The sequence below is a fragment of the Desmodus rotundus genome, chromosome 5 (genome assembly GCF_022682495.2).
Source record: "Desmodus rotundus isolate HL8 chromosome 5, HLdesRot8A.1, whole genome shotgun sequence".
Classification (NCBI taxonomy): Eukaryota; Metazoa; Chordata; class Mammalia; order Chiroptera; family Phyllostomidae; genus Desmodus; species Desmodus rotundus.
The window spans coordinates 4,724,129-4,979,652 of record NC_071391.1 but is presented as its reverse complement, the minus strand read 5'-3'; the positions used below and the strand labels follow the sequence as shown (position 1 = coordinate 4,979,652).

The following is a 255,524-nucleotide window of genomic DNA, read 5'->3' as shown; positions in this document are numbered from 1 at the left end:
TCAGGAGGGGTAGGATGGGGCCCCTCTTCTCTCTGGTGGTCCTGTTCCCTCTGGCTGTGCCCACCCCCTGCAGGCCCTCCAGACCCCTTCAGGCCCCGGGGCCACACCCAGCCTGTGGCTCCTCCTGTGAGCTAATGGTCCCTTTCGGTGTTTCCCTCACAGTGTGGTGCAGACTGTCCAGCCCACAGGACCAGGAACCTGCTCCTTCCCCTCCCTCTTCTCCAGAGCTGTCTGGATTTAAGACACCTTCTCTCCAATTCATATCCTGGGGGCCCAGGCAGGGTCCTGCATCCTAGGTACCCGGGTGCAATAGGAAAAAGTGCCCCCCTAGGCTGCCAGGCAGGCCCTTGGAGCGCAGCTGGTGGGCCGAATTCCCACCCATCTTCACCCAAGGTGCTATTCTTAGTGCCCCTGGGACTGAGGCCCTCTGTCCCTGCTTCCCCGGCTGATCCTGTCATTGTCACATGGTGACCTCAGAAACTAGTCAGCCCAGATGCAGACTGGAGGGTGACCAAAGGAGCCAGTCTGGGTGAGGGGCCTATTCTGCGGGGTCAGGCTTCTGGGGCTCGAATGGTGACAGGAGGAACATTCAAGTTCCCTTCCTTCCTTTGGTCACTGGCCTGGGTCTTCCTGCCACTCACCGCCCGCACGATTCTGGCACATTCCCCAGCCTCCAGAGCCCTGCTTCCTAGCTCCCACATGGGTGGTAGCTGCTGCTTCCCTTTGTTCAGTGATACCTCAGTGTTCCCCTTTTGCCTTTACAGTGCTCAGAGATCTCATTAACAAGTCTTTAGATAAAATTCTCACAGTTAAAGTAACTGATAGAGCCCTGGCAGGTGTGGCTCAGTGGATTAAGCGTGGGCTTAATCCATTTAAAGGGTTGCTGGTTTGATTCCCAGTCAGGGCACGTGCCTGGGTTGTGGGCCAGGTCCCCAGTATGGGATGCGTGAGAGGCAACCACACATTGATGTTTCCCTCCCTTCCCTCTCTAAGAATAAATAAATAAAATCTTAAAAAAAAAAAAAAAAAAGTAACTCATAAAAGTTAAAAACCCCTGACTAGGTTCTGACTGATACAGGCATCAGATCTTTATGCTGAAATTGGTTTGAAAGGAAGAAAAAGACAAAGAATCGAGGGTTTCCCTGCCTCTTCTGTACTGATTGTATATCAGAGAAACCAGTTGACAATGGAAAGCTTTTCCTTACAGAAAAATTCCAGCTAAAGATAGAGAACTGGTGATACAATTGGGAAGTCACTGTTTTTCAATGCCTGATTAACAAAGGATGTAGGCAATGGTGATCCGCGCTGCTAAGCCCACAGGTGAAAGTTGATAGGAAACTTTGTAACAAGTGCGTTTTGCCACCAGCTCCTGAACCCACTTTCAACCTTGACATCATTAAAAGCAGAACAGGCCTCCCTCCATGATGCAGTAACATCACCTGTGAAGCATTCTCTCCAGAATAATGGCCCCTGGGTTTACCTACCAGTTTCCAAAAAAACAGTGGGGGACAGAGGAACATGTGAGACATCACCACTAGGGAGATTCTACAGGCCAATGAGCTAGTTCAATAAAATACAAAAGTCATGAGAAAAGGTGACAGATGACAAAGGTGCAAGAGACAGAGAGGAACACAATGGACACCCTGTTTGGATCCTGATTCAAATAAAAAAATTGAGATTATCAGGCAAATTTGAACAGACATTAAGGAATTAATTTTGTTGGGGTGGTACTGGCATGGTGGTTAGTAAAACAATTCTTATCTTTTAGAGACACGTATGTATGAATGTAATCTACACATTACATATACATGCATACCCCAACATTAAAGAATAAAAAGCCCTGACCTGCATGGCTCACTGGGTTGGGTGTTGTCCTGTAAAGTGAAAGGTCACCAGTTGGATTCCTGGTCAGGACACAGCCTGGGTTGCGGGCCAGGTCACGGGTTGGGGGCGTGTGAGAGGAAGCAGATTGACATTTCTCTCGCACATCGATGTTTCCTCCCTCTCTTTCTCCCTTCCCCTGTCTCTAAAAATAAATGAATAAAGTCTTTTAAAAAATAAAAAGATATGGGGAGTAGGTGTATATGAGGCAGGACTAGCAAGATTTGATAGTATTGAAACTGGGTGATGGTACAAGGGGTTTCATTATTCCATCCCATCTACTTTTGAGTATGTTTCAGAATTTCCACTAGCCCTGGCTGGTGTGGTTCAGTGGATTGAGCAATGGCCTGAGAACCGAACCAAAAGGTCGCTGGTTTGATTCCCAGTCAGGGCACATGCCTGGGTTTTGGGCCAGGTCCCCAGTTGGGGGCACGTGAGAGGCAACCTGTCTATCTATTGCATCTTGACGTTTCTTTCCCTCTCTTTCTCCCTCCCTTCCCCTCTCTAAAAATGAAACAAATGAAATCAAATAAAGTTTCCATTATAAAACTTCATTTAAAAAGAGAGCTAAAAAATGTTGGCTTAGCACAGAAAAAAGGACATATGCTTAGCCAAAGACATGAACAAGAATGTTCAGAACAGCACTATTTATAACTGCCCCACACTGGAGACAACCCGAGTGTCCATCAGCAGCAGAACGGAAAAATGGTGGATATTCACACAATGGAATGAATACAGTATGGATGCATCTCAGACACGGTAGAGGTAAAGCTCAGACATAAAATTATACACTGTCTGCTTCGATTCAATACAAAAACAGGCAAAAGCACTCTATGCTACCCGAAGCTGGCGTATTGCTTCCTGAGGTAGAGACTGAAACAGCAAGAGCGGCCTGAGGAGGGACGAGGTCCGGGGGCAGTTGGTGCACACCAGCCAGGGCTCTGTTTCTATATCTTAGATTACCCATAACATTTCACACGTGTATTATTAACTAAGTCTAAACTTAGTCAATAGGTCTCATACAAAGCCTTCAGAACCCTTTAATTACAACTGCTCCCTCTAGTCTTGTTTTTGTTCTGCAGAACTTGATCTTGACTTTTAAGAACCACCCCCAAATTAGCATCATCATTAATGAACTTGCTCCTTGTTCCTTCTTGCTTCTCAGATCTGTCCTCTGGGGTCATCTTCATTCTTTCTGAAGTTCATCTTCTAGAAGTTCCCCCTGCCTGCTGGTGGGGGACTCCCACATTCCGCCAGCCTGCACCTTGGCATAGGGTGGGGACACTGAGCTCGCGCAAGGGGCTGTGGGGAGGCTCCAAGTGGGCCCCACTGGCCTTTTGTCTGAGGCTCTGATGCCCAAGACAGACGGAGCTAGCCTCACTCGGGGCCTCCACTCAGCAGGCTGGGTTCCGGCCACCCCGCTACTCCCCTTCCTTGAAGCTTGAGGCTCCAGATCCCGCCGTCTCGGGTAACTCTCATCAAAACCCCTTAGCCTGGCATTGCAGGCTCCTCACCTTCCGGAGTCAACAGGCCCAACACACACACATTACCTGCCCTTCTGCAGCCCCCTGGCCTTTCCTTCCTCTGTGCGCCTGCTCTAAAGGACACTTAGAGATGCCACATTCACCTCTGTGTCAATATGCGCTCCATCTTGGGGAGTGGGGGAGAGACAGGAGGGCCCTCTTGAAGTGTCTGATTTGTCAGCCCTACACAGAAAAAAAGGGGGGACCAAAAAGGGGGGACCTCGCTGCCGAGGCCTCATCTCACAAAGCTACGTGTAGCCATAGATAGTAAAGAGGATTGATCGCCAAAGCGCTAAATTAATGGGAGATGTCAGGTGACTGGGGACCTACGTGAAAGAGGAAGGCACTCAGAGGCTTCAGAGATGCGGCAAGGAAGACAGACTGCGTCTGAAAGCTTCAGCTGTTTCTAGAAGGGGAGCAGTTGAAACAGTGGGGTGAGGAGGTCCCTGGGGAGAAAACCCCTTCAGAGATTAGGGTTCTGAGGTCTCGGCCCCTCTGCCCACCTAACACTGTTGCATGGCCTCCTGAGTCCCATGCCATTTTCTGGGGCAGGATTTCTGAGGGGGACATGTACAGCCACAGACGCTGTGGAGTGAGACCCCTGCACCTGATCCAGGAACTTCAAAACCAAAACACTAAGGCAGCTCCTCCTGTCTGCAAGTTCGTGAGCACATGCTTGTCTGTGTGCGCTGGAGGGGAGGGACTGGGAAGGCCTCTGCAGTGAGTTCCCCCTGGGGGTGGGGAACGTGTGTTTCCTGCGGTGCACCCTTTGGCTGGACAGAGACTGTCGCTATGCTACAGGCTAAGTGGGATGGATGGTTTGGGGTGCGGCCACCCAGGAACAGTTGTTGACTTGCAGGTTGGATGTGCTTATGGTGACCCCTGCTGGTAGCTTCTATAAATGTTGACTGGATATGGAGCCAGGAACTGATGCAGTCAGAACCACAGTGCACAACACCAGGGGGAGAGTCTCCCCATATGAGAACTAATGAGACCAGAGTGACACCCAGCACTGTCCCCGTGCTCGACAACCTGGAATGGCTGGTCACAAAATTTCTGGTACGTGGCACCTCGTTGTGAACTAGCAAGGGTTACATGACAGAGCGGATACTTCAGCCTCGTCAGACTCCATGGTAACAGTAACTGGAAAAATTGCCGCCCCCACCGGCACCTGGTAGCCAGCCGTGGCCGGCGTTGCTAAAGCTTTATTCCCCTGTCTCCAGGTGAGGCTTGCGACGTGCCTTTACACCTTCCACAGGGACTTCATCTTCTCTTGCAATATGGCAATGGACCAAATTCAAACACGAGAGCCCACTGGCGTCCTGTGTGTGACATCGATGACAGTCGCACAGTGGTTCCTTCTGAGCAAACGCCCCGCTGCCTTGCACGCCCCTCCGGCACTGGTGAGCCGGGATGCTTGGGCCTTGCATAAGGACAAAATCCAGGGTGCTGCAGCCCAACTGACCTCCTAGGGGGACATCCAGGGCAACTTTCTAGGAACCGGTTGCTGGCCTGATACCTCCAGCTACACAGAAAGAGGCCCTATACCAATTAGCTCTTCTGTACATCGAAGGCAGCGTCCTCCACTTCTAAGAATTTTACAAAAGGCTGTGAACTGGGCCACCAGACAAGAGACCGAGTCTGAATGGGCCCCTGCACAGGGAGCCTTGAGGATCAGGAAGCTGTGAGCCAAGCCCTGCTCGTGAGGCCATCTCCTTGGATGCGTGGCCTTCATCTCAGCTTTGGAAGCCACATTCCACCGGTACTCGCTGGCCCCGGCATTCCGCACTTACAGACTTCTTCCCGCTACTGAGAAGTGCGAGCTCCCACAGTCGTGGGTGCTGGCCGGACTTCAGTGGCCAGCCCCTGCCACACTTTGCCTGGGGACTTCCCTGCCACTGAAGACTGATCTACCCACACACCTGTATGCCCATACATGGGCAGGCCGGGCCAATGCCCCGCTTCGGCAATGGCTGGTGGGAGTTGAAAAAAAAGAACATAGGAGACAGGATACACAACAGAAAGGATATACTTGAAAAGCTAAGAGACATGGAAGATAGCGAGATCTGAACACTAGGAATTCTAGAGAGAAATGTAACCAGGGAGGGAGAACATATCTGAAGAAATAATGGCAACAAATATCCTAGAATAACACAAACACAAAGCACCTTCGATCAAAAAAAACAACTCAAGAGTGCCAAAAGGAGGGAAAAGGAATTACCCACACCTACATACATTACACAGAACTTTAAGAGTATCAGAGAAAATGCTTAACAGAGAGAAAAAAAAACACATCATATACACGGGAATGATAATCATCTGACATCAGATTGTTCAATACCATTGGATGCAAGAAGACAAAGTAATATTTTCAAAGTATTGAAGGAAAAGAATTTGGAATCTAGAACATCCTATCTCTCCAAACTGCCTCTTTACTATCACGGATGGGTCCCCATATACCAATTATTACAATGAGTTAAGTGAATTCAACATTTCAGTTCAAAGACAAATAGTGAGCTTTGGCAGGCGACTCAGTTGGTTGGAGCGTCGTCTCATGTACCCAAAGGTTGTGGGTCTGATTCCCAGTCAGGGAACATATCTAGATTGTGGGTTTGATCCCCAGTGGGGCACGTATGGGAGGCAATCAATGAATATCTCTCACATCAACGTTTCTCTCTCTCTCCCCACCCTTCCTCTCTCTCTAAAAATCAATAAACATATCCTCAGGTAATGATGAAAAAAAAGACAAACAGTGATTCAATTTTTAAGAATCCACCTAACACCTAGAGACACCTGGAGCGTGGAAACGCACGTGGATGTGAGCTATCTCACCAGGCAGAACCCTAACCAGAAGAGATCGGGCAGCTATTCCAACATCAGATGAAATAAACCAAGATACGAAGCATCTGCAGGGACGGGACGAGTCCCTCTGTAATAAAGGGCTCAGCGACACAAAGCGGGGGCAACCTTAACATGTTGTACTTCATACAATAAGCGCGAGATCCATCAAGCAAAAACTGAGACTACAGAAGAAGTCATTAATCCCACTCCGGGGACCCACTGCCGGTGAACGTCCGCAGGCCCAGCCCCGTGGGCGGCATTTCCTGGCACTGCCTAAGGCTGTGGCAGAGGAACTCCTCACCCAGGCGCTGTCCCAAGACAAACTCTCCCACACGAACACAAACACATACAAGAATGGTTATGACAGCAAAAACGTGGAAGAACCCGAAGGCCATCAGCAGAGGAGTGATGCAGACCCACGGAGAAATAATACTGACTGGCAGACGCACCACAGCAACACAACCATACAGCCATAGGGAGAGTCACGGAAATGGACAATGAAATGAAAGAAGTCACCTCCCACATACGGGTCTGTTGACCTTTTCATAGGGTTAAAATGCCTTTTAAAAACTCTTTTAAAATTACATGCAGATATAAAAAATGTATGCAAGAACAAAACAAGGGCACATGAAATTCAAGAAGATGGTTACCTTGGACGAGAGAACAGAGCATGGGATGGCTGGGGCAGGGTGGAGCTGTATGGTTGTCCGGGTTACTGTCACAGTTCCAGCTTTTGTGGTGGTGGGTCTGAAGCTGATTAAACTATCAAAAATATCCAACTAAATATTTAAATACATTTTATGGACCAAAAGAGGAATCATAATGGAAATTAGAAAACATTCTAAACTATACTTCACACCTATCAGAATGACTATTAAAAGAAAAAACCCAAACAAATAAAATAATGTATTGGTGAGAATGTGGAGAAATTGGAACCCTTGGGCATTGCTGGTGGGAATGTAAAATGGTGCAGCCACTACGGAAAACAGTATAGCAGCAGCTCCTTTAAAAACTAAATATAGAGCCCTGGCTGGTGTGGCTCAGTGGATTGAGCACCGGCTGGTGAACCGAAAGGTTGCCAGTTCAATTCCCTGTCAGGGTACCCATCTGAATTGTGGTCCAGGTCCCCAGTTGGGGGTGCAAGAGGCACCAATTTGTTTCTCTCCATTGTTGATGTTTTTCTCTCTTTCGTCCTCCCTGCCCTTCTCTCTAAAAATAAATAATTAAAATCTTTAAAAAAATTAAATATAGAATTGCCATATGGTACAGCCACTCTACTTCTGGGCATATATCCAAAAAAATTGAAAGCAAGGTCTCTAGGAGGCATTTGTATCATTCACAATAGTTAAAGGTGGAAGGAATCCCAAGAATCCACTGACAGTGAATGGGTAAGTCAAATGTGGCATATTAACACACATACAGTGGAATATCACCAGCCTTAAAAAGGGAAAGAAACTGCCCTAACTGGTGTGGCTCAGTAGATTGAGCGATGGCCTGCAAACCAAAGGGTCACAGGTTCAATTCCCAGTCAAGGCACATGCCTGGGTTGAGGGCCAGTTCTCCAGTAGGAGGTGTGCGAGAGGCAACCACACACGGATGTTTCTCTTCTTCTTCCTCCTTCTCTTCCCCCATCTCTAAAAATAAATAAATAAAATCTTTTTTTAAAAAAGAAGGAACTTCTGACACACGTTACACTGCGAATGAACCTTTGAGGACTCAGTGACATAAGCCCAGACACAAAAGGACAAACACCGTGTGATTCCACTTATCCAGAGCTGTCCAAACTCGCAGAAACATGAAGCAGAGGGGTGGCTGGCAGGGCCTGCGGCAGGGGCAGGGGCAGGGGCAGGGGCAGGGGCAGGGGCAGGGGCAGGGGCAGGGGCAGATGGCGAGTTTTTAATGGGTATGAAAACATTCCGGAGATTGGTTGCACAATAACGTAGATATACTTAACTCTACTAAACTGTACTTTTTAAAATGGTTGAAACAGTAAATTTTATGTGTATTTTACAGAACTTTAGAAAATGAGATATAAATATGTATAGAGCTGCATCAGGGAGATTTTAGCCTACTCACAGGTTACCTACTTGCAAAGGGAGAATGGTGCCGTGAGAGGGGCGTGATTGGGGTAACGACCCCTTTAACCGAGCGTCAGAGTAAGCTTGACACCCGTACCATGTGCCTCGTGATCAGCTCTAGGCTATGTCGGCTACACCTGTTTAACCCAAATCTGAACGTACAAAGACGACGACACGAACCCAAATGTAGGACATTTTTATAAGGTAACTGGAGGGAACTTGCCACAAATCCATTTTATAAATAATAAAAAAACATTAAGGCATCTCCTGTTCTAAATTAAAAAGGGGCTAAAGAGATGTAACAATTAAATATTCTACCCCGATGAAGGGTATTACAGGTATTTATTTTACAATTCTTTAGGTTTGAAAATTCCCTTTATAGTTTCGGGTGGGTGAGGAGGTAAAGCTGAACATTAATGAGCTAAGTACCCAACCAAAAAGGTTAGAAAACCACAGAATAAACCCAAAGGGAGTATAAGAGTACAGGGGGACGGGACAAGAGCAGGAATCAGGTAAATGGAAGGAAGCTAACAATGAAGAGGCACGACAACAAAAAGCTGGCATTTGGAAGAGACTAATAAATAAACGTCTGCCAAGGCTGACAAGGTAAAAAGGAGAGGAATCGCAAGTGAATAATATTAGATATAAGTAAGATATAATTTTGGACACAGTCAAGGCTACAAACTTAAGGCAAGTCTACAAACAATTTTGTGCCAACAAATTTAAACCCATAGATAAAAAAATGAAGAAATATGAAAATATTTTTCCTTGAAGTATAACCGATTCCAGAACAGAAACCTGAGCGATCCATTACTAGTAACAACCTAGAGTTCAAAACCCACCCACCACTCCCCAATGCCAAGCACAGTTGGTTTTATAGTAAGTATTCCCAGAAGTGTTTGAAGTGCAAAATTCCAATCTTCTACAAGCACGTGGAATGCAAATAAAGACTAGAGAATGCTCCCCAAGTCATTTTAGGAGGCGGCTGTCACCCTGACAGAGAAACCAGACAAGGGCTGTTCAGGAAAGGGGGTGCTCAAGCCATCACACCCATGAACCTGGATGCCCAAATATCAAAACCCAACTCCGGCAATACACTGAGAAGTACGTCATGACTCTCTTATTCCAGGGCTGCAAGAATGTTTTAACCTGAGAAACTGTCAAGCGATCTCGCCACGTGCACAGACTGAAGGAGAAAAAGCACGCGGCTAGCTCGGATGGCCAAGTGTGCTCCTCGGCATACATACGGGGCGGGACAACAACAGGTTTCCATTGTTTGTACAGAAGATAATGCAATAATAATACACAGTAATACAAGAACAAACTCTGTGTTTCACATACTCCCAACTGTAAGCCTATTTTTGCCTCACCTTGTGTCTGGGTGGCTGAGTGACTAGGGAAGAAAGTGAGCTGGGCTGACTGGGGAAGCCCTAGGGGCAACGGCCTGGCTGAGACGGCTGGTCCTAAAGGGACAGAGGTGCAGAGTCTGAAGGGCCACAGACCTCAAGCCTGACTGCAGCAGGGATCCGTACTGTCAGGCAGCCAGTCACCAGGACTGTCCATGGCAGCCAGGAGGGGAAAGGGTGTCTAGGGCACTCAGCTCCTTCTGGGAGATCTATTGACGCAGGGGGAGTCCACCACTGAGCTGGGAAACAGAGGTGGAAATCGGCTGCAGAGAATGACGAAGGGGAGAAGCACGCAGAATACAGGGACTCCACCTCCCCAGGATGCTGAGACTCAATCCCCCAGGGGCTAAATGGCTGATAAGAGATGGAGACGTGGAGATGAAAAGGTCTCAGGGAGGAGAGTCTATTCGGGGAGTAGCAGGATTGCTGTGAGCTGGAGGAAAATGCAAGGCCTAGCTTGCAGACACAGTGCCAAAACCCCCACTCAAAGGAGTGCTCAGAGGGAAACTCACAGCCCTAAGTATGAGGAACAGCAAGACTGAAATTTAATCAGTAAAACACACAACTTGGAAGCTAAAAATGAGAAAATAAACCCAAAGAAACAGGAAAAGACTAACAAAGTAGACAGGTATTTTGCAAAGCTAGCCAAAGAAAATATACAGAAACCAGGACAGATCCGTGCTGGTTTTCTTTGCTCTCTCTCCGTGTCCCTTTTTCTGGTACAAAAACCAGGTCATGTGGACCAGGCGTGGCTCATCTCGTCTCCCCCCAACCCCCACCTCCCTCCTCAGCGCTGGACACAGTGACTAATCAGGGGAGGGCAAGTGACTAAGAAAAGCCAGCGGGCCTTCTAGAGATACCTGAACCCTGAAGAAGGAGCCCTTTGTAAGGGCTGAGAGGAGACAGGAGTTTCCTGAGGAAAACACTTGTAGGGAGGGAGGGGTCACCAGCTGAGAGGAGCAGAGAGCCCGAGAAACAACCGAGGGGGGGCCCGGGTGGGGTCCTGCCAGGCCTGGTCAGCTCTGCCTAAGGCTCTGCTCTTACACCTCCGGTCAACGAGCTCTTTTGCTTCTGCTGATTCAAATTAGATTTTGTCACTTATAAGTAACTTACAAAAGCCCTCCGTACAAACTACTGTGCATGACTTTTTGCCCCCAAAGCTTAAACATACATCAAATATATGATTCACAAAAAAAAGGGATCAACATTGACTCAAAAAGGGAAAACTTGAGCCAGAAAAAATCAAAAGGCAAAGATCCACTCATAAATAAAGGCATCAAACACAGATGTTTTTATAAATACATTTTACCAAACTTTAAAGAAACAAATCATTCCCTCCTAGAAATTCAAGCTGGAAAAAAAAGATGTACTTTTTAAAATGGTTAAAACAGTAAATTTTATGTGTATTTAACACAACTTTAGAAAATGAGATACAAGTATGCATAGAGCTGCATCAGGGAGATTTTAGCCTACTCACAGGTTACCCACTTGCAAAGGGAGAACGGTACCATGAGAGGGGCGTGTTTCTAAACCCATTCCACACACTAGCATAATTCTGTTATCAAAATGCGGCAGGGAGATCAGATCATTGAAACAAAAAGTGAAACTGGCCCAGAGAAAGCTATAAATCCCCCAACTAAATAAATATTATAAAGCTAAGCAGGGTTTACAGTGGAATGTGAAAACGGTCCCACACTAGGAAACCTACCCATGAAAACCAGTACAATAAACAAAATCTTCTGATCGTTTCAATGGATGTCAAAATCCATCACGGTGTGTTGACTAAAGGAGAAACCCCACCACGAGCCAGACCAGCAGGAGACACCTTCAGTCTAAGGAAGGTTATCTACCAGAAACCTACAGACTCAGATTTCTTCGTGAAACATGAGAACCACTCCTGCCGACAGAGGAGCAGATAAGGGTGCCATTCAACATTATGCTGGGGGTCCTGGCCTCTCTAATCCAAGAAAAAGAAACAAGCACAAAGGACCAGACGAATCTACCTCTAGTAGAAGATTTGACTTTTAATCAGAAAGAGAAGAGAATCAACTGAAGAGTGAATTAGAATTAGAAAATTCAATTAGATCAATTAGGTGAGCACACCAAGATCGACAGCTTTCTGTATACACCAGCAATAGTTAGAAACGTAATTTCAAAACGCCCATTCATAACAGTAACTAATTCCTAAGACTCCTAAGACTAAGCTGAACTGGAAAACTAGAGACCTATATGAAGACAACACTTTATAGAAGGGCAAACATAACCTCATTTTTGGATAAGAAGATTCAGGAACTCTCGCCAGATATCTCATTTGGTTAGAGAGTCAGTCCCGATATGCCAAGGTTGCAGGTTCAATCCCCCGTTAGGGCACATACAAAAATCAACCAATGAATGCATCAATAAATAAATCGGTGTTCCTCTAAAAATCAGTAAATAAAATTTTTAAAAAAGATTCAAAAGTGTTAAGATAGCACTTCTCTCCAAATCAAACTATAAGATTTAAATCCATGCCAATGAAAAACTCAATAGGACTTTTAAATGAAAATCTACAAGCCCACTCTCTAAAGTTCTTACATAAAGAAGATAGGAAATTTTCCAGGGAACGGTAGGGCAGGGATGAGGGAGCTGTGTCAATCACGCTACAAAACGTGCTTATGTGCAACAGATCGACACAACAGATTAGAAATTTCAGAGAGACCCACATATATATATATATATATATATGCAGGAATGTAGTTTATTTTAAAAGGGTATTTAAATTGGTGAGGAAAGAATGACCCATTCAATAGATGGTATAGGGACACGTGGCCATCCCTTTACGAAAAGTTATTTCCCATAAAAAATAAACACAAACAAGTTAAAAAACAGACACACACATATATACCTCTTCCTCATGTTTTTTTCGTGTTCATGTACACATTTTTCAACACGTACACACACATACACGCAAGTATACACGTGTATGTATACACTTAAGGCTATACCAAGCAAACGTAAGAGAATGGTAATGAGGAGCAGATAAATCAGCAAAGGCGGATGTCCCACTGGATTACAACAGGAAGTAAAAGACAGGAAGATCCGTGGCACGTCTGTAGGTTGGTAAGGGGGAGGTGAGAGTTCTCACCAACGGCTATTTCTACTTCTTTTTTTTTTTTAATCCTCACCTGAGGACATGCTTATTGATCCTAGAGAAGGAGAGAAACAGCGATGTGAGAGGAATGTCAACTGGTTGCCCCTCGTACATGCCCCAACAGTGGACTGAACCCACAACCTAGGCATGTGCCCCAATCAGGAACCAAACCCACAACCTCAGTTTACATGATGACGCTTCAACCAGTGGAGCCACACTGGCCAGGGCTGGCTACCGCTTCTTAGCAAAGTGTAAGCTGTGGTGACTAGCAGAGGAAGGGGGAATGCATAGACAAGGTAAGAAGTTTTGATATACACCCCAGAGTAGATCTGCTAGGCAGGGCTGAGGGTCCATTTGAAGTTTGTGATGGTGAATTTAAGATAAAACTAATGAGCCGAGTTGGCAGTTTTCTCTTAGCAGTTACAGGCCCAGAGACGAATGACTGGGTTGGCTGGGGTTAGGTTCGAACAGATGAATCCAAGGGAGTGGAGGGTGTGGGCCATGGAATCCGGTTGCACAAGGAGGAAACTGAAGGTAGGAGAATAATGGTGAGAATGTGGTGGGGCTGGAGGAGGAAGATAAAAATTTTTGCAGAGGCGGGAGTTGAGCAAGTGAACAAGAAAGCCAGGAGATGGTGATTGCACAGGTACCTTAATTTAAAAGGTGCTGTGGTTTCTATTGATGTTAGGGGTCCAGGAATTAGAGGTGTGGGCAGCAGGCGCAGAACGGAAGACAAGAGCATCAGTGATAGGACACCAGGGGGCTGGAGGAACACAGTGCTGGACAGGCCCTTCCACAGGATGTAGGAAATGAAGACTAACAGAAGGAAAAGACTCTACGCCAGGAGACAAGCTCTCCGAAGTCCCAGCAGTGATGAGAAGGCCAACACCAGCTCTGACCCATGTGGCTCAGTTGGATGGGTGACCTTCCACAAAGTGAAAGGTCGCTGTTTCAATCCCGGTCAGGGCACATGCCTGGGTTGCGGGTTCGGTAGATGTTTCCCTCTCACATTGCTGTTTTTTTCCCTCTCTCTCTTTCACCCTCCCTCCCCCTCTCTCTAAAAATAAATAAAAATCTTAAAAGAAAAGGTCAATGCCAGCAATGAGGAGGAAGAGTGTATAGCCAGAAGTTAAAAAACAAAACCACGCACAAGTGAGATGATGTGGCTCACAAGAGGGCTGAGCAGCGATGGTCCGAGCTGCCACAGGGCCCAGCAGCCGGGGGCGTACGCGGCCGCACGGAGGTGGGCACTCCGGCAGCTGCAGGTGACTATAGAAAGGCAGGGGCAGCAGCTTGCGAGGCACTATGGAGTTCATCCTGAGTGTTTCTGAGAGGTAACAGGGACCAGGCCCTATGGCTGTGATCCTGAATCAGTGAGGGTTACAAGCAGGCAAGAAAGTGGGACTGTCCCCAGTTATGAAATACATGCAAGGAGGGACAGCATAAGGTCTGACACTTACTAAGTACCCGCCCCTTACTAGGTGCCCAATGAGAGAACCTAGAAAAGACCCCAGCCATTCCCCACTTCCTGCCCACTCAGCCCACCTGCCCATGAGGCCTCCCCCTCAACCTCAAGAAATTTTTAACTTCACCACAGGCCCCTCCACCCTCCAGAGAGCCACTCAGACACCAGCACACGTCGCCACCCACCAGGGGTTTAATTCTCCTAGGTCAGAAGGCCAGTTCAGAGAGGGGTCCTGCCTTGTCCCCATCCGGGGGAGGGGGGGAAGATCTGCAGAGCACCCTGGAATGTCCAAGCTCAGAGGAGCCAAGGACTAGTCTCTGAGCAAGAGGAGAAGTGGATCCTGGGGTCTCAGGCTGCCTCCTCCTCCTCGCTCTCCTCCTCGCTCTCGTGACACTGCCTGCGGTTGGTGTTAACGAAGAGGTCAGCATCGTCTTCGGAGCTGGACTCATCTCCTGACGACTGTGGCTCAGCAGGGAGTTCTGGCTGGGCCTGTCTTCACGGCGGGTGGGGGGGAAAGACAGAGTTAGCGCGATGCCTTCTGGGAAAGCCATTTCTGTAATCAAGATGCCTCGCAAAAAGGAGGACCCTAGGGCCAAGCAGTCAGGGCTCAGTGAGTCAGACAGAGGCAGAGTTACAGCAAAAAGCAGAAAAACTCAGCCAAAGAAAACAGGCTAAAGACCATCCAACCCACCACCTCAAAAGCTTACTAGTCAATGCTTTTAATAATGGCTCTACTACCAACACGCAACGGACCCACACTGCGTACCAGATATTATAATAAGCAATTTTACAAGCTTCTTTAATCCTCGCGAGGCTCCCATTTAAAAAATTTTTTTTAAATGTATTTATTGATTATGCTAGGTTCTCTCATTTCCCCACCTTCACTCCACTCCATCCCGCCTGCCCCCTCCCTCCCACCTTCCCCCGCTATAGTTCATGTCCATGGGTCATACACTTAAGTTCTTTGGCTTCTACATTTCCTATACTATTCTTACCCTACTCCTGTCTATTTTCTACCTACCATTTATGCTACTTATTCCTTGTATCTTTCCCCCCACTCTCCCCTTCCCACTCCCCTGTTGATAACCCTCCATGTGATATCCATTTCTGTGGTTCTGTTCCTGTTCTAGTTGTTTGCTTAATTTGCTTTTGTTTTAGGTGTGGTTGTTAATAACTGTGAGTTTGCTGTCATTTTTAATGTTCATATTTTTTATCTTCTTTTTCTTAGATAAATCCCTTTAACATTTCATATAAGAGCTTGGTGATGATGAACTCCTTTAACTTGACCTTATCTGAGAAGCACTTTATCTGCCCTTCCATTCTAAATGATAGCTTTGCTGGATACAGTAATCTTGGATGTAGGTCCTTGCCTTTCATGACTTGGAATACTTCTTTCCAGCCCCTTCTTGCCTGTAAGGTCTCTTTTGAGAAATCAGCTGACAGTCTTATGGGAACTCCTTTGTAGGTAACTGTGTCCTTTTCTCTTGCTGCTTCTAAGATTCTCTCCTTCTGTTGCTTCATCTTGGCTAATGTAATTGTGATGTGCCTTGGTGTGTTCCTTCTTGGGTCCAACTTCTTTAGGACTCTCTGAGCTTCCTGGACTTCCTGGAAGTCTATTTCCTTTGCCAGATTAGGGAAGTTCTCCTTCATTATTTGTTCAAATAAGTTTTCAATTTTTTGTTTTTCCTCTTCTCCTTCTGGCACCCCTATAATTCGGATGTTGGAACATTTAAAGATGTCCTGGAGGTTCCTAAGACTCTCATTTTTTTGAATTCTTGTTTCTTCATTCTTTTCTGGTTGGATTTCTTCCTTCCTTCCTTCTGGTCCACACTGTTGATTTGAGTCCCAGTTTCCTTCCCATCACTATTCGTTCTCTGTACATTTTCCTTTGTTTCTTTTAGCATAGCCTTCATTTTTCATCTAATTTGCGACCAAATTCAACCAATTCTGTGAGCTTCCTGATCACCAGCATTTTGAACTGTGCATCCGATAGGTTGGCTATCTCTTCGTTGCTTAGTTGTATTTTTTCTGGAGCTTTGATCTGTTCTTTCATTTTGGCCATTTTTTTTTTTGTCTTGGCATGCCTGTTTCGTAAAGGGGCGGAGCCTTAGGTGTTCACCACGGCAGGGTAACGCTGGTCGCTGGGCTGTGACGCTATAAGTGGGGGAGGGGCCAAGAGGGAGCAATGGCGCTTACTCCACTCTCTGCTGGCTTTCAGTCACTCCCTCCGCTACCCACAATCAAATTGGGCCCCTCTAGCGCTGATTCCCAAGTGGGTGAGCCTGTGCACGCTCTAGGCCCCTGTGGGTCTCTCCATCGAACTCTCCTGTGAGGCTGGGAGTTTCTCCTGCTGCCACCTCAACCCCCACAGGTGTTCTCTATCAGAGGTTTGAGGCTTTATTTCCCTGACCTCTGTTTCCCTCACCACCCTGGGTTGCTCGGTCTGTTTTGCTCCCCCGCAGTTCCTCCCAGTTTATCTATGCGCGAATGTGGGGCCACAGGGTCTGCCAGCCACCACCTTGTGGGATCTGCTAGCTGCAGCCTGCCCTGCCCACTTCCACAATCTGCCACCTCGCGGTCTGCCAGCTACTGCCTTGCCGCGAGTCCTCTCCACTGGGCTGCCTGTCTCCACCCCTCCTAACGGTCTGGATGAATGTTTCTTCTTTATCTCCTTGGTCGTCAGACTTCCATACAGTTCGATTTTCTATCAGTTCTGGTTGTTTTTTGTTTTTAAACTGTTGTTGTCCTTCTTTTGGTTGTGCGAGGAGGCACAGTGTGTCTACCTATGCCTCCATCTTGGCCGGAAGCCGAGGCTCCCATTTTATAGGTAAGGAAACCCAGGCGTAAGAGATTAAGTAACCTGGTTAAAGTCCCCCATTTACAAGTGGGAAAGTCTGGATTTTAACCCACAGCATCTAACTTTCAAGCCACACGTATTAACACACATTTAGGAGCTCTTGCCAGGGAGAAAGGAAGGCTCTATTTCCCCCTCTAGGCACTAAAGCCCGATGCCCTATTTGCTGTCTTCCCTACCCCACAGCTTGATCCTAACCTGTTCCTGTTGTTGTTGTGTCTCTCAGCCACTTCAGAGAAGGCCTCAGGCCTGTATCAAGAGAAGAGCCAGGGTCAGAGAGAACAGAGAAAGTTCTCAGCATAAAAACTGTTTCCAGCTGCCTGTGATGCCATGATCTTCCTCCCCCAATTTCACAGCTAGGAAGTCAGTGCCCCCAGAAATCAGCCAACCAATGACCAAGGGGACCACCTACCAGAGCCCTTCCTTCTGCAGAGAGCGCACATGGTCTTTGCAGAGCACAAAGGAGATCTCAGCCTTCACCTTTTCTCCCTCTTCAATAGGGTCAACAATGAGAAAGTCTCCTGCAGGCAGAGAAAAAGCACAGTCAATCCAGCTCGCAGTGGCAGAGGCAGAAGCCAAGGTCCCAGGGAATGGGTCTACCTCTTAGAGGGCTGCCTCTCTCACCTCTCTTGATCCAGATGTTCTTGCGGTACTTGGAGGGCATGCTGACCAGGAAGCGCTGCCCCTGGGCTGTCTCCACTTCATGAAGATTGTTCCCTGGGGTTCTGAGGACCTGGTCCAGACCAAGAGCCAGTGGGCCTCATCAGCCAGCTCAGAAACTCGGTGAGCTGCACCATGCCCTCCCCCCACCCTAGGGGCCCAGCAGGAGCTTGTGCCCAATGCTACTCACCCTCACAATCTGCTGCTGGCCAGAGGGCACCATGTGCTCCCCCAGCACCTCCTTCACCACATGCTTCCTTTTGGTGGCCTGAGACATGCTGGGTCCTATCCCAGGGTGGTGAGGGAAACAGAGGTCGTCAACTTCTCCCGAATTTTTTGGATGGCAGGGTGAGAACCCAGAACTGTTTTGAAGACGGGGACTTTTTACTGAGGAGTGAGTGACACAGTGTCCTGGTTAAGAATGTGGGCTCTGGAATCTAATTGCTTGCACTGAAATCCTACCTTGACTATTTCCTGTGGACAAAAAAAGAGGGTTCTATGGAAAGTGACCTCCCAGGGTGTTCCTAAGTGGGCAGGTCATGGTGGGCGGTTGTGCCTCAGGCCTGTAACTTCTTCAGTGAAAGCTGTTTTGTTTTTTTAAGATTTCACTTATTTATTTATTTATTTTTAGAGAAAGGGGAAGGGAGGGAGAAAGAGAAGGAGAGAAATATCGACATGAAAGGGAAACATCAATTGGTTGTGTCCCATAAATGCCCTGATTGGGGACTGAATCCCCAACCTGGGCATGTGCCCTGACCAGGAATTCAATCAGTGACCTTTGCTCTGAGGGATGATGCCCAACCAACTGAGCCACACCGGTCAGGGCAGTGAAAGGTTTTTAAGGCAGCCAAGTAACACCCCTGGAAAGCATGACCATGCTCAAGGAACATATAATCTTGTTAATTATCCTGTAATCCAATCCCTACCTAGCTTTCTCCCACCCTCATGTGATCTCCTTAGCTCCCTCATTTTCAAGTGCATAAAAGAAACTGCAAAACTGTAAATTCCAAGAGCACTCAAGATCTAGCTCCCTGTTGTCAGATCGGCTCAAATAAACTCATAAAAGTTCTCTCCAGATTTGTCACGTGGACAATCCTTACTATTCAACTCCTCTAGGCCTCTGAAAAAAAGAACAGCTAACTCAGAACATTGCTATTAGAGTGGGGTAATGTAAGCAAAGCACTTAGCACTGCGTATGACACGCAGAAATAACACGTTGTTTTAAGTACTAGCGTAATCACAAAAACGAAATAAATCACTCTGGTAATCGATCAGGAAGGAAAAGACAAGCTGTATCTTCCTCAACATAGTTGTGCGTCCCAGGGTAACAGAGCTACACAACAGATACGCAATCTCTCAACACACTCCAGGCAGAGAGCAGTTAGGAGACCACCGCAACGGTCCGAGCCAGGAGCGAGTTCAGCAAAGGGCGAGGTGAGCCAGCTTGGTTTAGGGCATCTGCTATATTTCTGACTTGGGTTCTCCGATAACAAGGACTCGCACCACCAAGACTGGTGGTTTTCAGAATAGGCTCCAAAGTGCTACAGCTAGCTGCCGTCCCCGGCTTTCCTCCCTTCTCTATCCCGGAGGAAAAGCGCTTTGAGAAAGACCCACACTTACTTTCTGACCCCCTTCTCCCGCGGGCGCTGCCTGAACGACCCCGGAGTGGCTGGCTCACGACTCACTTCACAGCCAAGCTAACGAAAGCTCAGAAGAGGAACTTGCCGGCTATCACAACGGTGGAGTCGGCTTGGACTCGGGTCTCGGTTCCTGCCCCACTCCTAAAAGCTAGACTGAAACGAGGGCAACACAGGTCGGCCTAAGTCAAACCCTTCCGCGTGCCGTACTTCCGGCGCTCTGCGGTAAGCCTCCGGCCACACTTCTTCCGGCTTGTCCTTCCCTTTAACTCTTCCCACTGCCAGGCCGGCCAAGGCCAGGCCCTTGAGTTCCGGACGCTGTGCAGTGAGGAAATGACGTTTTCTCCACCGAGGTTTCTGCTCCCTGAGACCGAAATGCTGCCCGAGAACCGAGACTATACCAGGGACTCCGGCTTCTTGCGAATGGACCCGAAAGAAGCGCCTACTAAGGTCGCGGTTGAGGTCCAGAGTGCCTCATCTCTATGGCTCTAAGGGGCTAGAAGTACCAAATTTAACTTTTTAGGCGGCTCTTGAGGCGACCCGGAAGCGGAAGTGGAAGAAAGTTCTAGTGTGTTGAGGTATTAGCGGGAGCAGCCGGGCGGCGGGAGGAGCCGTTACAGAAGCTTGAGCTGTCGGTGAGTGCAGCCGCGGAGCCGGACTTTGTTTCGATAACAGTGTAGGTGCACGGAGGAGGGGTGGAGAGGAGTCGCAAGCGCTGCGGCTGGGCCCTCGAAGAGAGCTAGGCGGCTGGACGCGGCGCGTGGGCGCAGCGGCGCGTGGAGGAGCTGGGGCGGGGCTAGCCGGGCTGGCTGGGCGGGGTGCAGCGTGGACCCAGCGGGGCTGGGAGCAGGTGGACACGCTCTGGCCAGCGTCTGTGAGCGGCCTGTGGGGCGAGTGGGACAGGGGGACCCTTTGTTTGCTTTTCAGACCAGGTAGCAGTTCCAGGCTGTGTCAGTGCCTTCTTTTGCCACCCAAGGTCACAGAGGGTGTGACACCTTCAGGGTGAGCCCTGGCTGCTGACTGGGAATTTCCCCACTGCCCTGTGTGCGCCACCTGATAGGGCAGGATAGTCTTTCCTCTAGAGCAACACCAAAATGCACCTCCGCAGGGAGTGGAAGAGATTTCTCTCTGGAGTAGTAGGGGCGATTTTTTGGACCTCAGTTTTCTTATCTGTGAAATGAGGGGTATCGAATGGGCACCAGAATGGCTGGCTTAGCTTTCTCTTAATAATAAGAGATTTGGACCAGGGGGCCTTTGGGAGCTCCCGGGTTTTCAGCCCTAACCTACCTTTTCTTGGGATACCCAGGTTAACTCTGATCAACATGACAACATCCCAAAAGCACCGGGACTTCGTGGCAGAGCCCATGGGGGAAAAGCCAGTGGGGAGCCTGGCCGGAATTGGTGAAGTCCTGGGCAAGAAGCTGGAGGAAAGGGGCTTTGACAAGGTGTGGATGGCTGCGTGCAGCTGGGGAGGGCTGGGGTGGCCGACTGCAGTACCGCATGGCAGTGTGGGAGTGCGGAAGTGAGTTTACTTTTCGGGGGTGGGCAGTGATATATAGTCTGAAGAGACAGCCAGAGCCGGCCCTGCCTCCTAGGCTCATATGCTTTGAACTGCACAGAAGTGGCCTTCTTGTTTTCAGTCTCAGAGCATTGAATTGAGCAGCTTGTCCTTTACTTTGCCTGTGTTGCAGGCCTACGTGGTCCTTGGCCAGTTTCTGGTGCTAAAGAAAGATGAAGACCTCTTCCGGGAATGGCTAAAGGACACATGTGGCGCCAATGCCAAGCAGTCCCGGGACTGCTTCGGGTGCCTTCGAGAGTGGTGCGACGCCTTCTTGTGATGCTCTCTGGGGAGCCCCCGACCCCTGACCCCAGCCTTGAGTCTCCAGAGTTTGCAGCTGAGTGGGGGCTCCTCCCTTGTCCTCTACAAAGGAAACAGTTGCTGTCTACTCACCTCCGATGTCCTCCAGGGTCTTTGTGGGAGTTCTCTCCCCTCACCATTTCAACTTTTTTGGAATTCTTGCTCTCGCTCTCTCGCATGCATCTCCCTTCTCCTTTCCCTCCCAGTTTCAAGTCCATAATTATCAGATTTTCTGAGTGGATTCCTGGCCCCTTCCCCTATCCCCACCCTCACCTCTGGTCTGTTTTATGCCATTTGGCTTCTCTTTTGGCAGAACAGTCACTGTCCATATAAAGTTTTTTGAGTCAATAAAGTCAGTGGCCTTCAAGACTGGGCTCTGTGGGTTGAAAAGCAGCTGGGTTGGGAGTCACCTGTTCCCCAAGGGCTGATAGGTCTGCCACGCTCCTTATCAGTGCAGATCGAAACTGGCAGCTTCCTCCTCACTCTGGAGGACAGCCTCCCTCGCCACACAAGCCTCAGACAGATGCCTTGGAGTGTCTCAATCCCTTAGTAATGTGGGAGAGAGTGTGGGTTGATCCCTTCCTGGGATCCAGATGGGCTGTGGTGTTCCAGATGCCAGTTGAGTCAACAGCTGGGCTAGGCAGCATCTGATGGAAAACTCAGTGGGAGTCAAAGGTACCAGGAAGGGGTAGGGCCCAACGTGGGTAAAAGTTCGCCTGTTAATCGTCATGTGCTCTCCTGGCCTCTGGGAGGAGTGGGCAGGGAGGGCTCTTGCCCTGCCATCCTAGTGAGGCAGAAAAAGCACAGGTGTCACAGTGGGGAGAGTGGGTGTGAGTTACACTTTTCCCTGGTCCACTTTTATCCTGTTCTTGGTTTAACGCTTAGTGAACCAGGCCCACAGCTAGGATTTTTGCAAACACTTTTCTTCCACGATAATAAGTAATTGTTTCCTCTTTCACAGGTGAGGAAACCAGGGGCTCAGAGACTAACAGGTAATACGTTCATGGGCTTACTGGTAGGAGGTGCCCAGAGTGGCCCTCAGACAACTTGCAAACGTGTGTACCTGAGAGCCCTGTGCTCCTTGGTCATGCCACTGAGCCTCTCTGAGCCCCAGTTTCCCCACTTGGAAAATGAAAAGGAGGTTGTTGGAATGATCGGAGGGAATGCTGGCTGTGCGGCACCCAGCCCGGCTTGGCATTCAGTCCGGCAGGAGAACAGGAGGAACTACTTGCTTACGGAATTTTTCTGAGCGTCACCAGACCTTGAATGTCAGATTCCTGAGACTCATTGTCATAGAAGTGAGCACTGAACTCAGTATAAGATCAAGCAGATAAAGTTTATTAAAAAGAGCTTGTGGCCCTAACTGGTGTGGCTCAGCTGGTGGGGCATTGGCCCACAGATCGAAAGTTCACCGGTTGGGATGCGAACGAAGGGCTACCAGTTGATGTTTCTCTCCCTTTCTCCCTCCTTTCCCCTCTCTCTAAAAATAATTATCTTTAAATGTTAAAAAGCTTGTGCACGAGGGAGTTAGCCAGAAAAAGGAAGTCGAGCTCCCCGACAGGTTCTTGTGGATGGGTTACATTGGGGTCTTGGCATGGGTGTAGAGCTCGGAAATGTGGCTGAGGCCAGTTGTCCCCAGACCACCATTTGGTAGTGGTTGATCGCCGAGGTGTCACAGGTGTTTGCCATGGTCAGCGGATCACTCAAGGGACCTGTAAAACAACGTGCACACAAATACTGTAGTTATCATTTGACAGAGTAACTATTTTGCAGAATATGATGTTGAGAAAGGGTGTTGCAGCACTTGATACTAACCGAGCTGTCTGTATCCTAGCCTCTGTCAGAGGTTTGCGATGCTTTGTGGTAGCTGGGTTTCAGAAGTGCGATATCAAAGCAAAAGCCATGATTCTTAAGCCCAGTGTGTAAAGACACACACGGAGTTATAACTCAGTGGCACAACTGGAAAAGAAAACAGAAAGGATGTTGTGGTTGTACCTTCTTTCCTTTAAAGATGTGGCTAGGTTACTTTCAACTCTGGGAGTTTACAGAAAGCAAGGAGTCACACCCGGGCCTCTCACATGAGTTCTTTCCATCAAAGTGGAGTCCAGTTGCGATCCCCTGTACCGTCACGAGAGGGTTACTGTCTGGTTGGGAGAGACTACATATTCCATGCAGAAACTGGGGTAATGTGAGCGATTTTCATGATCTCAGTAGGAAAAAGTAAGAAGAGAAAGTTGATAAATTCAACCGCATTAACAAACTTTCTCTAAAGATACCACGAACAGAGTGAAGGGCAAGACTGGCCGAGTGGGAAAGGGGACTCGCAGCGCGTGCAAAACTGCAGTGAAGGAAAAGTAAGTAACAGTAGAAAACGTGGTAAGAGCCTTGGAAGACAGCCCCGAGGGGGCCACCCAAATGGTGAACAAGCCTGAGGAGACGCGGGCTCAGAAGTGCGAGTGAGGTGCTGGTGTAAACTGATCGGAAAGTCTTACCACGTGCTGGTGAGGGGACAGCGCCACAGGAACTGATGGGGATGTATGTGGGTATGAACCCTTGGGGAAAGCAGTCAGACGTTTTCTAGTAAAACTGGAGACCCGTCCTGTGACCCAGCAGTTCCAGTCCCGGGGCTATGACTGAGGACTACCACGGTGACTCCTGCACTACCTGCGCAGGAGCAACAGCTTTGTAACAGCCCCCAACTGGAACAACTAATGGCTGTCAATACCAGTGAACGTGAACTTGCTGCGATACAAGGGTTGAGTCTCAAAACATCAAGTAGTGTGATTCCATTCTCGGAGAGTTGAGTAAATTGTTGCTTGGGGATCTATCTCTGTGTAGGTGGTAAAATGAGAAAAGCTAGTTGCAGAGGTCAACAGTGATCGCCTTCGGGGCAGGAGCCAGGGAGTGGCCGAGGCAGCTTCCATTTCCTGCCCTGTGTGGTGGTCATACGGGCACTGACGGACGGTTAAAGGGGACACTCGTTCTGTGCACTTTTCTGTGTGTTAGCTACCCCTCGGAACAGTAGAAGAATGGAAGGGAAGCAGAAGACCCGGGGATAGGGCACGTGAGCAAGCAGTTGGGAACTGGTGGTGGTTTGTAGGGGAGAGGATGTAGTGCAGGGCTGGCTCTGGGAAGTGTGGGTGGCCCCTCAGAAGGGCACCAGGCGGCTAGCAGGGCCCGGCTTGTGTTTCATGCCGCTTCCTGGGAGGGCGCCGGTCTGAGGCGCAGACTGGGGTAGTGCGGGCTGCCCCAGGGGTTTCAGGCCATACATGTTTCTCATGTTTTCCTGGGTATGTCTGAGTTTACTCCAGAGTCCCCTCAGCCTTGACCCTTGTACTATGATGCTGCCACGCGAGCCTAGCATCCTCGTGTGTGTGGGGGGGGTGCTCAGCAGGGCCACAGCCTCCCCCACCTAAGTCCTGATTCTGCCCAGCTGTTGTCAGCTCTCTGAGGTGTTCCTCCTCCACGACGCCCTCACCTGGCACCTTCCTGCGCTGATTGCCCGGTTTTGTCACCCTTGGCTCTGGGGCCCGTCTGCCAGAACTGTGGGGTGCGCTGCCTGATCTGCTCTGCGTGTGGCGGGCTCTCCCCACCTCACCCACAGGCTTTGTCTCTGGAGAGGTGGAGCCTGATTCCTCACCTTCCCCTCAGGGCTCAGGCAGCACCTGTGACAGCTCGGAAAGGCCCAGACCCTTTATCTGGCCCGCTTGGTGCGTCCCACATAGCTTCTGGCTCCGTCCTGGAGCAACAGGGGACCCAGCGTCTAGAATGTGCAGTGTGACACTGGCGTTTCAGGGACGCAGCCCCGACTCAGCCAGCAGGCCTGGGTGTTGGAGGAAACAGATGCAGGTGGGGAGAGGGAGAAATCAGCTTATCTAAATGTCAGCCCACACTGCCCAACAGGACCTGCTTTGTTGGCAGGCATAGGTGGGCCTGGAAGTCAGCAGGTATTGACTCAGTACCATTGTCCTACCCACACCCTGCTGCCACTGTGCCCAGCCAGGGCCTGACCCCCTCAGCCAGTGTAGTCGTGAGTGTTCAGATCTGGCCCGGGGGGGGGGGGGGGGGCGGAATCCTACCCGTGCACTCGGGTCCTGAGGGAGTCCTGCTGCCCCTGGGAAGGAAGTAGGGGAGGCTACAGGGCGAACCCAAGCCCAATGCATCGGCCCCGGTGGCAGCCCAGATAGTGTGATGCCTCACAGTGTGTGCTCGTGACTGTCAACCCTCCTTTCACGTTGTCCCCTCCCTGCAGGGACCACCTGACCTTGACTGGTGGTGGCCTGAAAGAGCCAGGTGGGTCCAGGCCTGGTCTCTGTACTTCCTTTGGTCTGTGCGACCTGCAGCAAGGCGCCTCGCTGCCCTCAGTGCCCACTCAGCTGTGCAGGAGGGTGGAGAGTCAACCCCTAAGGAAGGCAAGGCCCCTGCAGTTGGAGAGCCGCTCCTCAGGGGGGAGTTTTTGTTAGTGCTGGCCGTAGTTTTCCTGCCACAAGGTCTCCCAGGATGGGGTCAGGCAGGAAAGGGGAGCAGAGCCCTGGGGGAGGGAGTAAAGGTTAAGGGTTCAACAAAGAGGGTTTCAGGGGTCAGCATGAAGGCCCTTGGTGGCCTGATCCCAGGGTGAAGGGAATGTCAAGGACCCACCCTGGTCGGTGAGACCCACTGGCCAGGACCAAGCGAGTGGTGCTGGGGTGACCTGGGCTGGGATGTCTGGGCTACAGCAAAACTGGAGAGGGAGGCCCTGTGGCCAGTGGGGCTGGCCCACCTTGGGCTCACACCTGGCTCAGGCCTCCTGGAAGCCAGGGTGGTCCTTCAGGGGTCAACAGGGTGGAGTCCAGCCCTGGGAAGCCCTCCCAGGGTACCCCACCTCCAGGGATACAGGCCTGCACAGCAGGCCTTGTATTCCGATGGAGCAGTTCGGGACTAACACACCAGGATGCTGGCCCTTGAGTGCCACCGCAGACACCCCCACTGACCCTTCCGCTTGGATCTCATTTCTGCCTTGTAAAAAAAAGGAAATAGCGCCTCTGCAGAACCGCTGGGAGGATGAGAGCACCTGTGTTGAGTCCCTGGCGCGGACCAGTTCAGGAAGTGTTCGTCTCCCTTCCCCTGCCCCTCTTCTCACCAAAACCCTGCTTCTCGCTGTGTGACCTTAGACAAGTGGTCCTGACCTCTCTGGTTAACTTTCTTCATCTGCAGAATAAAGATGATGCTCTCTACTCTGTGCTGCTTATGAGAATAGACGAGGTGAGCCCTGGCTGGTGTGGCTCAGTGGATTGAGCGCTGGCCTGTTAACCCAAAGGGTTGCTCGTTCCATTCCCAGTCTAGGGCACATGCCTGGGTTGCGGGCCAGGTCGCCGGGGAGGTGCATGAGAGGCAACCACACACTGATGTATCTCTCCCTCTCTTTCTCCTTCCCTTCCCCTCTCCCTAAAAATAAATAAAGTCTTTAAAAAAAGGGAGAGAGAGAAAATATACGAGGTGAAAAGTCTGGTAATTGTTAGGTTGGGGTGCAAAAGACTCATCGGCGTCAGCACAGAGAAATGGCAGGTAAGTAGGGGCAAGTGAGCTGGGGACTCTGCCTCAGCTAATTTACCAGGGAGTTGTTGGAAGTAAGTGGCCGTGGCTGAACTCCAGGTGACGGGAAAGCAGACCTGGGAGAGCCAGAGGAGGCTCCTGGTCCCTTGCGGCTGCCCCTTCTTCCTTTCCTGAGGTGCTCTCCTGGGCCTCTTACAATCCCCACTCCTGGTTTCTCAGGTCAGGTTCCTGCGTGGCCTTGGCCTCCTCCCCAAACCCACCTCCAGCCTACCGGCTCTCTTCAGACCGGGGTCTGTCTCTCTAAGGCAGGCACCTGAGCCCACAACAAGCTTGTGGCAGTTCCTTGGAATCACAAGGTTGTTTTCACAGCTGGGAAGAGGGTGGGGCAGCTTCCGAACTAGGCAGTGACCGCACTGGTGCCAGGAGATGCTGGATGCTTACTCATTTATCACGGTATGGTTGGCCCCTGAACACTGACGGCCACCCCAGATTAATAGCTCTCTACTGACCAGAAGCCTTCCCAGTAACATAAAACAGGCTGTTCGCACATATGTGTATGTTGTATGTATTATACCCTGTGTTCTTACACTAAGCCAGAGAAAAGATGTTAAGAAAATCATGAGAACACATGTACAGTATTTCTTGGGTAAAAAAACATGCATAAGTGGACTCATGCAGCCCAAACCCCTGTCATTCAGGGGTCAACTGTAATAATGACCACTTACTAAGCACGGACTGTGTCGTCCTATAAACCAGTACCTCTGCCAAGCCCGGATGAAGATCCTCGACCCCGAGCACTGACCCGATCTTAGTGTGCTGCGGGCAAAAGGCCTGCTTCCCCCAACAACGGGGTGAAGAGAGTCCTGTGCCCGTAGCCAGGCACAGGGAATCCCGACAAAATCCGGCCGCTTCCGTGCTCACCTCAGTACTGTTTTTTTATGTTACCAGATTATTATGCCCCCCCTCAGAAAACTGTAGCATCCTGTTTTACTGGTACTTCCAGCCCACGCCCAGCTTCCCTACGGGAGACCCAGTCTCAGGCCAGATTAATAAAACAGCCTCAAAACAGAATAGTCCCCTTTGGACGAGGGCACTGAGGCTCTGGAAGCTCGAGGGGCATGTCAGAAGTCACCCAGTCAGTGGCAGAGCTGGTAAGACAAGCCGTTCTGGCCATTTATCATGGCTTTGATCTCAGTCTGGTTTAAGGGCGAAGATTTGAGTTAGACTGTTGGGTCTCAAATGCCAGCATCACCATTTACTGTTCACCGTCTGGGGTCCTTGGGCAGATCGGTTGTCCCTGGTGTCCTGTTTCCTCCTCTGTTAAGTGGAAATTAGATTCCCACTGCCTGCTAGTTGTGAGGGTCAACAGTGTCCAGCTCAGCACAGCTGTGCCCTGCTTGGCTGCTATTGCCCTGTAGTGCCATGCCTGCCCTAAGCACGTTACCTGTTGAGTCCTCACAGCACCCCAGTTTACAGAGGGGCAAGCTGAGGCAGTGAGAGGTGGAGTAAATTCTCCGAGGTACAGTTAGTAAATTGGGTGATAGTACGAACTTGCTCATAGCTGCTGATATTTCGGACCGACGGGCCTCCTGTTGGTCCTCAATAGTGGCACTTTTTGTGGGTGAATGCCACTGTCCTTTCCTTCACAGGAGTGGGTGTATCCTAGAGGGCAGGGCAAGAATCCCGGCGCAAAGTTGTGCTGGGAAGGGGTCCTTGCCAGACTGGGCAGCCCTAAGCAGGGACGCATGGAGGCCACGGGGCGGGCTGTGTATGGTTGGGCGGGGCCTCAGAACCCTGAGCCCTTAAAAGCAGCGGGGCCAGGCTATCCAGGCACTGACAACTATGGCGCATCCCAACGTCCCGCGGACGCTGGGCCTGGCCCTGCTGGTGTTCTGCCTCCTGGCGCTGACCCGCGACACCCGGGCCCGGCCGGGGGAGGTCTTAGTCGGAGGACGGAGGGACCTGGAACCCAACGATCCGCAGGTGCAGAAGGCGGCGCAGGCGGCCGTGGCCAGCTACAACATGGGCAGCAACAGCCTCTACTACTTCCGAGACACGCGCATCCTCAAGGCGCAGAGCCAGGTGCGGCTGGGCCCACAGGACAGAGGGCGGTGGGCTGAGGCAAGGGAGGTGCCAGATTAAGGAAATCACAAGAGTAATCAGGATATTTTAACACAACTTTTTTTTTTTTTTTTTAAGATTTTATATTTAGAGAAAGGGGGAGGGGGGGGAGAGGGAGAGAAGCATCCATTGGTTGCTTCTCGCACCGCCCCTCCAACCCCCAAACTAGGGGCCTGGCCAGCAACTCAGGCATGTCCCGCGGCCAAAAACCAACCCGTGAACTTTGGGTTCGTAGGCCAGCGCTTAATACACTGAGCCACACCACCCAGAGCAAACACAACATATTTTTTTAAATTAAATAAGTAAAAATCAAATCCATGCCAAAAATTCACAATGAACAAAATACCTACATTTCAACAGACAGGGTCCAACCCTGACCTTGCACAGCTGTTTCACCAGCCTCACACTAGTCCCTGCCCAGACCAGCTGACTGGGGAGGAAAGGAGGGAGGGAGGGGAGACCACGGGCTTCAGGATGGCATGCGCACTTGGGTCAGCCTCCTGCCTGGCCCAGCCTCTGCCCCACTTCCCAGGGACCCCTGCTGGGATGAGCCTGTCCCAGATGTGAAGCCCAGGGCCGGTGTTCTGGGCGCGCCCAGGAGAGGGGAAGGGGGATGGGACACTGGAGAGAGGTGAGGGGTCTGGGTCAGGGCTACTGTCCCAGCACCTCTGACCTGCCTCTGCCCTCCGTCCCAGCTTGTGGCTGGCATCAAGTACTACCTGACCGTGGAGATGGGGAGCACAGCCTGCCGGAAGAGTGCGGTGACGGGAGACCGCATGGACCTCACCACCTGCCCCCTGGCCGCAGGAGCACAGGAGGAGGTAACATCCCCGCACCCCCAGACCCTCAGGTTGGCCAGCTTGAACTGGTCTGGCCGGCCAGACTGAGCCTCTCCCAGCCTCCTATGACTCAGCCCCAGGTCAAGGTGGCCCAGTGCAGAGAGGAGACTGGGGCTTCCCCATAGAGCGAGCTGGCTAGAAAGACCAGGGGTCTGTCTCTGCCATTTCACTTGCCCCTTGAACCAGTGACTGCCCCTCATCGTAGGCCTGGGCTGACTGTTGGGAGGAGGCAGGCCTGGTCCCAGGCTCACCCCTGCTTCTCTTCCCATGCTCTGTCTGCAGAAGCTGCGCTGCGACTTTGAGATCCTAGTGGTTCCCTGGGAGAACACCTCCAGACTTCTAAAGCACCACTGTATGCCCGTGTAGTCGACCCCTGCGGCTGACCCCTGCAGCCATGGGTGTGGGAGGGAGTGGGACCGGCGGTGGAGGGCACTTCGGGTCAGTGGGCCACATCTGTTGCAATAAATTGCTAGCACTGCTTCTTGCAGCCGTCTCTTCATCTCTTCGGAGTGCTTCACTGCTCTCTCTCGTGCCCACCACTCCCACTCCTGGCAGCTCCCTTCCAACCCCCAGCCCAGCTGAGCTGCTGTCCCATCCCACACAGTGCTGAGGGGTACAGGACTCAGCCCCAAATCTGGAGTCCTTCAAGCACCCCAGCATCACAGGCATAGAGGAGCAATACTCCAGATTCTCAGTATTCTGAGTTAAGGGGTGGGAGACAAAGTCAGGAGAGAGAAGGCACCCCATTGGAGAGGAGAGGGTAGGAGTGGGTGAATTTTCTGGGGGAGCACCTGTGTGCTCCTTCCTCTCAGCCCCCAGGACACCTCAGGGTGGCATAAGAGGGTTTGGGGGGGTGGGGAGGTCAGCCAGCAGGGCCCCAGGACTCTGAGCTCAGCCTGTGAGATTTCTCTACCCACATGTGGCCCAGCGATGTCAGAGCCCCTGCAGGCCAACACCAGGAGGGCTGAGACAGTGACTCTTGAGGACACACTGTGGGCCACACACCAGAGGGGCTCCCCAGTGCTTTGCCCTGGGCAGGATCCCCGGAAGGGGCTGGACCAGGAGCTCCAAGGGGCTGAGGTCAAATCAGCTTCCCACAGGAGGAATAAGGGGCAGGCATAATTTAAGGAAAACAGAGTTGCAATATTTTTTGCACACGTGAATTTGCAGCTACAATTCATACTCCCCCCTCCCACACACACCCAGAACTCCTTAACACACTCGACACGCACATATAGAGAAGCGGACGCTCCCAGACACCGCACACGTATCCATAAAAGCACAAACACAACATAGCAACCCAGAGGCACAAACGCAAACACGCAGAAGCACCCCCACCCAGAAACCACCTGGAGATGCGCACACGGTCCCCAAACACAACTCCAGAGACCAACGTGCTCCACCCGGAGCTGTCTGACACCCACACCTGGGGCGGGGGTGGTGACTGGGTCCCTTGGGAGCACTAGGTGTGGGCACCGTCAGGCCCAGGCAGGCAGAACAATGCAGTGGCAGTGGGGAGCACCACCGCCCCTGCCTGCTGGCTCTGGGCAAGCAAGGTCTCACAGCCTGCTGTGGCTGCCTGGTCCCCTGCCCAGTGCTGGGACCTAGTGAGGAACAGTCCTAGCTCCTAGGCCCTGCTCTCTGCCTTAAAGGCCACCTGCCTTAGAGGTGGGGACTGAGAGGTGTAAAGTAGATGTGACTTCCGTGTGGAAGACTGAGGAGCTGAGGAGCGGGGTTTGACCAGACTTAGGGCTGCAGGAGAAACTTCCAGTCCCACTTCTGCTCAAGCCTATTGGATGCTGCAGCTCAGACAGACCAGGGGCATGTGACACAGCCGCTGCTTGCGGGGGCGGGGGGGCTCCCACGTGTCACCAAGCAGGAGCTTCCAGCATTCGGCTGGCACAGGGTAGGTGGCAGGAAATGCTTGTTGAATGAATGTGTGAGGTGGTGGAGTGAGGCAAGGCCTGGAGACATCTGCCAGGTGGCTTCTCCGCCAGGTGGCCCAAACTCCAGATGGCATGTCCTCTGCACGGCCATCCCTGGGTCCTGGGCCCTGGGCCAGCCAGTGCTCATGACCAGGCCAGGGGGAGGGGGAGGTGCTGCTCCTGTTCTGGGGCCTGGAGCCTTCACCACTATCCCGTCCAGCTCAGGGGCACAGGGGTGGTTGGCAAAACTGTTTGCCCCACTCTGGAGTCCCTCTCCTGACACCCTCCAGCCTGTACTGCATGATGGCTTCACTCTGCCAGGGGCGAGGTGGGTGCTGTAGATAGTGTGGGTAGACAGGAGCCCCAGAGCGGGGCTGGGCGTGTGCTAGGTCTCCAGCGCCCAGCGTAGGCCCGGGCACCCGGGGGCTTCTGGGCTCACGACACCCTTATACTGGGTACTGAAGGTGCTGGTAGGCCTGGATTCTTGAGCTCTGAGCCCCCGTTTCTAGATTCTGCAGGTCCCCCACACCCTGAAACGGGGGCTATTCTGGCCGGTTCTTTCTCTCCTGACTCCCGGGCCAGTGACGGCTTCCTCCCCGAAGCAGGATGACTGCCCACTCCTCCTCCGGCGCTGAGCCAGCCTGCTTTCCAGCTCACCCCTGTGGGCCCAGCTAGGGAGCATGGCCCTGGGGGGGCTGGGGGTGCCACAGACAGTGCCTGTCGTGAGCAACACTCACGCACGCACACGTGCACGCACACGAGTTCTCCTGCCTGTGCCCCGGCCCAGCCAGTGAAGACACGGGGCCAGCTGGGGTTTCAACACTCTGTTGGGGCCCAGCCCTGCAGTCTTGACAATCACTCCAGCGTGTCTGGGGACTTGTCCCGACCGCCCCAGTGGGCAGCATGCCAGAGGCTGAAGTCTGTACCAGCCGTCTCCATCCAGGGATCACTTTCTGAAGTCCTCTTCTCCAGCCTGCGGGGCGGGATGGTTGGGTGGCTGAGTCACCAGACTCTGTCTTCTCAAACGCCCATGGGACTGTGATTCAGGGCCCCTTCTGGGCACGGGCCCCCCTACCTGGCCTTCCAGGGCCCCCTACCCCAGCCCTCCCTTCTGGTCCTGCCTGGTTCACCTCAAACGCAGTGTCCACGATCTCATCAATGACTGACGCCTGGGAGCGGAACTTCTGTTGGTAATGCTCCACTCCAGCGGCCAGCTGCAGGAAACGGAACAGGAGCTCCTGCTGCCTGTGGGGAGGGGGCAGAGGCGAGCCCTGGCCAACCTGCCTGGCTGGGCCTTCAAGGCCCCAGAACCCCCAGATGGTTGTTCTTGCTTGCCTCCCCCACTCCCACCCATATACTCACATCACACTTGACCTCCATTTCCAGGCAAGACCACAACTTTTCTGAGTGTGGCCTTGCCCACTCCCAACCCCCACCATCTGCCTGTACCACAGAGGGTACTAACTGTGTGTCCTCCCAGTCCTCCATCCCTCCACCCACCCGCCATCTGCCTGCCCCTCCTACTGCCCATAGCTCCCTGTGCACCCACTCACCCCCAATTCATCCACTTGCCTATCCCATCACCCCACCTTTTCATTCACTCACCTGTCCCTCCATCCACCCCGCTCTTCCCTGGACCCCTTCACCATGCTGTGCAGGCAGTCATCCACCTACACCCCCACCCACTCACCCACCCTACTACCCACTCACTAGTGCCTTTGCTGCCTGCCTGTCTCACCGACCCATCCATCAGGTTACCCTGAAACCAGCCTGCACTGCAAGGTGCTTGGAGAACACAGACCCAGACAAGAAACAGCCCCTGCCCTCAAGAAGCGCAGTCTGCGGCAGAGCCAGAAAGGCAAACCAAGTGTGTTTACACTATAATAAGTGCAAACACAGGCTCAGGCAGGGCTCCCAGTTCTCTATTCCAGAACAGCGGGGTGCGTCCTGGGGGGCTGGGGCAGGCCTCAGGGAGGGAGGTTCCCTGAAAGGCTGGATGGAGGTGGAGACGCCCAGGCAAGGTCAGAGCAAGGCGCCTGGGCCTTATCCTCAGGGAGGCAGGGGCTCTTGTAGGGTTTCAAAATCGGGAGGAGAGAAATGCCAAAACTGCACTTTAACAAAGACCACTCTCTAAAGAAACAAAAAGGAAAAAGTGATTTAAACAAACAAACACGACACAATGCAGAGCGCTCTCGGTGGGGGTGGGCTAACGGGGAAGGGTTTGGAGGCCCCCCCCCCCAAGGGAAGGGCCGCAGAGGCACTGAGGGCCCAGGCGAGGCTGATGGCCAGACAGCCGGAGCATGGAGGGTGGACAGGGGCGCCGGGAGCGGGAGTGAGCAGGATCGGAACTCAACTCTCCTGACTCTTGGTCACTGGAGCCTGGTATCAGCGACCCGGGAACATTCCAGGGAGAGAGGACAGTGTGGGCAAAGGCCTGGAGGTGGAGAGCTATGTGCTCTGCTTGGGAAACAGTGTGGGTGAAGCAAGGGTGTGGGGGCGGTAGTGGCTTCCACAACGGGAGCAAGGTGGGCAAAGGCTCGATCACGGGGGGCCCCTTGGGGCTTGGGCTCTGTCGGTGGGTGACGAGCGCCCGGTGGGTGCAGGAGTCAGGAGGCCCTGTCTGCTGCTTTGGAGCCAGTCTGGATGAGGTGGGGGGAGGCCCAGTTTTCAGAGACAGGGCTCTCTGGGAGCCAGGCAGCAGGAGCCTGTGCCAAGGTGCCGCCACCCCAAGCACAGCCTTGAGCACCTAGCCGTCCTGGCCCAGCTGACCACTCAAGTCCTTGGAAATGGGCTATGGCCCATCCGCCTCGACCCAAGCTGTTCCCTGACCCACCCACCTCATCCCTGCACTTTGCTGAAGGCCAGCACAACCGCAGAGGTGGGGCCCGCATGGGCAGGTGCTTGTCTGGGTCCTTTTTGTGTCTCTGGAGTCCTCGCAGGGCCTGGCCCAGAGCAGGGGCTGGGGATGCTCCTTCAGTAAGAAGATGAGCAGAATCGCTGCTCCCCAGGGCCTCACTGCGGCCTCTGCCGTGGGCCCTGGCCTCAGAGGGACTCTCACGGCCCTTTCGGTGCTGCTGGGGGTTACTCTCGGTGGCACAGGATAACTCTTGGTGGCAGAATCCACTCATGTTCTGCACATCTGACCCACAGGCTCTACATATGCCTCGGTGCTCCACCGCCTGCCACAGAGGAGGCCCGTGGACTGTTTCCTGCCAGCCCAGCTGCCAGGCCCCCAGAATTCTCCCCTCAGACCCAAGGCCTCCCCTCACTTCGGGTCTCCTTACTTCTCAGTCATGGTCCCAAATTTCTTCTCGAGGAGGTGCTTCTGTTTGGCATGTTCACTCATCACCTCTTCAGGCTCTGGGTGTGGAGAGAGCGGGGAGGTCAAGGTGGTGTCTGCATTGACGGGGAGTGGAGGAAACCCCACACACCATGGAGATATTCAAACAGGGGTTGACGAGTTTTTGCCTAGGACTCCCTCAAAGAGCTCGCTTCTCCAGGTGTGGAGTGTGTAATTTTATGTGTTCAACTCAGGCCTGGCCAATCAGAACAGCCTATCCTTTGCCTGCAGTGATTGGTTCAGAAATAGGCAGGTGATCAATTGGAGCAAAAGAGCAATTTGAGCCAATTAATTTTTTTTTAATTTTTATTGTTATTCAATTACAGTTGTATGCCTTTTCTCCCCTTCCCTCCCCCCGACCCCAGCTGAACCCACCTCCCTCCCCCACCCCCACCATCCCCCCCGATTTTGTCCATGTGTCCTTTATAAGAGCCAATTAATTTTTCGCTTAAGCTCTTCCGCACTGCGTGTCTGTCCCTGGTGGAGAGCCAGGCCAACCGGGGGGAGGGGGAACGGGGGGAGCAGGTGACCCCTGAGGACCTTCGCTCCTCTGGTGTTAATGGTCCTAAGAGTGGGAGCCTGGAGCTCAGATTCTGAAGTTCTGAAGGGTTTTTTTTTTGGATTTTATTTATTTACTTTTAGAAGGGGGGAAGGGAGGGGGAAAGAGAGGGAGAGAAACATCAGTGTGTGAGAGATACATCCATCGGTTGCCTCTCACGCACCTCCAGCTGGGACCTGGCCTACAACCCAGGCATGTGCCCTGATTGGGAATCCAACTGGTGACCTTTCAGTTCACAGGCCGCCACTCAATCCACTGAGCCACACCAGCCAGGGCTCTGAAGATCTTTCAGCAGGAAGCAGAGTAATGGGCTCAAAATAAATTCACACAGAAAGTCACGTGTGCAGATGTGAACACGTGCAGAAAACTTCATCTTCGTGAGACACTCTGGACAAGTGTGTATCTGACCTTGACAAAGCCCTCAGACAGCTGGAGCCGTCTCCTGTAAAACCACTGCGGCATACTTGAGTTATTAACAGAAACGAATGTTTGGTAAATCATAATTTGGCTAAGTAGTTATTTTGCCAATGGGTCTTTCAAGAACTGACTCTCAGTTTAATTGGCTTTTGGAGGATTGCCTTAGTCCCATTGGACCAAAGTTGTAAGCTTTGAACGCTCATGGGGGAGGCAGCCAATCAATGTTTCTCTCTCACATCAATGTTTGTTTCTCTCTCTCCCTTCCCCTCTCTCTCTTAAAAAAAAATAAAATAAAATAAAAATTAGGAAGAAAGAAAGAAAGAAAGAAAGATCGTTCTCATGAGCCACAAGATTCTACAAATCTGAAACTGAGCCTGGAATCCTGTGTCTGAGCGTGGAAGGAGGGGGGGCCGATACCTGCTTTGCTGAGCTCCGTCAGCGACTCGTACAGCAGCAGCTCATTGATCTTGGCGGCCCTCTGGGAAGAAGAGTCCTCGGTCCTGTCAGAGTCCCATGCCTGCCTACCCTCCAGCCTCTGTGCCCCCTCCTCGTGCTTCCCTGATTGGTCTCCCCACCCCACCCGCTCGGTACCTCCTGCTTCACTTTCTCCAGGCCTCTGAGCAGTGCCATCTGGAAGTTGTCCACCAGGACGGCAATTACGAGACTGGAGGTGGGGGAACAGTGGGGTGCTCTCAAGGGTGAGGCTGGAGGAAAGGCCAGCACCCTTCTCTGGGTTCCTCCTGGCCTGACCAGGGTGAGAGGGCTGGGAGGGGCTGCCCTGGGGTTGGGTGGGGAGTGGGGAGGGGAGTGGGGAGCAGAGCAGGGCAGCCTCCTTACTTGAGGAAGATGAAGTACTGGATGATAATGTAAATCATGAGAATGGGGATGATGTGCCAGGCCCCTGGGAGGTGGGCGGAGTTGGAGCTGTGAGTTCCCGCCAGCCCTCACCGAACCGCTGCCAGCAAGCACCAGAAGCCCCACTTTGGAGATGGGGGAACCAGCCCTCAGGGTCTGCCCACCCAGCCAGCCTCCTGCCCTGTGCCCAGCCCGGGGCCTGCCCCACCCTGGGCCTGGCTATCCAGGTAGATTTGGGACCAGTCGTCCAGAGTGAGCAAGGTGAAGAGTGTGAAGATGGTGGTGAGGATGTTCTGGAAACGCTTGGGGTCAGACTGGCGGAACAGCGCCCGGAGCACCACAGAGAAGAGGACTGGCTGTTAGGGCCAAACCAGGCACGCCGGGCCCATTTTACCCTGTTCTCCTTCCCTGGGCCTCTATACCGCCCCCACCTCCCCCCACAGCCTGACAGGCTCCCGCCCCAGCCCCCGCAGAGCGGGATACAGAGGCAGGTGAACATGAGGACCAGGATGGCGGCGATGGACGGCAAAGACCGCACCAGGGTCCCGGTCACTTCCTGCAGGCTGGTCAGGAAGCTGTGGGCAGAGTTTGACAGGGAGGCAGTCGGTGGCGCTTGGGATCTGTGCCCAGGAGCCAGAGCGGATGCTGAACCCAAGGGGTCCCTGATGTGCTAATGACTGGGAAGAGTGCTGGCCCCTCTCTGGAAAATGAAGAGGCCGATCTGACAGGAGGCCTATCAGAAACGGGCTGGAGTCTGCAGCCTCTCTGACCCCCGTCCCTGCAACAGGCCAGGCCTGTGTCCCCTTTTCCTTCAGAGTCCCCACGCCAGGGTGGGCAGCTGTGGCCCAGCTGACCTGAGCCTCCGCAGGACCCGAACGGCCCTCAGGGCCCGCAGGCTCTTGAAGACCTTGAAGATCCGGAAGACGCTTTGGTTGTAGATGGTGCGCTTGAAGGAGCGGGAGTTGAACTGCATGAGCGAGAAGTCCAGCACAGCCATGACCATGATGACGAAGTCTGAGGGCACAGGGCGCCTGAGTGCCACCCGCAGCCGTCCCAACACCCGCACCCCTGCTCCCGTCCGCTTTCGCCCTTAGCCTTCCTCAGGCAGTTCAGGTCCCCCCCCTCCCCCCCCCCCTCCCCCGCCACGCCCCGTCCCCACACACCTAGGTTGTTCCAGAAGTCGTAAAAATAGTCGAGGCCCATAGCAATGATCTTGAGCACAGCTTCCACCATGTAGATGGAGAGGAAAACGGAGTCAAAGGCCATAAAGTACCACTCTGCAGGGACACCGGGGGGGGGGGGGGGGGGGGCTTGCTCAGGGTCACCCCTGGCAACCCTGGCCCCTCTCTCCTCCTCCCCACGGGAACCTTACACACAGCCATTTGGGGAGAGCCTCGCTCTGCTCAAATAGCTGTGTGTCTTAACTGCTCTGTGCCTCGGTTTTCTCGCCTGTAAATGGTGACTGTAACAGCCAGCCTGATAGAGTTTTCATGAGCGTGAAAGGCATTTAACACAGTGAAACGCTTATAACAGAGCCTGCACCAGTGAGCATGCAAGAAGTATCAGCCATTCTTCTTCTTCTCCTTCTCTCCTTAGCTTATGTCCTTTACTTCATCCTGCTGCCCGTGTTTTAGGGGTTGCCTTCTCCAGTTTTCCACTCTCACCCCTCTAGGGTCTCCTCCGAATGTCCTGACCCTTCTAGCCCACCTGGTTCCGGGCACCCTTCCTCGCAAAGCAGCATTCTTAGAGCGGACGCGCCACCTCGTGGCTGCAGCCACACACAGCACCTCCTCCAGTTCAGCCTGCCTCTCTGTGTCCCGCTGCCCCGCTGACCCCCGCTATCTCCGCGCGCCTCATCTCTAACACTGAGCAATGTCGTCCGCTTCCCAGGGTGAGATTCAGATCAGGTAAGTCGTACGAATCACTGGGCACTGAGTCGGGCCGGGCCAACAAGAAGCCCGCCGGCCTCCTCCACATGAACGGGGCTCCCGGCCCTTACCGCCCCGGATCTCGACTTCAGCGAAGGTCTGGGCCACCAGCATGATGGTGTTGAGGCAGACGACGAGGAAGATGAAGGCGTCAAAGACCAGGGAGTCAGTCAGGCTCCTGAGCATTTTCCGCAGGCCATGAAAGAGGTGGCCGAATTTTTCCCACAACCAATTGTGCAGCTTCTTGTGAGCCCGCTGGACCCTGCCGGCTGTAAGGGAGCCAGAAGGTCAAGTCTAAGCGGAGCGGGGCCTGGGGTGCCCGAGCCTGCTCTCAGGCTGGGCTGCGGTTCATCTTCACGCCTGCCTGCTCTCTCACTGAGGAGCCTCTGCATTGGCCCCGTATTGGTACCGGGGCCACGGGCCCGACTCCTCCCCCAGTAGGTGCCAGCCTGTTTGGGGTTCGGGGTCTGCTCGAGCACATCTTTCGGGCGCATGCTCCTACACCTCCACGCCTGTCTTTACTCACATGGCAACTTCTGTGTGGAAACCCCAATCCTCCACGCCACCCCATCTTCTGGGTAAACTCTCCCTTTCCCTTTAAGATTCTGCTGAAATATCTTTTTTTGGCTGCTTTCCCTACCCCCCAGCACCCCCCCCCACACACACACACATCTGTTAGACATTCACCCACCTCTGCTTGTCTGTGTGGCTGTTGCCATGTCTATTGAACTACTAGGGGCCAAGGTTGGGGGGTTGTGCGTTAACAGCCAAGGTCCCTCCCTGCCCTCGAACAAGGCCCTCATTCAGGTACTGCTCCCCAGTGTCTGTCCTTAAGAAGCTCACGTTTTTTGGGGGGGAAATATGGAAAAACAGAATCCACAAATGTTCTGACATGGAGGACAGGTCTCCATCGCCGGGTGGTCTGGGATTAGTTGGTTAAGTGACCACTGCCGGCCTTGTAGCCCCTTAAGGGCTGGTCTTCCCTGTGCTGCCAGGGTCCAGGTAGGCCAGGTACTCATAGTAGGTAAGAGGGAATGTTCGAGAAGTGGACGTGTGAATGAATAAAGCAGTGACTGAATGAACAGACAACCGATGGCCCGAAGAGGTGCCTACTCCTGGGCCTGGACGACTGGACGGCGGACAGTCAGGTGAGTGAGCAGCCAGTTAGACACACCTGCAGGGAGAGCGGAGCCTCAGCATCTGTGCGAGGCCGGGCCGGGCCCGAGTGAGGTCTGGGGTCTGGGTCGGGCAGTAGGAGTTGGACGGGAGGGCGAAGACTCACTTTTGCGCTTCTGAAATTGCTCGTCTTCAGCCCAGCTTCCTGAGGTTTTAGAGCAGGAATCCTGAGGGTGGACTTTGTTGGAGCCCTTGGCGGCACGCGGGTGCACTGCACCGCGGGGGCGAGGCAAGCTCTGGGCGCGCTCCACGCGGGGCGCGAGGGCAGCCGAAGGAGAGTGGGCCGGGTCCACCCTGACCGCGCTGCGGGACCTGTGCGAGCCAAAGCCCTGGGCCCCGGCGTGGTGGTACTCCTCGTAGTGCTCACTGTGGGGGGCGTCGTGATGCCGGGCGCCGTGCTGGTGCTCTCTGTGGCGGTGCTCGCCTCGGTGGCCGCGGTGGCCGTGGCGGGGCTCGCTGGAGTAGCGAGGTACGGCTTGGTGGGAGGACCCCCCGTAGGCAGGGTGGGGATGGGTCTCTCCGTGATGAGGAGGCCTTCTGTGGTGGTGGGCTTGATGATGATGGCGTCTGCTGTGGTCGTAAGCGTCGTGGTGCTGGGGCCCCCCTTGGGCAGAGGCCTCGCTGTCGTGGTAGGACTCTTTATGGTAGTAAGGCTCACCTTCCGGAGGGAGCCCGCTGTAGTGGGAGAGGTCGCTGTGGCGGCGGGGCCCCCCGGGGGCGTGGGACTCACTGTGGTGGTGCGGCCTACTGTTCAGTCTCCTGCTACTCTGGCGGTGTTCATCATCAAACAAGTCCTCGGCATAGGAATGGCGGGAGAGGACAGTGTCGCGGGAAGCAGACGGGGTGAAGGCTGTGGAGTGGCGGGCTCCGCCACGACGGGGGGAGTGGTGGTGGCGGTGGCGGGCCGAATGGCGGGAGAGGGCACGGTCAGAGAAGTCTTGGAACTCGCCGCGGTGGTGGTGAGACCCACCACGGTGATGGGGCACATCAGGGTGATAGGACGCCCCCTGGTGGCGGGGCTTGTGATGGCGATGGGCCGCACCGGGAGCGGGCCTGCGGTGCGCCGGTGAGGAGCCGGGGTCAGAGAGCGCATCCGAGTCACTGACATCCGTCTCATTTGGAGCCTTTTCAGCCGTCGAAGGTTGATCCATAACTACGATGGGGGCCCTGAACAGGAAGAGCTCAAGACGATCAGCCCAGCGGGCCCCTGGCTGGATGGCCCTTCTCACCAACACTGTGGCAGAAGGCCTGGCTCTTCTCACGGAACTCTGCCCTCTGTGACGTCACCGGCAGACCCCATCCCAGGCCTCATTCACAAGTGCCTCCCTGGGCTACAGCTCAGAATCAAGGATCACCGAGACTAACTCCTTCACTGTAAACCTGGGAAACTGAGGTCGAGGAAAGGGAAGGGAATGGTCCAAAGCGACCCATCATGTCAATGGCAAAGCTAGACAAAGAGCACAGCAACCTCCTATCACACACAGAAGGCCAGTGGCTTCGCCCTTCCCATGGGCCCGTTGAGAAACACCAATTTGCCTGGGGAGAGAGGCAGGCTGAAGCAATAGCGTGGGCCATCCTACACGGCAAGGTCTGCTGCCGATTGGCTCCTCGTGGGAGTTTACATGGTACACGAATACCTTCCCATTTGGCGAGCATTTTCAGAAGCTTTCCGCAGACCTCTGTCGTGTACCAACAAACACATCAGCAAGTTCCCAGTTGTGTTCTTCCCAAGTCTCTGCAAGTGGCCAGCCCCTCAGATATTGCTCATCAGCTCATGTCAATCTGCATCACAGGCCTTCCTTCCTTCCGCACCAAGAGGATAACCCACTGACTGCCCCATGCTCCTCCCACTGGGGGGATTTCCCTCCCTTCACCACCAACTTCCAGGGTGCCCTCCAAATGGGGCTGGCCCTGGCTTACTGTGAAGAACCTTCCATAAATCATTTTTCCTCTTCCCCTCGAAGCTGTTGAGTGTAAACTAAGGGAGAGGAGGTGCAGCTGTGGAAAAAAACACCATGGGACTCCGAAGCACCTGCGTGGCCGGTTCGTTTGTGCGTTCTGGATCTGCTTGGCCCTGGTATCGCATACACCGCTCCAGTCCCCACTGGGATGCAACTCCACTGGAAGTGCAAGTCCAACTTCATGATTCTGTGGCTCAGAGAACACCCAGTTAATTAACACCCAAGAGCGTTTGTTTCCCATAATCACTTGCTGTTCCATAAACTAGGCAGTCAGCCTTTAGCAAGGTCCAGTGACAGGCCAGAAACTGCTTTTTAGAATGTAGAATTGTTGGCAGAGGCCAGCATGGCTAAAACTCCAAGAGTCGTAACTGTGATACTCCTATTGGGACTTGCCAGAGGTACCACATGGCATCTTTGGCTGACACCTAAGTCAGGCACGTGGACATACCAGGCATGATGCCCTGGTGGTAGGGTAGCTTGTATCATAGCCTTTTGAAGAGCCTTTTTTAGATCCAGACCTAACACTGTCATATTTACAGTTTACCCCGTACGTGAGTCAGAGCACCTTGTCCACAAGTGATATGTGCTGGACTAGCACATATCAAAAGACATACCATATATCACTCCTCCTCCTTTCTGGTGTACGGTGTAGGGGACAGCAACATGTCTCTCACATTAGAAGATATCTGACATTCCCCAGACCTCTGCTGCCCTAGAAACTTTCCTGCTGTGGCAGGCCCTTGAACTTCCACAGGGTTCATCTCCAACTCTCTGGCATGCCTATGTCTATGGCACCTGAGGTGCCAGATGTTTCCTGCTCAGAGTCCAGTTGGCATAATGGCATCAATTGAATGTATCTGCATAGTGTTCTCTGTGTTGTCAAAACTCTTGTGGTCCCTTTGGACCTTGCAGTTTGCAGGAGAATGGAAAAACCCATTCTATGTAAATGCAAATTGAGTGTCATTTACCACACTCAGGGGAATGGAAGAGAAAGCACTTGCTAGTTCAATAGCCACACACCAGTTGCTGGGGTTTGCATTGATTTTCTCCAATGAAGATATCACATCTAGACTTGCAGCTGTGATTGGCATCACCGCATCGTAGAGTTTCCTTTCTCGCCTGTAAAAAAGGGTGAGTTACAAGGGGATGTATTTAGAATCACTACCGTTGCATCTCTCACATCCTTGGTGGTGGCACTAATCTCTGCTATTTCCCCAGGGTTGTGCTATCACTTTGGGTCTATAACTGGGCAGGGGGGGGAGGAACATTCCAGGGGTTTCCGCTCAGCCCCCTTTTTTGCAGTGTCAGGGAACAGGTGGGGGATTCTGCCAGCTGCTGAGGACTAATCTCACAGTACATTCTGGGATGGGGGAATAACCACAGCCCACATCTGAGGGCCTCGGGACTGTGGCCGTGGGTCTCTGAAGGCCTCTGGTACTAATTGGTCTCCATGGGTATAATATTCAAATTAACATCTGTAGCTGCAGTGAATTTGTCATTTTAGCAGAGCTGGAACTGTGTTTCCCAGAATTCTCTCCCCTGCAGTCCCGACTTAGCGGGGGCCGCAAGTGACATTTTGTGCAAGATTTGGAGAGTAGGAGTGAAACAGGAGTTGTATCCTTTTTCCACTAGGAAGGTTGGCGCGGGGCCACCAGAAGCAGTCACAGCTCATTCGCAATGACCTTCCTTGCTGGCTCACCTTGCTGGCCGCAGCTGGGTCCACAGCTCCTCCAGCTTTCGCCAGATCCTCCAACTGCTGTCACTCTTGTTCCAGGTGCATGTTTAGCTCCCTGACAGTGTGCCAGCTTCTCCTGTGGGTCCCGTGCGTCATCAAAGATGGAGGCTGAGATGCAGCAAAGAGTGGATGCGGCTTCTGGTCCGTGCTGTGGGTTCTAGCTCATCCTCGCAGATGCCATTGTGTTCTTGCTTCCCCCACTGCACATTCATCCCAGCTGCCTGCTGGCTGCTTTAGGCTCTAGCACCAGCTAAGGAGACAATGGTCTTATATAACCAACCCTCACAATTACATATGGTCTTCTCCCTACAATATATCTTTCCCATATATAATTGCTCCCAATAACTTTGTTTCTCCTGTAGTACAGTAACTTTAAAAGACATACAGACTGCCAGTGTTCTTTGTTGGAAGAGCCTTAGAGCTCTATCCATGTCTTGTGCCTTTGTGCACAAAGGCACATGAATCGATGTCTCTGGTAGACTCCTTACGTTAGCCAAGTGCTCGTGCCAGTTTTGTTTGGCCTCCGAGCAGCGCTGCGTGAGCCCTGAGTCAGGAGCAGCACCGTGGCTTGAGGAAAGAGGGGAAAGTAGAGTGAGTATATAAATAGCTCCAGTTCTGCCCCTGCCTTCTATCCACAATGCCCCTTGAAATGTGACTTCGCAGTATCTGTGTCCCTACTCCTCGAATACAGACTGGCCTTGTGACTCGCTTTGGCCAGTCAAGTGTGGTGGAAGTGCTGAAGCGGGAACTTGCCTGTTTCCCCTACTCTCTTGGACCCACACTTGGCCAATGAGAAAAAGCCCAGGCTCGTCTGCTAAAGATAAGAGAGACCAGATTTTTCCGTGTTCTTTCTACCACATGAGGCTACAAAGTGAAGTTGACTGTCTGCACCCTGGAAGGGGGCCCTCACCAAAGCCCGGCCATGCTGGCACCCTGGCCTCAAACTTCCAGATCCAGAAACTGTGAGAAATAAATGTTTGTTATTTAAACAAACAGACAAACAGAAAACATAAGAGGGAGCACAGCTGAGTCACCTTGGCTGAGGCCATCTCAGACCAGTTAGCCCCCAGCCCCCAGCCACCCTGACAGCTGGTCCATGAGTGAGCTCAGCAAAATGAGACCCGTCAAGCTCAGCCCAGTTCAGTGGAACCACAGAGATGAACCAGAATCTAGTGAGAAATAGTTTTTTAAAGCCATTATATTTTGGGGTGTTTTGTCATGCAGCACATAGCTGACTGATACAGGCAGCATGGGAAAAGGGAACCTGGAATTGGGTTTTGAAGAACGGGTACAAACTCTCCAGGTGGAGCAGAAGGAAAAAGCACTGTGGGCACAGCATGGAGGTTCGAATGGGCGCAGCACCTTCATGCAGCGATATGCTGCTAAGTGTTTAATACCCATTTCTCCACATGTAGTTCTGATGTGAGTGTTGGTTGATATTTTTATTTTTGTTAATGAGTAACAAACTTTTCTCATGAAGGGCCAAGTAGTAAACATTTTAGGCTTTGGGGGCCACACCCTCTCCATCGCAACCACTCAACTCTGCTGTTGTAGTGCAAAATGTCGCAGGACAATAAGCAAATGAATGGGTGTGGCTCTGTTCCAATAAATCTCTACTTACAAAAAGAGGTGGTGGGCTGGATTTGGCTTGTAGTGTGCTAAACCCTGGTCTAGATGAAAAAAGCAATAAATCAATCTCTGATTTATAGTGTTTGCTGATTTGTAGTATAACTACTCCCTCCGTGGCTGATTCCCACTACCAATGTAAGGTCACTGAACACTCGGTGACACGTGCATAAGGAGCACACGATTCTATAGGATTTCCGCCAGACATATACCATAGATGTAGATATTCTTGAGAGTATAAATAATAGTGCTGGCTGGTGTGGCTCAGTGGATTGAGCGCCAGACCGGAAAGCAAGGGGTGGCCAGTTCAATTCCCAGTCAGGGCATATGCCTGGGTTGTGGGCCAGGTCCCCAGTAGGGGGCATGTGAGAGGCAACCACACATGGATGTTTCTCTCCCTCTTTCTCCCACCCTTTCCCTCTCTAAAAGTAAATAAATAAAATCTTTTAAAAAAGGATCAAGGATCACTCTGCCTACAAAGAGGAGACTGTGTTTGCTGTGGGGAGCCTGAGGCAGGTAGGTCAGTGAGGAGGCTGTTGATGTAACCAGGAGAGAAACTCTGAAGGCTTGGACAAAGACAGATGTGGTAGGGAAGGAATGGGAGATGCCAGTTACTCGGGAGTCAGAATGTACAGGACATTGTGACAGGTAGGTGGCGCTGTGGAAAGGGTGAGGGAGATGTTAAAGAGACCAAGGACTAGGGCTTGAGTGTCTGCTTGAGTGGGGTGCCAGCCCCTGAAACTGAGAGCACTGGAGGAGATGGTTTGGGCAGAAGGTGACATGTTTGGTTTTGAATATTGTGCGTTTGATGAGCCTGGGGACACCCGTGGGGAAGGGAGCTCCAGGCCAGGGACAAAGCCGGGACAGAGGGACAGAGTCTTGCCTCTTGTGGCTCCAGCTCATGGGAGTGTCCTCCTGTCTCTGGCCTGGCTCTAGGTCACTACCTCTGGAAGCCACATCCCCTCTCTGGGACTCAGTCTCCCCATTTGTAACAGGGTATTAGGCTCTGACTCCCATGCCCTGCCTGTGTGTTGTGAAAATCCCATGAGATTGGGCTGGGGGCGGGGGTGGAGGAGGCTGTTCCAGTCCTGTCCTTTGCCCACCGGAGCGTGCCAGGAACTCTTGGGGAGGAGAGGCATGGCTGGCTGGGGTCCTCAGATTCCTGTAATCCTGCTGGTTCACAGGAGCTAATCTCAGGTTTATGGGGCTGAGGAAGGGGCTGCCACGCCTACCTCCCCCCCATCATATCCCCTCCCCTCAGGTGCTCCTACCCTATAGTCCCTTTACACTCCACCAGCACCTCCTGGGAAGCTGCCCAATGGAGGTGGCAGATGGCCAGTTTCCTGTCTCTGTGCCCCGCCTTCTTTACCTCTGCCCCTTCCTCCCACTCAAGCCCACCCCTGGGGGGGGGGTGCTCATCTCAGAGGGCTCTTTGAGAAGGAGCCTGCAGGGGCTGCTGGGTGTGTGTGTGAGCAGGTGGGACAATGTGTTCCTGTGGTAGAAACGGGCTTGGGAGCCCAAGCACTCTGCTTTCTGTCCCAGATCAGCTTCTTCCAGCTGGTGAGCCTGGGCACTTCACCTTTTTTGTATCTCAGTTTCCCCTTCTGTGAAAGAGGTACAAGAATAATACCCATCTCACCAGGGCGTTGTGAGAATCCAGTAAATTAAAATACATCAAGCACGGAGAAAAGCGCCGAGCACATAGCAAGTGCTCGGTAAACGTCAGCTAGCATGACTGCTCTCCCGAGCGGGCCTCCTCTCAGCGGTGTTTGCACTTTATTGAAGGCCTTTCTCCTGCCAACTCAGTGACTTCCCCTCCTGTGCAACAGAGATCCCTACCTCGGGTGCTGCTGTGTCAGGAGTGGGCTACGAATGGGCTGTGATGGTGACCCCCTCCACTCTGGTGCCAGCCTGGCTTCCCCTGCTGGTCACCTCCGGCCATTCCATTTACTGCAGTGTCCCATGCAGAACGATCTGAACTTTGAAGCATGACATTCAAGGCCTTTCATAACCTGGCATTGGTGCCTGTCTGGAGCACCCTGCCCTGTTCCTGTTCTCCGCTGGGACCTCCCTCCTGCAGGGAGCCTCTCCAGACGGCTCCAGCAGACACTCCCATCCTCCTCTCTGTTCCCACCACTCTGCTCACCCTTCGCTAACCATCAACATCAAGGCCGCTGCTTGCCCGTACAGTGCCTTAGGGCAAAGTGGGAAAAGGGCCCTTACCTCAAAATGCTTTCTTCCACCTGCTGGAAGACTCTTGGAATTGATGTGCCAAGTGGTAACATCCACAACGTGAAGATGTTGGGCCTGGGGGAGCCCTGACAACATCAGTGCCTTGGGGACATTTCCATGTGCCACACACTGTGCGAGGTGCCTTATGTCAAATACTGTTCGTTCCCCAGGGGGGAAATAATCCCTTCAAAGGTGAGCGAAGTGAGGCTCGAAGGCTGAGACCAAGGCCATGTAAGCAGTAGGTGGCAGAACCAGGGTTTGAACCCCAAAACCTCTGAGGCGATCACCTCCATTAAAGTTGTCACTTTGGTTGCCCCTTACACGTCTGCCCGAGACATTAGTGGGAGCTCCTCCAGGCAGGGACCAAGTCTCACCCACTGCCAAAGCCCTGGAAACGTGTAGTGCGGCACAGAGTGAGCGGCATCACGTGTGTGTGGATGGAAGGAGCCTCTTCGCAGGGCATCGGGGTCCCAGGGGCTGTTCCCCTGGGTGGTGGCTGAAGCTGGGGATGTTTGGACTACAGTGTCGCAGAGACTCCCTTCTCAGCCACTGCAGGCTAACGTTTAACACAGTGCCCACTAAGGGTCTGTCCTTGCTACCACGTCAAACAGAGAAATCATCTCCCAGGGCCTGTTGGTTCCAGTGAGTCCCTGGATCCAGATTTCTGTGAGTCCAGAGTTGTGCTCTCTGCTGAAGTGGCGCAGGTTTGTGAAGGAGAGCCCACCTGCCTGAGGGTTAGGGAGGTGGGAGAGGCCTATCGGCAAATCTGAAAGTTGAGTTTCCCAGGAGGATCCAGAGCAAGGTGAAGGATGTTCCTGGCAAACACATGACCACAGGCTAGGGCTGGAGACAGGGAGATGGGGTGGGGGCGAGGGTGGGGGACAGTGGCAGACAAACACCTTCTCGGCCTGGGGCCCCAGCATGCTTGTCTTTGGGCTGATGACTTGGAGTCTAGTACACTATTTTACTGCTGTTTAATGCTGGAAGCCTGATTGTACATTTTCCTGTCTATAGTTTCTGCCTTACTTGCCTTTCCAGAGCTCTACTGCTAAAAAGTGGGGTGCTATCAAAACAGCCCCCTTTCAAGCCCAGGGTGTGTCTTATGTGTCAACCAACCGCTGCAATCTCTGTGGCCCAAACAGGTCAATGACCGTCTCCGTAGGAAAGGAAGAGGAGTTGCCACCACGCCTTGGTGTCTCCACTTGCCGTTCTTTGCGGGGAAGGCCCTGGGGTCAGCCTAGCCTGGGTCATGTGAATTTCTTTATTCGAATGGCCCTGCGACAGCACCAAGGAGCAGATTCCAAAGCTATACTGTCCGGGATCAGATCCTAGTGGCCACTTACTAGCCGGGTGGCCTCTCCAAGCTTCTCTTCCCTCACCCATAAAATGGTGCCTATCTCATAGAGTAAGGTATACACACCCCTTACACAAGCGGCTGGCACACAGCAGACCACGCTAGCTACGCTCATGTGTCTGGATATGTCAGTGTAGCTGTACATTATAAAGTAGGAAAGAAAGTGACAGAAAAAGTCCTGATTCTTTGCTGGTCTTAATAGAGAGTTCTGTTCTGCCAGAGGACATTAGAGGCAGGGAACGGCCCTCTGGGTCGACAATCCTTTGGGTCAGGATTGTCTTCTCCGTGCAGGAAGAAGGCCAGGGGGTGAAGTCCGTGATGCAAAAAGGGGAGGTACAATTTGGAGTTCCGCACCTCCTTACCTGGAGTGACCCTCCCCGCGCCTGAGCCCTGGCCAAGGAGCTGCTGTTCTGCTCTAACCTCCTGCAGTCCTCCCTTTGTCTCCTTCCGCCCCAGTGTCCATGCCCCCCCCCCCCCCCCCCCCCCCCCCGGCCAGCTCCATGAGGACAAAGGCCCCGGCTGCCTGTTCACTTGTGTCCCGGGTTACAGAGATGGTGCTCGGAAAATGTTGCTGAATGGAATGAAAATAATGTGGATTCTCTTGAAGGGAATGAGTGGCTGAGGTGGCTCAGTTGATCAAGGGTGAGCTGCTGCAAAGAGCAGTGGAGGGCGTCCCTTCTTAGGGTGCCCACAGCCATTCTCGGGCATCTGCCTCATCCTCAAATGTGGGGGCATCTGGCTTCCAATGACTGTCACACAACCTGCACATTTTAAGGATATTTTATTTTTAAAAAACCCAAACAAACAAAAAGCCCAACCCAAGAACTCTTAGTTCTGGGAGTCTGGGAGCAGCTTAGGTCTGTGGTGAGGGTGGAACCTGGAAGACAGATGATGTGGGGGACTCTGACCCCTGTGAAGAGCAAGAGCCCCGGGAGGCTGGCAGACAGAGCCCCTCTCTGTGGCCTGCGCTCATTCGCTGGGAAAAGACCCTGAAAAAGGCAGAATGGACAGTTCTGGACAGGCCTGAGACCGCCTGTAAAAGTCACCAGCCAATTAGGAAGCAGGACAGGATGGCCTGGGCCTTGATCGGGCCTATCAGCACCCTCCCGGATGGCGGGGTTCAGCTCACCCCAGGGAGGTGGGCTCAGAGAGGGAGATGCACCCCCAAGTACAGAGTGAGGCTTAAGCCTTTTGGAAACTGGGGCCCAAATGAGGCAGCTCCAGGCCAGACTCCGGGAGTTCAGTGGCCCTGGGGGATGCGGGGCAGTGCCCGGATGGGCCGAGGCGGTGGGGGATTGTCCAGGACCGGTTCGGGCCGGGCCCGCACACTGACCCGGCGCTTCTGCTTGCGCAGCAGGTAGTTGGAGTACTGTACTTCCGGCATGGCCAGCTTGAGGCAGGCCTCAGTGGCCGGGCCGGCAACACCGCTGGGCAGGTCGTAGCCCATGATGTCCACCTTGCGGCTGGGCTGCCACGGCTGCAGCTGCTTGGTGCGGATCTGCGCGGCGGGCCGTAGCACGGGCTCGTTGCCGAAGCAGCGCCGCAGCAGGCGCTCACGGGCCTCACGCAGCTCGCGCGCCTCGCGCTCCACGCAGGCACGGCCGGCATGCGCCACGCGGCGCCAGAACGTGGCGTTGAAGTGGTCGTAGAGGCCGGCGTCGAGCGCGTTCCAGGCGCGCGCGGCCCGCGCCAGGGTCGCGGGGATGCTGGCCAGGCGCGCGCTGGCGGCACGCGCGTTGAGCTTGGCGTAGAGCACGTCCTCCAGGTCCCAGGCCAGGAGACGCCGCAGCAGCACGAGCGACTCGTCGAAGTACTCAGCGATCATGACCAGCGAGAAGACCTCCTCCACCTGGCGGATGAGGCCCGCCAAGTAGGCGGCGTCCTCACGGGGGCTGCGCTCATTGTCGCCGCCCAGGTCGTAGGCCAGCGTGTTGTGCGCGAACATGGCGAAGTGCTCGCCCGCGCGGTAGTAGGTCTCGGGTGCGCGCAAGAAGGCCTCGAGGGACGCGTTGGGCACGCGCCGGAAGGCAGGGCAGTACTGGTTGTAATAGCTGAATAGCGACTCGAACATGGCAGCTGGCTCGCGCAGGATGGTGACATAGATGGTGCCCGGCGGCATGAGGCGCTCCAGCTCCGCCCGGTCGAAGCGCAGGTGGCTGGCCAGCACGTGCGGTGGGCGCGTGGCCGGGTGCACGAAGTGCGCGGAGAAGTTTCGCGGATAGCAGAACTGGTGCTCGCAGGTCGGGTGCGGCAGGGCCACCGTCAGGTTGTGGCGCTCGGCGAAGCGAAAGAGGATGTTCTGCACTGTAGTGCCCGCAGTCTTATGTGTCTTCAGGAAGGCCACGGTCATGTGCTTGGGGCGTGGTGGCGAGTCCCGCAGAGGCGGGCAACTCAGAGGGAACAGCTTGGGGTACCTGCAGGATCCAGGGAAGGGTGCAGGGAGGAGGGTGTGAGAGGTGTGCAGCTTGACTTCTGCCCCTCCCCAAGGATTGTGGGGTGGGCCACAGAGCGGCTTATTTTGGGCTTTACCCACAGAGCAGTAGAGGGGTATGGAAGGCGGCCTCTAAGATGACCCACGTGATCCCTGCTGGCCTCCTGGTATTCATGCTCTTGTGTATTTCCTTCCCCTTGAGTATGGGCAGGACTTATTGATGCCTCTAAGGAATAGAATAGGGCAGAAATGATGGATGTCACTTGTGAGATTACATTACAAAAAGACTATGGCTTTCATCTTGATCTCTTTGTCTAAGAAAACTCAGGCAGAAGGGGCAACACGCCGCCATCCCGTGAGCAGCCCTATGGGGAGGTACCACGTGGCAACAGTTCCCAAGGAACTGGACCTTCAGTCCATCACCCTGCTTGAAGAACTCAAGCCTGACAACAACCACATGAATGAGCTTGGAAGGGGGGCCCTTCCAATCAGACCTTTGGATGACACTGCAGCCTCCTAACAGCCCTTGAGCCAGAGGCACCCAGCTAAGCCCCACCCAGATTCCTGCCCCACAGAACTGAGATAATAAAAGTTTGATAAGCTCAGCTGCTAAGTTTTGTGGCCGTGAGGTTACACAGAAATAGGTAATTAATACAGGGCCAGCGGCTCTTGGAGCTCCTTGAGGAATTCCGCTCTGCGGATATAGAGAGTGAAGACCAGGAGAAAACTCATTTACAGGAGTCTGGCAACCCAGACAAAGTCACCAAATGCTCTTGCTCTCTGTTTTCTTTTTCTTTTTTTTTAAAGATTTTATTTATTTATTTTTAGAGAGGGAGGGAGGAAGGGAGAGAGGAACATTAATGTGTGGTCGCCTCTTGAGTGCCCTGCACTGGGAACCCGGCCACAACCCAGGCATGTGCCCTGACTGGGAATCCAACTGGCGACCTTTTGGTGTACAGGCGGGAGCTCAGTCCACTAAGCCACACCAGCCAGGGCTCTGTTTTCTTTTTCACGTTTCCTTTGTCCCCAGCTCCTCGCCTTGTGGAGATGTGGCTTGGGCTTTGAGGCAACTCATTTGTCACATGATTCTGTTAAGACCTCTGGATCTTTACTCATTCATTCAGCCAATATATTTTTTTAACATCTCCTATGTGCCAGGCACTGTTCTAGACTCCAGAAATATGATAGTATAAAAAACAGATAACAATGCTAGTCTTCAGGAAGCTTTCGTTTCTGTGTCCTTGACCCTGAAACAGGGTGTTTGCGATTACATGTGAGCTGTAAGCTCTCTTTAGACTTTGAGTCTCTCCAGTTTCTTTTCTTCCATCCTAAGCATAACGTCAGGAGGACAACTTTAAGCAGCTTTGAGAACGCTATTGAGATTTCCTGTCCATGGCTGATTCGGGCTCATAATGATGTCTACACAGACGTTAAAGACCAGTCAATCATCTGGCAAGGGGGACTGGGCCCACTGGCACCATTGTCCTGGGCAGATGGCGTAGGAAATGGGGAAGTGGAGACCCTGAGGGGGTGCAGAGATTTGTTGGGTTCACATGTGAGCCAGGAGTAGGGTCAGGACTCCTGTTAGTTGTCACATGGTATCCTGTGTCAGGGTGACAGGCTGGGTCACACATACCATCATTTCTATTTCACAGATGAGGAAACTGGGGCTCGGAGAAGTGAGGGGACTTGCCCAGCACAACAGACGTAGTGAGAAGTCTGCGGTCCTTTGTGGAGGCACCCCGTGATGTGTGCGGAGGTCTTGGGCTAGATTAGAGTCCCAGCGTAGTCACTGACTAACTCTGTGACTTTCAGCAAGTCACTCAGCCCTTTGCGTGAAGATCAGTCCCTGCCCTGGGAGGCTGTGTGGATATAAAGATGTACGGAAAACACTTTCAGGAGAGAGGGAAGGAACAAAGCCCGGGCAAGGACAGACTCTTCCGGCAGGTGCATGGAATGGGAAGGGGCGCTGTCAGTTCTGGCGCTAACCAGGCAGCTGGCCACAGGAGAACCGTGTCTTCCCTGGGCCCCGCCCCCTCCCAAAGCCCAGACCCCTTACCAGCTGAGCTGTGTCCCCTGGTGGATGAGGAGGCTCACGGTGCTGCACCCTAGCACCAGCAGCAGGAGTTTCCTGCGGCTCATCATCTTCGTGGCCTGCTGCAGGCGCTGGAGGATGGTAGGCATGATGGGCTACCTACCCCTGGGCTGGCCAGGGTCTCGTTATCCAGGACACCCTTCGCTGGCACTCATGGGGGCTCCTGAGGCTCTGGAAGCAGGGCCAGTGTTCCTGAGAGACCTGGCAGGAGAAGGAGGCAAACAGGTTTGTAGTGGGCAGAGGAGATGGGCTCCGAGCCCCAGTGGACTGCTGCAAAGGAGAGCTCCCGAGAGTGGGGTGAGCAGAGAGGCCAGGGAAGATCAGATTCCTCCCTCCCTTCACCAAGACCCTATCTCCACATTGCTCCAGATAACTTAGTCTTGGGTGGAATTACAGACTCTGGGGTGTGGCCAGCCCTGCAGGCTACAGCCACGGCCTCCCTTGGGCCCCGTCTTGTCTGGGCTTCTCTGCCTGCCCCTAATCAGTCTCTGTCTCCTAGCCATTTGTACCTGTCTCCCCGGTAGACTTGCCTTAGCACCAAGGCTTGCCTCAGAGCACAGAAGCCTCAGCTCAAGGTTTCCCCTGCTCTAGGGTCCTTACCTGATGGCCTCAGCCAAGGGTTGGTCTTGACGCCCCAGAAACTGAGCCCTTCAGAAACTGACCAAGCCTTCACCTTCTCTAGTCTCTGACAGAGGGAAGGGTCAATACTGCAGGCTACTCTGTGTCCTGTACTATTATCTACTTAATCCTGTTCAATCACCTGACCCAGAACAGGTATTCCATGTCACAGACAAGGAAACCGAGGCTCTAACAGATGACGCCCCTTGTCTGGGCCCCACAGCTGGTATCAGCAGCACCCGGAGTCAGACCCGCTCTTTCTGGCTCCAGAGTCCACGCCCTTAGACAGGGGTGCTGCTTCCCCAGAGAACTGACTTCCCCAGCCCGCCCTGGACTCCGGCACTTCTGCACGCTTCTGAGCCCTGAGCCCTCCTAGCTGGGCTCCTGCTCTGAGGGCCCAAGACCAATAAATCCGTGAGGGAAAGAAAGGAAGGACTTGAAATCCTGGAACCTTATCTGGATTCCACCCCCAGACACCTGAAACCCTGGCCACCCATCAGCTCACTCTACAGTGAGGCAGACTAGCCGAGGCAGTGGGATGGCAGCCTGGGAGGTGCACGGCGGTGCAGGGAATACGGAGGGGCTCCTGCTGGCTGTCCTGCTGGGCATCTCCTGGAGAAGGTGGGCCTACGTCCCCGGTGAGTGACGGTATGAGAGGCCGAAGGGCCACTCACCTGTGCCCACACATGAATGCCTTGGCTCAAGGGCAGTACAGCCCTTGGCAGCTCCAGTGGAAAGTCAGCTTCAGCAGCAATGCCTGTCCCCTAGCTATAGGTGGGGTCTCTGCCCCAGGGGCCTCAGCCTCCAGGTTCTGGTTCGGCTTCTGCCTCACATACACCCCCCTCTAAGGGGAGGGGGGCTGGAACCTTACAGGCACGTGCAGGTGTGGAACTAGGGCACCTGGGTCCCAGGAGGGGTGAGGTAATGTGAAAGCTCTTTGACCATCACCTTCCCTGGCAGCCCTGGGCTTGGCTTCCAGACCTGCTCCTTCCCCCCACCCCAATTAACCCTGGATTACATTTAAACCTGTTTGGGGGAAAGATGTCCTGGTCAGGCCTCCCCTCTCTCCGGGCCCTATCACCTTGCTTCCGCCACCAGCGGGCAGACAGACTTAATCCGTCTGGAGCCAAGGAGGGTGAAGGGTCCAACCACAGGGGACAACCAAGGGCACAGCAGACAAAGTCCGAGTCGCCCTCATCCTGGGTCTTTCCCAGGATTGCTGGGGCAGGGGAGGGCTGGCTCTGCAGGGGTGGGCAGCCTGCAGGAGGAGGGCAGAGCCAGTGGCCCCCTGAGGATGCATACCTTCTTCCCTTTGTCACTGAGCCTACCTAGAGGACTTGGTGACCACACACAGTTTCCCAAAGGGGCGTAGTGGGGGCCAGCCTATTCCCACCTTTGCTGAACTCGCTGAAACCACCCTATTTTTCAGAGGGCTCTGGGTCAGCTGAAGACATCAAGCCTTGAGGAGACTACAGTGGAATTTCCCCCCGGGAGATGCTTCAACCAGGCCCCACCGAGAGGGACAGCAGCCTGCCCGGTCGCCCCCTCCACCCCATTCCCCTTAGCCCCAGGGAGCCAGCTAGCCAGAGCCCAATGTGAGGCTCACTTGGAACAGGGCATCATCACAAGTGTTCTCCAGGCACCAGTTTCTGCTTGGCCACCGTCAATGACGGGACACTCATTACCTTCAGATACAGCTGGTCTGTTTCTGAGCAGCCCTGGCTGTTCACAAGTTCTTTCTGGGACAGCTGGGGTCTTCAGCTTGTCCCCTTCCCCCTTCCACTCTACATGGTTGCTCGCGCTGCCCTCCTACACCACACGGACCCTCTTTCTCCACGACAGACCTTCAGGTGTTTGAAAGCAGTAGCCCTGTCTCCTCTGGGTGGGCGCTCGGCCAGGGTAAACATTCCAGGCCCTGCGGAGGGTGCTGCTCAGACTTCGGGGGCAGCCTCCCTTCCCTCGGCAAGTTTTCTCCCTGGTGCCCGTTCCAGAGACAGAGGCAGGGCACGGGCGCCCAGGAGGGGCTGAGTTTCCCTCTAGTCTCCAGGCCGGGGTGGGGCGGGTCTGCTGGGGCCAGGCCCTGGCTCCTGCCCCTCAGATGCTTCAAACTACCTCCCACTCCCCCCGCACCCACCCCACCCCGTGCCTTCTCCACAGGGAGAGTGTCCCTCAGCCATCCCAGACAGGTCAGTGTGCCCAGCCTCATCAGAATATCAGTGCTAATTTTAGTCAGAACACTCTAGCTCAGGCTGCTGCCCGCTTTTTGCAAATTGCTTTTCTTTCTCAGGGGAACCAAAGAAGAAAGGGAATAGCTAACCAGAGTTCTGCGAACTGGCCTGGGTGTCCCCCCCCCCCCCCCCCCCCCCCCGCCTCCAAATGAGCCCTTTTCTCTCTCCGCTCCAAGCTCTAGGGCTGATATTGGTGCATTTAGAGGAGGAGGGCGCCCAGTCCTGGACCACCCAGCCCTGGCGACCTGACCGATCCTTGGCTGACCTGGAGATTCCATCCTTACTTAAGGGTGGTGCAGCCCAGTGAACGGGACACTGCCCCTGGCACTAGAGAGGAAGGGGCCAGAGGCTGAGAAGGCTGCAAATTAGTGTCCCAGGAGATCAAGTATCTTTCCACCTCCCTCCTTTCCTCCCCCATCCCAGCCTGCACCAGGTCCCTCTAGCCCCCTTTCCCTGTCATCCATCCCTACGTCATCCCTACCTGCAAATTCCCTTCCTCTCTTCTCTCCGTCACTACCGACCTCCCCCAACCCCAATTCCCTCAGTTTCATCACATCCTCTCCCCTAGGGATCTGTCATTGGGATCTGCTCACCATAGGGGATAGGCCAGATTCGCCCGGATTCTCCCCCTCACCCAGTCCTCTCTCACTCCCCAGGGGGCCGTGAGTCCCCCTCCTCAAGCTCTCCAGGCACTGGGTCCCGAGGACACACTCCCGACCACCCATCGTCTCCATCTCGGTCCAGTCCACCCTACCCCCCCCAGCCCCAGGTTGACTACTGCAGTACTCACGCGCGAGGACTCTGCCTCCGACCTGGGCGGCGGGTGGTCGCCGCTACCTCCCAACCCTTCTCCTGAAATCCGCGGCGGGTCCGAGGGTGCTGGGGCCCTGCGCACCAAGTACCCGTTGCTCGCCTCTCGGAGCCTGGATGGGATCAGGTGGCAGCGTCTGCTGGGCTTCGCTGCTCCCGACTCTGCCCGCTGCCCGCCCCCCATTGCACGCTGGAGGCGGGGCGGGGGCGGGGGCCAGCAGCAGTGCGGGGGAGAAGGAGAGGAAGGGGAGGGGGCAGCTCTGGCTCGCGGGCTGCTGAACGGTCTCCGGGCGGCATCTTCGGATGCGGGCATCTTCCCCTGGCAATCTTGCTGAGTCCGGGCACCAGTGTGGCCAGCTCCTGCCCTCACTTTACAGAAGGGGAAACTGAGCCCCAGAAGGTATCTGGATACGACAGCATTGCTAGACATCCCTGGACCCCACTGGTCATCCTCGGACTGGTGGGTCCTGAGGGAGTTAGAGACACAAGTACATTTATTTATAAGCATCAAATGCTCTCTGTCTCCTCTCCTTCTCTCCCACTTCCAGCCCTGGGTCTGGCCTCATTTGCCCTCACACCCCTGGATACCCCTTCGCCTCCAGCCCCAGGGGGCCCCTTGCTGCTGACCCACTCCCACTCTTCATGAGGACCCCAGACCCACTTAACTCCTGACCAGAGCCTTCGTGTGCCTGGGACCCCTTGCTCAGGCACCTTGCCTGGGCATGGCTGCTTCCAGCTCTCTGAGGGGGAGCTGTTCTGAGACTGCAGGGGTGATGGATGCAAAGGCTCTGTGTGAGCTCCTGGGGGGGGGGTGGTCTTGAGTTTTCTACTGCCCTCTTAGTTCTTAGCTCCCACCACCTGGGAGCTGGGCAGCAGCACCGCCCGAAGTCCCGCCAAGAGCCAAGAGCCCCACATTTAGTTCTGCGGTTCTCCTGGACCCCTGCTTTCTGCTGCCCTCTTGGCCTGGTACAGCAAGGATCCTGGAGCTGTGGCAGCCACCCCAAAGCTGGCACTGGAAGGGACTGGATTCCATTGCGGACCCATGCAGATAAGTATTGTGGGAGGACCCTGACTAAGGAGAAGGGAAAGGGGACGCTCAGCATCGGGATAACTGCTTGTGGTCCCAGTCTGGCTCCTCAGTCTTCCCCTCTGAACAATGGGGGTCCTCCTCTGCTTGGGTCCCAGAGCTTTTAGGATAAAATGGGGCCTCGCTTGGGCTGTCACTTTTGGGCCTAAGCTACACTACCTCCTCACACATCAGTCCTTCGTTTTCCTGCCTCAGAGACTCCCATCCCCTTCCCTACTGCATACACATGCCTGGGGGCCTCTAGCCTCGGGTGACCTGCCGTTGGCTCTCCAGTTACAGGGAGCAGAAAGACACTTCCTTTGTATCAGGAATGGTTCTGCTTGAGTGGGCTGACGTGCTGGAGGGGAGGGCAGCGCTGCTTTTCCTTCTGTCCTTTCTGGGTTTGGCTTCCCCTCAGGGAGTGTCAGGAGACTGGGATGGTGGTAGTGACAGAAGTGGGAAGGGTCCAGGTCTGGGCAGGAGTGAAGAGAATTTCCTAGCTGGTCCTTTTCTCCTCTCTCACAAACCTCAGCTGCGCTAGACCGGGCACCCCATTCTTTTTTTCACTGCTGCCAGCTATTTCTCTGTTGGAGGCAGTGGGTGAAATGGAGCATGCTAGAGATCTGAAGGGTGTGGGAGTTTGCGGGGAAATGAGACCATTTCACTTGAGTTTCCTGTTTCTCTCCCCCAATGTGCGCGCACACACACACACACACACACACACAGGTAGTGAGCCTGTCAGCCAGAGACAGAGCCAGAATGGCAGAGGAACCCCGGAGCTAGTGGCAGAGGTGGGCAGAGAAACCGAATTGACTGGTCAGGACAGGGAGAGGTGGAAGCTGGGCAGGCTAGGGGGTACCTGCCCATTTCTCTCTCAGGCTCACAGGCCACTGGTGCTGGTGGGGGGTGGGGCAGGCGGCAGGGTTTACTTCCCAGGAGGCTCATGGGAATGAGGGAAGAAAAGTTATTTCGGACACTAAAAACAACACAAATCCTGTTGTTGGAAAGGCTGTTCCACTTGCTTCCCCCCCAGTAATCATTTATTGAGCACTTCCTGAATGCCATCAGGCCCCTGCTCACGTTCTTGGGGATTAAGGTGGGGAGAAGGGGCAAGAAAGACTTCAAAACAAATGGTGGAGGTTTGAACGTGTTATGGGAGCTCCATGGAAGGACAGGAAAACGCGGAGACGACCTAACGAGACGACATTTCAGCCGGCCTGGATGGTGGAAAAAAGGGCTTTAAGCGTGGCCCTCCCCCCAGGTCGGCAGCTGGATCTCAGCCCGGGCAGGTCCGTTCTTCTACCGGCTCCGATCCCATTTCAGCGCGTTCAGCTGGGCCAGGGGTGGGCGGCAGACAATCAGACACCGTTTTATCACAGGTATCAGCTGCAACTTCTAGCTTTTTGCCGCGCCCAACGCCTGGCCGCCGGGGAGTGAGTCCTTAGGGGTCCTTGGGAACGTAAGCGTCCAGGCCTCTCTCGCTCGATTTGGGACTCGGGACGGGAGGCTGCCGGTCGGCTCACGGGTAGATCGGGCACAGCCCCGCTGCCGCTCCAGTCCCCAGTGCGCACAGCGCCCTGGCCGGACGCCGTACTACAACTCCCAGAAGGCTTCGTGGCGAGGCTGCCTAGAGACAATTAGAGAACAGCAGGGGGTGGGTCTCTACGGCAAAGGCCTTCCAACCCTGGAGGGGACGTGGCGGACGGCGCTGCCGGAAGTTCCGGGAAGTGCCCCCCCAGTCTGGCCTGAGCATCCGGTTTGGTCGCGCGCCTAGCCGTGGCTAAGATGGCGGCCGAGCATCCTGAGCCTCCCAAAGGAGAGTTGCAGCTGCCGCCGCCGCCACCACCTGGGCACTATGGCGCCTGGGCTGCCCAGGAGCTTCAGGCCAAACTGGCAGAGATCGGAGCTCCGATCCAAGGTGAGGGGCACTGGAGGTCAAGAGCCGGCAGCGTAGGCCTGCGGGGGAGCGGAGTCTGGTTACCCCGGAGACCCGGGGGCGGTTGGCGGAGGCGGGCTGCTGGGACTTGACTACCGCCGCCTGGCCTGCTCGGCCTGTGCTACGCCATTAATCCTGTGCTTTGTCCAGCAGGGAGTCGCGAGGAGCTTGTGGAACGGCTGCAGACCTACACCCGCCAGGTAAGTGTTAGCAGCAGGGTGTCGGGATAGGCCGAGCTTCTGCAGGAAGCCTTCATTCTTTGTGTACCTGCACGCAGCGAGCGGGACTTGCCCTTTTTGCCTGTTACTGTCTTTACGTGCTCTGTTGTAACCGCTTCTATACGCACACTGGCTTTCCCCAGTGCTCAGCCCGAGCTCTGGCAGACAGGCGCTGGGTAAATTTTGTGGCATGGGCGGGAGTGAGCGTCGTTCAGTGGAACAGCATGTTCATGGACTGACCTAGAGGTCTCTTTTGCAGACTGGCATCGTACTGAATCGGCCGGTTCTGAGAGGAGAAGATGGGGACAAAGCTGCTCCCCCTCCCATGTCAGCACAGGTAGGGAGGTTGTTGCACTTTATCAAGTCCCTTCTGGTTAGGATAGCCCTTCTCACGGGTAGTGTCCTGGGGATGTAACTAGCAGATTGGGCAGGAAGGTACTGCAGTGACGGAATTAGGAGCTCTCCAATTCTCCCTTGGTCCTAGCCTCGCCTCCTTCTCCAGTGTCTGCTCCTCCAAATTCTACTGATCGTTTAAGATTCAGCTTAAATATCTGGAAGCTTGACTTGAGTCTCCCCCACCCAGCTGGAAGTAATTACCCTCTTTGTGCTCCTGGGGCACAGTTTCTGTGTTATTCATTAAGACATTAGGACTCACTCCTTGATTTGACTTCATACTCCCTACATTTAGTGAGTTATTGGGGCACACCAGCTCCTGCTTATTTAAGTCCTCTCAAGTTCCCTGTCTTTTCTGATCCAGGATATAGCTCTTTTTCTCTAGAGCAGTGGCTCTGACCTGGGGTCCATTGACTTCTGTGTGTGGGGTAAGGAGTCCTCAGATGGCCTTTAGAGCTGTCCGTGAGTCTCCTGAGGTTGTATGCAAAAATCTGTGCTCAAGATATTTTTCTGGAGAGTGCTGCTAGCTTTCATTGGTTGGTGCCCCAAAGTTAATATCTTCTCTTCGGATCGCTGTAGAGTATTGTCTTGAATGCAAGAACTGTGCGCCATTTGACTTTGAGTCCCGGCATCTCCGTGATAGTAGATCCCCAACAAATGTCTGTAGTAGATAAATGCTTCCTAAATTATGGTCTTGTTTTTTCCACAGCTGTCTGGAATTCCCATGCCACCGCCACCCATGGGACTACCCCCTCTGCAGCCTCCTCCACCACCCCCACCACCTCCACCAGGCCTTGGCCTTGGCTTTCCAATGGCAGTTGGACCCCGCCCACCCAACTTGGGACCCCCGCCTTCTCTTCGGGTGGGTGAGCCTGTGGCACTGTCTGAGGAGGAGCGGCTGAAGCTGGCCCAGCAGCAGGCGGCGTTGCTGATGCAGCAAGAGGAGCGCGCCAAGCAGGTAGGGCAGCTGGCAGCCTGGCCTGGGTTATGAAGGGGGAGTAGAGTCTTAGAGAGAGGTGGATTCTAGGGCCAAGCCTTCTGGGAAGGTCTGGACCAAAGGCTAGAACTGAGGCCCTAGGCCGGAAGGGGGCCCCAGGAGGCAGAGCTGTAGCACACTGCGGGGGCGGGGGGGGCTGGTGCGGGTGCCACTAAGAGCTTCTTTTCTTTTTTAAGCAGGGAGATCATTCACTGAAGGAGCATGAGCTCTTGGAGCAGCAGAAGCGGGTAATGCCCCTCATTTCAATCTTTGACTCCATGGTCCAGTTCCATGGCTGTCAGTTCTATTGCTTCATGTCCAAAACAAGATCCACCATTCCAGGTTCCTTCGTCCTCAACGAAGTTTCAGCCTCTCCCAGATAATTTCATTTTTCTTGTAGCTAAGGGGCTGGTGAGCTGTGGACTGGAGCCTGTTTTTGTTTGTTTTGTATGGAATACAAGCTAAGAATGGTTTCTGTATTTTTAAAGAACTGTAGCACAAAACCCCACGAGTGTGTAAAAGGGCCTGTACAGTGGCTTAAGTGTTTACTGCCTGGCCCATTACAGGGAAAGTTTGATGATCCCCCTAGTCTTACAGGATGTCATTTTAGGTACCGTGGGGAGGACTCTGGGCTAATGTAGTCATTTGTATCTGATTTAGACTAAATGTGATGCATGAGACATTCACCCCCCCAGGTGTCTTATGTCAGTTGCTACCTACTGGAGCATTAGGAAAAAGGCGTTACTAGCACCAGCCGTGGAAGTATTCATGCAATACTGTCTTTGCCAGATTGTGCTAGATCTTCAGGGGCAGATATAAGTAAAGAATTCACTGTTTGTTAGAAATAACTTAATCTTTTGGACGAAGCTCTTGTTAAAAAATAGAAGTCAGGGTTTAGCTAAATATCATATTCTCTGCTAGGAACTGGAAGTCTCCTGGGGTGTTTCTTGGTGTTATTTCCAGGGTGCGTGTGTGTGCACGTGTGCGCGTGTGCATGACATGACATGAGATGAGAGGGGCTCCCCCGTTTGGATCAGTATCCTGGAAGCGTGGGGGTGGCGGGGACGCCAGAACTCCAGTGGTGCCTGATTGTTCTCCTGGGGCCTGTTCCTTGGCTGAAAGGACGTGCCTGCCAGGACTGCCTGCGCAGTGGAGTTCCAAGCTGTGGCTCCACTTCCACTCCCCTCTTGTAGGCGGCTGTGTTACTGGAGCAAGAACGGCAGCAGGAGATTGCCAAGATGGGCACCCCAGTCCCTCGGCCCCCACAGGACATGGGCCAAATTGGTGTTCGCACGCCTCTGGGTCCTCGAGGTGAGACCTTGATAACGGAAGGAAAGGGCAAGGATGGTGATGAAAATTTTATTTATTTAAGTATATATCACATTTAAAAAGTGCACATCAGAAGTATGTAGTTCCGTGAACTTTCATAAACTGAACACACCTGTACAACCAGTACCTGGACCAAGAACCAAAACGTAGCCAGCACCCCAAAAGTCCACCTGGCTCCCTTCTAGCCACTCCTTCCCTCCAAGGGCATGGTCACCCTGACTTTTAGCCAGGAAGGTAATATTTAAAATGAGTGTTTTGTCTCTTCTCACGCTGGATTTCTTTCTTAGTTGCTGCTCCAGTGGGCCCCACTCCCACTGTTTTGCCCATGGGGGCCCCGGTTCCCCGGCCTCGTGGTCCCCCACCGCCCCCTGGAGATGAGAACAGAGAGGTGAGATTGCTGATTTCTTCACAGGGAGAGGAGAGTGTGGTTTAGAAGGGGGCTCTTTTCTGGATTTTTAGAGAAGGATTCTCAGAGAAGGCAGGAGGACTTCTGGGGGGAGGCGGCATATACAGTTCAGACATGTTTAGGTGGGGCAGGGCCCTGCAGTTCACTCTGAGGGATGCTGAGGGGCGGTTGAGCCCGGTTGGTATTATCTGCTCTCTGCTGTTTATGTCATCTGGCCAGTAGCCTTCCTAGTAGTATAGGAGATGGATGTCCTCGGAAAAGAGGCACTATCACCCCCTCCTCCTGGGTTGTCTCTGGCAGATGGATGACCCCTCAGTGGGCCCCAAGATCCCCCAGGCTTTGGAAAAGATCCTGCAGCTGAAGGAGAGCCGCCAGGAGGAGATGAACTCTCAGCAGGGTGAGTGCGTCGTGGTGTCCTGAGGGCGGCAGGGACAGAACCCGGAGAGGCTGCGGCCGAGGCTGCATCCCTCTCTCCCGTTCCCAAGGGGGGGGTTGGACAGGAACTGGCCCTTGATAGAGAGGGGTTGCTGGGAGCACTAAGCAGGACGGTGGCCCCGAGAGGAGACTGATGGCCACCTCCCTCCCTTACAGAGGAAGAAGAAATGGAAACGGACATGCGCTCGTCCCTGGGCCAGTCAGCGTCAGAGACTGAGGAGGACACAGTGTCTGTATCCAAAAAAGAGGTATGGAGCCGGGTCTGGGCACCGAGGTAGCTCCCCTTTTCAGTGCTCCGCACGCAGCAGCTGCTGTCGTGCTGCTTTTTGTCCCCAGCATCTCGTAGGGATTTTTCATTCGGTTGCCACAGTTCTTTGAGTTATTTTCTTTTTCAGATTTTATTTATTTTTAGAGGGAGGGAGAGGAAAGGAGAAAGGGAGAGAAACATCAGTGTGTGGTTGCCTCTCATGCACCCCTACTGTGGGCCTGGCCTGCAACCCAGGCAGGTGCCCTGACTGGGAATCAAACCGGTGACCTTTTGGTTCACAGGCCGTCACTCAATCCACTGAGCCTCACCATCCAGGGCAGTCTTTTGAGTTCTGGGTACAACACACTTGTACTTTTTAAGGCTAAAAGACCTGAGTTTCTGAGAAATATAGTAATTTATCCAGAGGCCCACAACTTAAGAGGGGCTGAACTTTGGAGTCTGACTTTAAGGCTTCTTTTCTTTTAAAAAACATATTTATTTTTAGGGAGGGGGAAGGGAGGGAGAAAGAGAGGGAGAGATACATCAATCAGTTGCCTCTTGCACAGCCCCAACTGGGGGCCTGGCCTGCACCCCAAGCACGTGCCCTGACCAGGAGTTGAACTGGTGACCTTTTGGTTTGCAGGAGGATGCCCAACCCACTGAGCCGCAACATCCAGGGCTCAAGGCCTCTTTTCTCAGTTTCTTGAGGAAATTGGGGGAGATTAGAGGTTGGGGGCCGGCATGGTGCTTGGATTCCCTGACCCAGTCGGTTTTACTTGTTTTGACAGAAAAACCGGAAGCGTAGGAACCGAAAGAAGAAGAAAAAGCCCCAGCGGTCACGGGGGGCATCATCTGAGAGTTCTGGGGACCGAGAGAAAGAGTCAGCCCGGTCCCGTGGCTCCGAATCCCCAGCTGCTGATGTTGAAATTGAGTACGTGACTGAAGAACCCGAAATTTATGAGCCCAACTTCATCTTCTTCAAGAGGATTTTTGAGGCTTTCAAGGTACCAGGAGCAGCCCTCTCGAGGGGCAGAGTTGAACAGGAAAGGGGTAGGGACGGGGAAAGATGGGGTAAGGTGGACATATTTCAGTGCTGGGTTCAGGAACTGGGGAGGGGCCCAGGGCTGAGGTTTCCACATTTCCACCTCCTCAGCTCACTGACGATGTGAAGAAGGAGAAAGAGAAGGAGCCAGAGAAACTCGACAAACTGGAGAACTCTACAGCCCCCAAGAAGAAGGGCTTTGAGGAGGAGCACAAGGACAGTGACGATGACAGCAGCGATGACGAAGCGGTGAGGCCCGCACCATCCTGTTGGGGGGACGAGGACTCCTGGGCTGGCTGGCTGGCCGAGAGGCATCGCGCGCGGGACCGTGGTGAACTCTGGCGGGGGGCGAGTCCCGTGGTGGCTGAGGTTTGGGGTCAGCTGGGCAGTCTGATCGACACTGAAGGGTTCTGCTCTAAAGAGAGATGTCTTCTGGTCTAGGAAAAGAAGCCAGAAGCCCCCAAGCTGTCCAAGAAGAAGCTGCGCCGAATGAATCGCTTCACTGTGGCTGAACTGAAGCAGGTGAGACTGAGCTCATCCCGCAGGCCTGGAGCTCCTAGACTCCCTGTGGGGGGTTTTGCTTTGGGGAGGGGAGCCTCGAAGGAGGCCTGGGTGACTTGGGTATGAGTCCTTTGAGAAGGAGAAAGAAACGGCTGTAGACCAGAGAGGCTGGGACTTTTTTGAGGTGTGTCGCTGTTTTTCAGCTCGTGGCTCGGCCTGACGTTGTGGAGATGCATGATGTGACAGCACAGGACCCCAAGCTCTTGGTCCACCTCAAGGCCACTCGGAATTCTGTGCCCGTGCCACGCCACTGGTGTTTTAAGCGCAAGTACCTACAGGGCAAACGCGGCATCGAGAAGCCCCCCTTCGAGCTGCCGGACTTCATCAAACGCACAGGCATCCAGGAGATGCGGGAGGCGCTGCAGGAGAAGGTGAGGGCCTGCCTGGGGCTCAGAGCTGCCCTGGGGCAGCCATGTCCTGAATAGGGGCCTGCTTCAGAATTGGGATCTGGTTTCCAAAACCCACCTTCTTATGAATTGTCTAATTATCTGATCTCCGGTTTAGAAGTCAGCACTGTATGTGACACGTGGCAGGAGGGTCAGTCCTCGCCGTGGTGCTCAGAGCCAGCTCTCCTGTTCCCCCCGGAGACGTCTGGTTCTGAGTGGCTCCAGTGTCCCCCTTGTCTCCTCATCCCCTGTGCCTGCGCTTGGCCAGGCGACTTTGATCTGCAGGCAGTGCCTCCTTTCTCTGCCAGCTGCTCTTGGCTTTGTCTGTAGTCATCTGCCTCCCACGTGAGCGCAGTACACTTTGCGGCTAGAGATTCGTGGCGGTTGTGTGACTTCTTAAATTTAAAAATTTTAATTAAATACTTGGAGTGGGCAACAGTTGCATGTCCCACAAAAATTCAGGAGGTGCCAAAGTACCAGGTGAAATTTGCCTCTTGGTTAGGCTCTCGTCTGCCAGGTCTCTCAGAGGCAACTCATGAGTTTGGTTCATAGGATGTATGTATTTTGTTCAGCACGGATTCTGTAATTTTGAGGGGTTTGAGCAGGAAGGGTTCTGGTGACTTTCTGAATGAGATAAATGAGGTTTTGTTTCAGCTCTTCTGGGAGTGGGGAGCCAGATCTATTAAGAGTTGAACTTGTTAAATCCCTTTTTTGCCATTCTCCACAGGAAGAACAGAAGACTATGAAGTCAAAAATGCGAGAGAAGGTTCGACCCAAGATGGGGAAGATCGACATTGACTACCAGAAGCTGCATGACGCCTTCTTTAAGTGGCAGACCAAGCCAAAGCTGACCATCCATGGGGACCTGTACTATGAGGTTCGGGAGGTTTGGGAGTGGGGACTGAGGAGGCAAGGCTGGGCCTTCGGTCACGGGTCTGTAACTCCTGGTCTGAAGGGCTTTTGAGGCTGGTACAGTGGCCCCTCCCCTCAGCCTCAGAGTTGTCCATTAACTCCCCTGAGTGAGATGGAATTTGAAATCTTCAGACGAGGCGGTGTTTTGGAGAGGTGCAGACCATGTCTTTGAAGCGATATTTGTTAATGGTGGGCGGTTTAGGGACAGAGGCAGATGCTTTTGGGAAACATTTTATATTGGGGGAGAGAGAAAACTTTTTTCTGATTCATAAAATATTAATGACTATGATATCCTGGAATTCTTGAGGCGGGAGGATCTTGGTAATCATCCGGTCAAACGCCCTCATTCCACAGATGAGAAAGCAGGTCCGGAACTTGCCCACGTTCTCACAGTGGACTAGTTAATTAGAGGGCTGGGAGTCTGTCTTTTCAAACCCCCTCCTTCCTGGCCTTTATTCCTTTCCCTGCTCCAGCCAGGGAGAGAGGCGATGAGAATCCGAGTGGGGACGAGGCAGCCCTCAGCGGGGTTGTGTGTCGGGTGTGGATTGGGGCTTCTCATCTTTGTTCTCACGTCCTCTTGCCGTTGAGTTCCCAGTGCGTGTCTGGCGTTCACAATACGGCATGCTCTGCTTTTTCCCCAGGGGAAGGAGTTCGAGACACGACTGAAGGAGAAGAAGCCAGGAGATCTGTCTGATGAGCTAAGGATTTCCTTGGGGATGCCAGTAGGACCAGTGAGTGCCAGTTACCTGACGGGACACACAGAAGAGGGCGGGAATTGGAGCGGAAGGGAGACAAAGGGATAGGGTTGGGCAGATGGTATTTCGTTCCCTCTTTCCTGCAGAATGCCCACAAAGTCCCTCCCCCGTGGCTGATTGCCATGCAGCGATATGGACCACCCCCGTCGTACCCGAACTTGAAAATCCCTGGGCTGAACTCACCCATCCCTGAGGTGAGCACTTGCCTTTCTTTCGTTCTTAGCTGCCTCTGCTCTTAACTAGGGCGAGATTTTTTTCTCCCTCATTCCACCATGTGTTTTTATTTTTTAAGAAAAAAAGAATAATGGGTCTTGTTATTTAAAAAACCTGACATGCTCACCTAAAATAATCAGAATCGGGATGTACAAAGATGAAAACAAATCACAATTTTATCACCCAGAAATAACTGGACTTAACATTTGGTGAATATGTTTCCAGATATCTCCCTGGTATGTACGTGGATGGATACGTACATACATACACACACCCAGAAATAATTTTATGTCAGGAATGGCATTAAGTTCATTTTTATTTCAAAAGAAAAAAACCATTGCCGTGGCCGGGTGGCTCCCTTGGCTGGAGCGCTGTCCTGATTCACCAGTTTTGATCCTCGGTCCGGGCACACGTAGGAAGCAGCTAGTGAATGCAGAAATAAGTGCCACAACAAATCGACGTATCTCTCTCTCCCACCCTCCCTCCCTCTCTAAAATCAATCAAAAATTTTTTTTTAAAATTAAATTTAAAAATTAACAGACAACAAAGTCATTAAAGTGAAAAAGAAGTAATTGTTCAGTTTCAGAATTTTTTTTTTTAAAGATTTTATTTACTTTTAGAGAGAGGAAAAGGAAAGGAGAAAGAGGGAGAGAAATATCAATGTGTGATTGCCGCTCACGCACCGCCTGCTGGGGGCCTGGCCTGCAATTGAACCTGTGACCTTCTGGTTCACAGGCTGCCACTCAATCCACTGAGCCACACCAGCCAGGGCAGAATTTCTTATGAGAAATAGATTCTAAAGGCTTTTATAAAGTTAGGAAACTATCAGTAAGAAGCGGGAGTCATGTTTTTTCATGAATACGTTTCAGTTTTAGGCAGTATGGGCTACCGCAAAGCTGAGGTTATTCACGTACTCTCATCTCCCTGTCCTGTGGCCTCCAGATTTTTGTTGCTTATGATTTATAATGCCTTTTTACGTTTAACTCGTCTCTGAAATCATAATTTCCAGAGTTCCTAAGTGTTATTTCTGTACTTTGGAGTGTGACTTCTTTCTAGGCCTGCAGTGCCACTTAGGAGCCTAGGAGTAGAACTGACTTGCATTTCCTGTCTTGCAGAGCTGTTCCTTTGGATACCATGCTGGTGGCTGGGGCAAACCCCCGGTAGACGAGACAGGGAAGCCACTCTACGGGGACGTGTTCGGAACCAATGCAGCCGAATTCCAGGTGTGGGCCGTGGCTGGCCTGCTTGGCCTTACTTAAGGTCATGAAGTTTTAGAGAAAGTTGGTTTGTAGCACGGGCGTCCAAACTTTTGGCGTCTCTGGGCTGCACCAGAAGAAGAAGAGTTGTCTTGGGCCACACATTAAATACATTGTGACACGTTAAATATATTGTGATCTGTAATCACAAAAAAATCTCATAATATTTTAAGTAAATTTACAATTTTGTGTTGGGCTACATTCATAGCCATCCTGGGCCTCATGCGACCTGTGGGCCACAGTTTGGACACCCCTGGTTTATAGCTTCATTCCCAGTGAGCTGGGTATTGTGAATTTTCAAAGTCTGAAGAAGGGCATGCGTTTTTCTGAGCTGCAATGCAAGTGCAAGCCCCTGCTAGAATATGAGCGCTCTCTGTGCAGAGGTGGTTTGTTTATTCTTCTATCAGTATCAGTTTCCCTTTATAATAGCTTGACACAGGATAGGTAGTAAACGTTTGTTAAATGAATGAGTGATCTCTTTCAGACCAAGACTGAAGAAGAAGAGATTGATCGGACCCCTTGGGGAGAGCTGGAGCCATCTGATGAAGAGTCTTCAGAAGAAGAGGAAGAGGAGGAAAGTGATGAAGACAAGCCAGATGAAACAGGCTTTATTACTCCTGCAGACAGGTGGGGGAGCAGAGTCTGTCTCTCTGAACTGGTCTGTCTGTCTTTGGGGACCTTCTCTTTACTCCAAGGCTTGTTCCTCTCTTCACAGTGGCCTCATCACTCCTGGAGGATTCTCCTCAGTGCCAGCTGGAATGGAGACCCCTGAACTCATTGAGCTGAGGAAGAAGAAGATCGAGGAGGCGATGGATGGGTGAGGAAACCAGTAGTCTGAGAGGGGAGGCCTTTCTCTTCCCTTCAGCTTCTAGGTTGACTGGCTGATGTTTGTTGTCACGTGCCCCCATGTACACACAGTTACTGAATTCCATCTCCGTGCCAGGCACTGCTCCAGGCAGAGGGGAGTCGGCAGTGGACAAAACAGGGCAGATAGAGTCATCAGAGAACAAGATCGTTTCCGACGTGGATAGGACGATAGGACAGTGAAGCTGAGCAAACTGGGTAGTGGGATGTAGAGGGGCTGGGTGGTGGGAGGCCTTTGGGAAGGCCTCACTGAGGAGGGGGGCATTTGAGCTGAGAGCTGAAAGCTAGGAAAGAGCCAGTCACAGGATGATCGGGGACAGAGGAACTGTAAGCGCCGTAAAGCACAGATTTTGCATAGTTGTGCATTCTGAAGCTCTTGTCACTAGGTAGGTAAACACGTGGGATTGTTACATCTGAATGAATTGATCCTCTTTGTCATGAAATGATCTGTTTGTTCTGTTCTTTGTTCCCTTTTTTCTGTTTTCCTATTTTGGATTAATTGAACATTTTTTAAAAAGATTTTATTTATTTATTTTTAAAGAGGGAGAGAAACACCAGTGTGTGGTTGCCTCTCGAGCGACCCCCACTGGGGACCTGGCCAGCAACCCAGTCATGTACCCTGCCTGGGAATTGAACCGACGACCCTTTGGTTCACAGCCCACGTTCAGTTCACTGAGCTACACCAGCCAGGGCCTAATTGAACATTTTTTATGATTCTGTTTTACCTCCTGTTTTGACTTAGTGACTGTAAGTGTTTGTTTTATTATTTTAGTGGGTGCCTAGGGTTTGGAATATCCGTCTTTATCACAGTCTGCCTTCAGGCAGTGTTACACCACTTCCGGGTAGTATTAAGAACTTTACAAAAGTGTGCTTGCATCTCTTCCTCCTGACTGCCGCACTGTTGTCATACGTTTTACTTTTACATCTTAGAAACCCTACTCGCCATGGTTATTAGTTTTGTTTCAATGGTCAGTGATCTTTTAGAGAGAGTTAAATAATAAGAGTCATATATTAACCTATGTAATTACCCAGTGTTCTTCCTTTTCTTCTTGTGTATCTAGGTTGATATCTGGTATCATTTTCCTTCTGCCTCAAAGCATTCCTTCTGCGTGTCTTGTGGGTCTGCTGGTCGTGAATTCAGCTCTTGCATGGCTTACCTTGTTGGAATGTTTTTGTCAGGTATAGGATTCTACACTGACTGCTTTTTTTCTTTTAAGTAGTTTAAAGATGTTCTATTGTCTGTCTTCTGTTGTTTCTGATGAGAAAGCTGTTGTCTTCACCCTTCTTTTGTTCCTCTGTACATGTGTTACTTTTCTCTGGCTGCTTTTAAGATTTTCTCACTGTTCTGGAGAATTTGATTATGCTGTGTGCTCTGTAGGGCAGTGTGTCGTGTGATTTTCTTTAAGTTTCTTTGGAGTTTATTAAGCATCTTGAATCTGGGTTTATAGTTTCTACTAATTTTCCAAAAATTTTAACCATTTTTCTAAATACTTTTTTCGTTACCTTTCTCCTCTCCTTTGGGAACTCCAGTTATGCATCTGTTAGGTCTCTTAAAGTTGTTCCACTTTTCACTGATGCTCTATTCATTTTCAAAATATAATTTTTCTCTTTGGGTTGCATTTTAGAAAATTTCTCTTCCTTTTCTGCAGTTTCTAATCTGACTTTAATCACATCCATTACAGTTTTTATCTCTGGCAGTGTGATTTGGGACTTTTTTTTTCCCAATCCTCACTTGAGTATATGTTTATTGATTTTTAGGGAGGGAGAGAAACATCATTGTGAGAGAGAAACATTGACTGGTTGCTTCCTGTGTGTGCTCTGACCAGGGACTGAACTCGCAACCTAGGTATGTGCCCTGAATGGGGATCGAACCTGTAACCTTTTGTTTGTATGGAATGATGCTCCAACCAACTGAGCCACCTAGCCAGGGCAGATTTGGGTCTTTTATATCTTCTGTGTCTCTTATTTAACTTGTGAACAAATGGAATGTAGTTATAATAACATTTTAGCTCTGGCTGGTGTGGCTCAATAGATTGAATGCTGGCCTACAAACCAAAGGGTCGCCAGTTCAATTCCCAGCCAGTGCACATGCCTGGGTTGCAGACCAGGTCCCCAGGGGGGTGCGTACAAGAGGCAACCACACATTGATGTTTCTCTCCCTCTCTCCCTCCCTTCCCCTCTCTCTAAAAATAAATAAATAAAATCTGTAAAAAAAAAAAAAAAAGATTTTAATGTACTTGCCTGCTAATGCCAACATCTGTGCCAGTTCTGGGTTGATTTAAGCTGAGTATTTTTCTCATTAAGGATTGGATTTTCCTGCTTCCTTGCATGTCTGTTGGTTTTTGATTGGATGCTAGACTTTGTGAAATGTACCAGGATACTTTTGTATTCTTGTAAATCTTTAGCTTTGTCCAGGGACACAGTTAAGGTACAGTGGAACCTCAGTTCTCGAACTTAATTTGTTCTGGAAAACTGTTTGACAAGCAATTTGTTCAGAAACCACATGTCATTTGTTGCCTGAGAGACACATGACTGATCACACAGGTATCAACATGGAAGGGTTGTTGGGAAGAGAATCGAGACCCGAAGTTTTTTTAGACAACTGAGACATTTTTTTCTGTGAGCAACTTGGTTGAGAACTGAATTGTTTGAGAACCAAGATGTTTGAGAAACAAGATTTGACTGTACTTGGAAACAGTTTGATTCTTTGAGGTCTTGCCTTCAGGTTCAGTAGGCGAGACTCAGGCAGTGCGCCCCACTACTGAGGCACAGGGTGCTCTGCATGCTTGACCCAGTGCCTGGTTAACTAGGCGTTTTTTTCTGTCTGCCTAGTGGGGCTAGGTGCTCTTCTTGGTCCCGAGTAAGGGGCAGGTACTGTTACCACTGAGCCCTTCAGGTGGTTCTCTCCCTAGCCCAGGTACTTTCCTCACATGCAGTACTTACCTGAGTACTTGAGGGGGACCTTCTGCAGGTGTCTTGAGCTCTTGAGTCTCTGGCCTGCTTTTTCTTCTCCAGTACCCTGTCCTGTGATCTCTAGCTGCCTTGGCCTCCTTGCACTTGCAGCTTTATCTCTTCAACTCATGGAGTCCTTCGGCTTCTGCATGCGTTACTCTTCCTCCTTCTATGGTCTGCAGACTCTCCGTGCAGTAGGCTGGGCAATTGAAGGACTCACTTCACTTGTTACCTGTCTCTCAGGAATCACTGTCCTTCCTTGTCTCATGTCCAGGGACTTGGAAACCACTATTATACCACTTCTGGATAGTATTAAGAAACTTAGATCTATTTTGCCCCTTTTTTTTGGTTGTTTCAGGTGGGAGGGTACATCTAGTCCCTGTTGCACCTTGTCAGGAAGCAGAAGTCTCAAGTTTTGCATATTCAAGAAGGAGAAAGAAGGGTACTGTGGCTGAGTGTAGTGAGCAGGAACTGGGGAAGGGGTCAGACCGTGAACCCTTTAGGCCATGATAAAGAGTATGAACTTTATTCAAATTGTGATCAAAAGCCTCAGTGGGTTTTGAGCAAAGGAAGGACAGCATCTGAATTCCATTTTAAGGCGCTTGCTCTGGCTGCTGTGTGACTGTAGTTTGTCACCGCTTCAGGAGAAGAGGTGGGGATGAAGCCATGTCTGGGTTGATACTGGTAGATTTGCTCTTGTGTTTCAAGTGGAATCCTTTAAGTAGCTGGTGAGGTTGGCTGTGGATGGTGCTCACACCAATGGAAGGGCTGGAAGTTTGAGTTCTGTATGCTAAAACTCCAGGCACAACACTGGGCAGGAACTGCTGTAGCCTCTTCTCTTCTAGCTTCTGTGTACCAGAGATCTTTTGGAAACTTTCAGCCTCTAACCCTTAGCCTTTCTTTGCATGTGGTAGTCTTGGTCTCTGATCCCCTAAACTTGGTTCAGGGGATCCCTAACTCAGTCTCTCTACTCTTTCCAGGCTGTATTCCCCGCAGTCAGCACTGACCCGGTTCTTTCCTCTCATGGGTTTCCATGACCTGCAGAGGCAGCTTGGGCATCATTTCCCCCCGTGTCTCGGGATCTCTCCAGCTGGGTGCTGGGTGGAGGTGCTGTTCGTGTTCTTTTGTTTCCCTTTCATTTTGGTCTTGACCCCTTTGTTCTTTGCAGAAGTGAGACGCCCCAGCTGTTTACTGTGTTGCCAGAGAAGAGAACGGCCACTGTTGGGGGAGCCATAATGGGATCGACCCACATCTATGACATGTCCACGGTGAGTCCTTGGTGGACACTGCCTTTGAGGACTGGATAGGGGACAGAAGCTGGGGCTTCTGAGCCTCTCTTTGGAAACAGCAAGGCTCTGATCCCTTTGGTAGGTTATGAGCCGGAAGGGCCCAGCCCCTGAGCTGCAAGGTGTGGAAGTGGCTCTGGCACCTGAAGAGTTGGAACTGGACCCCATGGCCATGACCCAGAAGTACGAGGAGCATGTACGGGAGCAGCAGGCACAAGTGGAGAAGGAAGACTTTAGTGACATGGTGGCTGAGCATGCTGCCAAACAGAAGGTAGGAGCTCACAGCAGAACCTCTGGCTTGGGGACTGGGACTCCTTTTTCAGTGGAGTGGTGTCCTCTAGTGGGGAGAGTGAGGGACAACTCAGGGCCTGCTGCCCTGAGCTTCCTTGGTGCTGGAACCTTAGGAACGGCCTAGTGGACTGCCCTCCTTAAGGCTGATGAAACAGGCACAGGGAGGGGAAGGAACTCCTCCAAGTCTGAGAATCTAGTTTCAGCACTTCAGCACTTCAGACGTGTGTGGCTGTGTCAGGCTGCCCACCCTTGTTTTGGGGATCAGCGGGTTGTTTAACCTGTCGTAACCTGTTTCTCTTTCTCTCCTTTAGCAAAAGAAACGGAAAGCTCAGCCCCAGGACAGCCGTGGGGGCAGCAAGAAATATAAGGAGTTCAAATTTTAGGTTCCCGTCACACCCCCAGCCCTCCTTTAGACCCTCTGCCTGGATGTCTGGGCTTCACACATGGGTTCCCAAGAGCCAGCTCTCCCACATTCCCAAGGGCTTGTCATTTCATGTTCTTATTTTCGACCTGTTTTGTAAATAAAGCTGTTTCCCAAGGAAAGAGATGAATATGTAACACTCCTGATCCTCTTTGTCTCCTTTTGGTCCCCTCCTGCAAAAGGACTAAACCAGCCTTTTTCTGCACCTTCAGGGCTGCCCCACGACCAGGGGCATGCACCTGGATCAGATGGTATGGTTGAGACTGGTGGTGAAGCCCAAGCCGTGTGGAAATTTTGTTTTACCGTGGCCTGTCTTTGTAGGAAGGCTCTGTGGAAAGTACCTGAAGGTCTGGTTTGACCTTACTACTTTGTCCTTGGGGGCTAAAAATAGCCAGCTTAGGGCCTGGGCTGGGCCGGGAAGTAAAGTGGGCTTGGGAAGTAGGCCAGGTCAGGCCTTCCTAATAGACCTTGTGGTCAGAAGAGTCCAAGCCTGTACCGTGCAGACACAGCTCAAAGTCTAGGTTGTCCTGAGTCCCTGCGATCCATGGGCGGTTTCTGTCGTGGGGGCTGGCTTTGTGAGTAAAAGGCGTTTGCCCAGCGCTGGGGAGACGTCTCCTGCGGCTGTACCACTGGTGTTGGGAGTGCACCAACAGAGGTGCGGGTGTGCGGGAGGCTTCAAGATGGTTTCTGGAGCAGAGAGTGTGGGAAATCCCACGGAGGACGTGCTAGTTGAACAAGGCTTTGGGGGAATAGAATTTCAGGTATTTTCTAAGTAGAAAAAAAACATTCCAAGAGGAAGAAATTGCGTGCACGGGTAACGGGCCTTGGGTCTCTGAAATGGTTCTTTGGGAGAGGGGCTTGTAGAGACAAAATGGTTGGCTCTAGAAGGGCCAGTGCTGAGCTTTTTAATTCATCCGTGCCAAGGGCCTTTTGGACCCTAGGTCCCTGAGCTCCCCCTTCCTACACTAGAGCGAAGCAGGAGCAGAAAGTTAACGACCCTTGGGCGCCTGGCCACTGGGTCTTCACTCCCTTGGCTGGTCTTAATGAAGAAACCCGGGGGCTGCCGGGCTGGGTGCCAGGTCTGCCCGCGGGAAAGCGGGCTAGGAGCGGCAGCGGGTTTTGCCTGAGCTCTGCAGACCCGAGGGGACCGAGGCGCGCTCTTGTGGCAGCCCCCCTCCTCTGGGCTGTGGCCGCGCCCCGGAAAAGCGGGGTTTCCGCTGGCCTGGCCACTGCGGCCAGGATAACGGGGGAGGGGAGGACCACACCGGCCGGCTGGGCTCTCGTGCAGAGGATTTGAGGGGAGGACCCGGCTGTGAGTGAGCAAGCAGCAGACCCCACTCCTAGTGAGCGACCAGCGCGCGCCCACAGACCCTCGGGCGAAGGCGAGCCAGGGCCCCGCCCCCCGCGCTGGGTGGGGCCGGTGCGTGGCAGGGCTCCCCGCCCCCTCCCCGGACACGCCCACCCAGTGTCTCGGCGGCGCGAGCCGCAACAGGCAGCGGCAGGCGGGCGCGAGGACTGCGCGCCGTGAGGCCCCGCGCCTGCGTGCAGCCTCTCGCTCGCTCGCGCGCTTGGGCGGGCGGGCTGAGGAGACCAGTCGAGCCCCCGCTGCTGCAGCCGCCGGGGGGGAAAAGCCTGGGCGTCTGCTTGGCGTCACCTCGATTCCCGTAACACCCGAGCCCCAGCCCCCGTCAGGGCCATGGCGGAACGCGGAGGGGTGGGCGGTGGTCCTGGAGGCGCCGGGGGTGGCAGCGGCCAGCGGGGCTCTGGGGTCGCCCAGTCTCCGCAGCAGCAGCCAGCGCCGCAGCAGCCAGCGCCGCAGCAGCCAACGCCCCCCAAACTGGCCCAGGCCACCTCGTCGTCCTCGTCCACCTCGGCAGTGGCCGCTTCCTCCTCGTCCTCGTCCACCTCCACCTCCATGGCCGTCGCGGTGGCCTCGGGCTCCGCGCCTCCCGGCGGCCCGGGGCCAGGCCGCACCCCTGCCCCAGTGCAGATGAACCTGTACGCCACCTGGGAGGTGGACCGGAGCTCGTCCAGCTGCGTGCCCAGGTGAGAGTCGGGCCGGGGAACTGGGCCCTTGGGCCAGGACTCTGATAGGCCCCTGCCTCCCATTCCCCTCTGCCCCATCGCCCAAGGGGACGCCCCCTTCTAGACATCCCTCTTTTCACACTCCCGCCGGCTGCCCCGCTGCCCTGCCTGGCCCCTGCCTGGCCACCCGAGACTCCTCCCGCGGAGACCCCGCCCTCTCCTGGCAGCCCCACCTTCTGTGTCGGGTCGGGACCACCCTCTTCCCTCCCAAAGCGGGGCCTTCGGGATTTTCAAGCCCTGGGCCTTCCTTTCCTTGCTCTGACCCATCCGGCCTTCCTGACAGTTTTGCCTCGTAAACCAGACTGTTCCCCCTGCCTTGCCGGTGCCCGTGGGTTCTACGTACGTTACATAGATGTGGTATAGATCTCTTTTGATATTATTATTTCCCAATATACTCAGCATGTGCCAAAGTTGGCTGTCACCTCCGCCAGGGAAAGCCCATATATTAACCCTAGGGGCCTCTAGTTAGTCGTCAGTACACATGTTCATTTGAACTTAGAATTACACACATTCTGTGCCGGCCTCTATGGTCTTGTAAAAGTCCTATTAGTGTGTCTTCAACTACTTTTCATCCCCTTCTTCCCCCTCCAGTAACTGGTCATAAATTCTCCTAGCCCTGTAGGGTGCATAAAATTACTGCCTTGCTCCTAAATCCAACCCATTCCTGTTTGTTGGAACCATCTGGGGACTTCCCTTCCATTGGTAAAATTTGCCCGAGTTTGGGATATTTTCTGTTTCTGTATTGGCAAGGCAGTCGCTCTACAAGTCTTGCGGGCCGTGTGCAGCGTCTTACAGTTCGCCCCTGGAACAGACACTGAGGGGCAGGTGTTGCCCGGCAGGCGCAGAGAGGTGCCTGGAGGTGATCCTGTCGCCTCGGAGTTGACTCTCTTGTCCTGGAGTCTCGCTCACTTTTGCTGTTAGCCCAGCCTTGGGCAGATGGCTGTGTAAGTGGGGGGAGAGGGAGCACCGTGTGGTTCCACCCTCAGCTGTATTTTTCTCCCCTCCCTTTATTTTGGGTTATTTCATGCATACAAAATTCTGTCTATATGTATATGTCCTAGATAGACTATTAAAAAATGATGAGAAGTACATCTCTGGCCTTGACTCAGCCTAAGAAATAGAGCATTACGGGTTCTGTTGAAGCCCTCGGGGCGCCCCTTCCCGGCCACACTCCCTTCTTCCCCCGCAAAGGTAAACATCACCCTGAATTGTGTGTTTATCACTTCCCTTGTCTTTGGAAACTAGTTTTATTGTGTGTGTGTGTCTCCGTCTAAGGTTTTTAAACTTTGAATGGTTTTGAAGTTTATGTAAATGCTATTGTACTCCGTGTGTCCTGTGACCTATTTTAGCGTGAGGTTTTCTTTTTTTTTTTTAACTCAACATTAGGTTTGTGAGAATCACCACCGTTTTATGCTAACTGTAGTTTAAATATTTTCACTAATGGATAGAATTTCACTGTAGGAATGTGTCATAATTCTCCTTTTGATGAACATTTGGGTTGTTTCCTGTTTGTTAACATACACAGTCATGCTGTAAATACTTTTGTCCAGGAATGCTGGTGTTCCTTGCAGAAGTTTCTTTCAGCTGTCCTTGTAGGTAGGGTGGAATTGTGTTTGCAGGGTGCACATCTGGAACCGGTTAAGATAACGCTAGTTTGTTTTCCGTTCGCTCCACTCTGCTCTTCAGGTACCTTGTGTTTCAACATTCATTTTACCTACTTACACTTTCTTTTTTTTCTGTCCTTCCCCTAGGGTAATCAGGAGCCACGTTAGTTTAGTTTGCTTTGGCCAGCACCCTAGCATAATACCCAACTCAAATGGGAGTTTAGTGTTTGACTCCGTTCCTCTCTTGGTCCTGAACAGGCCTCTCTTTATATAGGCTCATCTGTAGATGAAGTATTCCAGTCTTCCTCTTTGAAACATAGAAGCACGGGACCCTCCCCACAGGAATGCAGTGTGTTAGTGTGTGCTGGCTGCCCTCCGTCACAGCAACTCTGTCTGACTGCTGACACTGGGACAGCCCCAGCCGCCTTCTCTGGCCTGTTAGGTTGGAAGGGCATGACCACCTGGCAAGAAGCTGCTGTGCAGCGGGAGCTGGGGTGGTGGGAGGGTTGGGGGGCAGAGGGTGTGTGTGTGGGGTGTGTAAAGGAAATCACTGATTGCTATTGATTTGGGGTCTGTTCTTCTAAAAAGTGCTCATTTGTTAGCCCAAGAAACAGCCAGTCGTGCTGATCAAGTCGGGAATTATTATGTTAACTTGGTGTGAGAGGAGGCTTAGGCTGGTGTATTTTCACCTGCAGGGAGCGTGCAGTGTGTCCCGTCTGCGACCAGGCCATGAGATTGCCAGCTGTCCTGCCCTGACTGTGTTTTTCCTGGCTCCTGGTGGAACACTTGTGCCCTTTGAGGCACACTGTTTTATCTGCAGGACGGAAAGGAACACCCTGGGGGGGAAAATGGCTTGTTATTGGTCCTTCGAATTATTAGAATCATCTGGTTAATTTGAGGTCTCCCCGGTGTACTTGTCATGTTGTTTAGAACATACTGGCAATGTGCACTCTGTGTGGAGTCTAGGGTTAACATTCTCGTCCTGTGTAACCCGAGACACAAACGTGAACTATATGCTCTTAAGACATATATAGACGTGATTGTGATATAAGAATGTTATGGGAGTCAGTCTTGTGAAATGTGATTCTCTACCTAGTGCAGGGAAGAGAGTTGAAACGTTGAGTGTTAGGGTGGTCATGCTGCTTTTCTTGCTCCCTATAGAAATATAATTTGCTTTCGAAAAAAAGTCCCTTCCCTTTTATTAGATATTTAAATAAAGATGGGCATTGTAGTTGTTTTTGAGGAATATGCAGTGCTCTTTTTTTTTTTTAAATCTTTACCCAAAGAGCGGGTAAATATAGGGTCTGGCAGAAGTAATACCTGCTTGAGGGTGGTTGATAGGGTAATAATATGGGTGTAATAATTTATAGTTTTGATTTGAGCATTTCATGTAAAATGGCATATGGTGTGCTTGAGTGTGATCATTGTTGTGTTATAGAATTACATGTTTATAATTTTGTAATGAAAAGGGGGTGTTATTTGTGCTGGACCTGTGTGTGTGTGTGTGTTTATTTTGGAGAGAGGAAGTTGGGGGGGAGAAAGATAGAGGAACATCGATGTGAAAAATATTGATTGGTTGCCTCCTGTACACACCCCAAGATTGAACCTGCAGCCTAGGCAGGTGCCCTGACCCGAAATTAAACCCTCGGCCTTCTGGTGTATGGGGCAATGTTCCCACCAGTTGAGCCTTCCAGGCAGGGCCTGTACTCTGCTTTTATTTAACATCTACTAAATTTCCTCAGAACCCATAGTCATTTTTAAAAACATTTTATGGATGAAGAGCACACGTATAGTCGGCTTTAAAATAATTAAATTATTCTAGTCATTGCCATTTTTACCAGCATTTTTTTTAAATAAAAAGATTAATACATGTTCAAATTAGAAGTTTTAACATGACAGGAAAATGGCCAGTGTAAAGGAGAAAGCCCTAATCCTACCTCTGTTCTCACTCCCTAGAGATGATCACTGGGAACACAGGTGGCTTTATGATTCTATTATGAGTAGGTAGGTCTATTACAGTTTTACGAAATTCACAGCTTTGTTGTGTTTTTTTTAAAGACTTTATTTATTTTACATTTTAGAAAGGGAGAGAAACATCATGTGTGTGAGAGATACATTGATTGGTTGCCAGACACCCCCAACCAGGGACCTGCCCTGAATAGGAATCGAACTGGCAATCTTTTGGTTCACAGGCCGTCTCTCAGTCCCGTGAGCCACACCAGCCAGGGAGGAATTCGAAGTTGGCACTGTTTTCCTGCCATACTAAGTAGTACTTTTCTACTGCGTGTGGTCCATGACGCGAGCAGTGGTGTGGCACCATTGTAGGCACCGTGTGGCATGTTGCTTGATGTTAAAGAAAGGGTTTTAGAGTCTCATATTGATTCCTTCTCTTCAGTTTGTATGTGAAGTTTTTCCTGATACTGTTTTCTGATTTTGACCTACTTAAGTAGGAGGAGCAGAGCAATTATTAAACTTATTAAATTTCACAAGTATACATTTCCTCAGTGGTGTAAAACTATTAGGAAACAACACATGCTCTGCTGTATTACTCAAACTGTATCACATTTGTCTTTGAACAAAGCACATTTGCATATCCTTATCTGTGTGTCTACTAAGGGAAGGAGTTCAGTAGTTATCAGTCACATTTCTCCTTAGACCACTTTTTTTAAATGGGTACTGAAGTTAAGCCTTATTGTATACAAGTGTTAGAGCCAAAGGAGGTGGCCGAGGCTAAGCTGGCATGACTGGCCTGCAGAAGTGTTTCATGAAGGCACGTGGGGGCAGTCGCCCCTCTGACCACAAAAGCACTAGCAAGCCAGGAGTTTTGCTCTGTGTTCTTATTGTGTACTAGGGAAACTCTTCCACACCTTAGTCTTCTTCATCCATTGCTTGGGAATACTTTTATTTACTCTCCCTTCTAAGGTGTGGATAAAATATTCAATAAATACACAGAGTCTGGCACAAATAACACCTCTTTTTTATTACAAAATCTTTTATTACAAATTCATAAGCATGTAATCCTGTAACATAATGATGTCATGCTCAAGCACAGCATATGACATTTTAGGTAAAATCTTCAAATAAAACTATAAATCATTACACCCATATTATTACTCTACCAACCACACTCACGCAAGTGTTGCTTCTGCTGGACCCTATGTAATAGGAGCTATAGCTGCACAGGAAAAAGTACTTGAATGATAGCTATAAAGTGAATGTAATTGCCCTGACTGGTATGGCTCAGTGGATTGAGTACCCGCCCGCCAACCAAAGGGTCGTTGGTCCGATTCGCAGTCTAGGGCACATGCCTGGGTTGCGGCCAGTCCCCAGTGGGGGGTGCACGAGAGGCAACCACACATTGGTGTTTCTCTCCCTCTCTTTCTCCCCCCCCTTCCTCTCTGTCTAAAGATAAATAAATATAATCTTTTTTTTAAAAAGTAAATATTGATCAAATAAGAGAGATCTGGTGAAATTTCTGTTATTTCCCTAGCATTAAAAGTCTTAAAAGCATATTTGTATCTTAGAAGATTTGAATTTCACATTGTGAGGGTGTAATAGGATATCCTCTCTGACGGGTAATACTATCCATTGTTCCTGTGGAAGCTCAGATTCCTTAAGGTAGAAAGAGAATGACTTTCACAGAGTCCGTTTTACGCGTATCGATTTACAGATCTTTTGGACACATTTAATGGTTGGTTATGTGATTTCTTTTTAAACTAGTTTTCCAGTTTCTTAGCTGAACCCAGTAAGCGGCCGCTGTCACTCTCAGTGCCTGCCTCAGTGTGGTGAGGGAGGTGTGAGTCACAAACCGCGTGGGCTGTCTTTTTGCTGCTTCCCCTCAGGAGGCTTCGTCCTGTTTTGGCCTGGACTTGAAGGCTCAGTGGGTCCTCTGAAGCTTGGAGTCAGCTTGGCCTGCATCTGCAGCATCACATTCTGGGAGTACTTTGGGGACGCAGGGTAAATTGCGAGAGCTGGTCTTTTTCCAGGCTGGGTCCGAGTGGTATTAAGGGTTCTTGAGAAAAGACAGGATTTGCAGTTGGTCTTACATCATCTTTCAGAGGTCCATTGGGCTGGAATTGAGCAAGGTGGTTTGGTTCCAGATTGGCAAGCACTGACAGAATTATCCCTTCTCTAGACCTACTTAGAAGAATAACCAGCAAAGCTTCTGAGGGCTTTAGAAAACCGAGATGTGCCTAGGTACCAACTCTAGAGTGTTTCCCTCTTACTGCCATTCACAGGCTAGTTGTTTGGTTCGAAAGCCTGCTGGACCTGCATTCCCTTTTGTCTTATTACAAACCAGAGAACAGCTGTAGTCGCAGCTCAGAGAACCACTTAGGAGGACCTGCAGCGGGCCTCTGCCTTGGGTAGCACAGTAGTAGAGCAGGAGAGTAAATGATGATACTTAGCTCATATGTCTTCTGGGAAATGCTTCCTTAAAACATTCCATTTCACATTCAATTATGTCTTTAGGTCATAAGCTGTTTTATCTTTAAAGCTGTGCTGTCTAATACAGTAGCCACTAGCTGTATGTGGTCTGGGCGTGTATGGGAGGGAACAGATTGATGTTTCTCTCTCCCATCCATGTTTCTCTGTCTCCCAGCTTCCCTTTCCTTCCCACCCTTCCTCCCTCTCTCTCTAAAATCAATAAACATATCCTTGGGTGAGGATTAAAATAATAAATAAATAAATAAATACTTCTCTTCGCTATTCAAGGGCTCATTAGTTTTCAGTTGTTAGTTTTTTCCCTTTAAACGGTGTTACCTTCTAGTCTGCTCACTCCTTCCTGGAGGGGATTTGCTTCCTGGTGCCTCCCTGCCATTTGTTTCCCACATTTTTAGGTCTTAATATCTGTTGAGAAAACCTCCTGGAGGCATTAACTCCAAATGGTGTTTAGATGGTAGGATTACGTGTGATACTAATTTTTGTCTTTATGTTTTATTTGGTGACTTCTAAACTATCTACAATAAACATATATTACAGAAAATACCAGTAAATGTGGTTTTTAAAATACATATTTAAAACTACACATTGACACTACTTGACTGTACACCTCAAAGGAATGAGCATTACAAATTTATATCACAATGAAGCTATAAAAAAAGTACATATTGAATGGATGAAGACATGGGGGGTTAAGTTTCACTTCACTCTTTACCTTTCTTGGTCCTAGAATTGCTTGTTCGTTTTTATTGATAGCAAAAATGGTGACTGGAGAATATTCTAGAACATTGGTGGGTGGGTGGTGAGGCAGGCACAGGGGGTAAGGTAATATTGATAATGGCACATTTATTTATTTAATGTTTGTGTAAATTCTTTTAGAATGTAAAGTACACGAAAGGCCAAGATATCTGAGTTCAGTTCTCGCTTCCCCAGTTTTTCTGAGCCTGAATACTGTTCTTCCTCTCTTTGCTGTGGGGGCCTCGACCCTGTGAGCTCCCAGGTGTGCCTGGGTCTCATTCACCCTTTCGGCACCCCCAGTGCCTTCAGCTCTGTAAACACAGACACTAGGTAATATTCCGTAGGTTATTTTGGCAAAAAAAAAAAATTAGAACTCTGAGGTGCATCTTAGAAATCACACTGTAAGTAATTCATCCTGCTTTTTTTTTTTTTTTTTGGTGGCCTAATACCGATGTAGGTAGTTATGAAAAAGAGGGATGTTTTAAAACTTGATTCCTACCACAGTACCTATTCTTCTCTTGTAGACTGCACAACTCCTCCAAATGACAGTCTGCGTCTCAAAAGGTTATTGTGAACAAGGTTTCTCCCAGGTGACATTTTGGATATAATTGGCATATTAATTGTCTCAGAGGAAATTTAGACTGGTTGCTGTGCTTAGTTACAGGGAGGTGTTTTTTCTTTCCAAAGCACTTTGTGTATTTGTCTGTCTGTCTGTCTTTGAATTTCCTTTTGTTCTTCTTTTCATAGGTGAGATAGTCTTTTAAAAATTTTTTCTTTTATCCTCACCCAAGGACACGTTTTTTCATTGCTCTTAGCATCAAGATTGAGAGAGTAGCTTTTCCCTGTTTTGTGGTACCTCTCAACACATTGCGCTCCGCTGTTTGCAGTCGTGCGCATCCTCTGCCAGCCTGGTCTCCTCCCAGAGGGTACCCACTGGTAGCAGTTCAGAGTGATAGTTAAAAATGAAAACCAGATCATGTCCCTCCCCTCCTCATAACCTTCCTAGTTCATTCATTTAGCAAATGTTTCTTTGAATGAAACTTCTTTTTATGACTTAGATGATCTTCCCAATGTGGCTTTTCCTGTGTCTGCGCCCTCATCTTTTCCCACTCTCCCCCAGGCTCTGGGCAGGCTGGACCTAGGTGGTCACCCTTGCCTTGGGGCTTCTGCACTTGCTGTTCTCTCTGTCTGGATGCTCTGTCCCCAGATCACCATGTGGCAGGCTCCTGGGTGTCATTAAGGTCATCATTCAGTTGACCTGCCACCTTGAAAGCTGACCTCACCTGCCCAGTCCATTATGGGAGTTTATACAATAAATCTTCACAAGTAATTATTATCATTTGAAATAATCCTGTTCATTTCTGTACAGTAATTACTTTGTAGGTGTCTAATAAATTTGTTAAATGAACAGTGCCTGTTTATTTATAATGTTTATTGAGTGAAAATCTATTATACACAATTCATTCATTTAGCAAATATTTATTGAGTATTTCAGTGTACCAAGCACTGCTCTAAGTGCTGGGGAAAATGGCAGCAAACAGGTTGATTAAGAAAGTTCATATTCTCCTAGTGTACTTGCTGGTGGAGGGCGACAGTATTAAAGTAATTAGATCTATAATAAATGGTCAGATAGCAAGTAGTGCCGTGATGAAAGACAAGGCAGAGTGGCGAACTGAGAGTGTTGGCGGAAAGGCTGTTTTAGATAGAGTGGTCAGAGAACGCCCCTGGTGAGGCAACGTTTGAGCCCATGCCTGAGTGAAGGAAACCTGGCCAATTGAGCGCTAAAGGAAGGTGCCACAGTAACCTACAGAGGCGGGGATTGAGATCCCTTTCCCAGAAAGGGAAGTCGAGGTCCAGCGAGGTGAGGGCGTTTTTGCAAGGCTACGTAGTTTAGAGGTAGGTGGGGCAGGGGTCTGTCTGACCCCAGAGCTATTCTCTGTGTAAACTTGGTGTCCCCAAAGCCCTGTCTGGTTCTCATAGCTGACATATAATAGTTAATGCTTTATACTTTATCATGTTGGAATTACAGAATGCTGCTCTGTTACCAAGTTATAGAGAGGGAAATACTCCATAGCCTAGTGACTGTGGGTATCAGTTCCAGAGCCAGTAGCCGGGATTTTAGTTCTGACTCTGTTGTTTACCATCAGAGTGACTTGGGCAAATTATTTCACCTCTCTAATACTTCAATTTTCTCATCTGTAAAGTGGGCATAATAATTGTCTCCACCCCTCGTTAATTTATTTTTTTAGATTTTATTTATTTAATTTTAGAGACAGGGGAAGGGAGGGAGAAAGAGAGGGGGAGAAACATCAATGTGTGGTTGCCTCTTACGCGTGCCCTACTGGGGACCTGGCCCGCTACCCAGGCATGTGCCCTGACTGGGAATCAAACCAGCGACCTTTGGTTCACAGGCTGGTGCTCAATCCACTAAACCACAGCAGCCAAGGCCTTAGCCCTCATTTATAGTGAGGGTTAAGTGAGATTAATACAAATTCAATGCTTATGTGGCATATAGAAAATACTTTAAAATATTAGCTATTACTATTATTATTTCTATCTTAATGCCAGTCCAGCATCTCTGTCTCCTCCACACCTTCCAAAAACTGCTTTCTTTCTAGAAATAGGGCAGTTCTCTGTTAGCATTCTGATTTCCTCATTGGGAACATAACAAGGTCTTGAGTTCACTTTAGACATAGATCCTGCCAAGCCCCAAGCTTAATAGACTAGAAAGTCAAAGCAAAATATTTTGGTACTCTGCAGCAGCGGCTGAGTCGGGATCCTGTTTCTACATCCTGCCAGCCTACATGAACGGAAGAGATGGCGCAGGCCCCGCCTGCAAACCACAACTTTGTTTTGAGCCAACTTGACATGACAGCTTCCCTATTCTGCCTGCTAACTTCTTTAGCCCTGCTTTGACAGAGAAAGGAGCAACTAAACCGGTTTACAGCTAGCCATTTGTCACCAACAAAAGCTGAGTGACTCCAAGGCAAATTGAGGGTTTAAATAGAGTTGATATTTTTCTCTTGTTTCCTTAAGCTTTCCTTTTTGTCTCAAACTGTAGAAAAACCACTCTCCTTTTACAGGAGAAACCTGGAAATACATGTAAGGGCTATCATGAAACATTTGAATCTTTGTATATATGTTAATTTTCTCCATTAATAAGCACCAAGCCTTTATTTTCCCATTTTGGTTGGAAATCTACAGGCATATTTACATGTTTCTGGTTCTTCCTGAAGAATAAAACAGACCAGCCTCTTCTCAAGGTTGGATAATTGTGACGCATGAGATCCTTGCAGTGGTCAGCGGGGCTTGAGATGAGTGTAGACTGGTACCTGGTGTGTAACTATTTTTAAACTTGGGTTTGCTCTTTTAGTTTTGTTTTTGTCTTTGTTTCTCTCCATGGCTGCCAACATGCCTTCTTTCTGCTTTGTTGGTTTTAATAGTGTACCATGGGCGGAAGAGCCAGATAATCAAATATGTTAAGAATGGATAGGCTCTGAAATCGGGATTGTAAAATGTAGCACAGGGAATATAGTCAGTAATACTGTAGTATGAAACTATGTATGGTGCCAGGTGGGTACTTGAAATATAGGAGGGATCGTTTTGTAAACATGTATTGTCTAACTGCTGGGTAAGAATGAATGGGCTTTGAATGTAGGGCTAGGAGTAATGAGCATTCTATACTGAGAACATGCGAGTCACAGTTGGGGTCTTTTGGGGGCAAAGAAGAAATATTCTGCTTACTTCTGTCAGGTTGTGCTCCCGAGAGGGAGGGTTGCTGGTGAGTTAAGGTTGGGGTTTAATCTTTTAAAGTCTTAGGGAGTGAGGAACTCTGTTGAAGATACAGTTAGAGATACAAGTCAAATTTTATGCTTGGATTGGAGAATTATGGATTAGTAAGTAGAGCCCTATGTTTTGTGCTTAGTTAAATTTTTTTGATTACCTCTGGGCAAGTCACTTTTCTTCCTGATTTTTATTTTTACTTTATTTATTTTTTGATTTTGATGTTATGTTTATTAAAGCTGGGGACAGTGAAAGCAGGAAAGGCTCAAGATAGAAGAAGCAACAAACAGGAGAGAACCTAGGCAGGGTTAGCCTGGGACGCACCATGCTGCCCATTGCTCCCCTGGTTTCAGTCCCGTGGGGGCCCTCGCAGTTGGGGAGATGCACACCTGAGAGGGAAGAAAGTGTGGGCGTGCTCCTGGCAGGGAGAGGTGCCCCTTCCTGAGTTTTGAAAGCAAGGACACTTTTTTTGTTGTTGCCTTGTTGATTTGTTATGAAGAGAAACAAAATGTTTATAGAATGTTTGAGCATCTGTATTCATAGGCACCCTTACCTTAACCTGTTTGGGTAATGTCAGTGAAGCTGTGAGCATGGTGGCACATTTGTAGACCTGTGGTAGGCCTCATTCACATTAGTCATCATTTCTGTCGCTTCATAGGTAGGTTTTTATTTGGACCTTTTCAGCTCATATTCAGCGGAATGTGGCGGTATTATCTACCTTAAGTCTATCATCTAATAAAATTGTCTTATCAAAATTAAAAGATGTGGGGGAGAGAACCAAGATGGCGGCGTAGGTAGACACACTACGCCTCCTCGCACAACCAGAACTGACAGAGAATTGAACAGCAAGGGGGACCAACACCAAGGAAATAGAAAATAAACATTCATCCAGACTGGTAGGAGGGGCGGAGACAGGCACCGGGGTGGAGAGGACTCGCGTGGCTGTGGCGGGACTGAGACTGGCTGAGTGTGGGACAAATGGCGCAGGCAGTCCGAGCACTAGCAGACCCTGCGGCCCCACATTTGCACAGATAAACCGAGAGGGCCGGACTCAGAGTGGCGGAGAATGGGGCAGGCAGAGCAGCGGCCCGCGGCACCACATTCGCCCACAGATAAACTGGACGAAGGGCGGGGATCGAAGCAGACCGTGCAACCCAGGGCTCCAGCTCGGGGAAATAAAGCCTCAAACCTCTGATTGAAAACTCCCGTGGGAGTTGGGGCGGCAGCAGGAGAGACTCCCAGCCTCACAGGAGAGGTTGTTGGAGAGACCCACAGGGGCCTAGAGTGTGCACAGGCCCACTTACTCGGGAACCAGCACCAGAGTGGCCCAGTTTGATTGTGGGTAGCGGAGTGAAAGATTGAAAGCCGGAGGACAGTGAGGCCGGCACCATTGCTCCCGCTCGGCCCCTCCCCCACGTACAGGGCTCGGCCCCTCCCCCACGTACAGTGTCACAGCCCAGCGACCAGCATTACCCCGCCCTGGTGAACACCTAAGGCTCCGCCCCTTAAAGTAACAGACGCACCAAGACAAAAAAAAATGGCCCAAATGACAGAACACTTCAAAGCTCCAGAAAAAATACAACTAAGCGACGAAGAGATAGCCAACCTATCGGATGCACAGTTCAAAGCACTGGTTATCAATATGCTCACAGACTTGGTTGAATCTATTCGAAAAACAGATGAAAAAATGAAGCCTATGCTAAGAGAAACAAAGGAAAATGTACAGGGAACCAATAGTGATGAGAAGGAAACTGGGACTCAAATCAATGGTGTGGACCAGAAGGAAGAAACAAACATCCAACCAGAAAAGAATGAAGAAACAAGAACTTGGAAAAATGAGGAGAGGCTTAGGAACCTCCAGGACACCTTGAAACGTTCCAACATCCGAATTATAGGGGTGCCAGAAGGAGAAGAGGAAGAACAAAAAATTGAAAACTTATTTGAACAAATAATGAAGGAGAACTTCCCTAATCTGGCAAAGGAAATAGACTTCCAGGAAGTCCAGGAAGCTCAGAGAGTCCCAAAGAAGCTGGACCCAAGGAGGAACACGCCAAGGCACATCATAATTACATTACCCAAGATTAAACGCAAGGACCTACATCCAAGATTACTGTATCCAGCAAAGCTATCACTTAGAATGGAAGGGAAGATAAAGTGCTTCTCAGATAAGGTCAAGTTAAAGAAGTTCATCATCACCAAGCCCTTATTATATGAAATGTTAAAGGGAGTTACCTAAGAAAAAGAAGATCAAAAATAGGAACAGTAAAAATGACAGCAAACTCACAGTTATTAACGACCACACATAAAACAAAAACGAGAGCAAACTAGGCAAACAACTAGAACATGAGGGTTGTCATTAAGGGAGTGGGAGGGGGAGGGGGGGGAAGGTACAGAGAATAAGTAGCATAGATGATAGGTGGAAAATAGACAGGGGGAGGGTAAAAATAGTGTAGGAAAACAAAAAAATAAGATGGTTCTAAAAATGGAAAAAAAAATAGTGTAGGAAATGTAGAAGCCAAAGAACTTATAAGTATGACCTATGGACATGAACTATAGGGGGGGAATGTGGGAGGGAGGGGGTGGGCAGGATGGAGTGGAGTGGGGGGGGGAAATGGGACAACTGTAATAGCATAATCAATAAATATATTTAAAAAAAAAATTAAAAGATGTGGAAAGTAGTCTGCAGCGTCCTGTCATCTCTGCCATGCACCATGTTTGCTGTGGATGGAAATGAATAAGGAACTCTGGAAACCACGGTCCTCTGGGAACATAAAAACTCTTGTGGCTATTAATGGATTCAATTGTATTTCCTCTCTGCCACCAAAATGTGCAATAAATTGTTTATGCCCTTGTCAGTTAATTGTTCATTAACTGTATGTAATATCATTATCTCTTTGTTTTTATTACTTGTAGGTAATTCCCTCTATCTTTCCTTTAAAAAACTTATAAAAAGAAATAGCTATAATATTATTACACATTGCTCATTAATCTTTTCAGTTTATTTTTCTCTCCATGGAGAAAGGAAAGAATCTCATTGGAGAAACAAAAACTTGGGCTGGAAATGGGAAATGCTCTTCTAAACTAAGATTTGGCAGAAGATTAGTTTGGTATGCTTTGGACTTAGGCCAAGTGATATGTTTACTTAGTTCTCAGGCATCCTCACTGATAAACGAATGCCATGTCTTGGTGTGGTTAGGCTTCATCTTATTCGAGTTCATTTAAGAGAAGATTTTATAGACAAAGGACTGTTTGGGATGACACTCTGTTTGGATTTTGTTTTGTTTTGTTTTGTTTGATGCCCATTCAAGTATTTCCTCCTATTGTTATAATATATCTGGAGGAAAACTATATCAGCTAGTTGCTATAATTTTTTTAAAACCCTGAGCCTAAGATGCTTTGGCTTTAGAATTTGGTCTCTTATTTGGCTTTACTTCACCACAGGTTGGATAAGTGTCTGTAACTCTTCCTCTATCTGTTAGTAACTTCATTTAGTCAGCAGGTACTTACTGCGTGCATATGTCAGTCACCATTTTAGACACCGAAGAGAGAGCAGTCGATAAAGCAGACAAAACCCTAGCTCTCCTGAGGGCTGCCTTCCAGGGAGCAGGCAGGGGGGCAGCAAAGGAGTGAGCCAGTGTTACAGGGTATGTCAGATGGGGAAAATGAAAAGTGGGAAAGGGGGATAAGCAGGGCAGAGAGAGTGTTACAGTTTTGAATAAGGTGATCTAGAAGACCTCAGAAGGTGAGCAGTCCTTGTGGAGCACACATTTAGGCAAGTCAATAGAGGAAGCAGCAAGTGCTTGTAGATTCCAGGAACATCCAGGAGGCCAGTGGACTTGATCCAAGTGAGCTAGGCAGTAAGTAACAGGGGAGGAAATCAGAGAGGTAAACAGGACCAGATCTTGTAGGCCATTGGAGAACTCTGGCTTTGACCTTGAGTGAGATGAGAAGCCATTTGGGGGTTTCAGCCAGAGTGGAGGCTTGATAATGACTTCAACATTAACCACTGGCTGCTGTGTGTAGAATAGCCTATAAAGAAGGGCAGGGGCGGAAGCAGGGAGTCCAGTTAGGAGTATTATGATGATGTGGTGGGAGCTGCTGTTGGCTTGCCCAGGGTGGCAGAGGTGGAAGAGAAGAGAAGTCTTCAGATTCTGGGTATATTTTCAAGACTAAACAGTTTGCTTATGGATTGGATTTGGGGTATGATAGAAGAAAATGATTCAAGGATGACTTCAAAGTTCCATTTAACTTCCTTTTGTCAACTTTCTATTTTTTCTTGTTTGTTTGTTTTTTACCAAAGTTAATTATTGTTGTCATTTCTGTCTTAAGTGACATTATGTGAGATAAGAAATCTGTTACAGAACTCTTCAGAGCTCTTGAGGAAATTTATTTCTATTTTTGCCATAAGTAATTGGGAATAAATTTCCTCGGGAATTTACTGGGTGATGGAAAATCCATAGGTTGGTAATTGATTGTGTTAAAAATCTAGATAAATTCTTTTTATGCTGTGGGCCATGTTGATGCCATTGGAGCAGCTGAGTCTTAACACCTCTAATTATTCTGCTGTCATAATTGCTCGGTCTGATATCTCCTCTGTGAATCTTACTTATTTGATGGTTTTTGATGAGGGAGCACTATTGCAGAAGGCATTAACAACTGTAGTACATATCCTTTGTCAGTAACCCATTGAAACTGAAAAGTAAAAAACATCTGTTTTTTTCCCCTCTAAATGACTGGTTTGCTGCGGTAGACAGCCTCTCTCTGCTTCCCAGGAGCTGCTCTGTAAGGAGGAATCCTGCTGCAGGGTGATCTAATTTGTGTAATCTTGAAGGTGGAGCTATTTTTGAAAGAGAACCGAAAAATAATGGAGCCCTTTGCTTGTGAATGCCAAATTGGGTCTCACTGATGTAAAAGGAAAAGGACTCAGATCTTGTAGTTGGAACTCTTACTTTCCTCTTGTTCTGCTCACCTCTAGATCAAGTTTATGATAGATATATTTAGGTAATTACTCTTGAAAATGGCAGCAGCTGGGCTTTTCTCCCCCCCCTCCTTCTCCTCCTCTTTCTTCTTTTTTAGGTAAGTATATTACTTAACTTGTGATTTGGAAAATGTGACTAGCATAAAAGAACAGCTACTGAGTTCAGGAATTAGATTTCTCTTTACAGTTCTTTTGATAAGCTGATGGGTTGTAACTGGTTTTCAACACTCTCAGACTTTATGGCCTCTTTTCTATCCTGAAATGAAATTCCCAGACAATGAAACTTACCAACATATTTACAACATCTTAATTGTAATATAAAGGAAAAATGAAAGGAGGGCTATTCGTAATATAATATGTATTTCTAAATGCAAATAACCAGGAGACATTTGTAAATGTTCACAGCACATTAGAAACTATAGCCGTCAGGTGCTTGCAAGTACACATAGCTTATCTCTGAACGTGACACCCACAAATCGAGACTGATACAGGTGTATTGCGTGGGCGACTCAGATGGTATGTGGCAATGCCATCAGTGTATGATTTTCTAGAATGATGAGTAAATCTTCGTCTAGTTCTACACAAAACCAAATACAGTCTTTCCTGTATTTACACAGTAGTTACAGTTCCTGGAAAATTCAATGTACATTAAATGGTGAAAAATGTAGTTAAGTTTCTGTGTAAAAATCTATTTAGTTTTAGGCTTAGGTAAACTGCTTTTTATTTACATACATATGTGTCCTGCAGGACCAAACGCAGATTTATTATGAAGCTAATGAAGCTTAAACTTCGAGGCCCTTCACGCGTACCTGCCACTTCCATGGCCCTGTACTTAATTTTTAAAGAAAACTTTTAATTGAAGTTTAATACAGACTTGGAAAAGTATACATAGAATAAGTATAGTTGATGAATTTTTACAAATTGAACATGTCCACATGACTAGCACCCGTATCAGGGAATAGAACATTACCAATACCCCAAAACATTACCTTGCCCCCTTCTAATCACTGCTTGTCCCTTCCACCAAAGAGATCTAGTATCCCAGCTTCTGGTAGCATTAGTTTTGCCTGCTTTTGTACTTCGCACAGTGTACACTCTTGCGTCTAACTTCTTTTGCTCCACCTGATGTATGTGTGATTCATCCACATTATTGCATATAGTTGCAGTTCATATATTCCGGTTGTGTAACATTCCACGTGTGACTGTATCACAATTTCTTTAACCATTCTGCTGGTGATGGTCATATGGAAGATTTCCAGTTTGGACCTGTTATGAATAGTGCTACTGTGGACAGTCTTGTACATGTCTGTTGGTGGATATGAGCAGTCTCATGCATTTCATTTCGTTTTTCTTGAGTTTATATCCAGGAGTAGATTGCAGGATCGGGGGGTATGAGTATGTTCAGCTCAGTAATACCAACAGTTGGAATTCTTTATCTTTTTCATTTCAGTCATTCTGGTTGGAGGTACAAATGGTGTCTCCAGTGCTTTCAGTCTGCACTTCCCTCATTATGTTGAGTACCTTTTCATAAACATCAGCCATTTGTAATATTGTCTTTTATGAATTGTGGGTTCAGGTCATTGCCCAGGGGGTTGAAAATACCTGGCTTGCTATTGCATAAAGAGGTGATAGGATTTTGGAAAGTAAGTTGTGAGGGAGGAAGGATACTGTCTGTGTAGTTTTAATATGGAATAAACTCAGTCCTCATCAGATAGTCTCCATAGTTAAAATACCTGTAGAATGCAGATGCTTGTCCTTTTTATTTATTTATTTTTTAAATATTTATTTATTTATTTTTTAGAGAGAGAAGAAGGGAGGGAGAAAGAGAGGGAGAGAAACATTGAAGCGAATGCGAACTTCGATTGGTTGCCTCTCACACATGCCCGACCAGAGACCGAACCAGCAACCTAGGCATGGGCCCTGACTGGGAATTGAACTGGAGACCTGTAGCTCTGTGGGACAGTGCCCAACCAACTGAGCCACACTGGTCAGGGCAGATGCTTGCTCTTTTAAATTGCATTTTGGTTTAATTTGAAGTTTTAATGTTTGATTATTTTTCTTCCTGGTTTTATTTTTTAAGTAGTGCACATTCCCCTAATAGTTTTTTTTCTTGTATTTATTTTTCATCAAAATTATACATATATATTTCTCTAACATTATATTCATTTATTTTTAGAGAGAGGGGAAGGGAGGGAGAATAAGAGGGAGAGAAACATCCATGTGCGAGAAAAACATCGATCTACTGCATGCTCCCCAACCTGGGGCCGGCCCGCACCCAGGCCTGTTCCTTCACCGGGAACCGAACTGGAGACCTTTCACTTTGTGGGACAACGCCCAACCAAGTGAGCCAGGCCGGGCAGGGCTGTACAGACGTTGTAGAGCCAAGGTGTTCTCTAAGGCTTACTTCAGAACAATCTTTTGATGTTGTCTGGTAAATTCCAAATATGGAAGATTGTTTGTTTGTTTTTCACCATTACCTCATCCTCCCAATAAAATTGTAATTTTGGTTTGATTATTGTTCAGGGTTTTATTATTATGACTACAGAAAGGCAAGTCACTGTTGAGCTATGTAGTAAACTATGATTTTCTTTCTCTGGCCAACTTTAATTTTTCCTAGCATTAATAATTGTCTTTTTAGTTTTGTTTAATAATAGCTAACATTAATTGGATACATAATACGTACTAGGTGCTGTTCTAATTGCTGTCCTTGTGTTAATTTATTTAATTATCAGATAGGTAGGGAGGCACAGAGAGGTAAGGTGACTTGCCCAGGGAAGTGATATAGTCAGAGTTCAAACCCTGGCAGTCTGGCCTCAGGCTCTGTGCTCTTAAGTACCATGCTAAATTGCTTTTCTGTTAATATATACCCAAACATTTATTTTATTGAGGTAAAATTTAAATGCAGCGAAATGCACAGATCTTGGGTTTATAGTTTGATGAGTTCTGACAAACATACACATTTGTGTAACCAACACCTTAATCAAGAGACAGAACGTTCTTTTCTCTGGTAGTCACCCCCCACCTCTCACAGGCAATTACTGTTCTGGTTTATGTCACCACGGGTTAGCTTTGTTGGTTTTTGAACCTCATATAAATGGAATCATATAGGACGTATTCTTGCGTTGACCTTTTGCCAGATTCATCCATGTTGTGTTAGTTCATTCCTTTCTATCTTCAAGTAGTATTTCATTGAAACAGACACTACAGTTTGTTTATTCATTCTCCTGTCGATGGACATAAGGGTTGTTTACAGTTTTTAGTTTTTATGAATAAAGCTTCTCAGAACATTCTTGTGCAAGTCTTTTTATGGACACATTTTCATTTCTTTAGGGGTAAATATGTAGGAGTGGAATGGTAGCTCTTAGTGTAGGTGTATGTTTAACTTTTTTTTTAAAGATTTTATTCATTTATTTTTGGAGAGAGTGGAAGGGAGAGAGAAAGACAGGGAGGGAAACATCGTTCAGTTGCTTTTCGCACGCCCCAACCTGGGACCTGGCGGGCAACCCAGGCCTGTGCCCTGACTCAGAATTGAACCTTTCGGTTCACAGCCCAGTGCTCGATCCACTGAGCCACAGCAGCCAGGGCCCCGTCAGGGCTTTTCAAAAAACTGATTTTTGCATCCTTCTTTTCTCACTGAACACCTTGTAGAAATCACTATAAGTCAAGAAATTTTTGTTCTACTTTGTTTTTAATGGCTGCACATATTCTATTTTCTGATTTGACTGTTTGATCATAAAGGGATAGGAGACTGGACTCAAGGAATAAGAATGGAATGGGAGAGGCTTTCTAGAAAAGGTAGATGGAATGAGACAGAAAGGAGCACTCAGTAGAGCAGATCTGTCACCTGAGGAGACAGGACAGTTAGAAAACTGTGGTGGGGGGCTGTGTTGGTTGGTTTTGTTGGAGAAATGAATGTTTCTGCCTACAGTAAGTTTGCATACCAGGCAATTGGAGACATAGGGCATGTGCACAAGTCCAAGGGTAGGATTGGAGTTGGAGCTGATAGACAAAGCTGTGACATAGAATAGATGATCACTCGAGAGAGAGCTGTGTCTTGCCAATGTGCTCTTTGTTAGTGTAGACCCAGAAAATGAGATTTCTTCCTTCCAGGCCAGGATCCTGTGTATTTACATTTGATGCAGTTAAGTTCTGTTCTTTAAAAAGCTGTCCATTTTTTAGAAGCAGAGTTTTTATTTTCATATTTTATAATATGGGCTGAGAGAATGTTTTGCTAAATATAACAATGTGAGACACTTAGGACATTTAAAATTTGAAACGAGAGCTACCTGATTGGGACTTCCTTGATCTCTCAAATGAAACCAACCTAGGCTACATGTGTAGTTAGCATCATTGAATTCTCTTTTGTGTTAGAGAGAGGATTTGTAGTACTAAGTAATGGATGCATGCTGAGTAGGACAGACCCACTATTCTACTGAGACTCTTAAGCCTTGGTAACCACGTTGATCCACTGGGATGGTGAGGATGTTTAAAAAACTGGGGTCCTCAAAGTCAGTAGTGGAAAATAGTAATGCCATCTCCTTTTTAGGAACAAAAATCTAGCCCTCCCCAGTCCCCTCTCCAGGAAAGTTAAGAGGAATGGCTGGTTTTTTTTTAGATTGGATTACTGAAGTTCAAAGCTGGAGATAGCCCGCGAGCTATGGTAGAGTTTCTCTTCAACTATGGTAGAGTTGAAATGAGGGAAGTCCTATTGATTTAATTTTGATCAGGGGAGGGCAAGTGAAAGGTACTCCTGTTACTGTTTTTCTGATAACTTCAACAGACAATATCAGATGTCAATTATATATAAAGTATGCTGGGGAAGTTACAAAGATGAATATGTTACAGGCCTGTCCTTAAAAAGCTCTTGCTATAAATAGCTAACAGCAGCAATACAAAGCATGTTGAAATCAGTGAGAAGAGAGGTACATGCTGAGGAAGTCCAGGAGAAGAGGGTGTTAATTCCTCTGTAGGATCTGGTATTGGAACTGGAATTTTGTCTTCAACTTTTTGTTCTGGAATTTTTTTTTTTAATACACAAAAATAGAGAAAATGGGTTACGAATCCCTATGAACTCATCACCCACCTTCATTATCAGCTCAAGGTTGTGTCCTCTGTTTCCCCACCCCTCCCCCACTTTCATCCCTAGATTATTTTGGAGCAAATCCCAGACATAGGATTTCTTCTATAACAATTTCAGTATGTATGTCTAAGAGATAGGGACACTTTTAAAAATACATAACAATAATACCATTATCCCTTCTAAAATAATTAACAGTAAGTCCTTAATTTCTAATTTACAGTGCGTTGAGCTGGACTTCACGGAGAAGATTTTAGTACGTAGTGAATGAGAGAAAGAGGATTCAGGGTGAGGGAACAGCATGTGCAAAGCAGAGAAATGTGCAGAAGTGAAAGGTAGTAAAAGTCTTGATTCAGGGCTGTGGCCATGGAAGTGGAAAGGAAATGGCAAGCGTGCGTCATTGTGGAGGAAAACGAAATGGGATTTTCCAGCTGAGGACAGCATGCGTATCTTCCCTGGGCTTCTGGTTAGCAGTGTTGAGTGGTCGTTTTGAGCCATCTAGAACAGGGTCAGCAAACAAGTCCTACTCTCGGCCAGCGTTTGCGAGTAAGCCTCTGTTGGCACACAGCCACATCCATTCGTTCACACGCTGTGGCAGAGTGGCTGCTTTCGCCCCGCAGTAGCAGAGTGGAGTAGTTGCAGCTGGGACCCGATGGCCTGCCAGCGCCAAATGTTTACTATTTGGCCTTTAATAGAAAAAGTGAGTTTCTCAAAGAATTTCTCTTCCTGTTCGATTGTTATTCGGTTACTTTGTTTATTGTCTTTCTCCCCCCACCAGAGGTCAGGTCAGGGGTTTTCATGTCTTTTGTTCACTGCTCTGTCCCCAGTGTCTGGAGCAGTGCCGGACACTTACTAGGCTCTCAGATAATTGTTCGATAAATGAGTGGAGGCGTTAGTCTTTTTGCTCCTCTTCTGCATTAGATGTTGGAGGACCTTGGGGGACAAGGATGGTATATTTTTAGGTGGCAATGATGCTATTATATAAATTTGTTATAATCCCCCCCAACAAAGTTTAGAAAATTGTTTCATCAAAACAATGGAGTTTAAAAAAATTTTTTTTATCCTCACCTGAAGACATTTTTTCATTGTTTTTAGAGAGGAGGGGAAGAGAGAGAGAGAAGCACTGATGTGAGGGAGACATTGGTTGGTTGCCTTCTTTTTTTTTTTTTTTTTTTTTTTACTTATTTTTTTTTTTAATTCTTTTTTTTTTTTTTTTATTGTTATGCAATTACAGTTGTATGCCTTTTCTCCCCATCCCTCTACCCCACCCCAGGTGAACCCACCTCCCTCCCCCCTCTCCACCCTCCCCCTTGGTTTTGTCCATGTGTCCTTTATAGTAGTTCCTGTAATACCCTCTTCCCACTATCCCCGCCCCCACCCCCCACCCCCGCCCTGGCTATTGTTAGATTGTTCTTAACTTCAATGTCGGTTGGTTGCCTTCTTGTACATGCCCCGACTGGGAATCAAACCTGCAACCTGGGTATGTTCCCTGACTGGGAATCAAACCCGTGACCTTTCCGTCTATGGGATGATTCTCCAACCAACTGAACCACACCAGCCAGGGCAATACAATGAAGTCTTAAACAGAAATTGAAACTAATAATTATGGAGACTGTAGAAATGTGGGAAAATGTTCACAATGGGTCAAAATCTTACACACATTGACTCTCTAAAATACATATGCATATGGACAAAGACAAGAAGATAATGCAAAAATGAAGTCACTGTTTTAAGACAGTGGATTTTTGGGGTGTTTTTCTCTCCAAAATTTTTTTTTAATACTACAGGCATACCTTGGAGATATTGTGGGCTTGGTTCAGACCACCACAGTAAAGTGAATATTGCAATAAAGCAAGTCACAGGAATGTTTTCAAATGTTTTCGTTTGCCAAGCAGATCTAAAAGTTATGCTTACACTATACTGTAGTCTATTAAGTTTAGAGTAGCATTATGTCTAAAATAAACGATGTACATACCTTAATTAAAATACTTTATTGCTTAAAAAATGCTGACCATCATCTGAATTTTCAGCAAGTTGTAATCCTTTTGCTGGTGGAGAGTCTTACCTTCAATTTGTAAAAAAAGTGCAATATCTGCAAAGGGAAGTAAAGCAAAGTGCAATAAAATCAGGTGTGCCTGCATTGTTTTCTCATTTCAATAATGAATTTTAAAATATATAATTTCTCCATGCCTCCCTCCCTCCCCACCTTCCATCTCTGCACCCCGTCCAGAAATCTAAACTTTAGTGGGGTCACAAATAATGCAGTAATTAGAAATAAGAGTTTATATGGAATCTTGGCATTGGAAAGATTGATGGGCATTGTGGATCGATGTTTCGCTTTATCCCTTGATCAACAACTACAATATGCCTTCCAGCAGCAAGTATGCCTGTAAGCATCCTGATTTGGGTTTATAATTTTTCATTTAGACAAAAGTGCTTTTATTTGAAGTGGAGTATGAACAGGCATGGTGGAAAGGAGTGGTCTAGATGGTAATGTCTTATGTTGGTGTTCCGCCCTGCTCCTATTCAGAGATGCACGTTCTGGTTAGCCTTTTCCATGGTGCCATAGAAAGGCAGCGTTTTTCTCGTGAATTCTTTCAGTCATTTGGAGTAGTCATTTGGTTTTCTTCCCATGTCACTTTCAGGCTGCCTTTAAAAACACGGATAAGTCTTTTTTTGTACCTCTGTTTCTCCATGTGCAAAATTTTTGTTCTCTCATCTCCCAAGGATGTGTGGGAGTCTTTTTATTTAAATAGATTTGTGTTTGTCCTACCAAATTACATTTCTAGGTTATATATATTGGGTTTCCAGCCATTGCCTCTAAGCTTCATCTGAGTATCTTGTTGGGGCAGCACAGAACAAAATACAGAAAGATTTCACAGTTTCAGAAGCTTACTCTTTAAGGGAATATTATCTTCCAGGTATAGCAAATGGGAAGATGATGAAGTACCTTATTTTAACTTAAAATAAAACCCAAACTCCTTCCAGTAGTCACAAGAGTTACCTGGTATAATTCCCTGCCCAGGCTTACTAATCTGACCACCCACTACTTCCTTGGAGGTCGCCCCATTCTAGCCATGAGGGCCTCTTGTTCTTTATGTCCCAAGCATTTTACTGTTTAACAACCAAGGCCTTTGCTCTTCATACTCTATTGAAAGTTACTGACTTTTTTTTGTAATCTCTTTCCCTTAAGTTGAGTTGAACCTAGCTCTCTCTAAAGGCAATTCCTGGTGTATAAGTGGAAACTGTTCCTGTTGGAGCCTGCTGTTGCCATTAATAAATGAAAAAGGATGTTGTCAGCCAGCATTATACTCTGCTTATGAAATTGCAATTACTGAAGCTGCATTTTGTGAAGTTCTCATGATATAAATGGCACAAGTAATTTGATAAGTTACGACTCCAGAGAATTCCTTACATAGTAAGCCAACATTTCTTTTTTCTCCTCAGAGGGATACATATAACATTAAAGTAAGTTTGTCTTGGTTGCCATACACTTTACTTTTTAATTTTTTAAGTATATTTTATTGATTTTGCTATTACAGTTGTCCCATTTTTTTTCCTCCCCTTTATTCGTCTTCGCCCTGCATTCCACCTCCCACGAGCATTCCCCCCCTTAGTTCATGTCCATGGGTAGTCCATGTAAGTTCTTTGGCTTCTGTATTTCCTATACTATTCTTAACCTCCCCTGTCTAGTTTCTACCTAGCATTTATGCTTCTTATTCCCTGTACCTCTTCCCCCATTCTCTCCCACCACCACTGATAACCCTCCATGTGATCTCCATTTCTGTGATTCTGTTCCTGTTCTAGTTGTTTGTTTTTTTGTTTTTTAGGTTCAGTTGTTGATAGTTGTGAGTTTGTTGTCATTTTACTGTTAATAGTTTTGATCTTTTTGTTAAATAAGTCCCTTTAACATTTCATGTAACAATGGGTTAGTGACGATGAACTTTAACTTGACCTTATCTGGGAAGCACTTTATCTGCCTTTCCATTCTAAATGATTTGCTGGATAGAGCAATCTTGGATGCAGATCCTTGCCTTTCATGACTTTGAATACTTCTTGCCAGCAAGATTGGTTGCCATATACTTTGAGCTGGTTTTCCTGCCTGTGCTGAGACACATGTATGGCAGTATAATTGATTTTTCTAATAGTACAGAGATAGAGGGAGTAACCTTTTCCTGCCTTAGTCTCATTGATGGTTCATGGTCTCAAAATAATCAAAAGGCACTTATCACATGCCTTATTGTTCATGATCCTTTGATAAACATACCAAATGCCTTGGCATGTGTTTACTTCATAGCACATTCCACAAAATACTTCAAGTCTGTTGGGTATTCTCTGTGATCCTTTCTGTTGATTCTTTTCCCAAGTCTGTGAATCATGTTTCTTGTCCTGGGTGTTAACTTCTTCCCCAGACTGGTGATCTGCTGGTAGGTAAGTTGAACTCAGTTTCAATAGCTTTTATAATTGTGTAGTAGAGGCTTTTAAAAAAGTTTTTTAATGTCTTTTTTGCCCTTTTATCCTTCCTTATTCCTTTCTCCATCCATCTGTTCTTCTGTTTTTCCATCTAACATTTATTGAACATTTACTAGGTATTAGTTGTGTGGAACCTTCTTGGTCCTCTTCACTGTAGCGCTGGCTTTAACATGTTTCTTTTTGTCTTATTATTCCACTTTTCTTTTCCATCCTCACACTGAATATTTTGCTAATACTCTGTTAACTGTCACTTCTAATTAGTGAAGTTAATTTCTGCAGTAGATGATTCTCTTTTTTATTAACTTTAGAATTTTACTTGTTTTATAAATAGGTCTATCACAAATGCTACTAATCAAACAGAAATAAATATGATTTTCTCTCTTCTTTCTCATTATTACTGTAATCGACTCATGTAACTTCGGAAATGGAGAAATGGTCACTGTCAAATAGAAATACAGTGTAAAACACAGCTTCGTTGAAATGTGGTTTGCATACCATACATTCATTTAAATCGACTCATTGAAAATGTACAATCCATTGGATTTTAGCATTTACAGACATACGTACTTTTAAATTTTCTAATAGCCATATTAAAAAGAGAAGTAGCAACAGATGAAATTAATTTTATTTTTAAAAAGATTTTATTTATTTAATTTTAGAGGGAGGGTAAGGGACGGAGAAAGATAAGGGAAGAAACATCGATGCTCTAGAGAAACATCAATCAGCTGCCTTTCCCACATCCCCAACTGGGGACCTGGCCCGAAACCCAGGCATGTGCCCTGACCCCAAATTGAACCGATGACCTTTTGCTTTGCAGGACAACGCCCAGCCCACTGAGCCACACTGGTCAGGGCCAGATGAAATTCATTTTAAAAATAAATTTATTTATTTATCCACTTCATCTAAAGTAAATGTAATCAATATAAGAATTTTCCACTGCTGCAGTTTTTAAATTTAAATTAATTAAAGTTAAATCAAAATTTAAACTGCAGTTTCTTAGGCGCATTTTAAGTGCTTAGTAACATGTGGTTAATGGTTATCATACTGGACCATGGAGCCCTAGAAGGGCTGTCTTGTTGCAGGATAATACTGCCTCAGGCAATTGTAATATTTATTGAAAATGCAAATTTTCTGACTCTTTGGTGATGAAGACGTTTTGGACCATGAATCAATTATTTGGCTGATGTAGTTAAGAGACAATGTGTTTCTTTGATAATGGACCGTGAGAGAGAATCAATGATACAGAAAGAACCTTTTAAAAGTTACTCTGAAAGAATGGAAAAATTGGCAAAAAATTTCATTTGGTTTTCTAACTTTACAATTTATACACACCCAACTTCAACACATGGATGCAATTAATTGATATTTAGTACGTATTTTTCTCTTAAATATAATTTTGGCTTTTGTACCTAGTTTGTCTCATAATGCTTTTCAGAGTTTCGAGGAGCAAATAAAGGTCTAGAGTTCTCTTTTTCTGACTTTTTAATCACTCTCTCTTTTCTTCGTGTTCACCTTTTCCTATAGACTCTTTACCACAAACTTAAAAATCATTGAACAATTTGAAAGTATGAGAAGTGAAAGTAATTTAAGATCCCCAAAGGTGTTAGTTGGAAATTATTTACCATTGTTTAACTATTTGGAGCTCACTGTGTTGACTCTTAACAGTCTGGCAGTCCTCAAAGATTAAACAGAGTTTAACCATCTCTCTTAGGTATATGCCACTCCTGCATATGTACCTAAGAGAAACGAAAGCACGTGCCCATATAAAAACTTGTATGTGAATGTCATAGCAGCATTACTCACAGTAGTTAAAAATTAGAAACGAGTGTCCATCAACTGATGGCGGGATAAATAAAATCTGTTACATCGGTACAGTAGAATACAGTTTAGTAATAAAATGGAATGAAGTACTGATTCATGCTACAACATGAGTGAATTTTGGAAGCATTATGCTAAGTGAAAGAATCTAGGCACTTCTGGTCAAGATGGAGGTATAGGTAAACACAGCTTGCCTCCTCGCACAAGCACACAAAATCACAACTAAACTATATAGGATAGAACAACCATCACTCAGAACCGTCAGAAATCAAGTTGAATGAAAGTCTGACAACTACAGAATTAGAGAAACCACATCCATCCAGAATGATAGGAGGGAGAGACGGAGACTCGAAATGGGCTGGTCCCACACCCATGTGTAGTGAATAAAAATCAGGAGGGACATCTCAGCCCCACACCAGGGCCCCAGCTCAGGTTTCCAGTGCCAGGAAGATAAGTCCCCATAACTTCTGGCTGCAAAAAACAGTGGGGATCGAGTTGGTGGAAGAAACTCCTGGAGCCCCAAGCAGTTCCTCTTAAAGAACCAGCACACAGACTTACTCAGATTCACTCCCTCTGAGCTCCAGCACCAGGAAAGCAGCTTGAAAGCCACCAGTGGCACACAGGGAGGAACTTAAGTGTCTGGCGTTAAAGCGCGTGCTGGAGGACAGCTTTCTCCCAGACAGAAAGGTGGGCAGAGGCCGTTGTTCCTTCTCTGAACCCTCTCCCCACAGTCACAGAGCAGGCAGGCAGTTGCCATATCTGAGGCTCCATCAACCTGTCTAACACTGTTTGCCCCACCCTGGAGATACCCTGAGGCTCCGCCCCACCTAATTTATGGGCTCACCCAAGCTGTTAACAATGGATTTTCCATATGAATGTCTGGTCTTGGCTCATGTTTCACAACTTCTTAAATTCTCTTAAATAAGCAAAAGCAGGCCTCAGTGTACCCCCAGCTGCCTGTACCTCTTGCCAAGTGGCCCCAGGCCAGGCACTAGCAGCAGCCAGCCTAGGTTCACAGCTTGACTTCACCTGGGAACCTCTAAGCCCAGCACAAGTAACAACCCTCTGCAGATTGCTTTGTAGCTCATGCAGGGTGGCCCCAGGAAGAGTACAGGTGGGGGTTGACCTTGGCCTGCACTACCCAGGAAACCCCAGAGCCTGTGCACCCAGTGGACAACTACAGACCACAACAGAGTACCACCACCCTGCCCCCACACAGCTGATCCTCCACAGAGGGCAGAGTTTGGTGGTCAGTGGTCACAGCCAGTCTTTGCAGCTGACCGACCTGGGTAAATCCCTCCCATTGACCTTCCAATAGCAATCAAGGCTCAACTGCAAGAGGAGGGTGTACTCAGCCCACACAGAGGGCACATCTCAAGTGCCCAGCTTGTGTGATAGGGGAGGCTGTGCCACTGGACCCTATAGGACACCTACTACATTAGGCCACACTACCAAAACATGGAGTCAAAGCAGCTCTACCTAATACATAGAAACAAACACGGAGGCTGCCCGAATGAAGAGACAAAGAAACATGGCCCAAACGAAAGAACAGATCTAAACTCCAGAAAAAGAGCTAAACAAAATGAAGTTAAGCAATCTATCAGATGCAGAATTCAAAACACTGGTTATAAGGATGCTCAAAGAACTCAGTGAGGACCTCAACAGCATAAAAAAGATCCAGTCAGAAATGAAGCATATACTAATTGAAATAAAGAACAATTACAGGGAAACAACAGTAAAGTGGATGAAGCCAAGAATCAAATCAATGATTTGGAACATAAGGAAGCAAAAAACAACCAATCAGAACAAGAAGAAAAAAGAATCCAAAAAACCCGAGAATAGTTATAAGCAGCCTCTGGGACAACTTCAATCATTTCATTATCTGCATCATGGGGGTGCCAGAAGGAGAAGAGAAAGAGTAAGAAATTGGTAATCTATTTTTAAAAATAATGAAAGAAAACTTAATCTAATTTGGTGAAGGAAATAGACATGCAAGTCCAGGAAGCACAGAGAGTCCCAAACAAGGTGGATGCAAAGAGGCCCTCCAAGATACATCATAATTAAAATTCCAAAGGTTAAAGACAAAGAGAAAATCTTAAAAGCAGCAAGAGAAAAGCAGTTAGTTCATTAAAGGGGACTTCCCATAAGCCTGTCAGCTGATTTCTCAAAAGAAATTTCACAGGCTAGAAGGTATTGGTAAGAAATATTCAAAGTCATGAAAAGTGGGGACCTACAGCCAAAATTGCTCTACCCAGCAAAGCTATCATTTAGAACAGAAGGGCAGATAAAGAGCTCCCCAGACAAGAAAAAATTAAAGAAGTTCATCATCACCAAACCATTATTGTATGAAATGTTAAAGGAAATAATTTAAGAAAAAGATCAAAACTATGAACAATAAAATGGCAATAAATAAACATCTATCAACAATTGAATCTAAAAAACACACAAGCAAACAGGAAGAACAGAGACAGAATCACGGATAAGGAGAGCATTTTGATGGTTGCCAGATGGGAGTGGGGTGTGGGGGGTGGGTGAAGAGGAGAGGGGATGAAGAAGTTCAGACAGTTACAGAAGAGCCATGGGGATGTGAAGTACAGGATAGGGAATGGAGTAGCCACAGAACTTATGTGCAGGACCCATGGACGTGAATAAAGATGTGGGGATTGCCTAAGGGAGTGGGGGTACTGGGTGGAGGGGGGCAAAGGGGGAAAATTGGGACAACTCTAATAGCATAATCAATAAAATATAAATTTAAAAAATCCAGTTACATATTTTATGATTCTATTTATATGAAATGTCCAGAATAGGCAAATTTATAGAGACAGAAAGCAGGTTATTGGTTGCCTAGGGCATGTGGGATTGGGGGGAAGTAGGGAGTGACTGCTTGCTAATGGTATGGGGTTTCTTTGGGGGATGATGATGTTCTAAAATGGACTGTGGTGTTGGTTGCACAACTCTGGACTACAGTACCGACACAACTGGATTGTACACTTTAAGTGGATGAATTGTGTAGCATAGGAATTATCTCCGAGAAGTTGAGAGGCAATAGTTCTGACAGTTAGTGCTCAGTAATGGTAGTTCACAACCTCCCCACATGGGCTTACCTTCTTTTCTTTCTTTAGCTATTCCCCTTCAAATAAAAATAAAAAGAAATAAAGCTAAAAAAACCCTCCTTTTTCTCTTTATTAGTCTTCTTCAGCCCAAATTTCACTGCTTTCCTGACCACACCTACCAATCATGTCAGCATTTTTCATGTGTAACTTACATTATCATCCTTTCATAAATTTATGTCTTATGAGTCTCGTTAGACACTGAGACCCTGGAGAGAGAGAATACCGGGGTTAGTATTTAATCCGAGGCAGTGCTGAAGTGCATTGCACGCACTCTGTCATTTACCCCCGTGAGGGTTCCTGCCTCCACAGCTAGTAAGCAGCAGGAGAAAGATTTGAACCTGGGTCTGGTTGACTCTCACGTCTGTGTGCAAGCCCATGTCCTTAATGAATCTACTGCTCTCTTCGCATAATCTCCGCAGCTGAAGGCTTAGTGGTCCAGTCTGTAGGTTAAATATTTGCCGATTAATTGTTGTGTATTCTGATGCCTGTCTCACTTTTTTCAGGAAACATTCCAAGAGATAGATGAAAATGTATCACTAGGGGTCTTGTAAATACAAAGACTGCCTGCTACAAACACAAAATTTCTTTGGAATCCTATATTTAACCTTGAAAAATTGTGTAAATTCAGCATTTTACTCTGTGTGTGTGTGTGTGTGTGCGCGCGCGCGTGCTCAAATATACAATCATTCCTCCCTACTCCCCTGACCCGATTCCAAGTAAAACTGCTTTTGGAGCCCTAGTTCCCTGTTGTGACCCTGGTGCACTGAGGTGTGTGTGTACTACTTCCAGGAGGAAAATTGTGTCATCTGCTTCTTAGCTGTACATACTAGTCCGAGTACTACATACCCAACACTGACTTTTCCTCTTAGCTCCAGCACCACATGTCCAAGTGCCTCTTTGACGTCTGCATCTGGATGTTCAGTCAGCATCACAAGTTTAACGTGACTAGAACAGAGCACTTGATTCTCCCCACAGCTGATTCTTCCCTCCAGTTTGCCCCATCTCAGTAAATGGTACTGTCACCTACAGGCTAAGCCCAACACCTAGGAATTCTCCTATATTCTTTTTTATACTTACCACATCTAATCCGTTAGCAAGAGCTGTTGATTCTAATTTGAAGATACCTTGAAACCGTTCCCATTTCTCGTGTTTCCCTTGCTTTCTCTGTAGTCAGCCTTAGCACCTGCATCACGCAGTAGCCACCTAACTGGTCTGCATCCACTCTCGCCCTTTACAGTTCTCTACCCAGCAAGAGTGATCTTAAATGCAAATCTGGTTATTTTACTTCCTGCTTAATACTCTCCAGTAAAACCCAAACTTTTTATCATGGCCTACAAGATTCTGTTTGGCTTGATTTCTCCCTGCCTCTCCAGCCTCATCCCTTACCTCCCTTCACCTAGTTCACTACATTTCTATCCCACTGGCCTTTTCTCTGCTTTTTGAATGGGAGTTCCTTTTCTCCTCAAGGCCTTTGCACTTGCAGTTCTCTGCCGGACGTGCTTTGATCTCAGGTAATTATATGGATGTTTCCTGCATCATTCAGATCTCAGCTCAGGTAGCCTTCCCTGGCTGCTGCATCTGACCTAGATATGTGTGCCTCTAAATACTTTAGAAATATATTACTTTTAGCCCTCGTTGGGTGGCTTAGTGGATTGAGCACTGGCCTGCGAACCAAAAGTCACTGGTTCAATTCCTAATCAGGGCACATGCCTGAGTTGCCGGCCAGGTCCCCAGTTAGGGGTGTGAGAGAGGCAACTGAACGATGTCTCTCCCCCACGTTAATGTTTCTCTCCCTTTCTTTCTTCCTCTCTTCCCCTCTCTCTAAAAGTAAAATAAATAAAATCTTTTAAAAAATGTTACTTTTAACTTTTTTCTATTACATGTCCTGTCCAAAATTATCTTGTTTATTTTCTTTCTTCCCTTCTGCACCCCCACCCCTCCAAAAGACTGTAAGTTTTAACAGAAGAGTGATTATACTGTCTTATTCGTTACTGTATCCTCAGTGCCCAAGTGTTCCTGGAATACAGTAGGTCCTTACTATATATTTGCTGACTAAGCAGTTGCTTTTCCCATTGTGCATCTGGCCAATGTAAGGGCTGGAGTTGTGGTGAACTGAGAGCGTGTGGACAGCGCTGAATTAGAAATGAAAGCCATCAGAGGCCTCCGGTGCCTTGCCTGTTCATAGCAGACATGGTCATCATAATCCAAAACTGCAAACAACCCAAATGTTCACCAACAGATGAATGGATAAACAAAGGACTATTATTTGGCACTAAAAAGGAATGACATACTGATACATGGTATAACATGGATGAACCTTAAAAACATTATACCGAGTGAAAGGAAGCCTTACCAGAAGAGCACATATTCCATTTACATGAAATTCTAAAAAAGACAGATCTAGCTCTGGCCGTGTGGCTTTGGGGCGTCATCCCGGGCACACACCTGGGTTGTGGGTTCAGTCCCCAGTTGGGGCACATGTGGGAGGCAACCAATAGATGTTTGTCTCTCACCTGGATGTTTCTCTTTGTCTCTCTCTCTGTCTCTGTCTCTTTCTCTTTCTAAAAGTCAATAAACATTTTCTCAGGTGACTATTAAGAAAAAAGAGATCTAGTCTATAGTAACAGAAAAATGCTTAACTGGGGCCAGGGATGGGAGCAGACTGACTGGGATGGGACACAAGAAAATTAGGTTTTCAGGTTATGAAAACTTCAGGGTGATGATTACACAGGTGTATAAATTTGTCAAAACTTACTGAAATGTACAATTAAAATTAGTCCATTTTGCTTTGACTGGTGTGGCTCGGTGGATTGAGCACCGGCCTACAAACAAGAGGGTTGCTGGTTCGATTCCCAGTCAGGGCACATGCCTGTGTTGTGGGCCAGGTCCTGGTTAGGGACATGTGAGAGGCAACCACACATTGATGTCTCTCTCCCTGTTTTTCTCCCTCTCTTCCCCTTCCTCTAAAAAGAAAGAAATAAAATCTTTTTTAAAAAAGAATTTAAAATTAGTCCATTTTATTACATACAAACTATATCTCAGTAAAGTTGATGAAAAATCTTTTGGTGCCTGCATGCAAGAACACTGGGGTTCTTTTGTCTTATTTATTTCCCTGCTTCTTGGGCAGATAACTTTAAATTTCAAGGTCCCCTAGCCTCCTGCTAACTCATCCTAGTCATGCTGGCATTCTTGTTTATGAGTAAGTATTAACATCCTTTGGTTCTCTTGTCTTCTGTCTCTAGCTGGCAAAGCAGCTTTTTAATTGCAGTGCCGTTGGTTAACTTCAGATGGTCTATTGGAACTTGGCTGGTTGGGCTTCAATACCAAAGAACAAGTACTTCCCACAGAAGTATGGTTATCTTACAATACAACAAGAAAAGAAAATGCAGTTCATTTAGCTTGATAGGAAGACATAAACAAGTGAATATTTTAAACTTTCAGTTGTTTTAGAAATGATGACTTGCGTATTTTGATTATAGTGTAGATGTACCACTTCAAAAGTCTTATTCTTCATGATTTATTCTGTTCCTATCAATTTAGAGGCTGAACTAAAAACGATCTACATTGAGGTGTGGCGGCTAGAAGACTGTCTAATGATCAACCTCTTGCTCTGACATTAATAGAAATTAGTATCAAGCAAGTTTTCATATTTTGAGTTTTTTCCCTTCATAGAATCCTCTAGTCCTTTCTTCCTTAATGAATACTTTTTTTAATTCATAAGTGATATATGCATACCACCTTATAAAACATTTAAGCCATATATAGAGTATGATGTGAAAATCCTCTCAAAGCTCCCTTATTTCTCGCGCCCAGACTAAAACCACGATTAAGAATTTGGCATCTACTGTATTCTTCTAGATCTTGCCCAAAGCATTTAAATGCAATATATATACAGATTCATGTAAATACTTTGTATAAGCAGAATCACCAAGCTTTGTTCAGCGTGCTCATTCCCCATAGCAGGGTATCTTGGAGATTTTTCCATTTCTTTGCTTAGGGGTCTCTCTCATTCTTTTTAATGCCTGTATAGTATTCCACAGAATGGACAAAACACAGTTCATTTAACTAATCCCACTAAATGGATATATAGTTTACTTCTAATTTTCACTCTAACAGTCAATCAGAAAGTGAATTTAGAATAGTGTGAATAATTTGTGAGGGTTTTTCCTTTATAATTCAGTTATGTAATTATTTATACTACCTTTTTAAAAAGCTTATGGGGATGAAAAGTACCTCTCTGATATTGTAATGTTGAAACGACATTGTTTGCAAATTTTTGCAAGAGATGGTTGGATATAAGTTCTCTGTGATTGTGGCTTTTATTTATCATTGTATCTTAAGGGCTTTCTCAGGTGTGATTACAAAGCCATAGCAACTACACGTAGTTAGAAAATTATCTTAAAATTTTACCTGGTCAGTTCAAAAGCATACATGTCTAAGGATTACACTAGAACCGTACGAGAAGCCAGGGTTTAGTTATAGAGGGTTAGTATTTTCCCATTCAGCTGGAGTCAAGCATATGTGAAAAATGTCCCCCTCCTTTCCTTTTTCTTCGTTTTGAAATCCTGTTAATATACATCATTGCTGTGGAACTTTCTGCCATCCTGTATTGACGACCAGCTGTTGCTGGTTTATTAGCACTGGAAATATTAAAAACAAATACACAAAAAACCTGTTTCTTCACATTTTCTTGTTCTGTATATAGGAAGATCCACAAATATGGAAAACTCTGATGTATAAGCACAGTTAGAAGGTTACATTTTAAGCAGGGGGGTTTGAGTATCTCAGAAACTCTCATGACAGAAGCACATTTCCTTAGCCCTGCTTTTTAGTGAAGAGTGGGGTGCAGGGCAAGCTGACATTTGTTCTTGCCACCCAAGCGGGGCCAAGCTGCCTTCCTGTTAGGTTTTGATTTCTTGCTTAGTTATGAAACAGTCTGAGGGCAATTTTTAATCTCATTACGTGGCCTTGTTGTTACCCTCATCTCCCCCGCCCCCTTTCTTCTTTTGGTTTCTGGTTTGTCACACACTGTACAGTGAAGGTGTTGCAGTTGGTAGAAATTACTGCATTTCTCTGGTGGTTTGAGTTGTCTTGCCTTTAAGCTTCCTTCCTCTTGGGACTATATGAAACAACCTTTTATGTCTGAGGTTTTAACTTCTTCTTAACCTTTTAACTTACTTGATTAGATGTGTTTTAAAATAAAACCATTTCCTCTATTCAAGAATTGCTTTGGCAAGAAGTTGGAAACCCTAGAACCTTGTTGCAGGGGAATGTGTAGCTGTTTGTTATGAATGAGTGTGCTCAGATCCCTGAAAGCATCTCTTACTGTTAGTGTGGGAATAGATACCTTCAGTGGGAAGGGGACTGTACTTTAAGGCAATGAAGCCAAGGCGTCAGAGGGCAAAGGGTAAAGTGAAGGGACAGAGTTAGTAAGCAGGAGACCTGGCTCATGGATTTTGTTCACTGACTACCCTTGAGACATTTGAATCCCCTACCTCACATCGTTTCTTTGCCCTGAATCATTAGATATGAAGCTTATTGTGGATGAGTAAGATTGTGTTTATAAAAGGGCTTCAGTGTCTACCAAGAAGTTACTTGTATGTATGCAGTAGTGTCTATAATCTTTCCTGAGGATGATTCAATGGTCCAGCTGCCTTTGATTTGTCTTAAGAGTATAGCTCACAGGACATACGAAGTTTATTTAATAACTCAAGAAATGTTTACCGGGTATCCATTATATATCAGGCATTTTGTAAGTTTGAGAAATAGTGTGGTGAACGAAATAGGTAAACTTCCCTGCCCTCGTGGAAATGAGGTTTTAGTTGGGGAAACATCTTCATGAGAGAGCACAAGTACAGTACCTTGATAGATAGTGACAAATGCTAAACAGAAAAAATAAAGCAAGAAAAGAAAACAGGAAGTGGCAGAGGAGGTAGTGTGGCTTAATTATTATTGTAATGAGTTTCTTATTTATTTATTTATTTTCCAGCTGGTCATGCAGACAGGCCAGGGGCAACAACATGGGGCCATAGTGGGTGCTGCTCCCTCACCCTACCATTTGCTGCCTGGCTTGCGGGTGCCCTACGGGTTTCCCCTTTATTTTTATTTTATTTATTTATTTTTAGAGAGAGGGAAGGGAGGGAAAAAGAGAGGGAGAGAATTATCAGTATGTAAGAGAAACATCGATCGGTTGCCTCTCGCAATGCCCCAGTCAGGGACCTGGCCCGCAACCCAGACATGTGCCCTGACTGAGAATTGAACCGATGACCTTTCACTTTGTGGGATGACACCCAACCCACTGAGCTACACCAGTCAGGGCTGGTTTCCTTTTTAAAACCATGTATAGCCCTGACCGGGTAGCTCAGTTGGTTAGAGCATCATCCTGCAGGTTTGATCCCCAGTCAGGGCGCATAAAAGAATCAACTAGTGAATGCATACATAAGTGGAACAACAAATCGATGTTCCCCTCTCTCTCTCTCCCTCTCTCTCTTTCTTTCTTTCTAAAATCAACTAAAAGTTTAAAAAGACATTGTTAAATATTAAAAAGTAAACAAAATATGCATAATATTTGATACATTCAAAAACAGTGTTCTGAGCCCCGGCTGGTGTGGCTCAGTGGATTGAGTACCAGCCTGTGAACCAAAGGGTCACTGCTTCGATTCCCAGTCAGGGCACATGCCTGGCTTGTGGGCCAGGTCCCCAGTAGGGGGCGTGTGAGAGGCAACCACATATGGGTGTTTCTCTTCCTCTCTTTCTCCCTCCCTTCCCCTCTAAAAATAAATGTATAAAATCTTTTCAAAAACCAGTGTTCTGAGAAGGGGTCCACTGGCTTTTCCAGACTGCCAAAGGGAGCCATGGCATAGAAAAGGTTAAGGATCCTGCAGCAGAGGGTCATCTATCCAAGCACATGGGACTGAAATATGTTTATTTCTCTGTTATATTTGATATGATAATGATCAGGTAGCCTCCTCCATGTTGATTTTCCTATTATATCTGGTAATTGTGGCTTTTCAGGTTTTCTGTACATGGTTTGAAGCCATCTTTCATTTCTGAGGCTAGTGTTGTAGCACAGTCATTTTTCCATTTGTGTTCTGCGGAACCCCGGGGTACCCTGAAGTCTTTCTGGAGACCCAGTGGTCATTTTAAATTAATGCCTAGACCTTTCTCATCCAGATTAGTCTAAACAAGTTAGTCAGATGCCTGGCTTTGAGGGAGGCAAAAATAAAGAGAATAGATTGAGGGGTTGGTGCACATTATGGGATGTAAGCAATGTGGATTGTTAACGGAGGCAGGAGTGGGTGAGCCCCTGGTTTAACTCCTTAGGTAAATGCCACTGAACCACTAGCAAGGCCTCGCTCTGACACCTGCTTTCTGTATAAGGGTAAGACATTCTGAGATTATTTCTCTTTTATTTGCCTTCTCACCCTTCCCCACTTTTTATTTTTGATTTCTTGAGCATCATGTCAGCTAGGAATGTAGATTCAAAATAAAAACAGCCTTGTTCTTGATTTGGGGAGATACAGACAATTGAATAATCAACAGGATATATTATGGTAAGTGATAGGATAGAAATAGGCGTAAGTTTTCGTGAGAACACAAAAGTGGGACACCCCCCCACAGCAGGAGTGGGGGGCGGGGGATGGTCCAAGAAGGTCTCCAGAATCAGTAGCACCAGAACTGAGTCAAGAAAAAAGCCACAGCCTTGCTTTGTTGCTCACTGCTGTTCATTTGATCTCTTCTGACTGCAGGAACTTCTTTGGTTTAATGCAGGGTCAGCAGGTGCTCTCTCTGGCCCACAACCTGCTTTTCTGTAGCCCGCAAGCTGTACCTTTTTAAGTAGGTCAAAGAATAGAAGGAATATGGTATTTTGTGATTTGTGAAAATTTATTGAAATTCAAATTCCTGTGCCCATAAATTAAACTTTGTTGGAACACAGCCACGCTCATTCAAGTATTGTCCGTGGCTGCTTTTTTTCTCCCTAAAATGGTACAGTGGAGTATTTGCAACACGGCCTCAGATATTTAGGCCCTTTATAGAACAAGTTTGCCAACTTCTACTTTACTGTTTTTAATGCCCTAGTGACATGCAAGAGGCTGAAAAAATGTTGGTAGTCAGAAGGAATGCACAAAATCCTGTTATCTTCTGTTGGCGGGTTGTGAGCTGTGCACAGGAAATGCTTGAGACTTCTCTTTTCCTATCTCCCACTAAAACATAATGCACACACACCTCAGTGCACAGTGGCAGGCACTTACATCGTTCTTGTTTTGTCTATTTTGAATTAGTTATGGGGATTTTAAATATTCCTCAAAAAGAGAGTATCTGGCATGAGTCAAAATGTGCTCGCCTGAAGGGTAGGAAATAGGGGGTCCACTCCCAGCTGTACTGTAAACCAGCCAAAGGACATCAGGAAAGTCCTTTAACTTCCTTGCAGGTCTCTCTGAGCAATAGGGTCGATGAGTGAGTCAACTAGATAATCTCTAGGCACCTTTCAGCTCAGTAGAGACTGAGCACGATTGTTGCATGGTGGAAGGAGCATGCACTTCTGCATCAGACAGACCTGTGTGTGAATCCTGGCTCTGTCGCTTCTACCCAGCTGATCTTGAGCAACTTAATCTAAACTCCTTGTGCCTTACTTAGCTCATCTGAAAATGTGGCTATGAGAATAACCTTAAAAGAACAAAATGAGATTGTGTTCCTGATACTCCTGGCACTATAGGGAGGATAAATAGTGATGGAAAGAGACAAGTCAGGGTGGTGAACACACAACACAGTGTACAGATGATGTATTGTAGAACTGTGCACCTGAAACCCATATGATTTTATTAACTAGTGTCACCCCAATAGAGTCAATAAAAAAGTAAAAAAAAAAAACCCTTGGCTGTAATATGGATTTAATCTAGTGTAACTATGATAATTATTATCAGTCTGTGAACTCTTACTGATATTATGAGACATTTTAAAAAGCAAACATCTCCTTGCAGTTTGTTTTAATGATTTAGTAATAGCCCATCAGCTGTGACTTAGTACATTTGCATTTTTGCTGTTAACTGGCTTCCTAAACACTGAGTTCTTTGAACCGAAACTTTCCTAACTGGTAAATTTTCTAGCTTATGTTTTATCTTGAATTGACATATAAAGTATATGTCTAGCCTTATAAACACATTGAATCATGTTATCATTTTGCCATGCTTAAAGCAGGTGATGACGGGGAAGAGAGTTTTGTGGGTCCCATCATCAGTCCTCTATATCAACTTTCCTTTTCACTCATTTTCAGTTATTGAGTTGTTTAAGGAATAATTTCAATTCTCCTTAGGAAGGTTAGTTCTGATGAGACTTAAACCAAGAAGTTGCTAACGTTTGTTTAGCATAATTTTTGATGGTTTAGAGGTACTTACTCAGGACACTGCATTTTCTGTCTTTGAATAATTTTCCTTTGATCTCAATTCATAAGTTTATTGAATACTAATTATATTCTTTTTCAAGCAAACTCAATGTATGAAATATTTGTGTTTATGATTTGCTTAATGAAAAAGATGTGGGCTTTCTTTAAATAGGCAGCTTTCCCAGTAGAATCAAGGTAACTACTATTTGAATTACACACAACTGTATTATATAGCAATGCATAGTAAGCTAGGCAAGGATTAGATTGTGTGGTTAAGAGAAGAGGCTTTGGAGTCATATACATATTTTGCTGTCTATAATGAGCACCCACGTTCTTGGCCCAAACTTTCAGACAAAACAAATCTTTCATTTTAATTTTTTAATTCAATTATTTATCTTTTGATACTTATTTTTTTGTATTATAAAGGAAATTAAGCATTTATTTTTGAACATATTATGGTACAAGAAATTTTATGTGTAACTAATAACTACAAAACACAAGAACAGATACAAGGTATTTCAGGTACTACCCATGTATAATGTGCATCCTTATTTTTCCTCAAAAATTGAGGCAAAAAAGTGCACGTTAACACAGCAAAATACGGTAACATAGCTGCGGTTCAAAGTCTGGCTTAGCCGGGTACTTACTCGCTGTGTGTGATCTTACTTCGTCGCGGGAATCACACTACTCAGGGGGTTGTGAATATGAAATGAAATTATGCAGGTGAAGTGCTTAGCCTGGTGTCTGATGTACAGGAAGTGCTTTCGTCACACCTGTTGGTCCTAGATTTTTTAGAGGTCTGTACAGCATATTGCCATCTTTGAATATAGACTGAATCTTCCTGTCTCTGAAGCTTCAATTTTTTGCTACCTAATATCAAATTCTAGCTTTAGTGAGCTAGTGGTAGTTCCCCTTAATTTCATGGCCTCTTTCTTTTCTATACATTTACCTACGCTTTGTCTGCCTACAACACCTTTCTTCTCATTTCTATTTCTCCTGACTTACTTATCCTTCAGAGCCCAGTTCAAGGGCCATGTCTACAGAGCCTTCCCGCACCCTCTCTCCTGTGCTTCTAGAGTCCTATGCGTACCTCTCTCTGCCTGCCATGGCGTTGTAAGGAACCGCTTACTTGCTGTCTGTTGGACGGGGGAGCCCCTTCAGGGCGAGGCCCTGTGCTCAGCTCTGGAAATACTGCACGCTAGTGGGCTAGACAGAATGTTCTCAGGGGCCGTGTATCCTGGTGGGGAAGACAGGTGTTTAAATAGTCGTGAGTGCACACAGTGCTGCTGCGAGAGAGCGCGGAACGCAGCGGACACAGTAGGAGCTTTGGACCTTGTTCGGACACTTCAAAGAAGCATTTTCCTAAGAAGGTGATGTGTCTTTAAGTTGAAATCGGAATGCTGTGTAGCAGTTATTTGGTGAAAACAGGGGAGACTTCCAGGTGGAGAAAAGTGCCTGAATGGGGTGACTTTGGGCAAGTTACTGAGCCCCTCTGTGCTCGGGGTCCTCTCATTTACGGTGCGAATAGTAACTACCTCACAGCGCTGTTGAGTACACAAAGACTGTCCTCAAGGCATTGTCTCGACATTAATACTTCTGAAAGGAAGCACCCTCACTTCCTCCGGGCTGGTTTCCAGGTCCAAGTTTATTTAGTGAATTGCTAAATGTGTGGGTCCACCGACTGCACTTTTCCTTGTGACCTTGTTCTTGACCTGGCCTAAACCCTTTCTCAGGTGTTAATAACCATAAAGGGGTATTCTGCTTTGTTTTCTTTGTTTGTTTTACTCATAGAGATCCAGCTCTGCCTTCCACTGCTGCACGAGTCTCTTGATGCCCCAGACTTTTTAGGTCAATGGTGTTACAGTCAGAATGTTTTCACCTTCGAGAAACAGAAAAGCCAACTCAATGACTTAAACACACACACAGTATTTCCAATAACAAGAAGTCTGGAGATAGGGTGAATCCAGTGTTGGTTAATTCAGCGGCTCAAGTTCATTTTCTCTTCCTGCCCTTCCTTCTTCCGCACATTGGCTTGTCCTGGCTGGCTCCGCATGGTCTCAGGTAGTCTGTTGTAATTCCAGGTGTCACAGATAGACACCAGAATATACGGCTGAAAAAGGTGGGACTTTTTTCCCCTATGTCTCTTTTTTTATCGTGGACGTTTGGGTTGTTTCCACCTTTTGGCTATTGTGAGTAAGTCGGCTAGAGAAAAGGAAATCAAAACCTAGGTAGGTTCATTTGCCAGCCTGACACAGCTAGTGCAGACAGCGGCGGGCCTGCTGGGAAAGCACCAGGCCAGGAGTGAGAGTTGCTTGTTTGGGGCCTCACTTCCCCTTTGACTCCGAGTCATCGGGGTGTTTCCTAGTTCTGAGACACATCTGTTAGTCATCACAGGGTTTCCAGCAGAGCAGTGACTTGAAGCAGGTTCGCACTGGCAGACCAGGTAATCCCTGAACAAGTAAATCCCAGTGGAACCAGAAAACTGGGTCTGGCTTTCCTTAATTGGAGCCTGACTTAGAATCAGATATTGAACTGAGAAAATAGTATTAGCCATTAGAAAAAGAATTTAAATTACTGTCTGTCCATATTTAGAATTTCTTGCGATCATTTCCACTGTATGTAACACTGAAATCCTTTGTGGTTGTCTGCTGCAAAAATGAATCTTTGACCTGGCAACTTTAAATGCTTTTGACACCATTGGGAATTTTGAGAATTCTTAATTTAATCTGTGCTTGTCCAGGGGTGGAGGCAGGGAGGGATGAGGGAGAGCTCTATCCTCTTGTAGTGAAGATTAGGCTGTTAAGCAGAAGCCTGTGCTTCTGGAACGTATGTTACCAGGTAGTGATTGTTGGCACAAGAAGTCTACCTTTTATTTCTGAAGGCAGTAAAGAACCAGCCAAGCACAGAGGTGAGTGGGAGGTGGCAGGCGCTGGAGGGCCCTGTAGCTCTTCAAGCAGCACTGTGTGGCAGGTGGCAGAGGGTTTTAGCAAAGTGGGAAGAAAGAGCGGCCCTGGTGTTCTGCTGCTGACTCTAACTTCCTCTGCATAGCGCAGTGATAATAACATGCCCTCCCTGGGCTTCCGTGAGGTTAGAACATCAACTGCTTTTCTCTTCTTCCCCATCCCAAACTGCATGAGTTATCCCTTTAATTTAACTGATTCTTACTCTCTTTGGTGATAACTCAGCAGGGACTTGTGCTGACAAAGAAAGCAGGAAGGCCCTCTGGTTCCTTGTCTAGGCAATGTCTGCAGCCCTTTCCCCCATGCACTCCTATTGTTGAGACTTACAGGTCTCCCTGAAGGGAAGGAGGAGCATTAAAGGAGAACCACACTTAACTCAGCAGGTTTTTCTGAACTGAGTTTTGAGTTCTCCTTGTAACTTTCCACTGAGTAACTGTTCATATTTCTTCTGTGTACCTTCATTTTCTGATTGGTAAAATGCGGATGGTGCCGACTGCGGAGGAAGGTTGAGAGAACTACTAATAAAAGAGGCTGGATTGCATCAAGGCTAGAGGAGGGCCTTTCCCAGCAGAGAAGGGCCCGGGTGTTGCCACTCAGGAGTGCTGCCTGGGCAGAGCTGACTGTGGCGGGGGACGAGGGGGTGCTGGGCGTGAGGCTGCATTTCTTCCTTCATGAGCTAAAAATATAATTGAGGAGACATGACCCCCACAGAAAGATGGCCATGGCTGGGGATGTGCAGTGTATAGCTTCAAGTACATGATGTGCAGATATGATGGATAGAACCTTCTAAGTATTTCAGACAGTAACTCAAGAAGCACTTTTTTCTTTGTAGGACCACGGTAATCCAGACTCAGTCTGGTAAATGAGAATTGATGTCCTGTCCTTCTATACTTTTCTAGATTAAATGAATCTGATAAACTATAATAAATATTTTTGTTTTAATTAGTTGAGGAAAAGACTTTATTTCAGAAAGTGAGACAAGAATAGAATGTGTGATGTTATATATGTATATCTCCTGATAGATGTGCACAACGCCACCTGTTAGGGAGCCTCACCAACTAAAATAAAACCTGAATTTGTTAAAACCTACAAATGTATAGGGAATACAAGGGACAGCGAAACTGTTTATGTTGGGGGCGGGTTGCAATTAGCAAATTTCAAACTGCAGGTGCTTTATAGGAAAACAAACCAGTTTCTTCAACAAATAAATGATAAGGGGGAAAAAGGATAGAGGGGGAACCTATAGATAGACTTAACAGATGAATGAACCAATATATATAGATCTGATCAGAGAAACAAAATGAAGAAAAAATGTGAGTCAATCTGAGAAACATGGATACCATGTATTTGATGTATGGACAAACTTATTGTTAATTGTATTAAGTGTGAAAATGGTAGGGTGGATATGTTTTAAAACAGTACTCTTCAGAGGTATATGTTGAAGTATCTACATGTGAAGAGAAATGGCGCGCGGGTTCGTTTGGGAGTCGTCCAGGCAGGGGAGTGGGCAGGAGTGTGGATGACAGGGTTGGTTGTGCGTTGGGCTGAGTGTTGGATGAATCGGGTCCATTATAGTGTTCTACTGTGTGTATGTTTGATTTTCCAAATATGAAGTTCAACTCTTTCAAATTTAAAAATATATAAAGATCGATATCATAACAGATGTGAATCAAGCGGTTGCTTGGAACCTGGGGTAAGAGGTGGGCGACTGCACGAGGCCTGCAAAGCCTCTGGATGCTGGAAATGTTCCGTATCTTGATGCTGGTGGTGGTTACCTGGGTGCATACTTTGAAACTCATCAAACTGTTCATTTCAAATGGGTGTGTTTTATTGTATGTAAATTATACTGTACTCAAGTTGATTTAAAACTTGATTTAAAAATATTAAGGGTTTTCGAGCCCTGCTGGGTACGTCAGGTGTTTACAGCATCATCCTGATATGCCAGGGTTGCCAGTTCGAACCCCCATCAGGGCACATAGGATAATCAACCAATGAACACGTAACTAAGTGGAGCAACAAATCGATGTTTCTCACTTGCTGTCTCTCTCTTTCTCCCCTTTCCTCTCTCTCTAATCAATATAAAAATTAAAAAATATTAAGGGTTTTCACATGTTGTACACATAGTGTCAAATGGTAATTTCAGAGATCTGATTCAACCTCACACTGCCAGGCAGTGGGACTCTCTGACTCGTGCTGCATCTCAGCTTTCCCCCCTACTTTTTTAAATATATTTATTGATTATGCTGTTACAGTTGTCCCATTCCCCCCCCCCACTGCACTCCATCCTGCCCACCCACTGCCTCCCACATTCCCCCCCTATAGTTCATGTCCATGGGTCATACTTATAAGTTCTTTGGCTTCTACATTTCCTACACTATTCTTACCCTCCCCCTGTCTATTTTCCCCCTATCAATTATGCTACTTATTCTCTGTACCTTTCCCCCTTCTCCCCCCTCCCACTCCCCCACTGATAACCCTCCATGTGATCTCCATTTCTATGATTCTGTTCCTGTTCTAGTTGTTTGCTTAGTTTGCTTTTGTTTTTTTTTAGGTTCGGTTGTTAATAACTATCAGTTTGTTATCTTACTGTTCATATTTTGTATCTTCTTTTTCTTAGATAAGTCCCTTTAACATTTCATATAATAAGGGCTTGGTGATGATGAACTTCTTTAACTTGACCTTATCTGAGAAGCACTTTATCTGCCCTTCCATTCTAAATGATAGCTTTGCTGGATAGAGCAATCTTGGATGTAGGTCCTTGCCTTTCATGACTTGGAATACTTCTTGCCAGCCCCTTCTTGCCTGTAAGGTCTCTTTGGAGAAATCAGCTGACAGTCTTATGGGAACTCCTTTGTAGGTAACTGTGTTCTTTTTTTCTTGCTGCTTCTAAGATTCTCTCCTGTTTCATCTTGGCTAATGTAATTATGATGTGCCTTGGTGTGTTCCTCCTTGGGTCCAGCTTCTATGGGACTCTCTGAGCTTCCTGGACTTCCTGGAAGTCTATTTCCTTTGCCAGATTAGGGAAGTTCTCCTTCATTATTTGTTCAAATAAGTTTTCAATTTCTTGTTCTTCCTCTTCTCCTTCTGATACCCCTATGATTTGGATGTTGGAACGTTTAAAGATGTCCTGGAGGTTCCTAAGCCTCTCCTCATTGTTTTGAGTTCTTGTTTCTTCATTCTTTTCTGGTTGGATGTTTCTTTCTTCCTTCTGGTCCACACCGTTGATTTGAGTCCCAGTTTCCTTCGCCTCACTATTGGTTCCCTGTACATTTTCCTTTGTCTCTGTTAGCATAGCCTTCAAATTTCATCTAGTTTTCGACCAAATCCAACCAATTCTGTGAGCTTCTTGATTACTAGTGTTTTGAACTGTGCATCTGATAGATTGGCTATCTGTTTGCTGCTTAGTTGAATTATTTCTGGAGCTTTGAAGGGTTCTGTCATTTGGGCCACTTTTTTTGTCTTGGTGCTTCTGTTACTTAAAGGGGCGGAGCTTTAGGTGTTCCCCCGGGTGGGGTAACACTGGTCGCTGTGCCGTGACGTGATGCTGTACATGGGGGAAGGGCCGAGAGGGAGTAACAGTGCCCGCTCCACTCTCTGCCGGATTACAATCACTCCCTCTGCTACCCACAATCAAATTGGGCCCCTCTGGTGCTGGTTCCCGAGTGGGTGGGCTTGTGCACGCTCTAGGCTCCTGTGGGTCTCTCCAACGACCTCTCCTGTGAGGCTGGGAGTTTCTCTTGCTGCCGCCCCAACCCCCACGGGTGTTTTCACTCAGGTTTGAGGCTTTATTTCATCGCACTGGAGCCCTGGGTTATGCGGTCTGCTTCACTCCCTGCTGTTTGTCCGGTTTATCTGTGCGAGAATGTGGGGCTGCGGGGTGCTACCCACCACTCTGCATGCCCCGTTCTCCGCCACTCTGAGTCCGGCCCTCTCGGTTTATCTGTGCGTGAATGTAGGGCCGCCGGGTCTGCTAGTGGTCAGACTGCCTGCCCTGTTCATCCCACACTCCTCCAGTCTTGGTCTTGCCACAGCCACGCGAGTCCTCTCTGCCCCGTGCTTATCTCCACCCCTCCTACTGGTCTGGATGGATGTTTCTTTTTTATCTCCTTGATGTGGGACTTCCTTGCCGTTCAATTTTCTGTCAGTTCTGGTTGTGCGAGGAGGCGCAGTGTGTCTACCTACGCCGCCATCTTGGCTCTCTCCCCCCTACTTTTAAAACAAACTATGATTCGCACTTCTGATTTTCTGTAGCATCATCATCTTTCTTGCAGCCATAGAGTCCACTTGAATTTTGTCATAAGTTTATTCATGTGTCTATCATCCAAATGGACATAGGCATTTGATGCTGGGAGGGACATTTAGCCTTGTCCGATGGTAAGTCATAGAACAGTCGCTGCATTGTAATAGTCATTGAACACTCACTGCATTACAATAATCAAGAACTAAGTGTGAACCTGAGCTGAAAACTGGTTGATTAGGTTCTAATTTTGACTTATTTTTCATCCAGTGTACCAACTAACAAACCAGTCAGGCAGTCAGCATTTATTAAATACAGTCTTTGCACCGGCCGCTGAGCCTGAGTTCTGGGTTTATGAGAATGAATGTGATACAGCCCTACCCTTAAGGATGTAACTTGCTGGGTGGGAAGACAGTCGGGTCTACATACAATTTCAGCAGTGTGATCGGTGCCCTGGTAAAGGTGGATGCGCGATACAGTGCTGGCCGCGTTTGTGTTCTGACACAGCACCCTCCTCCCTGCCCCCGTCTGCTACGTCGGATGAGTCAGTGGAGAAAATGTCAGGCCGTTTGAACAGAAGGAACATTCCTTTTACCCCATAAATTTGGGTTTGGGGGTTGTTTTTTGATCTCAAGTGCAGAGTTGACTTTGTCATACTATTTAGTTCATTGAACATTATTGACATTGTGAGACCCCTCTCTTTTTATTATTTCCCATTATTGTCATTTTCCATCTCTTCTACCATTCCCACCCCCAATTTCCATTATCATTTTCTTTAACATGCTTAATGTTTATCCTTGGACATGTTCGTATCTTTATGTGGTTTTTGTAAGTTTATATAAATAATACCCTTTACAGTGTTTTTAAAATTTATATAAATAATGTAGCTATGTTATTATAGCTATATTTTAAGCTATATTCATGTTAGCTACTTTATTGGATTTTATCACTCATGTCCACCACGTTTTATGTGTCTGTTCCCCTAAGGAGGGACACCTCGATTGTTCTCCAGCTCCCTGCACCACAAACTGCTCTGGCGGAAGTCCTCATGTTATCCTCTTAGGGATGTGCCCCAGAGTTTCTTTAGCTCAGTACCAACAAGCATGTGTGAGGTCGCAGAGTATACTCATAGTTATTTCACTAAGAACTACACGATTGCTCCCTTTGTACTCCCGCCACAAAGTGAAGCGCTCACTATCTGACTTTCAGACATTTGTCAATTTGGCAGATGTGGTGTGTTATCTTGTTTTTTGTTTGTTTTCTTTAAAAATTTTTCCTGCTGCAGAAAGCTTTATTGTTTCCATTTGGTCCAGTGCTTGGGAGAGGGCTCCAGGATAGTTAAAAGGATGCTTAGTGGTTTCAGGGACTGGCTCAGGCAAAAGCCAAGACACCACAGGAATGCAGAAGAGTCCCTCAAAGGCCTCTAATTCCAAAGTCTCCTAGTCCTGCTTGAGGATGAGGCTTTCAAAGACACACTCACCCAGCCCAGCCTGGTGGCTGGCCAGCCTGCGGAGGTGATTCAGGTGTTGCCCATCTTGATGAGTTTCACCTGCTCACCCAGGACGTGGGTCTCCAGGAGGTCACAGAGATAAGGGTCTATGTGGGTAGAAGCCAGGGCCTGCAGATCCAAAAGGGCCTCCCTGGTTCAGGTTCTTCTCCTGACTATGGCAGCTTCCATGGCGCTCTGAGTTTTACTCCACTTGTCTTGGTGAGGCTTCAGCACGCCCTGGAAGAGGACGCAGCCACTGTGCTGGTTTTGCATCTTTAAGAGATGCTGGGCTCCCTTGCACTTCTCGGTCAACTCGCTGAAGAAGTGGCCCACTGCCTCTAGAGCCACACAATCAAGGTGGAAATAGAAGCCCAGAGAGAGGTAGGTGTAGGAGGCCCACAGATGCAGGTTGACCAAGCAGTTGATAGCAGCGTCCACCTCGCAGAATAATTCTGACCAATTTGGCAATTCATGGTTGCTCAGCAATAGGGAATTAAGGTAAAAAACAAAACAAACAAACAAAAAAACAGTGTTGGCTGGTCTTGGGGGCTGAGGATGGCTGAGATGCTTCCAAAGGTGGTGACTGGAAAAGTGGTTGGGGGGTGGTCGGAGGCTGGAAGAAGGGGTGTCCCTGGGTCTGTTCCGTCTAAACACTGTTGAAGCAAGAGACAGATTCGGGGGACCACTGAGGGCACTGCCTAGTTTGTTTTAATTCACATTTCCCCGATTGCTAGTGAGGATGCTGGTCTCTGTATAACCTGGTTAGTCTTTGGATTTTCCTTTCATGAATGACCTAGTCATATCCTTTTCTTATTTTTTTTCCAGTGAAGTTCCTTCTATGTCCTAGATATTAATCCTAAATCGATGATAAATGTTGCAGATCTCGTCTTCTGGCATTCACCCATCTGTTAGCTTTGTTCGTAGTGCCCTTTACCCAGCAGAAATCCTGTTTTGATACATACAGTCATCCCCTTCACTTTTTTCAAGTAAAAAAATTGTGCGTTTTGTTTTGTTTTTTTTTTAAGTATATTTTACTGATTATGCTATTACAGTTGTCCCTTTTTTTCTCTCCCCTTTATTCCCCTCCACCCTGCACTGCCCCCCCCTCCCACCACCATTCCTTAGTTCATGTCCATGGATCGTACAAGTAAGTTCTTTGGAGAACCATTTCCTGTTCTATTCTTAACCTCCCCCTGTCTATTTTGTACTTACCTATTTTGCTTCTTATTCCCTGTACCTTTTAAAAATTGTGCTTTTGAGGTCTTATTTAAGAAATCTTTCCCCATCCTTAGACCACTAGGAAATTATCCTGTATTTTCTTCTGGTTAAGAGAAACATTAGTTTTATATGTGTCTCTTAAATTTGTATTGTCTCCAGCTTGATTTTTCCATTGATCTCTAAATGTGTATATCTACTGCCTACCTGATAGCTCCATCTGAAAACCTAACAGATGCCTCACATTCAGCCTTGTTAAAACAGATCTCTTTATTCTATCCCTTATTCATCTAAGTAAATGGGCACCACCTCCACCCTGTTGCTTAAGTCAAAAACCTAGGGGTCATCTTTGCTTCTTTCCTTTTTCATGGTCTCTCCACATCCAATCTGCCAACAAGTTCATTCTGTACATTCTAACTCCAGAATCTGTCTCAAACCTGTGCCTGTTTTTTCAGCTTGGCCTGCCACTACCCTAAACCAAGTCACCACCGTCTGCCTGCATGGCTGGTTGTTATCTTTCAGTTGTTAGCATTTTGTTACCACCTCAGTGTAGCCTTCCCTAGCCACTCAGAATTAGGGCTCTTGCCCCATTGTCCTTTCTGTGTCTTGGTTTTTAGTAGTCACTGTTACTCTCCGATGTTCTGTTGTCTGTTTATTGTGTCCCTGCCTCACTCCAGCTTTACAGCCGGCTTTATGGAGTAGGGCACTAGGTCTGCTTCATTCATGGCTGCTTCGGGTTTGCAGCTGCGCTCTAGGACAAGGTGGCAATTAGGAACCATTTTGAATGAGGGAATGGGCTTCAGAGTCATTGTCCTTTGCTGCCAGGAGAGTCGGTGCTGCCAGCTGGAGGAGAGGAAGGCAGCTGTCCTTTCAGGGCCCATGATTTGCATCTGGTTCTGCTGCTTCACTGGTTTTGAGACCCTGAGCAAGTCTCTTACCTCCGCTAGGTGTGTTTTGTCGTTTATAGAGTGGAGATAACACATACAGTTGTTGGTGTAAGGAATAAGTGAGATAAGTTATGAAAACCCCCAGCAGACACCCCAGCTGTGTGTGCCCCGCCTCGTTCTCAAACCCTCCTTCTCAAAGCTGCCTCCCTGATTCTGAAAGTTCTTTACCTCCTCTGGGCCAACTCCTAAACCCTGAGCGTCTGATGTAAAACACAGTATTTGTAACAGGTTTGTTGTGTTAAGGAAATTTTAAGGTAATATTAAATTGCACAGGTGAATTCTTGTCCACTGTGGGAACAGGTGAAAACAACTAGCAACCAGGGACATCACTTAATGACAGTTTCAGTGGCATTCTGTGATGTCTAAACCACTAAACCTGTTTTTTATCCTCTCTCTTCTCTGCATTTCCTTCAGCCTTCCTTCCTGTCTGCACACGCAGCTGCTGGAGGCCTCATTGGTGACTGGCACTTAGGGCTAAGGATGTTGTGAACCCCAGTGCAAGTTATCAGAACAGCTAGTGATGCTCCTGGTCTTTAATGCTGGTCAGGAGATGTCTTAGATTTGCCTGCCAGCCAGTTGGAGGTCTGAGAGCCACACAAAGGCTCTCAGACAGATTTGCTTGTGTGTATCGTCCAGGCTCAGATATTTGCCACACTTTTTTGTAAATTGCACCTTAAAGCAGTTCTTTCTTCCTTTTTCTTCCCCAGAATGAATTTAATTATTTACAAAAGTGTCTAATGGGACCAGTAAGAGTTATACCAGTATACTTGACCTGGTTAAGTGTGATACTAAGCAAGACATTTAACTTCCTTCTTTTTCAGATGCCTATGCAATATACCTCATGTTTATTCTAATTTCTCAGCGATAGGAAAAGCTAGTTTAATATATCCATAAAACATACTTATTCCTGAAGTGTACATAAATTGTTCTAGGTCTGTTACCTCTGCCCGGGCCTGAAAATCCCTATTCATTTAATTCCTTTATAGCACAGCCTGGGCCGAGGGGCCTCCGCCACACCACCAGCTGACCATCCTTTCTGCTGAGGTCAGAGCAGCCAGCGCTGCATGAAGAAGTTTCTTCAGCTTTCTCTGGCCTTTCTTACTTTTGGATACCAAGTGACACTCTCTGTCATTGCCCTTGCTGATTGGGATAAGCAAGTGTAGAAGCAGATGACAGATAACTGATTTCGTTTATTTCTAATGATCTTTTTTCTCTATTAACCTGGCTGTGAAAGACATTTGTAATGGTTTATAGGTTAGTATAGTATTTCCCAACTTGGAACTATCCAGTTAGATACTTCTCCCTGTGCCCTGGCCACAGCCACGTTGTCCTGGGCTGATGGTGCCCCCTGATGGCCTATAGGGAAACTCAGTCGAATGGCATCCTCTTTCCCCCACCTTTATGGGGAATTCTCTTTCTGAGAGCCATCATTTACACATTTTTACTCTGTCCTGCATTTCAGGTATTGATGCTCGAGATAATCCCTGTTATCTCCTCTTTGAGCTTATTTCTTATTTACTGCTACCTCATAAGTATCTTATTTCTTCTCCTTACTCATTCTTTTCATTATATATTTTGAACTGAAAACTTTCCCCAGTCTTGGTTAAAAGTACTCAGTAGCACATCCTTACTAGGGTGAAAGGAAGCACTAGACTTTAAAGTGAAAATAGATGCCAGAATAAACACACTCTTGCCAACTTCTAAAGTTTCAGAGACACCTAAGGAGTTCCCTTTAGAGTCTGCACAGATTTCGTTAGCCTTCCTAGACTTCTCCAATTACATTAGTTTGCCTTAAGCATTAGACTTCAAGACAGATGAAACAGTTCTGAATTTTATTTTACTTTATAAATTACTAGTGTCCAGCATCTCTGACCCATTGTGGGTTCAGCATGCACTGGTAAACTGACTTTCCTTCCCTCCTGCTCGCCGTGTTTTTAGTGCTACTTCAGATTCTACCCAACTGACTTATAGACTAGCTTCTGGAATACAGCTCATCTGTAAGTTGTACCTTGCAATGTTTGTGCTTTTTCGCTCATAATCAGAAAGTGATGTTGATACCCAGGGGTCTCCCATGGGTTGTGGCTTACGGGTTTTACACAACAAAGACTCATACTACTGAGATCTCATACTTAACCTTCCAACCTAATTCATTCTCAGAACCCTGCTTTTGCTTTCAGTAATGGAGAAGCTGGGGGCGGGTGGGAGGATTACCTCCCCACCCCCCTCACAAAAAACTCAAAATTTCCTGAGTACAGGAGTCATGATTCAACAAATCATTCAGACCAGCCCCCATGCCGCCCCCAGAGAACACTTTATGTACCTAAAATAAAAAGTTAAGCCCCCCACATCCAGATGAGCATCACAGAGCAGCCCTGGGGCTGTAGGGGACAGCTAGACAGGAGTGGGATGACTGTGCCTCTGGCCTCATTTGGGTGAGTGGGAGCAGGAAGGTTTGCTCAAGGGGTGGCTTATTGCTGCCCCCAATAGGGGGGACCTGCACCTTGCTTCCTCCTTGCCCCCTAACCTCTAGCCCCTGCCATGACTGCCTTGGCTTATATCTCTCCAGCTCCCCAGGGGCCCAGACTGGGAGGCTGGAGACTCGGGGTATGGCCCTTGCTTGACTTAGTCTAAGCTTGGGAGATAGTCCAAGAGTTGGAGGGTGGGTACAGGCTGCTGGGTTGTCTGGTGCCTTTGGGAGCTTTGTTGCTGGGTGTTGACCCCTGTAGCCCCACAGCCCCCCACCTCTACTCCAGAAAAGCCAGTGGGCTGAAGAATCACCCTATTCTGTGTCTGTGCCCCTAACGGCTTGGAGTAACAGTGCTGGGAAGGAGAGCATTGTTAGGCTGGTGGCCCCAGCACACACAACCCCTACCCTAGGGAGGGTAGGGGTAGAGGGGGCTGCAGTGGCAGCAGCCAGGTCCAGGGTTTGGCCAAACGCTCCTTTCACAGGGGGAGGCCCAGAAAGTGGCCTGGGGCTTGTTAAAAATACAGCCCCTTCCTCCTGCATACACGGGGCAGGTGCAATAGTGTCGAAATTGGTAGCTGGAGGTGCATAGCAGGTGGGGCAGTGGCCTTGAGGGCTGCCCTAGAGCAGTGAAACGGAGGAGGGCAGGGTTGACAGCATTGGAGACCACTCCTGTTGGTCCTACGTCTGTGAAGCCCTTTCCCACTGCCTGGCGTTGCAAATAGTTTTACGTACAAATAGACAACAGTTGGCCAGAGGAGACCTCCTCAAACCCAGGCTGACCCAGCCCATGTTTTCCTGGAGGGGAGCTAGTTGGTTCCCACCCTCCTTCTCCAGAGCATGTCTCTTGGTAGGGAGAGGGTGTGTGGGGAAATATTTCAGGTCTCTGGAGCATCCCTCACCTGTGGGGGCTCCTTGGGAGTCTCTGGGGGAACATGTATTCCCACTGGGGACTGTGGGATCATGTCTGCCCCTACCCAGTACCCAGGCTCTCTGGGAAGCCTGTTTTCCTCCCAGGGTTCCTGGGAGGACTTACAGCGTGTTAGGCTTAGGCCATCTCTCTTCCCCAGGAAGGGGGGTGATCACTGAAGCATGCCTGGGAAGGGATGTTTCTGGCCCTCCCTGCATTTCTGCTCTGGGGGTCTCTGGCCTGTAGCACTTTGGGAACAGACTGGACAGCTTTGAGTTGTTTTTTCCTTCTAGGTGCTCTGGGGTGCCTCATTCTCCTGAGAGCCATTTCTTCCCTGGTGGAGGCTGTCTTCTGGTGGTAGGAGGGCTTATGTTAGCCATGAGAAAGTCTTTTTGGGGGCTTCTCCATGAGGTGCTTCTCTGGGAGGCGGGACTGCATCCCCCCCACCCTTTCTCTCTCCCTGTCTCTCCCGTTGAGGAGTGGGGTCAGGGAGGTGGGATTTGGGCATGTCAGGAGCCCACATTGGGATTGTGTTTCTCATGGTTTGTACCACTTCCCACGGCCTCACCCCTCCCAGGAAGGGCCCCTGCCTGGCCCCCACTTCACCCCCTTGTCTGGCACTGCCAGCACAATCCCATTGATTTGTGACAATTTCTGTCTTTCTCTTTCTCTGACTTCCCTTCCACCCCCTGCAGTTCGGTTTGTTTGCTGAGCTGTCACTGAAAACCCGTGTAAAATTATTCCTGAGCTTTACAATGAAAGTGTGAAAACTGGAAAAAATATAAAACGTTAAGAGTGATGAGCATCATGGTTCTTAACTCTTTTTGGTGCTGTGAGAACCTGTCATTATTCGATTTCATGCTTTTCACTTTTCAGAGCTGATACACTCTTTAGTATAGAATTGCATAATTTTAGACTTTGACAGAACCTCGGTGATTATGTAGCTTATTTTTCCCATCTAATGTGATTTTCTTTTCTGAAACTTTCTTTAGAAGTTGGCCGTTTAGCCTTGGCCTGAAACCATTTATGGACTCTCCTAATTCTTAGAAGGTTCTTCCGTACGTTCAGCCGACATTCAACTCATGTGAATTTCCACCATCAATCTGGATTCAACCATTCATAGCAACATATAGCTCAATTTTTTCACTCTAACACAAGAATGCCCTTCTGCTATTGGACAGCTCTCAGCCTCCTTAGTCTCTCCAGGCAAGCTTTCTCTTAGCTTGTTGGTCTATTCTCTTTTTTATGATTTGGGAGTTTTTGTACAATAAAGAAGATAGCCCCTCTGTCTTTGGCATAACTTGTAAAATTTCTCCCCATTTTGTCAATTGGCTTCAGGCTTTGTTTCCAGTGAGTGGTGTTTTACCATGCAGATTTTTTTCTTAATGTAGTGAAATTTATCAATTTTCAAAAATGGCCTCTGCATTTTGTATCCTTACATATAATAAAAATAAGGATTACTTTTTATCCTTAGGAAGCCCTCCTCCACTTTGAGGTTATTTAAAAAATATTTTTCTCATATTTACTTAAGTACTTCAGTGGATTTGTTCTTATGTTTAAATCTTTGGTCCTTCTGCAATTTATTTTGGTAGAAGAGATAAGGGTTCAGATTTATCTTTTTTTCCAGCTAGCATCCAGTTACTCCAACGCCATTTATTAAATTACTCATTTTGTCCTGTTGATTTGAAATGCCGTGTTAAGTTCGTGACATGGCTTTGGATCTACTCCCAGGATTTTTTCATGTTTTGCTGCCAAGCAAACCCTTACAACATCTTACACCTCTGTCACTGAATTCTTTGGCCTAAATATAAAACTTCTTACATATATTTAGAGTTAGATGTTCAGCCTGTCAGGATGGTTTGACTCCATTACTTCCTGCACCAGCAGCCTCTTGCTCTGTGCCACCTGCAGGTTAGTAAGCATCTCTTTTACATCATTATCCAGGCTGTGGATTTAAAATGCCGGCCAGGTGGGGCTGGCTGTCCTTTGGACATCAGTAGAGAGCCACTGCCCACTCTTCTGTGTCATAGAGATGCAGTGTGGGAGAAAGATCTTAGACTTTTAGTATCAGTTGAAAGATTGTATTGGGCGTCCCTTCTGTTCATTCTTTCTCAAACTTTAATGTACATAGGGATAACCTGAGAATCTTGTTAAAATGCAGGTTCTGATTCAGTAGGTCTGGGGTTGGGCTGAGAGTCTTTTTTTATTTTTTATTTATTTATTTTTTTAAGATTCTATTTATTTATTTTTAGAGGGGAAGGGAAGGAGAAAGAGAGGGAGAGAAACATCAATGTGTGGTTGCCTCTCATGCCTCCCCACTGGGGACCTGGCCCACAACCCAGGTGTGTGCCCTGACTGGGAATTGGACCCCACAGTCCGGCACTCAGTCCACTGAGTCACACCAGCCAGGGCTGAGAGTCCATCTTTCTAATAAGGCCCTAGCCAGGGGTGTCCGACCTGTGGCCCAATACAAAACTGTAAATTTACTTAAAACATTATGAAGGTTTTTTTGTTGTTGTTAGTGTTTGTGTGTTTAATGTGTAGCCCAAGACAACAACTCTTCTTCCAGTGTGGCCCAGAGATACCAAAAGATTGGACACCGCCGCGTGACCATGTTAGCCACCTTCACTGGAAAAACCCCAAGTCCACGCATGGTGTTTGTATCTGGGATGCCATCACTGAGAAAACAAAATGAATCACAGACAGAAGCTTATCCTACCTTGACTCCAGCTGTATGGCTTGACTAGAAATTCTACTCTTTACAGGTAGATCAGGTCCATCTGTCTAGTAAAGAGGCTGTTTTTCTGATGCAATGTTTTAAACTGAAGTCAGGCGGTTCTGTTAATGAAAATGTCAAACAATAGGAGTGATTTCCCTCCCAAGCAGTATTAGATTATGGTGTTGTCAAGAGTTTTGCAATTGAATTACCTTCCTGTAATCAATCCCGCCTTATCAGTTAATGCTACTTGTAATGGACTGCTGGCTTCTAGAGATTTTGTGTGGATTATTTAAAACTCCTTGCCAGTGTCTGGAAGAAGCATTATCTGTGGCATGTCCACATTCCTCAATTAGTGCGTTATTCAAGCAAACACTTGTGTGGCTGGCTGTGCTGGGAAGGTGTCTGGAGCAGCTGCTGGGCATAAAAAGCTGCCCTGTGTGTGGGCCCCTACAGCTGGCCCTTCCCCGTGTGCACACAGCTAGACTGGATTCGGCTGCCTTGAGGTTGTTGTTAGTGCAGTTTTACTCTTCTTCGTGTATACCTGTCAGGTTGTACCACCAACCCAAGGAAAACACGAGTGAGAAATTTATTTTGCCATGAGGTTTGCCCTGATTTAACGTAATGCTCAACTTGGGAAGCTGTTTGCTGTTGGAGACTTTTTGGGGGAGGGGGTGCGGGGAGCATTTTAAGAAGTTTGAAGTGATGTACAATTAATTTAGGATGAGTTGTGTAAAAGAAATGCTTTATTACAAACTTGCAGTGTCAAATAGTAATAATATTGAAAAATGCTTTTAATTTTGGGAGATTTATAGACATAGATCTAGGAGTCAGAAATTCTTGAACTTTGATTCCTGCTTGCCTCTTACTGATAACGGACTATATTTAGCTTTTTCCTGAGTTGGGTTCTTATCAAGGAATGGGAAGACTAACAAATAGTTGCAGTAACACCTGTTTGCTGAATGACCGCAGCAGCCACGTGGTACTTTGCAGTTTTAGTAGGGTAAGGTACAGCAACAGGAGACAGTTCCGTTATAAAAAACTATTGTGTGAGGAAGAGAACAGGTATATTAGAGCAAGGGGAATAAATCTTGGGTTGGATTTTGCACAGATAAATATAGAAATTAGGTAACTAGCTTTCAGTGGCTTATGGTCGACCTCAGGTCCGAGCCAATAGAGAGAATGCATGACTTACAGGGAAGGAAAACAAACACAGGCAAGCAGCTTCTTTCCTAAAAGGATCATGGTGAAACCTGCTCCTGGTACTTGGATAAGACTTGAAAGAAACTGTCATTTGGTTTACCTTTAGACCAGGTAGAGTTCTTCTAAAACCGCCTTGTAGCCATCTTTTAGAAAGTTTTATCTTGCTTTCTCAAGACCTGGACGTATGTGGTGTAATAACTTAGGAAGACAGCTAGACATTTCTCCTTATGATCTCGTTGGACTTATAATGTAGTTTTATGTCATGTGACTGAGTGGTACACTTGAAGATGAAAGATTTAAAAGTAACTGAGGACAGAGGCAGGACTTTGGTGGGTGGAGTGAAGAAGTCAGCAAAGCTCTCCTCAAAAAACAATAATAAAGTAGACAGAATTGTCAAAAACAACCATTTCAGGGCTCTGGAAATAGAACAAATGCAAACGACAAACTGGGAAGCGTTTATCCATAAGAAACTGGTGAACGTCACATAAGAATAGGGGAGTTTTTGATATCCGGGCCTGGGACTACTCCCTCCACCCCCATTAGTGTGGTAGTTCTCTCGGGGCAGGGCAGACCTCGAAAACTCGCAACGTGGCTGCTAGAGGAAGCACACTTGATTTGGAGCAGAAGATGAAAGCCCACGCCTACTGGCATTGTCAGTAAAAGGTAATAATCCCAGTGGCAGCTGAACAAGGCAGCTCTGGTAGCCTAAATAGCCGTCCCAAATAGCTCAAGCAACAGGCTGGTGGACGAGCCAAAACTTCAGAGATTCTGGAAACGACACAGGCACAGAAAAGCTTGAGAAGCTCTCTACACATTCCTGACTGCTGAGCAGCCTGCACACAAGTGTAAGTGAGGCTGGAAAGGGCCCAAGCTATCCGCATATCCTGGTTGGCTGAGTAAATATGCAGAGGGGATGCACGTGGGCCCAGCAGAAAGTAAAAGTTGAGGCAGACGTGAACTTTGTATTCCATAGCCCCTGCACAGATCCACAGGCAGAGATTGGAAGTGTAGCTGGCTCAAGATGTGTGAGCGCAATCTTTAACCAATTACTGGCTGATCACTGAACTGTGTAGACACAGGGGCAGCCCCTAGGAAGTCAGGTTTGAAAGCAACCGAGTAGAGACATCATGGCTATGCACCATGGGGGAGACAGACTCTGCAGATTTAGTCCAGGGACGTTACTAACATGGGACGGTGCCCACTCAGTCAGTGTACATTGTAAAGTATCCGTTTGCATCAGAGAGACAGAGAGAGAGAAGCACGGACGTATATGCTCAAAGGCTGGTGGACCCACACTCAGTTTTTCCTCAGCTTTTTAAAGTGATCCTCTCTAGAGGTTTATGGAAATGTCTCTTTACTTTATATTTCCAAAGTAAAATACATATTTTTCTACAGTGTGCCATTAATACTTTGTAAACACACACACACAGAAACAGCTTTTAAAAAGTTGCTCATAGCGTGACACTAACTGTGGGTACTCAGTCTGTAAGTGACACTTAACTTTCTACTTCCATTCTACCTCCGATGTTCCTCTTCTGTTTCGTTTTTTTTTAAATGTCTATTTAGTACATAGTAAAATTCTTTGGGGGCAAAACTGATCTTACTCGTATTTATTAACTTCTGCCCGTCGTTTCTCTGTTCCTCTTGTGCATGGCACATAGGGAGCCATCTCTGTGTTTGTTTACACTTTGTCAGAGACATGTAAGTAGTAATTCCATACGGCGGCGGGAATTTAATACCGTACTCTGCAATACAGTCGCCCCCCACTTTTTCTTTCCCCCGCCCCACAGTAGCCATTATGACTATCAGATCAAAGCCCAGAACAGAGGAGAGCTCTGCCGCCCATGCCCCCAGTCACCAGGTGTAGAGCAGCCTGAGTTGCGCTGGCTCCTAGGCAGGAAAAAGACTCATTTTCTAGGATCAGAATTCCAGTTCATAGCTTCTTTAATTTGGGACCTGGGCTATTTTTCTTTTATGTTTTTTTTTCTTTTCATTAAAATAGAAAACTCAGCCCCAAGCCTTTTTGTTACATGTGGTACATGGACTGCTTGACTTAATCAATTTCTAAGGACAATCAAAACTTTACCACTGAGATGTTATTATTCATTATTTTAAAACTTTTACTTCTAAATGTTTTGTATGTAACACTATGCATTTAAAGATAAGATGTTATTTTTAAAATCTTTATATTTAATTGTAAATTGGATTAGAGGAGGTTTCCAGTAAAGAAGGTAGATTGAAGTAGATGCTCAAATCCTCCCACAGATAACAATTAGAAAGTCTGGACAAAACAGAACAACCGGCTAGAAGCAGTCAAAACCAGCAAAAGGAGAGTTGACTCCTAAAGAATTATAATTGGAAGGAGCAAGACTTGGAAGTTTGTGACTTTTTTTGCCGAAAGTTTTGCTCCAGCCCCCATGGTGGCTAAAGTAGAATGAAATGACAGTGGAAAACTGCAGCCTATAGGTAAGAGGGACAGAGAGCAGAGGTCAGGGGTAGAGAACAGCTGGAAACTTAAGAGGGAAATCCTGGAAGTCAGAGTGCTGCAAAAAGGGTGAGGCCCAGCTTCTGTGTAAAAACTTTGCCTAAATCCCTGTTGACTGATTAGTCAGGGTTCTGCAGACAAACAGAACCAAGGTGAGGTATAGGAGGAGATTTATTGTAGGAATTGGCTTATGTGATTATGGAGGCTGAGAAGTCCCACTATCTGCAGTCTGCAAGTTGGAGAAACAGGAAAGCTGGTGGTGTAATTCAGCCTGAGTCCAATGGCCTGAGAATTAGAGGCCTGATGGTGTCGTCCCAAACTGTGTCCAAGAGCTGATGGTGTCGTCCCAAACTGTATCCAAGAGCTGATGGTGTCGTCCCAAACTGTCCAAGAATGCTGACGTTGGAGGGTAGAAGATGGGTGGTTCAGCTCAAGCAGAGAAAGAGAGCAAATTCTTCCTTCCTCCACCTTTGTTTCTATTTAGACCCACATAGGATTGGATGACACCCGCCCACACTGGGGAGGGCCATCTGCTTTACTCAGTTCACCAATTTAAATGCTAATCTCTTCCAGAAACATTGTTAAGGACCCACCCAGAAATAATGTTTAACTGGCTGTCTGGGCACCCCCTAGCCCAGTCAAGTTGACACATAAAATTAACTATCACAACTGTTAAGTTACAAATGTGCAGGGAGACCCCAGTGGACCCACCAAAACAAAAATAAAAACCAACTAACTAAACAAACAAACAAAAACAACAGGGAAAGGCAAGAGAAGTATCAGTCCTTGAAAGGCAAACTTACACTATCTTAGAAATGTAAGTTTTAAAAAAACTGAATGTGTTTCTAAACTGCGCTGCGCAGGCAATAGCGAGCTGAAGCCTATTGGCTTCAGAAGACAGACCCTGACGTGCAGAGCAGCTGGAAAATTAGAGGCAAATCACAAAAACACAAAAATCACAGGGTGTGAGCCATCAAATCTGAGTATACGCCGTCCACATCTTTGGCCGGCTGCCAAATTACACAGGTGCAGGGGAGACCTCAGTTAGCCAGCCTAAAAAAGCAGCAGCTAGAAGCTATAAGAACTAAGTGGATTTTTTTTTTTTTTTAAGAGAGAGGGGAAGAGAGGAAGAAAGAAAGGAAGAGAAACATTGATCAATTGCCCCTCGCACACCCCCAACTGGGAACCTGGCCTGCAACCCAGGCATGTATCTTGACTGGGAGTCCAACCAGTGACCTTCTGGTTCTCAGGCCAGCACTCAATCCACTGAACCACACTAGCCAGGGCTCAAAGGGGAAAGGAAGGGAGAGGGAGAGGGAAACATCCATCAATTGCCTATCATACGCACCCACTGGGACCAAACTCGTCACCTAGATTTGTGCCACAAAAGGGAATTGAACCCACAACTTTTTGTACAGTACCAGGATGATGCTCCAACTGAGACACCTGGCCAGGGCTAAGCAGTTTTTAAATAATACCATGTTGTTACTAAGAGTGTGATTATTTGATATAGGTTAAGAGGTCTTTGGGTTTCTTAGCACCCATGGCTGACACCAACCAAGAATCACCCCTTGAGCTAGGGAGGGCTCCCCCTCTTGGGATATGACTGTGCATTTGTTTTTTCCTCTTTTTATTGAATTATAAAAGATCTATTGACTTTCTGATGTAAAAGGTAAGAATTTAATGCAAAACCCTTTATTTTCTTCCATCCTCCTCCCTCCAATATTTGGAAACTATATTTTCAATTTTTTGTTGTTGCTAACTTTTGTAACTTAAACTGTTTTAATTTATACTTCTATTTCTGGTTCCACTGATACCAAAACCTTTAGTTTTTCTCCTTCCATCTAAAAATTGAACATAGAGGTGCATATATCTTTTTGAATTAGTATTTTTGTTTTCTTCGGATAGATACCCAGAAGTGGAATTGCTGGGTCATGTAGTAGTTCTGTTTTTACTTTTTTGAAGAACTTTCATACTGTTTTTGCACAGAGGCTACACCGGTTTGCAGTCCCACCAGCAGTGCCCAAAGGTTCCCTTTTCTCCACATCCTTGCCAGTAATTGTTATTTGTCGTCTTTTTGACAACAGCCAATCTGATAGATGTGAGGTGGTATCTCGTAGTTGTTTGCATTTCCCTCATGACTAGTGATTTGCAGCATCTTTTCATATGTCTTTTGGCCATCCGTTATGTTTGGGGAAATGTCTATCCAGGCCCTCTACACATTTTTCAATTGCATTGTTTTATTGGTGTTAAGTTGTATGAGTTCCTTATACATTTTGGATATTAACCCCTTATTGGATCTATCATTTGCAAATATCTTTTCCCTTTCAGTGGGTTTTGGTTTTGTTGATGGTTTTCTTCATGGTGCAAAAGCTTTTTATTTTTAGATTAATGTAATCCCACTTATTTATTTTTATTTTTGTTGTCCTTTCCTGGGAAGACCTATCTATCTATCTATCTATATATATATAAAACTTAGGCTAATGTCAAAAAGTTTGTTTTCTAGGACTTTGATGGTTTCTGGTCTTAAGTCTTTAATTCATTAATTTTGAGTTTATTTTGTGTATAGAATAAAAAAGTCATCCAGTTTATTTTTTATTTATTTTGCATGTAGTTGCCCAGTTTTCCCAACACCATTTATTGAAGGGACTGTCTTTTCCCCGTTGTGTGTTCTTGCCTCCTTTATCATAGATTAATTGACCATATAAGCATGGATTTACTTCTTGGCTGTCTATTCTGTTCTATTGACGTCTGTTTTTATGCCAGTGCCATACTGTTTGGTTACTATAGCTTTGTAGTATAGTTTGAAGTCAGGGAGCATGATACCTCCAAGTTTATTCTTCTTTTTTAAGATTGCTTTGGTTATTCAGGGTCTTTTGTGGTTGTATGTATATTTTAAGATTATTTTTTCTAGTTCTGTGGAAAATGTCATTGGTATTTTGATAGGGACTTATTTTGTTTTCACAACTGCATAGTTGTCCATCCTATGAATATATCATAATTTATTTAACTAGTCCTATGTTGATGGATAATTTAGGTCTTCCAATCTGCTATTAGAAACAACATGTATCTGGCCCTGACCACGTGGGTCAGTTAGTTAGAGCATTGTCCCCATAAGCCAAGGTTGTGGGTTTGATCCCCAGTTAGGGCACATGCAAGAATCAACCAATGAATGCATCAATAAGTCAAACAACAAATTTCTCTCTCTCTCCCTCTCTCTCCCCCTCCCCCTTCCTCTGTCTCTAAAATCAATAAATTAAAAAAACTTTAACTTTAAAAAGAAACAGGTAAAACATATATCTGTAGAATAAATTACTAGAGTGAAAATACTGAGTCAAAGAGTATTTGCATTTGCAAGGTCGGCAGAAATGACAAAATTGCCCTCTGTAAGGATATACCAGCCTAGGTTCCCACAAGCAATGTATGAGTGCCTATTTCCCCCCAGCCTTGCCCACAATGTTAAAGGTCTTCCTCTCTGCCTCCCTTCTTCCCTTCCTCCCTTCCCTTCGTTCCTTTAGGGCAGGGGGTCCCCAACCTCCCTCGCTGTGGTCAGTGGTCACAGCCTGAGGTCTGCCTCCTGTCTCCCCAGTCCCCCACCCTGGTCCATGGAAAAATTGTCTTCCATGAGACCAGTCCCTGGTGCCAGAAAGGTTGGGGACCACTGCTTTAGGGGGTGATGGTGGCCTTTGCTAATCTGATAGGTAAAGGATGGCGGTTTAATGGTGAGTCCATCCCTATGAGGCTGACGTAGGAATTACCCCACTTTCACAAAATCAGTGGAAAAGCCCAACTTTCTTTACATTTTAGAAGATGCAAAGAAATGCTAACAGATTAAGAAATTAACCACAGGACCTAATTAGAAAAAGATTTGGCAATGTGCCCTGCTCATCCAGTGGCAAAGGGAGAAGAAAATGCTCTGCATTTTGTGACACTGTTTAGAAAGGGGTAATTTAAATGCCCTCTAATCTGGGCTGGTAGTGTCCAATTAAGAGTGTTAGAATGAAAACACTTGAGTTTTTTATACTTAGCGTGGCAAAGCAGATTTTTTCCTCCCCTTAGACTCTTCCCTTTAAATATATTTACATTGAATGGTGAAGATTACAGTTTAGTTAAACAAACTGAACATTTCCTGTTTTCTTTGAAACCACTGTGCATGGAGTTAGAAGAATTTAAGTATTCAGAGTAAGGCAGAGTCCCCGTCGTTGGGGTGACTGTAACTCGGGAAAGAACTTGATGAGAGCAGTGCCTGGCCGAAGCAGGGTGGGCCTCGGGGAAAGGAGAAAGCTTTCAGGCGGGAATCAGAGAGGGGGCAATATTTAGGATGACCTAAAACAATGAGTAGCCATAAATACACAGATTTAGAGGCAAGGGAAGGTTTTTCTGTTGTTTTTTTTAAATCTGGTTTAAGTGACAGAATATGAAACATATATCTACTTGGCATTAGTACACTCTGGCAGAGAGGCTAGAGTTTAGCACCAAAGTTTGTATCTAATTTAGGCAACATAATGTAGTTACGAACACAGACGCAAGCCGGACAAGCCTGGCTGCCACCCACTAGCTGTATGACCTGGGGCAGGCTATTTAACTTCTCTGTGCCTCTGTTTTCTCTCCTGTAAAATGAAGATTACGGTTGTTTTGAGGATAAAATTGGCGTATGTAAATCACATATTGTAGTGCCTGGCTCAGTGTTTATATGCTTGCTGTTATTACTATGTTGTACCTTCACAAAGTGATACTTTTTTATACTCAAAAGAATATTTTTCTGCCCCGGTAGATGTGACTCAGTGGGTTGGGTGTTGTCCTGCAAACCTAAAGGTCACCGGTTCAATTCCCACTCAGGGCCATGTCTCAGCTGTGAGCCAGGGTCCCGGTTGGGTGTGTACGAGAGGCAGCCATTGATGTTTCTCTCACACATTGGTGTTTCTCTCCCTCTCTTTCTCCCTCCCTTTCCCTCTCTAAAAATAATTCAGTTGGCCAAAAACTGCATTTGGGTTTTTTCTGTACCATGGCTGTAGTAGCACTTAGTTGTCTTTAACTTAATTCGAAACTATTTTGTTAGATTGTATTGTGACAGCTGTAATATCAGCGTGCATTTAACAAAAAAACATCAAAATAGGTGAATTTTTGTGCAGTCATTTTAATAGTGAAGATGGAAGGAGATACACAACATTTTTGGCATATCATGCTTTATTTCAAGAAAGGTAAAAATGCAACTGAAATGCCAAAAAAGATTTGTGCAGTGTGTGGAGATGGTGCTGTGACTGATAGGACGTGTCGAAAGTGGTTTGCCAAGTTTTATGCTGGAGACTTCTCGCTGGACGATCCTCCATAGTCAGGGAGACCAGTCGAAGTTGATAGCGATCAAGTGGAGACGTTAATTGAGAAAAATCAACATTATACCAGCATACTCAAAATATCCAAATCAATAAAGTTATTGATGAAAATGAAAAATGTGTCTCTTATTTTATGGAGAAAACTAAACAGACTTTCTGGCCAACCAAATATTGTTAGAGAGAGGGAAATAAATAAATAAAATCTTTTTTGGTTCACAGTCCAGTGCTCAATCCACTGAGCCACCATACCAGCCAGAGCTAAAAATCTTTTCTTTTTTTAAAGGAGTATTTTTCTGGTTACAAAATTAGTACATGACCATTGTGAGAAAGGTGGTATATATAGAAAAGCATCTTTAAAAACTCATGTGTAACCTCACCACTACGAAACAGTGTTAGCATTTTGGCATCTTACCTTCAAAGCAGTCTTGCATGGTGATTAAGACCATGGACTCTGGAGCCCACCTGCTAGAGTTCCTATTCTGGTCCCACCATTTATTAATCTCTCTGACTCTCCCTCAATGTGCTCATCTGTAAAATGTGGATAATAGTACTGTTCACAGAGTGAAGATTAAATAAGTTAATAGATTGAAGCCTTTAGAATAGTGGAAGGCAGAGTAAGTGCTGTGGGAGTGTCTTTGCTGCTGTTAGTCTTCCCTTTGTGTATGGCCAAGAGTCACAGAATCCCATCAGCCTCCAACAGAGAGTGGGACTGGGAGCGGGCAGACAAAGAGGACCACAGAGAGCACACGCACACGCACACGCACACGCTTGCGTGACCCAGAGCGAAGGCGCTGCAGTGGGGAAAGGGAACTAAAGTAGTCACCAGAGGAGGCTGTAACCTGATTCCTGTGGTCCCCCTTTTCCTGCAGTTTTGCTTTCTGTGGTTAGTTACCCACTGTCAGTCATGGCCTGAAAATGTTAAATGGAAAATTATAGAAATAAACAATTTCTAAGTTTTAAAACTTGTGCCATCCTGCTCCATCCCACCAGGGTCATGAGTCTTCCCTTTGTCCAGCACATCCTGCTCATTTGTCACTTAGTAGCCATCCGTTGTCAGATTGGCTGTCACCATATCGCAGTACTTGTGTTTAAGTCACCTGTATTTACTTAAGGGCCCCAGAGCCCAGGGGAAGTGCTGCTGGCAATTCAGATATGCCAAGGAGAAGCCGGGAGTGCTTCCTTTAAGTGAAAAGGTGAAAGTCCTTGACTTAATAGGGCACTTTATCTTCTCACATCATCATAAGAAGGGTGAGTATAGTAAAATAAGATATTTTGAGAGAGTCCACATTCATGTAACTTTTATTACAGTATATTGTTATAATTGTTTTATTTAATATTACTTATTGTTGTTAATCTCTTACTATGCCTGATTTATAGATAAAACTTTATCACAGATATGTATGTATAGGAAAAACATAGTATATATAGGATTTGGTTCTGGTTTCAGGAATCCACTGGGGAGTCTTGGAAACTTTTCCTCTGAAGATAAAGGGGAACCACTATAGATGGAGCTTAGTTCTCCCCATTAAAAAATAATGTCTTCCTGGGCAATTGTGGGGAATAAGTGAATAAAACCATGATTTTAAACTCAAGTAGAAAATAAGAATAGTATAGTGTGGGTAATAGTAATAATAAAATGGTCCTTTAATTTCATTATTACAGTGAATAAATTGTCACTTGAGATCTTAGATAAGAAAGAAAAGATTCAATTGGTTATCTTTTCTTCCCACAGGAAAAAAAAATCCTTTTTGATTTAGGAATAAATAAATTAGGAAATGAGTGTTTACAGTATCAGGGATTAACTGTTGCCTTCCTGTAAATAATAGCTTTCCCCAAGTCAGCTTGGGTTCTGGGAGAGCAAGATGAGCGTCATGAGAGGCAAACACACTTTATTTCAGGAGCCCCATCGTGTGGCTATTAATCCACATAGTGGGGTGAATTGTGGCCCCGGAAAAGATGTGTCTAAGTCCTAACCTCGTACCCGTGAATAGGAAATAGGGCCTTTGCAGGTACAATTAAGGGTCTCGAGATGAAATCATCCTGAATCCTTTCTCTTATAAGGACACCTAAATCCAATGGCTGGTGTCCTTATAAGAGAAAGGAGAGGGAGTGACCCAGAGACAGAGGAGTGGCTCAGATGGACAGTTACGGGAAGCAGAGACAGAGATTGGAGTGATGTGTCTACCAGCCAGGCAATGCCAGAGACTGCCAGCAGCCACTGGAAGTGTCAGAGGCTTCAGATGGAACGCAGCCCTGCCGACCCCTTAATTTTGGACTTCCAGTCAACGGAACAATGAAAGGATACATTTCTATTGTTTCAAGTCACCAAGTTTGCAGTAATTTGTTATGGCAGGCCTCGGAAATTCAGACACAGATGAAAATAAGGCGTATTTGACCTTGTCACAGGGGAAGTTTATGTTATTTTCTCACAAAAATATTTTTTCTAATACTTGTGTATCTATTGGATAAAGCCAAAGCAAGGAATCTTAAGATTTTATAGGCAATAAAATTGGGGTGGAGGAAACTATATCATTTTAGTTTGAAATAATCCCAAAAGGCAAAAATAAAATGACTCTCTTTTTATTTGGAGCACTTAGAAAAATTGAAGGGGGAGACACAGAGACAGTGTGTCTATATTAGACAAACCTATAAGCATATCCATTAAATTTGCCTTTAGAGAATAACTTAAAAACCACACTAAAAATGATACAAGTTAGTTTTATTCCATATTAATACAAAAATGATGCAATTCTTCCTTTGAAAATAATTGGTAAGAGTCTAACCTGGTGTTCTTATTCCAGTATCTCAATACCACGTAACACGTATAATTACTTTGAGACTAGGCTTATTTAATTTTATCTTTGAGCTTATTGCTTCTAACATTCTGATTTAAAGCTAAATGATTTTTCAGATCATAAGTCTAAAATTCGTACTTCAGCCCTGGTGGGGTAGCTCAGTTCGTTAGAGTATCATCTGGTACACCAAGGTCACAGGTTCGATCCCTGGGCAGGGCCCATACAAGAATCAGCTAGTGAATGCATAAATGAGTGGCACAACAAATCGATGTTTCTCTCTCTTTCTTTCCCCCTTCCTCCCTCACTCCCTCTAAAATCAATTTTAAAAAATTAAATAAAAAAAATTTCCCTGACTGGTGTAGCTCAGTGGATTGAGCGCTGGCCTGCAAATCAAAGAGTTGCCGGTTGGATTCCCAATCAGGGCACATGTCTTGGTTGCCAGACAGGTCCCCAGTAGGGGATGTGTGAGAGGCAACCACACATTGATGTTTCTCTCCTTCTATTTCTCCCTCCCTTCCCCTCTCTCTAAAAATAAATAAAATCTTTTTTATTTAATTTGTATTTCATGTGTTACAGTCCCAATACATGAACTATTAAAATGTTCATTCTTATCCCCACTTCCTCCTTTTCACGGTGGAAGGTCTTTGATAGCTAGCTATGATATGGAGCATATTCTTATTTGAAGCCTGTGGTTTCAAACAGTAAGATAACCCTAGTTCTTTTCTGTGAAGTTCGGTATCAAGAATGCCTGAGGATTATCCTGTCCTGTTACCCCGAGAGCAGCTGTTTGTTTCTGGAAGCAAATGTAGGTCTTGCCTAGAGGTAGGATGGATAGGGAGATCAGAGAAAGATGGAATTATCTCTGGGAAAAAGCAGGCAGCTGGTTATACAACACTTAAAAATGTATCATTTAAAGGTAAACTGGCAGGCTGTTTCAGCCCCCAACATGACCTACTTTTTAGAATGTTAATTGTCTTAGTAAAGAAATCTTAAATCCAAGTTACACAATTTCCTTGTTTGTTTAAACATTCTAAGAATCTGCTAGAGGCTGGATATTGCAAGGTGGGAATAAAGGAAAGAGAGAAGGCAAATAAGAAAGGGAAGGGAGCTGAGGCAGCAGTTTGGTGTTCCCTTGCGGAACCTCCAGTTGCTGTGAAGTGGCAAGGATCTGCATGGCTGTGATGCCTCCGTAATTGGAAATAAGAGCAGAGAGCTTCGCTTCTCCTCTCTTGCTGTTACTGTGCTTTTGAACTTTACAGAGTAGTTTTCTTCCTTGTGTTACTTGGTTTATCAGTCAAGTCTCACTATAACGGATCAACTCCTCACCTCTGTGATTTTGAAAATAGTATTACCCTGGGGTAATGACAGGGTAGGACATAATTGAAACACTCCAGGTGCTTGTTTGCTGGATTGTTTTTCTTGTTTATAATTCTAGGGGACACCAGAGGTACTTTAAAAATTTTTTTTTAAATATTGTGTTGATTTATTCCATCTAGGTCCCCAGTCACGTCTCATCCCCACATTCTCATTCTCCCTTGCTGGACCTTTCTCTTCTGCCAGCCTTGTAAGCATTGGTGTGCCTGGGGTTCCAGTCTTGCTACTCCCGCCCCCTTTTTTCAATTGGAACTTTCCTCTGGAAGACCTCAGCCATTGCCATCGCTTTAAACACCACTTTCACACCATGACTCCCACACCTGTATCTCTAGCCTCTTTCCCTGGATCTCAGGACTCGCAGCTAGCTGCCTACTTTAATTTTTCCATTTGGATATTTAATTGTCTCAAACTTAACAGTGACCTGACTTTTCTAACCTATTCACCTTAAAACTTCCCCATTTCCTTCTTTTCAGTTAACAATACCACTATCCATCCACTGAGTTGCTCAAGCCAAAAACCCCCAGAAATATCTTTGAGCTTTCTTTTTCCCCATACCCTGCATTCAATTTATCACCAAGTTCTATCAGTTCTACCAGAATGCTCCTGAATTCCACCCTTCTGCCCACCCCCACTGCTACTGCTCCAGATCAAACCTTCCTGTCTTTCCTGTCTTCTTCCTGTCTTACTCTGCGACAGCCCCCAGGCAGGTCTTCCTGTTTCCACACTCTCCTTTCTGTGGTCCATTAGTCACATAGCAGTAGAGCAAACTTGCACAAATCACTGTTCATCGTCTACTTGTTTCTAATTCTTCATCGGCCGTACCGTATAGCCCAGCCTCTTTGCCCCTCTAACCTCACATTTTACTGCTGTCCTCGTTCACTGGGCTGTGGACACAGCCCAGCCTCATGGAATGCTTCATCCTCGTACTCTGCGGATTTCCTACATGTACTTCCCTAAGTAAATAAACTACAATTTGTAGTTTAATTTTTCTGGGTTTTGAATTGGATACAGTATCGTACTCTATAGTCTTCTGCAACTTTGTTTTCACTCAGCATTGTGTTTGGAGATTAATGCATGTTGAAGTCATTTCCACCACTGGGTAGCACTTTATTGCATGAGTACACCGCAGTTGAGTTTATCGTCTACTCTTCTAACATTGTGCATCTGAGTTCTGACTAGCATAACACAAGTATTGTCTAGTTTACAGAGAGCTTACTGTGGGGCAAGCACAGTTCTTAGTGCTTTTGTACCTATGAATCCTCACGACAACCCTCTGAGTTGGTATCGTAACCCTCATTCTACCGATGAGGAAGCAGAGGCATCGGAAGATGAAGTGGTTCACCCACAGTTGTACAGCTAATGAAGGCTATGGATGCTTTTGTATGTGTCGCCTGGTACACAGGGCAGGTGTTTCTCCGGAAGTGAAATTTCTGAATCCTGGGTTTCACCTGTGTTCAGCTTCACGAGCCTAACAGTTTCCTAAGCACATGGGTTCCAGCTGATGCGCCCGCTAGCAGCATATGAGTTCCCATTGTGCCACACACCTTCACCCACACTTGGTTTTGCCAATTTTGTGGGTGTAAAATGATGTTTTGATTTCAATTTTCATTTCCCTGATTCCCAAAGAGGTTGAACATATTTTTGTACATTTATTAGCCACTAGTGTTTCCTCTTCTGGAAACATGAAACGTCTGCTCATGTCTTTTACCCACTTTTCTATTGATTTGCCAGTCTTTTTCTTATTGAATTATAGGAGTTTTTTTATATTCTAGACCTTTTGTCAGTATTAGAAGTTTCAGATATCTCTTCCAGGTTCATGATTTGTGTTTTAACTCTAAGGTGTCTCCTAATAAACAGAAATGCCTAATTTCAGTGTAATTGAACTTCTTGGGGTTTTCAGTGTCTGATTTATGAAATCCATTCTTGCCCTGGCTGGATGGCTCAGCTGGTTGGAGCGTTGCCCTGTGCACCAAAAGGTTGCAGGTTCAGTCTCCAGTTGGGGTGCTTATGGGAGGCAACTGATCAATGTTTCTCTTTCACATCCATGTGTGTCTGTCTGTCTGTCTGTCTCCCCTCTCCCCTGCCGCCTCCGCCCTAAGCATAACCTCGGGTGAGGATTAAAAAAGAAGAAGAAATCCATCCTTTTTTTTTTTTAAGGTCAAATTTACCATCTTAATCTTTTAAAAAATATATTTTATTTATTTATTTTAGAGAGAGATGAGTGATGGAGAAAGAGAGGGAGAGAAACATCAATGTGTGGTTGTCTCTCATGTACTCCCTACTAGGGACCTGGCCCACAACCCAGGCATGTGCCCTGACTGGGAATCAAACTGACGACCCTTTGGTTTTCAGGCCAGCACTCCATCTACTGAGCCACACCAGCCAGGGCAAGAAATCCATTCTTATCTCAGAGTCAGAAAAATGCCATCCCATATCTCTTCTACAATCTTGCCTTTCACAATTAAGTATTTAATCCAACTAGAGATTATTTTTATATCTAGTGTGAAGTAGGATCCAAATTTTTTTCATTTCATAGTTTATGCTATTCCCAGTTATTTTAACACCGTCTTTTTCTTATATCAAGTTTCTGCGATTGTGGGACATTTTTCTGGGTGCTCTGGTCTGTTCCATTGATCTCCTTTCCTTTTCCTTCAATACCATATGTGTTGGTTTTGGCTTGAGATAAATAGGCATTCAGGAGGTTGATGGAATAATGTAACTTTTTGGTATTTCTCAAGTATAGAAGTTAAATGAAAGGGATGGATGCCCATTTACTGAAGGAAGACACAGTTTGGACTGAGAATGGCACTCTGACATTCTTTAGATAAAGCAGCATTTCCCCAATAGGTTGTCGATCACTTTTCTCACAAGTTCCTTACGTTTGACTGGATCTTCTTTCTCTAAATTTTTCTAGGCTGTTCAGCTTGACCCTGAAGAAGCTTGTCATGCTGAAAGAAATGGACAAGGATCTGAACTCAGTGGTCATTGCTGTGAAGCTGCAGGTGAGTTCAGCATGATTGTTTGTTCAGGATTCAAGGAAGCTAGGTAACTTTGCCCACTGTTGGGGCTTCAGAAATACCGATGGGGACCACCTCTCTCTTCCTTCACTCAGCAAAGCAAGTGCAACAGTGGAAAGACATTTGAGCTCACGGGACCTCCTGAGTCCCAGCACTGCCTCTTAGTAAAGCACTCAATTTCTGTAACCCCCAGTTTCTTCCTCTGAAGAATAAACGTGGTTCTTGCTGCCCTGCCTGTCTACCAGGATGAGTATGGAGCTCAAGTGATGCAGATGCTGAAGTGTTTGGTGCACTACTCAGAAGTGACTGGGGTGCCTTGAGTCCGTACCAGCCCTATTCCCAGCACTTATAGGCCAAGCAGGTGCATGGGTTGGGGTTTTCCTTTTTTTTTAAATATATTTTATTGATTATGCCATTACAGTTGTCCCATTTTCCCCCCTCTATTCCCCTCCACCCTGCACTACCCCCCCACACACTCCCCTTCTTTAGTTCATGTCCATGGGTCGTACATGTAAGTTCTTTGGCTTCTACATTTCCTATACTATTCTTAACCTACCGTTGCCTGTCTTCCACCTACCATTCACACTACTGATTCTCTGTACCTTTTTCCCTTCTCTCCCCCTCCCACTCCCCCACTGATAACCCTCCATGTGATCTCCATTTCTGTGGTTCTGTTCCTGTTCTAGTTGTTTGCTTAGTTTGCTTTTGTCTTTGTTTTTGTTTTAGGTATGGTTGTTAATAACTGTGAGTTTGTTGTCATTTTACTGTTCATAGTTTTTATCTTCTATTTCTTAGATAAGTCCCTTTAACATTTCATATAATAAGGGCTTGGTGATGATGAACTTCTTTAACTTGACCTTATCGGAGAAGCACTCAATCTGCCCTTACATTCCAAATGAAAGCTTTGCTGGATACAGTAATCTTGGGTGTAGGTCCCCACCCTACATGACTTGGAATACTTCTTGCCGGCCCCTTTCTGCCTGCAAGGTTTCCTTTGAGAAATCAGCTGACAATCTAATGGGAACTCCTTTGTAGGTAACTGTGTTCTTTTTTTCTTGCTGCTTCTAAGATTCTCTCCTGTTTCATCTTGGCTAATGTAATTATGATGTGCCTTGGCGTGTTCCTCCTTGGGTCCAGCTTCTATGGGACTCTCTGAGCCTCCTGGACTTCCTGGAAGTCTATTTCCTTTGCCAGATTAGGGAAGTTCTCCTTCATTATTTGTTCAAATAAGTTTTCAATTTCTTGTTCTTCCTCTTCTCCTTCTGATACCCCTATGATTTGGATGTTGGAACGTTTAAAGATGTCCTGGAGGTTCCTAAGCCTCTCCTCATTGTTTTGAGTTCTTGTTTCTTCATTCTTTTCTGGTTGAATGTTTCTTTCTTCCTTCTGGTCCACACCATTGATCTGAGTCCTGGTTTCCTTCCCATCACTGTTGGTTCCCTGTGCATTTTCTTTTATCTCACTTAGCATAGCCTTCATTTTTTCCTCTAATTTGTGACCATGTTCAACCAATTCTGTGAGCATCCTGATCACCAGTGTTTTGAACTGTGCACCTGATAGGTTGGCTATCTCTTCATCACTTAGTTGTATTTTTTCTGGAGCTTTGATCTGTTCTTTCATTTGGGCCTTTTTTTTTTTTTTTGTCTCAGCTCACCTGTTACATAGTAAGGGGTGGAGCCTTAGGTGTTCACCAGGATGGGGCAACCCACGTCACTGGGTTGTGACACTATATGTGGGGGTGGGTCTGAGAGGGAACAGTGCCACTTGTTCCACTCTTTGCTGGTCTTCAGTCACTTCCCCCACTACCCACAATCAAATTGGGCCCGTCTTGTGCTGATTCCTGGGTGGGTGGGCTTGTGTACATTCTAGGACCCTTAGGGTCTCTCCAACAAACTCTCCTGTGAGGTTAGGAGTCTCCTACTGCCACCTCAACCCCCACAAGTGTCTTCAATCAGAGGTTTGAGGCTTTATTTCCCTGTGCTGGGACCCTGGGTTGTGAGGTCTGTCTCGCTCCCCAGTTGTTCCTCCCGGTTTATCTGCACCCAGTCTGCAATCCGCCGCCTCTCCAGGTCTGCCAGCCGCAGCCTTGCCCTCCCCAGTCTGCTAGTTGCCTTTTTGCTGCAAGTGCTCTCTGCCCAGCTGCCCGTCTCTGCCCCTCCTACCAGTCTGGATGAATGTTTCTTCTTTAACTCCCTGGCTGTCGGACTCCCATAAAGTTCGATTTTCTGACAGTTCTGGTTGTTTTTTGTTTTTAAATTTGTTGTTGTCCTTCTTTTGGTTGTGCAAGGAGGTGCAGTGTGTCTATCTACACCTCCATCTTGGCTGGAAGTCAGGAAAAGGGGTTGGGGTTTTCTTTGGAGATTTTCTGTAGGGTAGAAGAAATTCATAGATTATTATTTCAGAATTGGAAATTAAAGTTTTACTGGGATGTTTTATATTCTGGGTAATCCCCACATTTAACTCCTTATACTTGCTCAGTATCTTCAAGAAACCCAAAATATTTTACATGCCTTCATTTTCCAAGCATTCCTGAATTTTCAGGAAAGAAGGGAGAAACTGAACTATGGAGATGTTAAGGAATGTATCTGTTGCCAGCGAAGTACTGAGTGGCAGAAGCAGAACTCGGAACTACAGAGCGAGTAATTTATGTGGTCATTAAACACCATTACCAGACCTTCCTCAACTGATGAGCCCTTTCAAATGATGACTCCCTGGGGTTTGCTGAGATTCTAAAGTGCCTCTGGAGTCATTGAATTAGTATTGGATTCTCCAGCTTAAGAATGCTATGTTTATTGAATTCTTATTCATCAGAAAGTAGTCAACTACATGGTAACTCCCTGCTACCCGGCACATTGCATTAGCTAGATCAGCTATTATGCAGCAGTTTTCTGTACTAACATGGCTTCATTAACATCCACATCTAAGGCACTCATAGTATGTGGGCCATACACTGAGGTCCTCGGCTGTTTCTGAAATAAAATTATCTTAATTTAGTCCTCAAAACTTAAAACATTTTAATTACTTCTTATGAATTCCTGTGTTCCCAACTTAGTATATTCTAACTCCCTACTCATCCTTGTGCGTGATGCTGCAGGGTGTAAGCAAGTGTGGGACAGTGACGTGCAAGTGGGGACTTCCAGTGTCTTTCCCTCCTTTCCTGATTTTGCACCTGTTTCTAGGTCACAGGCAGTGTTCCAGTTTGGGGGGCTCGTTGCCTTTGCTAAAAACTGTTGCTTTCTAGTGAAAACACTGTTGGCATGGTTTTGAAAGACCCCCATTGCTCTTGCCATCCCCACAGTTAAATACCTTTGCCAAGAGAAATAATTTCTTTTATTCCCTGATTAAATATTTAACATTCTATAAAATTTAAAATTATACCAAAAAAGCTACAAATATTCTGAATTTGTATTGTTTTATTTCCAAGCAGCTGAAAGTAATTACAGATGTTACAACATTAATTTACCCAGTCATTTATTCATTTACTCATTCATTTGGTAAATATGTATTAAGCACCTGTTATATGCCAAGCCTTGTTCGAGGCGCGGGATACAGCAGTGAACAAAACAGACCAGAACCCCTGCCTTTAGGGACCTTGCCATGCTGGGGGAGCAGCAGTCTCAGAAATGAGGTCTGTAGACCCTGGGCCCCTAAAACCCTTTCAAGAGAGACAGGAGGTCAAAAACGCTTCTCATGATAATACTGTGGCGTCATCTGCCCTTTCTGCTGCCGTGACATCCGCACTGAAGGCACAAGTGCCCTGGTGGGTGGGGCAGCAGGCCCTCGTCCCGTCAGGCGGGTGCCCCCCGGCTGGACCAGGAGTTGTTGTGCTGTCACCATCAGACTCGAAGGAGGAGAAGAGAAAGGCCAGTCTCTCTTAAGAATGCCCTTGAAGTAGTAAAAATGGTGAATTTGCTTGTCTCAGCTCTGCGCTCCATGCCTGTTTAGTATTCCGTGTGATGAAGTGGGAAGTTCGCAGGAAGCACTGCCGCTTCACAGCTAATAAAGCAGTTGTCTCCGGCCGGGGACTTGTGCCATCAGGGTGTGAATTGACGTCACTCCCTGCTTTTTCCATGGAGCGCCATTTTTGCTTCGAGAGAAGAGCTTACAGACAAACTGGTTATTCAGACGTGGGCATTTGGAAGATATTTTCTTGAAAATGAACTTGAAAATTTTCTTGAACTGCCACTTCAAGGGAACAACTGAGGATATTTTTGACCAATGATAAATAAAATCTAAGCTTTCAAGCGAAAATCAGAATTCTGGAACACTCGTCTCTGTCACTGGAAGTTTAACAGTTTCCCAATCCTTACAGTTCTTTCAGACGTTTCTGAAGATATCAGTGGTGATAGTAATGATTGTGATTTTTAAAAATATTGTATCATGAAATGGGTAACTCTTGCAAGATTTATATAATTGAGTGAATTTATATTTTCGAAATGACCAATCCATGAGGTATACAATTTTGCTGAGTAAAAGATTCATTCAAAGACCAAAATGGACTAATGGGTTGGATTTTATTTTTAACTTGTTCTTAAAGATTTTATTTATTTATTTTTAGAGAGAGGGAAAGGGAAGGAGAAAGAGAGGGAGAGAAACATCAATGTGTGGTTGCCTCTCACATGCCCCCCAACCAAGAACCTGGCCCACAAGCCAGGCGTGTGCCCTGACTGGGAATCAAACTGGCAACCCTTTGGTTCGCAGGCCGGCACTCAATCCACTGAGCCTCACCAGCCAGGGCTGTTTTTAACTTTTTATTCAGAATGATTTGACATTTACAGAAGTGATGCAGGAGTAGGACATAGCGTTCCCATGTACCCCTCACCTGTCTTCTCCCCATGTTAACATCGTTCTTAACCATGGTCCATGTATTAAAACTCAGAAGTTATCACTGGTGCTACACTGTTAACCAAAATTACAGACTTTATTCAGATTTCCCAGGTTTTCCACTGAAGTCCTTTTTTCTGTTGATTGGATTTTAATATATAACAGAGTATAAAAATACTTTGATATAGTTTTGATTTCTACTTTGAGACTACTGCTTGTAGAGTTTTGGTGTAGTATCAAAGAAGAATATTCCAAAATGCTCCTTCTTTTTCTAATTCTATCTCTTTGAGTCTGGATTTTTTTTTCATATATTCAACCAAGGCAATATTTTGCAGTAGACTGAATGCAGAAGCAGATATGAGAATCCAGCTGCCTTCTACTAAGCAAGTCATTAAGGAGATTTGCGAAAATGTACAAGTACACCATCGCCCCCATACCGTGCTACGGGGGCGGGGGGGGGGGGGGGGGGAAGTGTAAAATGGTGCAGTTTCCAGGCTTTGGAAAACAGCCTAGCAGTTCCTTCAAAGGGTAAACATAGTTACCATATGACCTAGCAATTCCACTCCTAAATGTTACCCAAGAAAAATGAAAACATGGCCCTGATGGGTGTGGCTCATGGGGTTGGGCCTCACCCCACCAAGAGATAGGTCGTGGGTTCAATTCCTGCAGGCCAGGTCCCCCGGTTGGGGGGCGTGAGAGAGGCAACCATCAATGTTTCTCGCACATCCATGTTTCTCTCCTTCACTTTGTCCCTCGCTTCCCCCTGTAAAAATGAATAAATATTTGAAAAAGAAAAATGAAAACATGTCCTCGTACTGCATAAGGATATTTATGGCAGCATAAGAGCTAGATGGTGTCACAGCGTAGGTTCATGATACAGTCTTTCCTATCAGGCAGCCGGACATCTGCTCAGCTAGCAGCCTGCTGAGCAGCCCGGCACCAAGGAACAGACAAGAGTCACACAAGGTAACAATGCTGTTCACACAGCTTATATTGAATGCAGCTTCACTCAAAGTAGAACATCAACGTGCGTTAATATCCTACTCACCCTCTAACAATCTAAGAGAAATACAGTACACACACACAGAGTAATCAATGGGGGATTAACGAACCCGAGTCCCAGAGTCTCCATCTGCAGGTCCAGGAGACAGCACGGTGGGCAGGGGAGTCGTCATTGTCTTGCACGGAAGGGTCTCCAGAGCCGGGTGGGCAGCAGGGCAGACGATGTCCTCAGTCCAGCAGGGCAGAGCCTCCAGCGACCAATGCCAAGGGGGATCAGCATGGCGTGGAGCAGCACTTTGGGGTGTGGAGCTCGTCTGTCTCAGCAGTGGTCTGCCTCGGCTATATACCTTGAAAGTGGTGGACTCCACCCTTCCGGGTCTTTTTGATAAATGTTTTGGCATCCCTGATGCCAAGTGGGGAGTTTCCCCAGGAGCTATCTGTGGGTGGTTCTGCTCTGCACTCATGGCTATTCTGACCACATGTGCAGATACTGTAAGTGTGTCTCCTTGCCACTTGCGTCTGCTCTGACGTTTCCCTCTTGAACCAAAGGGTCGTGACTGACTGACAGCCATCTTGGTTGACATGAGCGACTCCACTTTTTTTTATATACTTCATGCTGTCTTAATCAGACCGATGCCATTTTACTGGTCCTGCTCTCCGTAAGTGGAAACAACTCAAGTCCAGTAACTGTTGAATGAATAAATAAAGTGGAGCAGCACCTACTGCTCTGGCTGGAGGGGCGGGCAGCACTCCGGCTCATCCAGTCACCATGCTCTCCTTCCCTAGGAGCCAAGCCCTCACCCCAGGGCTACCCCCACTGTCCCGGCCCTCCTGGCCCCTGCTGCCATGGGCTGTGTCAGAAAGGGTAAGACCGAGGACTAATGCAATGAAGAGAAGGTGTAGAGTGAAGCCAATGAAAAGATCAAGAAGCAGCTGCAGGAGGACAAGCAGGTCTGCTGGGTGCTAGAGAATCTGGTAAAAGCATCCTTGTACCATCATGAAGCAAATGAGGGTCCTGCATGTTAATGGGTTTCATGGAGACGAGAAGGCAACCAAGGTGCGGGACATGAAAAAACAACCTGAAGGCCCTGGCTGATACAGCTCAGTGATTGAGTGCCCGGTTCGATTCCCAGTCAACGCACATGCCTGGGTTGTAGGCCGGGTCCCCGGTTGAGGGCGTGCAAGAGGCAGCCGATTGATGTATCTCTCACACATCAATGTTTCTCTCCCTTTCTTTCTCCCTCCCTTTACCTCTCTCTAAAAATAAAATAAATATAATCTGGGGGAGAAAAAACAACCTGAAGGCCATTGAAACCATTGGGCCACCATGAGCTACCTGGTGTCCCCCATGGAGCTTGTCAACTGTGAGAACTGGTTCCAAGTGGACTATATTCTGAGTGTGAAGAATGTGCCTGGTTTTAATTTCCCTCCTGAATTCTGTGAACACGCCAAGGCTCTGTGGGAGGACAATAGAGTGCGTGCCCACTAGGAACGTTCCAACAAGTACCAGCTGATTGTGCCCAGTACTTCCTAGACGAGATTGATGTCATCAAGCAGGTTGACTATGTCCCCAGCAATCAGGAGCTGCTTCACTGCCATTTCCTGACTTCCGGAATCTTTGAGACCAAGTTCCAAATGGACAAAGTCAACTTCCACATGTGTGACGTGGGCAGCCAGCGCGATAAACGCCACAGATGGATCCAATGCTTCCATGATGTGACTGCCGTCATCTAGTGGCGGCCAGCAGCAGCTACAATGTAGTCATTCGGGAGGACAGCCAGACCAGCCTCCCGCAGGAGGCTCTGAACCTCTTCAAGAGCATCTGGAACAACAGATGGCTGCGCACCATCTCTGTGATTCTGTTCCTCAGCAAGCAAGACCTGCTTGCTACACTACTCCTGAGGATGCTACTCCCAAGCCTGGAAAGGACCCACATGTGACCCAGACCCAGTACTTCATCAGCGATGAGTTTCTGAGAATCAGCGCTGCCAGTGGCAATGGGCACCACTGCTGTGACCCCCACTTCACCTGCGCCATGCACACCGAGAACATCCACCGCCTGTGTTTGACCACTACTGTGACATCATCCAGTGTGAGCTGCTCTAAGAAGGGGACCCCATATTTAAGTAAAGCCTTAAGCACAATTAATTAAAAGTGAAACATAATTGTACATGCAGTTAATCACCCACCATAGGACATGATTGACAAAGCAACCTTTCCCCCCTCCCTTGAGTGATTTTGCCAAACCTCCTTTCTCCCTTTCAGTTTGCTTAAATATTCCAAATTTAGAAAGCTTAAGGCAGCCATCAGGTAAAGAAAAAGAAATAAAAAGGCCACAATGTTTCCCTCTCTCTTTAAATAATTAAAATAACAGCAGCAAACAAAAATAAGGAAATAAATGAAATAAATATTGTCTTGTGCAGCATTAAAAATCAATAAAAATTAAATGTGAGCAAAAATATGTCCTCACTGGTGTGGCTCAGGAGATCGAGTGCTGGCCTGAGAACCAAAAGGTCGTGGGTTCTATTCCGTCAGGGCACATGCCTGGGTTGCAGGCCAGGTCCCAATTCGGGGGCGTGCAAAAGGAAACTGATTGATGGTTTTTTTTGCACATTGATATTTCTCTCCCTCTCTTTCTCCCTCCCATCCCCTCCCTCTTAAAAAATAAATAAGTGAAATCTTTTTTTAAAGCATTGAAAACACCAGTGAACTAGTTTTTAATACATTAATACTCATTAACAGGTGTTTTTATGTGCTGCAAATAATGATACTGTAGTATCAGATATTGTTTTGTTTCCATACTGCAAATGAAGGTATACTATTACATAGATTTTAAATGATACGTAAAGATACTAAAGATAGTTTTGAAACTGGACCCAAGTTAGTGCCCCAGGCACCTGGAAGAAGCAAGTATGGGGACCCATGAAGGGCCCAGGCTGGAGAGAGAGGGAGAGATGAGAGCCATGATGCACCACGCTTTAAAAGTGTCTGGGGGGGCGGGAAGCATTGTGGTGGAGCAACTGAGCAAAAAGGTAAAAGGACTCATGGACGTAGACAACAGTGTGGTGATTCGGGGTGGGGGGGCGGTGTAAGGTGACTAAAAGGTAATGTAAAAAAAAATAAATAAATAAAGATTAAATTAAAAAATTAAAAGTAATACAAGGGCCCAAACTATGGCCGCACTATACTCTATATCCTGTTACCGGCACGTGCAATTCATTTGGCCAGGTGTGCGACTCAGGTAATGCATTTGGGATAGAAATGTTTACAGGTGTTTATAGCACATATTTGGATAGTGACAGTTCCAATAGCAAGGGCTGCTGCTCTTGGAAGGTGGTATGTCCTGTGGGGACAGGAGTAAATAATATAAGAGAAAGAGGGTGGAGCATGTCAGGGTCGGGGTGTTGGGAGGAAGTCACAAATTACAACTTATACGTAGTGTGCAGGGTGGGCCTCATTGAGAAGATGGCATTTATGCAAAGACTTTGAAGGAGGTGAGGGAGGGAGCCGTGCAGATATCTGGAGGAAGAGCATTCCAGGCAGAGAGAAAAGCCAAGGTAAGGCCCTAACGCCGGGATGTGTCTGACCTGTCTAGCAGAATGGAGGAGGAGGAGGAGGAGGAGGCGGCCAGGGAGGGGAGAGGATGTGTGCAGATTACTGCAAGGCCTTCTGGCTTTCGTTCTGTGTGAATCAGATGGTTCTGAACAGAGAAGTGATAGGACCACTCGGGCTGTTGTGTGGAGAGTAGACTGAAAGAGGAATCAGGAAGACCAGTTAATAGGCTACAACAGTGATTCTGGCAAGAGATGAAGGTGGTGGCAGAGTTTGGAATTAAGCAACTGGTAGGGTGGCAGTGGCACTAACTGAGATGGGAAAGACTGGGTGAAACAGGTTTGGAGAAAAAGATCCCAAATTCAGCTTATCATGTTATGTTAGAGATGTTTATTAATCATCCAGGCGGGGGATGTTGAATAGAGTTGAGTGTATGAGTTGAGAGTTCAGGGGAGAGTTCTCGGGGAGAGAAACCAAGAAACCGTTTGGAGAGTCATCAACACATTTGAGACCACAGCATTATATGAGATCATCAGCGGTGGAGTGAATATAAAGAAGAGAACAGGTCTAAGGTTGAGGCTCCAAGCACCCCAACATTAGGAAGTCGGGGAAAAGGAGGACCTGAAACCAAGAAAGAGCAGCGAGAGGGCAAGAGGAAATGAGATGAGCGTGGTGTTCTGGCAGCCAGATGAAGCAAGTGTTGCTGGACGGAGAGAATGATCCACTCAGTCAGAGCTGCAGGCAGGTCCCGGAAGACAGAACAGATCACCGGGTTCCTCCAGGGGAGGTTGGCTGAGACCTTGTCAGTAGTGGTTTTGACGGACTGGAGGTACAGGAAGGCTGACAAGGATGCATTTAAGCGGAAAGGAGAGGAGACTTCAAGAGAGCCAAAATAGACAGCTTTTAAGGAGTTTGCTATAAAAGGAAGGTGCGGCAGGAGTGGTAGCCAGCAGGGCATGTGAGGACAAGAGAGGGCTTTCTTTTTTCTTTAATAAGAGAAATGCAGCATGTTGTTGCTAAGGGAAATGATCCAGAATAGAGAAGAAAGTTGATTATGTAGGTGAGGGAAGAAGGGCTAGAACAGTCTGAGTAGGTGAGAAGGGACGAGACCGCACGTGGGGCAGTTGACAGGACAGGAGGGAGAGGAGTACAAACGTGGTGAGAAAGTAGGTGAGTGTGGCGGGACTCTTGGGAGCTCTTTTCCTAGTGTTTCAGTTTTCTCAGCAAAGTAGGAATCAAGGTTATCAGCTTAGAGGGCGGAGAGGGGTCAGAGGTGTGGGAGGTTTCAGGAAAACCAGAAGATACGAAATTGTCATCAAGTAGAGTGGGAAAGTGGGAGGACTTGGAGAATACAGTGTGATTGCCAGGCAGCAGTGCAGGTCTACTTCAGGTTTGGGGTCATACTTTTTTTTTTTTAAGATTTTTATTTATTAGAGAAATAGGAAGGGAGGGAGAGAAACATCAATGTGTGGTTGCCTCTCGAGCGCCCCCTACTGGGGACCTGGCCTGCAACCGAGGCATGTGCCCTGACCGGGAATCGAACCAGTGACCCTCTGGTTCTCAGGCCGGAGATCAGTCTACTGAGCCACACCAGCCAGGGCATGGTTTAAAGTCAGACAGTTAGCCTGTTATATGATTCTCTCCAGGTGTGTTCAGCTGGTGCAGCTGGATTTAAACAGGGTTGTAACTTCCAAATGAGAACATCAGAACAACAGCAGGCAAAGGACTTAAGGGTGTGTGCAAGGACATATTTATAAAGATCAATGATGGCATTTAAGCTGCACCAGGAGGAAAGAAGGGACAACTAGGGCAGAGGAGAAGCGAAAGGATGGGAGGATCAATGGTCCTGGTGGGTTTGAAGGATTATCACTGTTGACAAACTATAGAGAATGAGCGGGAAGATAGGAAGTGTCAGACTGAATGGGATGCATGCTTGTAATTACTGGTAATGATAAGGTCCCGAGTATGATCACGTGAGTGGCGAGGACCAGTGTGAGAACAAGATCATTGGGAGAGAAGAACTGTGGGAGTTAGAGGTCAGGATGTTGGAAAGAGTAAATGTATTTTGAACTCTTAAAGAGTTATGACTGGACTAGTACTGGGGAGGGGAACAGTGAGTGAGGAGCCAAAGTCAAGCCATGAGCCTAGTGACTAGCAGTTCTAGGGGACAGCAACAGCAGGGAATAGAGGACACTGTCAACACATGACATCACTGCAGGGTGGGGGGAGCGCCGAGGGTTTAGGGGGGTGGAAGGGAGAATGTTCTGTAGCTGGTGATGAGGAGCAAGAGGACGCATGTGCCACTTCCAAGTGCAGCGGTATGTGGGTTGTGGGAGAAGAGCAGCCAGCGCCCCAGAGGGCTGCCAGGAAGCAGTTTCTTCAGGGGAGATCAGGTTTCAGTTGTGGGGGCTGCCCTGGCATTGTAGGGTGGTCAGCACCAATCCCCGCCTCTACCCTCTAGGAATAGCACACATACACACACCAGCTGCAGCGACCAGAAATATCTCTGAATAGTACCAGATGCCCCTTCCCCCGGAAGAAATATATAAACTACATTTTGGATTCTCCCAGCATCTCTGAGGTTTATTTTACAGAGATTTCTTAAATCAAAAACCTAAATAAACTCAGGTGAAAACTTTGTCAAGATTCTTATTTGTAACAGAGGTTATTACAAAAAGTATTGTCTAACAGATAAAGCAGAGTTTCCTTTATTATTTTTAATAAGTATAATGCTATTCTAATCACAAAACATTGTAAAATATATTTAGGAGATTTTGCTTTCTGCATTAAACAAAATCTGCATTTTATTTTTAAAAAATCAGAAATGGATAGGAAATCTAAAAAAAAATTATTTTTTTAATTTCTAAAGGAAAAAGCAGAATATCTGCTCTGATACAGCAGGATAACTTTACAACCTTGGAGTAGTAAAGATTTCTTAGCTAGGACCCAGAATGCATTAAACGTAAGAGAAAAAACATTGACTAGATCAGAATTAAATATTTCAACAAAAGATTACTAAATAGGCAAAATATTTATAATACATATGTCTGACAATGTCGTGTGTAAGTTTAAAAACTTAAAACTTAGTAACAAGATAAGCAACTTGGACAAAGACGTTTGATCAGATACATATTTCATAAATGGAGACTTACAGATCACCCACAAATCGCAACCACAGTGGTATTCCACTGAACGTACCCACTGGAATCCACGAATCAGGGACTGACCACACCCAGTGTTGGAGAAGACGCAGCAGCTGGACCTCTTGTGCACCGCTGCTGGGCGTAAGATGGCACTAGCACTTTGGAACTTGGTCTGACAGTTTCTCATAAAATTAAACATGCATCTGCTTTAAGACCCAGCAGTTCCTCTCTTAGGTGTTTGCCCAAGAAAACGCAAAACACAAGCAGCCTTAGCCATAATGGCCAAAAACTAGAAACAATTTAAAATGTGAATGTTCAGCAATAGGCGAATGCATTAAGAGTGTGGTCTACATCTCTGTAGGATAGAATTCTAATCAGCAATAAAAAGGAGTGAACTACCGATACACTCAACAACCTGTGTTGACTTCAAACACATCATGTTGTGCAGAAGAAGCCCTACCAGAGTAGTGCATACTGGATGGTCCGATTTCTATGGATTTTTAGAACAGGCAAAACTAAACAACATGAAGGAAGTCAGAGCAGTACTTGCCTCTGGGCAAGTGATGCAGTGTTGGGAAGTTACAGAGGGATTTTTCTGGAGCGATAGAAATGTTCTCTATCTTTATTTTTAAGTATTTTTTAAAAGATTTTATTTATTTATTTTTAGAGAGGGGGGAAGGGAGGGAGACAGAGAGGGAGAGAAACATCAATGTGTGGTTGCCTCTCATGCACCCCCTACTGGGAGCCTGGCCTGCAACCCAGGTGTGTGCCCTGACTAGGAATCGAACCCGTGACCCTTTGGTTTGCAGGCTGGCTCTCAATCCACTGAGCCACACCAGCCAGGGCAGAAATGTTCTCCAACTTGATATAGACGTGGTGTATGTGTTTGTCACTCATCAGGCTGTGCACTGGAAATGGACACTTACTGGATTTAAATCAAACCTCAATTTTTTTAAAGAAAAGTCATTTATAGAAATTTACTGGCATTCCTCAGGCCCTCCTGCATATCTCTTTTTATAGTTAAGGAATAGTTTAGCCTAAGTTTTTTTTTTTTTTTCAGGGTTAGAAACACTGTAGTGCCTAACCCAGTTGAAGTTGGAGTGGGGAGGGGGACTAACAGGAAGGGTTCCTGGGAAAAATTATGTCTGAACTGAGACCTGAAAGACAAGTTGGTTATCTGTGTACAGAAGCACAAAGAGCATCTGAGAATAGAAAAAAACCCACGTGAAAAGGCCCAAAGACAGGACAGCACCTCTGAAGTGTCAATTAGAGAGGAAGAGGCAGGCTGAGGTGAGCCAGGGGAGGTGACTCCAGCCCCTGAGACACTAGTACTAGTACCTGCCTGCCTCTTCCTCAAGAGTGTTGGGAGAATTCAAATGCAATAGCAGAGCATTTTTGTGTGAAAACCCTTTATGAATGTACAATATAATACAGGTAGAATCACACTTGTGGTGGTACCTTGATTCTAACGCATGCAATAAAGACCAGTAAAATACTGGGACTGGTGAGTATGTTTGTAAAGTTTAAAAGTTGTTTACTTCCTGGCTGGTGTGGCTCAGTGGATTGAGTGCCAGCCTGCAAACTGAAAGGTCACTGGTTCACTTCCCAGTCAGGGCACATGCCTGGGTTGCAGGCCTGGTCCCCATTTGGGGCATTTGAGAGACAACCAATCAATGTATCTCTCACATGTCAAAGTTTCTCTCCATCTCTTTTCTCTTTCCCTTCCCCTCTCTAAACATAAATAAATAAAATCTTTTTAAAAATAGTTGGTCACAAATGTAATATTTCTTTCAGTCTGATTTTTGGTGACACGACTTTGATGTATTTTTTCTTGGTTTCAGGGTTCAAAAAGGATTCTTCGCTCCAATGAGATCATCCTCCCAGCTAGTGGACTGGTGGAAACAGAGCTCCAGTTGACCTTCTCCCTTCAGGTGAGAAACTGCTCGATCTTAGGTCACTAATATGCCACATCCAGTCTACTCACCAGACAGGCCTACCATCTGGAAACTGTTTTCTCCAAGAGCAGACGTAGCTCCATGAATTAAAGTCATCCAGTGAGTTTGCCATTAAAATCACCTAGCCAGTGCCAAGACCCAGGCGGGCAGCTGAGAAATACACCGTGTCTCATTCTCCTCCTTCCTTTCCTTAGAGAAGGCTGTTAGCCCACCCGTCCTACCACCGTCTGCACCATCACCTCTTAGTGAACCATAGGACACATCCATTTTGCCCTCATGTTGTAATCTCCCTCCGCTCATGTCTCTCTCTCATCATCATCTCAGTAGCCCAAAATGAGTGCATGGAGAAAACACGTGAGCACATGGCAAGGAAAGAGGCAGTTTTCTGAACATGTGCTCCGTGCCGGGCACTGCTCCAGGCAGGGGGAGTCAGCAGTGGAAAAGACAGGGCAGATAGAGTCATCAGAGAACAAGATCGTTTCCGACGTGGATAGGACGATAGGACAGTGAAGCTGAGCAAACTGGGTAGTGGGATGTAGAGGGGCTGGGTGGTGGGAGGCCTTTAGGAAGCCCTCACTGAGGAGGGGGCATTTGAGCTGAGAGCTAAAGCTAGGAAAGAGCCAGTCACAGGATGATCGGGGACAGAGGAACTGTAAGCACAAACGGCGTGAAGGCCCTGCAACAAGCACAGGCTTTGCATAGTTGCGCATTCTGAAGATGGTCTGTGATCATGTGGGGTCGTCTTCTTGGTGAATTGACCCCTTTTTCATGAAATGATCCCTTTGTTCTGTTCTTTGTTCCTTTGGACCGCAGAGCCGCAGAGCCAGGCACCAAGCAGAATCAGACCCCCAACAGCAATTTAATGACACTTCTTCATCCCCTAACTCCCCTGTGAACAGATGGGAGATGGTGAAACACAGATTATGTGTCCTGTGGCAGGACCAGAACCTACCAAGGACCCAGTTGCTCATTAACCATTCTTGACTCTGGTTTTTACTTGGCAGTACCCTCACTTCCTGAAGCGGGATGCCAACAAGCTGCAGATCATGTTGCAAAGGAGAAAGCGTTACAAGAATCGGACCATCTTGGGCTATAAGACCCTGGCCGTGGGACTCATCAACATGGCAGAGGTGAGAGGAACATAGTCTCCACCCTGTTAGCCTTTATATCAGAGAGTCTGAGCCCTGGCTGGTGTGGCTCCATGGATTGACCCCCTGCCCGCAAACCAAAGGGTCATTGATTCGATTCCTGGTCAGGGCACACGCAGGGGGTTGCAGGCCAGGTCCCCAGTAGGGGGCACGTGAGAGGCAACTACACATTGATGTTTCCCTCCCTCTCTTTCTTCCTCCCTTCCCTTCGCTCTAAAAATAAATAAATAAAATCTTTTTTAAAAAATTAATAAATCAGAGTCAGAGAGACACCAAGCCCAACCATGTAAGCCCAGCAAGTGATTTTCCCAGCCTCTGCTCTGAGTATTTTATTTTATAAGTTAATTCTTATATTGGAAATTCAGGGTATACCTCTTTTATCAAGTACTGTCTCCTGCACAAAAAATTTTTAACTTTTATTTTTATTTATGTATGTATTTATTTATTTTTATTCCTCACCTGAGGACATGCTTATTGATTTTAGAGAGAGAAGGAGAGAAACATCTGTTGGCTGCCTCCAATATGTGCCTCAACCAGGGACCAAACCCGCAGCCTAGGCGTGTGCCCTGACCGGGAATCAAACCCTCGACCTTTTGGTTTATGGGATGATGCTCTGACCAATCGAACCACACTGGGCAGAGCAAGTTTTAACTTTTTATAAAATTTATTTATTTAAGATACAAGGGAAGGGAGGGAGAGAGAGGTAGAGAGAAACAACGATGTGAGACATCAATCAGTTGCTTCTCCTATGCGCCCCAACCAGGGACCAAACCCAAAACCCACACATGTACCCTGACCAGGAACCAAACTGGCTACCGTTCACTTTGCAGGACAGTGCCCTACCAACTGAGCCATACTGGTCAGGGCAAGTTTTTTAATTTTTTTTAAAAATTCAAACTTACAAAAAAGTTGTAAGAATAGTATAAGGAATTCTCATATGCCCTTCGCCCAGATTCTTTACTGTTAACATGTTACCACATTTGCCTTATTTTTCTCCACGTATATGTACATTTATACATACTTTCTTATCTGAACCGTTGAGAGTAACCTGCAGACATGATGCCTCATTACACATTAGTCCTGCACTACATTAATTTCCTAAACTATTCGAACACCATGCGTTCCTGGAGATCAGGACATGAACACCAGTACGAGATTACTGTCTCAGCCACAGTCCCGATTCAGACTGCGCCCAGGGCTTCAGTAACACCCTTTCTAGGCCCAGGATTTAACCTAGGATTGTGTGTTACATTTAGTTGTCGTGTCTCTTTAGTCTCCTTTGACCTGCAATGGTCCCTCAGGTTTGCCTTGTTTTTTATGCCCTTGACATTTTTTAAGAGTACAGGCAGGTTACTTTATAGAATATTCCTCATTTGGGTTTGTCTAATGTTTTCTGAAGATTAGGTTCAGCTTATGTATTTTTGGCATAATTAACACAGAAGTAATGTTATTTTCTTCCTGTCGATTTGTCCCATTACTGGTGGGGTTAACTTTTATCACTTAAGATGGTGTCTACAAGATTTTCAGTATAAACCTAGTAGGTATTTTGTGTTTACCAAAGAAAAAAGTATTTTATAGGGAAATATTTTTTTAAAGATTTTATTTATTTATTTTTAGAGAGGGGGGAGGGAGGGAGAGAGGGAAACATCAATGTGTGGTTGCTAGTTGAGCACCCCCTACTGGGGACCTGGCCTTCAACCCAAGCATGCGCCCTGATTGGGGATTGAACTGGCGACCCTTTGGTTTGCAGTCCTCACTCAATCCACTCGTTATTTATTTTGATGCTCAAATTATCTCAAATTTGGCCAATGGGAGCCCCTTCAAGCTGGCTCCTATATCCTTTTTCAGGTGCCCCATCATTCTTTATATACTTCTTTACTTTCTGCTATAAAGTATTATGCTCATCATGTACTTTTCCTGATCCAGCCTTGAAATGAACTGATTCTCTGAAGATCCCTGGTTCCCTTTAGTGGAATATAATACTTAGAAACCAAGATCTAGGTACTAGGAGGGCACGTTTTCTTTTTAAAAAAAAATATATATAATTATTTTATTGTTGTTCAAGTAGTTATCTGCATTTACCCCACCACCACGCCCCCCCACCCCATCCATCCCCACCTCCCTCCCCTGATTCCACCCCTCGCCTTGGTTTTGTCCATGCGTCTTTATAGTTGTTCCTCAAAACCCTTCACCCTTTTCCCCCCATTATCCCCTCCCACCTCCTCTCTGGTTACTGTTAAGATTGTTCTTAATTTCAGTGTCTCTGGTTATATTTTGCTTGCTTGTTTGTTTTGTTGATTAAGGGAGTACATTTTCTTAACTGGGTTATCACAACTTCTAGAGAGATTCAGGAAATCTGTGTACATAAATGCATATGCACATACATATTCGTACACATCATACCTATTTCCACATCTATACCTATCTAATCATGCTCCAGTCAATTCCAGTCCAACACCGTCGGGCTTGTTCTAGCCTTTCCATATGTGTAATTCCCTTCTCCACCAGTAAGCGACCAGGCTCCTCGTATCCTTGGTGTGTTTGCTTCTTTGTGCAGTTGCCTCATACGCCAGGCAGATCCTTTCAGCCCTGACAAGCAGGAAGCAGAAGGGGGCCACAAATCAGTTTTAAAACTTATTTCTATACTTTAGTACATTAAGTAGGAAAAAATTGTGGCCATAATAAATAGAATATGTAGGGTGGCCCTCACCCATCTTTGTGTCCTCTTCACATTTGGTGTCAATCTGAGGGACTGAGGGGAGTGAAGGGAGGCAGGCGCCCCCTTCCCAGTGGTGTGAAGCCCCTCCATTCTCCTGCACTCGTTGTGAGGTGAGCACAGGTGACCGTCTGCAGGCCAGCCCCACCAGCCTGGAAGACTAGTTTCTCTGTGAGGGACTTAGCTAAAACGCCGTCCTGGGGGTTGGCAGTCATTCTCCATCTCAGGCCTCGGTTTTTACTTGTAAGCCCATGTCCTGACCAGTGGCCAGCACTTCTGGAGACAGTTTTAAAGTAAGACCTTGACAGCAACAGGAGAAGAGTAGCCATGGGTTTAGAAGACAGTGAAGAAGAAATGTCTTAGAATGCCGTTCCCATTGGCTTGCACGTCCATCTGGATTTACGAAAACGGACAGGTCTGCCGTCCTCTCTACAGTACGGTGTCTCCATTGCCGCTCTGTGATCTTAGGTGATGCAGCACCCGAACGAAGGTGCTCTGGTGCTGGGCCTGCACAGCAACGTGAAGGACGTCTCCGTGCCTGTGGCAGAAATAAAGATCTACTCCCTGTCCAGCCAGCCCATTGACCATGAAGGAATCAAATCCAAGCTGTCTGGTAAGATGTTTGCAGGGTCTGGAGGCCCTGCCGATCGAGGAGCCCATCACCTGGCCTCCACCTGGGAAAGGTCCATGAGATAGTGCCTCCTACGTCCCTAGGAAGGGGAAGTTCAGCGACCCCTGAAAATACAATGGGCCTGCCGTGGCCGTGGCCTTCCTCCACCCTTGCCATGTTTCCTCCCGGGGAGAGCCATGTTCCGGCCAGTCAGTCATGGGCCAGGCCTTCCCATCGTGAGGTGTGTGTTTGCAGATCGCTCTCCGGACATTGACAATTATTCTGAGGAAGAGGAGGAGAGTTTCTCGTCAGAACAGGAAGGCAGCGATGATCCACTGCACGGGCAGGTAACTTTCCACAGCCCCTCATATGAAGTGTCTGGGCAGCAATTCCAGACCTCCTGTGGTTTCCCAACCTCAGTCTATCCCCCACCCACCCAGGACCTGTTCTATGAAGATGAGGACCTACGGAAAGTAAAGAAGACCCGGAGGAAACTCACCTCCACCTCCGCCATCACAAGGGTGAGTCTCAAAGGTCTGGGGAGTGTTTGAGCTGAAAGTTTCAATTGGCAGGTACGGGGGCTGGGGATGGGAGTGGTCTACTCAAGGTTCGGAAAACCTGCACGTGCCCCATCCCTTCAAGGCTCTGATACACCCCTGTGTGTCTCCCCCTCCCCCCCAACCTGATGAAGAGTCACACTCGCAAAGAACCAGCGTTACTCCTAGGAGCATTTACATTCTCCTGGCTGTCTTGGGATTAAAAAAAAAAAAAGTTGAGAACCTCTGTTTTAACTTTGGAGCAGATAACGCTTCCTCAGGGAGCAGAACTCCTCAGCCACCCTGCACCCCTCTCCAGGTGGTCACCTCAAACTACGTACCGTCCACTACGCAGAAGCCCTGTCCTCTCTAGAGGGGTTCAGCATTTTAAATCATTTGTTGAATTTACCCAGAAATAATAGGCCGATGTTTGGGACTGTGGGTTTGATGAAGTTTAATTACATTGGTATAGTTCCTGCCTAAATAGACACGTAACCTTAGAGACAAATGCCTTTGGATTATGTATGTCCTGCACAAGATTTCCTCGGGGGTCACTGTTTTGGGTGGAATTAAGAGTTCTGAGACACTACCTGAATTTCTATGTTAACTCCGACTGATTCTGTAGTTCCTGTGCTAAAGTGTGAGAGAGGCAAAAGTGTTAGGAGTTCTTAGAAGAGAAATTCAGTTTCATTTCTTCCTCAGAGGCCTCCTGAGTCTCTCTAGGGTGGAGCTAGTCTAGGGACCCCAAGAGCAGAGATTCCCACCACCTTCAGGAGTGAGATAAACGGGGGTCAGGCCTCCCAGGTGTGTCGCTGTACCCGAGCCTGGAGTTCCGTGAAACAACCCTGCCGTCTCTCCCTCCTCCTGAGGTGCCACTGGGCTTACATGTGAATCCTCACGGCTACAGCCTTGATTTCCGACGTTGAGCAGTGACGAGAGAGTGGGAGAATTGTTTTATTGTCCTCAGGTGTCTCATCTTCGATTGGCTCTCCAGAGCAGCCTGGGCATGTCACCAGCCATTGTCCTCGGAGAATGGGGAGAGGCGAGAGCATCGCTCTCCGCTGTAGTTCTTCTGCTAGGTTGTTCTTTTTCCCGTTGTGTAACCACAATGAGGCCCTATTTTCTTCCCACAGGGTGCCCTCTGGAACTTTAGAAACCACCCCTTCCTGTGGTCATCATAGCTGCTCCCCCTCACTCCATTATATGACCCAAGTTCAGTGCTCCTGTTTATAATACCCACGCCCCCAAAGGCTTTTGTTATTAGCTACAGGCACTTTTCAGTCATATATCTAGACTTAATCATTGTTCTTTAGTTTCTGTCTCCTTTTGTGCACTATTCTCTCTCTACCAAGAACATTTATTCTCTCCCTACCAAGAACATTTTGTTCTAGACACAGTAATTGGCTTGCTGGTCTCTGAACACATCTTAGCTTCTGTCACTGTGAAATCCTGTTTTTTTTCACTTCTGCGAATGACCTTTACGCTTTTGGAAGCCGTGCCCTTGCTCGAAGGTGTAGCTCAGTCTTACTTGCAGGTTGGTCTTGTTCGTCCCCCAAATAGTGATTCCCTTATTCAGGCAGGAAGTCCTGAAAGCCACAAGCTGGTCATTGTGCCCAGAGTTGGAGACAGGGATGAGGAAGGCCTAGTGCACTCCATCAAGGAGCTTACAGTGTCTAGTGACACAGACACATCGAAATAGCCCAGTGGGCCAAATGCTAGGAGAGAGAGCTCTGTGTGACACGCAGAGATGACCTGAGGGGACGGTGGCCAGCTCTGAGCAGGAGCACCAGAAGAGCTTCCGGGCCTCAGAGATAAGATGCTGAGATGGGTTTCTGAGGATAAATAGAGCTTCGCCAGCTGGATTTGGGGAGAATATTTAATCAAGGTAAAAGATACCAGTACAGAGGCCCCCGGGTGCACAATAGCAGGCAGCTGTTCACAGAACTGTAAGCAGTTAGCTTCCACATGAGCATGAGGTTCGGGGGTTGAACGTTAAAATGACGCTACAGACAAGGACAGCCAGCCCTCTGGCAGGGGTTGGGTTGTTCTCCAGGCCACATGGGCCCACTGAGACCCCTGGGTTGGAGAGGAGCACGATTAGACCTGCATTTGGCATGGTCACTGTAGATTTTGGAGGGGACAGGCTGGAAACTGGCTGGATGGGTGCGGGGAGGGGGCTGCCTGAAGGCCATTGCAGTTGATTCCAGGGAGAGAGGAGGAGAAAGGGCTGGACAGAAGCAGAGATGTTACAGCTGGAGCGAGGGTAGGAGTTAGGGAACACAGGGCTATGGAGAGAAAGGGTGGGGAGAGACTCCAGATTCAGACTCGGGCGACTGCGTGGAGGGTGACATTAGTAACCAAGGAGGGAACACAGGGGGATGGTGATGAGTTTCGTTTGGGAAATGCTGAGTTTGAGGTTCCTGTATATATGCAGGTAGAAGTTGCTAGTTGATACAGTAGATCTGAAGGACAAGAGAAAGTGATCAACTGCAAGTGCCCATGTGGATGATCCCAGAGTCAGCATGGTGCAGGGCCCTGGGGACCCATGACCTCTCCTTGCCCCTGGGCACTGGAATTAGCCGTGGGCGGGCCTGCCTTCCCTCATAGGTTCTGAGTGCCAGAGGGTAGACTGGCTCCTCCTCCCTCCCTCTCACAGCTCCTCACAAACCTGGGCTCTCAATCTCTCTCTCTCTCTCTCTCTCTCTCTCTCTCTCTCTCTCTCTCTCTCTCTCTCGACTTGAATTGATCACCATTCACAAATGGGTGTTGTTTGAGAACTGTTGTGCAATTTGTCCCTACAGCAACCTAATATCAAGCAGAAGTTTGTGGCCCTCCTGAAGCGGTTTAAAGTTTCAGATGAGGTACGACCCCTTACTCCCCAGGTCAATGGTGAGTAGACTCCCCTGAGTTGCACCCTCATTCCTGGGGTGCACTCTTTGTTGCCACTGGGAGTCAAGATTCTGGGAACCCCAAGTAAGAGGGCAACTAAAGAAGGACTTTAAACTCTGAAATGAGAAGAAAGGCTTTCCATGTAGCACCCAAGACTTCTCAGTATTTGGAGACGGATGGCAGGGTTACACCCAGCCATTGCTTAATACTAAGCCTCTGGTTTGGGGATTAGTAAAAAATCCAGTTGTTGTTGTCAGTTCCCTTTTCCTCCTGTCCCAAAGGGGACATCTCAAGTGAGCAGCCCGGGAGTGTCCCGAGGTGGGAGTGTCCTCCATGGCCAAACTTTGAGTGACTGAGAACTGGCCATTAACAGAGAAGCAGTCTGGGCTCTGGCCAGCCCAGTGCCAGTTTCCACGGACTTCTCAGTGGACTGAAAAGAGGGTAAAGGCAAAAACTGTTGAGAGGTGTCCTTGTCACGTGGGCTGTAGGAAGGCAGAGCAAGCCCGCATGGGGTCATGGGCTTCCGGGTTTCTCGTGCCCATTCTTTAGGAGAGGTATGTTAGCACTTCGCTGTTCTTCATGAGACCAGGTCCATAGTGTGGGGTGTTAGAGGCCGGAGGAAGGTGGCCTCCCCACACCCCTGCTCTAAGGGCTGGATCACAGCCGGACACCGAGACTACCCCGATGAGTGTGAAGTCATGGCACGTCCCTCAGTCCCCACTGAGGGCACTGGTGAGGGAGGCCAGTGGTGCCTGTCGGGGAGGAAGGAGTTGCACATCTACCGTCACTGCTAACAGGGTTACCCCAAACTCAAAGGGTTTTTCCCCTGCAGGTGGGCTTTGGGCTGGAACACGTATCCCGGGAGCAGATTCGTGAGGTGGAGGAGGACTTGGATGAACTGTATGATAGTCTGGAGATGTACAACCCCAGTGACAGCGGCCCCGAAATGGAGGAGACGGAGAGCATCCTTAGCACCCCAAAGCCCAAGCTCAAGTGAGGCCCACTTCCTCTAGCAAACTGTCGCCTCACTCACCTCTCCTCCCCAGACCCCATTCCCTCACTTCCCCCGCCTCTACCCCCCATTACCAGGGAATCTTGGTTCCTCATTCTTGTTGAACCTCCAGCTCTCTGGATAAAGACCATTGTTTTTCCCTCTCACTGGCAACAGCCCTGATGGGACTTTCCTGAAGTCCTGCCTTCCAGGTCCCTACTTGCCCAGCCTCTGCTGTGTCCTTCCCCACCAGGTGTCCTTGAAGCTCAGGTCGTTGATCTTTCTTGAACACCAGCTCTACTCAGCTCTCCAGGAGCAGCTGTTCTGGGCCCAGGTGGCCAGTGACCCTGGCTGTGCTTCTCTATCACAGGCCCTTCTTTGAGGGGATGTCGCAGTCCAGCTCACAGACGGAGATCGGCAGCCTCAACAGCAAGGGCAGCCTCGGCAAAGACACCACCAGCCCTGTGAGCAAGACCAATGGCTATGGGGTAGGGGAGAGGGACCTGGAAAGTGTTGGGGCCTAACACCCCGGGCCCCCTGCTCTTTGCTCATGTGACCTCAGAAGAGCAATCTCCTCTTGTTTCATCCTCAGTGGTCCTCATCTCAGTCCTGGCTGGGGCTTAGTTCTCTGAGGGCACTGCTGTGGCCGTTCAGCTGTTCTTTTTGGTCTGATCCCACCATGGCTTGGAGCCTTCCCTCCCAGAGGGCACAGCACCTCTAAACCTCTTGCTCAGCGTCCGTCTAATGGTGGCCGGGATTATGGCGTCCGGCCAGTGGTAGACAATTCAGCATTCCAGACTGGGAAAGAACAGGCGTAGAGGGGGAAAGAAGCACAGACGTCTGTCTGTTCAGGAGACACTGAACATATGTAGGTTATTCATAGAGGGGGCAGTGCTCTCATATACTTCAGAATTTAGTGGGCAGGTTTCCATTTTGCCGGGTGAGCAAGAGGAGAAAGGAGCTGACTGCTGTAGCACCCCGAGAGCCCAGCATCACCCTGGACCGTGCTCTGTCCCTGCTTGGGAAGGTTCTCCCAGCAGTGGATCAGAGGCAGGAGCCCGGTTGATGCTGTAACTACCTCAGGCCCTGGGAAGCTCTTCTTCCTCTCATTTACGACTAAAGGCAAGAAGACATTATGGATGATTTTAGAAACCCCAGCGTCTTTTCTTAGATCAAAGAAACAATCCTTTAAGTCCTCCTATTCTTGCCGCTTTAAGAGAGCTAATACAAAATTCATCCTGCAAATAGGTATGAATAGTGGGGAAATAATATGAAGTGTGTAAGGGGCCTCATTCCCTGAGAAGTATTGTGTCTGTGGAAGGGCTACCCCCCTCCCAAGTGTCTGCAAACCATCAGGACCTAGCGAGCTGACATACTACTTGCTGCCACCAGGTGGGGCTGTCTTCCACTTAATCCCTCTTCCTGGTAAAGGCGCTGCAGGCAGTCTGGCCCTAGAACAGTGACACCAGGTGGCGTTAGTGAGGATGTGGCACTGAGAACCCCCCACAGAGAAACCTCAGGCCTCCCACTTGCAGACCCTGCACTTTTCAGCAACTCTCCAGCCCAGGCTCATGTGATCTGGAGCTGAGGACGCCTCGCTTTACTACTTATGTTTAGGACGTGGCTGCTCTTTCTCCCGGGGCCGCTGGATGGCCCTGCTGAATTGTCACTGTGCATGTGGACAGATCCTTGACTACTAGAGCCAGGTCCATCTGAAATACGAACATAAGTGATGAGGACCTGGCCGAAGGAGGACAGTTTCAGTGTCCTAGGAATGCAGAACAGGGCTGTGCTGTAACATGATGCAATTTAAATGATTAACTGAAGTAACAGCCCAAAAGCCCGAGCATAGCACTGGGCGTGGGGTGAATGCTCAGTAAATGCTGGGGGTTGTTGTCCACTTGGGGAAGGGGAGGGCAGAGGTGAGAGCCTGTGCTCTGGAGTCAAAGGCTTCTGAGTTTGGATCTTGACCTCATTAGTCCACTGACAGTACCTGCGGCAGTTGCCACGCCTGCGTTCCCTCATCTGTGTGGCCATTTAAAGCACACGCCTTACAGGGCGGCATGAAGACAATGAGAGAATGCTGATGGGACCTCTAGCACGGTGTTTGGTGGATGGCTGGAATGATTTACTGCAACTGATAGAGTCTAAGTGTCTTTTTAGTAAGTCGTTCAAATTCTGGTTTCCTTAGCCAGATTTCATACTCACTCTGCTGATTCTCTGTGACATTTCTATTTTGAAGAACCCCATATGTCTTGATGTGGGTGTGCAACTTCGGAATTCTTACGTGTGAAAGGCACTTTGGGAAGGGACTAGAGCGGGGCTGTGCTCTTACACCGAGAACTTCTGAACGTATTGGGAAAAAAGACTGAGATTGGGCCTGCGTAGGCAGGCCTACACATGTTCATCCTCCCTGATTTCCTAGCATCATTTTTAATTTTTCTTAATTTTTCTTCCTCCTCCCCGAATTTTAGAGGATTTAGTTTATCACTAAGAACCAGAAGGGATTTCTGCTAATAGAAATTATTACAGATGTTGAGTTTTCCCAAGACTTCAGCACACAGAAGCCTCTCAGCTAATAACAACAGGCCCTGACAGACCAGCAGGTGCAGACTTTCAGCCAGGACTGCCTGCTGCTAAAAACTGCTATTTCCGTAGCACTGGAAATAATGGTGTTAGAGGCCGGCTAGTACTTCAGAAAGAGATAATAGCTGGAAGTATTCCCCCCCACACACACGCAGGAGCCTGTGCATCCTCTGCCACAGCCAGCACCGCCCCATGGGCACAGTGCTTAGGACTGCTAGCGCCTCCCTCCAGTGCCCTGCAACCAGACAGACACGGCCACTGCACTGCTGGTGTCCCAGGCTCCTGCGGTGAGAACAGCCCTAGTACTTACAGGAGCAGCAGTAGAAATGTGGAGTCAGAATTTTCTCCTAGTGGGGTTGTTGGGAACACCTAGAAGAGTCTATCAATAACTGGCAGTGCCCTTCAATCCCCGGGTGTGGCAGCTTTGCCGTGGAAACAGGCCGTAGTGGTCACAGGCTAGACTAGAGGGTGTGCTGCTTTGAAACCTTCCAGCAGAATGGGGTCATACTGAGATCCATAATTGAGTGACATCCTCTTCAGACTTAAGTCTGACCAGGACTCAACGTGGTTCTACTGTAACATTGGTTGTTATACATGGTGTGCATACGGCCTGGCTGTGCAGTGTGGAGGCTGCCTACTGTGGGTGGCCTTGAGCCAAAGCATCTCAAGATCTGGGGTCACAGGGTCTGGTTAAAGCCTGTTGGATTAGTCTTGCAGATGGCTTCTCAACCAGGGATGATTTCTACCTCCCAAGGAACATTTGGCAATGACTGCAGACATTTTTGGTTTTCCCAGCGGGAGGCGAGGTGGGAATAAGGGGCAGCTACTGGGATGTAGTAGGTAGAGGCTAGGGATGCTGCCAGACATCCTACAGCACGCAGGACGGCCCGACCCTGGGGAAGGATCTGGCCCAAACTGTCAATGGCGCCAAGATGGAGAAGCCCTGGTTTAGAGAATGACCTAGAGGCCTACTTCTGTGATCCTTATTCCCTAGTTTGCCAAGTGATTCCTTTAGCCTATTAGCCTGGTATTTCTCAGTGCTCTTTAATTTATTGATACTTAGAGGAAGGACTTTAAGTAGGAGGAAGGGGGATAGCCTTGATCTTTTCTGACTTCCTAGTTCCCCACAAGAACCAAAGAGATTCACTGAGACCGATACCTTTTCTCCGGGGCATTTGAGATCTTGCTCCCTGACATTGTCGTCAATTGGCTCAAATAAACTCTTGTAACAATTTTAAAAAACACATCTTTTCTCTAAGTCCCACAACCCTCAGCTGATCGTGACTTTGATAATGGTATGTGTACAGCCAGAGCAGTATTAGCAAGTATGAAAGTCTGGCTATGTACCTGTATTTGCAAAATAAATTTTTAATATTTAAGAGAAATACTGATAAGAGTTGGGTACAAAGGGAGAATTCATTCACACCCAAATGGCTTGACATTGGGTGTCTTTTGCTTGGTGTATTCCATTTGAGGGTTTTCTGGACGTTTTGTGCCGAGCAAAAAGCATTTGGCTACCATGAATGTCTTAGGCTCAAAATCAAAGACCTGTAAGATCCTTCCTTTATTTTCAGCAATTTCTGGCAAGCAGACGAGGCCCATGTGTTCCTCCTGGGCAGGGGGTTCACTGCATCCAGGGCAGGACTTCATGGATCCCATAGCCAAGCCCCCTCAACTCTGAGCTTCTCTTCCCTAGTGACACCTTGGGAGAGTGAGAAACTCTGGGTTCCGTATCTCGCTGTTACTGATTTAATGATTATAAAAATAACTGACCCTTCTGAAGCTTAGTTTTCACCAAAATAACCTTCTTATAAGATGAAAATCCCAAAGATTGTATTAGGTCTTTAGAGTAAGTGAAAGTATTTTAAGTTTCTTGGGTACCTAAAAAACAAGTTAGTGGTAATTATTTGGATTGGTGATGACTAATTGTTATAATTTTTACAGATGGAATTGGCTGCTCTAGAAAAAGTCAAATCTGCTTGGATTAAAAACCAAGATGACAGCTTGACTGAAACAGACACTCTGGTATGCTTGGTTCAGCCTCCCATCTCAGCTGCTCAAAATAGTTTTTGTATCTTTAGAAATAAAGGCAAAAAGACCCTTAGGACCACCATGGAAATTTTGCCTAAATTTCTGGGCTTGTGAATGTCCTTGTCCTCTTTCTTCTGAAATCCTTGCCCATGGAATGTAACCTACCCTGGGGACCAGGTTAGCCCCCAGATTAGCAAACCAGAAATGTTCCATTCTGCCCTTTAATTTGACCAAATGCCGGTTTGAATAATTTCTCATTCTCTGTCGCCCTCATTTACTTCTGCAAGGGATGATGACCAGTGTCTTCCCCTAAAAACACTACCTCTTTCTCCCATGTTGCTCTTCCTGTGGCCAGGCAGCCACAACATTAAATCTCCAAGGAATTCCTGGCCCACTCCTTGCACGAGGCATGCTGGAGCTGCCCAGGAGAGTGGGCCAAGCCCTAGTGAAATGCAGGGGACTGCGGGGCTGCACAGCGTAATTACACACTGAACTCCACACACACACCGGGCACCTACATGCGCTGAGCACTGACGGTGTGAACATGAGAACACGCCTCGGCCTTCGAGATGCATCCCTGCAGCAACCTGTGCCTGGCCCGGGGAGGGACAGAGGGATCCATGGGGCGGGGGGCGGGGGGATACATCAGAGCTGGGCCTCGAGGGATATGCCGCAGTTCATCCAATGGGACAGGCGGCTGGACATGGTAGGAGGGAACAGAGAACTTGACCGAATACCATCTGGGGGTGTGCTGTGCCTCAGCCTTACAGTGAGACCTGGAAGTTTAGTGGAGTCCAAGAAAGAATTATTTTAAGCTTATGTTTCTCCTGGTAAATAATGCTGCATTAAAGATCCGGTGTATGACAAAACATAGGCTTGATTCAAGATTGATTTAAAACTTACTCTACAGCTTGCACTTTGTAGCTCACCAGTAATCTGAATAACCCCGCTTTCACTCTTGCCCGCTTTGGTCCACACTGCACAGTGGTCATTTAAAAGTGGGATTCAGTCCTATTACTTCCTGATTAAAAGTCCCCTTCCCACCTAGAGAAGCTGGGTCTTCAGTTCAGGACTGTGTGTTGACAGATAGGTTGCGGATGTAGGGGACAGACTGAATGTTAAGGCAGTGTCCAGCACCGTGGGTGCACTCCATTACACAGTAAGTAAGAGAGCTCCCACAGGGTGAAGTAGGGGCTTTAGAAAAGGAGAGGGAGTGACCAACACTCCTCGTGGTGGCGACGGGCCCTGGCCAGACTCTGCAATGCTCCTGGTGGCGCTAAGTGAGCAGTAACCCTCGCTGCTTCCCTTCCTCCTTGGCAGGAGGTCACTGACCAGGACATGTTTGCAGACGGGAGCACAAGTCTGATTGTGCCAGAGAAAGTCAAAACTCCCATGAAGTCCAGCAAAACAGATCTCCAAGGCTCTGCCTCGCCCAGGTACTCGGGATGGGAAGAAGCTCTGGAAATGGTGGGGCGCGTAGAATTAAGGAAGCCAAGCAGATGGTACGAGGCTGCCGCCGTGCTTAGCAGAGGCTCGTGGCCTGAGGAAGAGCGGGCTGGCAGTGGCTTGGGCTCAGAGGAGCTGTTTCAGCAGCTCTTTTGCACGTGTCTGGCAGCAAAGTGGAAGGGGGGCACACTCCCCGGCAGAAGAGGAGCACACCCCTGAAGGAGCGGCAGCTCTCCAAGCCCCTGAGTGAGAGGACCAACAGCTCCGACAGCGAGCGGTCCCCGGACCTGGGCCACAGCACACAGGTACTCTCTGGCGTCCCTGGACCTCGGTTTCCATCTTGTCGTCTTCCTGGGCAGTTAAGTGAGGAAAAGAGGACTACTTTGAAATGCTCTAAATAAAAGCTTTAAAAGCAGACCTACATAGAGAAGTCTAGCATACTTGTTATTTACTACTAGTCTGTAATTGGCTTCGGGGCTGTTTGCAGGGAGCCAGGCCATGGAGTAAGAAATGCTAGCATTGTCCCAGCCTGCCATCAGCCCCAAGTGGTAGTTCCACACCTTCTGGGTTGTTCTGCCTGCATCAGACACTGGAGTGGAGATTGCAAGTTGACCCGGGTTCTAGAAGATGGCAGCTGTCAGGATCTTGCTGGGCACCCCAGGCCGGACTCTGATGCCTTAGTGCTGAAAGACCTTAGAGAGTGGGCTGGAATAGAAGCGCATAAGAAACTGGACTCTGGGGACTGGGTCTGCTTTTTGAAGGCCAGTGGCTCCAGGGCTTGGGGAAGGACTTCATCTGAGCTGACACCTCACACAGCTCCTGTTCTTCTGGAGTTAAGGGCAAGCTTGGTTTACCTGACAAATACCATTGAGAGCAAAGTTTGTGGCAGTGTGGCTTCCTGAGTTTGGCGCTATTACCTAGCTGAAAATGAACCCGAGACTAGAATAGCCCAGCGCCTGGGGCCACGTGTTGACCCTCCAGTTAATCTTCTGCCCTGGAAAGCCTTTTGTTCCTGTGGCAGCAGGCCCCCACCCAGCACTCATCGCCATTAGTTCTCTCCCTGGTGCACTCATTTCCACCCCCGTGAGCACCTGCTCCGCGTCCTCTCCCTCCTCTCTTGGTCCTTCCACGCCACCTGTCCTGTCCGCCCGTCTCGGTACTCCTCATGAGATGCCTTGTGCGCCTCCAGCCTTGTCTGCCTGCCCGGTCAGGAGGGCCGCCGTGGCTTTGTTCCCATAGGCGCGTGTGTTCTCTGAGGATTCTCTCTGCTTATTCTTTGTCCTTCTCCTTTCCATTGTGGTCTGACCAGCGGGACACTGGGTCTCCTCGTCATACTCCTAGTCTCTCCGAATACCCCTGCTCCCAGAATCCTCTGCCCACTAGCCCACCCAACGCCACCCTCAAGCTCCCTGAGAACTGCCTTACACTTCTGTCCCTGCAGATCCCAAGAAAGGTGGTATATGACCAACTGAATCAGATCCTGGTGTCAGATGCAGCCCTCCCAGAAAACGTCATCCTTGTGAACACCACGGACTGGCAGGGCCAGGTGAAGCACTGGACCTCAGGGCCCGGGAGGAAAGGTTCTGGAGAGCAAGCAATACCAGGGGCATGATGTGAGAGGCAGGGTGTGGAGGAATGAGAAAAGGATCCTGTATCTCAGCTTCCTTGTACCCTGAAGGAACTCTGGACTCTAGTCCCACTTCTGTCATTTTCCATCCTCTGGGACCTTCAGTCACTAACTTCCAGTACCTCAGTTTTCTCATCTGTGAAAAAAGCAACAGTATCACCTGTTCTGCCTTCTTCCAGGGCGGTTGTGTGTGTGAGAGCATCACGGGAGGAAGGTCCCTTAGGAGTGCCAAGTGCTGTAACACCCAGCGGTTGCCTGTAGTTTCCATGAAGGGGCAGAACGACCCCCACCCACTGCCGCTGTCCACCCAGTTAGATCCGGATGCCCGAATCCCTCTTCCCCAGTGGTCCTCTTTCAGGACAAAGGACAGGACCCTGCAGCTTGGTCTGGGCCCTGCATGCCGTGTCGGCGCCTGTGGGGGAGCCTCGTCCCTGCCCCATGGCCTTACCAGCATCCCTGCTCCTTTCCTCCCCACCCACAGTATGTGGCGGAGCTGCTCCAGGACCAGCGGAAGCCCGTCGTGTGCACCTGCTCCACCGTGGAGGTCCAGGCCGTGCTGTCCGCCCTGCTCACCCGTATCCAGCGCTAGTAAGGACTCGACTCCTCTCCTGCCCTTTGGGGTGCCTCTCACCTCACCCTCCCACCCTGACTTCCAAGCAGTGACAAGATCTCCTGGCCTCGTCAGACCAATAGTCCACATCGGTGCATGGTGGGGCAGTGGCAGGTCATGGTACTCAGACGTCCCTGCCGGCCCCAGAGGGTCAGTGTGTGAAAAGTGTCATTCACCTGCCCTCCCTGCCTGCCCAGCTGTACTCCTGCCACACCTTGACCTGCCTCATCCTCTTCTTAAACCCAGGATGGAGAAGGCCAGGAGGAGAGGACCCGGGCTTTGCAAAGACACTTTCCTCCATCCCTCTAACTGTCCCATGATGCTTGGTGTCCAGAGCCAGGGTTTCCCCTCCCAGGACCTCCTGTGGGACTAAGAGTCCCTGCGGGGGGAGACTGGAGATCCTGGAATCTGGGTTCACGCCCACCTGACCCCAGGGGCATCGCTGACCTGTCTCCCTGTTAGCTTCAGCCAACTCTGTTTTCCTTCTAGACAGTGACCTGTCCTCTCTGATCCTGACCTCTCCCTAATTTCAAAAGCTCTGGCTTATTGCTTTTCTCTGTATTATTTTGTTGGTTGGTTTGTTTCTCCCCTGTGGGTTATTGAGATCAAGTCAAGTCTGAGCTTGGAGCCTTCCTCTGAGCAGGCTGCTGGTGAACCTCCAGAAAGTGGTTGTGACTGTCCCCTTGCTCCCCAGCTGCAACTGCAACTCCTCAATGCCAAGGCCGGTGAAGGTGGCAGCGCTGGGTGGCCAGACATACCTGAGCTCTATCCTCCGGTTCTTTGTCAAGTCACTGGCCAGCAAGACCTCCGACTGGCTTGGCTACATGCGCTTTCTCATCATTCCCCTCGGTAAAGATGCCAGATCCCCCTCCCGTACCAGGGTGTCAGGGTGGTGGGTGGGGTCCATGGAAGGAGCAGTCAGGGGCCACAGGCCAGGCCATCATCTCATCCCCTAACCAGCTCAGCTTCTCTGGTCTCCACCTTCCAGGTTCTCACCCTGTGGCCAAATACTTGGGCTCAGTCGACAGCAGATATAGCAGCACCTTCCTTGATTCTGCCTGGAGAGACCTATTCAGTCGCTCGGAGCCCCCAGTGACAGGTAATGTCCCCTTGTAAGGGATTGAGACAGAATGCTCCTGGTTTTGGGGAGAGCCAGCCTTGGCTGAAGGAGGCCTGCGCACACGCCTCTTCCTCCCCTGCAGCTCTGACGCTCCCAGTTGCTTCATATGTTCGTCTTCTCAGCCTTATTAAGTGGAGGCCCATTAAGTGTAGCCCTTCCGCCCTGCGTGCTTTTAGTCTCTGCTGTTTACTCTGCTCCTGTACATCTAGAAATAAGGAGGGCCATGGGGGGTAGTGCTAGGGGGACGCGCCTAGTTGTACAGATCAGATAGGAGCAGAGGAGAGCTGCTAAGCATCTACTGATAAATGAGTAACACCACACCAGCCCAGTCGTCCTGAAACCCAGAGCAGAGCGACAGGGATGAGAGCGAGCTGCAGCCCTGTGAGGCGGAGGTGGCAGACACTTCCTCAGACCCTGCAGGAAGTGACGGGCACAGACTGGTGGAGTGGGGGTTCCTCTGGGTTATGAAGTTGGTATAAACACAGATGGCAGCCTGGGAGCAAAGTGTGGTCAGTCTGGGAGAGAACAGGGCCGTGCAGGACGGCAGCAGGAGGGTCAGAAGGGAGAGGACAGTGCCTTGGCCCCGGTGCCTTAGCGTCAGAACCATCAGGTTGGTAGAACCTCTGCCTCCACTCATGGGTCTCAAGAAGGGGGCTCTCTAGGCTGGTTGTCGGGTTTGCCTGCTGAAATCAGTCGGACTTACCTCCTGGCTTTTCTGCAGAACAACTGGACGTGGTGGGGCGGGTGATGCAGTACGTCAACGGGGCGGGCGTGACACACCAGCTTCCTGTGGCTGAAGCCATGCTGACCTGCAGGCATAAGTTGTAAGTTTCACTTTGGGAGATTTCTTAAAAATAGGTGGGGTAGGCTAGATCAGTCTTGCATCTTTGCTTTTTCACATTTTCCTTCCTACCCGTTCCCTGGGTAGGAACCCGGGAAAATGTGAGAGACAGAGACAGTGCTTTTACTGTCTCCCGCCCAGCCCGCCCTCCCTTGCCGTGGGCCTCCGCCCCCATCTGGGTGCCCTCAGTACAGAGAAGCCCACCCCAGGGACTGAAACTCTGAAGTGAGAGCAGGGGGGTCTAGTGCGCAGAATCGGGTCTTGTGCCTCCATTCTGTGGCTCCTTGTGCCTGAAACCTGATGGAAAGATGTCACGGAGTGTCTGGACTCCCAGAGCCACCATTAGCATGGGAAGCCCTCCACGCGGTCCCCCCCACTAACGGTGCAGCTCTCCTATCTCTCCCCACAGCCCTGATGAAGACTCGTATCAGAAGTTTATCCCCTTCATTGGCGTGAGTACGGTCTCCCCTCTCCTGTGTGTCCCACTCGTGCTCCCAGCCTCCCTGTCCTCCCACACAGGCACACACACGAGAGGCTCATCCACACACTGGTTCTCATCAGAGGCGATTCTCCCCCGGGACATCTGGCGATGTCTGGAAACATTTTGGGCTGTCACAGCTGGGGGTAGGGGTGCTACTGGAATCTCGTGGGTGGAGACCAGGATGCTTCCAAATACCCTGCCCTGCACGGGCCAGCCCCCGCTGCAGAGGGCGACCCGACCCCGAGTGTCGTGGTGCTGAGGCGGACAGCCACTGGGCTAGCACCCATGCTGGCTGTTCCTTTCAGTGTCTCCTTTCTGAAATCATGGACCGCACCCCTCCAGTCATCGCCAGTGCCTCCTGTCGAGTACACCAGGCCCTGCAGCTGGTGCCATGGCCGAGGGAGTGATGTCCGGCATGTAGCTCCTTGCAGGCCCAGGGAGGAGAAAGCTGCCTCCGAGAGAACAGTAGATGATATTTGGAAGAGAAGTCCAAGAAATAGGTTGTTTCCACCTTCAGGGTCAACAAGACCACTGAGAATAAGGGTCTCTTTCCCCTATTTAGACAAGGGAGAATCTCTTTACTAGTGGATTTTGAAGGGAACACCTTATGGATATCTTTGGTGTCAGGTAGTGTTGATCTTTGGTTCTTTTGGTGGTCGTTGGGCCACAAGACAGAGACCTACGAAGAGAGGGAGCCTCAAGGGGACAGCTGACCTCCCGCTGAGGCCAAACTCTATCAGAGCAGCATGACTGAGACTCAGATTTCCGCGTATGAGATGATCGAAGTCCCCTTCTGAGTCAGGTCGTACCCTTTTGTGTGGTCTCCTCAACAACACCTCCTAGCTTCTGGGGCGAAGGGGAAGGTGAGGGCCCAGCCGCCCCTGTCCGTGTCCTCTGCTCATCTCAGATGTTGGATGTCTTGAGCGATCTTGGGAGATGCCTGAGAAATGCACTTGCCCCTTCTCATGCCGTACAGAGCCTCCCTTCTGGCTGGTCCAGTAAGTCCTCGTTAGCCACTGGGGCTGCTCCCGTAGCTGTGTTGGGGGCCCTGGACCGTGGCCTGTAGCCTGGGTGGCGGCCAGCTCACATCTTCATGGAGCTGTGGATCGCTACCCACTCTGAGCTGCCAAAGGAGATGTATAGAAAATGTAAATTGAAACAACCAAAGGAGGTGGCAGCCTCCTTCAGCGCCAGGGGAGGAAGAGGAGTCGTATCCAGGAAGCTCAGCATCGATGCGTTACTGTCTGGGATCTGAGAATGCGTAGGAAATTTGGGACTCATTTCAGTGAATGGCAGCATTGTGTTCTGAGCAGCCAGCCTCAGGGGGACCATCTGCACATGATCTTCACTTTACACCAGCCCCCTGGGTCCACCTTCTGTGGTCTCCCAGTTCTGTTGAGCCCCGGACAGGTGCCAGAGGCCCGGGCCTGCCAGTTCACAGGGCTTCTGTCCCTTGACATCACAGCTCTGGCATTTAGTCTGTCTCTACCTGTGCCCTTTGATGACCACTGGAGGGCGCCCTCTGTCCTTCCCAGAATTTTCTATGCAACACCTAAAATTATTTGGGAAGCAGGAATTGACCCCACTGCCTTAGAAGGGGTGAAGCGGGGATCCCTCCTCACTTCCTGTATTCCTCCAGATCCCAGGAAGTCTGGAAAGGAGGGAGCAAGAAGCAGCATGGCTGCTTCTTGGCTTGGTGCCACAGGCAGGCGTGGGGAGAGCTCCGCCCTGCCACACTCCCGTCTCCCTCGGCTTTCTGAGGACGGCTCTTCATTTCTCTCTCTGATGTGAGGGGATGGCCTCCTGTCCGTGTGATCTGAGATGAAAGGAGATCAGGTGCCCTCGCCCTTGTTCCTGGAGAAAAGCCACAAGGTCTCCTGTGCCCCGCCTTATTTTTTAGAACTGAGTGTTTTCATATCTCTTCAAGATCTGGGCTACTCTGGATTCACAAAGATTTTTAAAGCCTACGATCAAATAATGTGTAGCGATGGTGTTGTACCCAACCATCTGCTTCTAGTTAGATCAGAGCGTATGCCGCTTTGGTGAGAGGACCTAATTCTCTGGCTCTTCTTTCCTCCCAGGTGGTGAAGGTAGGTCTGGTTGAAGACTCTCCTTCCACTGCAGGTGAGTGCGGGACCCCTTTGCTTCTGTGGAGTGAGGGTGGGCCCTTCCCAGACTCCTGTAGTCCATCAGGCCAGAAGGTGAAGACTTTGGGTGGCCTCGATGGAGTTAGAGTTTGAGCGGGAGCACTGTGGGCACCCTCACTCCCCAGAGAAGCGCTGGCAGGGGATGGTGGGCGGGTACTAAGGCCTAGAGGAGAGCAGGCTGCACTGAGCCAGAGGGGCACCTCAACTCCTTGCCACCAAGAGGTCAGGGGTGGCTTCCTCTGGCCAACTGTGTTTGTCACCTGATAGGTGATGGGGACGACTCACCTGTGGTCAGCCTTACTGTGCCCTCCACATCACCGCCCTCCAGCTCAGGTCTGAGTCGAGATGCCACGGCCACCCCTCCTTCCTCCCCGTCCATGAGCAGTGCCCTGGCCGTCGTGGGGTAAGGCTCTCTCGCTCTCTCACTCGTGCCTGTCCTTCCTGCTGTTCCCTCAGTCAGGGTCCGGGGATTCCCTGCTACCGGCCGCCTCAGGGCACAGTGAGAGCACAGAGTTCAGAGGGCAGAACGGCGGCGAGAGCACTGGGGTTAGAGCACAGTCTGGGTCACCGGCTGGCAAGCCACCGCACAGCTCTGTCTGCCTGTCTGAGCGTTGTGGGGTTGAATGAGAGGCCCCGTAGCCTGTAAGGTGCTGTGCACACGTCTTGTCTCGAGACTGCCCAGCGTGGCAGACAGAGCATGGACGTGGGGGTCAGACACGCCTGGTTTTCGCTGCAGCTCTGTGACGTAGTCAGTGATACTTCTTAAAGCACAGTAAGGGAGACTATTCAAGGTGGGGACTCTCCCGACAGGTGTAGGGAGCGCTGCGATGGGATTTTGCAGTGGCGCAAGGGGAAAGACGGGCCTCAATGTAACAAGCAAGCGAGGATTTGGAGCCACGAAGCAGAGGGGGCCAGGGTGGAAGACTACTGAGAGGAAGCTTCGGGGTCGGGGATCCTGGACGAACTGATGGGGCCACAGGATTCTTTTTTTTCTTTTTTAGTAGATTTATGTGGTAGCATGTATCACTGCTTCATCCCATTTTTTTTAAGATTGTTTTTATTTACTTATTTTTAGAGAGAGAGCAAAGGAGGGAGAATGAGGAGGGAGACATCAGTGTGTGAGAGAAACATTGATTGGTTGCCTCTTGCACACCCACAACCAGGGACCTGGCCCACAAACCAGGCACATGCCCTGACTAGGAACTGAACCAGCGACCTTTTGGTCCATGGGCCAGCGCTCAGTCTACTGAGCCACACCAGCCAGGGCTTCAACGGAATTCTCGGTGAAGACAGGCTGGGGCATCAGGCATCTCCTGGGGGTGTGGGGGCGACAGAACCTGATCAGGGGTCCAGAGTGATCAGACATGGATGATGGGGGTTCTTGCTAGCTGACTTAGCAAGGCTTTTGCTAAAACTGGACTTTATAAGGAGGAGCACACACAGATGGGCCTAGAGAAGACTCAGGAACCTGACTGAAGTGGGTCAAGCAAAAAATCTTTATCCCTCGGACAAGTTACGAAGCTTCATTTCCGACTCTGAGAGTAGAGGTGACGTAGCCTGGTCACAGTGTAGTGAGGCGTGAAGAAGAGCTTGTGTGTCAGCGCCTGGCCCCAGGGAGGCGCTTCTGTCTTCCACGTACGCAGTCCATCCATCCGCACAGTGGACTGAGGGCTGCAGGGCTGGGCCTCGGCAAGGTCATAGCAGCTACGTAGATTGCAAGAGGTGCTGTGGAAAGTGGGGAGTGGGGGGATTTCTTTTTTCCCCCTTTTTTAAAGATGTTATTTATTTACTTTTTTAGAGAGGGAGAGAAATATCAATGTGTAACAGATACATTGACTGCCACCAGGGGGACCTGGCCACAACCAAGGCATGTGCCCTGACCAGGAATCAAACCTGTGACCCTTTAGTTTGCAGGCTAGTGCTCAATCCACTGAGCCACACCAGCCAGGGAGGGAATTTCTTTAGGATCCAATGCATCCAAAGGCTAGAGCCCCTGGTCAGGGAAGCCTCTCTGCAGGCAGCTGTCCCACCGAGGCCTGGAGGAGCAGAGGGGACGGCTCTGAGGTGGAAGAGCTGGCCTGGGTCAGGAACAGGAAAGAGCTCCCACTCCTGCTGTTCCTCCCCCGCACCCCCACCCTGTTCCCCTTTCTTCTCCCTTTCCTCTGTCTTCCCCTCTCTTTTCTGTCCGATGATGGTCCCTGTGGCAGCAGCAGTGGAGAACATAGGCCCAGCTGGAGGCTTTTCCAGAACCACCGATGACAGTGTGGATCCCTGAAGAATATGAAGTGTTCTTGGAGGAAATCCCGCATGCGGCCCCAGTGACCCCAGGTTCCAGGCTTCCTGGGGAGGCCTGGGGGCCAGCGCTTACCTAAACCTCCTTCCCAGCCAGTTTAAGCTTGTGTTTCACAGAACCACTGAAATGAGGCAGAAAGAGAAATGTCAGATGATTTTTGTAGCCTGTGTTCCTATTGTGTCTGACGCCTCCTTTCAAGAAAAGTATCAGCTCTTTTTCTCCTGGGAGCTAAAATTACCCCTGAGCTCGAAGTGCCATAACTAAGCAGAGGACGCAGGCCAGCACCCATCGGCTCTCCTGGGGCCACTCCAGCCGCAGCGGTGCTGCCGCTTCGTCTCCAAGCCCAGCTCCACCTGCCCTGTGTGCGCACGCACACACCCCGCAGTCTTGCTTCATGGTTCCCTCACCCTGGTGCCTTGGGGGATGGGGTCCCTCACGGTGATCCAGGCCTTTCCCCTCTCCTGGCTTTGTCCTCAAACCAGCCTGATCCTCACTCCCACGTGAACCACTTTTGTGAGACTATAGGGAACCTGGAGCCACTCCGTCGGCCACCTCCTCTCGTCCTTCCCACAGCCTGCTGGTCCCCAGTTCTGCCCCCCACCCGACCATGTAGTTGGGAGATGAGGGCAGAGCCTATTCTCCATTACTGTCCCTTCTCCAGGAGCCCCAACAGCCCATACGGGGATGTGATTGGCCTCCAAGTGGACTACTGGCTGGGCCACCCTGGGGAACGGAGGAGGGAAGGTGACAAGAGAGACGCCAGCTCCAAGAACACCCTCAAGAGCGTCTTTCGCTCAGTGCAGGTTTCCCGCCTGCCGCATGGCGGGGAGGCCCAGCTCTCCGGCACCATGGCAATGACTGTGGTCACCAAAGAGAAGAACAAGAAAGGTAGGTGACTTCAGAGGCCAGGGACCATCAGGGCCACCAGACCCACCGTCTCAGGGTCTGGGATGGAATCTGCTCCTGTGAGACCCTGGATGAGGCTGCAGTGGCGCTAATATCATGTGATGCAGCCTGGGGTTGCCCGGGGGTCCCGCCTGGCCTTGTCGGACAGCACCATCCCTCTGTAGTGAAGGAGCGATCCCCAGTGAGTCACTGGCCCCTGTCAGCTGCGCATCAAGGGACCAAAGCAGTTAGTGCTTCTACGAGGAAGTGAGCCTTTCTGGCCACTGCCCTCAGGGACGGACTGTGTGACAGAGGAGGACACCTCCATGCCACAGCCCCAAGGTCCTCAGGTCCCGTGGAGCAGTGCATTCACACCCAACCCGGGCGGCCACTCAGGCCTTCATGAGCCTAAGGGCGTAGCTGTTTTTTGCGAGTTAAGGGGAATACAGCCCATCCAAGATCAGAGGAGTGGCTTAAGGCACCAGAGGTAGAGTTGGGGTGGTCCTGGGTCTTGTGCTCCGGGAGACTGGGACAGGGACCCCCACAACCAGGCCAGGGCTGGGGCAGCACTGGCTGTGCGTTGTGCATCGCAGACCTGGGCACCTGCAGCAGTAGGCCGGGGTGACCCCGCTCCCAGCTGCCAGGAAGGAGGCTTCTTCTCTCTGCTGGACCCTCCCCCCTCAGGGCCCCCAAAGCATCTGGGTTGCTTTCCGTTCATACTTCCATTCCTCAGAGGTCCGTGAATGGGCAGCCAGGGCCGTGCCAAAACCTGCAGCTGCGCCCCCGAGACTGGCCTGGGGTGGGCCGTCAGCCCCCGTCAGCCCAGCGGTGCCCTCCTGTTCTTGCCTCATCCGGAGCGCGTGGAGCGAGGACCACATCCCAGGCAGAGCTGATGCAAACACTGCCGAATGACCTCCCTCCCAGCAGTGGCAGGCACAGCCCTACAGGGCCAGCATGTGCCCCCCAGGCCACCTAGAACGGGGAGCTGGAAGGGACTTCAGAGACCATTCTGTCCCAGGTCCTCATTACACAGAAAGGTCACTGAGGCCTCAGGGTGGGGGCGACCTGTGCTGATTCTGAGCAGGGACTCCAAGATCCTGGGAGCAGGGGACAAAGGATTGGCTTTCTGCAAATCACCTCTGCTTCCCACAGGAAGGAGGCCGTGGGGTGGGGGAGGAGAGGCTTGGCTGCTTCACCCAGGGGCCGTGACAGGGTTCCTGCTTGCTTTCCAGTTCCCACCATCTTCCTGAGCAAGAAGCCTCGAGAAAAAGAGGTGGATTCTAAGAGCCAAGTCATCGAAGGCATCAGCCGCCTCATTTGCTCTGCCAAGCAGCAGCAGACCATGCTGAGAGGTGAGCACAGCTCAGAGAGGGGAGACAAGGGACTAGGGGGCAGGAAGACGTTGCCCCCCCAGGGACCTTGGGAAGGTGGCCTTAGCAGTCCTGGTCACGCCCTCCCTCTCCCTGTCACCCCCAGTGTCCATCGACGGGGTTGAGTGGAGTGACATCAAGTTCTTCCAGCTGGCGGCCCAGTGGCCCACCCATGTCAAGCACTTTCCAGTGGGACTGTTCAGTGGCAGCAAGACCACCTGAGGGCACTGTCTCCTGGCCACTCTCCCTCCTGGCACTGCCACAGCCTCACCGCCTGCGGGCAGGGGGAGGCCAGCAGGCCTAGGCTCCGCACCCCCTTCCCTGGTTCTGGGGCCTGCATCTCCCTTGCCCAGTCCTGAAGGACACTGCCACTGGGGTCGCCGCCCTCCCTACTGCTCAGTGCCATCCCTGGGCAGCCCCACCCCCACCCCCACCCCCGCCTTCCCTCCTGCTGCAGGCCCAAGGCATGTTGATTTTGCCTTGGGGAGCCAGTCCCTGGAATTGAGTCCTCCAGGCCTTCCTTCCCTTGACTCCCAACCTCTCTCCCGCCCCTCGCCCCTCGCCCCTAACCCCTCGCCCCTTGTGGCACCGGTTCCTGCAGAAATAGGAAACCTGGAATCCCGGCCCACAGCAGGGAGCCCAGACCACCCCTCCCACTTCCACAGCCCAGCTGATGGAACTGCTCCGCCTGAGCCCAGGGACCCTCCGCTCCCTCACCCCCGGGACAGCGTTTCCTGGGCAATGCTGTGTGTTTCTGTGATGGAGAGGCCTTCCTGGCCCCCCCACACACACACCCTCTCAGCACCCCCAGGTCCCTGTAGATGTGGCCTGTGTGCTGAGCATTTCTTTGGTTCTTTGCACGGCCAGTCTCTTGTCAGTCCCTTGTGACGCGCCTGGGTGCCAGTCCCTGTCCTGTGGCTCCCCTTGTTGATTCTCCCTCTGCCCCCCACCACTCCACCCAGCACAGCTCAGTCTCCTCCTGAAGTTCTGGACTCGGCAGAGATGGGAGACAGACCCCCATCAGTGTGTTGTCTGTGGTGCCCCGGTTCCTTCACCCCCTGTTCCCAGCATGTGTATTTGTCTCCCTTTCCCTGCTGTGTTCTTCCCCGCCTCACTCCCGGGCCCCTGGTCTGGGCAGAGACCCCATTCTCCCAACCTGGGGTCCCTTCAGCAGGCTCCATTCCTTCCCTCTCCCCACAGACTCGGGGTTGGAGCTTCTCCCCAGCTTTGACCATCAGCCTTCTCAGGAGAGGCTGAGCGCACTGGGTCGGGGTCCCAGCCACAGCCCTCCGCTCCCCACCAGCACCTCCAGAACTGTACCATTGCCCTCTGACCCCTTCCAGAAGTTTGCACAAACTTCATTTTGAAAGGTGTGTTTCTCGTTCTCCATACCTCCCCCAGACTGCCCAGCCCTGACCCACGGCTCAGCCTGGCTATCCTGAGCATCTCCTGGGCTGCACTGCTCTCCGAGCCAGAGGGAGTGCAGAGTGGGAGGGACCGAGTGGATGCTGGACTTTTCATTCAATAAACCGGTGATTTCTTACCAGCTGTAAGCCTTGGACTTCTGTGCCTCTCATTGTCACGCAGGATCTGTCTGACCCCCACTCCTCTGCACAGCGCAGCCAGCTTCACTCAAAATCAGCCAGGAACTGGCTTAGGAAAGAAGCAAATCCCCATTTTAATTGCAGAAACAGAGGCATGAAGGTGTCTTGCCAGTAGGGGGCGAGCTGAGGTCGGAAACAAACAATGCCATTGCTGGTCTGCCTCCCATTTCTTCCTGGGACTCTCCATCCCCAGTCCCACCTCCCAAGACAGTGACACATCAGGGCACTCATCTGACCGAGGATTCGAACTCGGCTTCTCTCCCCTACTAGGCTGACATCCTGCCATAGTTTCTGGAAGTTGGTAAAGGCTGAGCCAAAGGCCTCTCTGCCTCTTCAGGTGGCAGGGGTGGGTCTGGGGTCCATCACTGAGGTGTTCCTGACACCCTTAACCTTAGAGACAGCGAGGTCTCTGCACCTGATGCCGGGTTCTCCATACTCCCCCAGGACAGGCCTGCGCGCCAAGCCGCCTCCTGTGAGGAGGTAGAGTCCTCACCCTGCAGGACAGCCGCAGAGGGGTGGACGTCCAAGTGGGGCAGGCTGTCATTGGCTTCCCAAGCCCTGTGGCCAGATGACCTAATGGAGGGAGGCCTTGGCCCCAGGGGTGTGGCCCTATGCAAACTCTCTTAGCCTGGAAAAGGGAACTAACCCTCCTCCCACGGGACAACCCAGCAAGGTCTGTGAAAGTGTCCCAGAATGCAGCCTGCACGTCAGTCACCACACAAGGTGTGCAGTCTGGTCGGTGAGAGGAAGCACCTCAGACACAGACTGGAGAAGACACAAGTGGTCCCCAGGGCAGAGCAGCGGAGGGCACAGCAGGGCAGGCGCTGTGGACACCTGGGAGTGCTGGGCGTGTGGGCAGGGGTGGGGCAAGCAGACTGGGGGCCCAGCTCCTCACCTGCTCAGGTTCCAGCTCAGAACTGAGAAGTGGGAGCAGGTGGCAGGGAGGTGAAAGGAAGGAGGGGACAGGAAGTCCAGCTGCCTGCCCAGACCAGGGCCTCAGCCTGCGCCTTCCATGATGGTCCCTCCCACCTGCTCCGGGGCCTTGCTCCTGCACTGGACCCTCCTCTCTCCCGTGTCGGCCCTCCCACTCTCATGGCTCTTTCACTAGCACACAGTGAGAGCTCCCGTGTTTAAAACCCTCCCTGATTCCTGATCCTTCCGCTGCCACACCGTGTCTGCTCCCTGTAGGGCGAAATTCTTCAAGTCATTCGCTGTCCCTGTCTCTGCGTCCTCCCACTCCTTCAGGCTGTTTTCTTCATGAGCTCATCAAAAATCCCCCTTACCAAGGTCACCAATGACTTGGCTGCCAAATCCAAGGGTCCAACTTCTTGTTTGGCCCATCAGTGGTGTCGGACGTGCATACTCCCTGCCGGAATCACCTCCTTGGCCTGTGGTCAGCACTGCTGTCCTCCCACTTGACGGGCTGCTCTCTGTCAGCCTCCCTTTCTGTCCCTCCTCATCTGGCAGCCTGGAAACACTGGACGCCCCGGGGCTCCCACCCCTGCCCCACATCGCATCCTGCGCGCGCAGCCCCGCGGTGTGAAACACTCCCGGCGCAGACTTCCTCCATCCTTCAGTTGCTGAGGCCAGAAACCTGGGATTGCGCCTGGCTCCTCATTCTCTCAGACCCAACGTCCAGTCACCAGCAAGTCCTTTGGGCTTCCCTCGTGACAGACCCAGAGTCCAGCAGCTCCCACTGCTCCCGCTGCTGCTGCTCCCTCTTGTCTGCATGCTGCTGCAGGCTCCTTGTTATCCCTGCTTCCACCTACCCTTCCTGTGGCCTGTTCACACAAGAGCCAGAGAGAGCCTTTTAAAATGTTCATCAGATTGTGTTAAGTTACTGATCCAAATGGCCCAACAGCTCCCACGAGCCATCCAAAGCCATCATCATAACCTGCCAGGCCCACCTGGTCTGACCTCCTGAGGGCTGCGTGATTATCTCTCCCTCACTCGCCCCCTCGCTCACTGGCCTCCTGCCCATTCCTCAGACACACCCTGTACAGTCTGCCCCAGGGCCTTTGCACAAGCCATCCCCCCGCCTGCTCATTCTGCTCCTTCCCCTCAGCCCATGTGGCTTGCTCCTTCATTCAAGTCTTGGCTGGAAGCTCATCTCAGAGAGACCTTCCCTGTTCAGCCTGTCTAAACCAGCACCTTCCTTTCTCTCACCCTTCTTCGCTTTGGTGAGCACTTCTCACTCCTGGCATTCATTATTCTTTCTTTGTCTCTCCCCATGAGATGTAAACTCCAAGAAAGCAGGATCATTCCCCCTGCTATATCCTTGGCCCCCAGGATGCCCCCTGGCTCATTGGTGACAGAGAATGAAGAGCCCTCATCCCACTGCAACGGGGTCCCTCATCTAGACTTGCTGCTCAGACCCTCTGAGGACTCAGCCCAAGGACACCTGAGTTTTCTCGGCGGCCCTGGAGGAAGAAGACAGACTCCTAGTCTGAGCAAAGAGGTGGAAGAGGGCTGTATGGAATGGTTTCCAGGCCCCCAGACATGAGGCAATGCAGGTGGGAGGTTGACACTCGCCCACCAGCCACTGAGGGGCGAAGGCCCAACCGGAGCAGAACTGCCCACCAGGCCACCAGAAACACTCTCCCAAGGCGCAGAGTATGAAAGAGCCCCTATGTTACCTGCACACCAACTCCAGACTGGTTTTATTTTTAGTTTGAATAAACTTTTTACTTTAGAATAGTTTTAGATTTGCAGAAAAGTTGCAAAGATAGAACAAAGTTGCTATCTACACCTTACCCATCTCCCCTGTTACTAGCATGTTACATTAGTGTGACATGTACTATAGCCAATGGACCTGAGAATCCCGAGGCATTGTTGTTTACTACAGCCCATGTCTAACTCAGATTCCTCAGTCTTCCACTAACGCCTTTTCTGCATTGCAGAATCCCCATCCAGGGCTCCGTGCTGGAGTCCGACCGTTTCCGACCGTTTCTCAGACTTTCCCCACTTTTGTTGACCACGACAGTTTTGAGGAGTCCTGGTTGGGTGTTTTGGAGAATGTCCTTCCATTGGGATTTGCTGGTGCATCCTAGCAAGGTCACACCGTCAACAGGGCACCTCCATGACATTCACCTGGATCGCTGGGCTGAGGAAGTGCGGAGCAGGCCAGGTGCAGCCCGTCCACCCCACTCTAGGGACAGCGGGCACTGAGCACAGCCACACCTGGGAGAGAGCGGCCGCCCTCTCCGTCCACTGTTCGGGATGGGATCCCTTCACCGCCCACTGCCCCGTGCAGGGACTGGCGGCAGGACTAGCCCTCCCACTGTCGCCTAAGCCAGACTGCTGCCAAGTGCTTCACGTGGTTTATTTATTTACTCATTCCGTTCACCCTGTGTCACCACAGCGACTCCTGTCCATTCTGCTTCCAAGACAGTTTTTGAAGGGGAGCGGGAGCACCCGCAGGCCTCCTTTGCCCTGCAGGGGTTTCCTGATGCCTTTGAGCACTGTCGCCAATCCAGTGCTCCCTCAGGCCTGCCAATAACTTCTCTTCCAGCTGCTTCCTGCCCGCCCCCACCTTGAGCCACAGCTGACCTGTCAGTAATCAAGTCCCTCTTCCCTGCACGTGGGTTTTCACGTGCTCTTTGGTCCCCCTGAAACGTTCTCACTGCCCCACACTTAACCCCTTTGCTTAACCACTCATCACTTCCTCAGAAAGCCTTTCCCAACCACGCGGCCCAAAGCCAGTCACCAGCCATAAACGTCTGTGTCCCACAACAGAGCGAGAGTCCCAGGAGGGCAGAGGCTGGGGCTGACGTACTCAGTGTCGCAGCTGCGGCTCCCACCCCACCACACAGGTGCCTGGCAAACTCACGGCTGGCTAAGGGAATGAATCTGGGCTCAGTCACCTGTCTGAGGCATGCAGGCCAGCGGAGAAGGAGCCAGGTGACTAACCCAGGTCATCGGACTCCAGGCCACCACTCGGGCCTGCCCAGATCCCGACTCCCCAGCCATCCCTGCGCCCTACACGTGCTAAGTTCCTACTGTGGGCCAGCGCGTGTCCTAGGTATGAGGATGCCAGGCTGAGCACAGGGGTGGGCCCTGACCTATATGAGAACTCTGAGACACGCAAGGGGGACAGACAAATAGACAATTGCCACACAGCATGACAGGTTGCATGGCGGCACCCAGGAGGGGCGTCCAACCCAGCTTGGAGAGGGGTGTCCGAGAAGATCTCAGAGCAATGACACCTGAGCAAAAGAAGCCTGACACGATGGATGCTCTGCGTACAGGAATAGCAACAACTAGAGATGTGGGAGAGTCTGGCCCTTCTGAGAGCCACGGGGGGCGGGGGCCTGTGTGGCTGGAAAGCAATGGGGATGGTGAGGGACCAGCAGAAGAGGAAGGAAGCGGCCAGGGCACAGAGGAGCCTTGCGGCTGTGACTACCAGCACTCTGGGTCCGAGCACGGACCGTGTGCTGCGTTGTGAGACCTGTGGGGAGCTGAGAAAGGGCATTAGGCAGAAAGGCTGGAGGACGGGCTTTAGAAGACCACCTTGCTGCCGCACTCGAAAGGGAACGACACTGGAGACCAGGAGAGTTGGAAGGGTGCCACAGCAGCTCAGAGAAATGTGGCCGAGACACAGACCAAGGCAAGGGCAGGAGAGGTGGGGAAGATGGAGGCTTGAGCCTCATTTAAGCAGGGGGAGGACCAACGGGTTGGTTAAGAAATAGGGTCAAAGGAAGGAGAGAGTCAGGGATCGGGACTGGCCTCCTGCCATGGGTGAATGGGCAGATGGGGGAACATCCCTGGAGGAGATCTGGGTGGGAGGTGGTGGGTTTGTGGCAAGGAGGGTGTGCTATCCACAGGGGCCATCCAACTGGCATTGAGTGGACTGGAGGGAGAGCTGACCTTGGGCAGACGGAGAGACCACCCCAGCTGTGCCAAGCTCCTATGTCTGGCGCCAAACATCTTAGCGCGTGTTGTATTCAGACTTGCCTTTTTCTTCACGGCCCCGTGTGTTGCTCGCTTTCATTCTGAATGTGTTTTTTCTCTCCAACACCACCGCAAGCAGAGATCGCCCTGTTTCGTGTTTTTTCTCCCCTCTGTCCACTAACTAGCACAGGATCTGTTCAACAGTGAGCCTGATGGCGATAATAAATAACTACTAGAAATAGTGTCTCTATGTATGAAGCGTGATGTTAACACCTGAACTCTGCTACTTATTTCGTTCTCTCAAGGACCCCGCAAGGCAGGTCTCGGGAACCTCATTCTGCAGATGAGGAAACAGAGAAAGTTAATAGCAAGCCTAAATCTGCACAGCTGTCAGGTGGAGAACATGGCTTTGAACCGAGCTCGGTCTGCCCCCAAAGCCTGTGAGCCCTCCCCACCCCCCAGCAGGGCAGGGACCCTCCTTGTCTGGCTGGGAGGCCACAGGAGGAAGCGGTGCAGATTTGCCATGTGGCTGCCAGGACAGGAGCCTCTCAGGGGAGCTCTGAGCAGACTCCATTCATGGTTTGGTGGCAGAAAAAACACACCCACAGGCGCTCACAACGGCACAGGCCCCTCAGGAAGTGAGAGATGTGCATCTCGTGGGGACCCATGGTCTCTCAGGAGCCCCCAATCCTGAGCATTTATGGGTGACCTCGTGGACATTCGGGGGGATGATATGCTTGGTAAAATGCCCCCCAGGCCACTTCAAAGCCGACTTTAGTGGGGTGAGTGCTTCTGAGGATCCAAGGGGAAGGGTGGGAGCAGAAGGAGGGATTTTCAGGGAGAAATCAATATTAAAAGTAGCAAGAACAACTTCCCCAGGCCTGGGACCAGTGGGGGTAAGCCCATGAGCTCTGCGGATAGTGGCATAAGGAGCTGAATCACCACCGAGCCTGGGCTCCTTCCTTTCCTCTCCCTTAGCTGAGCTCCCGTCCGCAGCCTGGCATGAGACCAGCAGCTCAGGGTGGGGGTGCAGAATGGAGCGGGTGAAGTAACAATCCCTTCCTGTGGGAGACACACAGTGTAATCCTCAGAGGCGAGATAAAAAGCCGAGTGGTTGAAAAGATTTGAACACATGCAAGGTCAAGCACTGAGAGCAAGATAAGAGTCTGAGAACCCGCGGGGCGGGCCTGGCCTTGCCTCCGCTGGGTAGGCAGGGAGGAGCAGGGCCAGCTAGCCAAAGAGCATCATCTCAGAGAAACCGCCAAGATGGCAGGGAGTTGGCAGAAACACCAGAACAAGGACGCAGCAGAAGTCACAAAGGGAGATGGGAAAAGGCTCTTTCCATCATTCACCTGGGAAAAGATGATTTTTAAAATCTGCTCCCTCATTAGATGGGGAGAATGCACAAGGAAAGAAAGCAGGGGCTGCAGATACGGGTTTGGCCACAGCCACGTGTGGTTTGCACCTGCGCGTGCCCGCAAACCCCTGTGCGTGGGAGTGCGCGTGTGTTCAGTGCCTCTGGGTGAAGCTGCCTGAGGCTGTGTGCAACCGTGCTTTTGTGCAGGTGTGAACAAGCACCTTGACCTTGGTTCGAAACTGGAAAAGTCAACGTTTGTGCTGCCTGTCACCCCACCAGACCCAATAAGCAGAGACAGGGATTGAATCTTTATGGGTACTTTATTCAGATGGCCGGCAATCTGAGAAAATGGCGGGTTATGCGCCCTAACAGACCGCTTTACATTTCCCTTCATGCCAGCCTTTTCATAAGCAGGGAAGAAGTATAGTAAGGGATTTGGAATTCAGGAAAGAGGTTAATCGTGTAAAAGCCGAAGTCCGGCAATTTCCCTAGCATCCTTTTCCCTAGCATCCTTTCCTCAGTTGACCAGTGATTCTTTTATCTGTCCTGTGTCCTGGGTGGCAGGATGTCCCTCCCTGGAAGACAATGGCTCGGAGACCATCTCGATTGCTTGCAGTTCCCCTGGGCACAAAGGTGGAACTGCTTGTGGTCTCCTGGAGTCAGGGTGGGTCACACCTTTGGCTCCTGAGACAACAGCTTTTTTCACACAGAAACTACCGAGCTTATTAACTATAACTTAAAACTTAAAATTTCCAACTCTTGAATTCCCCCATCAGGTTATCTTGACCTCTGCTCCATGTGGTCAGTGTTGTCCCTTACACATTGGGACAAAATGGCCTGGACTCTAGATTAGGGAAGGACACAGTGGTGACCGGGAGGCTGAGCTCCCCAGGAACAGCAGGCTGTCTCACCTCCTGCAGCTGTCTTCCCCCTCTCTGGGTCTCAGCGTCCTTACTTGTAAAATAAATCTTTCAACCCAGGGGGCACATCATGGGCACCGCTGCAGTTTTAAAAGAAGCGATGACCAGAGCCTGGCACCACCAAATCCCACTCTCTGGAAGGAGAGCCTTCTAACAGTTTCTCCACTGGCGATTCCGAAACCCAGCTTCACCAAGAACCACAAAGGTGTCCTGGGCTCCAGATCCTGTTTCCTCTTTGCTCACTTGTAGGCTGGTTGGGAGTGTAGTCACGTGTTGATGGAGACTCCACGCTCAGAGGCGGCCTAATCACACCCCAGTCAGAGCCCCCTGGGAGGTAAGGCCCACGTGAAGGCTTTAAAGAAGAAAGGATGACAGACCCCAAATGCAAAAGACTCTCCTCTTCAGGGCCCTGGAGGAAAACTGACCGGATGAAACTGACAAGGGTAAAGGCAAGCTCTGTACTGATGCCAACAACATAATTGATGGACATAGCAGCTGGTAACAGCAGGTGCTTCTGCGCAGGGGAGCTGTGTGGCTGAGGGCCGTGGTCAGAGAGAAAGAACTACATTTCACTGTAACTTGGATCTGCCTTTGGAATTTTGCATCGTATGACTTTATTAGCTACCTTTAAAAGTCACCGGGAGCCCTGGCTGGGTAGCTCAGTTGGTTGGAGTATTGTCCAGTTGTGCCAAGGGTGAGGGTTTGGTCCCTGACTGAATCAACCAATGAATACATGAATGGGTGGAGCAACAAATCAACCTCTCTCTCTCCCCCTTCCCCTCTCTTAAAAAAAAAAAAGTCACTGTGAAGAAAATCATTGGCAGAAGCACAGGACTGGGGAGAAGAACCTGTGTGGATATAACTGGGACGCATGCAGTCTCGGGGTTTAGCTGACAAGCTAGCTCCTCAGCAGACAAGGTGCGGTGGCTGTCAGCCTGACTTGCAACTTCACAGGAGACAGGTGGCACGTTTGCGAAGAGCAGACCACCCCTCCAGGATCCGTGCAGCTCACTTCCTGCTGGACCCCTGGGCTCTGGACTGAGCACCCCACTCTAAGCAGTGTCTGGGCAGACATGCTAAACTACACTCAGAAGATAATTCAGGATGGAGAAGGGTCAGGAAACTGGGGCAGGAGTGGGTGAAGGGACAGGGATTGCCAGCCCCGTTGAGAACGTCACGGTCTCTGCATATTTTCATTGGCGAAAGGGAGCAGACTACTCTTCCTGAAGACAGAGCTTCGGTTTGCTGTGGGGAGCACTGCAGGAAGGTGCTGCTGGGGCTCTCTAAGAAAAACTTTCTAACCTTAGTCTCAGCAGAAGTCAGTGAGCTCCCTGTCACAGGACGTACTTGAGCTAGGGGTGCCGGGCCATCTCTCTGCCAATCAGATTCTTGCATCCACCCTGATGCTGAAGCTGGTGGAATCTGGGTCCAAGCCCACCCTGACTCATGAGGTGCACCCAGGTCCCTAGGTACTAGCATCAGGCCTTGCTTTGCAGGTTTTGTCCTTTGGGGTGGTTATCCTGCTGTCACCCATGAATGACATCAACCTAAAGCACTGAGGGAAGTGCCAAGGAAGCCACCAACCCAGCAGTGCAGAGCATCAGACCAAACTTGGGGCCTGGAAGGGACCACCCTTCTGCCCTTTTTTATAACCAACACTTACTGGGTGTTGGCCAGGGGCTACTCCGGGAGTGAACAAGACAGGCAGGGCATGGACTACATCTATGGAGGAGACAGGGAACCGACAAGAAAAGTGTTAGGAGGGATGCATGCTATAGAGAGAATTAAATGGGTCCATGAGATGGACTGGGTGGCTGCTCTCCATGGGAGGTCGGGAATCAAGGAAGGGCTCTCTGAAGAGGTGACATTTCATCTGAGCCCCGAATGACATCATCACCTTATCTTGATCCTCTCTGGTCAGCAGCATTTGCTGTGGAGTTCACCCACAGACGTATGAGTCTTCATTTTGGCAGATGCCGGGCTGCCCTTTGCCACCCTCTCCTCCCTTACAGCCAGAAGTCTCCGTCCGTTCCTCCCCAAGAAGCAGCCCTAAGTTGTCGTGAATCTACAAGGAAATGAACAGCTCCGAAGGAGGGGGGGCGGGGCACAACCAGTCTCCAGAGACGAATGAGCCTGGAGTCGGTCAGATCAGAAATGGGGATTACAGCAGTGCCCAGCTCATGAAGTCTTTGCGAGCATTCAGTTGAGTTAACCCACTTACGGCACCAAAGCACCTGACGCACAACGCTCGGAAAGTGGCAACTCCCTCCGTAAACGTCATGTAATGTCCAGTGTCTCTGTATGGACTCCGGGCCGGCTCCCTGTGCCTCAGTTTCTCTCATGTCTTCTCCGGCCGCGGCACTGCGTGCGTTCAGGTTCACTGTTTCCCGAGCCTGTCCACACTCCTGCGGCCTCAGGAAGGTTTACAGTTGAGAAATCCGAGGCCGCAGGTGCGTGGAGGCGGTCGCTGGGAACCTGAGCCAGGGGCCAGCCCCTGCCCCGCCCCTGGTGGCCCCGCCCCTCCCCTGGTGGCCACGCCCCAGTCCTCCCACCCCCTTGCCTGGAGCAGGCCAGGCTGGCACGCTCCTTTAAGGCACCCTGCGGGCGAAGAGCGTTTCGCCCCCTCCGACGTCGCTGAGGTAGCGGCTTCACCTTTAAGGCGGCGCAGGGACTGTTGGGAAGGCGGCGGGATGGAGGCGGTGGGACCTGCTCACGGCAGCCGGTCCGAGTAAAACGGGGAGGGAGCCGGAGCGGGAGCGGGAGCCGGACCCGAGCGGGAGGCAGGCCCGAGCGGGAGGCGCAGGTCCGCGCGGGCCGACTGGGCCGGGACACGGGGCTCTGGGTAGGCCTAGGGGAGGGGTCGTCGCGGGCGCGGGCGCGGCCTGTGCGAAGGCCGGGCCCACCCGCGCAGAGGGGGCGCGGTCCTGGGTGGCCCGGGGTGGGAGCTCGGCCTTTTCGGGGGAAGTGTCCTCTGGGGATCGCGCCAGCCTATGGGGAGGGTCGTCTTGGGTGGGGCCTGGGGTGACAGAGGACCCGAGATCTCTGCTTTTCTGGGGGACGTCTCCCAGGGTCGGTCTACCCAAGAGGAGGGGCTCTGGGGCCCGGACTGCCTGTTAGGGAGGGGGCTGCCGGAGGGACTGGGGCTGTACCTCGCTGAGGGGCCGGGGTCTCCCGCATGCGAGTGAGGCCCCACGATCCCCGCAGGTATGTCCCCCGACGCGCCCTGTCCTGGCTAAAAGAGTCCTCCCGGGTATCCCGGAGACTGGGCCGCCTGAGCCGGCCTGAGCCGGTGGTCTGGGCCGAATCCGGGTCCAGCCTCACTTGGCCTCACCGCATTGCGTCTCCTGGGCCAAGACGAGCTAGGCGCGCCCCCTGTAGGCCGAGAGCCGACACGGTGCATGCTGCTGATCAGGGGACCGGGGCACCCCGGGGACCCAGGCGTCCGGGGACCAGAGGTGTTTACCTCTTTCGGGGCGGACGGCGCTGTGGCCCCAGGCCCAGCACCTTCCCCCTCGCCTTCACAGGATCAGGGCCATGGCCACGATGGTGCTTCCGCGAGAGGAGAAGCTGAGCCAGGATGAGATCGTGCTGGGCACCAAGGCCGTCATCCAGGGGCTGGAGACCCTGCGCGGGGAGCATCGTGCCCTTCTCGCTCCATTGGTGGCTCCTGAAGCCGGCGAGGCTGAGCCCGGCTCACAGGAGCGCTGTGTCCTCCTGCGCCGCTCCCTGGAGGCCATCGAGCTGGGGCTGGGGGAAGCCCAGGTAAGTGGTGCTGAGGTGGGAGGTCACAGGAGGGAGGGTTGGAGCCTTCCAGAGGAATTCTGGCAATGTAGAAACAGAATGTGAGCAGGGGACCATCCCGCCCCTGGAGCCCCATGGTAGGACCCTAGTAAATATCTGCGGGAAAAATGAATGGGCTTCAGAGGCTGCAGTGGGGCCTTGCCCCAGGAAAACCCTGATCATCCTTTCGCCCCCAAGCAGAACCCTCCTCCTAGCTTCTCCGCTGGTAGCAAAGACTGAGTTGCATAGGAGAACAAGAAGGAAACCCTTAAGAAGTGCCCCCAATCATTCTTTTATTTATGCATTAACATGTAAGTTACCAAATACCTACTATGTGCCAGGCAATATGTTGGGTGTTAGCGATACAAATCCAACAAGACAGGCAAGGTTCCTACCCTAGTCCAGTAGAAGCACAGTCAGAAACACACATACCTTTGTTACACATTGTGATGAGTTCTCCAAAGAAAAGAACAAGATCTTGTAATAGCTTTTAATGGGAAGTCTTATCTATTGGTCTGGCAAGATTTATGAGGGAATGGCATTTAAACCAAGACCTGAAGGAAGAAATGCACCAGCCTCCGGAAAAGGGAGGAGGGCGAGAGTTGCGTGTGCAAAGGTCCTGAGGTAGGAAAGATCTTGTCGTAATGGAAGAGTTGAGAGAAGACCTATGTGACTGGAGCTTTGTGGGGAAGGAGAGAGGGACAGAAGAGACCTGTGGGGCAGGTAGGGGCCAGATCATGCTCTGTCTCTCTAGGGTGGGTTTCATTCTTAGGAAATGGGGAAGCCTTTGGAGGGGTTTAAGCAGCCAAGGGACATACAGCATGGCTTAGGTTTTAGAAGTGCCCTCAGGTGGAGAGGTGGGGAATGAACTATACTGGGTCGAGGATGCAGGCAGGTAGGAGGTAGTTAGGAAGCCACTGCTGGGATTCACATGAGAAATGGTGACTTGGACTAAAGGGGTGGCCATGAGGGTGGACAGAAGGGGACCAGTTGTAGGTGTTCTGGAGGAAGACCGGGGGACAGTGTGAGGGAGAGAGAGAGGAGGGCAGGGTAACTCCCAGGTTTGTGGCTGGAGCAAGTTAACGGGATGAGAGCCTGCATGCTCAGGAGTTCTAGTTTGACCCTCTTAGAGGTTGGGGCTGCCAGAACGATAGGCAGATCCAGGAGTTAGGCTTTGGGGGAAGGAGTCTTGGCCCCCTCAGATCTCAGCTGAGACACAGCCGGCTCTGTGAATCCTGAGCAGGTGGTATCATCTTGGTTTCCTTGTCTTTAAAATAGGCATCATGCCATCTGCTATATATATTCCCAGGTTGTTTAGGGAGTTTTTTTAAAAAAGCTAGTGGTTGTGAAAACACTTGGCATTTAGGTGTTTGCTAGTCAGCTGGGAAGCACAAGGTCCCAGACTACCTGCGCCTCTGGAAGGCGATGTGTTGGTCATTCACTCCTTGGCCAGTTGGCTGCCAGGCGCAAAGATGAACACACAGGGTCCATCCCCCCCCCAGTGTGTGCAGGCCCTGGCGCAGATGGGCAACAGGATGGCATGGAGGTAGTGGAAGGTGCCCTGCTTTCCTTCCACAGAATGGCAGGCATAAGAGAAAAGAATTTCACTGCGGAAATGACCCTGGAACTGAAGGATGGAGAAAGGGTAGAGCTCATGCAAGGCCCCAAGGCAGGAAGAGCCTGGGAGCTCGGGAGAGGCATCATAGAGGTTGCGGAGAGGGAGAGGGTTAGGCCTCTGGATTTCCTTACCTGCCCTGTAGTTCCCCAGACCATCTGCTGGGATACGCACCCCTTCCCTCCCTTGGAGGTGCAGAAGGGTAGGGGCTCGCCTGGATCCTTGGCAGAAGTCAGGGGGCGTCTTTCAGCCATCTAACCGGCTTCTTTGAGAAAGTGTTATAGTGACTGTGGCTGCAGGGGTTGAGTACAACCCAAGAGAGACAAAGGAAGAGAATGGCTAGCTGGGGGAAGTCACAGAGCCCAACTAGCTCTCTTCACAATCAGCGCAGTGAGGAAGGAGCTGGCCCATCAGCGCAGAGAGCTAGCTGGAGGCCCAGGCAGGGGAACGGACTTCTTAGAGCCCAACAGAGCTGGCTGAGGACCCCAGGGCTCCTGACCCCAGAAGGAAGGAGTTGGGGATCCCCAAGCCCCCTGGGTTCAGGTCTTGTACTGTGGTCTGTTTGGGGCCTTGGGAGAGAACTCCCTTGATGAGAGGAGAACGTCAAGCCCCTCAACCCTTCAGTTCCTCCCAGGTAGGGCCAGGCCCTGCCCTTCACTGGGCCCCAGTGCCCCAAGGGGCCCCGGCTGGGGGTGGACAGGTCTCTGACCTATACCCGGGCTGGCTGCCACAGGTGATCCTGGCACTTTCAAGCCACCTGGGGGCTGTAGAGTCGGAGAAGCAGAAGCTGCGGGCGCAGGTGCGGCGTCTGGTGCAGGAGAACCAGTGGCTGCGAGAGGAGCTGGCAGGGACGCAGCAGAAGCTGCAGCGCAGTGAACAGGCCGTGGCCCAGCTCGAGGAGGAGAAGCAGCACTTGCTGTTCATGAGCCAGATCCGAAAGCTGGATGAGGACACCTCCCCCAATGTGAGTCCTACCACAGCCACTGCAAGGCCACCAGACAGGGGCGCCTGGGAGCAGGGAGGGGATAGCATGGAGCACACTCAGCTCCGACCTAGTTGCTGACACCTGGGCTACCTGGCACTTCCTTCCCTGACGCTCATCCTGTCTTCCTGCCCAGGAGGAGAAGGGGGATGTCCCCAAAGACTCTCTGGATGACCTGTTCCCCAACGAGGAGGAACAGAGCCCAGGTGCGGAGGGGCACCTGGTTCTGGGCGCGGGTGGGTGGGTGGCCCTTGGGCCCCAGAGGTCACCAGAAACAGGGGCCAAGGCTTCCTTGCCTCATTTCTGATCACCACATCCCAGCATGTTAGAGCTTAAATGGCAGGTGTTCCATTTGTTCCTCTCTTCCCCCCCAAGCTCTGTAAGGAGCAGCATCACAGTTCAGAGCTTTGGAGCAGCCCAGCCTGGGTTCAAGGCCCACTGTGCCACTAGTTGCTCTGAGACCACTGGTAGAGCTTCGTTTCCTCTCTGAGCCCCCTCTGCGGGTTAAAGGAGGGTGCGTGCGTGGTGCTGAGCCCTGGGCCAGTGCTCGCCTCGGTGACAACGCCGAGTGCATGTATCGGAGCCTCCCTTCTGCAGCTGCGGAGGCTGAGGATTGGAGGTCGGGTGGTTTGCACTAGGACACAGAGCTTGAATTACTGGCACTGGGACATCACCGACTCTTTCTGGGGGGTGACTAGACCCACTCTAAATATGGAGAAACTGAGGCAAAATTGTAACTTGCCCAGGGCCACACGTCAGGTGAGTTAAAGGCATGGTTGGCATGTGCAAGCCCAGCTTGGGGGACAGTTAGGTACATCTGAGCTCCTGCCCTTGGCCTTGCAGCCCCCAGCCCTGGAGGAGGGGATGTGGCCGCCCAGCACGGGGGCTATGAGATCCCAGCACGGCTCCGCACGCTGCACAACCTGGTGATCCAGTACGCCTCACAGGGCCGCTATGAGGTGGCCGTGCCACTCTGCAAGCAGGCACTCGAAGACCTGGAGAAGACTTCAGGTCATGACCACCCCGACGTGGCCACCATGCTGAACATCCTGGCGCTGGTCTACCGGTGAGGCTGCCCTGGCCACAGGCACCCATGGGAGCCTCCTCCCAGGGGCTCCAGGCCTGGGTCACAAACCCTGGGTGCTTGTCAGGGCCACAACGCGGGCTCCTCCAGGCTGTTGGGCAGCAGAGAGGGGAGCTTGTACGCAGGGGGGCTGAGCCCCGGGTGCCTGGGCCTGCATGGGTCTGGGCTAACAGTGAGAATAAGCCTCAGTCTAGTGGAGGTGAAAGGCTTGGGCATAACCGGGGCGGGGGGTGCGGTGGGCAACGCACGAGGACTCCCAGGGCACCAGGGAATAGGCTCACCGTGGCTTTAGTAGGGTCTTGGGTGAAAAATGAGTCTGCCCAGAACTCGAGGGACTGGAAAAGGTTTCCCTAGCAGAATGCAGCATGAGCAAAGGCCCAGGGGAATACAGAACGAGGTGCGTTGGACAGAAGGCGGTGGTTTCTGGGGAGTCTGCCCCCTACCCCAGCACTGTATGTCCTGGTGAGTTGGGAGTGAATTACCCAAAGGCCTCCGCCCCCAGCTCGTGGAGGGCAGAGGCTGACCAGGTCTCCCCACACTCTGGGTCAAAATCATGCCTACTCAGTACATACAGAAGGAATGGTCAAGGATCATGAACCCCTGTGGGCAGGGCGTGGGCTGGAGGAAACCCTCTCCATACTTCTCCCTATCCCCAGGGACCAGAACAAGTACAAGGAAGCTGCTCACCTGCTGAATGATGCCCTGGCCATTCGAGAGAAGACCCTGGGAAAGGACCACCCGGCTGTGAGTGAGAGTGGGTGGAGGTGGGGGCTGCCGCTGCTCTCTGCAGCTCCCAGGTCCCAGAGTCCCTGCCTGGCAGGGCCCTGGGTTACAGAGCCTCCATTCTCTGACCCCCCCTCCCCAGGTGGCTGCAACATTAAACAACCTGGCAGTTCTGTATGGCAAGCGGGGCAAGTACAAGGAGGCTGAGCCTCTGTGCAAGCGGGCGCTGGAGATCCGGGAGAAGGTGTGAGCAGGCAGGGCTGGGCAGGCCAGTCGCCTGGGCAGGTGGGGCGCCTAGGCCTGCTCTGAGCCCAGCCACTGGCTCCCGCTCTCATCCCAGGTCCTGGGCAAGTTTCATCCAGATGTGGCCAAGCAGCTGAGCAACCTGGCGCTGCTGTGCCAGAACCAGGGCAAAGCTGAGGAGGTGGAATACTACTACCGGCGGGCACTGGAGATCTACGCCACACGCCTTGGGCCTGATGACCCCAACGTAGCCAAGACCAAGAACAACCTGGTACCCTGGGCCAGGATGGGCTGGCGGGAGGGAGGGAGGGAGGCAGGAAGGAGGTTGAGAGAAGAAGAAAAGGAAAAGGCTCAGCTGCCTGCGTCCTGTTCATTCTCTGACCCATGCCCCTCCAGGCCTCCTGCTACCTGAAGCAGGGCAAGTACCAGGATGCAGAGATCCTGTACAAGGAGATCCTCACCCGTGCTCACGAGAAGGAGTTTGGCTCTGTCAATGGTGAGTCCACGCTGCCATGTGCTCCCAGCTTACCCAGCGCAGGCTCCCTCAGCCATCAGCTTCCAAAGCAGCCAGGCAGGCCCTCATACCCTGGGTCTGGCTGGTCCCCAGCACTCGTGTGCACACGTGAGCATGTACACACATCTCCTGGGCCCTGCCTGTGCCATGCACACCCTTTGCATACCCTGTGCCCTTGGCCGAGAGTCTCCCCTTTGTCTACGGGGCGACTCTTGCTCGCTGTGAAGGCCAAACCCAGATGTCCCCCCTCTGGGAAACTATTCTGGCCCCTGATGTTCAGTCATTTCCTGCTCTGGGATCCTTCAGCCTGGCCCAACATCCAGGCTCAGCACCTGGATGACTAGACTGTGAGCCCGAGATATCTAAGGGTCTGCTCCCCCACACCCCTCTAAGCACGAGCCTGTGCCAAAGTCATCTCTGCTCCAGAGGAGGGTCAATAATGTTTTGGGTCTGACTTCCGTTCAGTCATTCAACAAAGCCCAACCTGGGTCCTTCCTGGCTACCCCTGGCCCCTCCCCAGGCCCCCAGTTTTATGATCAGCCCAACCAGGACATGCCTATAGGACAGGCTGATGACAGCCCCCTTTCTCTCCCCAGGGGACAACAAGCCCATCTGGATGCACGCAGAGGAACGGGAGGACAGCAAGGTAGCTCTGTGGGGCAGGGCTGGGGTGGGTGTCCAGTGAAGGAGGGAATGTATAGAGGGAAGGAAGGGCCTTCTCTTCCTACTTCCCCTGACCATTCTTTCCCCCAGGATAAGCGCCGGGATAGCACCCCCTATGGGGAATATGGCAGCTGGTACAAGGCCTGTAAAGTAGACAGGTGAGGACAGTGGCGCAGGGATGGTGGGAGAGTAGGTAGCAGGGAACCAGCATCCTGGGTGGGGGCCGGGCTGCACGGTTCATACTGCTCACGCCCAGGACCCCGTCTCTTCTCTATCTGCTTGTTTTTCAAGGCCTGGGTCATAGGCCACTTGTCCCAAAATGGCTTTCTGCACTAGGAAACCTTGATTATGTTATCCTTGGGTCTCCCAGCTTTTAGTCCTAGCGGCAATATCCCACTTAGGGCCCTGGGGCCAGGCCCCCAGCCCTGGGGCAATTCCAAGACAGGAGAATGCAACTGGGCCTAGCACAGAGCTTGACACTTAGGAGGGGTGAGCTGCTGCTTGGCCGGATGGCTCCTCAGAGCCCAGTGCAGGGTGGATGCCAGGACAGGCCCTGGTTCCTGGGGAACACGGAGTCTGAGACAGTCTCGCTGTCCTGTCCACAGTCCCACAGTCAACACCACCCTGCGCAGCTTGGGGGCCCTGTACCGGCGCCAGGGCAAGCTAGAAGCCGCACACACACTGGAGGACTGTGCCAGCCGCAGCCGCAAGCAGGTGGGGCGACAGACCTGCGGGGTGGGCAGGGACCTGCTTGGCCCTGTGTTTTCCAGTGAACCTGTTGCTCTACCTAATGTGCCCTCCACTTCCTCAGGGCCTGGACCCTGCAAGCCAGACCAAGGTGGTGGAACTGCTGAAAGACGGCAGTGGTGGGCGGGGAGACCGCCATGGCAGCCGAGACGTGGCCCGGGGAGTGGGGGCTCGGTCTGAGTCTGACCTCGAGGAGTCAGGGCCCGCAGCCGAGTGGAGCGGAGTGAGTGTCGGGGTTGGGGTGGGCCAGGAGGCTGTGGAGCCAGCATAGCACAGAGACAAACCTGTTCACCCCCCAGGACGGGAGTGGCTCCTTGCGGCGTAGCGGCTCCTTTGGGAAGCTCCGAGATGCTCTGAGGCGCAGCAGTGAGATGCTGGTGAAGAAGCTGCAGGGTGGTGGCCCCCAGGAACCCCCTAACCCCAGGTCAGCCTTTGTCCCGATAAGCCCCCCACTCAGGGTGAGCCTCAAGAACCCACCCAAAAACCCCCCAACCCCAAATGGGCTCCTGACCCAAGGAGCTCCACCACCCACCAAAGCTGTTCCCGCCCATCAGCCTCCCTCCTCAGACCCTACCTGACCCCCTTCCCCGCTTCCCCAGTTCCTCCATGGGCACATACAAGCCTTCCTTTCCCTCAGGATGAAGCGGGCCAGTTCTCTCAACTTCCTCAACAAGAGTGTGGAAGAGCCAGTCCAGGTATGGGTGGGTGGAGGCCCAGGCCCCAGGGCTGCAGGCCTGTGCGTCCTGTGTCCCTGCCAAGCTTCTCCTCAAGTATGTCTTCATGGAGCAACATTCCCTGTCTCTGTCCCAGGCCGACTTTGGGCGGGACACTGGGGAGACAAATTAGGGAAACCCAGCTCCTGCCTGGGTAGACATGCAAGTGGCAGTGCCAACACAGTCACTGTGGAGATGGGCAGGGCTGGGGGGTGTGGCCCAGGCTCAGGGACTCTGGCTGGTCAGACCCCTTCCCCTACGGGCCAGGGAAGCACAGACTGGCAGCAGCACGAGGTTGAGCCTCCTGCCCCCTCTGCCCACAGCCTGGAGGCACAGGCCTCTCTGACAGCCGCACCCTCAGCTCCAGCTCCATGGACCTGTCCCGACGAAGCTCCCTGGTGGACTAATACTGAAGGGGCAGCGGGCTGCCAGAGCCTCCTCCCGGCACTGCCCCCGCCCCCAGCCCTGCGCATGGGCCTGCTGCTTGCCCCACCTGTCTCTCCCCAGGACCCTTATCTTTTCTGTTTAATCTCAGGGTAACCTCCTCCCTTGTCGTCTCAACCTGAGCCCTGGAGGCTGGGCCTGGCCCCCCGCAGCTCTGCCCCTTATTTATTCCTTTCATCAGGGCCCCCTCTATCCCAGGTTCAGGGCCAGTGAGAGAGGCCGACTGGGGTCTTCCCGGTGGAGATTCAGTGGCCCACCATCCCCTGACCCCAGAGCCAAGAACACTAAGCATCTGCCGTCCCGTCAGCACCCTTGTCCTCCCCCGGCCGTTGCTTCTGTATATAGAGAAATAAGTTATTGGCCGCGCCCTGTCCCTCAGTCCAAGGTACTGCCCGGGCCTCCCCTCACCCACCCTTCTCTAGTGGTACCGCCCAGGCCTTAATCACCCCCATTCCGCGTGGTGGTATCTCCCAGGCTCCGCACACATCACCGGGGCCTCTCCAAAGGGTTCCCTGGGACTTGTAGCACTCCTCCCCGACTCAGAGAGTGCATCCTGCCCCATCATCGCCCTGTGCCCCAGGACAGAGCCCTCCACTGACTTTCACCGCCGGGCCCTGCCCCGCATCGCATCCCGGCCTTATGCACTACCCTTCCCGCCCGGCCCCGCCCAGGCACAGCCTGACCCCGCCCCGGGTGCCGCCTGTCGAGCCATCCAGCCACGCCTTCTCCCACCCCTGCAGCTTCTTGAGGGACAGTGATGTCCCCCTGTGGCCGGAGGGGCTGCCCCTGTTGGGGGGTGAGGCGGTCGCTCTCTATTTTCAAATGTTGCTGTAGAAATAAAGATGGTTTGAATCTGAGCCAGGCTTGTTTTGGGGCTGAGGCCGAGGGTTCCCAGCGTCTCTAGGTTGGGGGTGGGGTCTGGAAAGGCGGCTAGTGGGTGAGGGGGGTATGTCGCTTTCATCCCATCCTTCGCAGCTGGATCCCAGATACTCTGCTCCTATCCCGCAATTGTGGGGGCCCCAGGTTAGCTCTGAGGTTCTAGAAACTGCGGGCTTTGATCGAGCTCTTGCCCTTACTAAGCTGTCAGACCGTGGGCGAGTTACCAAAACTCGATTTTTTCATCTATAAAGTGTGGATGGCGACACTTTCCTCTGGGGCCTGTGACTGAGTTAGGAGGGCCAGCACACAAAGAACCCTGGATAAATGAACTCTTACAACTCAGGGAGCTGGGAGGGTAGATATAACGATCTTTGTCAGAGGTGGAAAGTGTCAACTCCAGTCCTAAATCGAACTTCCAACTCGGGGACTCCGTTAGGCCCCCGAGCTCTATCTTCAAGCCCAGGTATGTCTAGAGAATGAACTACAAGCCCCAGGAGGCAATGTGCGGGCTAGGAAGCTCGGGCTTCCCCGTTTACGCCTGCGCAGCGTGTGCGTGCGTGTGTTTGTGTCTGTGCGTGTCTGTGTGAAAGTGTGTGTCAATGTAAGGGGACTACAAGTTCCGAGAAGCAACGCGGCGAGGCCCCAGTCGCGATTGTTTGCGGCTGCGCGTCGCGGGCGGGGCCACTGGGGCGGAGCGGCCACCATCTTGGAACGGGAGGCGGAGCAGAGCCGACTGGGAGCGACCGAGCGGGCTGCCGCTGCCGCCATGAACCCCGAATAGTGAGTGAGCCCCGCCCGCGCCGTCCGGCGCAGCCTCGATCCCGAGTGTGGGGCTGTACGCTTACCGGGGTTGTCTGGCCTGGGTCAGGACTGCGCGGCGCCCCCACATCCGGGTCCCTCTTCCGCTGACCCCCCCCCTCACATCCGGGTCCTGCCCCTCCCCCGGGGGCCCCAGGACCCCGGCTCCACACCCCGAGTTCTTACACTCCGGGCCCCGGAGACTGCGACCCCGAAAGCAGCACTTGCAGGCCGAGGGACTGGCCTTACCAGGCCTTATCGGTCAGGTGACCCCGCAGCCCTGGTCTTTGCGGGCCTCAGTTTCCCCACTTGGTTGAAAGTGGCGATATCTGGGCTGACAATGGCCGCAGCGTTTTAGAGCTGTCGCCAGATAGTTCCCGGTCTCGGTTCAGACTCGAGCCCTTTAGGTCGGGCTGTAAATCTGGAATCCGGTTCTTGGTGCTGGCCCAGGGGCTGCTTAGACGCGGGAGGCCCCGAGACGCCGCTCTGGGTAGCTCTCCCGGAGGTCCTCCCCTCCGGGGCTGCTGCTTTGCCTCTGGCTACCCTGCGGCTCCCTACAGCGGGTCCCTTCCCGCCCTCCCCTCACCTTTGCGCAGGCCCCAGTGCCACCGTCACACCCCTTCCTTTAGCTGTCACACTGCTGATGAAGTTTAGATGGATGTGGCATTTGCGTCCCCCCCTTGTAGTGGGATTCTCTTTTCCTCAAACTCTCCTTCTTGGTCACTCCCCCTACGGGTAGGTGGCCCACATCTCTGCCCCAGACTTGTCATTGACAGTTTTCCCCAAGTGTCAGTTACCTTCTTCCTCCTCTGCCACTTCCTTTTTCTCCTCTGCATCCAGGCCTCATATTTCCTTGGGGAAGTATGAGGCTCTGAGGGGAGCATGAGGGGATTGAGAGGGGAACTGACAGAGACTTTGGAGTCTGAACCTGGTTTCCGGGCTGCAGGTACTTAGCACAGGACCAGGCGTAAGTAGGAACTCACTGCATTTTAACTCTGTTATTGTTGCCACCTCTCCTTAGAGGCTTCATTGCACCCTCTTTACGTAGATACTCACTGAACAACCTCTAGGCCTAGGCCGGGCCCTGGCTCCTGCTGGGGCCTCCCCCGCCAAGCCAGTACACTACAGGGCAGTGTAGGGGGGCTCTCTGAATAGCCCCTACCGGACTGGAGACCATGGAGTCTGTCCAGAATCAGGGTAGGACACCCAGCTCTGTCATCTTAACTTTCTGTGATCCTCGGCAAATCTTGTCCTTCCTGTGCCTCAGTTTCCTTTCTGTCAAGTGAGGCCTTGGGGCCAACTCTGTTGTGGGGGGTGGTCAGCTATCCCCCTCACAGGACTTGTGGGAGGGTCTTGTGAGCACTTCCGTGCTCTAAACCGGTTCCTCAGTGTGGGAGGTTGCTGTGGCTGTGACCTCAGGATGGTGGTAGGTGGGCTTCCTCCCTTCCTTCACACCTTCTCATCCTTTCTCTTTAGTGACTACCTGTTTAAGCTGCTTTTGATTGGTGACTCGGGCGTGGGCAAGTCATGCCTGCTTCTGCGGTTTGCTGTGAGTAAGAAGCCTCCCCTACCGCGCATCTGGGTTTCTGGCTGGTGGCCGGAGGGGACAGGGCAGCCCAGAGCACAGAAGTTGCAAGACCTGGGGGACCGAGGATGAAGTTGCAGGGCCCTCCAGCCACATAGCTGGCGGAACAAGGGCACCTGGCGGGCAAACTGGGCGCAGTTAGGAGCTCTGCTGGGGCAGGAAACGTGAGGGAGGGTTTCCAGTTGGGCCTCTGGCCGGTTCACTCAGGCCGCTTCTCTGGCCCCTTCACCTTCCAGGATGACACATACACAGAGAGCTACATCAGCACCATCGGGGTGGACTTCAAGATCCGAACCATTGAGCTGGATGGCAAGACCATCAAACTTCAGATTGTAAGTGCCGGTCTTCCCAAAGTCCCTGGCACAGTGGAAGGGGAGGGGCTCTGGGCATGGAGCCCAGGGCTGACCTGCCCTTCCCTCCCACTGTCTTGTAGTGGGACACAGCTGGTCAGGAGCGGTTCCGGACCATCACATCCAGCTACTACCGGGGGGCTCATGGCATCATTGTGGTGTATGACGTCACCGACCAGGTATTCCTAGGCTCCCCTTCCCCAGCTTTGCCTTCTCAGCCTCAGGTCCTTGGCTCTGGCTTCTTTTTGCTCTTCCCATCCTCTCTTCCTGATGTGGCCCAGAAAGGAGACTGGGCTTGGACTTGCGTCACCAAGAGGGAAACAGCGTAGGCACAGGTCCCTGCTGCGGGGTCTTGGTAGAGCCAGGCCTTGCCCCTCCCCACCACACTTGCCACCTTATTTTAGTCCTTCCGGGCACCCATGTTCTTGGGGAGTTTAGTTGATTGGGCGCTGCACTGGGCCCGGGCCTCCTGTGTGAAGACACTGGAGAAGCAATTGGAGAGCCTTAGGCAAAGAAGCGAGGGAGCCCTGCGCGCTGGGCCTGGTGTGAGCAGGGGTCTGGGAGCCCTGCGTCTGTGGTGGCGGTGTGTTGTGTGTCTTTGGCAGCGGTGGTGACAGTGCCAACCAGAAATAGCCCCGGCATACCAGGTACCCGACAGGGCCTGTCATGGTCGTTTGGTGTCCATGACACTGGGAAGAGGTCTGTGTTGTGTTCCCATGTCACAGGTGAGGTGGAGCAGAGTGGCAGGGAGATTAGCTCAGAGCCCTGCAGCCGGTCAAGTGACAGAGACAGAAAGCCTAGGTCTGCTGACTCTGCCTGCTTTGTTCTTTTACCATACCTAGTTGCTCGGTGGGGACCAGGCTCCGGGGACGTGGAGGTTCCGGGGTCAGCTCCCGGGCCCCTGCTCCAAGGTGCAGCAGGCTCTTCAGCTCACCACGGAGTCACGATGCCTCCTGGACAACGGGCCGAGGGTGAACTGTGCCCCACATAGACAGAGGTCACCGAGGACCTCTGACTGCCAAGTCCTGTGACCTCATTTCAGCTCTCGCCCAGATGGACTCTCATGGCCCTGACCCCACTCTCTTTCCTCTCCTTGAAGAGTTTGCTACCTGCAGCTCTCCCCGTTTTTGCTGTGTTAATGCCCTTTTCACGGCTTCTTACTGGTTCATCCTACACTGACCCGTAACCCCACATTCTGTGCTTCCTGCCCCTGCCCCAGACTTCCTCCTGACTCGCCCTGCACAGTTTTGGCCACTTGTGGTTCGGCTTCTGTCTTACATTCTGTGATTCCTGCATCTAAACAGCTGTCACTGTAGGTCTTCTCTGTGTCCTACATTTCACTGGTACTTTGTGTCGGTATTAATTCTGATCTTCCCAACACTACCCAGTGAACTAAGTGGCAGGGTCCCCGTTTTCCTGGTGAGGAAACACGCCTGGAGAGCTGTTGAGTAACTTGCCCGTCGTCTCACAGCCAGGACCAGCAAAGCCAGGCTTGAACCCAGGGTGCTTTGCTTCCAAGCGCACCCTTCCCTACTCTTAGACAGCCTCTCCCGAGCTCCAGACGTCTGCAGAGCTCCGTATACCCGGCACTGGCCTCCCCCTTTCTCCCTGCACTAGCTCTTGCATCTCTGTTAGCCTGACCAAACACTCTGCCCTCCGCCATCCGTCAGCCCCAGGCCTCCTCTGTTCGCCCCCTCCCCCCATCATCTCTCTCAAATCTGCCTCCTTGTAATAATAGCAGTGACGGGGATAATAGCAGCTCCTTCTAATTAAGCGCTTGTTAGAGATGGGCCTGCATTCGTAATTTCATGCTCGCAACAGCCCGCCCGGGATGTGCTGTTTTATGCGAGTGAGGGGACTAAGGCTCAAGCTAGGTGACATATGTAGGGTCGCACAGTTGATGGCAGAGCCAGGGCGTCACCCACGATGGTCTTCCCTGGCTCTGAGCACAGTCCTGTTCTCTGGATTATTCTGGCCACCTCCCAGTCGGTCTCCATTTTCTTGCTTCTCGGATCTGGACTCTATGCTCCTTTTTCTTTTTTTTCAGTCCTCACCCCAGGACACGCTTATTGATTTTAGAGAGAGGAGAAAGGAGGGAGATAAAAATCTATGGGATCTGTTGCTTTTCGTATGCACCCTGAGGGACAGAACCTGCAACCCAGGCATGTGCCCTGACCGGGAACTGAACCCGAGACCTTTCGGTTTATGGGACAATGCTCCGACCAGCTAAGCCACACCAGCCAGGGTTGGCCTCTGCCCTCTTGCCAGGACTGTCTAGGATTCCTAGAACACAGTTGTGCTCCTGCCACTCCCTTTCTAAGGAGACCCCCCAACACCTGGTTGCTGAAGATACGCAGGCTGAGCCCCTCCATGCAATGGCCTGCCTCCTCGCCCTCGCGCCCCCGTCTCAGAGCCTGTGTCCCAGCAACCCTCAGCTTCTCCCGCCTCTCATTCTGGGCCCTGGAGTATGTCAGCTCCTCCTCTTGCCCCCTGTCCCACCCCGTCACTGGCTTTCACACAAGGCCACTTCATCCCTGCAGGCGTAGGTCAGCTGTGGTCCTGGAGCTCCAAAGCTGCTGCCTCTGTCCCTGCAGCGCCATCGCCCTGTCCTGCCATTGTATGTGTCCCGGGCTCATCCTGCCTTTCCCAGCTGCTTTAGGGGAGGGCCCAGGTATCACTTCCTCCTGTGTCCCCAGTGCCCAGCCTAGGGCCCAGCCTGGGGCATGACAGAAGCTGTGAGTTTGAACGCTGGTGATGTCTGTCATCAGGCCCCTGGCTCCTGAGAAGGGAAAGCTGCTCTAGCTCAAGCACAACCCTGAAAGTTCTGTCCATTGTCTGCGTGCCGGGGTGGGGTGAGGAATGGCAGGCTCCCGGGAGAGCTGACGGACGAGGCTGTTGGCGCTGAGAGTGGGACGAACATTAGGCTCTGCTCCCAGGACTTCTGTCTCCCTCATAGGCCAGGGTCTCCGCTGCCACTGGACTCCAAGACTTCAAACCTTAAAGGGACTCCAAGGCCCCTGTGAGAACTTGGTGATTCTTGCTAACTTGGTACTGTCTGTTTCTCTTCTTCCCTCTGGCCTGTCTCTCTTCCAATGTCATTTGCCCCTCACATGTGGTTAACCCAGGGAGAGGTGAGCAGCTGCCAGCCCCTGGGCCTAGGCTGTTTAGGTGTTGGGGCTGTTAGCAGACAGCTGAGCTGGCTTTTGGGGTGTCAGGCGGAGGAGGCGGGAGAAGAGCTGAGCCCAGAGGAGAGAACTTCCTCTGGGCCCCTGAGCCCCTGAGCCCAGGGCAGTCCCTTCCCTTCACAGCTCCCGTTCTCCAAGCCTCGGGTAGGCGTGGGAGCCGGGTGCAAAGTAACTTTTGACGCCGGCCCCTCTAGGAGTCCTACGCCAACGTGAAGCAGTGGCTACAGGAGATCGACCGCTACGCCAGCGAGAATGTCAATAAGCTCCTGGTGGGCAACAAGAGCGACCTCACCACCAAGAAAGTGGTGGATAACACCACAGCCAAGGTGAGCAGGCGTGAGCCAGGCCCCTGGAGTTGGGGGGGCTGGGGCTGACCTCTTCTCACCCTCCTGGTCTCTCCTTCCCCCATGTCAGGAGTTTGCAGACTCTCTGGGCATCCCCTTCTTGGAGACAAGTGCCAAGAATGCTACCAACGTGGAGCAGGCGTTCATGACCATGGCTGCTGAAATCAAAAAGCGGATGGGGCCTGGGGCCGCCTCAGGGGGTGAACGGCCCAACCTCAAGATCGACAGCACCCCTGTGAAGCAAGCTGGTAGCGGCTGTTGCTAGGAGGGGCATGTGGGGTGGGACAGGAGGGGGCACCTTCTCCAGATGATGCTCCTGGAGGGGGCAGGAAGTGTCCCCTCTCCTGGGGCATTTGAGTCTGTGGCTTTGGGGTGTCCTGGGCTCCCCATCTCCTGCTGGCCCATCTGCCTGCCATCCTGAGCCTCGGTTCTGACAGGGCCCCCAACGGAGGACACCTAGGACCTGTGGCTGGGCTGGGGCAGGGGCTTGCTCTGCTGCTGCCTCTAGGTAACTGTAAAAGACGCCCCACCGTACACCTTTCTTTGGGATGAGGGCTCCTCTGACCATCTCCCTCCCTCTGCTCCCCATGTATGCTGCAGCAGGTTTCTCTCTTTATCCTTCTTCTCTCCCCACCCACCCCTTCCTTAAGAGCTGAGGGCCTCCCTTGCCTCTACTGCCCTCTCTCTGGCTGGAGTCAGCACCCAGGGCCAGGAAAGGGACCAGGGGATCCAGGACCTGGGATCCAGGGCCCTGGGCCAGACCTCAGGACAGGATGGGGGCTGCAGGGCTCCTGCAGCACCCCCCCCCCCACCTCTCCTCCCACCCCTCCCACACTCACAGCTCCAGCCGTCCAGCTGCCGTGGGGTCTGAGCACATCTCGGGCAGGTGGGCGGGCAGCCGGGCTGGGCCTGTGTCTTGTGCCCAGAGGGAGCCTGCTCTTGCCACCCCCTGCCCTGCCAGAGCCAGGCCCATGTGCTGCCTGCCCACCGTGCCCCTTTGTCCCCAAGGCAGGCGGAGGTGGAAGGCACACTGTGCCAGGGGCCGGGCACCAGCCTTAACCCTCACGCTGCCAGCACTTCCTCCCTTCCCCTGAGGCAGCACATCTGGTTTCCTCTCCCCCTTCCCTGGAGCCTATGAGGGCAGACCCTCAGCCCCTGTTGCTACTTCTTTAGGGAGTGTGGATGCAACCCAGGGTTGGGGGCTTCTCTGCCAGCCCCTCCCACCCAGGATCCTAGCCCCTGGCCCTCCGGCACAGCTTCTTCCTGCAAAAAAACCCTTCGGTCTCTGTATGAGAAGCCATGTCCCTTGTGCTGTCTCTCACCTGTCCCACCTGTCCCCTGCCTTCCAGCTTGTATTTAAGCCCCTGGGTTGCCCTTTCGGGTGCCCCACCCACTCCCAGGTTCCCCTCTGGTGTCATGTCAGGCATTTTGCAAGGAAAAGCCACTTGGGGAAAAAACAGAAAGGACAAAAAAAAAAATAAATTTCCACTGGCCCCCGGGTGAGCCGAGGGTTTTTGCAAGGACGTGGTGGCTGGTTGCGGTCTGTGGTGGGAATCGCCTGGGGTGGGGTTTGGGACTGGGGCCCTGGGGGTTGGTGGGCTGCACGGGGTCTTGGCTTGGGCTGTGTCCAAAAGTTGCTGTCAAAAGCCCTTGACCCACTTCCTGAAGCCAGGAGAGCTGCCTGCTTGTGCTTCTGTGGTCTGTCCCCATGGGCCCCAGCACGGTTCCAGCAGGGAAGGAGGCAAGCAGGCATCCTCTGCCAGTCCCTGGTCAACACCAACACCCATGCAGGCACACCGGGTGCGAAGTTGAGGAGCAGCAGGGGCCCCAGACACTGCCCCATTGGGTCTGGCCCACATGCCCTCCAGCCTTCTGGTTCAACCCCCTTCCCGCGTTGCTGGGTTCAAGCCAGCTGGTTTTTCCCCCTCAGACAGTGGCAAATGCTTCGCACTTAAGACCTCTTGTTGCGGCCTCCTGCCAGTGGGTGAGGACGCCAAGTGAGAGCAGGGTTGTGTGCGCAGGTCGAGTGGACCTAGTGTGACTGCAGCTCTGGTGGGTTCATATTGTGACGTGGTGGGCGGGTGGAGGGGTGGATATGCCTACGTGTCCATGAGGTACACTCGGGTCTGGTTTGCGGCGGGGCTCACGGAGACCCAGCCCCGCCCGGGGCCACTCGCACACGGTCCCGCCCCAGGCTCCGCCCCGCCGGCTTCGCGGGCTGGAGAGAGGGATCCACGGGGCGAGGGATCGCAGGATGAGCGATCGGGGCCCGGGCAGTCGGCAGCGGACGCGCCGCCCAAGCCCACCGGCCCGCGCCCCGCGGTCCCGTGGTCCAGGTCCCGGTCCCGGCCACACTGCCAGCGTCTCCCCAACCCACGCCCGAGTCCTGTGGGTCATGCCCCGCCGGCCCTAAGTGCGGGCCGCGGGGGGGGGGGGGGCGTCCCCTTGCGCCCGGGCCCGCGCTGGCGCCCCCCGGGCTGCCGTCCGGCGTGGGGGCCATGGCGTTCACCTTCGCCGCGTTCTGCTACATGCTCACCCTGGTGCTGTGCGCCTCCCTCATCTTCTTTGTCATCTGGCACGTAAGGCTGGGGCTGGGGGCGGGGTGGGTGGCAGGGGGCTCCCGGAGCGGGAGGGGAGCGGGAGGGAACCAGGCGGATGATGGTCTGAGGGCCCCGGGGAAACTTGGAGACTCCTCTCCCCTCTCCCCTGTCGGATGGCTTTTGTTGGCCCCCATTAACATCCCTATCGTCGGCTCCCGGGGCCCCTTCCTCGGCTACCCCCGCCTCTCTGTTGGTATGTTAGCTGGTCCCTGACTTCCTTCCCCTGCCCCAAGCAGCCCTGGGGTGTGGGGCAGAATTCTGGGATCCTTGTCTCTTTCTGCATACTACCCCCCCTACAACCATCCAGTTGCCCCCATTTCTGTTGGGCAGTTTGTCTGTTTGCCCCCTCCTCCTTTGTGGGTTTTTCCAGCTGGATTGATGGAACCGGTTACCATGGCAACTGCATCTGTTTACAGGACCCACAGATCAAGGAGCCCATTAACCCTTTCCCTTTCCACCCCCCTCCCTGACCCAGCAGCCATTGGCTCTAAGCAGCCCCAGAGACCTAGCGCCCACCACCGGCTCACCTTGGGTTTCCCTACCCCTCCTGTCAGGGCTTTTCCCCACCAGGTTTCCTCCCCACTTTTCAGCTTCCCTCCTCTTCCTGCCCCCGCTTTCCCCTTTGTCTGGTGTTCCCTGCGGTTTGTCTCTCACTCTGGCCTGGCCCCACACCTGGCCCTTGAGAATCTCCATTTCTCTTTCCTTTATCCTGATCTCCCCCTCTCTGGGGCCCTCTCAGTGGTGCCCCTGCCTGGCTCCCTTTCTCTCTCTATAGAAACTATCCATCTGCCTTCAGCTCACTGTTTGGGGCCTTGGGCCCCCCTTCTCTGCCTCCCTCCTCTGTCCCTCTACAACCCCACCTGATCACCTCCACACACCTGGCCCATCTCCCTACTCGGCCCTGGCCCACTCAGCTGCTCACACTTCCAGTACACACTGCTCCAGGCTTCCCCTCTGGGGGGGGATTGGCCCTTTACCCCTCCTTCCTTCCTTCCTTCCTTCTACTTCCTCCCCATTGCCTCACCTGCTCCTTTCCTGGTCTCCCCACTTCCTCTCTCCTTTCTTTTTCCTGCGACCAGCTGCCTGCCTGCTTGGTGGGCCTCCCCAGCTCTTGACCAGCCTCCCCTTCACCATCCCCTGCTGCCCCCACTGCCTGCCTCTTACATCAGGACTCCATGGACTCGGACCATCTCTCGTGAGTGAGGAGTGAGCCCCCAAAGGCACTTTCACCCCCATCCCGCATCTCCAGCTCTCTCCCTGGCTTTGTCTTTCTCTCTTTGGGTCTCTCAGCCACTTTTTCTTTTCTCTCCCCTTCTCTGTTCTCTTTCCTTCCCTCCATTCCCTCTGGGTCCACCTTGATCTCTGTGAGACCCCTATCTCATCTTGGCCTTGGGCAGCCCTATGGGGTAGGAGCAGGAGGGCTGAGGACGGGAAGGACGAGGCTGGGAATGCAGAATTAACCAGCTCCTGGGAGAAAGGCTCCTGGAATTCAAGAACCCCTCCCCACCCAGAGGCCTCCCACAGCCCCTAAGGTGGAGGGGGGCAGGGGCCTGTCTGTCCCTAGGGCATCCTCAGAGAAGTCCTCCATCCAATTAACTTGTATCCATGCTTCCTGAGATTCAGCTCTGGGTGGCTTTGAGGAAATCAAGGATGAAAAAGACTCATGCTTTGCCTTTCTGGGGTTCCCAAACTGGGAGAAAGGGCTCAAGCTTTCTCAACAAGTATTTGTTGAGCACCTACTATGTGTCAGGCACTGTTGGCTCACCTCTCTACCTGGGTGATCTTAGCAAGTCCCTTACCCTGAGTTTGTTTCCTCATCGGTAAACTGAGCTTCGGTGGGTACATCACAGGGCCCAGAGCAGGGCCTGCTCAGGGATGGGGTGTGGACAGGGGGTGTGGTCCTCAATCCAAATTGGTAAGAACTAGAGCCTTCTAGGGCAGGACCCCAGATCCCACCACACACCCTGAACCCTGGCCCACTGGTCTCTAGGCAACCCTGATGGTGAGTGACGCGTGTCAGCTGTCACCGTGGGGGATTGTTTGTTCCAGGGGGCTGAGTCAGCGCCAGGCAGCCTGGGGGGGGTGGGAGGCGAGACACCCGCCTCCTGTTGGTGGCGCCAGCTCTGGGGCAGACAGACAGCACCCTTCCATTTCCTGCTGGACCCTGTTGCTGAGCCTGGCAGGCAGGTGGCTGCCCAGAGCCAGCGGGGAGTTGGGGGTGCTGCTCCAGATGGCCCCAGCTCCCTCCAGGAAGCCCATGTTCTCTCCCTTCCAGCCATCTGGGTCTGAGCTGCTTGGGTGTGGTGGGCCTGCAGCCTCATCCTAGGACTGCCACTGAGGGGAGGGGACCCAGGAATGCTCCTCTGCCAGCCCTGCTCCAATACCCGCTGTCCCTGAGGCCTGTCCAGTTACCCCCTGAAACTCCTTCTCCCCCCATATTCCCCTTCCCAGGAAGGCACTGCCCACAGGTGCTCTGACACCCAAAGGCCCCACGGCCCCACCTCCTCTCTGCTGCCGTTCAAGCCCTCCCGGGTCTGGCCCCTAAACAGCTCCAGAGCCCAGCCTGTACGTGTACACCTGTACATGCCCGCTGCTGCTCTGTCTCCACTCAGGTCTCTGGCGATGCCAAGCACTCTGACAGTCCCCTTATTGGTCTCAGTGCTCCAGGGTCTGAATTAGAATCCTGGGTTCCCACTAACTAGCCATGTGGCCTTGCGCTACTCATGTAACCTCTCTCAGTTTTTCATTTGCAAAATGGAAACAATCACACCAGTACCTACATCATAAGGTTGTCGCCATCATTAAATGAGCTCGGAAATATAGAGCCTGCTGACGGAGAGGAAGCATCTCGAACGTTTTAGCTGACCGGTTAGCCAGTCTGTACTTCCTGCTCCGTCAGTTCGAACACATCAACCGGACCACCCCACTCTGTTGCTTCCTGCCCCTCAGTGGTTCTTCCTTGTTTTTTATGTTTAAGTCCCTAACAACTAGCGACTGGTCCGTTTCACAGGGCACCCCTGTCTGGCTCTGTTGGCCCCCTCAGCCCATCTTTCACCATTTTCTTCTTTCTTCCCACTCTCCTCACTTTCTCCTCATTCTAGCCCCATGGAATCTGTAGCTTCCTGAACATTCTTTCAGCCCTCTGCCTTTGAACCTGCTGTTCCTACTCCTCATACTGTCCCCCAATTTATTCACCAAACACCTGCTCAGAGCTCAGCCAGAACCCCACATCACCTGCACGCTGGGTCAGGTTCTCCCTGTGCCCCGCCCTCTGATTGCCCTGGAATGTAGTCACAGCTCTCCCAAGCCTGGGGTTCCCCCCGGGCAGGGGCCGCGTTCCCAGCCTCTGGGGTTCCAGTGCTCAGCACAGGGCTTGGCAGAGAAGACACCATCTCTTGCGGTGTTTTGGATGGAGAATAGTGGACATTGCCTGCTTGGGCATCACTGGTTCCAGACTGTTGTGTGACCTTGGGCCAGGCCCCGCCCATCCCTGGGCCTCAGTTTCCCTTCTGCAGCAAGCTCCATCTGGTCTGGTCTCCATGTGTTAATTACTCTCCCGCAGAAGGGCAGGCATGGGGCGTGAACTGCTGCCCCAACCCTGACAGGCACACACCCCTCCCCCAGATCATAGCCTTTGACGAGCTGCGGACTGACTTCAAGAACCCCATCGACCAGGGGAACCCAGCGCGGGCAGTAAGTGATACATGTGCTGTGCCGAGGTGTGTCCGTCCGTCTGTCTTTCCATTTGTTGAGGGATAAGGGAGGGTGGGACTGGAAGACGGGTGTGTGTGGAGGGGGAGAGGGACCGGGGGCCTTGCCCCTTGTCTGTCTGTCCCCACCCCCAGAAAACACCTGGCGCGGGTTCTGGGCTCGGGTTCCTCCTGGCGGGGTAGCCGTTGCCAGGCTCTGGGCCGTTGCCATGGAGACGCGGGTGAAGGTCCCTCCGTGGTGACGGTTGTCATGGGGACGATGGGGCTGCTCCTGGCTGTGCCGGCACTGCTGCAGACTGCTCTGGTGCCCCCTGGCGGCCACGTGCAGCATGGTGCGGGAGCAAGAGAGGGTGGCGGGGCATCCCCAAGGCCTGTTTCCCCACCTCCTCCATCCCCATCTCGGCTTTTTCCTCCCCCTACAGCGCGAGCGTTTAAAAAACATCGAACGCATCTGCTGCCTCCTGAGGAAGGTCAGTTTCAGGGTGGGGGGGCAGGAGGCTCCTAGTCCAACTGGGTCCCACTTTCTCTGGAGCTTGTTTGATTGGCTCTGCTACTGGGAGGGAGTGGGAGGCTAGAGCCCTTTTAGTTCCCAGAGGTCCTTCCAAATCCCAGATCCCCTCTGTGCCCCTGAAGCTTGGGTCTGTCCTGGCACCAGGTCACTGACCTCTTACCCTCATTCCCCAGCTGGTGGTCCCGGAATATTCCATCCACGGCCTCTTCTGTCTGATGTTTCTGTGCGCGGCAGAGTGGGTGACCCTGGGCCTCAACATCCCCCTCCTCTTCTACCACCTCTGGAGGTGAGGGAAGCAGCTGCCTCAGGGAGGGTGAGGTGGGAGAGCAGGGGCAGGGCGGGGTGGGAGCCCTGAGCCCATCGGCACTCAGGCCCCTCCCTGGCGACAGGTACTTCCACCGCCCTGCGGATGGCTCCGAGGTCATGTATGATGCGGTCTCCATCATGAACGCTGACATCCTCAACTACTGCCAGAAGGAGTCCTGGTGCAAACTCGCCTTCTACCTGCTTTCCTTCTTCTATTACCTGTACAGGTGAGGCCCTGCCCACAGCGGTCCAGTCAGGGAAGGGATGCTCCAGGCCCCGAGCCTTCAGTTCCAGGAATGGTTGGACCCCAAGTTCCTGCCCTTTGCCCCTGAGGACTGAGAGCAACCCAGGGTGTGACGGGGTGGGTAGCCAGTAGCTGGGCCTGCTCAGGCCTCGGCTTACTGCTTCGCTTGTCTTCCCACAGTATGGTTTATACACTGGTGAGTTTCTAAGGGGGAAGCCGGCCAGGGAGCGAGCCCAGAACGGACCGGACGCCTGTGCACCCCCAGCCCTGTCCCTCGGCCGAAGAGGCCTCAGCCCTGGGGAGGGAGGGGGCACGGGTGCCCCCAGCCTCCTCTCCACCCCCCAAACTGCTGCTGCGGGGATCTCCCCGCCTTCAGAGCCCCCTCCCCTTGGACTAGGGCTGGGCAGAGCTCTACATAGGGGCTAGAGCTCCTCTGCCAGCCTGTTGGCATGGCAGTCTGTCCTGGAAAGGGCAGAACTTCTGGCCTCGTCCACTTCGGGGGCACTGTGGGCCCTGCCAAGGGGCAGGGCTTGACCCTGGAAGTTCTGGGCCAGCCCCCTCAACCCCCACCCTGAGGCTCCCCCTGCAGGTGGGGGGGTACCCACACCCAGAATGAGCAGGCTCAGCAGGGGGGCAGCCCCACTCCTAGTCTGCCCTCTCCCCTCCCCCAGGCTCTCTCTTCAGACTCCTTCCTGTCCCCACTTGCCCCAACCCCAGCCCACCCCATCTCTTGGACCTATTTTCTATGTTGCCTGGAGGAGTCCGCACCCCCTTCCCAGCCATTTGTGACAAAATATGAATAAACTACTGCAAACACGTGGGTCCCAGTTCCGCTCCCAAAAGCCCTGAAGAGGAGGTGGGGCAAAGGGACTGTATAAGGGACAGCCCTGAGCTAAACCCCCAGCACAACTAGGCTCGCCTCACTAGCCCACAGGCCCCTCTGGGGACCCCCTCAGATGGACCAGAGGCCTTCCAGGTATCGGCAGCTGCCCACTGCCATCTTCACTTTCCCAGACACTTGTTCCTAATGAAACCCTTCGAGGCAGTATTGAGGTCACCAACCCAGGAAGCCTTCCCAGGGCCCCCTTCTTCTAAACAGCCCCAAGCCTGTTCCCCAGACTGCAGAGATACCAGCAACTCCCCCTCGGGTCCCTGAAACAAAGGTCAAACAAATCAAGGAAATCAAATCTTCAATGTATGGAAAAATCAGTGCCGGTGAGGGCCAGGGGTCACCGGACCAGGTGGAAGGTCAGCCAGTATATGATGAGGGGCTGGAAGGCCGCTGCTCCCAGAGTCAGGTAGAGCTGGAGATGCTGCCGAGGGGCTGGCCCCACCATGCTGTCAGGACCCAGGGTTGCCGTTCGCAAAGAGCGCACCTGGAAGAAAGGAGAGCTGAAGGTGAGCTGGGGTCGCAGGGAGAGGAGGCTCATCCCAGCTCCAACCCGGGGAAGAGGGGCAGGGGCAGCCCGGACTCACAGTGAAGTACATGAGTGCAGACGACGTCCAGGCCAGCGCCACGTAGTAGCCGTCACTGCCGAAGAGCAGCCCTGTGAGCACACTGAGGATCATCCTGCCAGGAGCGGGGATGGGAAGGCTGGAGACTGCCTCCGGGTCCGGGCCTGAGACTGGCACAGACCCCACCCACCACCGCCCAGGACCTTTTACCCCCAGTCCACCCCCACAGCGACCTCGACTCCAAATGAATCTGGAAGGCCCAGGACTGGGATCTGACACCCGCTTCACTACCCCAGCTTGAGGCCCTTTTCCCCAGTATTTCCACGGTGATTCCACATTCCTGACCTCCTGACACCACACAGTTCCTGAGGAGACGGCCCAAAACAGCTGGCTCCTCGATAACAGAGGAGCCAATGGCTGAGAGAGGGCAGAGGCACATCCAGGGTCACTGCTCCAGGCTACAGCGACACAGGCCAGGAATCCAAGGCCACAGACTCCTCCTCCAGGCCCACCTCCCACCAGGCTCCCAGGTGCTCACCCGACGTATTTGTAGCCGCTGTAGGCCAGCAGGTGGAAGGTGCTCAGGTCACTGCGCACGGTCGCCAGGTAGACGCCCAGGAGCAGAGCAAGCACCTCCAGCGCAACCCACACCAGTGCTGTGCTTGCACAAAGGCCCAGCACCTCTGGGGAGAACCTGTGGCCGTGGGGGGCAGGGGCGGGGGGGGGGAGTGACTGAGAACCAGCTACCCTGTGCAGGGGTGAGACTGGGGGCTGGGAGTGGGCTTGGGACCTGGCACAGATCCCCTAGGGTGCTGAGAAGAGAGGGAGTGGGGAGGGGCTTGGCACTGACCTTTTCTGAATGCCCAGTGCCATCCCAGCCAGCAGCACATAGGTGATGAAGGCCATCGCTGCCAAGAGCCAGAAAGATGCTATCTGCCTGGTCTTCCCCAACCAGAGTCTCCCCTTCCCCAGCCAGGCATTTGAGGCCACTGACCCCCTGTCTCCCTCTCACACTTCCCTCCCTGCATATCCCAACCTGGCCAGCCTTCACACTCAGTCCCCCAGTGCCCTGCCTGGGATGCCTTTCCCAGCTCAGCCCACTCCCCCCGTATAAACGCCACCTGAACCCTTTCCCCGAGACCACCCGGCCGCCTGCCTTGCTGCCCCTGTGCTAGGAAGTTCACCAAAACTTCCTGCGGTATCTCAGAACCTACATCACCGGTCAAGGCTATTGCTCATCCTTGACCATAGGCAGGGGCCAAACTGACCTCAGGAAAGACTAGAGGCCCCTGGGGTCCAGACCACAGGGATGTCCTCACTGTAACCAGAAGTTCTAAGTCTAGGCCTTGGTGCCAGCTACGGCTCTGACAGCCCTGCCAGTGCAGAGAGCTCCATGTTTAACCGTTTTCACAAGAGCTCAGAACCCGTGGGATCTGGGCTTTCACAGCCTGTCTGTCCTCTGCCCTGTTGAAGCACCAGAACTGATGTGCCCACCAGGGGGCAGTGCCTGGAGAAAGGAAACCAGCTCCAGCTGGTTATAAGTCTTGCGGCTTCAAAGATTAAGTCTCTCAGCCTTAGCTTCACCATATAAAGAGAATGGAGTTCCCACCCTGCAGTACTAAGAGGGAAATGGAATGAAGGAGGGAAGAAGCTGTGTCCTTCCTGGGGTGACTGTGCTGGCTCGCTGCCCTCCCAGCAGCTTCTCCGAGGGCTGGCCTGGGCCAAGCCTTGTACAGACAACAGAACAGAGAGGAGTCAGACACAGGGTCTGCCAGTCCGACCTGTGCCATGTGGATGGGCAGCTTGGGAACTTAGAGGAGAGGATGTGTTTGAGCAGGCCTTGGGGGACAAGTAATAATGATAACAACTACTATTTGCTGCCTCTTACGGGCCGGGTGCTGTGCCGAGTGCACGTCACCTCACTGAGTCGCCCCAACAATCCTTTCCAGTAGGGAACGTTGTTACTCCTGTTTTACAGAAGCGTGACAGCAGCCAGCTGAGGTCCCACAGCTGGAAGGTGTAGGGCCGGGTCTAAATCCAGCACTCCAGGCTGGGGAGGAACACAGTCCAAGTCAGGAGGCAGGCGAATGGAGGCCACTGAAGGAACACCCAGGACGCTCCTTACTGGGCACCCCCGCTGTCTACCTGGCATCTAGAGAGTGCCATACACAACAGCACCAAGAACAGACGCTGAATCAACACCTGAGCCTCTCTTCATTGGTGCCTCAAGACACAAGTCCCCACACACACCCAAGCCCAGGTCAAAGACTCACTGGGAATATAGAGGTCAGGGGCGTTGAGGTCTTGTCGTGGGGGCAGAGGGACATCACGACTGTACTGCACTTCCCAGTTCTGGCAATGGCGGCAGCACAGTTCAGGAGGAAAAGACAAGAGAAGAAAAAAAGGGCATTGAGGTCTGGGGGTCAGACTCTGGGGCAGGATGAGGGAGGCAAGGGGGCCCACCAGCTCACCTGGTGTGTGTAGGGGAAGACCAGTAGCCCGAGCTTCTTGGCCACATAGGCTGTGTCCACAGCGAAAAAATACTTGAGTTTGTTCACAGACACAAAACGGTGCAGCTGGGAGGGGAGAGGGGAGGCTGTGGGCAAGCTGCACCCTGAACCTCAGGGTGCTCTTCTGTGTGCTCCTTCCCTGAGGATTAGGTGGGATCCCATGATGCCCCAGCCCTGGCCAGAATCCTGCCACCCTTGCCCTTGAGGAGGGCCACACCTCCTTGTGCACCATATCCTTCCCATGGGATGCGATGGAGCTGCCATAGGCCACAGCCATGTTGGCCATTGGGTCTCCAAGCAAATGGTTGACATTGAAGGCTACGTCGGCTCCTGGGGCTGGGTATCCCCCTGGCTGGCTGGAGTAACCACCGCTTGTGTCATCGAAGAGGGGAGGAGGATCTGGAGCTGCCCGGGTCCTGTGCTTGGAGCCTGTGGGTTTGTAGGTACCAGAGTAGGTGACAGCAATACTAAGCATGAGCCCAAACCACCGTCTCTTCTCCAGGGGTCCTTTTCGAGAGGTGCTAAATGTAGGCAAAGAAAGAGCTGAGGCAGTGCCTGGAAGTGGCTGCCTACCTGGGGATTGCTGGGGGCCTTCTCAAGGGAAGTGAACTCTGAACTGAGGCTTGGAGAGTGAGTAGAAGTTTGCTATGTGGGAAAGATCATTGCGAGGGCACCCCCAAATGAACGAAGGTGGGAAGGGCGACAGCTGGGTACCCGAAGACCCTGGGCAGTGGTCAGGGACCCTACCAGGGTCATGACAGGGACAGGAAGTTCTGGAGGCGGGCTCCGCTCGTGCCCAGGTTGGGCTTGGGGATCCCAGCTGTGCTGTCACCGCCCGATCTTAGCTTCGGACAGAGAGAGCGAAGTCCGGGACGCGTGGCCGAGTCGCGCCGGGCAGGAACGTGAATGACAACTGCCGCCCTGGGCTGAGGTCACGGCCGCCCCTTTCCCTCGGGGTGAGCTGGCCGTGCCACCAACCCTCCTCAGGAGGGTCGGGCCGCGCCCCGCCCGCCCCACGCACCGTGAGCTCCGTAGCCCGAATGATAAGCCATGGCCGCGACGCTCGCTCTCTCGGTGGACCCGCTGCGCCGCCTCGTGGGTACGAATACTAATGAAGCAGCCGCTCCGATCGCTGGGAACCGACCGAGGTTACAGAGTAGCCAGACACGTCCCCGGACTGTGCGACCGCCACTGCCATGTCTGTAGCGTCATCCTACGCCACCTGCCATTGGCTCCTCGGTGGCGTCGACTCATCCCAATTGGCTCCTGGCGCTCCATCGCCGAAGCGGATTTGGCTGCAGTCAACTTCCGGGAGGCAGGATAGGCGGAGCAATTTGAGGCGCTCACGGATTGGATCGTTGATTTTCCGGTTCGGCGGGATTCGCCAATAGATAGGTTAAGGTAGAAGGTGCTGAGAATTACTTCCGCGCCTGCGCAGTGGGACACTTGATGCTAGTCTTGCCACGACTACACCAGGGGGAGAACAGGCGGAGACCTGGCGTAGGCTGCTGCGGCAGAGGTCCTGGAACGAAGCTTCACCCGCTGCACGTACTCCAGGAGGGAAGTGGGCGGTGGGCTCTGACCAAGTCCCGCCCCTCTAGTCTTTTGCCCCTCCCTCCCAATGCTTGCTTTCCATCCCCGTCCCCTACAGCCCCCGAAGTCCTGGCACGGAGCCCGGGCCGCCCGGAAGGTGTCGGTTGGTACGAGCCCAACCAGCACCGTTGATACGGATTGTGGCTGCGCAACCAAGTGCGTTCCAGAATGCTGACTCCTCCTCCCGCCTCCCACCTCTCCTTTCCGCGCGGGTGCTGTCCGTCGTCCGGTGCTGAAATACTCTACCGCCATTGCCGCCATCCTGCAGATCCTGGGGCCTGCTGCTGGAAGGTCCTGACCTCTCAGTCCACACAAACACCATTACACGTTTTGAAAAACCGGAGTCCGGAATATCTTAAGCCCCAGAGATTGTGTGGTATAGTTAGGGTAGGGTTCTGACCAAGGCCTCTCCCGTGGTCCAGAGCATTTGGGGGTAGAGAGAGAGGCTGATCCGTCCCTGAAGCTGTGGTTGAAACACCTGAGTCATTGCTGGCCCTGCGGTCATCTGGAAGTGCGATCTCCCCAAGCCTCACTTGTGATTCCGGGGGCTCCTTTCTCTCCACCCAGTTTCTGACCTCTCTCACCCTCCCCAGTGATATCCCCAGGGGCCAATCTTCTCACCTTCAGACACCACTTTCTAAAGAGCAAGATCAGGTCCTCTGTGAGGTACCCAGTGTACAGTTACACCAGGTGCCTTTCCTGCTCTCCAAACTCAACCCACGTGGTCCAATCTCAGTGCCTTTGCCCAGAAATCCCCTCCACCTGGGATGCCCTTCTCCCTCCTTTCCACTTGTCCAAATCCTAGCTATCCGTTAAGAGTCAGTTCAACTTATGCCTCTGAGACAAAGGAAACACCCTAACCTGGCCTGGCGTGGAGGCTGATGGCCAAGTTCTAGGCTCCCTTTGGGTGCACCGGTTTGCCCTGGATGCAACTTCCTTGCTGCCATTCTCCACTCCTACCCTTCACAGCGCTCAGCACAGTATTTGCATAGAGAAGACACCGATGAACATTTGTGCCAATAAATAAATAACAAATGGATGAAACCTCGAGTCAGTCCTTTCCTCTCTCTACATTTCAGTTACCTCATCTTTAAATGGGCAGGGGTGTGGAAACGAGTGGCTTTTGAGTAGCCCTTTTGCGGGGGAAATGCAAAACAAAACCCACCAGCATTGCAGCTCCCTATGTTCCATCCACTGACTGGGGGCTAGGCCCCAGACCCCCGGGAGGTGTGAGGCCCCCTGAGGGCCAGGGAACAGCACTGGGGCCACAGGTACCTGGGAGGGGGTCTTCCCGTGCAGAAGAGTTCCTCCCCTCCCCCACCCCTATCTATGACGACTGTTTGAGCGTTGATTGAATCTAGCACCTTTCCATCCCCATTCCTCAGGTGGGGTAACTGAGGTTGTGGACGGAGAGTGCCCCCCAAGGTCACACAGCCTAGGGCCCTGGGTCTCCTGGCCCCACCCCACTGACTCTTAAGTGGAACTCAGAGCCGCTGTCCAGCTAATGAAGCTCATTACATCTTTCTTGGCTGTAACTGACTCCTCTCCTACTTGTGAGGCTTCCCGGGTGAGGTCTAGATGGGCTTAGGCCTGGGCCTGCTTCTCAGAAGTACCCACCCACCTTGGAGATTTCCCTTCCTCGTTTTACAGCGGGAGAAACTCAGGCCCGGGAGAGCAAAGATTCGCCCAAGGTTGCAAGCGCAAGCGCAGCAGGAGGGGGACCCAGGAGTCGGTTCGCCCAGCCTGGGATTCTTGAGGGCTGGGGCAGCGCCCTCGGTACCAGGCGCTGCTGGCGGCGCCGCCGGTGCCGCGAGGGCGGGGTCAGCAGCGGGCGGGGCGCCGGGCACCGAGGCGGCCAACGCCGCCGCCGCCGCCGCGCTCGGGAGAGCTCGGCGCACTCCCTCCGCGGCCGCCGAGCCCAGCGGACGCCCGCCGGGCCGTGCCGCAGCCCTCCGCTCTCCCCCTTATCATGCCCGGGGCCCGGGCCTGGGCAGCCCAAGCAGCCAGGACATCATGCCCGAGGGCGGCGAGGGCGACGGCGGGGAGGTGCCCGCACTCATCCCAGACGGCGAGCAGCTGCGGGAAGAGGTACCGGTTCTTAGTGGTGAAAGGCGGGGGATGGGGGTGGGGGTTGGTGCTGGAGCCGGGGCCGGAGCGGGAAAGGGAGACAAGGGAAGGGGCGAATCCAGGGATGGAGGCTGAGGTGGGAAGTCCCGGAGCCCCTGCGACCAGTGACGTCATTGAGGTGGCCTGCGTCCTGGGAGGGGTCCCGGGGGCTTTGGGAACCGTGTGGGTGTAGGGATGGGGCGGCTGGGAAAGGATGTAAGGGGTGACTCCCGGTCCCCGCGCCCCCTCTTCCAGCCTCTCCATCTTGTGACGTCAGCGACTGGTCCCTGGCGTCCCCATTCCGCAGTGCTGCCCCTCACCCCCAGGGCCCCGGGGTCAGGCCCCTTAGCCTGTCCTGGAAGCTCACAAGGTGCCCGGGTGGAACCTGCAATGCAGCTGCAGTAGCAGGGACTTTGAGGGCGGGGGGAGTAGAGGGGGAAGGGAAAGAGGAAGGGAGGAGGCCTTGGTACCCCTGCTCCCTCTCCCAGCTGTGAGGCCCTAGGGCCCATCCCCCTGGTTGGAACCCCCAGGATGGCCCCTCCTCAGTCCTATCTGGGAATAGGATCTGCAGGGGTGTGGGGCCCAGTGTGGGGTGCTGGGGGAATGAGTGGTGAGAGGGTCTATGCGTGTGCTTGGGTGTATGCTGGTGCATGCCCCCGGCATCTTGGGTGGGACACAGGGATGGGCCCAAGTCAAGTGAGGTCTGAGGGGCCCCTTGGCTTGGGTAAATCGGTCATACGTGAGTGCACACGAGTGTCCTGATGTGGGTGGTCTCCCCGGTAGACACCGCAGGCTGTGGGTGTCAGGTTGCGGTGGGGGTGTGCACTGTGGTAAGGTGAGGGCCTGGCGTGTCCCTGGGCTTCAGGGGATGTGTGATGTGCATGTGCGTGCACGTGTCTGGTGTGCGTGCACGTGTCCGGTGTGCGTGCGTGTGCACCTGCATCCGCACACAATGCTATGGCATGGGACCAGGGCTGTGCCCCGGGCACAGGTGAGGGCTCCGTGTGTCTCAGATGGACAGGCAGCATGCACGGCTGCGGAGGGTGGGTCTGTGACGGGCATGTGGGGTGAAGGTGTGTGAGTGTGTGGGTGTGTGCGTCTGCCTGGCCCTGCAGCTCAGGGTGGTGATGTGCACCTGTGGTGCGTGAGGGTGATGTAGGGGAAGGGCAGGCTACCCTGGGCTGGGATGGGGTTGGTCCCTCTCCTCTTGGGTCTCTCAAGGCCTGGTGGGGCTGGGGTGGGAGAGGTGCCTCCACCTTTGCTATTTCCACCAGACCACCTCTCCCTTATCCCCTTTTTTCTCCTCTTCCCACTGCCTCCTCCCTTCTCTCTCCACGGGCACCTTGGGGATGAGGTGGAAGCAGGCTGGCAGCCCTGCTAGGAAGGGTGGGCCCAACCCTCTGGGCCAGGCAGTAGCCCCTGCTGTCCAGCAGCTATGTCCCACCCCCTCCGTCAGCACAGATGGGGAGTGGAGGCCGGCACTCCATCTGCTTCCCCAAGACTCACACCTCTCTCTTCCCAGCTCTTCCTCTTTCTCACTTCCTTAAAAACCTCTCCCAAGTCTCCCACTGTCCCTAGAGGAACCACGGGTAACAGTGATAATATTTATTCCCATGGCCAGACCCTGTGCTGAGATCCTCACACAGATGATCTCGTTGAATCCTCTCAACAGCCCCAGTTTACAGATGAGGAAACTGAGGTCCAGAGAGGATGAGGGACCTGCCCAAGTCATACTGTAAGTGGTGGAGCCAGCACTGGGTCCTGGGCAGCCAGGCTCCAAAGCCCACGCTCTTTACACTTCCAGGACCCCAGCTACCCTGTCCTCCTACACCATCAGGCCCAGGAATTGAGGCCCAGAGAGGGCAGGGATAGGACCAAGACCACACAGTAAGTTTGACGCAGAGCCAGGACCAGAACTCAGTTTTCTCAGTGGCCGGGGGTTCTTCCTTCTCTTGGCACAGATGGGTCTGTATGGTCCTAGATGCCCTTGATTGGGAAATGACAGGGCACAGTGAGGCACAGACCTGGGGCAGATAGGCCAAGGTTTGAATCCTGCAGTTCCACTATGAGTTCGCTAGAAGGGTGGGGCCTGGAGTGCGTGATTCAATCTCTCGGAGCCTCAGTATCCCATCTGTGGAGTGGGGAGTGTAGTGCCACCTCCTTCACCGGGCTTAAGCAGAGTGGCAGGCACAAGAAAGAGCCGCCCTGACCTCACCTCCCTCTCTGCCTGCCCTGCAGCAGCGGCCGCTGAAACAGTCCCTGGGAAGCTCCCTGTGCCACGAGTCGAACTGGAAGTGCCTGCTCCTCACGCTGCTCATCCACGCCTGTGGTGCCGTGGTGGCCTGGTGTCGGCTGGCCACTGTGCCACGGCTGGTCCTGGGGCCCGAGGCAGCCCTGGCCCGAGGGGCTGGGGCCCCGCCGCCCACCTACCCAGCCAGCCCCTGCTCTGATGGCTATCTATACATCCCACTGGCCTTTGTGTCCCTCCTCTACCTCCTCTACCTGGCTGAGTGCTGGCACTGCCACGTGCGGTCATGCCAGGCGCCGCGCACAGACGCCAATACCGTGCTTGCTCTGATCCACCGGCTGCAGCAGGCGCCACCCTGCGTCTGGTGGAAGGCCACGAGCTACCACTACGTGCGGCGCACCCGCCAGATCACGCGCTACCGGAACGGTGACGCCTACACCACCACGCAAGTCTACCACGAGAGGGCTGACAGTCGCACGGCCCGGGGAGAGTTTGACTACTCGGCACACGGTGTCCGTGATGTCTCCAAGGAGCTCGTGGGCCTGGCTGACCACGCAGCCACGCGGCTGCGCTTCACCAAGTGCTTCAGCTTCGGCAGCGCCGAGGCCGAGGCTTCATACCTCACCCAGAGGGCCCGCTTCTTCAGCGCCAACGAGGGCCTGGACGACTACCTGGAGGCCCGCGAGGGCATGCACCTGAAGGATGTGGACTTCCGAGACTCCCTCATGGTCTTCGCTGACCCGCACAGCCCGCCCTGGTACGCCCGTGCCTGGGTCTTCTGGCTGGTGTCGGCAGCCACGCTGTCCTGGCCCCTGCGCGTGGTGGCGGCCTACGGCACTGCCCACGTGCACTACCAGGTGGAGAAACTTTTCGGCGCCAGCTCACCGCCCGCTGGGGCCGTGCCCAGCGGGCCCCCACTCTCCCGTGTGGCCACAGTGGACTTCACTGAGCTCGAGTGGCACATCTGCTCCAACCGGCAGCTGGTGCCCAGCTACTCGGAGGCCGTGGTCATGGGCGCCAGCTCCGGCGCCTACCTCCGCGGCTGCCAGCGTTGCCGCCGCTCGGTCAGCAGCAATTCGCTGCCGCCTGCCCGGCCCAGTGGGCCCCGTCTGCCTTTCAGCCGCAGCCGCCTCTCGCTGGGGGCTGGGGGCCGGGTCACCCCCGGCGTCTTCCGAAGCCTGAGTGGGGGGCCGCTGGGGCGCCGCAGGGAGGACACAGAGCCCCTGGAGAGCCCCCCGTGCTATGAGGACGCCCTTTACTTCCCGGTGCTCATCGTCCACGGGGACAGCGGCTGCCAGGGGGACGGGCAGGGCGCGCTCTGAGGCCCGCTTGGCCCCCACCCTTCCACCAAGGGCTTCGGTGCCTGCGTCACTGTGGTCCGGGACAGGAGGGAACTCAGACCAGCACACAAGGGGGGTGGGGTGCAGCCCTGAAACAGACTAAAATGCAGCGACTCGGGTCGTTTGGGGGGCGAATGAATACCACAGAAGTTGAGTCCGTGACCCTCCTGGCATGGCTCCGCCCACCACCGCCCGCACCGCCCCCTGCAAAGGCAGAGGATCAGTCTTGGGAGCTCAGGCTGGGCAGGGGAGGAACTTTCCAGAAAGCCGAAATGGAGGAGCCCTGAGGACAGCACAGGGCCTCTGGTGGTCTTCCCTGCTCGGCTGACGCCACGCTGGGAGCCCTCGGGCCGTCCGGAGCACAAACTGGCAGTTTGGGGCCGTGCCAGCTGGGCTGACCTCCATGAAGCTGAAGAGCTGGTTACCCTAGCGCCACGGCCTTGGCCCCACTGCCCACCCAAAATCCCCATCCTCTTCCCCTGATGGCTCCCTGACCTGTCCTCTGGCCTCTGCCTGGGGCCAGCCCCTCGCCAGACCCTGCAGCACAGCCCCCCCACTGGGGGCCTGGCCCATGGAGCACAGCCCCGCCCCGCGCCACCCCCCACTGTTCCCGGGTATAATCCCCCTCGCCCCGCATCCAGCTCCCCCTAAAACACGAGGCTTCTTCTCAGGGCCCACTTCGATCACACATCCCCAGGTCCCCACCCCACCAAAGTCCACATCCGCCTCTGTCAGCCAGGCGCACACCCTGAACTTGGGCCTCATCGCTCCCCTGGATCCCTCTGCTCTTCATTTTCCTGGTGACCCACCGGACCCAGGGCCACAGGGCATCCAAGGGGCCTCAGCCTGACAGCCTCCTGGACGATGCCCTTGCTCTGCCACGGGGGGCCTCTGCCTCCCTGATCAGCAGGACCGGGCCCAGGGGACGCCACTCCTCCCTGAGGGAGGAAAGAGTAGTCCCTTCCCTTCCAACTGGGCTTCCACCCCCTCACAGGGACTGGTGGGGGAGGGAGGAGGCAGCGAAGATGCAAATAAAATAAAAAGATACAAAATGGAAGGTCTTCTCATGTGCCTTCCTGAGTGGAGGGTCCAAGGCCACCCCCACCAGGGCAATGCGCCAGCCGGGGGTCTGGGAGGGGTCGCAGGGTTGGGCTCCAGTATGCCCAGGAGCACCGTAAGCTGAGAGGGAGCCTCCCGCCAGCCTGGGGCCTCTGAGACTCAGGTTTGAGTGGCTCTGAGCCCTCGACTCCCACCAACTGGCATCTGGGTCACTTCTAAGGCCTTGTCCAAGTGGTCCCTCTTCCAGCTCAGTAGGGGTTCCATTCTGCTGCTGGGCGTGTGGAGGACTAAGGGAGGGGTGACAGGGCCCCACAGTGGGGGGAGAGAGCTATGGGCAGTGGCAGGAGTTCAGTTCCCCCGGTGGCTATTGGTGTTAGTGACCCGGGCAGTGTGCACAGAGCAGGTTGGGGGGATGCAAAGCGTAAGACAGCCAACCCCAAGTCAGGACAGGGCTAAGGAAGAGCCTTGCCCATGGGTGGAGCTAGGGAGGCCCCTGGACTTGGCATCTTCACATGTTCACTGTGCAAGGGCACCAGGCTGCGGGGCGCCTGTGGGGGGAATCCAGCCTGTGGGCCACTCCTCCAGCCCCGGCATGGGGCCGCATCCACTGCATAAAGGGCACCCTTTCTAACTCGTTCAAGGGCTCCATAGGGCTAGTGGTGGCCCCAGAAGGGTGCTGAGGATGGGAGGGATTCTCCCTGCACAGACACTGGCACAGAGCACAGGGTCGTCTGGGCGGTGGGAGCCACCTGCACAAAGGCCTTAGGTGCAGGCCCCGGAGCAAGGCGGGATGAGGAGGCAGACGCAAAGAGCCACGGAGTTGGCTGGGGCCTTCGATACCAAAACCCAGAATTTGTCCTTAAGCTGGGGCAAACTGGAGCCATGATGGTTGAGCCGGCAGGTGAGAGGGTCAGGGCTGCATGTTAGCAGCCAGGGGGGCCGTTAGAGACCAGAGCTTTTCCTGTGCACCATCTCCCTGCCTCACCTCCCTCACTTCTTTGAGAGTGAAGTCATTCTTTTTTTGAAGATACTATTTTTTAAAGATTTGTTCATCTTATTTTTAGACAGAGGGGAAGGGAAGGAGAAAGAGAGAAAGGGAAACATCAATGTGTGGTTGCCTCTCACATGCCCCTAACTGGAGACCAGGCCCACAACCCAGGCATGTGCCCTGACTGGGAATTGAACCAGCGACTCTTTGGTTCGCAGGCCGGCATGCAATCCACTGAGCTATACCAGCCAGGGCTGAAATCAATTCTTTTAAAGAAACAGCTTAGATGGAAAACTCTATGGCACAAAGGCATTCAAGAAGGCTGAACGGGCGAGGGGCTGATGTACTGGCTGCACCTCCTCCCCACGGGGACAATTTCCCTCCTCCATTGAGAGCTCTAACACCACAGCTCCAGCCGCTGTCCATCCTCCTCTCCTCCTCAAAAACAGAACCCCAGTTTCACCTCAGGTGGCAGTGAGCCCAGCTAAAAGGCAACATTTCTAGCCATCCTTGCCCATACAGGGTGACTTTGTGACTTAATTTTAAGATGTGAGATATAAGCAGAATGTGTTGCAAGGGATTTCGAAGAATTCTCCTTGAAATACAAACTATATTGGTAACAGCTAAGTCTGTCCTCTTGCCTCATCTTATATTCAGTGTGGAATGCAGGTGTGGTAGTTGGAACTCCAGCAGCCTTCTTGGATCAGGAGGTGACTTTGAGAATGCTAACCAAGTGCTGAAGCTAGCAGAGTATAACAGTGTACCTCAAAACTTAGTGGCTTTAAAAAAATCAATAATCATTATTGTCTGTCCTTGTTTCTGTGGGTCAACAATTCGGACAAAGCAAACAGGGATGGCTCAGCTCTGCTCCAGGACGTCTAGAGCCTCTGCTGAAAGACTGGAGAGCAGGGGTGGAACCATCCTCAGGCTCCTTCACTTGCACACCTGGCGGTTGATGCTGGCTGACAGCTGAGGACCCAACGAGGGCCTCCCCGTGTGGCTTGGACTTCCTCATAACATGGTAGCTAAGTTGCAAGGACAAATGTACCTACAGGATGGAATCTGCATTGCCCTTCATGATCTAGGCTCAGAAGTCACATGCATCACTTCTGCCCCTTTCTATTGGTCAAGGTTATTACAAAGTTCCACCCACTTTCAAGGAAAGGGAACATGAGACCCCGCCTCTTACAATGTCGACATCACACTGTAAGATCAGCATGTAGGATGGGAGATTCACAAGTGGCCACCTTCAAACCTGCCTTAGGTCACTGAGCCAGGTGCCTTTCCTAACTGATCGATATCTGTAGAGTTGTCTGCAAAATGAATGCCAACCTTTTATAATACTGGTTTGAGGGACGGAGGTGGTGGGGTGTCAGATGTGGGTGGCCTACTGAAGGCAGAATGACCAGCTCTGGTCATTTTGGGAGGACCTTTGGCCTGTGGAGATTAAATAGGGCCACACATTCTTTGCAGCTCCTCCCCTCCAGGGGTGGAGCCTATTTCCCCCCTCTTTAAGTCTGGGCTGGCCTTGAGCCTGGCTTTGCCAACAGAATGCGGTGGAAAGGAGGCTGTGCTACTGCTGAGGCTGGGCCTCAAGAGTCTGTGCAGCTCCCGCCTGTGCCTGCGTGGAGCCTGAGAACACTGTGCTGTGAAGATGTCCAGTCTAGCCTCCTGATAGACGACGGGCCGGCCACACAGGAGCACTGAGAGCCCAGCCAAAAGCCAGCATCAGCGTCCAGATGGGGGAGGGAGGCCATTTGGACATGCCAGCCCCAGTGAAGCCGCAGATGGCCGCAGCCACAGGAGCAACACCAGGTGTAACCCATAGACAAACCACCACGTGGATTCTACTCCAAATTACTGACCTACAGAATGTCGAGAATTAACAAATCTTCGTTTTACACTACTAAGTTTTGGAATGATTTGTCACGTCCAGTGCATGATGGAGAGTCACTGGGCCTGCGCCACCAGGTGGGGAAGGGAACCAGAAACCCCAGTGTCTGCTGGAGAGCTCCCATCTCCTGGTCTCCCGATGTCCCTTGTCCACATGTCCATTCTCTAAAGAGCCAGCATCGAGCTCGGATGTTCCATTCTAAACCATTCTCAAGAGGAGAAGAGTGCATCAGGAAGGGGGCAGAGCCTTGCCCCCAAATCTGAGGCCTCCGCCTTCACTTTCGGATGGAAACCTGGCACAACATGGGTGCAACAGAACCCGCAGGCTCCTACCTGCACCCGGCCTGCTCTCCTCTCTCGTTCCCATCTCAGTGACCAGAGCCGCCATCCCCTCGCTGCTTAAGCCAGACACCTGCATGGCAATTCTCTTCTTTAAAAAAAAAAATACTCTGTATTATATAAAATTTCAAACATCGCAAAAGTAGAGATTGGTGTGATGAGACCCTCTGTGCCCAGCACACAGAGCTGGAGCCACTGTCCACCATAACCACTCTTGTGTGTGCGCACGCGCGTGTGTGTGTAGTATTTCTTCCACTATCATTTAGTCCCCTTGCACCCCTCCCCCACACCATGACCATCTTACTCTACCCCACACGGTCCCACTTCTCCCTGCTCCAAATGGTTTATTTTGAAGAATATCTTGGAGTTGTAGCATTTCATCCCAGAACATCTCCTTCACCCCCCATGTGAAATCTACCCCCCAGGATTCTACCTACAACACCCCTCTCTGAACAGCCTCCAGGGCCTCTGTACCTGAAGCCACCACACCGCCTTGCTCGGGGGCCCCCTCCGATGACTACCATCTCGGATTCCAAGAGGCCTTTCCATAGAGTCCCCTCCAGCCCACATGAAATCATCTTAAAATGTTAATCAGATCACATCTCTGCTTCACTCAAAACACACCAGTGTCTCCCACCAAATATCAAATAAAATCCAGATTCCTACCCCAGCCCTTCAGTCCCTGTGGGACCCAGCAGCCATCTGCACACTCACCTTGAACCTGCTCCCCTTTCCTTACAAAGCCCCGGCCACAGGGGCCTTGTGCCTGATCCTAGAACAAGCCAAGCTTCTTCCCACCTCGAGGGTCTTAGCACAAGATGCTCCTCCTCCCAGAGCCCTCTTCCTTTCATGGCCTCGGGGGCTCCTCTCAACACCCAGATCTCAGCTCGTGTGTAAGTGTGACTGTTCTGTTTAAAGCCGTGCCCGCACTGGCCCGGTCACCATTCTATCTTTGTTACGATTTTATGTATTTACTTTTAGCGAGAGGGGATGGGAGGGAGGAAGAGAGGGAGAGAAACATCCCTCCCAGCCAAGACGCCCAGCCAACTGAGCCATACCAGTCAGGGTCTCACCACTGTTCTTGACCTCAGCTTCCCTCCCTTTGCATTGCCTTTTTGCCACTCACCATAAGCTGCACTAATTTTTATTTATGTAGGTATGAATTTATTACTTGTGTTTTCTATTAAAACTAAAGCTACGGGAGGTGAACGGTCACAGGTGCAGAACTTTGAGTTGGACGGAGTCCCAGCTCTGCCACTGTGACCTCAGTTGCCCTGGGCAAGTCACTTACTTATCCTCTCTCAGCCTCCGTCTTATCAGCTGCAAAGTGCGGGATCACAATGGAAGCTAATGACTTCAGAGGGCGTGGTAAGGATTAAATAAGACAATATGCTGCTATGCTTAAACAGGGTCTCCCGAATAGCAAATGCTCAATAAACTTAGCTATAATCCTCATTTGTATTATTATTATTATTACTTATAAATAGGCGCTTCCTATAATACACACACAAGCAGCCAGCACAGTGCCTGACGCACAGCAGATGAGCAGTCAATATGCACTAAGCCAATGATTCCTGAGCTCCTACCAACGCCTCCAACGACCGGAAGTTGCTGGGTCCTAGGATGGAGAGTGAATCCATGGAAGCTGCGAATCCAGGGGCCAGACCAGCCAAAGCAGCTTTGCTCACCAAACCTCACCTGAGGTGGAGTTGTAGGATCCTTGGTGGATGGGCCCGGGAAGGGACGTGTATGCAGAGTCCCCAGCGCAGAGCCAACCACGAAGCCCTCTGTCTCCCCCGCGGATCCAGGCCCGGACCGCTGGACCCTAGAGCTTCCCGGACGTGGCGGGCCCCTGCCTCTTTTGAGAGAGTTTCATCTTCCCCCTAATGTCACGCTGCCATCTATTCTCTGGAACCCATGAATATGGAGTCATCGCTGAGGTGGCTCGTATCTGGAATGGGTAAGGAGAATCCCGCGTCGAGGCAAAAGTTGGACGCATCCCTGAGTCGGGGTAGGCCGCTGCCCCTGCTCTGTGCAGGCCGGAGGCTCCTGGAGGTCGGGGGACAACAGAAGCGAAGAACACCAGGCAGCCGCATTGCGAACTGTGGACCGCATGCCGGAGGCTGTACTGCGTCTGCCCCAAGAAGGAATTTCTGTCTAGAACCTCAGCCGAGACCAAAGCTGGCTAGTTTTCGGTAACCCGTGGTCATACTGCAGAAGTCAGGTGTATTTTTCTACTCTTTTACCGCTACTTTAAAAACTTATAAAATGAGCCCTGGCCAGGTAACTCAGTTGGTTAGAGCATCCCCTAGATATTCCAAGGTTGTGGGTTCGATCCCCAGTTAGGGCGCATGCAAGAATCAACCAATGAATGCATGAATAAATGGAACAATAAAGCATCGTCTCTCTCTCTCTCTCTCCCTCCCTCTCTTCCTCTCTCTCTCTCAAATCAATTTTAAATAAACTTATAAAATGAAATGCCAAAAAACTTTTCTTTCAGTAGAAGAGATTCAATTTATGTGTTATAAAAGCACAATATGGTATAAAAGACTGTAACAATGTGTTGTGAAAGATAATATAAAAACTAGTATTTTAATAAAGATCCAGTCCAAACCTCTAAAAACCCTTATAAAACGAAAATATAATCATTTAAAAATTCAAACAGCACGGACATTTATGAATCTGCAGTTGGGTGCCCCTCTTGCACTGCTTGCTTTGCAAAGCAAGGGCGGGGAGTGCTATGTCTCCCTGGGGAACAGGCAACGCTTGTAGTTCCCCCGACCCCCCCGCCGTGGGCACAACGGAAACTCCCTTCAGCCCAGACCTCTGCTTTGAGCTCTGGGTCCTGGCGTCCATTTGCCTTCTCGAGCAGTCAGTCCACTTGGGTGACCTCCAAACACAGACCCAAAACTGCTCGCATCCTCTATCTCCCCAGGGCAGCTTCTTCTCCCACATCTCTGCCCCCTCAAATGGCACCACCTAGGAGGCAAAACTGGTGGCCATCCTTCCTCTCCTCCATGTCCAGCCAGCTGCTGGGTGCTCTTCAAATACACTCGCCAGCCACCCTTCATCTCCTCCCACCCCAGTCTGCCTCTGCCCAGGTCACCGCCCTCTCCTGCCCGGGCAGGGCCCTGAGTGGTCTTGTCTCACATATTCTCACAGCTCGCTTCTCTGGACAATTTTATATCCTTGACCCCTTGCGGGGTTGCTGACACACAGTAGTTCCTCAATAAATATTGGATACATGAGTGAACAAATTATTATTTTAGTGGGCAGGATGTTCTGTAACAGGGTGCAGCCAAGAGGGGGGGCCCAAATAGGGATTTGTAATGGGGTCCTGAACTCAAGGTGTCCAGGAAATATTAGAAAAATATATATAGGATGTCCTCACCCCCACAAGCCTGAGCTGGGGTGGGGGACACAGGGAGCAGGGCCATTCAGAGCTGTTTTGCATAGCAACAGCTGTGCGTCTAACCTCTGGCATGGTCATTTAACATATCTATAACCTTTAACTGGTTTCATAGATATGTTAGTGCTTTGAGCCAGGGAGATAGGAGTGGCTTCCACCCAAGATGTAACTGGGAAGCAACTCCCCCTGGTTACTGAGCCTGCGTGAGAGCTTGGAGAAGATTGGCTCCATGCCATGGGGCCACACCTGCCCAGAATTACTATGGCAGCCCAGTAAAGCTGGAAGAATCTGGGAATGCTGGCAGGTGTAACTGATTGTGGGAGGAGCCGGAAATGGGGCTTCAGAGGAAGACTGGCGCTGGGATTTAAACCCAGGGGAGGCAGCCATACCGAAGAGAGGATCACGCAGCTTTGGTGGAGTAGGGGGAGAGGACCACGCTGCTTTGGCAGAGTGGGGACCCCCGTGGCGGCAACACAGCTGATGGTGCCGGGAGCCTGAATCACAGACTTCTACTTCTTTTCCTGAGATATGGTACCCCAGACTGGGCACAGGGAGAGGGAAGGACTGTGTGCATCTGTGGGTGTTCTAGAGGACTTTAGTATTTTAATGAAGACATTAAGTCATCACTCTAAGTCTGTATAACTTTTAGATAAATAATTCCTTTCCTTTTCACCAATCTCTGGCATTGAGAGACGTCTTTCCTCTGCGGGCAAGGCAAACCTAGTAGGTGGGGAGGACCCCCAGAGAAGGGGGTCTTTTCAGTAATAGTATATTGTTCACTGCCCCCTTCCGTCTGTTCTGTAACAGTTCCAGTGGCCTCCACTTGACCCTCTCCCCTGTAATAGCCCTTGTTTCCCTGGGACTCTGTGTGTGTTGAAAGCATCCTAAATGACACATCACAGGCAAAAGCCCAGGCAGGTACTCTGAGCAAGTCCTGCAGTGGAGCACCTACTAGGGCAGAAAATAATGCCTACGCTTGTATTATCTGCTTACATTAGTAAGGGAAACTGCCACTTAAAAGTCGCCTGCCCCTTTAAACCCACCCAGTGGGTCTGTAATTGGGAGCCTTCCCTTCCTCTTCAACAGACAAAATTGCAGGCATGGGGCTCAAGAAAAGCCTGGTGTCTAACAGGAAGCTTCCTTTAACGGAGGGCCGCACGCTCTTTGGCAAACTCACAGGGACACTGTGAAATATAACCCTTTGAGAGCAACACAGAGATAACCGACATCTGTCAGACAACCGCAAACTCCTAGCTCGGGGCACTTTACAATGGCCACGTTGGACCGCACTACCTTCCCCTCGATGGTATAATATCTTTGTGAAACTGGGTTTGGGGCTGCTGCCGTGATACAAAGCCAGTACCACAAAGTCAACATGGAACGGTTCTGAGAAGTTGCGCACTGCCCAAGACACACAGCCAGTAATTGTGATTATTTGAGAATAAAACATTTTTGTGTCTATGTATGTGTGTTATTTTTCCAAATGACTAGTGGGGTATTAAAACACAAGTACTTCTTATGTTGTTTGGACCTAACTATTAAATAGAGCTGAAGGTTATTTTGGGAGGCCAAGGGGGCCATGAAAATATCACTGAGACACTTAGGATGTGGTGAACCAAGTGTTTGGGAACCTCTGCCCTAGGGACTTGGAGAGTTTGGGACTCAGTTTCTGCCACTTGAGCTTTCCCATGATTGGCCTTCAGGGCTCCGCACGGCCAGCAAAGTAGACAGCACTTCCTGCAGCAGGTTCCTGCGGCCGCCAGGAAGGCCCTCACTGGCCTCCAGCAGGAAACCTTGACTTTCCCCGTAGAGAGTCCTTTCTGCTTTCTAACAGGTTGTGGCTGTGATGGGTACCTCGTGTGTACATTTTTCAAATGAGGGGACAAACAGTGTGATGAGGGAAACTGCCTAAGGACCCACAGCCCACAAGTAGTGGAACCCGAATCAAAGAAAGGCTGTCCCGTGCAGGGTGTCTGCTCTTAACTGTGGCTAGCTGGCCTCCTGGCGAGAAATCTGAGAAGTCACCAGAACACGGCCAATGTCAGGTTCCCTAAAGCTGCACCTAGTCTGGGCCCCTTGTCCGGATCCCACAAAGTCACAGGCAATGAATACCTCACTTACTAGCATCATCCACCAAACCACCGCTGACTCTCCTTGGGTGGGGAAGGCTTCACACCGCCCCCCCCAGCCCCGATTACAGCGTGATCAGCCTGGGAGTCCACATCTTGCAGACTCACCCCTAAAAGCAAGTTCCCTGGGAGGTGGTGACAAGAAAAATCATCTCTTAAATTAAATTGCAGCAGGCCAGGGAATGGGGGAGAGAGAAACAAAGGAGGTTAATCAGTAACAGCCACTGGCCAAAACCAGAAAGACTGCTCACATTCCTGAATGTATGTTGAAACTTTTTTAAAAAGTATTTTTTAAAATTTATTTTTAGAGAGAGGGGGAGGGAGGGAGAAGGAGAGGGAGAGAAACATCCACTGGTTGCCTCTTGCACACACCCTAACCGGGGACCGGCCCACACTCCCATTGGGACGCTGCTATAGAGGTGAAGATCACAGAATCCACCTGGGTGCCGGCCTCCACTTACTCAGTCAAATAGGGCAGGTGGCTGAAAGCAGGGCACTCAGGCAAGTGTCTTCAGCTTTCTCACCTGTGAATTGTGATAAGAACAGCACTTCCTTCATGGGAGTTGTCATGGATCTTAAATGGGTTAAATAAGACATGTAAAGCCCTTAGAAGAGGGCCAGGTATATAATAACTGTCACAAGCAGTCGCTATTATTTTCATTACTGTTTGGCACCGTACTCCCATTCATAGCAGCCAGGGCCCCAGAGCTGGAATCTCCGCGGGAAAGCCTCGCACTCCCCAGGCCCGAGTTTGTCAGGAGGTGGCTCCACCCAGGGCTTAATGCAGGAGGTGCAGGGCGCCCAATTGGGTGCTAGTACGCAATTGACCTCAGTAGGTGTTAATTCTGCCACCCTCAACCTTAGCTAACCCCCATCTGTGCCCAATAACGTTTGAAAAATTTTTTCTTGAGCTCCTGGAGCCCCAGTCTCGTTTGGGAGTGAGCAGGTAAATTGCAAGTGTAGTGAGTGAGGAGTGCTGATGCAGAGATCTGCCCTGAGATTAGTCTCGCTCCCCAAACTGTGACCCTCAGCTCCCCCATGAGAGCCTCTGGGCTGAAACCCACTCCCTCCCACCAAACACATACCCCTAGGAAAGGTGTCCACACTTCGAAGTTGGGGCAGGGGAGGAGTCCAGCTGAGGGACTGCTTTCGGCCCGGGAAAACAGACTCCCTGGGGAAGGAATAGCAAGAGTCCCACCAGCCTCGGTAAAGACTGGCAGGGGCCATGGCAGTTCACAGAGGAACTTCAGGGCTGGTACAAAACCCCTTTGAGGTCTTCCCAATAAAACGGAGGGCACCTGCAAGCAGATCTGCTGTGCTGGCAGATATTTGAGTAACACAAACATTTAATAAATTAAGCAACTATTTACTGAGCTCTCTGTGCTCTGGGAGAGGGGCCGGAGTGAGATCTCCCGCCGGCTGTAAGCCGCGGTGCGGAAGGCAGGTGGCACCAAAGGCCTGTTCATCCACGCTGTCCGCTGGGCTGTCCACACCGCCTGGGAGCTCTCTCCAGAGAATCCGCAATATAGATGCACAGAGGCTGTGGGTGGGGAAGGAGAGGGGGCGCCTGGGCTGGGTTCAGGGGCATCTTGTTCCGGGACGCGGCATCAGACCCACTAGTGTACCCAGAAGGTGCTGAGAGACTCCGACACTGCCACGCTCGGAGCGGGAGGAGCTCGAGTCCCGGGAAGGTGGGGCCTAAAGGTACGCGGGGCCACACAGAAGCAGGAGGAGGAGCCTGGGAGGAGGGGTTGGGTGACGATCCCTGCGTGGGCGGTCCTTGCGCTTGACGACCCCGAGGAGCGGCGCTCTGATGGGCGGACTTAAGTGACCGTCGGAGTGTTGTTTCGGCATATTCTGTTTTTTTAAATTATGTATTTATTTTTAGAGGGAGGGTAAGGGAGTGAGAGAGGGAAAGAAACATCGGTTGCCTCTCAATCCAGAGACGGCCGCAACTCTCGGGTGTGCCCTGGCGGGGAATCCAATCCGTGACCTTTCAGTTCGCAGGCTGGTGCTGAATCCCCTGAGCCACACTAGCCAGGGCTGGTTTGGGGCATTCTTATTGGGCGGCCGCGGGGACTCTGTGTAGGTGGGCCATTACCTCAGTGTGAAGGGAAAGTGTTAGGCTTACGTGGGCGGGGTTCTTTCCCACGTGAGGTGGACCTGGAGCTCTGCCCCAAGACTTGGGTAGCCTTGGCGAGGGGGCGGGGCTTGTAGTTGGGGGCGGAGCCTACAGAGGCGCCAGAGGGGAACCCGTGAACTGGAGGACAGAACTTGCACCTAAGACAGAGTTAATGTCTCCACGGGATCCCTGCGCTCGCAGACCTAGCCCCCGGCTCTGGGAAGGGGCGGAGCTTTAGTTCTAACATGCGGGGCTGCGTGAGGAGAATAAGTTAAATTCTGAGCCGAGTTCATACCTCCTGGAAGCGAGAACTAATGACTCGGATAGTGTGTGAACAAACCGCGCTGAGGAGGCGGGGCTTATAGCTGGGTGGGTGGCGGTCATTGGTACTGGGGCGGCCTGGGCGGAGCTAAGAGAGAGGCGGGGCAGTAGTTCTGGGAACCTTTGAGCTGGCAGGGGGCGAGGCTTGTGGCTTTGATGGGCGGGGCCTCTGGAGAGCCCCTGAGGGATCCCTCAACAGCAGTGGGTAGGCGTGGCTCATAGCTCCCAGCGACCCGGTTTATAATGCGGGTCGGAGTGTAGGCTGGGGTCGCGCCTAGATGAGGCAGGGCCTGAGAGCCAGTGGGTGGAGCCTGAGACACAGCTCTGGGCCTGGGCGGAGTCCCGGCTCAGCGCAGGCGGAGTCTCTGCCCTGGGAGGCCTGGTGTTTAGGCCCGCACGCAGCTCCTCATCTGGTGCTCATTACAGGATGACAAAGAGCCGGCTCTGGGCCCCCTTCCCCACTCCCATCTCCTCCCTCCGGCAGCAGTGCATTTAACTCCTTCCTGTCCTCAAGGCTCTCTGGGTCCCCGGCTGCAGTGTCTCAAGGCGGAGCTCCAGCCCTTCTCGTCTCGGCAGGCTTTGTCACCCTCCAGGCTGTGCCCCACCTTCTTCTCAGACCCAGGCCTTTGGGCCACCCCGCCAACCCCTCGCATGCAGCAAACCTCTTCGGCGGCGTCTCCGAGGTTAAAAACTTGGGCAGAATCTGGTGGGAACGTCTGGTTTGAGTTAGGGAAACGTGAGGAGGGGCGGGGGTGGTGCGTATCTTTCCCGTCCCCCGCCGCGCCTCCCCGCCGGCCCCATCGCCCTCAGGTTGGTCCCCAGTCCGGGCATCTAGTCTCCTAGTGCGTTGGGGCTCAGCCCAGCCCCGCCTTCCAGCCCAGGCTCAGTCCCTGGGGCCAGACGGTGGCATAGGGTACCTGGTAGGGAAAAGGACTCTGGGACACCCCTCTTCGCCTGCCCGGGTGGTCGTGGTGGTTCTGCTCCGTCTTAATTAGAGGCTGCAACTGAAAAATTACAGAGGCAGTGGGAACCCGTGCCTCCCCAGACCAGGTTCCCCGTCTCTCCCTGTCCCCAAGGCTGGAGTTTGCCGGGTTTTCCCAGGTTCTGATGTTTGACCATTCCCTCCTCCAATTTATGGGTCACTTTAACCTTGAGCAGCCTGAAACTTCACTCAAGCTGGGGTCTCCTGGGTTCTCTCTGACCCCATATCACCCACACAGAGAAGGGCAAAGTGTGGCCCAATATGGGAAGGTGTTGCCCAGGGAGCTGGATGTGGGTTCTCTTTTGGGTTGATTAGTGCTCTCCCCAGCCTAGCCTGCTAGGTTCTACCTCCCACCTCCTCCCTAGAGCAGGGAGGAGGAGTGCCTCCAGACTACCTCCAGAGGGGCGGCAGCACTCCCGAGTGACCCTGAGCCCCAATCAGCAACTTCTGGACCCCCTGAGAGGATGGGAAGGGAAGTACCAGAAGAAGTTGGGAGAAGCTCACCCAGAGACCCTCTTCACTCCCAGGATCATCAGGCTCAGGGCTTACCTTTGACCCCTGAACCCCAGTTTGGCTCAAGTTTAGCAGAAGCCCTCATTCCAGAACCCTCCCCCAGATTCAGCACTACCTTCTTGGAGTTTTGATCTAAAGAACAAATATCGAATTTTCTCCATCCAAAACCTCCCACTCCTGGGCTTTCTGTTTAACCTTGGGCAAAGCCCTGCCCTCTCTGGGCTCCTATTTCCCTGAGGGGAATAGGTATGGTTTAAGGGAAGCATACCTTCCCTTAAGGGGTCTTACCTTATTTCCTTGGGGGTTCAGACAAGCTGAAGAAAGTTCCCCTCCTTTTCTTGGAATCCTCCCAGACCCTCCCCTCAGGCACCAATGGGGGTCAGAAGCTTTGGTTGAGGTTGGTACTCCATTTATTGGAGAAGAGCCCAGCACCCACCCCCTCAGGTCCTGGGGGCCTCAGCATCTCCTCTGTCATAAGTGCCAAGCCAAGGAGCAGAGTTTCCATGAGTCAAGTCTACTGGTTGACTGAGAGAGGAGCCTGGCTGGGCCCGAGGGAGCAGGAAGCCCTCTGTCCATCTGGGCAGCCTGCATGGGTCACTGGTGCAGCCTGGGCCATGTGTCCAGTGCATGCCCCTTCCCCTCGCCCCATGGAGTGGCGTGCTGTGCCCCATCACACGCTGGTTCTGCAGGTCTGCACCCCTGTGAGGCTGCCCCGGTGGGGCATGGGTTCTGTTGGGCCCTTGTTCCCAGCGTGGGTGACCCAGCGATAGCAGTCTGTAATGCGCTTGTTGGGTGCATGGGGGCCACAGCGGGTGCAGTACACAATGCCCAATGCGAGTAGGACCACCAAGAAGACACATGTAGGCACTAGAAGTGCCACCAGCAGCCACCGGTCATCCCTCCGGCTTCGGCCTGCAGGACTGGCCTCCCCCAGGGCTGTGGGGGCTGCTGAGGGCAGCCATGGGGTCAGCTTGGAATCAGAGGCATCTTCTCTTGGGACCTCTGAGGCTTTAGAATTGGTGTGTGTAGGGCTGGTGGGAGCAGTCTGGTTAGTGGGGCTCTGAGGGGGCAGGGACGTGTGGAGGACTGGGGGCTGGGTGGCAGCAGGCACAGGGACTTGATGAGCAATGGGCAGAGGAGACCTGGATGTAGTGGTCAGAGATGGCTGGACAGGTGAGGTTATGGGAAGGTGAGTGGCCTGGGATTTGAGGACTGGGACATCAGGGGTCCCCAGGGGGGTATGGGTACTGGAGGTGGTGACCAGAAGGGCATGGTTAGCTGGGATTCGGGGCACATGAGCAGTGTTCTGAGTTTCAGCCACTTGGGTGTCTAGAAACGTGGGGGACGGGTGGGCAGTGGACAGGTCAGGGTACTTGGCTGAGATAACGGGGGCCAGGGGGCCAGGGGGCCGCGCCGGGTGAGTGGCAGAGACCGTGGGAGGCCAGTGCACAGAAGGCAGATCTGGATCACTGGCTGAGCTCGTGGGGAGCTGGTGGGCAGGGGGCAGAGCTGGGTACATGGCAGGGATCCCGGTGGGCTGAGGGGCAGGGGCCAAGGGCGGGTGTATGGCAGAAATGATGGGGGGTTGGTGGACAGAAGGCAGTGTGGGACGTGTGGCAGAGACCACCACGGGCCGGGTGGCAGAGAGCACTGAGGAGTGATAGGGGGCTCTGGGGGCACTGAGCGGGGGCGGCCAGGTAGGGTCCAGGTAGGGCATCTGTGGCTCTCCGTCCTCTGGGAAGCTAGGTCTATAGGCCAGGCCAAAGTCAGGTGGATATGTGGGGTCCATCCATGGGATCCCAGGCAGCTCTGTCCAGCCACCACCGAAGCGCTCCCAGGGCTCACCTTTGTCCTCTTTATCCTGTCCCTCAGCCAGCAGCTCGTCCTCAAGGCCCTGGGGAGCCCGAGCACCGACGTCTCTCACAGGGCTGCAGCTGATGCCGTCGGCTTCCAGCTCGTGGCCCTCCCTGCAGTAGCACTCAAAACCGCCGACGTAGTTGACGCACATCTGCTGGCACACGGGGATGTCCTGGCACTCGTCCGTGTCCACACAGCGGTGGGGCTCATCGTCGGCCGGCCGGAAGCCCAGGTGACAGTGGCAGATATAGCCCTGTGGCCCACCAGGCTCACACTGCTGCTCACATAGGGCATGCGCACAGGGGTCTTCGCAGCTGTGCCCGTCTGCTGCCAGCTGGAAGCCTTCGGTGCAGCGACAGGACACACGACCATCCACCTCCTCCACACACTCGTGTTCGCAGCCCCCGTTATCTGGGTCGCAGCCGGTACCGGGGCACAAGGGCCCAGCCCGGGACCAGCGCACACCACCCTCAGGCTGCTTCACGCACAGCAGAGAGGCTTCTCTGCCAGCCTGGCACGGCACTGCGGCCACAGAACCGAAGGGCAGCCACTCAAACTCGGTGGAGACCAGGTGAAAGGGCGTGGTGTACACAGCTGGGCCCTCCTGGCCAGCCTCCTCTGGCAACGCTGGGCAAGAGCCCTCAAAGCCAAACTGACACAGGTAGCCATCGACAGCCAGCGTGCACGAGCCCTCGAGCCAGCGATGCTCGCCATCTGCCTCAAGGGCTGCACAGCGCTGGGCCGGGCATGGCCCACCCATGGCGGGCTGGGCCCAGTTGGTGAAGGCTGTGTCCTGGTCCCCGGTGGTCCATGTGAAGCCGCGCAATGGGCGCTGTGGCTGGCATTGCCGGGCCTGCCGCTGCAGCCCGATCCACAGCAGCTGGCCGGTTGGGCCGGCACCCACTAGGCTGTCCACGCGCTGGGCCTCCTCAGGAGTTCGTGGAGTGGCCAGGTCGCCCCCCAGCTCTCGGCAGGCCCTCCAGGCTTCCAGGAAGGTGCAGCGCCGTGGGAAGAGTGCATAGCAGCTGTCTCGGCCGCAGGCGGCGCGGGGCTCCGGGGCCCAGGGGGCCTGGCCCAGCGTGGGCACCGTGGCCGCCCAGGCCAGCAGCAGGCGCAGCAGCATTGCGACGCCCCCCGACTGGCCCGGGCTGGGTCTGCAGCCGCTCTTGACAGGGGGAGGGACTGCAGCCTCTGGTGGGCGGGCTGGTGGGCGGGCCCCGGCCTGACACGGCCTTGTAAGGAGTGGGCTGGGGCTGCCGCCAGCTCCCTGCTGCTGCTCCCCTGGGGCTGCCAAAGCAGGAAGCAGTTGGGCGGGCGGCAGGGGTAGGGGGTGGTCGGGGGTGCGGGTAGAGGAGGGAGGAAGCACACCTCCTGGCTGGGAGTCACCAGCAGGAGGACCTGCCTCCCAGAAGAGGCTGGATGACCTTCAGAACACTCCAGCGCAGTCTCGAGCTCTTAGCAGTAGGGTGAGGTCACTTCCCAGAGACTGACAGTGACCCTAATCTGGACACACCAGTTTCATCACACCTGGGAACTGTCTCACTGCCCAACAGCTTCCCATATATGTGGAAACATGCTCTGACTCATGCCCTTCACGTCACACACGTGTATATGGTCCTCTCCCCACAGGAGTGCTCTCTCCGCAGACCCTCTGGCCCAGATTTGCACATGCTCTGGCGTGCTAAGCCCATCCCCGCACTACAGACCCCTGTGGGCCTGCAGCCCGCCTCCCCCCCCACCTGCCCCCGTTCATGTGCTCCGGCGTGCTGCCTGCTAGGTGCACAGGCAGAGTGTGGCGTTCTACAGGCCCTGCACGTGAAGCCCCGACAGCCTTGTGCGGGCCCTGAACAAACGGAGCCACCTCGACCACAGCAGGCACGGGCGTCCTCACTTACACACCGAGCTCCTGCCTCAGCCTCCCCCAACTCCAAGCCTCCTGGCTCCAGCCCGACTGAGGGGGTGTGGGGAAAGAGGAGGGGCAGGGGGCTGCTCTCTCCTCACCTCTGCTCAGCCTGGGGCCCTGGGAACCCGGGCTTAGAGGGGGAGGAGGCGCCCCCAAACAGGAAATGCTTCTCTGGGCTCCTGCTGCAGGAGGGCAGAGTGCAGCGGGGCAGGGGCCGGGCAGGGGATGGGCTGCACTCAGGGTGAGCAGGGAACTGGTAAGAGGCCATGTATGGGCATGGAGTACACAATGGTACGTGTGTGTGACACAGGCATCACGTGTGTGGAGCCCTCCCTGCCCTCAGGGCCTGCTGTGTACGCCTGGCCTGGGTCTTCTTCCTGCCCCACTTGGAGGCCTCTGGGGGCATGTGCATTGAGCCCATGGGCCAGCACAGTCCCCAGGGAGCTGGTTGCCAGATTAACCCATGCCCACCCCCCACTGCACGCTGGGGCAGAAGTTTGAGCTGGGAGTGGGGACATGAAGGAGAGGTTCTGCTCTGGTCCAGCTTTCCGCTCTGCCACTGATTTGCTGTGTGCCTGTAGGGAAGTCACTGACCCCCTTCGGGTCTCCATTTTTATCTGCAAAATGGAGATAATGTGTCAGGGCCTTCCTGCGCAGCAGGGCTAGTGCATCACAGCACCGGGTGTTTGCTAATGTGCTTTGTCAGCTGCAAAGCATGAGGCGAGTGTTCCTTAGTCTTCTGAGCAAATCTGGGTGGGGGCGGAGTCCAGGACTGCTGTGCCAACCACCTTACCGTGCCAGGGCTGGCCTTGCACCCCAGCCAGGCCCCTTGAGAACCAGGGCTTTCGAAGTGTTTGCTACATGCCCGGAAGGTGGTTTGGTCAAGATCTGCAACCACGAAGCACACAGAACATCTACCCCGGTCCCGAGAGAAGAAAGTCAGGATGGGCAGGCCCGCCTTCCGCTGGCACAGGCCCAAAGCCTTGAGATCATCCTTGACTCCTGTTTCTCCCACACCCCATGTCCCATCTCAGCAGATCCCGTTGGCTTCACCTTCAAAACAAATCCAGAATTGGACTGGTCCTCACCACCTTCTTTACCACCCACCTCTGGCCCCTGCCCCTGTCATCTTCCTCTAGACTGTGGCAGCCACCTCTCCTCTGGTCTCTCTTTTGCCCTCTGCATCCTGTCGGACAGGTCCTTGTGAAACCAGAGTCAGGTCCAGTCAGATCCAGCGACTCCCTTCTCAGGACCCTCAGGGTCCCCACCTCACCCAGAGGAAAGGCCAAAGTCCTCATCACATCCTCCAGGTGATTGACCCCCAAACTTCTCAGCCCCATCCTTCCCCCTCGCCCCCTCTTCTCCAGCTGCTCTGGCCTCCTGGCTGTTCCTGAAACTCACCGGGTTCATTTCTACCTGAGCGCCTTTGCCTGGGCTGTTAGGGACTTTCTCGCTGCAGGATCTGGA

The 255,524-nt window shown here is 50.7% G+C and overlaps 13 protein-coding genes, 1 non-coding gene and 1 pseudogene across 32 annotated transcripts; 10 read left to right on the top strand and 5 right to left on the bottom strand.

Moving 5' to 3' along the window:
• Positions 1-12,610: 12,610 nt before the first annotated feature.
• Positions 12,611-19,695, bottom strand: EIF1AD (eukaryotic translation initiation factor 1A domain containing). Of its 6 annotated transcripts, none has more exons than XM_053924187.2 (6): positions 19,459-19,695; positions 18,029-18,312; positions 17,803-17,911; positions 17,591-17,699; positions 17,377-17,427; positions 12,611-14,817 (listed from the first exon to the last, which is right to left on the bottom strand). In XM_053924187.2, exons 2-6 carry the CDS (start codon positions 18,113-18,115, stop codon positions 14,673-14,675), a joined length of 501 nt encoding a protein of 166 aa, XP_053780162.1. In that variant the 5' UTR covers positions 18,116-18,312; positions 19,459-19,695; the 3' UTR covers positions 12,611-14,672. The 6 variants fall into 6 exon arrangements, with proteins under 6 accessions (XP_053780162.1, XP_024429900.1, XP_024429899.1 ...); XM_024574132.4 differs by having other exon boundaries at positions 18,029-18,225; XM_024574131.4 differs by having other exon boundaries at positions 18,029-18,200.
• A 265-nt stretch (positions 19,696-19,960) lies between these two features.
• BANF1 (barrier to autointegration nuclear assembly factor 1) lies at positions 19,961-21,498 on the top strand. Of its 2 annotated transcripts, none has more exons than XM_024574169.4 (3): positions 19,961-20,110; positions 20,782-20,920; positions 21,167-21,498. In XM_024574169.4, the coding sequence occupies exons 2-3, from the start codon at positions 20,798-20,800 to the stop codon at positions 21,311-21,313; spliced, it is 270 nt and encodes an 89-aa protein (XP_024429937.2). In that variant the 5' UTR covers positions 19,961-20,110; positions 20,782-20,797; the 3' UTR covers positions 21,314-21,498. The 2 variants fall into 2 exon arrangements, with proteins under 2 accessions (XP_024429937.2, XP_053780163.1); XM_053924188.2 differs by having other exon boundaries at positions 20,036-20,151.
• A 1,633-nt stretch (positions 21,499-23,131) lies between these two features.
• On the top strand, positions 23,132-23,294 carry LOC112317493 (small Cajal body-specific RNA 1). The gene has a single exon (XR_002976123.2). It is a non-coding gene; the product is annotated as a small Cajal body-specific RNA 1 (non-coding RNA).
• Positions 23,295-28,676: 5,382 nt separating this feature from the next.
• Positions 28,677-30,324, top strand: CST6 (cystatin E/M). The gene is made up of 3 exons (XM_024574316.3): positions 28,677-28,947; positions 29,682-29,807; positions 30,108-30,324. The coding sequence occupies exons 1-3, from the start codon at positions 28,708-28,710 to the stop codon at positions 30,189-30,191; spliced, it is 450 nt and encodes a 149-aa protein (XP_024430084.1). The 5' UTR covers positions 28,677-28,707; the 3' UTR covers positions 30,192-30,324.
• A 2,372-nt stretch (positions 30,325-32,696) lies between these two features.
• CATSPER1 (cation channel sperm associated 1) lies at positions 32,697-41,176 on the bottom strand. The gene is made up of 12 exons (XM_053923807.1): positions 40,132-41,176; positions 38,921-39,118; positions 38,085-38,198; positions 37,776-37,935; positions 37,405-37,496; positions 37,130-37,273; positions 36,904-36,967; positions 36,658-36,730; positions 36,484-36,544; positions 35,035-35,110; positions 32,881-32,995; positions 32,697-32,723 (listed from the first exon to the last, which is right to left on the bottom strand). The coding sequence occupies exons 1-12, from the start codon at positions 41,174-41,176 to the stop codon at positions 32,697-32,699; spliced, it is 2,169 nt and encodes a 722-aa protein (XP_053779782.1).
• An 8,559-nt stretch (positions 41,177-49,735) lies between these two features.
• On the bottom strand, positions 49,736-57,250 carry GAL3ST3 (galactose-3-O-sulfotransferase 3). Of its 6 annotated transcripts, XM_053925879.1 has the most exons (4): positions 53,424-53,496; positions 53,001-53,226; positions 51,463-51,590; positions 49,736-51,347 (listed from the first exon to the last, which is right to left on the bottom strand). In XM_053925879.1, exons 3-4 carry the CDS (start codon positions 51,537-51,539, stop codon positions 50,174-50,176), a joined length of 1,251 nt encoding a protein of 416 aa, XP_053781854.1. In that variant the 5' UTR covers positions 51,540-51,590; positions 53,001-53,226; positions 53,424-53,496; the 3' UTR covers positions 49,736-50,173. The 6 variants fall into 6 exon arrangements, with proteins under 6 accessions (XP_053781854.1, XP_053781850.1, XP_045039076.1 ...); XM_053925875.1 differs by lacking the exons at positions 51,463-51,590; positions 53,001-53,226 and adding an exon at positions 57,096-57,250 and having other exon boundaries at positions 53,424-53,660; XM_045183141.2 differs by lacking the exons at positions 51,463-51,590; positions 53,001-53,226 and adding an exon at positions 55,763-56,119 and having other exon boundaries at positions 53,424-53,660.
• Positions 57,251-59,931: 2,681 nt separating this feature from the next.
• Positions 59,932-75,186, top strand: SF3B2 (splicing factor 3b subunit 2). Of its 3 annotated transcripts, none has more exons than XM_024574227.3 (22): positions 59,932-60,099; positions 60,271-60,317; positions 60,595-60,672; positions 61,438-61,686; positions 61,902-61,952; positions 62,898-63,015; positions 63,321-63,421; positions 63,740-63,836; positions 64,031-64,122; positions 64,910-65,125; positions 65,275-65,412; positions 65,605-65,685; positions 65,868-66,095; positions 66,838-66,987; positions 67,664-67,753; positions 67,864-67,971; positions 69,106-69,213; positions 69,731-69,873; positions 69,962-70,063; positions 74,231-74,330; positions 74,434-74,619; positions 74,951-75,186. In XM_024574227.3, the coding sequence occupies exons 1-22, from the start codon at positions 59,967-59,969 to the stop codon at positions 75,020-75,022; spliced, it is 2,688 nt and encodes an 895-aa protein (XP_024429995.2). In that variant the 5' UTR covers positions 59,932-59,966; the 3' UTR covers positions 75,023-75,186. The 3 variants fall into 3 exon arrangements, with proteins under 3 accessions (XP_024429995.2, XP_053781556.1, XP_024429994.2); XM_053925581.1 differs by having other exon boundaries at positions 60,268-60,317; positions 61,905-61,952; XM_024574226.3 differs by having other exon boundaries at positions 60,268-60,317.
• A 1,333-nt stretch (positions 75,187-76,519) lies between these two features.
• PACS1 (phosphofurin acidic cluster sorting protein 1) lies at positions 76,520-192,052 on the top strand. Of its 3 annotated transcripts, none has more exons than XM_024574322.3 (24): positions 76,520-77,106; positions 149,594-149,681; positions 164,059-164,148; positions 165,177-165,302; positions 168,505-168,649; positions 168,902-168,993; positions 169,087-169,167; positions 171,984-172,043; positions 172,904-173,064; positions 173,433-173,526; positions 177,593-177,673; positions 179,000-179,115; positions 179,295-179,430; positions 180,567-180,671; positions 181,234-181,340; positions 182,057-182,211; positions 182,351-182,461; positions 183,204-183,306; positions 183,733-183,775; positions 185,886-185,928; positions 186,219-186,354; positions 188,906-189,132; positions 190,362-190,481; positions 190,606-192,052. In XM_024574322.3, the coding sequence occupies exons 1-24, from the start codon at positions 76,757-76,759 to the stop codon at positions 190,719-190,721; spliced, it is 2,886 nt and encodes a 961-aa protein (XP_024430090.2). In that variant the 5' UTR covers positions 76,520-76,756; the 3' UTR covers positions 190,722-192,052. The 3 variants fall into 3 exon arrangements, with proteins under 3 accessions (XP_024430090.2, XP_024430089.2, XP_053781555.1); XM_024574321.4 differs by having other exon boundaries at positions 76,527-77,106; positions 173,433-173,550; XM_053925580.2 differs by lacking the exon at positions 76,520-77,106 and adding an exon at positions 77,215-78,089 and having other exon boundaries at positions 173,433-173,550.
• LOC112317248 (guanine nucleotide-binding protein G(s) subunit alpha-like) lies at positions 156,053-157,674 on the top strand (annotated as a pseudogene).
• A 9,778-nt stretch (positions 192,053-201,830) lies between the features above and the next one.
• On the top strand, positions 201,831-211,635 carry KLC2 (kinesin light chain 2). 3 transcript variants are annotated; one of them, XM_024574089.3, is made up of 16 exons: positions 201,831-201,909; positions 202,795-203,032; positions 205,399-205,629; positions 205,784-205,853; positions 206,491-206,713; positions 207,388-207,475; positions 207,597-207,698; positions 207,795-207,968; positions 208,094-208,193; positions 208,808-208,857; positions 208,965-209,032; positions 209,480-209,588; positions 209,686-209,844; positions 209,921-210,045; positions 210,259-210,316; positions 210,658-211,635. In XM_024574089.3, exons 2-16 carry the CDS (start codon positions 202,805-202,807, stop codon positions 210,739-210,741), a joined length of 1,869 nt encoding a protein of 622 aa, XP_024429857.2. In that variant the 5' UTR covers positions 201,831-201,909; positions 202,795-202,804; the 3' UTR covers positions 210,742-211,635. The 3 variants fall into 3 exon arrangements, with proteins under 3 accessions (XP_024429857.2, XP_053780382.1, XP_053780381.1); XM_053924407.1 differs by lacking the exon at positions 201,831-201,909 and adding an exon at positions 201,944-202,073; XM_053924406.1 differs by lacking the exon at positions 201,831-201,909 and adding an exon at positions 201,950-202,112.
• A 671-nt stretch (positions 211,636-212,306) lies between these two features.
• On the top strand, positions 212,307-219,442 carry RAB1B (RAB1B, member RAS oncogene family). Its single transcript, XM_024574090.3, has 6 exons — positions 212,307-212,437; positions 213,932-214,004; positions 214,277-214,372; positions 214,474-214,569; positions 217,770-217,901; positions 217,990-219,442. The coding sequence occupies exons 1-6, from the start codon at positions 212,424-212,426 to the stop codon at positions 218,182-218,184; spliced, it is 606 nt and encodes a 201-aa protein (XP_024429858.1). The 5' UTR covers positions 212,307-212,423; the 3' UTR covers positions 218,185-219,442.
• A 676-nt stretch (positions 219,443-220,118) lies between these two features.
• On the top strand, positions 220,119-226,112 carry CNIH2 (cornichon family AMPA receptor auxiliary protein 2). The gene is made up of 6 exons (XM_024574368.3): positions 220,119-220,498; positions 224,144-224,212; positions 224,652-224,699; positions 224,914-225,026; positions 225,130-225,273; positions 225,471-226,112. Exons 1-6 carry the CDS (start codon positions 220,418-220,420, stop codon positions 225,496-225,498), a joined length of 483 nt encoding a protein of 160 aa, XP_024430136.1. The 5' UTR covers positions 220,119-220,417; the 3' UTR covers positions 225,499-226,112.
• A 351-nt stretch (positions 226,113-226,463) lies between these two features.
• On the bottom strand, positions 226,464-230,515 carry YIF1A (Yip1 interacting factor homolog A, membrane trafficking protein). Of its 2 annotated transcripts, none has more exons than XM_024574367.4 (8): positions 230,277-230,515; positions 229,473-229,684; positions 229,217-229,321; positions 229,019-229,097; positions 227,596-227,653; positions 227,284-227,439; positions 226,767-226,821; positions 226,464-226,666 (listed from the first exon to the last, which is right to left on the bottom strand). In XM_024574367.4, exons 1-8 carry the CDS (start codon positions 230,305-230,307, stop codon positions 226,520-226,522), a joined length of 843 nt encoding a protein of 280 aa, XP_024430135.1. In that variant the 5' UTR covers positions 230,308-230,515; the 3' UTR covers positions 226,464-226,519. The 2 variants fall into 2 exon arrangements, with proteins under 2 accessions (XP_024430135.1, XP_024430134.1); XM_024574366.4 differs by having other exon boundaries at positions 226,767-226,860; positions 230,277-230,511.
• A 2,173-nt stretch (positions 230,516-232,688) lies between these two features.
• On the top strand, positions 232,689-237,591 carry TMEM151A (transmembrane protein 151A). The gene is made up of 2 exons (XM_024574438.4): positions 232,689-232,936; positions 235,193-237,591. The coding sequence occupies exons 1-2, from the start codon at positions 232,862-232,864 to the stop codon at positions 236,522-236,524; spliced, it is 1,407 nt and encodes a 468-aa protein (XP_024430206.3). The 5' UTR covers positions 232,689-232,861; the 3' UTR covers positions 236,525-237,591.
• Positions 237,592-250,702: 13,111 nt separating this feature from the next.
• CD248 (CD248 molecule) lies at positions 250,703-253,577 on the bottom strand. Its single transcript, XM_024574512.3, has one exon. The coding sequence runs from the start codon at positions 253,275-253,277 to the stop codon at positions 250,968-250,970; it is 2,310 nt and encodes a 769-aa protein (XP_024430280.2). The 5' UTR covers positions 253,278-253,577; the 3' UTR covers positions 250,703-250,967.
• Between the last annotated feature and the right edge of the window lie 1,947 nt (positions 253,578-255,524).

Excerpts from the sequence above, each read along its gene's own strand:
- KLC2 (XM_024574089.3), top strand. The coding sequence starts at position 202,805 with ATGGCCACGATGGTGCTTCCGCGAGAGGAGAAGCTGAGCCAGGATGAG. Across the intron at positions 208,194-208,807 it reads GGAGTTTGGCTCTGTCAATG|GGGACAACAAGCCCATCTGG; the intron begins GTGAGTCCACGC and ends TTCTCTCCCCAG. Across the intron at positions 209,033-209,479 it reads AAGGCCTGTAAAGTAGACAG|TCCCACAGTCAACACCACCC; the intron begins GTGAGGACAGTG and ends TCCTGTCCACAG.
- GAL3ST3 (XM_053925875.1), bottom strand. The coding sequence starts at position 53,548 with ATGCCTACCATCCTCCAGCGCCTGCAGCAGGCCACGAAGATGATGAGC. Across the intron at positions 51,348-53,423 it reads CAGGGGACACAGCTCAGCTG|GTACCCCAAGCTGTTCCCTC; the intron begins GTAAGGGGTCTG and ends TGGATCCTGCAG.
- BANF1 (XM_024574169.4), top strand. The coding sequence starts at position 20,798 with ATGACAACATCCCAAAAGCACCGGGACTTCGTGGCAGAGCCCATGGGG. Across the intron at positions 20,921-21,166 it reads AGGAAAGGGGCTTTGACAAG|GCCTACGTGGTCCTTGGCCA; the intron begins GTGTGGATGGCT and ends CCTGTGTTGCAG.
- TMEM151A (XM_024574438.4), top strand. The coding sequence starts at position 232,862 with ATGCCCGAGGGCGGCGAGGGCGACGGCGGGGAGGTGCCCGCACTCATC. Across the intron at positions 232,937-235,192 it reads GCGAGCAGCTGCGGGAAGAG|CAGCGGCCGCTGAAACAGTC; the intron begins GTACCGGTTCTT and ends CCTGCCCTGCAG.
- EIF1AD (XM_053924187.2), bottom strand. The coding sequence starts at position 18,115 with ATGTCTCAGGCCACCAAAAGGAAGCATGTGGTGAAGGAGGTGCTGGGG. Across the intron at positions 17,912-18,028 it reads GCCAGCAGCAGATTGTGAGG|GTCCTCAGAACCCCAGGGAA; the intron begins GTGAGTAGCATT and ends GGTCTGGACCAG. Across the intron at positions 14,818-17,376 it reads CACAACAACAACAGGAACAG|ACAGGCCCAGCCAGAACTCC; the intron begins GTTAGGATCAAG and ends CCCGCCGTGAAG.
- PACS1 (XM_024574321.4), top strand. The coding sequence starts at position 76,757 with ATGGCGGAACGCGGAGGGGTGGGCGGTGGTCCTGGAGGCGCCGGGGGT. Across the intron at positions 168,650-168,901 it reads AATCAAATCCAAGCTGTCTG|ATCGCTCTCCGGACATTGAC; the intron begins GTAAGATGTTTG and ends GTGTGTTTGCAG. Across the intron at positions 180,672-181,233 it reads CCACGGACTGGCAGGGCCAG|TATGTGGCGGAGCTGCTCCA; the intron begins GTGAAGCACTGG and ends CCCCACCCACAG.
- SF3B2 (XM_024574226.3), top strand. The coding sequence starts at position 59,967 with ATGGCGGCCGAGCATCCTGAGCCTCCCAAAGGAGAGTTGCAGCTGCCG. Across the intron at positions 60,673-61,437 it reads CCCCTCCCATGTCAGCACAG|CTGTCTGGAATTCCCATGCC; the intron begins GTAGGGAGGTTG and ends TTTTTTCCACAG. Across the intron at positions 61,953-62,897 it reads TCTTGGAGCAGCAGAAGCGG|GCGGCTGTGTTACTGGAGCA; the intron begins GTAATGCCCCTC and ends CCCCTCTTGTAG.
- CATSPER1 (XM_053923807.1), bottom strand. The coding sequence starts at position 41,176 with ATGGATCAACCTTCGACGGCTGAAAAGGCTCCAAATGAGACGGATGTC. Across the intron at positions 37,274-37,404 it reads CCTCATGTTCACCTGCCTCT|TCCTCTTCTCTGTGGTGCTC; the intron begins GTATCCCGCTCT and ends CCTAACAGCCAG. Across the intron at positions 32,996-35,034 it reads TTTGGGACCATGACTGAGAA|GCAGCAGGAGCTCCTGTTCC; the intron begins GTAAGGAGACCC and ends CCCTCCCCACAG.
- CD248 (XM_024574512.3), bottom strand. The coding sequence starts at position 253,277 with ATGCTGCTGCGCCTGCTGCTGGCCTGGGCGGCCACGGTGCCCACGCTG.
- CNIH2 (XM_024574368.3), top strand. The coding sequence starts at position 220,418 with ATGGCGTTCACCTTCGCCGCGTTCTGCTACATGCTCACCCTGGTGCTG. Across the intron at positions 224,700-224,913 it reads TCTGCTGCCTCCTGAGGAAG|CTGGTGGTCCCGGAATATTC; the intron begins GTCAGTTTCAGG and ends CTCATTCCCCAG. Across the intron at positions 225,274-225,470 it reads TTCTTCTATTACCTGTACAG|TATGGTTTATACACTGGTGA; the intron begins GTGAGGCCCTGC and ends GTCTTCCCACAG.
- CST6 (XM_024574316.3), top strand. The coding sequence starts at position 28,708 with ATGGCGCATCCCAACGTCCCGCGGACGCTGGGCCTGGCCCTGCTGGTG. Across the intron at positions 28,948-29,681 it reads TCCTCAAGGCGCAGAGCCAG|CTTGTGGCTGGCATCAAGTA; the intron begins GTGCGGCTGGGC and ends CCTCCGTCCCAG. Across the intron at positions 29,808-30,107 it reads CCGCAGGAGCACAGGAGGAG|AAGCTGCGCTGCGACTTTGA; the intron begins GTAACATCCCCG and ends CTCTGTCTGCAG.
- YIF1A (XM_024574366.4), bottom strand. The coding sequence starts at position 230,307 with ATGGCTTATCATTCGGGCTACGGAGCTCACG. Across the intron at positions 229,685-230,276 it reads TTCGGGCTACGGAGCTCACG|GCTCCAAGCACAGGACCCGG; the intron begins GTGCGTGGGGCG and ends ACAAACCCACAG. Across the intron at positions 226,861-227,283 it reads AGCGGCTACAAATACGTCGG|GATGATCCTCAGTGTGCTCA; the intron begins GTGAGCACCTGG and ends CGCTCCTGGCAG.
- RAB1B (XM_024574090.3), top strand. Across the intron at positions 214,005-214,276 it reads GCCTGCTTCTGCGGTTTGCT|GATGACACATACACAGAGAG; the intron begins GTGAGTAAGAAG and ends TTCACCTTCCAG. Across the intron at positions 214,373-214,473 it reads AGACCATCAAACTTCAGATT|TGGGACACAGCTGGTCAGGA; the intron begins GTAAGTGCCGGT and ends ACTGTCTTGTAG.